At 37.4% G+C, this 203,571-nt stretch overlaps 2 protein-coding genes across 3 annotated transcripts; both read left to right on the plus strand.

Annotated features, from left to right (window-relative positions):
• Positions 1–17,097: 17,097 nt before the first annotated feature.
• ITGA1 (integrin subunit alpha 1) lies at positions 17,098–182,641 on the plus strand. 2 transcript variants are annotated; one of them, XM_060634586.2, is made up of 30 exons: positions 31,009–31,100; positions 34,525–34,657; positions 74,680–74,800; positions 87,844–87,956; positions 90,588–90,676; positions 90,783–90,894; positions 91,514–91,641; positions 107,504–107,652; positions 110,966–111,116; positions 119,548–119,713; positions 124,211–124,284; positions 124,938–125,082; positions 130,183–130,325; positions 133,433–133,576; positions 134,796–135,053; positions 137,679–137,809; positions 142,624–142,790; positions 144,219–144,355; positions 153,301–153,411; positions 155,249–155,458; positions 157,214–157,294; positions 161,655–161,731; positions 164,567–164,656; positions 166,018–166,120; positions 169,518–169,631; positions 171,677–171,781; positions 171,943–172,047; positions 173,221–173,313; positions 176,206–176,322; positions 181,912–182,641. In XM_060634586.2, exons 2-30 carry the CDS (start codon positions 34,564–34,566, stop codon positions 181,954–181,956), a joined length of 3,573 nt encoding a protein of 1,190 aa, XP_060490569.2. In that variant the 5' UTR covers positions 31,009–31,100; positions 34,525–34,563; the 3' UTR covers positions 181,957–182,641. The 2 variants fall into 2 exon arrangements, with proteins under 2 accessions (XP_060490570.2, XP_060490569.2); XM_060634587.2 differs by lacking the exons at positions 31,009–31,100; positions 34,525–34,657 and adding an exon at positions 17,098–17,540.
• PELO (pelota mRNA surveillance and ribosome rescue factor) lies at positions 31,096–32,918 on the plus strand. Its single transcript, XM_060634590.2, has 2 exons — positions 31,096–32,006; positions 32,303–32,918. Exons 1-2 carry the CDS (start codon positions 31,281–31,283, stop codon positions 32,732–32,734), a joined length of 1,158 nt encoding a protein of 385 aa, XP_060490573.1. The 5' UTR covers positions 31,096–31,280; the 3' UTR covers positions 32,735–32,918.
• Positions 182,642–203,571: the final 20,930 nt, after the last annotated feature.

Genomic DNA, 203,571 nt, shown 5'->3' on the forward strand with positions numbered 1-203,571 from the left:
GAAAATTAAATGAATGGATGAATGAATGAATGAATGAATATATGTACAAGCCTTCCTACCTGAGAGCAGCAGTCATTGAATAGAATAGTATTCAATGAATATAGCACATAAAGTTAAATAATCTTCAATCTGTAATCAAACTTGCCCTACAATTGTGGACTCAGTCAAAAAAAAAAAAAAAACAAAAAAACAGGAAGATAGATATGATTAATCACTTTTAGTAACTTATGGTCCAAAAAACAAAACTCCATCATAACATGGACTACAGCAGACATACCCATAAACAGCATATAAAATATTGGTACCAAATATAAAATTCAATAAAATAACAGCAAAATGTGACTTTGGTAAGCTATTAGGTTAAAATGTATTATTGTACTCCCAATAAGTCATCAGCACCCTGAAGAATGTCCACTAATAACTGACAGTTCATTCTAGCGGAACTTGTTAGGAGGCAATGGTTAAACGAAGAAGGATCATGGGTCTGAATTCTGATTCATAGAAGGTAACTAACTATGCACCTATAGACTATGAATACAGAATTTTTTTTAAATAAAATTATCCTTGGCATATATGAAATATTAATCTCCATGCCTGAATAGTTTATAAAAAAAAACCCTTAATTTTATTATTTGACATAAATAAAGTATATCTATTAAAAGCTATTTGATTTCCTGTAAATGTAGCTCTATAGAGTGATATAAATAATAAGCAATGCACTTGGTAACTGCCAGTTTAGTGTGACACTACATTTCAACAAAAGCCATTATATCCTGTGTGACAGGAAAATGGGTGGAGGACCTTGTAAATCAAACTTCCAGAAATCCTTGTTTACAAGGCTGACTTTTTGTGTTAATGTGTGGCTGTCCAAAATTTTTTCAGGAGGTCATAACTTTTTTCTAGAAAAGTTATCTTTATAAAACACATTGATAAGTCTTTCCATTTTTATATAACAAAAAATCTAAAACACATACACACTTAGCACATACACACATAGCATAAAAGACTTATTCAATTAAAGGTTCTATACTAGAGAAAAAAATTGATATTAAGTGACAAATATTTTTATGGTGGCTTATAATGCTTTTCATATAGTACGTGCTTCATAAATATTTATTAAACCACTAAGTCAAGAAATTAAAGCACAAGCTTCCCATATACTCTGCTAAATTCTGAAGACTTCTTGTAAGTTCCTGAATAATAAATATTTTTTAACAGATGTGGCAGATCCCACTGATAGGCAGATTTAAAGGATTTGTTGAGATATATAATCAGTTTAAAATTATAGTTGCAAGCTAAATTTAAACAAAGACACCCTTCTACCACCAGCTTCTCTCTGTCACCAGAAGACTTCTGCCCCGACCCTCTGACTTGCTCTGTGTTCTTCTATTGGTAATGTAGCTTTTTATTAGCCTCATCAAAAGCACAGATCTGTATTCTCCTTGCCTACCCCCAGATTTTGCACAATTGAATCAATAGCCTCAGATAACTATTCTTGCATGTGAACATTTCATAACTCCACTTGTTCAGATGCTTAAAAAACGTACTCATTGTTTTCTCCATTATCTTATGTTATGAGATAGCAGGTTGTGAGGCCGTTAGGTAGCACTGATCTCTCTCACTTCCCTTGATTTGTCTGCTAACCAACCAGATCTCCTGCTAACATGTCCCCACTCTTAGTCTCTATTTCCCCCAATCCTGTCCCTACTCTAGCACTTAAAAGAAGGTGTCACAGTTTGTGTTGATAAATGAACCAATAAAAATCTAAATTTAAAGACAAGAAACTTTCTGCAGAGATTCTGTGATCCTTCCCTGTGTATATCTTCAACAGACAAGATTATTTTTGGTACACTAATCCATCAAGTAGCAAAATCTCAAGGGAGGTTCATTCAATAGCAGAACAATCTAATATCCTTATTTCCTTTATTTCTAAGTTTCAAATTTTCTCTTGAAGCATTCTCTTATTGTATTTTCCTCTCCAACTTTTTCATTATATTTTTGACATAAGGGGAAGACTACAGAAGGACATTTTGTAGTAATAGCAATCATAGCACTGGTCATAATTGTCTTCATATTTTGAAACTATTTAATTCTTCTAGAGTCTCATTAGATTAATGGTGTCATTCAGTAGAATGTATCAGTTAATTCCTTGTGTTGGCCACAATATTCTCCCTGACCTCCTAAAGAAGTGAATTTAAAAAACCTTTAAACATGGGAAAATAAGATTCATTAATAATGTTTAATTGTCTTCATATTATTTCATGTTTACATGATACCAAACAGATGCATTTTAAGGGTGATTCCAGTGCCTTTTGGCAAGAAGTTTTCTTTCCTAAAATGAGAACCAGAGCTGCACAGAAATGTAATACCGGAAAGTTGATTTCAAATATATTTTTTTCACCATATTGAAGAGTGTATATGGTCTGAACTTCAGTGTTAAACAAGACTGAATATTGAATTTGGTTTCAAAACATTTTTATTTTATAGAAATATAATATTTCAGAGTTTTAGACAAGGGCCTTCTGGTCTATACACTTTCATCCAAGTGTAATATGCTTACTGGTGCTTTGAGCACAACCAGAGTCCCTGGGAACCTCTGAGGAACTATCAGTCTCAAGGTATGGCCAATATGATCATCAAAGTCCTGATCTAAATGAAGTTGCCTGAAAGAGCTGTAGCACATCAGAGCAAATCAAACTCTGTATAAGAACCCCCCAGTAACTCTACTTCAGGATCATGGCTCTGACTTTGAATCATCCTCATAAATTAAGTCTGGGACATGGGAAGCCTGAAATTAGGGAGACCTATTAGAAAATTCATCACCCCAAAGCACCACCACCAATAATTTGGAGCCTAGGGCTTGAGAGCAGGGGGAGAGGGAGGCCTTGCTTGCTTTTGTCAGGTGGCCCCATAGATAATGCATTGTCCCAGCCTTTGGGGAAGAAATTCTCACTTAAGTAAGAACACAAAGATGTGAGAGGTCAACTCACCTAGCAAGTTAGGCAGCCAGACTAAGAGAATGACACACTGAAGATGGGGGTTTGGTATTCTACATTTGCTACCCACCCCCATCCATTCTTTGCCCTTTTCCACTTTGCTGTGTGTCCCAGGGGAGACTGACCCCTATGGATGGCACTAACCATGTCCCCTTGTCTTCTGGAGGATTGGCCTCAGGCAGGATGTTGGAGAGAGCAGAAGGGACAAGCTAGATGTTTCCTGGCGCCCTTCCTGGCTCCTTCTCACCCTAGGTTCTATCCACATACCTACTCCACACCACAGGCTGCCTCCTTCTACAAGGACAGCTTTTATTGGACACCCACTCCCTTCCAAGACTTTTGGAAATGCCATCTCCTAGTTATGCCATCTCTTTCCTTTATACCTAGAGGCCTAGGGGTGGGAATAGTTCCTGACCCCACATGCCTTGCTGGTTCCCCTAGCCCTAACTACATGTCTGTAAACAGCCCCTCTAGTGAACTGTGTTCAAACTCCCAGCTGGCTATAGCTTCTGTTATCTGCTGGGTCATGGCTGACAGAGTGGGAGATAAATACACACATATATACAGACAGACAGACATATATTTTTGTATGTGACCAGAGAGGCCTCATTCCTAGTGAGGGACCCTTGATTTCTATAGATATGAACCAGACTGCAGAAACCTTCCCTTAAAGGAGGTAAGAAATGGAATTAAGGGAAAGGAAAGGAGAGAGAGTCAATTTCTTTTTTGCTTTAGTACAATTTTTTTAGTTACTGATATTCGATGTGTATTTAAATAACAAATAGATCCTACTTCAAATAAGGTAAAGTTAGACATGTTTTCTCATCAAAGAAATTTTAATTCTCAAATCACTTATATCTTTAAGGTCTAAACTAAGATTTATTAATTTAGAAAACTGAGACCAAAAGCAAACTAAAATAAATTCTCTTCCAAATCAAAGTTAGTAGCCTGCCCAAAATAGGACTATTTAAAAGCTGTGTACCTATTTAGATTAAAAAAAAAATGCTCTGGTGCGTCAACCACCTGTGTTACCTAAAAGAATAATACCTATTCCACACAGGCATCAACTTGTGACAGCATTATAAAATTAATGAAACAACCTGATCAAGTATTTAGGAAACATTAGCATGTTTAAAAAATCACAGAAATGTTTGTTGAAACTCTTCTTTATCACTATTGCTTTCAAGGTTTATCATTTCAAGGTTTATTTTCTAACTGAATATGTTCCATAGTTTGCTTTATTTTATAAAAAGCTTTTTGAGATAAATAATCAGTTCCCACATTATCAGTAAGGGCCGAAAAACATCATCACTGCTGCTATTGTCATTTCTTGCGGTTTTTAAATGCCACTTTTCATTCCAAAAGCTTATAACATGATGTGCACAATGAACAGGAAACAGATGTGTCCTAGAGATTTATTCAAATATTTTGTGTGTATTTACTGCAAACAGACAAGAATCAAAATACCAGTTTAACATAAAGTAAATTCTCTAAAAAATTCTTTTTAAAATGTTCCCAGATTGTGGATACACAGCTTTATTTTAAAAATAAAAAACAAAACCTCCAGGGTCAGGTTTAAGTTTTGGCAATTCCATTTATTGTATGGCTCTGGATTTCTGAAAACTAAAGTAAATTATAGATGCCTACCCAGCCTTCCTAATGGGGACATTGTGAAAACAAATTACAATAATAAATTGAAAAATTCTCAATAACAATTTAGCTAACATGTAAGATCTTTTCTGTGAATGGTTATGATGGATCCTTAAATTGAGAAAGAGATTAAAGTTTTAAAACCAATGGCGAATGATGATAATATGGCTCAGATGCTTATAAGGCTATAATGTAAAGTCAATAAAGGAAGCAAAAGGATAAAATATTGCAAAGAGCCACATATAACTAAGTAGTTGAGCATTCTTAACCTTAGCTAGTGTTTCTGCATAGACCAGTGTCCTATTGTGAAGGATTTTCTAGAATGTATGTATGTGTGTGTGTGTGTATGTGTGTGTTTATGTGTGTGTGTGTGTATGTGTGTGTTTATGTGTGTGCTTACGTGTACATTCACAGTCGTGCATGTGTTTTAAATGTTGGGCTATAACTAGACTTGCTTCATTTACTGACTTGATTAGTTTTTGACTGAAGAACAGTGAAAACAGTAAAAAAAAAAAAAAAAGGCTTCCTTTTTTTAAAAACCATTGTAAGAAATCCCTTAAAACCCCTGTAGAATAGAGTCAGTTCAAGTTTCTTCTATTTCAAGTCTCTTCTAATTCATTTTGAATTCCATCTTATGTTTTATAAATAAGAGTTGGAATAATTTTTAAAATAAGCAACAGGAGTTCATTAGAGATCACTGGAAGTTGCTTACTTGTTGGGATTTTATTTCCAGTATTTCTTCCTGTTTTCAATTTTAGGACATCTAACTTTATTAGAAGAGTTATGAGCATGGATTCAATGACAGGGCTGAGAGCAAACGGAGAGAGAATCTCTGTAATGCTCATCTTCCCCATGGTCTCATGTTGATATCTAGAGATCTTCCCCACTGAATAAATATACTCTGCACTCTGTTTTCTCTTCTACTTCATGCAAATGCCTTAACACTTTGCAAAAAACAGAGATAATCTTGGTGAATTTTATATTGCTTAACACATTGTTCTCATTAGTAGACATTATTGAATCAGTACTTCAACAAATAGTAAACCAGCTACTAACATTTAAACAGTATTTATTTTGAAGAAGCTGGCAGTTTGTTTTTTCTGTTTGTAACCATTGTCAACATTGTACTTTGTGTTGCTTTCTAGAACTCTGACATGTAACAAGTTGAGAATTGAGAAAGAACATATTATTTTTCATTTGTCCTGCATCTACACGCATTGTCAAAAAATTGCTGCAGAATATTTGAGACTACAATTTACAATCAAGATATTCTACTGTAAAATCTCTATACACTACCCGAAAGCATAACAAGCAATGATTGTGAGTCACTGATTATTCCTTATACTCCAAAGTAGATACATAGACTAATCGATTTTTACCAAAAGTTAAAGATGAAACTACTCTTCATTAATTCTACTTCTGTGCATGTAGACTAGGCTTCTTGATCTCAACTTATCTCCTGTTGTTTATCAGCACGGTATTGTTTTTTAAATAATACCTTTATTACAATAACATAAAATTCACCCTTTTAAAGTATACAATTCTAGTGGCTTCTAATATATTCACAGAGTTGTGCAACCATCAATACTATCTAGTTTTAGAATGTTTCAGCACCCTAAAAAAAATCTCCTTAGGTTAGCAGTCATTTCTGATTCTTCTGTCCCTCCAGGTCCTGGCAACTACTAATCTACTTTCTTTCTTTATGTATTTGTCTATTCCAGACATCTCAATATAAACGGAATCACACACAACATGTGGCCTTTTGTGATTCTCTCAACTGGAGTGTTCTTGAGATTCATTCATGTTGAATCATGTGTTAGTAGTTTATTCCTTTTTATGGCTGAATAATATCCCCATGTATGGATATATCACATTTTATTTATCCATTTATCAATTGGTGGGCATTTGAGTTGTTTCCACTGTTTAATTATTCTGACAGTGCTACTGTGAACATTTATGTACAGGTTTTTGTGTGAATATATGTTTTCCGTTATCTTGGGTACACACACACACACACACACACACACACACACACACACACTGAGGAGTAGCATTGTTGAATCATAAGGGAACTCTGTGTTTAACTTCTTTTTTTTATTAAAATTTTTTTTTACATTTATTTATTTTTGAGAGGCAGAGTGAGACAAAATGAGAGGGGAGGAGATGGCAGAGAGAGAGGAGACACAGGATTGGAAGCAGGCTCTAGGCTCCGAGCTGTCAGCACAGAGCCCCACGCGGGGCTTGAACCCACTGACCGTGAGATCATGACCTGAGCTGAAGTCAGACATTCAACGACTGAGCCACTCAGGCACCCCTCTGTGTTTAACTTCTTTGAGGAAATTCCTATTTTCCAAACTGACTGCACTATTTTACAGGCCATGAGAGTGTTAATTTTTCCATGTCCTTGCTAACACTTGTTACTGTCATAGTCATCTTGGTGGGTGTAAGATAGTATCTTACTTGTGTTTTCCAGTAACTAATGTTTAGCATCGTTTCATGTGCTTATTGATTATGTTAATCTCTTCTTTATATAAATGTGTATTTATAGACTTTGTCTATTTTTTAATTGGGTTATTTCTTGTGGTTTTTTTTTTTTTTTTTATTGTTGAGCTGTAAGAGTTCTTTATATACTCTGGGTACTAGATCTTTATCAGATTTATGATTGATAAATATTTTCTCCTATCTTGTAGGTTGTCTTCTTATATTCTTGATAGTGTCATTTGAAGCACAAAAGTTTTAAAACTTAATAAGATCCAGTTTATCTATTTTTTTTCTTTTATTACTTGTGCTATTGGTGTTATATCTAAGAAACCATCACTTAACTCAAGGTCATAAAGATTTACTGCTATATTTCTACTGTATGTTTTACAGTTTTAGCTTGTACATTTAGGCTTCTGATCTCTTTTAAGTTAATTTCTATATGATGTAAGGAAACTTCCCTCATTATTCCATTACTGCCTTTGTTGTTGTTGTTAAAGATATTTTATACCATACCATGGTAATTCCCTTGTGTTTCCTTTTACTTTTTTTTTTTAATTATTTTCTTCAGTTTCCCTGATGATTACAATTAGCATCTTCACAGGAAGCCTGGGTGGCTCACAGTTCATGGGATCAAGCCCTGAGCCCAGCATTGAGGGCTTTTCCCTGACAGCCAGGAGCATGCTTGGAATTGTCTCTCTCTGCCCCTGCCTTACTGGCTTATGAGCATGCTCTCTCCTCACTCAAAATAAACAAACTTAAAAAATAATAATAAAAATAAATTAGCATCTTAAAACAATCTAGTTGAAATCAATTTCAGTAGTATACAAAACTTTGCTCCAATATATTCCCACTTCCTCCGGTCTTTTGTGCTGCTATTGTTATACAAATTCCATCTTATTAATTACAAACCCATCAGTATAGTTTTATAATTATTGCTCTCACATAATTATCTTTTGAAAATGATAAAAGAAAGGAGGCGCACCTGAGTGCCTAAGTCCCTTGAGCATCCAACTTCGGCTCTTGTCATGATCTCACAGTTCTGGGTTCGAGCCCCACATCAGACTCTGTGCCGGCAGCTCAGAGCCTAGAGTCTGCTTCAGATTCTGTGTCTTCCCCTCTCTCTCTCTTCCCCTCCCCCACTTGTGCTCTGTCTCGTTCTTTCAAAAATAAATAAACATTAAAAAAATTGTAATGTGTTTATATTTTCTTTCGCAGTTACATACGTAATTATCCTTACTGGTGTTCTTTATTTCTTCATGTAAATTTGAGTTCCTGTCTAGTATCTTTTCATTTCAGAATGAAGGACTCCTTTAGTATATCTTGTAGGGTAGCTCTGCTAGCAATGACTTGTCTCAGTATTTCTGTAAGTGAGAATATCTAAATTTCTCTTTCGTTTTTGAATGATAGTCTTTCTGGGTATGGTTAATAGTCTCTTTTCTTTCAGTAATTAGAATATGTCATCCTACTCCATTTTGGTCTTCACCATTTCTGAAGAGAAGTCAGCAGTACATATTATTGAGAATCCTTTGTACATGATGTGTACTTTTCTCTTCCCGCTTTCATTATGCTCTCTTTCTCTTTGGCTTTTGACAGTTTGACTATGATGAGTCAAGGTGTGGCACTCTTTAGATTTGTCTTACTTTGGGTTATTAAGCTTCTTGGATATGAATATTAATAGTTTTCACCAAATTTGGAACAGTTCCAAACATTATTTCCACAAATATGCTTTTTGGGCCCTTTTCTCTCTCTTCTCTAGGGTTTTCATCATGCATATATGTTGGTACACTTGATGGTGTCCCACAGGTCTCTGAACCTCTTATTTATCTTTCTCAAAGAATTTGCTGTTTTTTGAAATTTAGCTATCTTTCTCAACTTAAAAAAAATTCTTGCAACTCTTTGTTTAATTTCAGAATTTTGAAAAAGTTGGTTTTGACCATTTTTGCCAATGTTCTCATGACTTATATGGGGGAGTGGATATTTGGAGGTGCAGTACTTCATAATTCCACAAATGTTTCTTCTATTGACAATGATGTTGTGTTCATAGGTAGTCACATGTGGATTGACTCAGGCCACCCCCAGACGAGCACAATAGCTGGCTATGGTTGGTGGTCCTGGTATGGATGATATATTCTGCTTACTCAACAGCAACTAGGTCCATGGATAATAGAGAGGCACTGAATAGGCTCCTGTGCAGCTGCTAAAGTGCTGCTTTAAATATGGACTGGGCCATGTCTGAATGCTTTCCACCCTTATCTTTTTAGTAGCTCTAAGTCCAGTTTCTCCATCTCAGGATCCACCAGTTTCTCTCCATTCTTATATCCTGTATGACTCTTTTTGCACCCATGGAATTCAACAACTTTCTATAGTTCCTGTGAAAATGAAAACTCATCCTTTTGGTCATATATTCTTCCATTTGTCTTTTCTTCTCAGCAGGAATTAAATTAAATTAAAAAAAATAGTCTCGGGGGATGGGGGTAGAGGAGAGGGAAACACTGAATTATATCTTTATATATTGAGATCTTGAGAGAGAAATGTATTCTCATAAAAATAGTTTTCCTTTTTTATATTTCTTATTTTTGTGACTGAAATTCTTCCCTGCAATATAAATATATAATTGTTTAATTATTATTATCATTTTTATTAACCTTACTGATACACTAATATTCCAATTACTTGTCCCATTACTTTTTTAAGTTTATTTATTTGAGAGAGAGCAGGGGTGGGGCAGAGAAGGAGAGAAAGAGAGAATCCCAAGAGGCTCCATGCTGTCAGTGCAGAGCCTAATGTGGGACTTGATCCCATGAACTGTGAGATGATGACCTGAGCTGAAATCAAGAGTCAGAGCCACTCAGATGCTCCATCCTATTACTTTTTATGGCTCAGATAAATAGGAGGTACTTTAAACTCTTCTCTTGTTTCCCTTATAGCACTTCTGAGCCCACATAAAAGAAAAACTCAAGCAGATCCTGGTATTTATGGTCTTTGTTTTTGAGTTTTCCGAGACTTCTGGTTCAAACCTTGTTTCACAATGCTCCCATCTTCATTGCCTGCTCACACTTAGCTTTTCATTCTTGCTTTACCCTGGCAGCTTTAGTGGGCTTTTGACTACCAGTCTCTGGCTGTATCTTCTTGGCTGCCTACATTTTCCTTTCCTGGAGAGGAATCACCTAATTATGGCTCTCTTTCATGACAAGCCCCAGGATCTCCTTTTTCAATGCAGGGCCTTTAATACTTTTTTTTCTCTAAGTTTTTTTCATCTATTTTAAGAGAGATAGAGACAGTGTGGGGTGGGGGGTGGGGGCAGAGAGAGAAGAAGAGAGAGAGAGAATCCCAAGCAGCCTCCACACTACCAGCACAGGGCCCAGTGCAAAGGCTCAAACCCACAAAGCCTCGAGATCATGACCTAAGCCAAACCAAGAGTTGAACACTTAACCAACTGAGTCATCCAAGTGCCCAGTGCAGGGCCTTTAAAATCAGTCTTCAACCCACAGAACAAAGACTTGGATGATTATGAGTTCATGGTTGCCTTCACCCCAACTTTGGGACCAAAAAGCTTAAAATGTCCAATATTGGCAGTGTATCTTTAATGTTTACATATCTACTATATGGTGTCCATTTGGAGTATCTAAAAGTTCTTCAGGCATCATGATAGTGGTTTCATTTTCATCTTCTTCAAATTTTAGAAGGACCACCAAAGATTATTCTTCTAGACTATTTTTAGTCTTTGGTCAGAGACAAATGTCAAAACTTCCACCTTTGTTTTAGTAGTACATATGATCATATTTATTGATAATAAATAATGATAAATTTCCTTAAATAAGGCACTGCATAAAATTCAGGGAATAGAAATTTCACAGTATGCCTTATGGCTTTGATATATTTCATTTCCTGCACTATAAAAACTAGAGTAAATTATGCCACTTCAGAAAACATATGAGAGGAAAAAGTTAAAACAGAGTAAAAAACATGGTTGAATGTGTCAGTCAGAACTATGAAAATATTCTATGCTTATAAGAAGTCCAAACACCTTGGCATCCTTCTAAGATCCTTTCATATCTGGTCACAACTTCACTTGCCTTTCCTAAATTTTATTCCATTCTACTCATCCATTTCATGCTGCCTCTGCCTAGAACACCCACTATCCTTTTCCTCCACCTGTGAAACCCCCTCCCCATTTCCTGCAAGGCCACATTTCAGGACCACCATCTCTATGAAACCCTGTCTTTTTCTTCCTGTTGACTTTATGCTCTATTCAAGGCCTCAACAGACACAATTAGGAAGATCATTCTATGCATATCTCTGGGTATCTTGTGAATGTTCTTGAGGATTGGACCAAGCATTTCAACATCTCTGAATCCTGAGAGGCCTAGAAGACTTCCTACTGCACAGAAGTCATACCATAATGTTTCAATGTTTGAATAAATGAATTACATGGGGCAGAAGCTTCAGGCAATAAAAATGAGTGATTGACTCTCTTCGTATAGACTATGGTCTAGTAGAGCAGATGAAAAATAGCCACATGATTTAAAAAACAAGCTATTTAAGTGTTATTATTTCAGAGCCAAATAATGGACTCCTTTTCTCTTGATCTATTTATTTTTTACTAGATACAAAAGAGTATTTTCTCATGTGTATATTTAGTGACCCAGTCATATTACAAGAAATATCAATCTACTTGGTTTTGACTACTAACTAATATTCTATTTATTTCAGTTCTGAGATTTTTAGAGCCCACCTACCTGATTTAACTCTTTAGATATTGGTACAGGGAAAGTAATTAAATCAACCAAATAATCCTAGAATTGCCTAATAGCTTAAAAAGTAATTAACTCACATTGCAAATTAAGAAATCCAGCTATGAAGCTAAAATATTACTGTTCATCAGTGATGGTTATTGTGAGTCAGAGTGCCATGAATTAAATATTCTTGCCAGGGCTCCACCCTGACACCCCCTCCCCCAGGGCAGCCATCGTGTGTCACTCACGTTGAAGTCTGCCAATAAGTTTTAGGGAAATTTCCTACAGTGTTAAGAACTGCCCTTCACCAGGATTCTAAAGTCCTTTTTTTTTTTTTCCTAAGTACCAGTTGCCCAAATGTCTTTGGACCAAGTTTCTGGCATAGACTTGTTCAGGAAATAGGGTGGGAGGAACACCTATTTTATATTTTAAGTGAAAAAACATTCACACTAGAACATTATGCAATAACCAAAAAAAAAAAAAAAAAGAAAAAGTTTGGTTGGTGGTGAAGTTTAAGCTCCCCATCATTGTGACTTTGTTTTGGTCACAGAAGAAGCAATCATGGGTTCTCAAGTTGAAGTAACAACAACTAATATGGTAATTTCACTGGACTGTTTAATTTAACAGGCTTAAGATGAAATATGGCAATGTTATAATTGAGACCAAAACTGCTTGTTTTCTGTCCCTAGTTACAAGTGAAAGAAATTAATGGACAGCAGATTTTCAGTAGAAAAACAAGTGTTCTACCGATTTTTGCCTCTGCAGAACGTAGTGCTGGAGTCTAGTACACAACAGGAACTTAAAACTTATCCAACTAAATAAACTAAGCTCCCCATGTGAGTTAGCATCACTGTCTTGGAAAGCAACTCCCTGAATACATACATAGTAAAATTTTTAAAGTCTGAATCTTTATGAAATCTTTGTAAAAACAGAAGCAGCTCTAGACAATACCACCTACCCTTGACACCTCTGAGGTGGAAAGGAGGGAAGAAAGTACAATTTGATGCTACTCTAAAATGTATGTATGTATGTATTTATTTTTAAATGTTTGTTTATTTTTGAGAGGGAGAGAAAGCCTGTGAGCAGGGAAGGGGCAGAGAGAGAGGGGACAGAGGATCTGAAAAGGGCTTTGCACTGACAGCAGAGAGCATGATGCGGGGTTTGAACTCAGGAACTGTGAGATCATGACCTGAGCCACAGTCGGAAGCTTAACCAACTGGGCCACCCAGGTGCCCCGATGCTAAAATGTATTTTAAACCTCATATTTAACTTTTTAAAAATGTAATTTTATATTTTTCTTATAAAAATCTGTTATTTTAACATAAAACAACTTAAAAAGCATTTATGATTGAATAAAAATTGACACTGCTCTTCTATCTGGGTGGGAGTACCTTATTTATCCTGTGGCTTTGAGAACCCATGATCTAACTACCAAAGAACACTGACCTATATCAGAGCAGAACTCTAGACCCTCTCCTATTTCCAACTCCTTAGTGAAATATTCTTTTCTTGTTTTAAAAAATCCCCTTGACACATAGCTAATTTGAAAAGCAAATCCTTGTTAATATCATAATGGGCTTTAATTTCTTAATGTATACCCATTTTATAGGGATATGTTCAAGATAATTCCCTAATACAAAGTAAGTATTTCAGGTAAACATTCCAGAAATAATGATAAGAGTTGATAGAGGTGATTTTGGCCAAACACTAACCTTCCCTTTTGATGCCTAGCAAATGGTATCATTTCCTTAGGGCCCGTCCCACACAGGCCCTGCCCTGTGTTCCCATTGTCTAATTCTAATTCTCCTACAACTGGGAAGAAGAAGAATGATTCATTTCTATTTACTGTAATCCAGGCATTTTTGCTAAATGTTTCATGGGCTCATCTCATATAATCCTCATAACATTCTTCAGAGAAAAGCAGTATTTTATCCCCATTTTATGTTTGAGAAAACTGAGGCTCACAGAAACTACATAACTTTTCCTAGATCACACAGCTACCACATGGTGGTTCTTGGGCATGAATCTAGGGAGTTTAACTCAAGAACCTACTTACTCCAGTAATTATACTTAATATATTAGATTACCTCTAAGGAGAATACTTTTGTATCAAGTATAAGTTTTTCTTTTTGAGATACTAACCAGTAATCCCAATTACTTTGCCTCATTTCATAGACTCTGTGTTCTAAATTCTTAATCAGTTCAGTCTCTAACCTCTCAGGGTATTTCTAATTTTCACCCATATCTCCAAATTGTCACAGGGATCTAATCATATTAGATCTCATTTAAAATAGAAGAGTATATTGTACAAAGTCTAGAGCTTAGCATTTGCTGTCAAGTGACCCCATGTAATGACTAGTTTGTGACCCTAGTTTTTATCTTCTCTAAGCCTCAGTTTACTCAATAACATGTCTTCCTGTCAAGATAAAATTAGTTAAGAAAATAGCTTGCCTGAAATTGATTTGTGTTAAGATTTATTGAAGTTCAGAAAATGAGCACTGAATCTAAATTTAATTCTCCAGCAATAACTACTTTCTCAGTCTCTATATTTGCATTGATGTGAAATGAGGAAGATTAATAAATATTGTCATAAGATTCCTAACACATATGGAAGTAAACTAACCACAGCACTGGTAGTGCTGGTTATCACCATTAATTTGTAAGTCTTAGAGACGATTTTCAAAAATTTAAATTCAAGGGGTGCCTGGGTGGTTCAATCAGTTAAGCATCTGACTCTTAGTTTTGGTTTAGGTCATGATCTCATGGTTTTGTGAGTTCAAACCCGCATGGGGCTATGTGCAGTGAAGAACCTGCTTGGGATTCTCTCTCTCCCTCTCTCTCTGCCCCTCCCCCATTCATGCTGCCTCTGTCTCTCTCAAAAATAAATAAACTTTATAAAAAAATTTTTAATTCAAAGTATTTGTTAACCCCCAAAGAAAGTTAAAGTTCCCAATAATTATAGACTTGATCATACAAGCATGTTTTAACCCTACTTTATTTCAGTAAGATAGAATTTTATAATTTCTCTTTTTATTTCTTTCTAATTCAATAATATTATAATTTTCAGGGTGCCTGGTAGCTCAGTCGGATAGGTGTGTGACTTTGGCTCAGGTCATGATCTCAGAGTTCCTGGGTTCAAGCCCTGCATCTGACTCTGTGCTGACAGCTCAGAGACTGGAGCCTGCTTCAGATTCTGTGTTCCTCTCTCTCTGCCCCTCCCCTACCTGTGCTCTCTCCCTCTCTCTCTCTCTCTCTCTCTTTCAAAAATGAATAAAAAAATCATTTAAAAATAATATTGTAATTTTCTAGAGCTCCAAATGTGTATATGTCTATACACATATATATATGTGTGTATATACATATGTTTACATATATATACACACACATTGTTTATGAAAACAGAACAATTTGAAGAGATATTTTGGGGAAAGTATGTATCATGACTTTTAAATGTCTAAACATTAATCCCTTATCAGTTTTTTATCGGTTAATCAGTTAAGCAGTATTTACTGATTATTGTGCAAATCTTCACGGGCCACACTGAGGCAGAAGACGTAACTAAGACTATAGACAGGGAGATGAAATGTAGAGATTACTTGGCAAGGCTTTCCCAGGAAAAGGAGGCAGGTTGATGATACCAGTTAATGAAGATAGGCTGGAAAGCCCAACTGGGATACGAGAACACTGAATATAGGCAATGGAGCCTCAGTAATGTCTGATGAGTTTGAACTGTGATCCAACATGAGATTTTCTCCAGAGACTTATTTGTGCAATAAATAAATATTTTGAAAATAGGACTAAGAAATGAAAATATGAAAGTTGGAAACAGGGAAAAGCAGTATTTTTAACATATTCAACTAGGTAATCATTTCATATAAATAAATTAGAGAAAAATTCCTTAGCTGATGGGTCACGTTACTGACATTTGATGGCTTTCATCATCTCAGGGCTGACCATCTTTTTGATCTTCATTAAATTTCTTTATTGTCTTTTCCAACTGTTAGTCCCTGTCATCCTGTTCGGTGGCACTCTATGCAATCATCCCTGTGGCTTCTCCCTTCCCTTCTCTCGGGTTACCTATACTGTCACCTGTATTGTGTCCTAGGCAGAGTCCTCCTTTGGGTGGCACTCTAGTCCTGCCTAGCCCTAGTCCTGCTAGAGAGAGATACTCAATTGGTAGCTGCTTTGAATGGAATGGAATGGATTCCAGGCACCAGGTGTAAACACAAATCCACTCATCCACTCCTTCCCTTTCTTTGAAATTCTCAAAACCATTAAGACAGAGCTGCTTTAAAAAAAAAAAAAAAAAAAAAAAAAAAAAAAAAAAAAGCAAGTGAAGCTAACATGTGGATGTGGCTCTTAACAGGGAGGCTGTACAACTCACAGGATGAGCAAGGGAATCATTGCAAATTCTTAAGTGCTTTTTCTGGCTTGGGTCTCCCAGGGTGGGGTAACATTCTCCAGCGTTTTGACCCGTCAAGTTAACTTCCCAATTTTTAGTTCCCTGGAGTAGAGGGAGGGGGAGAGGATGGAGTAACATGAACATGATTTAATGCACTCCTAGTTATAAAAGTCTTCAGCAAGAAGAAATAAAACAGTCCCCAGGTTCTTTATTAGGTTCAGTTCCCGGTGTACAAACATTCTCATTCAACTTAAACAAAATAGCCCACACACATACCGTTTCTGAAGAGACTGTCTTCCTCCCTTCTTTAACCTCCCTCTTCCCTCTTGCATTTCTGTTTCTTTTCTTTTTTCTCCCATTCTTGTTTCCTTCTCCTTTTCTCCAACTTATCAGTCTTCCCAAAGAAAAGTTTATCTGCAACCACCGTTTAACCACGATCAAACGAAGCAAACCCTCCATAAGCGAAAGCAAAACCCTTTCAGTGGGGGCGTGCGGGAGTAGACGCCCCCTCCCCTCCCACATCCACACGCTTAGTGCCAGACCACAGCACGGCGAAGTTCAAGTGTCCGCAGGAAGCGAGGTGGGGAGACCAGACCTGCTCACTCTCTCAGAGACCGTCGAATTCCTTCTGCGCAATCGGGCCCCAGGGAAGCAGCCTCCCCTTAAGGGCCGAGAAGCCCGGGCACGTTGAAAGTACTCTCCCCGAGCAGACCCAGGGGAGAAGTTAGGGGTGTGAAGGCGGGGCCACTGCACTGGCGACTCCCTCCGAAGGTCCAGCCCTCGCCCGCCTTCCTGCCACCGTAGGGAGTTAGCCGGAGAGCGGCATCACCCTCTCAATGAAAGGCAGATATCCCTTTAAGGTTTGCTTTGTAGCTGGTGGACTTTAGCCTAAACACGAACCCGCGAAGCTGGCTTTATTTGTCCATGTCTCGGACAGAGCCTGGGAGACTGCCAGTGGGATTTCAGAAACCCAGCACGCGAAGGGGCGGGCGATGGGGCAGTAAGTCTGGGATATGAGGAGCGTGGAGAGGACTCAGAGGCATTCGTCCAAAACACAGGAAATTCACTCTTCGGCTTCTGCGCGCCGCGACTGGCCGGGGCCGGACGCAGACCTGCGGCGGTAGAGTGGCCCTGAGCGCGCGGCTCCGTTCCCAGCCCCGCCGAGTCCTGCCCGCCGATCCAGCGCGTCCCCGGGCTCTGCGGGCTGTCGGGCCATGGCCCCCCGACGCCAAGCCAGCCCAGGGCTGGCTGTCGCCCGCTGCTGGCTCCTCACCGGTGAGCGACCCTGCTTGTCTCTGGGCATCTGCGCGCGGGGCTCCGGGCTTGTTGTGGTTGTTGGGTAGAGGGAGACGGAGAGCTCTGGCCCCGAGGGGTGGATGGAGCGCTGGTCCAGTTTGGGGCGCTCAGGTAGTCTGGGCAGGTCTGAGTACAGAAAGGAGTTTCTGCGTTTCGTTCTCGTTACTCGTTTTGATGTGTTTCAAAACCTTCCCCCTCGGTGGTAGCAGGGAGACAGCGCTGAAAACTTGACAAGGTAGATGCGACTCTACAGACTTGTTTTGACAGTTTACACTGTATTTTAGGACTTTACTGAATGGCCTTTCCCCTCCTCACCCCGCTCTTCGGGAGGGGAGAAACTAGAGGGCGCCTGATTTATATGCAAAGTTCCTACCCTCAGGTTACACAAGGGTGGGATTTTGCATTTTGTTGCTGTCAAGGATGAGGAGGAACTTTTTGAAATGGAGAAAGGGATAGAGAGCCTTTACTCTGTAACTGTCACAGAGCAGACCATTTTTTAATGCAAAGTATAGTATTGTTACATGTGTATAAAAGGTATTTTTCATGAGGACTTAAAAAAAACACTGGAAATACAAAGTTATATCCAATTCAGAAAAATGTTGAATCATATCATTCCTAAGATTTTCCAAATGATTAACCCACAGTCAGATCTTTTTTACCAGTTACTGACTGAGGGGAGAAGTTGTAGTGGTGAAAACTGGAAGATACATTGTGTGAAAGAAAGTGACCTGATTAATGGTTTGGTTAATGGTTGGGTTTAGCATATCATCAATATTCAATGTTCAGTGTCTTTTTTGCTGGCATGCTTCTGAGTACTAGTTAATTCAGCATTTTGCCATTAAAAACGGGAATTATCTGGCCAGTTTACCCTGATTTGGATGTTCAAGCCTGGTTACCTCTTATGAAGATCTCTGAGAAATGGATTATTAGTAAGCAAAACTTTTTACATAGTGAGGTGGTATTAAGAGAGTTAATTATGAGCTACGGACTTTTCATCCAAACATTTTCTACTACTCAGGAAGTGTCCAGTAATCCAAACAGTAGAGACTTCTGAACAGCTTTACAGCCAGTGAATGGTTTAACTTATCAGCTACTGTCACTGCCCTTTACACTTATTTGACCTATGTGATGTCTCTCCAGCTCAAACTTTTTAGAGGTTGTTTGCCTTTTGTTGTTGTGCCAAATCTGAAGTTGTCTGACTATTCAAGTTGTACCTTTTTCAACTTACCAAAAAGGCAGTCAGTAGTGCAGAAAGGATCAAATGAAGTTTGCATATCCCCCCGCCGCCCCCCCCCCTCAAAAAAAAAAAGAATGAGGGCCCTGGGTGGCTCAGTAGGTTAAGCAGCTGACTCTTGATTTCAACTCAGGTCATGATCCATGATCTCACTGTTTGTGAGTTTCAGCCCTGTTCTCAGCCTCTGCACCTGGAGCCTGCTTGGGATTTTTCTTTCTCCCTCGCTCTCTCTGCCCCTCCCCTGCTCATATCTTCTCTCTCTCTCTCTCTCTCTCTCTCTCTCAAAATAAATAAACTTTAAAATGAAACTTTAAAAAAAATAGAGGTCAAAAAGTTATGATTTCATATACTGAAGATCTTTTAGGTTTAACTGCTTTATTTACCCATGCCTAAAACAGTCACAAGTTGCACGCTGTGGGTTTTCTGCAATTGTTGGTAAGGCATATTAAGGCAGAAAGGGACTTAAAGAAGAATAACATATAGATATTTCTAAAATTTTTTTTAAAGTTTATTTAAAGAGAGAGACAGAGCATGAGCAGGGGAGGGGCAGAGAGAGAGGGAGACACAGAATCCAAAGCAGGCTCTGGGCTCTGAGCTGTCAGCTCAGAGCCCGACGTGAGGCTTGAACTCACAGACCAGAACGCAAGATCATGACCTGAGCCGAAGTCAGACGCTTAACTGACTGAGCCACCCAGGCGCCCCTAGGTATTTCTAAATTATAATACTTAAGTCCTTTTTGTGTATGTGTATATGTGCATGTACCTAAAATTCAATCATATTTAAATTAGAATTTATTGTGTCAGAATCAGTCAGTTCCTCATATGTGCTATAATATGCCCATTTTACAAGGATCTGAAATTTGACTTCTTCCTCTCCTTTGCTGGTCTTCCAGTCAGTCATCATAGGGTCAGCTTTCCTGGAAACTTCTCATCAGTTCGGAGTCCACCCCTAACCTGGGGTCTCATCACTATCCCTACCAGTGCACACTCCTGTGGAGTGCTCTTGCTGCCGATCTGAACCCAACCTCTAATCTATCTTCCTAATAAGTAACTTTCATTATATCTTAGTCTTTAGTAAAACAAACAAACAAAAATACTTTGATGGCTCTTTATTGTCTTCAGATAAAATCCAAAATTCTCAACTGACCATTCAGGGTCTGCTCTAATCCAGCACCCTCTCTCTCCTACTACGCCCGTATTGGTTTCCTGTTTCTGTTGTAACAAATTGCCACAGATTGATTGGCTTAAAATAAGACAAATTTACTATCTTACAGTTCTGTAAGAAGTATCTCTAGGCTAAAATCAAGGTGCAGACAGAGCTACATGTCTTCTGGAGGCTATCAGGGAAAATCCATTTCCTTGCCTTTTCCAGCTTCTAGAGGCCACCTGCATTCCTTAGCTTGTGGGTCCGTCCTACATCTTCAAAGCCAGCAGTATAGCATCTTCAGATTTTTCTCTCTGACTGCTTCATCATCCATTTCTTTCTCTGACTCTGACCCTGTTGAGTCTTTCTTATAAAGATCCTTCTGATTACATTGGACCCACTTACATAATGCAGGATAATCTCCCTGTCTCGAGATCCTTAATTTAATCACACATGGCAAGTCCTTTGTGCCATATAAGGTAACATTCACAGGTTCTAGGGATTAGGACATGACATCTTTGGGAGACCATTATTCTGCCTGCCAAAAGCCCAAAATGTACCCTTCCCATGATAGCCGATCACGTTTCCTTACTTTCTCCGTAATCCTCGCGCTCATTTTGATACTGTGGATATGATCTTGTTTTGTGCATGTGGAAGAGAACTCCACCTTTCCCTCCACCACCCCCTGTTGAACCTGTGCTCAGCTTAGATCTCTGATCTTGAATCGCATGCTGTGAAATAATATGCCAGGTAGGCTACCTAAATGTGGGTTTGGAGGGCCTGGGGTGGCTTAGTGGGTTAAGCTTCCAACGTCAGCCTAAGTCATGATATCAAGGCTCAGGACTCTGTGCTGACAGCTCAGAGCCTGGAGCCTCCTTCTGATTCTGTGTCTCCCTCTGTCTCTGCTCCTTCCCCACTCATGCTCTGTCTCTCAAAAGTAAATAAGCATTAAAAAAATTTATAAATGTAGGCTTATATCACCACAACAAACCACCACCATCCCAATAAACTTCCCGTTGGATTAAGAATTGTCTTGTATTAGCTTTTAACGATATTTTAAAATGATTTGTCAACAGATTATTATTTTATGTATGTCAAAGTCCCAGCAAAAACTAGTGACACATATAAAGGATTTAACTGAAGGAAGTTTAATAAAGGGACTGTTTACAGAGGCATTTAAAGGAACTGACAAAAGATGGTGGAGCACCTAAGGACAAACAATACTGAGAAGAAAGCATCTGAAGTAACAGTGGGAAGAAAAGCCATTACTAATCCTAGCCATGAAAAGGGAGCATTGTCAGGTTGACTGTGAACTCTAGCTATGGGAGAGGGACTGTTGGACAGGAGCTGGGACATAGGAAGAGGAATGCAGCTAGAGCCCAAACTGAAGCCCCACCAGGAGGGAGCAGGGGAAATGAATACCCCTTCTTTTCCTCCCACCCTCTCATTTCTTGCCCAGCCTCTCATTGGCCATATCCAAATGGCAGAATTAAACCTCCAGGGGAAAAAGATCAAGACATACAATAACAGAGAAAAACTGGCACAACTTAATGCTGAAAGGCACATATTTATTGAGAACATATTCTGTGTGAGGCCTTGTGCCAAAAACGTTGCATATATTATTTCATTTTAATCTGAGAAACAGGAAAAAATTCAGAACTATTATCCATATATTGGAGATGAAGAAACCAAAATGCTAAGAGATTAATTTGTGCAAAGTCACACAACTAGTAAACGGCAAAGCCTGTGCTCAGCTTTGATCTCTGATCTCAGATCTCATGCTGTGAGATAATATGCCATACAGGCTATCTAAATGCAACTCCATTTCCCTCTTGCTCAACCCTCTAAATGTTAAATCCAAGTATACCTGTCTAAAAGACTTTCATAAGGACCTAATCAATGATACAAGTCTGTTATTTTCATGACTTTTAGGTATACAGTGAAATTAGATGATGTCTACCCTACATTAATCATAACCCAAATAAGACTACTATCTCTGGATATTAAGAATATATAGAATGATGCCTAATTGAGTTATAGGTCTCTCCACCCTAGAAATATTTTACTTAGCCTAAAAGCAAGGTGTCTTCCTTTGTGACTTTCTTCAGTCAAGATTTCCTATTCAAAATGAAGTCCAGAGGCACCTGAGTGGCTCATTAGAAGTGTCTGACTCTTGAGTTTGGCTAAGGTCATGATCTCGTGGTCAGTCGTAGAATCTAGCTCTGCGTCTAATCCTCTGCTTGGGATTCTCTCCCTCTTTCCCTTCCCACCCCTCCCCTCTCTAAAAAGAAAAATATATATATGTGTGTGTATGAAATCCAGTGAGGTGACGGCTGAACATGGAAATCAGATACTTACATTTTGTTAAGAAACAAAGAAATAACCTCCAGTGGCACACAGTGGACTGACAGGAATTACTGAACATGGGGAAACTCTTTAGTCATTATGATATCAGTAAAGGCAGCAATACATTCATAGGATTTTTGTTCGTTTGTTTGTTTAATACATAGGCACTGAGAGTAGGAGTGAAATATACATATATATTTCACGTTTCACCAGTTTGCCTATTTGTCGTCCCTGCTGTCATGATGCTCTTTTGATGCATAAACTTGGGCACAGCTGATAACTATTGATTTTACTTCCTCAGATGGATGTTCCTCGGCATATGTGCCTCCACCTCGAACCCCAAAAACTTCTCATTAGATTTAGAAGTTGCTAAATTTTCATATTCTCCTTAAAATACTTCATAAAATAGCTCATGTTTAAAACATATTCAGAAAATTAGGGATCAAAGTGCTATTCTTTACCTACACAATCCTTCTGTTGTATGAAACACAAAATAGTGTATTTGAATTCATGTTATAAAATTGAGATGAAAGATATTTGGAATTGTTGCCACAATGCTAAAATCAGAATATACTGCCTATCCAGAGTGCTCTGTGACTGGAGAATTGTATTCACTCTCAAAGCAAGTACAGAAGAGTATCAAGAGATGTAAATGAGCTGAATGTATTCCTGTCAAGATTATTGAGTCTCTTTTAGCTCTTCTGTTGTGCCAACTCCTCTGAAGTCTCCAGGCCTTGCATAAGCAGTTACTCCCACTGCTTGCTAACCTCAAGTCCCCACATGAATGTCATTGCCAAGAAACCCACTGGAGTATATAGGTCGCCCTCTACCAGAAACATGTAAGCCCCTGGTGCTTCTATAACATACCACATGATAGGGTAATTAAATATCTGACTGTCTGTCTTCCCAGCTTGCTATATGCTCTATGAGGGTAGACTCTTCATTATCCTTAGCATCTACAATAATAGGCACTTGAAATTTGTTATTGAATAGACTATAGACAAAGTCATAAAATACTTAAAAGATCAGATTGTCTCTTTTTTTTTTTTATTTTTTTTTTCAATGTTTTTTATTTTATTTTTGGGACAGAGAGAGACAGAGCATGAACGGGGGAGGGGCAGAGAGAGAGGGAGACACAGAATCGGAAACAGGCTCCAGGCTCCGAGCCATCAGCCCAGAGCCTGATGCGGGGCTCGAACTCACGGACCGCGAGATCGTGACCTGGCTGAAGTCGGACGCTTAACCGACTGCGCCACCCAGGCGCCCCTAGATTGTCTCTTTTTGATGCATATGTCCTTACCTGGAATATATATATCTACCCACATTTATATCTAACTGAATAAAAGACACCATCGATTGAATGATGCACCATTATTTTATGCACTACTGAGAAATAAAAGTGCTGCCATTCCAATTATAATCATTAGATTGTTAGATGCCTACTAGTTTCAGAGATGTTGAAAAGTGGGAAAATGTGCATCTGAAAATCACAAAAATAACAAACAGTAAATCTACATGGAAACTTTCTATCACATTTCGTTGTATTTTTAAAAACTGTATCATAAAATTTCAAACATACTCCTGGATACAAATGACACTCCTTCTGGATACAAAGATATGAACATTGTCCCTCTTCTTAGTTCTTTTCTATCTGATGCAAGGGATAATTGCTCCTCTGGCATCAGTCGCCTCACCAGATCCTAAGAACTGAGCTTCCTCTGAATACTCTCCCTCAGGAGAAAGGTGACAATAAAGTAAACATTGATCCAGCTGCATACAATCAATGACTAGTTTTGGCAAACCCTAAATTTTTGTCATATTGGTGATTAGCACTAGGGCTAACACAGATATGGAGGGACTTGATTTTTATCTAATGCCTTCTGTAATTTAAAAGGAAGATTAAAAAGTCAAATAAGTCTTAAAAGGAGATTAAAATACATGCACTGGTTGGTGTTAAGAATTCACTTTATGTGCAAAAACATTAATATTGTTTTATCCAAACAGATCTCTATAAATACAACAAATGAGAAATCTAATTTGAAAAATCATTGTAATTCAAATATTAAAAGGGGTGACAACATATGCTTTTTGCATGAATTATATGGGATCTGCTATAATAAATGCAAATTCTTAAATTTGAATAGGATATCTAACTCACATTAGAACATCAAATGATTAAGATTAATGGGGGGGGGGGCACCCGAATAGCTCAGTCGGTAAGCATCTGACTTCAGCTCAGGTCATGTTCTTACAGTTTGTGAGTTTGAGCCCCACATAGGGCTCTGTGCTGACAGCTCAGAGCCTGGAGCCTGCTTTGGATTCTGTGTCCCTCTCTCTCTGCCCCTCCCCCGCTTGCACTCTCTCTCTCTCTCTCTCTCTCTCTCTCAAAAATGAAATAAACATTTAAAAAAATTTTAAATAAAAAAAAGATTAATGAACCACAAATTTTATTATAAATCCTATACTCCTAATACAAATTACAGTGTACTTTTTTTTTTTAATGTTTATTTATTTTTGAGAGAGAGAGAGAGTCAGCATGAGCAGGGGAGGCGCAGAGAGACAGGGAGACACAGAATCTGAAGCAGGCTCCAGTTTGAACTGTCAGCACAGAGCCCAGCACGGGGTGGGGCTTGAACTCATGAACCGTGAGATCATGACCTGAGCCAAAGTCAGACATTCAACCAACTGAGCCACACAGACACCCCCTACTGTGTACTTTCAAAATCATTTTGTTAGGTATAATTTTAGTTTGCCAAATACTAAAGTTTGAAAACACATGGATACCGACCAGTCTTTAAAATTGTCCATTTTATTGTTATATTTTTCGTAAAATGATCTTGTATAGGTATACGTACAAACAGAAACACACCACTCATGGAGGCTTTTGTTGATAAATTTTTGCTTATCTGGTAGGAGGTTTTATATTATTTTGTGACAAGTGCAAGTAACTGCTTTTATTTATTTATTTTTTTTAACATTTATTTATTTTTGAGACACAGAGAGACAGAGCATGAACAGGGGAGGGTCAGAGAGAGGGAGACACAGAATCTGAAATAGGCTCCAGGCTCTGAGCTGTCAGCACAGAGCCTGACGCAGGGCTCGAACTCACAGCCCTCACGGGCCACGAGATCATGACCTGAGGTGAAGTCGGCCGCTTAACCGACTGAGCCACCCAGGCGCCCCATCAAGTAATTGCTTTTAATCACAGAACTTTAGACAGTAACTGAGCAAAAGTTCCTTCAAAACAAACAGACAAACAAACCAAAAACTTTCCCTTTTCCCCTTTTGCCTGAATTAGCTGAATACTTCTCCCAGTTGTCCCCTTAGCTTTGCTTGTGGAGGTCACATGGGCATCTCTGTACAATCCCAGGTTAGCACATTCTCCTTACGTAAATGATTGCATTTATTATTAGATATTCATAATCAGAGCTCTGGTTACTCTGCAAAGATCATTTTCTAAACATGCATAATAAAACTGTTATTATATATTATTTACATTTTAAGATCTTTTCCTCAGTATGATGTGTTTAAAATAATCATTTTCTTACCGAAGCATGGGTATCTCAAAAATTGAAATAGGTTTTTAGAAACTTACCTTAAGAATAATCTTCTCTTTAAAATTATAGTAACATTATAAAACAGAATGTTTTCATAATTTTAAGACACCAAAGATAGACAAGTTAAAAACTCTGTATTAAAGGAGAACTAACGATCACATATTCTTTCATATAATAACTATGATTATGTAACAGTTGCTGTGCTGAGTTTCAGGAACACAGGGAAATAAAAGGTAGTCTCTGTCCTTAAAGAAGTTCACACTCTGGGGCGCCTGGGTGGCGCAGTCGGTTAAGCGTCCGACTTCAGCCAGGTCACGATCTCGCGGTCTGTGAGTTCGAGCCCCGCGTCAGGCTCTGGGCTGATGGCTCGGAGCCTGGAGCCTGTTTCCGATTCTGTGTCTCCCTCTCTCTCTGCCCCTCCCCTGTTCATGCTCTGTCTCTCTCTGTCCCAAAAATAAATAAAAAACGTTGAAAAAAAAAAAATTAAAAAAAAAAAAATAAAAAAAAAAAAATAAAGAAGTTCACACTCTGAGAAAGGCAATAGACAAGCAAGGAAGCAATGATGGGAAGAGCCTCCATGGTGCTGTAAGCAGAGGAAGGAAAAAAGTTAGTAGGTGTTGCAGGGAAGTTAAGTCTTGGGATGCCTGGTGGCTTAGTCTTGGTTAAGTGTCCAACTTTGGCTCAGGTCATGATCTCATGGCTTGTGAGTGGGAGCCCCTCATTGGGTTTACTGCTGTAAGCTCGAACCAAGAGTGGAGCCTTCTTCAGGTTCTGTGTCTCTCTCTCTCTGCCTTCCCTCGCCACCCCCCCCCCCCACTTCTCTTTCTCTCTCTCTCTTAAAAATAAACATTAAAAAAAAGAAAAAAGTTAAGTCTTGCAAACAAAAAAAAATACAAGAAACAAAAACAATTATACAGCCCCTATACTGTGCTAAGCCCAGGGTATCCAAATAAGAAATCCATCCTCAGGAGCCCATTAGCCCTGCAGCTGTCATACAAACCATTTCTAGCATTCTAACATACTATTATAATGGGAAGAAGGACTGTAATCCAATTACCCAATGAAGTGCATGAACTCATGCAGTAGGACTGACCTAAGGTTTCCCTGCAGAAGGGATACTAGTATAAATAATGGTACCCAACAGATTATTCATCAGTCAGCTTTACTGAACCAGTTATTTTTCCAAGACTGAGTATGATCATGTTAAGGTGAGCCCTTGATCCTTGCTATGTCTGATCCAGATTTCTAGCTTCAGGTCAGGCATTCTTGGAGATTTACCATATATCTCACATGTTTATACAACTCTACAGTTAACAAGTGTCATAATCTCATTAGAATCTTATAAGGGTTATCAAATAAGAGAGGCAGGACCAATAATCTTACTTACAATTTAGACTGAAAAGTTCAGGTTTGTAAGTTAGGGGCCTTATCTAAAGTTGTTATAACCTACTAGAAAGATCATGACTCCTGTCTGCCAACTCTTGGTGTGCAAGGATTAAACTTGGTATCGATCTTTTACCACTACAGTGGGCCTTAGAAAGAATCAAATTCAAAAGGTACTATGCAAAAATGAATATAAATGTGATAGAGTGAGATTATGAGTACTGTTTCAGTTTTTTAAACATTTTTGCAGCATAATCTTTACAATTAAGACAATTTTAATTATTGAATTCAATGCCCTCAATTCTTAAGAAAAAGAAACTTGAGTTTCTAAGACACTAAGGGCTGCCTAAAGTTAAGAGTAAAAACAATTGACAGGGTAAGAATTACAATCCAGGATGTTTGACTTCTAGCCCAGTTCTCTTTCTGAGACACTGGAATTACATCAAAAACAACAAATTGAAAACTTTTTTTTTATTCTAGAGAGACTAATATAAATAGAAAAAATAGATATAAAGTTGCTGATATAAAGGTTTCTATTTTCAAAAAGCCAATAAATATAAAATTAGAATTTAAAGTAACAAAGGTAAATGTTTTTTTCTCATGATTTTGCATATTTTGGTAAAAAAATGAAAATACCATATACTGCTACATATTACTTAACTGCTGTAACTACAACAGCTTTAAAATAAGAGGAATTACTTTTTATATACCATTATTAAGTTAAGTGAACTATCATTAATTACAATATCATGCCTTAAGAACTGTCTGTGATAATGTTCATATAGCTGCCACACTTCACATCTGATCCACTCAGGTTATTATCCATGTATAAGTGCCTACTATGTGCCAGGGACTTTTCAAGGGTCAGTGGAGGAGTAAAAGGATTAATCTACTCAGAGTTCAACAAGAAAGAAAAGATAGGTATTCCAATTACTATATGCATGGTTTCAGGGGCGCCTGGGTGACTCAGTCGGTTGAGCATCTGACTTCAGCTCGGGTCATGATGTCTCGGTTCGAGGGTTCAAGACCCACTTCAGCCTCTGTGCAGACAGCCCAGAGCCTGGAGCCTGCTTTGGATTCTGTGTTTCCCTCTCTACCCCTCCCCCACTTACACTCGGTCTCTCTCTCAAAGATAAATAAACATTTAAAAAATATTAAAAATATTTACATATGCAGGTTTTCAAATGTGAGGTAACATTTAAGCTGGGGCTTAAAAAAGAAGTAGTATTTATGGAGGAAGGACTGAGAAGCAGTGACATTTTAAATAGAGAACATCATGAGTTAAGGGCAGCAAAGTAGACAGTTCCCAGGATGTATGGGGAACAAAAATTACTCCTGTGGTGGAATATAGGGTGCTGGAGGGGGCAAGTGGAAAATAAAGCTTGTAAAGCCAAATCATGGAGGCCCTGAACATCACAGAATTGGATTTTAATTAGTAGGGAATGAGAATTCTAAATAATTCAAAATAAAAATGTAATGATTAATCTGGAAATACTAAGTTACAACACAAAGCCTGAGAGAAAACATCTGATCATTCAAAAGTAAGCTCCAGTTACTAAAAAATAATTCTATTTCAGATCAAATAGTAATTCTATGAAAAATTTTGTAGTATGTTCACTGAAGCAAGTTTATGTTTAAAAAGACACCCCAAAGCAGTTTGCCTCATAATTTAAATAAACTCTTTAAAATAACCACAGAATTAGCAGTCAGTGTGGGTTTCCTACAGTTTTTAAATGTAGAAATATATGCGTATTTTCCTTAAGTAGAACACTGGATTTTTCTCAAGGATTATAATGGTGACCTAGGCTGGGCAGAAGGAAAAGTATGTTGAGCAGAAGAATATAAAGATTTTTTTTTTTTTTTTTTTTTTTTTTTTTTAGTAATAGAAGCAAGGAAGGGACTGATGCCTTTCAAATCCTCTCAGTTGTTTCCTAAGCTGTGGGTCTTTAACTGGTAAAGGTGACAATTAAGGGGAAGTGGCAGTGGATGACAGCACATAACTTATGGTTGCAGAGATTTCAAGCATCCATAATATATATAATCTTGTACCACTGAACAGAGGAGAGGATGGAGAGTTAAGCATGTCTGAATTTAAAAGCTGGTTATGTGATCTTGAATACATTTCTTTATGTCTCTGTAATTCATTTTCTTAATCTACAAAATGAGGATAACAAATATTTATAGATGAAGATTAAAAGAGTATATAGGAAAGTACCTGGTGAATATTCAATAAATGATAGCTCTTCATTAAAAACTTAACATTTATTAAGGTCCTACGGTATGCCTGCCACTGTGATTCTGTGGTTTTTAATCTTTGGCAGACTTTAGAGAGAGGTAAATTGTACTTAGAAAGGTGATCAAGGAGCAACTCAAAGTATTTATCTCTCTCCTAGTTAGGAAATCTCCGTTGGAGAGAGGCAAGCCATCTTTACACTTTAGTGCGATCAGTTCCTTACTCAAAAGTCACTGGGTTTACTTGGAAGTGGAAGAAGGAAGTCTGAGTTAGAAACTGTGAGGGCACTCACTATGACAGGAAGGTGTGAAAGGAGGTAAGAACAGAGAGCAAGAGGAGAGGCCACAAAAACAATGACTCTAATTTGTACTAGAGCTATAGAGGGGAATTTTGTGTCCCCTTAGAATCTCTGAGGAAGATAACTGAGATGTGAAATTCAAGACTTGTGCCAGAGTCAGATTCTTCCCTTTCATCCTGGTCTCACCAGTTCAAGCTTCCCTTTCAGTGCCATACACAAGTTAAGAAAGAGAATGGGAAGATGTATGGTAGGACTCCTCTGCTCTCCACCCCATCTTAACCCTCAAGAAAATTCTGATGGGCCTTTTCTATTTACTGATCTTGTTAAGAAGCAGTCCCCAATTCTCAACACCCCCACACCATAAAAATGCTGTGTGACTTAAGGATTTTCTTTAAAATAAATTCCATAGCCTTTCAGTCGGGTTGGTCCTACTACATCAGATTTTCCCCACTTCCCATATTCTCAGCTTTGGCAGTGATGATCCCGCCCTAAGCTTTTGCGACCCAATCCCTAACCTAAACATTTCACGGGCTATTGAGCTGCAGAAAGCGGAGACTGCCAATTTTGGAATCTGGGATTCCCGGGACATCGGGACAAGCAACTGAGAGGTCCACCCAGGGGTAAATTCCACGGATGGTTTCTTCTCTGTGTGGGGTCAGTGCTTTAACATCTGGGTTAGTCAGATCATGCAGACACGGTAACTAAGCGCAGAAAACAGCTGGGCACGTTGCTCTGAGCCCACACCCACCGTGACCAGTCGTTCTTAGAAACCGCTTCTGGAAATACCAGCTCCAAAAGGCGTGCAGCGCTTGAGTGCGGATAAGGCAGGTGCAAAGCCGAGCACATTTTAGGACTGTGGGGCCAAGTCTGCACTTTTGAGAATTCCTTTTACTTTTAGTTAAGTTTTAACACTGGATTTACCCGGGGAAGAGAAGGTGTTCAGTGGCAGTTGCACGCAGCTGAAAAAAATAATTTGAACTACATATTCCTCAGATTCTGCACAAACAGTTGTGGAAGAGAAAACTTAGGAGGTCCAAGTTCAGCATTAAATGACCTGCCACCAAAGATTCCAACCACGTTCCTCCGTCAGTTTAGTCCTCGGACGTGCTTCACGCTTAGTGCGCCTGCGCCCGCGCGAACTGTGATTTCCCCACCCCCACCCCGCCTCCTCTTTGGGGACGTAAAACGTGCGCCGGGAGGCGGGACGCGGGCTACGCATGCGCGCTCATTGCATCAGCTGCTGGGTCCGTGCTGGCGGCTGGAACCGAGAAGACTGCGTTTGCTGCGGTGTCTCTCGCGCCGGTGTGGTGCCGTGCGCCCGGAAACTAAGAAAAGAAGGGCTAGAGTAAGTGTTCCCCTCGGCCGCTCGAGTCGGTACTATAGTATTTCCTTCCCGTCAGGCCAGTGGCTATAGGGACCAGACCCCGCCCCCTTCCCGGCCTAGACTCCCTTTCCCTCCCTGCCCCTTTCCCACCGGGTACCCCCTCATTTCCTCTTGTTCTGCCTGCGAATCCCCGCCAAAGTCATGAAGCTCGTGAGGAAGGACATTGAGAAAGACAATGCGGGCCAGGTGACCCTGGTCCCCGAAGAACCTGAGGACATGTGGCACACCTACAATCTAGTGCAGGTGGGCGACAGCTTGCGTGCCTCCACCATCCGCAAGGTACAGACTGAGTCCTCCACGGGCAGCGTAGGAAGCAACCGGGTCCGCACTACTCTCACTCTCTGCGTGGAGGCCATCGATTTTGACTCTCAAGCCTGCCAGCTGCGGGTTAAGGGGACCAACATCCAAGAGAATGAGTATGTCAAGATGGGGGCTTACCACACCATCGAGCTGGAGCCCAACCGCCAGTTCACGCTGGCCAAGAAACAGTGGGACAGTGTGGTTCTGGAGCGCATCGAGCAGGCCTGTGACCCAGCCTGGAGCGCAGATGTGGCGGCTGTGGTCATGCAGGAAGGCCTCGCCCATATCTGCTTAGTCACTCCCAGCATGACCCTCACTCGGGCCAAGGTGGAGGTGAACATCCCTAGGAAACGGAAAGGCAACTGTTCCCAGCATGACCGGGCCTTGGAGCGATTCTACGAACAGGTGGTCCAGGGTATCCAGCGCCACATAAACTTTGATGTTGTGAAGTGCATCCTGGTGGCCAGCCCAGGATTCGTCAGGGAGCAGTTCTGCGACTACATGTTTCAACAAGCAGTGAAGACCGACAACAAAGTGCTCCTGGAAAACCGGTCCAAATTCCTTCAGGTAAAACAGTCTTATCCAAGGGTAATTAAGAATGGGCAGAGGGATTTGTATAAACTACTCTTAGGTTTTAGGACTGGGAAAAGTACAAGAGGAGAAAGTGTTTACCGGACTGTGATTGTAAGCAAGCTAATGAAATGAAAAAGAGAACTGTTAAATAGGGTATTTACATAGTAAACTTTGCTTTAAGTTCTCAAACTTAATAAAGTTTTATTAGTGCTTTTGGCTTTAGGTCATTGCAAGCTGATTAATGGGTACTCTAAGATTGTTTTGCCTAACTTTCATAATTGTGATTCCAGGTACATGCCTCCTCTGGACACAAGTACTCCCTGAAAGAGGCCCTTTGTGACCCTTCTGTAGCTAGCCGCCTTTCAGACACTAAAGCCGCTGGGGAAGTAAAGGCTTTGGATGACTTCTATAAAATGTTACAACATGAACCTGACCGAGCTTTTTATGGACTCAAGCAGGTAGAGAAGGCCAATGAGGCTATGGCAATCGACACATTGCTCATCAGTGATGAGCTTTTCAGGCACCAGGATGTAGCCACACGGAGCCGATATGTGAAGCTGGTGGACAGTGTGAAAGAGAATGCGGGCACTGTTAGGATATTCTCTAGTCTTCATGTATCTGGAGAACAGCTCAGTCAGTTGACTGGAGTGGCTGCCATTCTCCGCTTCCCTGTCCCTGAACTCTCTGACCAAGAGGATGATTCCAGTTCTGAGGAAGATTAATGATTGGAACTTCTAACTTAGACAATCTGTGTCTCCATTGTTACATTTCCTTAGCATCCTGGCAGAAAGCTGCAAGGCACTTTGTGATTCTTACAGGAATTTCTCATGTATTTGGTCACACTAGGTATTGTGTGATTGGCAGGACATGTATTCAAACCAAACAATAAATTAAAAGGAAATAATCTCCACGTACTACCATCTTTATTAAATAGGATAATTTATATAGAAACTGTGAGTTATTTGCAGTACTCAAAAAGCATTTTGTGTATTTAATAAGAGTACCTATATATTCTTTGGGATAGATCATAAAATCCCAGATGTTTTTCCCTTGTCCTTTAGGAAAAGCTGTTTGGTATTTCATTATCCTCAGCTACACTGTTTATCTTAATTCTACATAGTGCTCTTGCACTGTTTAATGATCCTTTTTTGCACTTTTCTAAGTTTTAAATTTGCTGTTTTAAGTGATGGCCAAATAATTGTAGACTTTTCTAGAAAACAAATTTAAAATGGTATTTTTCTTAAGAAACTTGTTAAGCTCTTGGTGAATTTTTGTTGTTGTTGTTGTTACAATTAACATTTGCTTTGAAGGACCACGTAGTTATTTTGGGATCATAGCACTTTGACCTGCTAGGGATTTCAAGATAAGCTATTCGAAGTATTTTTATTTTTAAAATGCAATTAAAGTGTGTGATTTACTTGTTATGTGGCTAATTAGTGCCAAAGCTGAAAGTAGTCCCCAGTCTAGACTCCCATTTCTTTGCGCTACCACACTATGTATTTAGTTGGCTTATCATAAATATGCATAGTGCTATCTTATATTTCTATGTGGCATTAGTCTGTGCTTGCACATTCTTATTGGACTTTCCCTAGACCTTAAGTTGGGGTGAGAACACCTGTTCAGAAAGTTTGGTTAAGTCACATCTTTAGTAGTATGTGGTAGCTGACTTGTAGTCCAATACTTTTTACTGTAATGATGGAATTTCTGCAAATACCTGACTTTAAAGTATTATTTTCATTAAGTGTCTTTGATGCGCATTTTTAAGAGTTAGGAAGGGGGCCCTGGAGTGTAATTGCATCCTGACCTTTTACAAACCTCAGCCTTAGCAAAATAAGTAGGAAAGTCACTATAAAGAAAAAATGATAATTCAGTTTGCAACTGATGGGTATCTACTTCAAGTACAGATACCAAGTAAATTGTTGCTTGTCCTTTTTGTCTCTGGGCCTTTCTCCTGGGATAGATCCCAGGTTGGGATTTTTTCATAATTTCTGACTAATGTGAGCTTTTTTTTTTTTTTTATCTGTAATTAGGAATAGACACCTCCATGTACTTTAAAATTACATTGTTACATATCTACCTCCTAATCTAAAAATAATTTGGATTGTGATTATGTCAGTGGATATTTAACTTTAAAATATATGAAAAACATGTTATTAAATCATTTGGTAGTATAGAAATGAAATTGCTAAGACTTTTAATGTCTTATTTAATGTCTGATAATGACTCATATTCTCAGTAAGAATTTAAAGATTTGGGGCATATATTACTCTCATAATCTATGCAGTATTGGTTATTCCTCGGTCTGTTATCTACAATGATAGAAATCAGGAGAAATAAAACCTACCCATAAATCTGACCAATACATTTTAGGTCATAGGTTCTCAAACTAGCTGTTAGCCTGACTTTGAGAGCTTTTGAAACTCAATACCCAGACTGGATCCCAGGCTAAATAACCTTCACCCCTAGAAGTGATGTTTTGTTTTGTTGTGTTTTGTTTTGATTTAATCCCCAGGTGATTCCATTGGGTATCAATGCTGAGAACCATTGATTCATGTCTTGCTATTGGTCTATGGACCACCAGCAGACTGGACCCAGGACCCTGAGAGCTTGTGGGAAACTAGAGTCCAGGACCTACCCTGGACCTTGTGAGTTTCAATCTGTATTTTAACATCTCCAGTTGATTACTGTGTATAATACAATCTGATAAATATAGGCAATAGTTTATTCTCCCTGTGCTAATAAATCTATGGCTGGGGTTGCCAGATACGGAGAAAAAACATTTGAATTTTGTTTTGTTTTGTTTTGTTTTTGTTTTTGTTTTTAAAACATTTGAGTTTCAAGGTCTTTCAAGAGAGTTAATTGGCCAATATTCAGCTTAACTATCAATAAGACTTTTCAAAATAAAAGCATGTATTTTTGTCTGTAAAGTGCTTAAAATATCTTCAAAAATTTCTATTTTTTAAAAGTTACATTTTATACCATTATCAAGAATATAAACATACGTATAGGGTGAACTATCAAAATAGTGATAGTATATGTACTAAGCAGTAAAACTTTTTTGTTTATCTTAATAAAATAAATGGGCTTTGTGGAAGTGAAAAAAGTAGTGATAGCATATAGAATTTAAAAATTAATTATAATTTATTTGTTACTAATCTCTAAAAAGCAAAATGAATGATAAGTCTTGGAAATCATATATAGTAGTTTAATTCTAATTGCTATTCATTAACAGGGAATAACTGGTTACAAATGGAAACATACCTTTCAATGAAATTTTGTACTGTAAATTTCCTTTTACCATCAGGCACTTATAAGCAAAGATTTGCTGTCCCTCCTGGACACAATAAATAAGTTTGCAGAATGTTTCATTTTACTCTAGATATGATATATATATATATATATATATATATATATATATATATCAAGTTTATTCTGCTATTCCTGGTCCCCCATTTATATGTTAAGTATTTTGCTAATTTTATATCTAGATTATTGATTCTGGATTTCATTTTCATTACCCTCTTACATACAAGTTGGATCTTTTCCCTCCCAGATGTCATTAGAGTCGCTTTGTAAAGCTAATTTTCCTTTATCTCTACCTATTTTCTGTTATTAATTTTATTTTCCTTTTTTAATCCCTGTGACCAGTTCTCTTAACCTCTAATTATCTTTAACAAAAGTGACCCATAATTTCTGCAATTCATGTATTTCTGGAACTGAAATATTCTTCATTGCTAAAAATAAAAGTAACACAGATGAATTATATATATGTGAATTCCCCAAAGTAAAGCTGTTAGTTGGGAAAGAAGTATTGTGCTTTTAAATCCGATGGTTTCCCAAGCAGATAAGATGGAATGTTTGTGTTCAGTTCCAGAATATGTTGAATTGCATGTTGAATAGGGGTTTCTGAGGTGATTCTGAGGATTTGAGGAGAAAGAAACCCTTTTGCCTATGGTCAGAGCTTAGAAATGAAGCATCTATATTTATATTACACCAGTCATTGAGGGTGATACATTTAATTTTATCCATTTGTTTTTAGTGCCTACTTTGATCCAAGCACTTAGCTGGGTTTAGGAAAGACAACATGTAAACAAATCACTGTTACAAAGGTAACATAGAAACTGTAAGAGGGCACAGTGTTGGAAGGGGTCACTTTCCCCTTTATAGAACTAGATGAACTTCATAGAACTAGAGCCAGTAACTTTACCTAAAATAGTGAGAAGAAACCTGGAGAGGTTATCAGAAAGAGGAGAACGGTAAGTGTGCTAATCACATTAGACCCTCCATGCCACAATAAAGAGTGGGTTTGACAATAATGAGAAACCACTGAAAAGTTTAGGCAGGAGAATGGCATGGTAAACTTTGCATTTCAGAAATGTAACTGTTCAGCAGTATCAAGGATGAATTGGAAGAGGCAAGAAGACTGGTTAAGAGAATGCATAGTAGAAAAATCCCCAGGGAAAACAATGTTGGTGTGAACAATGACAGTAACAATAATCTGTGAAATAAGGAATGAAAAGAAGTCAGTAGGCAATATGAAGAGTTAGTATCAAAAGGACATGGGCTGCAGTTGTTCAGAGTTGAAGAGTAGACTGTAGGGGTAAGTCAAACTTTTTTTTTTTTAATGTAAGAGCAATAATGGCAAAATTAAAACAAAACAAAAACAGGAAATCTAGGAAGAAAGCCTAGCTTGCACGGAAAAACAGTTCTGTTTTGAATCTAGAAGGTGGCTGCAGGACATCTAAAATGCTCCTGGATGCTCACATCCTCACTCCCTTCAGGTTTTTGCTAAAATGTCATCTCAGTGAGGTCTTCCAAGCTAGTCTTTAAAAAAAAAAAAGATAACTTCTCCAAGATTTTCTTCCAAGCCCTTCTTTATCTTATTCTTTTCTATAATGCTTATTTCACTTAGTTTTCTTATATGTCTATCATGTAAGCTCCATGAGGACAGAGACTATTGTCTGTTAGGTTCATTCTAATGCTAAGAATGCTCTCTAACACACAGCAGAGGCTCAAAAACTTGGGGGGTAAATGAATGACTGAATGAATTCATTCAGTCCCTTAATTAAGAAGGTCCCTTAGTTAATTGTGCTCACAGGTCTAAAGTTCAGGAAAAAGCAGTTGGCTGAGGTTAATGTTACAGGATTTGTCAGCGTATAAGTAAACCTGAAATCAGAGAAAAAAAAAGTGAGCTAACAGAAATTAGTAAAGCTAGGAAAAAAAGGCCAGAGACAAAAGCATAGGCAAATAGATATTTAATCTCTTTAAATAAATGCTCCTTGACTCCATTATCTATTGAAATCATTCAAAGCAGAGGTGTTTCCTGTATTTCAATAATATGGTCAAATAATCCTTTTTTCTCCTATTGCACTCTGTAGTATTCTAGAGATATACACATAGAAGAGCCAAAGTGTTGATTTCATAGAAGTTGAGTTTTAAAAGTTCTTAAGATAAAAATTCTAAATTTGGGGCTAAAGCCAAATTACTTTTGTATATGATTTTTAAGTGGGTCTTAATATACATTCATTTACAGATTTAGTATATGAAATTTCCAGTTAAAGGATGTGTTAGGGGATCAAAGTTGGATTTATTAAGATATTTTTTTTCAAGATTACCATAGCACAGAAATTATTACCAAGTTCTATCTTTCAGGCCAGGTTTGTAGCAGTGTTACTGCTATTGGACCCTTAGCCCTTGGGCTCCTGTCCTAACATGGCATCTTTGATTTCCATCACTACGCTTCCTCTTTTACTCCCTGCAAAAAAGGCCACAAGTGGCAGAACTGTGGCATAAATTTTGCAACATTTTATTTATACTTACGCTTCTTTTAGAAATTGATTTTGACCTGCCCATAATTTTCTTGTAAATATTTTTTAGTAAAATGAGTTTCCAAGTAATGAAGAGCAAAAAGTGAGGATTTGAAGGGCAACTAAAAAATGAATCACAATTTCAGATAAAGTTTTCAGAACCCTAAATAAAAGTTGTCTTCATATTGATGTCAGTATATTTAAGCTTTGTGCAGAGCCTCAGTGTATGGATTCTAAGAGATTTAGTATTTTAGACAAGTGCTTTTCGAGATTTTCTTCATACATTATGTGTACTGCTGATCAACTGGGACTTTAGAAGTTTAGTGCAAAAGTGTTACTGAAAATTCATAATGGTTTCTAAAGGAGTTGAGCTGCAAGTATAATATTTGTGTGTATTAAGGATGCCTTATTTAGAAGAGACTCGAAAGTCAACAGTGCAGTTGGTTAAGATGTTGGGAAATAAGATCTATAGTAATGGTCTTGGAATTTAGCATCTGAGGACTTACTTAACATAGTCTTCAGGTAGCAGGTAAATTTCTCTAAAAATGAAAAATAAATTGGCCGATTTCAGTAAGGAGCTAGTTAGATGAGGAAGAAAAGCATTGACAAAAGATACTTGTTAAGCTGAAGTAGAAATGATAAAATCTCATTTGTCATTTTTCTTTATATACCAAGAATTCTTCCTTTTTAGGAGGTGTTTGATATATAGCATCACCATCTGTATTTTCATCCGTATTTTAGAGTGTGCTTTCTAGATTTCTGAGTATAATAATTTGTAAGATAGTCCATTTATATGGCAGTATTTAATTTCTCTATTTTAAGAAACATGTCAGTATATTCTTTTGTGATAAATAATACTGGGAAGCAAACTGGGATATTGTGAATTTGTTCACTTAAATTGAGGTGAAAATCCTGCATTTACTCGAGGAAAATCTGTTTCTGTGTGCAATACTGTGGTTGCAAATGAATTTGAGGCTATCATTTTTGGTCCTGATAGTGAATATTTCAATTCTGTAATAAGTAGTATCAATATAGGAAAGGTGCCAGTTACTAAAGATTGTGACATTTATGATAAATTGTGGGGACTTGAAGTGCTGTCTTCAGTTCCCTTTCTTCAGCTTTTAACATTGCCCACTTTAAAATCCCATCACTTGGGCATTGAAGAGGGCATCTTTTGGGATGAGCACTGGGTGTTGTATGGAAACCAATTTGACAATAAATTACATATATTAAAAAAAATAAAAATAAAATACCATCACTTAGAACACCAGTGTAACAGAAATGTGCCTGTTTTCTATATAGTAGGAGAGTTAAAGGACTTAAAGCTTATTTCAGTTTAGGGAGCCACATTAGGTTCAGAATACCCAAGCCTGAGAGAGCAATATCTGCCAGGCTGCAAACACAAGAGAAAAATGTCTTTGCAGACACATTGCCTGGCCATGCACAGGGTTGGCTCCACTGTCCCAAATCCAGGAATGGACAACGTATTACATGTTTACTAAGGGCCAGGTTACGGCAAAGTACTTTAGAACGAATTATTTAATTATTTTAAGAGTCCTGTGAGAAAGATTTTTGTCATTATTTTCAGGTAAACTGAAATTAAAAGAGGTTAAATCATTTGCCCCAAATCACATAACTAGTGGGTGTGAAGAGGTGCCTGATCAAGCAATACCCTAAAAAATGCAAGAATGCCAGTTCATTTTCTATTTGGAGTAGGTCAGATGTGCCTAGAAATAGAAAAACTATTTGATAACACTGAATTTTATTGGCCAAAGTTTATGTTTTTTATATACCTACCACAATTATTTTTCATCTCTTCATAAATACCAGGAACTCAATCCTATGGCAATCTATCTAGAATATGAGAATCAGAAAGTGTGTAGAAACTGTTGCAAGTCTATGTATTAAACCAAGCCCCTCAAGCCTTTACTTAGCATCTATTATTATTTCACACCTAGTTTTAGCAAGCTTGTTTTTAAAAACATTTTTAAACCTATGTTAATTCACTCATTCATTTATGCATTTACTAAGCATCTTAAGTAGCAGGAACTATGCTACTCTTGGGTGTGCAAAAATTAATTAGGAATTTTTCCCTGTCTTTAATCAGCAAATTAAATATGAGGGAGAGATGATGACATGTGGCCAAGCTGACAGGGAGGTGACAGCTCAGGTGGCTCCTGAAGCCCCATCAGAAGAAAAAAAGTCTAGGGCTTAGAGTATCTCACTGGGTCCTGAGGACATTACTATGCCATAGCGACTGATGTTCATATGGAGGAAAACACTGAATTACACTCAGTGTATTCTGTTAAAGAAATCAAGGAAATATAGTGTCTTCCGTAAGTATTTTCCTCCAAAATTATTAAAAGACCGTGGTACTTAAAAAAAAAAAAAATCTTTAACTACCTATTAAACCTAGAATGACAGTTCCAGATAACCAGACTTTAAAGATGAATTCTCGTTAAGGGAAAACTAATCCAATAGATCTTAGTTGTAAAATTTATCAGAGATGGGAGGTCCTCGGAGTTCAAGTCCAAGTTCCAGAAGTTTTATGTCTGGAATTTTTCATCAAGTCCTAGTGTAAACATTGACTAGAACTTTTTGTTTGACACTGTTGTAAAAAATTGCTCTGTGAATATAAAACATATTTTAATCTTGTGTTTCACCTCATTGATCCTGTGACCATAATTTGTATTTTTTTTTTCTTTTCCAAATGTACTGTTGGCAGTGGTATGAGTCACTGGGCGGGGGGGGGGGGGGGTGACGTTTGAGGTGGAGGAGAGGAAGATTGAAAATACATTGCAAAAAAGGGTGGGGGAGCCTGGGTGGCTTAGTTGGTGGAACACCCAACTCTTGATTTCAGCTCAGGTCATGATCCCAGGGCCGTGGGGTCAAGTCCCAAGTTGGGCTCTATACTCAGCTATGATTCTCTCTCCCTCTGCCCACCCCCTCTCTCTAAAATTTAAAAAAAAAAAAAAAAAATTGCAGGACATGCCTCTAAATCATTTACAATCATAAAGGTTAATGCTGTGAGGAACCTTATGTATCATCTGACCCACTCACTTCATGATATAGATGTAACTGAGGCCCAGAGAAGGTTGGTAACTTGTTCAAAGTCACATGAACAGGAGTTTTTCATAGGGTCCACATTCCTGTTTGATCCATCCTGTTCCTATTTCTTACCCACTTTTATTGTCACCAATGCTTATTGGAAGGTGGTTGGGGTTGAGAAGGGACAAAGTGGGGTCTTAGAATGCTTTAAACCCTTCTTATTTATCAAATAACTTCATCTGGGGCAAGGCAATTTCTCTCTCAGCAGCATCATTCAGACCCAAATTTAGCTTTGAAGTTCAGTTATTCACTCTTTGGAGGAGAGTCTTCTGCTAGAGAAAGACTCTGCCTCCTGCCTTTCTTCTTCTGAGAAGCATTTCATTCTTCTGACAACCATTTACTAAGTACCTGCCATGTGCCAGACACTCTGCTAGCCCCCAGCAATACGAGGTGGGTAGAGAAGGTCACAGTCCCTGTACAGAAAAGCCAGTCAGTAAACAAGCTATTGTAGCCCGCAGTAGGTGCGGGAATAAATGTGGAGGAATGTAGGTGCACAGAGGGTGCTCTTAACTCAGCCTGGCTTCACTAAGGAGCTGCTATCTGAACTTAAAGTGATCAATTCCAGAAGTCACATTGATCTTCCATTATTCTCTAGAGAGATGAGGCAAAGGAAACTGAGAGCATTTCTCTTTGAAAGCCTCTCAAATTTATTTGGTACCTTTTTCTTCTTCAACGTAGTGGTCCCTGTAATCCCTAAGCCCTCTAGATGTTAAATATTTATAGTGAAGAGTCAACAAACCTAAGAAGAAGAGACATCATGGAGGAAGGAGATTACATCACCTCCTAACCTCAAAACTGAGTGAAAACTGTACAAGTGGTATGAGAAATACGGATTAGGGACTATGATTGAAACAACTTTGAGATTCTGGGACCTTTATATCTTCCACGTTTTTGTTATCTCCTGTTTCTCTGCGACAAGCAACAACAAATCAGTTAATCCGGAAAAGTGAGTTTGTTTTTCTGAGAACAGAAAAGAAAGGGATGGTGAGAGGGGGAGCATGGGACGTTATGTCCTACTCCACAGCCATTCTTGGAAAAGAGGATGTCTAGGAGAGAGAGGGTGACGGCAGCTACCTCAGGGAAAAGAAATCTGACTGCTGGGCCAGCTGTCAAGAAAGAAGTGACAGCTTGCTTGGGCTTGCGGGGAGGGCCCAGAGACCGGACAGTAGAAAGACCCGCTAGAGTCTTTCTTTATTCAGCATTTTATCCTCAGCTAAAAATTCGGGAAACTCCCTTAATAAATGGCAACAACTTCTCTCTTAAGTAGTGCATTTCACTAAATGGCCGACATGGATGGGGTGTGGTGGAAAGAAAGGAAGTTTTCTGCAGATGAGAGAAAAGAACAATATATGAGCAAGAATGACTCTGGGAACAGTTCTCTGACCCTTTGTGTCTCAATGGTATTCTCAGCTGGGTTAAAGGAAATGGAGTAACATGTGGAATGTGGGGAAGTCGGAAGGGCTGAGAGGCAAAATTATCTACCTCATTAAATGTAGTCATATTTTTAAAAATAATTAGTCTGTTATCACTGAGACTTGGATAGTAAATTTCTCATTCTGTGCCTAACTCCTTGCCTAGAACTTAACAGAGCTTAATTAAGTGTTAGAATGTCTCTTGTCTTTCTGGAAATCATTTCACCCACATCCCTAACTCCCATTCTTGCACTAAGTCTCAACAAAATATAGTGGGGAATGGGGTGAGTAGACAGGAAATACAGAGAAAGGCAAGACCTTTTGGTAATGCTTTGTTGTGGGTTTAAAGCTCTTAGATTTACATTTGATGCATGGGTTCACATATATCCTAGGTGAATTAGAAACTTTGTCAGAATCAAGAGTGCAGTACAACCAGATTTTATAGTTGAGACTATGAAAAGGATGTTGCATACTAAAAATTACAATGTAATTTGCATACTATTTGCTATAGTTACCGAAGAGTATATATAAGCATTTGCAAGCACATTGCATTTGTGAATAACCAAAATGAATCACGGCAGAAGAAATCATCTCAGAGGACTCTGTGGCTGTGGGAGGGCAAACATGAGAACTAGCCTGTGAGTCAGGAGATCAGGATGTGCCCAGGCCCTACCATTAGGTTGTGTGACTTGAGGAAATCATTTCATTCTTTTGAGCCTCTGTTTTTTCATCAATAGAATGAGAAAAGACAGGTGGTCCTTGATTTCATAGTCACTCTTGCAGATCTCTGATTCTACTTAGTACAGTAGCAATAAGTGCTTGTTATTTTTAAAAGTTGTATCTTTCCAGCAAAATAAATCTTCAGTGATTCTCAGGTTTAGAAAGAATCTATTTTGCACCATATTCCAAAAGCTGCCAAATTTTGGGTTTGGCTGACTGCTAAAGAGAGCTGCCTCTAGGAGCAAATTCCAGAGCTGAGGGTCATTTATTTGGAATGCTTTGCCAAATAGTCCCATATTTTCAAAGTTGTTGGGGCCTTTAAACTGGAGCATCAGAGGAGAAACAGTTGTTTAAAACATTTTTTTCAATAGGTGCACAAAAATTTTGAAGTTTACAAATATTTTTGAATAGTTTGCGACATACCAATGGCATGCCAGGCTGCATAGTCCTGCCACTTTCCTCCTTGTTATTTTCCTTCCCTATCAACTGCTTGCTGTCCCAGAGAACTGGACAATGAGAAAACACAGGTCTTTGTTTCTTCTGGAATGTTCTTTCTGTTTGGCCAGTGGTTCTCAAACTAGGCTACCCATCAAAATCAATTAGGGAGTTTTAAAATCACACTGATGACTGGGTCCCACCCCAAGACGATTAAGTCAGAATACTTGGGAAAGGACCCCAGGCATGCGTGCGTTGAAAAAGCCCCCCCAGCAGGTGTTTCTTATCTGCAGCCTTGTGAAACCAAGGCATCATTCACCAAGTAAGCCAGTTGTCTTTAATATGTTCTGTGGCCGCAGTACCAGTCAGCTGCCTGGCTAAGAAAAAGACATGGGGCACAGAGAAAACTGTGAAATTGTAGATTAATTATCTCCACTACTGAAAAGGCAACTTCAGAAAGTTGATGAGGGGATTTCTTTGGCTTTAGTGCCTAATTGTGGGATCTATCTATTCCTTTGTGTATTGACTTTCTATAATAAATCCACAATTGGGACTAATGTTGACCATTTTGTGAATATTTATTGATGCCTTTTACATGTGCATATGTTGTTAGGTATAGTGGGAGAAGGTACAAAAAAGTAGAGAACCTGCTTCCTAGTTATTGAAGGAGGGAACTTATAAATCTTGTGATGCAAGAATTCTGTAAGACAGAACCAAGACTGAAAAATCATATATTGTACAGAGAGTAAAAGCTAAAATTTTTGATAACAGGAAGATATCACTGTTGGCTAGACTCACTTGGGAAAACGGTATCTGAGTATGGGCCACCTCCTGAATGTCTTCTTTCACTCGGTTGGCAGGCAGCAGTGGTCAGAACATTGGCCCTGAACTAGAAAATCTTTATCATAGATGAGCTCTGTGACCTTGGGCAAGTTATGTTATCTTTATGATCCTCAAATTTAGATTTATGAGCTTCAACCTGTAAAATGGGAAAAATGATAAAACTTTCCTTATTGAGTTGCAAGGCATAAGCGATATGATTTAATAAAAATACCTGGAAATTATTAAGAGCTGTATTTAACTTAGTTTAATTCCTCCTTCCTACTGCATCTTTTTACCATATGTATTACCTGGGCACCAGATCAGCTGTGGAGGTTTAATGCAAAGGAAATGCCTCATGTCCTTTCCTATAATAAATCCCTACCATCTGTGAAAGATGGTGTTAAAACCAGAAAAAGTGGATTCACTTCCTCCAGAGCTATCCTCAACAAGAGATGGGCTAGCCAGATCATGCCTGGCCTTCATAATATTTTCATTTCTTCCATTTCAGATACATATGCATGTCCCACCTTAGTGCACAATGAAGGTGAAAACCTCACTTTTGTAACTGTTAGAAGCCAATAAAGAAGAGGAACACAGAAAAGCATGTTTCAGTTTTGAAGTTCATGCCAGGAATGGTAACTCCTCAAGGCTACCACTATGCACATAGAGAGAATGCGAACTACCCGGTGAGGCAGTCCTGTCTCTGCAGGAACCATAGCAGCTATACAGTCCTGTGATGCTCGGGCTGGTTCTCTAGCAGCCATGACACATCATTAGTACTTCCAATCAAGTTAAATTAATGCTAATTCTTAGGTTAAACAATGTATTGTGTTTCCTCCATTTAAGCACCTTAATTCCTATGGTACATATTCATTATTTGAATATCATTCTTCAAGTGCTCCGCTTTATCTGGGGATTTCAGCCACGCATAAGTTAAAAACAAACCACAGTTCTCTTACAATTTCTAAGTCAGTTGCACACAACAGAAAGCAGTTCTGATAATGTAAATAATAGTGGAAGATTTTGGAAGATGAGGCAACTCAGGAAGAAAGAGAGGAAGCCACTGTCAAACCCCTGCTACAGAAATTGTCTGTGTAGGACAATGCAGCTGATGAAATTGGCACCCCCCAAACAGCCACCACAAATCCACTGGACTTAAAACTCAACCAGCGCTTCAGAGAATAATCTCTAGTGGACAGGAACAACATATGGGTTGTTCGCGGGTCACATGTCCACAATCTGTGGATCAGAAGGCAGGATAAAGGGCTATTGTACATTTCCATCCCCATCTCCTATGTACCCTGGAACCCTGTCCCTTTCCTCAGCTAGGAAGAGTGTGTTGAGAGCCAAAACAAAAAAACAAAATATCCACTAACCATTGCAGAACAGTGAAAGTAAGAGAACAAACATCTAGTAAATCCCTTACCAAGGCAACTGCTATACTGGTGGTAGGGATACAGTCCCTGCAGCCAGACTGGGATTGTTCAAACCCTAGCCCAGCCACTTACTGGAATAAGCAGCCCCTTTGCTGGTGCTGAGCCTAGAACCTATGTCAGTCTGATTTGGGGCTGAGGCTCCATCACCAGTTCACTCACTCTGGTTAGATAGTTTTTTAATCCTTATGTTCTGCATCAGAACAAAGATGCCAGTTTGATAGGAAAATCTTAGCATCCTTTTCAGGGTTCGTGTCTGCGTAGAAAACAAAATCACCAAATCATATAAGTTAGTTGTATAATTGACACATTTTTCCCCTTTTACATACTTTTTTTTTTTTTTATCCTAAATCTTGACTTCAGTTTTCTCCTGGGCTCCTGATACTGGCATGGATATCTGATTCGTGAGCCTTACTGATACAAACCTTACTGGTAGATTTAAAATGGTGAATCATTTAAATACTCAAAATCAATCTCTCTAAATTTTCAGCCTGGGAAATTCTCAGCAAGATTCAGCATTAGTCCTGAGGCATGATGGAAGTGCAAGAGACTCAGAGAATGCTTGACCTGTATAGTCCCAGGTGTTCTTGAGATCACCTCAGGCCACTTACACCTCTTTGTGCTCCCCTAGCTAATATTTGGTTCTGGACGGAAATGGAATCCAGGAAAGAGAACGGTGATGTTTTACCTCCCTACCTCCAACACACGCTTGCCCTTAGCCTTCACAGTGTTTTACAACCCAGCTGTCAAAATTCAACCATGGAAGAGGAGGAGTTACCAAATACATCCAGATTTCATGTTAGGCACCAAATACTAAGGAGAGTAGGTCACAAAAATTTAAAAGAACAGGTTCTTTACTGTCCTACAGTTAACGCTAAACTCGGAGGTGAGCCAAAATTAAAAATATAAAACACGCATCATCTTCTACCTTTCTAAGATTGCCAGACTTAGGGAGTAGGCAGAACATTGAATGAGACATACTTACTCTAAAATTCACAAATGCAATGTGCTTGCATTGCACGAACTATTCATCGGTTATCTGAAATTCAAATTTAACTGGGTGTCCCAACAACCCTGCACTCTCATGTTCATCCCTTTAGCACCGCTGGCCACGGCTGGCTTGGGTAGAAGAGATCCTTGTTTGGGTGGATGTTGGGAGAAGCACTGGTAAGTATATTCCTGTCCAGGATTGGTCTTAGCTCTAGTTTTCGAGCATTTTTTGGAAGAACGGACAGGGGCTGATCTCTTCTTCTGTGTTTGGGAAATACTGATCTAAAGCTTTCAAAAATAGCTTTGAATGTAAATAAATGTCTGCTTACCAATCATCTTTTCCAACTGAATTTTATATCCTAAAATAACAAGGTCATCACCTTTCTCAATTCAGTCATCTGAGACTGTTACTCCAAGGTGGTCTCTCAATGCAAGGCATCTGTACAGTAGTAGCTATGTTAATGATGCAATCTAGTAATGTGAGGTTCTCCTACAAAATAAAATTACTAATTACAAGTGGGCTTATACTCTTGACAAATTGAGGATTAATTTTAAATTTATCACTAAATAGGGGCGCCTGAGTGTCTCAGTCCATTAAACGTCCAACTTTGGCTCAGGTCATGATCTCACAGTTCATGAGTTCCAGCCCCACCTCCAGCTCTGTGCTGACAGCTCAGAGCCTGGAGCCTCCTTTGGATTAACTGTCTCTGTCTCTGCCCCTCCTCCGCTCACTCCGTCTCTCAAAAATAAACATTGAAAAAAAATTTTTTAATGTACCACTAAATGGAAACTAAGTCGCCACAACTTTGTAAGAGCAGGGATAACATATAATAGGGAGACATATTAAGGAGTGGTTAGGGGTGAAAACTCCAAGGTTTAGTATCTCTAATACTGACTACTTCAGTGACTGACTTCAGTTTCCTCACCTGCAAACTAAGTGCTAACCTAATAGGGTTTTCTGAAAATTAAGTGAGGTTATTGACACTTTTTATAATGCTTGGTCCAGAGTAAATGCTGAAGACAGTTTACCTGTTTTGTGTGGTGTACCTAAAATGTATCTCCTTGGGACTCAATAAATATCCATGGACACTGAGCACATTTTCAGTTCTGAAAGGAAATCAATCTGCCAGCAGAAACAAAAACAGATACCTTGCTTTCACGTAAAGACAATTTCTTTATAGGAAAAATGAAAATCAGTGATGTCTTACAGACAGTTAAACATGTCAGCCACTCATATGTGGGAGCTTAAACCATGAAGTTAGTGTTTATTTCTATTAATCTAAAAGAATTGTACCTGAGCCATGGTATAGACTTTTCATATTGCCTCCCACCCCACATAAACAGACTAGAAACTGTTATTCATAGAGAGAGAATGGCGGGGGTGGGGGGGTGGTCTATTGAATGGACCGTTCCATGAATTAGGTAAGCAGTTAAGAGCTGAAAGAAAAATAAAAAAATAAAAACAAATAAAAAGAAAAAAATATAAAAAGAGGTTAGAGTGGGAGAGAGCCAAAGCACAAGAGACTCTTAAAAACTGAGAACAAACTGAGGGTTGATGGGGGGTGGGACAGAGGGGAGGGTGGGTGATGGGTATTGAAGAGGGCATCTTTTGGGATGAGCACTGGGTGTTGTATGGCAACCAATTTGACAATAAATTTCACATATTAAACAAAAAGAGCTGAAAGAGAGTTAAGTAGGCCTATCATCAGCCATTCTTCTCTTCTTCTCTTAGGGACCAGGGTCCCTGTCATTCTTCTGTCATTCTTTTCTTAGGGACTAGGGTCCTGGTAATGGAGCACCACTTGGCCATGCACAGAATGGAGGAGCAGGTCCTCAGAACCTTGCCTTGCACCTCACCTCCTAGTGTCTTGAAGGCATAACACTCCTAGAGATATAGCAAAGTTCTTTTCTAATACTCCATATTTCTGAACAATGTTTACTCCTTCTCAGGTCTTTTCACTTTTATTCTAAATCACAGGAAAAATAATAATAGTAAATATATGTATTATCACTGGCTACAGCAGATGGGGGTTTTCTTCGAAATAATGTTTTCAAGTAGCGTCACCTAGCAGCTGGGTTCCTCTCTTTGGACAGAACTGGCACCCTAAACTCAAAAAGAGATACAAATACTTGGGGTGGAATCAATTTAGAACAGTTTAAAATCTCTCTCAAACCTAACACATCCTAAAGCTTTAAAATACTACCCCCTAACAAATCATGTCTGTGGAATTTTTTCCATTAAACATTTAGTCTGATTCAAACCTCATAAGATGCTAATCTTTTCAAAACTCGTTTTCCCTTACTTGGCCTTCTTACATTTTGTAAACGTCAATCAGAGTTTAATATGCCAGAATTGCTGAAGGTCGGGGGAGATTAAAATTGCTGTGCACTTGGTTTCAGAAGAACCATGTCTAAACCTGGATTCCAAAACTAAGTGATTTTGTGACCTTGGGCATCACTAAGCTATTGTGAGCCTCATCTGAAAAGTGAGGATAATACCACCCGGAAATCTGGGGATGATTAAATTATGGAAACTATGTAAGCACTCAGTTCACATAGTAGATGTTCAATAAATGTTAAATCTGTGGCTATAGGGGGGTTGAGTCACAAGCTTTGTTAGAGCTGCTTCTTTAGTTAAATACAAAACGAGCCTTAAAGTTTTTATGTCCTGACCAAACAGGGATTATCTTTTTCTCAAAGAAACTAAAATGGTTTGAGAAGGAAGATATCATTTTAGGCTAATAATAGAAATCTGCAGAAATATGCAATTGTGCTTTAATGCACCAAAGATCAAAAGCAATGCAAAGCCAGAATAGCATTTACTTCATCTGACAGAATCTTACCCTACTTCTTTGCCTTTGATTTGTTTAAGCATAGGAGATTAAGCTGTACAAACATGAATATAGAAAATATTTGTAAATATGCAAACTGTACTATTTACATTATAAAATGTTTCAGCTTTATTTATAGCAGACGTCAACAACCTCTTTTTCTGTAAGGGGTCAAGATAGTAAATTTGTTAGTCTTTGCAGGAAACAGTCTCTTTAGTGATTACTTAACTCTGCCATTGTAGCGCAAAAGCAGCCATAGATAATAGTAAACTAAAGGGCATGGCTGTGTTCCAACAAAACTTCATTTACAAAAATCGATGATGTGTGGCATTTGGCTCATAGGACAGTTTGCTGACCTCTGGCCTAGGGCATGATACAGAGTATATTTACTAATTAGGTGTAATTAAGATATCTTATTGATGGGAAAAAGTTATGAATATATATTCATAAGTTATTGATCAACGGTTGCATAAAAATAACCTTAGTATATACACTTATTCCTTTAGCATCATAACTGGCTCAGTTTAAAAAAATAGTGTGGTTTTCTAAGTATATGCAATTGAGATGCTAGTAGGTAAATCACATTGTAATCAGCTATCATTTCACTAGTATTTTTTGAAGTTCTAACATAGAGCCATATGTGTATGCACAGTAGGCTTTATTATTTTTCTGTGGTAGACAAATTTTGAAATTGTACTCAAACCCATTACATGAACATCCAGCACAGGATTTCCTTCTGCCGCACAAGAATATTTTGTGAATTTCCTGGGAAGGGCATTCAAGGGTGGCTTACCTGACAGCATCTGAGCCATTGTGTCCTAAGGAATTTCCTGCAGAGATTAAACTGGTTAGGTTTAGACCTTGGTGTCTTATAACTATTTCCCACATTCACCTTAAACAATGCCTTTTAAGAATGTTTTTTGCATGATTCCCTTCTCCAGGCAGAAAATGAAAGTAATAAAATGCCTAGACCATTAGAGAATTTTAAGAATCAGAGAAGGCCACCGCATTTTTTTTTTTTGCCATAATAATATAAGAAACCAACTCAGTCTTCAGTGTCTTAATAAAGCATTCAGCATTTACATGCACATTAGAAGGGCATCCAATCTCTCTCATCATTTAGAGATTCTAATTCTAATTTTATAAATTCTAATTACATTGTATTTTGAGAGTATCTAGTAATCAGAAGCTCTATGCAAGGGTAACAACAGGGTGAACACAGTTAGCTGTCAGAAGACCCCAAAATATCAGTGGCTTAGCAGTGACTTTATTTCTTCCATATGTCTCAGTCCAGTGTGGGTTGGATGGTCCCACTCAATCTTGTACAATGCTATCGGGAACACATACCTCTAAGATCACAGCAAAAGAGAAGAGAGAGGTGTAGGGAGGAAACAGCACTGCCTTGGTGGGAGGTGACACATTATCACTTCTGCTTAGCATTCATTGACCAGAAATGGCCTGCATGGCTGCCACCTAAGTGCAAGAAAGTCTGGCAAATATGGAGGAGCACATAGACGTTTGATGATAATTGGTGAGCCCTGCCACAGAAAAACATTTAAAGCATTGAATTTTGAGCTGAGTCCAAAAATCAATCAGATAAGAACTAATAAGAAATTTGCAGTATTATCTCAGTTTTCATTCACTTGGTTGTGACAAGAACATATACTGATAGGATATTTGCTACATGCTTCTTGTTTCCCTTGTTTGAGGTAGTTGTGTTTGAAATTCTCTGCCCTTTCTTAATGGACAATGGTCAGGTGAAACTCTTGTCTAACTATGTAATCCTTGACATCTGTATCATGACATATATTCCTTTGTTTTGATAGCCTACTTTGTGTGTGTGTGTGTGTGTGTGTGTGTGTGTGTGTGTCTTCTCCAATTACAGTCATTGCAGGAAAACAATTGCATATCAATGTGTATTCAATAAATAAATGTTGGTTGATAAATAAAGTCTATTTATATACACTGGTGAATTTGAAGACTTCTGTTCAGTGAACTTTGGTAGTATTCAATAGCATGAAAGTTACAAGTGACTGCCTTTATTTTGCATTTTGAAACTGCTTAGGGATTTTAGTTTGGATCAGTGTTCCTCAAAGTATGTCCAACGGACCAAACTGGAAAGTCTGTTGTGAGGTCCAGAAACCTTCATTCAAAAACTTAGGTGTTTAGGCTGATCTTCCTCCCCCTACATTCTGAGTGAAAATGGCCCTATTAAAACTCTTAAAAGAAGAATAAAGTTATTTTGTTCAGGTACATCTTGCTCTAAGCACATTAGCTCATACATCATTGATAAATAAGGCAATGGTGTCACTATAAGACATGTCACTATAATGCAAGTTCCCCAGCACCTTAAATGTGTATGCCACTTAGTACCAGCACCTGAATGCCAAGTAGTCCTAGAGTTGGACAGAGCAAGTTGCCACATCCATTCTCCTTCCATTCTCCCTCTTGGCTTACTTTTGCCATAGGAGTGATTTCTTGGAAGAGCTTATTAATGGTCAGCTCCACACTCAGTTACTCTTTATTTTATAGGAAAATTTCCCCCTTGTCCCCATCAGTCTACAACCTCAACATTTTCTTAGGCCCCTCCATTGAAGCCCTTGTAATTAGCATAACATTTATTTGTTAGGAATGTTTTTAATGTTTATTTATTTATTTTGAGAGAGAGGGAGGGAGGGAGGGGCAGAGAGAGGAGAGAGAGAACCCCAAGGGGCTTTGTGCAGGTCAGCCCAGAGCCTGATGGCGGGGCTCGACTCCACAATCACGAACTGAGATCATTACCTGAGCCAAGATCGAGAAGAGTTGGATGGGAATGCAAGTTGGTGCAGACACTCTGGAAAACAGTATGGAGGTTCCTCAAAAAACTAAAAATAGAACTACCCTATGATCCAGCAATCGCACTACTAGGCATTTATCCACGGGATACAGGTGTGCTGTTTCGAAGGGACACATGCCCCCCCCCCCATGTTTATAGCAGCACTATCAACATAGCCAAAGTATGGAAAGAGCCCAAGAGGCCATCGATGGATGAATGGATAAAGAAGATATGGTATATGTATACAATGGAGTACTACTCGGCAATCAAAAAGAGTGAAATCTTGCCATTTGCAACTACGTGGATGGACTGGAGGGTATTTTGCTAAGTGAAATTAGAGAAAGACAAAAATCCTATGACTTCACTCATATGAGGACTTTAAGAGACAAAACAGATTAACATAAGGGAAGGGAAACAAAAATAACATAAAAACAGGGAGGGGGACAAAACAGAAGAGACTCATAAATTTGGATAACAAACTGAGGATTACTGGAGGGGTTGTGGGAGGGGGAATGGGCTAAATGGGTAAGGGGCATTAAGGAATCAATTCCTGAAATCACTGTTGCACTATATGCTAACTAATTTGGATGTAAATTTTAAAAAATAAAAAATAAAATTAAAAAAATAAAAGAAGAGTTGGATACTTGACTGACTGAGCTACCCAGGAACCCCTATTTGTTAGGTATTTAATTTGCCTTTAGAACCATTCTGGTATTTTTATTTGGGTTGTTATTGGCTAAAAAGTTGTGTAGGTTTTGAGTAGGCTGCTCCAAATCTATTTTTACCACAAGCTCTGTTTTTTGACACGTGACTTTGTAGAAAACATGAGGTTGCTTTCAGGAATGGCTGTATCACATTATAATAGACATGCCTGTATTCGTACAACTCCAACTGCATACATTTTGTGGAATAGTAGAATGTCAATAAATTGGCTCCAGGCCTATTTGAGAAGTTTCCATATGGAAGCAGTTTTCCGGTCATTTATCCTTTGTATTTTAGAGTGCTTTGGAGTTCCCAAATGGCGTTCACATACAGAATCTCATTTCAATCCCAGAACAATAATGCAAGGATCATTATTAGCATTTCTACTTGACAAGAGTTGGAAATTGAGGCTCAGAAGAGAGAAATGTTTTGCCTAAGGTAGACTGGTAACAAAATTCTGGCTCTAATTAGTTATTCTATTCAAATAAAAATATTTTGAGCACCTATTTTATGCAAGACACTGGAGATACAGATAAGTACCCAATCCTCCTCCAGCCAGCTTTCTCCCTTTTTTCTCCAATTGATGTAGGGACTCTTTTCATCTTGGGCTGGGTGGGACCAGGCAACTTACTCCATTCCAGAGAGGCAACAGCCTTGCTAGTTTCCTAGACTAGCTGGCAGCTCAGTACCCTGGCTGCTCTAGACAGGGATGTGGGACATTTGGATGGCTCCTGGCCAACAGGCCTGAGCCTGTTGCCAACTGGAAGTCTGTCACTTGATTCTGCTCCCTTGCCAGTCCCTCCCCTATTCTAGCCTCTAACCATGACATTGTTTTACCCACTGGAAACACAGCTGCAAGTCTGAAGAAGGCCTGTTTTCTCTAATTTTTCTGCTTAGTGGGAGTTGTAAGTACATCCCAGGGGTGCATAGTGAAGATGGCTTATCATTGCGTCATGTGCTCCATAGTGTGAGATACAGAGCTGGGAACTCCATGAAGAGCAAGGAGATTGTCATCTCTGGGTTCCATCATTAAGCTAGCCATGGTGTCTTAGGCAAGTTATTTCAATTGCTTGTGACTCCGTGTTCTCATCCTTTCAGGATGCTGGTTAGGTGATCTAAATAAGGCTTTTTCCAGCTGTGGCCCTCTGAGATTCCTCAAGGGCACACTGGAGTTTATTCAGTGTGTGTTCAAAGGAGGCTCCAAGAAGCCAGGTCCAAAGAACTTTATGGTAGGTGAGGTCTCTCAGTGGTGCTTTCCTGAGATCCTTCTGAGTCTTAGACAAACCTTAGAGCTAGATACAGACTGAATAATCAAAGTGGCATGGAGTATTTCCATGGAGTATTTAAGCATTTTATTATACTATTATTTATTGAGGTATCATTGGCATATAATATTATATTGGTTTCAGGTGTACAGCATAATCATTTCATATTTCTATTTAAGCAATTTAAATTATCATAAAATGTTTAAAAACATTAAAAAATATGGTAGAAAGTACAGAGTTGTATGAAATACAGATATTAATAAAGAGGATAAATATTTTTGAGACCAGTTCAAATTATTTTTGATCAATGAAATATTAGAGAAGACCATCATTATCAGTAATAATGAGAAGCCTATCATAAGACTATCAATTCCATTACTTGAATAAAGATACTTAATCACAAATAAGCATTTAACTGTATGCATTTATAGTTACAGTAACACTGAAGGCTATTTTATTCTCTCTGACAGCCCAGTCTTTTCCTGCTTTAGGAAAACTGAGGTCACCTAACTCCAGAGATCTCTTCTATTGTAGTTTTGATCCCGTGATCCTGCTTAGGCAGAACCCACAACCAGTTAAGTGTTTATTTACTTGGTCAATGTTTAGCTTGTGGTTGGGCATTTGTATCCCAATGGACACTGAGAAAGCAACACAGAGTGGTGAAACAAGGCAAAGGAAGAGAAATCATTGGAGATCAGGAGAAAACATGGGAAAAGGAAGGGGAAAGGCTGAAGAGTGCTTTCACCATTCCTTTTTTCATTTCTCTTGTGTGCTTAGAAAATAGAATATATTTTGTATGCCTGAAGTAGCTTTACAAAGAAATTAAACAGATCATCAGCACTTACCAATTTGTTTCACAAGTATATAAAATATCATTAACATGTTCTACACTTCCCAGATAGATGGTATGTCAGATGTTTGAAGAGTTATAACTTGAAGAAAATGTACCCTGCCTTAAGTGCTGTATTTGTTTTTATATTTTCATACTTAATGGTCTGTGACCTAATTTCTTTCAGCCCTGACCATGCTTTGTTCTATCTGTTAAAAAGAAATTACACACACACACACACACACACACACACACACACACACACACACCTATAAATCACTTGTCAAAATACATTTGAATATGTACACAAATCATCCAAATTTTGATATCTATCCTTATTGGTGTTTCCTTTTGTCTCCCATTAAAGATAAAATAGCTGGGAAAGTTGTTCTCTCCTAATGGGCTGATAAGTAACTAAGTAAAACATACTGTACTTCTACCTACTGTAATGGCAGGAAGCCCAATTTGCAGAATGCTCAATTACACAATGCTGTAGTAGCCACCAAGGAGAAGTATTTGTATTTTATTGTTTTAAATAGGAAAAATAAGGATTGAAGAGTTTTTAAAAAGCACATTGGATAAAAGGTACATGGGAACTCTTAATGTATTTTTACAATGGTATATGAATCTACAAGCATTTCAAAATAAAAAGTTTAATTTAAAAAACCATATGTTGTATGTTTAGGTTGGGTAATTGACATGCTTTGTAGTTTATTTATTGTGGATATATATATATATGTGTGTGTGTGTGTGTGTGTGTGTGTGTGTGTGTGTGTGTGTGTAGGCATTAAGTACATTTACGATGTTGCACAACTGTTACCACAGTCTATCCAGTTCAAGAACTTTCTCACTACCCCAAATAGAAACCTCACATCCATGAAGCAATCACTCCTATTCCTCCCTCCCCTCCCTCCCCTCAGGCCCTAGAAACCACAAATATGTTTTATGTTTCTATGAATATGCCAGTTCTTTATATTTCACATGAATGGAATCATACAATATGGGGCCTTTTTTGACTGGCTTCTTTCACTTAGCATATTGTTTACAAAGTTGATTCATGTTGTAGTTTGTATCGATACTCCATTCCTTTTTATAGCTGAATAATATTCTCTTGTATGGATAATCACATTTTCCTTATCTATTCACTAGCTATAGACACTCGGGTTTCCACTTTTTAGCTGTCGTGAATAGTACTGCTCTGAACAATTGTATGCAAGTTTTTGTGTGAACTGGTACACCATCTTAGGTTTCCATCAGCAATATGTGATGATTCCAATTACTACAAATCTCTGCCAAAACTTATTTTCTGTTTTGTATTTTTTATTATAACCCTTCTACTGAGTGTGAAGTGGTATCCCATTGTGGTTTTGATTTACTTTTCCCTAACAATTAGTGATGTTTAGCATCTTTTTATATGTGTTTATTGGCCACTTGTATTGGTTATTTAGAGAAATATCTATTAAAGCCTTTTTGTCCTTGGGCACCTGGGTGGCTCAGTCAGTTAAGCCTCCAACTTTGGCTCAGGTCATGATCTCATGGTTCATGAGTTTGAGCCCCGTGTTAGGCTCTGTGCTGACAGCTCAGAGCCTGGATCCTGCTTTGGATTCTGTGTTTCCCTCTCTCTGCCCCTCCCTTGCTCATTCTCTCTCTCTCTCTCTCAAAAAGAAACATTAAAGCCTTTTGTCCATTTTTTTAATTGGGTTGTTTGCCTCTTTGTTGTTGAGTTGCTTCTTATTTGTAAAGGAAATGGACCCAAAGGGGCTGCAGATGTGCTGGAAATGTTCCTTTTCTGGATTTGGGTGGCAGTTACACAGATATGCTACTTTGTACCCTATGTATATTTGTGAAAAATGAGGATGTGTGCCCTTTTTTGAATGAATTTGTTTCCCAGGGTTACTGTAACAAGTTACCACAAATATAGTGGCTTAAAAAAAACAGAAATTTTGGCTAGCTTCAAAATGATGAGAGATAATTAATGCTGGTGAGGCTATGGAGAAAAAGGAGCATTTGTGTACTGTTGGTGGATATATAAACTGGTAGAGTCAATATGGAAAACAGTATGGAGGCTACTCAAGAAATTAAAAACTATAGAACTACCATATGATACAGCAATTCTACATCTGGGAGTATATCCGGAGAAAATGAAAACACGATGTCAAAGAGATATCTGCACCTCCATGTCCATAATCTACAATAGCCAAAACATGGAAATAACGTAAGCATCCATATGGAGGAATGGATAAAGATGTGATACACACACACACACACACACACACACACACACACACACACTGAAATATTATAAACCATAAAAGAAGAAAATTCTATTTAAAAAAATATCTTTAATGTTTGTTTATTTTTGAGGGAGGGAGAGAGAGAGAGACAGACAGACAGACCAAGAGACATAGAATCCAAAACAGGCTCCAGACTCTGGGAGATTATGACTTGAGCCGAAGTCAGATGCTTAACCGGCTGAGCCAGCCAGGTGCCCCCAAAATTGTGCCATTTATGACAACATAGATAGATCCGGAGGGCATTATGCTAAGTGAAGTAAGTCAGACAGAGGAAGACAAACACTGTAGGCTCTCACTTGTATGTGGAATATTTAAAAAACAAAACCAAATAAAACCTAACTCAGACAAAAAGAGACCAGAGGTAGGGAGTAGAAGGAGAGAGAATTGGATGAAAATAGTCAAAAGGTACAAAGGTCTAGTTATAAGTTAAATAAGTACTATGGAGGCAATATGCAACGTGATGACTGTAGGTAACATTGCTGTATGGTATAAATGACAGTTGTTAAGAGAGTAAATCAAATCCTGTAAGTTCTCATCACAATGAAAACATCTTTTTCTTTTCTCTCTCTCTCTCTCTCTCTCTGTGTGTGTGTGTGTGTGTGTGTGTGTGTGTGTGTATACATATATATAAAATATGATATATATGATGAATGTTAACTAAACTTGTACTCATTTCATGACATATATAAGTCAAATCATTATGCTATACAGTTTGAACTTATACAGTGTTGTGTGTCAATCATATGTCAGTAAAACTAGAAAGGAAAAAAAGTAGAAACAAAAACAAAAACCCAGAAATTTATTCTCTCACAGTCCAAAATCAAGCTATACTCCCTCTGAAGGCTTTAGGGAAGACTCTTGACTTTTCTAGTTTCTGGTACCTCCTGGATTTTCTTGGTATTTCATGGTTTGTAGACACATTTCTTTAGTCTCTACCTGTCTTCACATGGTTTTCTCCTCTGTGTTTTCAGTTCTCGGTGTCCCAAATCTTCCTCTTCATTCTTTTATGAGGATAACAATCACTGAATTTTAGATCCACTCAAAGTACAAGATGATCTCATCTCAAGATTCTTAACTTCATTACATCTGCAAAGATCCTCCTTCCAAATAAGATCACATTCACAGAAACCAGGGGTTGGGACTTTGGACATATTTTTGAGGGTACACAATTCATGGATGAATTGCGCATGAATATGTGTCATGATTTAATTTTTTTAAGTTTTTAAGAAAAGAAATGGTAAATAATTTTTTTTAATGGGGTAATCTGAGTTTTTGTGACAAAAGCTCTATAGATTAGGGAGAGAAAAAAAATTGTACAAATTTGCCACCCTGTGAGGGAGAAATTCTTGATTAGTCTTGAAAAATGTCTTCACTAATTATGATTCTGAAAAATTTTTTTCAAATAAGGTTTTCAAAGGACATTTGAATGGTTTTGTTTTCTTTTTTTGAGAGGAAGCTAATGAGAACAGTGTCATATTCATGTATAGAGAGAGTACCTTTAAAAAAACTAAAGAGTTTTTTCTTTTGGTATTTCCAAATGCAGGACTCTATTAAAATATCGAAAAACATATTTTTGTGTATTCATTCACACTGTTACACATGGTAATCTCTTGGGGTTTGTTTCGCTTTTGTCAATTATCAATAATTAAATCATTGCTATTATTGAGATTTAGGCCTTGGGACCACTGTGATTCTCAACTTTGTTCTGGTTTGCAATTGGCTGAGCATTCAGGTCATAAAAGGCATATTATACCTAACACTTGGACCTGGCACCTTTGTGTTTTAGTATGACATGTAGCTTATGAGCAACTTTATTGGGGTCTCATTTCATGCATCAGTTAAGTAAACATGTAAATGAAGTAATCCTTTCTTCTTAAGAATGACGCTTGACTCAATATATTAAAAGTTATTTGAGTTCCCAAGTATAAAAAGGCCTGATAAGTTGTAGTAGTTCTGTGAAAAGCTGTTCTGGTAGGAGAACATACAAATTTAAGAATTCAGACAATAGCTTTATTCAGAAGACTAAAAGCTTCTTAGAAGCCTATTTTCTGGACCCTAATGCTATTCTGCAACCTTTCTTTTTTTTCCCTCTCTCTCCTTGGATAATGCTGTCTGTTAAGAAATAGATGGCAAAGCTTTGATTCATCACCTTCTCAAATTGTTTCCACTATGTAAAACATGTCTTTAAAAATAAATTTTGGAAGCTTTTATATGCCCAGTTGTATGAACATTTTGAATAAGTCCTGATTATTCACCAGGGAGTATATCTTAAAAAACAAAAAACAATTTTTTTCTGTGCTTTCTTTGATGGGCATTAAAAAAAGTAATTTAACGGTCATTTTTAAATTGATTGGAGTTCATCCAGAAAATCATTACTTGGAAAAAAGTTAAAAATTAAGTAAATCCAACTTTTGAAATTTTTCACAAAGTTCTTTTTATACTTTTAAAGTAGTAAAAGGCCAAGTATTTTATAAAGTGTCCGCACAAATTCTATTACTGATCTTTCATCATAGTATGGAATAGTAGTTACACTCAAGACATGAAGGAAAAATATGCTTCAGGGTTTGGCTGGGAAATAACTGACATACAACAGAATCACTCACCCTAGTAGTTTTTCACTGTGGGCGCCAGGCAGGGTGTCAGTCTGTAGAGGGGCAAGCTGGTGCCTCATTCAGCTCTGCCCTCCTAATAAGATCAGCCTGACACAAAGCTGCAATTATTCTGTAGTGACATCACTACCACCCTGCCCTTTTGCCTGTATTTAAATGAGTTATTCTTATGTTGTATAATGGGAGATTTCAACTTCAAGTCTGGGCAATGAAAGTCAGTGTGAGTTCTGTGTCATGTTTTCATCTGGCTTTTTTTTTTTTTTAACCTTTTGGTGATGCTTCGAACACAGACCTAGAGTACTGAAAGCATTTTCTAACATGAAGTGTCGAGTCCTCCCAGGGAATTAATCACCCGCCTAATCAACTAAAAAAGTGTCACAATTTTTCATAGTACATAAAGGATTACCTAAATTAAGTCCCAAGATATCTATTCCCTATTCTCTTGGAGATGGCACAGACGTTTTCAATGTTTAAATAGAAAAGAAAAAATAAAACTAGGATTGTTGGAATTTATAAAATTGGAATCCAGATTATAGGACTCACAATTGCAGCAACCACTTTCAGCCCTTGGGAATTTTTTTTTTCTTTTTGAACCTCATAAGATTATTTGATTATGTCTTATGTCTCACAAGTAACTAAAGCTCTTTGAGGGCAAGGCTAATGTTTATTTCATCTTTTAATCTCTCATAGCTCTTCCACACTACCTTGCACTTGATAGGCATTTATTAGTGTGTGCTGAATGCATGTAATACATGCAGAATGTTGTCACATAGAGACATTTATTAACATACTTGTCATCTACATACAGAGCAGGCCCGGTCGCTTTTTCTCTCTTACTCTTTTTAAAGTTTTTAATGGCTTTAAGGGGGAAAAGTAAGAAGGAAACCTTTGAGTCAGGCCATAGTAGCCATCTGCTTTTCTTAGCTACCATGTCTCATTCTTCTTCCCTATTTTTCTCCCAGCCACAGTGGAACAATGAAGCTGAAGGGAAACTAGACAGCCTCTCAGTTTGCTTCTGTATTTTAGAACTCTCTCTTTCCCTCATCTAGATTTCACTCTCTCACACTATAAACTAGCTTCCTGGCAAGAATCCAATCTGTGTCTGTTCCTGGGTGTCCTGTTCCATAGTCTTATCCGCCAGGACAAGAGTCTACAAAAGATGCCAAGCTGATATCAGAGTCGAGTACTCAGATTGGCCCCTATTGAATTAATCAACTGTGGCCAGGAGGCTGGGACATTAGATGGTTAATTTTAAATATTTATTTTTGATAGAGAGACAGAGACAGAGAGACAGAGCAGGAGTGAGGAGGGACAGAGAGAGACACACACATAGAATCGGAAGTAGGCTCCAGGCTCTGAGCTTTCAGCACAGAGCCTGACGGGGGGCTAGAACATGACCTGAGCTGAAGTCAGATGCTCAACTGACTGAGCCACCCAGGTGCTCCTAGATGGTTCATTTTAAATCTGATGTTCATTCTTGGACCAGTCAGCGGTGGTCCCAATGTCAGTGTCACTGAAAAACATGGTAGCACCTTCTGAAATCCTTGGTTGGAGTAAGATAGGTGCCAAAAGAAGGTAGTTGCTTATGGTGAAACGGAAGGGCCAAATTAAATGATAGGTAAGGTGTCTCATACCTACCAACTATATATTTTGATTTATCACTAGAGCAGTCAAATATTAGAAAGTCATAATTAATTCTGTGCAGGTTCCCCTAAACTCAACAGCTTGATCAAGGATCGAACAGATTTTTCTAGCAGGAAATACAATATATAACCACTTACTACATACACTATATCAGAATAGAGAATAAACGCTATCAGTAGAAACCTGGAAGCATGTTTAAATACTGAAAAATATTTTAGGTATTAAGAAGACCCTTTTTATTATAACAGAAATATCTAAATATATATATATTTGTACAAATATATAATTATATTTATATCTAAATATATACATATATTTATATATATAAATATATATAATATATATGTTATATTACATATACTATATATACATATATATTTATATAAATATATAATTGTATTAAATATCTAAATATATATACATATATATTTGTTGTTGTTTTTTCCTGATCCCATTGCTCAAAGAGTCTAGTTTTGTTTGGCTGTTTTTCTTAAACTTTTTTGTTTAGTTTTGGTAAGCCATCAAAAGCTTTAAAATGAGAATGTTACCTTTGTGTTGTATCACTAGATGGAAAAGACCATCTTGGAAAAGACATTAAAATGGACATTCACTAGGATAAACTATATAGAACCCTCAGGATCCTGACTCTTCCCTCATAAAAGGGTGTATCCAGCCTAATGCCACTTAATTATCTTTATATTTTTATAAGATACAAATTTTCATTAACTCTAAGGCCTTAAAAAAAAATCTCCTCATAACATTCTGTAGTATATTATGGGCTCCCTTCTGAGGAAATGTAGTATTGGATTCCATTGATGACAGTGGGTGTGGTCTTTGTTGTTGCTGTTGATTCAGTTGTGCTAATCTCTGTCCCTTTAAAGATCCAAACAATAACTTAAGAATAGAGAGTTTCAAGAAGACATGGAATCATGAGAAATGATGAAGTCAGCAAGCTTCCTAAAGTTGCAGTACTTGAGGAAAGTTGTCAAATATGCATTATCATTCATCTGCCATGGTCCTGCTGTATCCTGTGTAAACTTGCTAAGTGTACAACTCCTTGGCCATTTTTCTTTCCTTCTTTATGTGTTCATATTCTCAGAAGTAATGTCAAAGACACCTCTGGCACGCTGAACAGTTCTAAACTGGATGATGACTTGTTTCTTTTACGTCTTCCCTGAGAGCCTAGTGTTTAAAGAAATAAAAATCGCCAGTGGAAAGTCAGTGTTACCTGACTGACTTCCATACTTCTTAGTTAAACTTCTCCCAAAGTAAGGAATTATGAGTTCCTGGAGCAGCACATGTGTTTCTTTCTTAATATCACTCTCAGTTTCATGATTTGAACTGTCTGCAGTTCTCTGAAGAGGAAGAGACATCCATATAAATAGCACAGTCCTAGAAACTAGACTGTGGACAAGTACTGGAAAGGAAATAGTGAAAATTCTAGCAGTCAGTTCCTTTTCAGGCCAATGTGTTTGTTAAGCAGATTGTGAACTTTGGCTAATTATAGTATTAATCTCATTTCTGTTTTTTTTAAGTTTATTTATTTGAGAGAGAGCTTGAGCTGGAGAGGGGCAGAGAGAGAGAAGTAGAGAAAGAATCCCAGGTGGGCTCCACACCACCAGTGCAGAGCCTGAATGGGGAACTTGATTTCACGAACCAAGAGACTATGACCTGAGCGAAATCAAGAGTTGGACGCTCAACTGACTGAGCCACCCTCATGCCCCTGGTGAGTGGGGGAGGGACAGAGAGAGAGAGAGAGAGAAAGAGAGAGAGAGAGAGAGAGAGAGAGAGAGAATCCCAAGCAGACTCCACAATGACAGCTCGATCTCACTAAACATGAGATTATGACCTGAGCCAAAATCAAGAGTTGGACATTTAACTGGGCCATCCAGATATCCCAGTATTAATCTCATTTCTAAAATCTTTGATTTTCTTTTCTTTTTCTTTTTCTTTTCTTTTTTTTTTTTTTTTTTGCCCTTGAGGTCAACTGTCAGTGTGTCACACCAGAGTGTGAATGTAAGAGGCAACTGCCATAGCAAACCATCCTTAGCCAGATCTCCACCATGCCCTTGTTCAACTTGCCTGCCTCTGAAATTATCATATCTCCCCCTTATCGTAATCATGCCTTCTTATATCTTCTGTTGACCCCCACCCCTTATTCTCATTGTCATTGATAGTGAAGGGATGGTGGAAAATAGGAAATGGTAAAAACTAATTAACAGTATCCATTCAAGTAATTTTATTTTGTGTCTCCTTGCAGTTCCTATAAATGAGAACAGCATTGTGTTTGTTCTAATTCTTTGTTAAAAGATAATGAAATTTTAAAAATCAATAAAATTAAAAAGAATTAGAAAAGTTATATCATGACAACATATCTTCAAATATATAATGATAATTATATAGAAAAAAATATAAATTCTTTTATCATAAAATCCTTTAAAATCCTTTAAAATTAAAGGAATAACAACAAACACAAATGTGCCCAATACCCAGATTTGTAAAATCTAAACATTGTCCCATAATTGTTTATTCTTCATAAGAAATAAAACCCTATTAGGATTTTTTTAGAGCCCCCAAATGAGGAAATCTCTTCCTCACTTGAGGTTAGAACTAACTGGGAAATGACAAAGAATGGGAATGGAGCATAGCTGATGAATGAAATTCCTATTAACCCTTAGACAAAGCTCACTTACCCTCCACCACCAGCTCAGAGCCTGACAAATAGAAGAAAGCATTGTTTAGTTTTTGTTTTCGTTTTTCTGTGGGGAAGGTTCACTTCAAAGAGAAAATGAGTAAGAGAAGACTGGACTACCCATATAGCTTCTTTTTTCAAACTCACCAATTATTCAAGTGTGAAAGGAGGGTGGGATATATAGATACAGACAAGAAGTTTACAGGTCATGGAACTCCCTCCACATAGAAGAAAACATCAGGATTGGGAAGTAAGCATTTTATTCTAAAAATGTATAAAGTTAAAACCACAATTTTATTTCCTTTTGGATCCTATTCTCTTCCTTCTCTTGCCCCCAGCCCAGAGGTAACCTTTACCTGAATTTCAGGATCCTTGTATGTAACAAGTACTTAGTCGCCAGAATTGTGATTCTAAGTACCAACATGCTTCCATTTAAGGAAAATATTGGCTGCCAGTTCTTGGGGATTTTGATTATAACATCTGTATTTATTTCAATTACAAGATATTCTAGACTAATGGAAAGAATGTAAAAGATGCTGCTGCTAGATAGGAATAGAGTTTGGATTCAAGGACGTTACTGCTCAACTAATGTTCTCAGTGCTGAAAGATCATCATGGTTTTAGCAACAACAATTATAACTAAGGAAACAAAATTTAGAGCTATCTCAAAACAGAAAAGAAAGCATCATTAAGTTATCTCTTCCCTCTGAAAAGAAAACATGCATTCTATTGACCCTTGCCTTCTGAAATATTTCAACATTCCAAGGCTACTGAGATTTTTCTTCATCTCTTATAAACAAACCCAGTGTCCTTTAAAATACTTTCTGATTTATTTTCCAATTTTTTTTCAGGCGAGTAACAAATAATATGCATTTGTTTTCCATTATTTTCTCTTGATAAACTGAACAAGTTTTAAATTGAGCGCAGGTACCAAAAGGCTTTTGAATAAAGAGAATGTTTGGTAATGAATGATTAAATGAAAACTAGTTATAATAATTAGCTAGGAATGGAGAGACAAATTGTAAAGAATCACTTTTGTTTAAGTGATAGTGTATTATTAGGGACATCTAGAAAAATGAGCCTACATAGTACGTGAGAATCAATAATGCATCTCTTAGTGCCTACAATTTGAAATTACCAATTAAAACTACTGGGTAACTCTACGATGAGCAATTGTTTTCTTAATAGACTTTGTTTTTGGTCGGGGTATACTGTTAGAGTTTGCATAGTATTTTATTTTGTTACTTAGCTTCATGAAGCCCTTAATTTATTAATAGTAATGATTGACTACTTGTGTGTTAAACCAGAAAGTATTTAGATAACCTTATTCCATCAAAAGAGAATTGTTATAAATCTGTATACTTTGCCTCCTGCTTCTGAGCAATATGGCAAACAAAAAAATGAAAGGGTAAGGCAAGTTAAATCTAATACCCCTTTGTGGTCTACAGCAAAATAAAATATGGGCCGACTTCATTTTATGTGTTGACTGTGTTCTTAAAATCCTTGCATAAAAATCAAGACATTTTTAAAAGGCCAGGCATGCTCCCTCTTTGAAAAAATACTACAGTCGATTCAATACTACAGTCGATTACAGTGCCAGTAATTATTTTCCAATCTAAATAATCACAACTTAATTTAACTGATTTTTTTCACATACTGGAATTTTTCCATTCATTTCTATTTCATTTTTTGTTACACATACAGTGTGTTTTCACTTAAACTATTTTATTTCCAAACTACAAGTTGTGCAATTAAGAGAGAATGGCTTTTGGTTCTTTTTATAGCATGTATACATTAGGTAACTGGATAATCCTTTTTCACGTTTTGAGATGCTGTTGGTTCAATCTCAGAATCACATCTTTCCCAAATACCATATGCATTGTGTCTATCGATGCCTGAGGAGGAAACCTGAATAAAAAGTTGTACTTTTATTTACAGATTTTTTCAATGCATTATATTAACTTACATATAGTTTCTTTCCTGTGATATATATGAGCCAATGCCACATTGCCGGTCCTGAGGTTATTTTTGCTAGTGTGCGCAAGATGTAGTTTCATAGATTGGGAAAGCAAAGAGGTGGTATACACAGTGAAATGAATTATTTTAAACTTCCTAACTGCCATTGGAGTTATTAAACACACAAACAAAGTAGAATTCACTGTCTCAGTGAAGCAATAAAAGTACCTGAGGTAGTAACCACATCTCTCACATTTATACATGTGTAAAGATTTGAGAAGCCAATAGACATGTGTATGGATTTGAGAAGCCAACACCTAAGCCATCCAGAAAAATTGTCCTGTTGAATCTATAGGAGAATCAATAATGGAACCTGATAGTGCCTGGATTTGGAAATTGCCAGTTAAAACTACTAGGTAAATTGAAAACTATTTATTTTACGGTACGTACTACCTCTTTGCTTTCCTGGCCCTCAAAAGTATCTGTTGTACATCCTAACAAAAACAACCTTACTGTCTCACTGAGAAGAAATTATATGTAAGCTAATAAAATCCACTTAAAAGTTTTCATTAACAAAAGTGCAACTTTCATTCATACTTTTATGCATCCAAAGACTTTGTATCTCCCATTTCTGAGTAAATACTTGAATAGTATGCAACCCTGCTCGCTCTGAAGTGTAGTACGTCTTTCCCCATGCAGCGCTGCATGCTGTGTAGCCACAGAAATTCATGAGTTCAGCTCCCAGGATGCCAGGGCAGCTGGAGAAGTGTTCTGTGCTCACGTTGCTTGCACAAACACATGAGCCTTGTTTCCCACAGTGAGGTCCAGGGACCCCTGAGGTCCTGCAGCTTTTTTATCCTGTAAAACACAGAGCCAGAAGATGATGCTGATAGGGTGGAGGCGTTGGGAGACTAAGACTGTTTAAGAATTTCAGGAGAAGGGACAGTCTGAGAGGAGCTGGCAGAGCAGGCAATTATTTGTGGTGGGAGGATATGGGAAAAGAGCAGATGTCTGTAGATACTACAAAGGAAAATAAACACTGTGGAAGAACAAACTTATGTAGAAAAATTTAAAAGGGGGATTTTTAACAAAGGATGTTTGGGAAACACTCCATTGGAGTTTTAATATTCTGGGCAGCACTTACAAAAGGGTATAAGTTCTTACAGCCAGAATGACCTTTATATGAGAAATCTTCATTTCTCTGTTTATTCCATCCTGTTTCATTTAACAAACTTGTATTAAACACCTACTATGTGCCAAGAATTAGCCCTCCTTGTCTCCTTCCCACCAGCCATATACAGATACACATAAACACACACTCACTTTGAAGTTCAAATACCATTTGTATTAACTGGAGGCCCACAGGACGTTAGCACTAAAGTCAAAACAATTCACTCACTACAGCAAGCTGAAGTTAAAAAGCAGCCCCCCAGGATGAAACTTGGAAAATGCTTGAACATCGAGGTGTTTATTTGGATTGGCTTTTCTGGACTTGCTGATACTGGTGGATATCTTTCTGACATGTTGCATCATTTCTGATGAAACAGCTCTGAATGGTGGGACAGATGGAGCCAGACTTTCCTCTTACATAACTGTATAGGGAAGTTTCAATTATTTGGAGGCAGTGAGTTAGATCTGATATTTTTTCCAAAAAATATGGATTCCTGTATTTGAGACCATGATGCCATTTCCAAACACTTGTGTTGATTCTATATCAAGGCTCTAATGTTGTTTGTTTCATTCTATTTTTATTTTCTGTGTCTTCACCATTGGAGTTCTTTGTCTTGTCCTTCTCCATATTGCAGTGCTGTAAAAATAATCATCTCATATTTCAAATCAACTAGAATTATGTTGTACTATAATATTTTTGGACAGATCCAGTTACACTACTAATTAAATTTTATCTTTTAAGGTAACCATGTACACCAAAATTGAGATCCAACTCTCTTAGCCACCAAGAGCATGCACTAATAAAAATTTCAGATTTATAGCACAGATATTATAAAGATGTTTCATTATATATTACAAGTGAGGAAAAGGGCTTTCAACTTTTCCACTAAATTTATCATTAAAGTGTTTTTCCTCCAACCCCCTGAAGTGTCTCAAAGTTGACTATATTTTATTTGAATTTAGGGAGAAAGAAAAGTAAATTTGAAGTGATATGAAATACCTATTGTATCACATCATTAGTTACAGTGAGCATATATAATTTTCGGAGTTTATATCCACTTGAGCTGGGGTGGATAAACTATTTCCACCAAGAGCCTGTGGCACAGCAAAAGATACAAGAAGGACCCAGGACGTACCAACATTGAGGTTTGGGGAGGATGGGGCCTCTGCAGCTCTGCACACACAGGTTGCACTGGCTAGGTATATCATTTGATTCTCAGGTGGCTCGAGGCTGTGACTATTAGTATGGCTTGAGTATACTGAAAGAGTCACTTCAGGCTTATCCTGTCCTTGGAATACACTTGTAATCTTTGAAATAGGTTAGAGGAGAGTAGATTGGCATTGATGTAAGAGAAGTCTTGACTTGCTGTTGGCTCAAAACCTGGGTGGTATCATAAATATTCTTGAGGGTTTGAGATGAGAATCCAAGAGCTCTGACTGGAAGGACAAGAATCATCTGCACTCTTCCTCCTCGGCCAGCTCTTTCACCTGGAAGGCTTGATGCCCTCATCTTAGATTTTATTTGCACATGTCATTGCAGCCAGTTTGGAAACAGGAAATTGTTTTTGGAAATGAGTCAATGAACCCAATGTCCTGCTCCACTGATATAACACATTTGTGTCATTTTTCAAGGTACAAATTGTCATCAGGATTGGGGTGGGGAATCCTCTTCCAAAAGAAAATTCAACTGCCACATGGTAAACTGATTCTTTGGATTCTACTTACAAACACAATTAACTCATTTATGGAGCATTCTCTATTGCTACATACATAAGGTGTATTTCTCACAGCAAGCAATACCTATAAAGCATGTTTAAGCTCATTTTAAATATAAGCTGAGGCTCATAGAAATTAAATCACTTACTGTATTTTGAAAGCAGAAGCACCATCTTTTATGATTCTACCTCTAGGACCTAGCATATATTCAACCTAAAGTAAAATTTTGATGACTATTTGTGGAGTAGTTGAATAAATGTGAATAATTACATACAGAGTATAAACGAAAGGGCTGTGTTTAAGACTAGGTTCATCTATCTCTAAAGATTAGCATCTTTCTATACAATCAAAGAATTGGCTCTAAAAACCATCAACTATAATAACACAATTATTACTATTTCCTATCTTAATATTATGACATTTCCCTCTTTAAAAACAATAAATATAATGCTAATACCATGATTTCTCCTATTTCCAGATTGGATAAATGTATAAGAAGTTGTTGAAAAAAGGCAATAGCATTTTAATATCTATCCCTAGTCATTATTGATTTGATTTTCCCTTCGGCTTAGAATTTTAAATATTCAAAATTCCATTAGCTGTTAAATGCTTCAGTCTGGATATTACTAGATCAGAATTTCTGGACCACCCTGTGAAAGACAGACTTTTTTCATTAAGAAGCAAAAAAATCAAACAGGCTGCAGTGACTTTTCTTGGAACTCAGAGGATGTGTGGAGGAAGAAGGTCTTCTTTGGCCAGAGAGTCAATGCCCTTGGGAGATGCCCAGACTTTGCCCCCTTCATTCAGCTTTTCCTGCCCGTCCTTATCCTCAAATAATCCAAAGCTACAAGATGATTAAGAGCCCTCATGGCCCATTTGAGAGTTCTCTTGACCTCGATTATTATTTTTACTTTTATTAATCTGACCACCTCAATAGCACTGTTGTCATGGAAAGTCTGTGATTTGACCTCAGAAGACAAATGTTGAAGTCCTGTCTCTGCCACTAACACAGCCTAATGTTAGGCCAATCACTTTACCCCTCTAAGCTCCAGTTTCCTAACACACAAGAAAAGAATAGTCACTGCTGTTTTGCCTAACCTTCACAGTTTATTGTCTAGCTCAATACCTTTTTTATATGAAAATGTTTCTAAGTGGCAAAATGTTTATAAGCAGAAAATACCATACGATTGTAGGTTACTTCTCCCTCTCTTCCTCTCTTTTTTCTCTTTCTCTCATTTAGTTGTCTTACAAATCAAATTCCATCCTGGGGCAAAGAAATTGTGCAAAATGATTTTTTTTAACAAGAGGTACCCTTCAAAACTAACAATCTCATCTTCTTCCTCATCTTTCTTCCTTCTCATAGTCCTTAGATATATCAGATATATAACACATACAGCCATATTTGAAAGAGAGCAAGCCTTTCTATTTCTTTTCTACCTAAACAGGAATGTTTTGACTGAAGTCCCTCATGATGCTTTATCTAGAGCTCTATAGCCATGACTTCTCTCCTCATTCCAAGCTTTCTCCTTATCCCCAGTTCCCTAGCTATGACCACTCTAGAAGGGCCTCTTCCCCAATTTTGCCCCTCAGGAGATGTAATTACATGAACTAATAGTAGCCTCTTTTCTAGACCCATCTTTGCATCACCTTCTACTATCCCTTTTCAGTTTTAGAGATAAGATGTAGATATTGAATTCAGGTGAATGTTTGGGAATCCTGGGGAAATGTGGGCAAATTTCTCCGCTATCCTGAGCCTCTGACTCTCCATTTGTACAGTGGTGATAATAACACTATTTCATTGTAGGGCCTGGGACAAATTATATGAGAAGGAGCATGTGAAGAGCAACACATAATAAGTATGCAATGTTGTGCTTATTAAGGGAAAAATCCCCCTTTTGCTGCTGCATGGAAACAGAATTTCATTTTGACATCTATTGTCTGTTTTATTTCCCATCATTTTCATCTTATATGACTGCTTAAGCCACCTCAGTTTTGTTTTGTTTTTGTTTTTGTTTTTTGGCTTTGATGGAGAATAAGTATGATTTTTGCTTTACCTCTGGTACAGAAAGTTCCAAGACAACTTAGTATAACAAAATGAACATCGAACTCAAAGTCACGAGAAGCTTTCACTGTTTATGTGCTCCTTTAAATCAAAAGAACAAGATGTAAACTATTTTTTTTTTTTATGTCATCTCCTGTGCTTCAGGCTCCTTTGTGCCTTAGCAAACTTGAAAGAGACTGATTTACGATCACTTTGGGCAAATTGCCTGTAGAATTCTGAGGACAGGAAATGAAGAAAAAAAAAAAAAAAGTGCAGCACACACCCCCGGACATTCCACACAACATGTGGAATAAACAGGCCTAAAAAGGAAACCAAAAGCTCTTAGTCTTATATTGAGGAGTATCATGAATGACCTTTGGGAGAACATACAGTAAGGATAATAAACTTCTGGAAAAATACTTCAAGAGGGGTGAACTTGACCCTGATTAAAGATAATCTCCCCCACCCCCGCCTTTTGTCTAAAGGATGGTGAATACTTTTAAGTTAGGTAAATTATGTTACCTGTATCAACATTATGAAAGAGGGGTACCATGTTACAGACTTGTTCCTCCCAAACCTTCACAGGAATCGGACTTCCTGGGGATCTTGTGGGGATGGAGACAGTGATTCAGGAAATCTGAGTGGAACCTGAGATTCTGGATCCCTCACAAGCTCTGGGTGATACAACTGCTACTGGTCTGCAGGCCAGTTGTTTCTCCATCATCTTCAACAACATTCTTGGTGGTGGTGTTCTGGTCCTTATCTACGGAAGAGTGAGTTTCACCCAGGACAATTTTGGTCCCAGGGGAATTTGGCAGTGTCTGGAGACACTTTTGATCTTCACAATGCAAGCAGTACTACTGGCATCATGTGGACAAGGACCACACATGCTGCTACAATACACAGGATACACTTTCATAACAAAGAATTTTCTGACTCTAAATGTCAATAACACTAGAGGTGAGAAATCCTGTTGTAGACATACTACTTTGTGTATCTCTCATATCAAAAATAATCTTAGGGCACGTGGGTGGCTCAGTCGACTTAGGTTCAGGTCATGATCTCACAGCTCATGAGTTCAAGCCACACGTCGGGCTCTATACTGACAGATCAGAGCCTTGGAGTCTACTTCAGATTCTCTCTCTCTCTCTCTCTCTCTCTCTGTCTCTGTCTCTGTCTCTGTCTCTCCCCCACTTGGAGTCTGTGTCTCACTCTCTTTCTCAAATATAAATAAATATTTAAAAATTTAAAAAAATGATCTATTATGGGGCGCCTGGGTGGCGCAGTCGGTTAAGCGTCCGACTTCAGCCAGGTCACGATCTCACGGTCCGTGAGTTCGAGCCCCGCGTCGGGCTCTGGGCTGATGGCTCAGAGCCTGGAGCCTGTTTCCGATTCTGTGTCTCCCTCTCTCTCTGTCCCTCCCCCGTTCATGCTCTGTCTCTCTCTGTCCCAAAAATAAAATAAACGTTGAAAAAAAAAAAATGATCTATTAAAAATTTAAAAAATAAATAAACCAGTGAGAGATAGGTAGGAGACTAAATAGTCTGGAGTAGAGTGAACTGTGTTTAAAACTGTCTTCAAATATATGAAAGGCAATTACACAGAAGATGGTAACCAGCTGTTCTTCATCACACTTGAAGTATGAGCAGGAAATGTACATAAATGGACCTGTGCTACCCATCCATTCTTTTTCTGCATTTTCCACGCCAGCCAGGCAAATCTCTCTATGATATTGTAACCATATTTGTCCCATTTTGCTTCTTACTACTTGCAGAGACCCTCCCAAATCCTTGGGACATATTTTCTTCACACTGCCAAGTTGACTTTCTCCCTCCCTTTAAAAATCTAACTGGAAAATTTCCATCTCCATTAAGTCTTTCTGAACTAAAATGAAGCAGTTGCCAGTTCACTTCTAACTTCAACTGGTACACTTTCTCCTTCAATGTGTTCATTCTACAAATATGTTATTGCCCATCTGTGTACAAGGAACTGTGCTAGATTGGGGGAAGGGATAAGAAAGATGAGTAAGAGAGTCTCTGCTTTTAAGAATTTTCCAATCTAGGGGAAGAAAACCACACACAGATAATTACAATGTAAATAAAATAGTATTTAATAATTATTTTCATGAGAGATATTTAAAAGATGAAAGAGAATGGTTTAGTAGTTAAAAGATTATTTCCAGTTGGAAAAATCAAGGACAACTTTATAAATAGGTATACATAAGTATCCTTTTCATAAATAAGTATATATAAATATCTTTTTTTTAAGGACAAAATTTTCTATAAATTAGGTACAACCCTGGGCAAAAAAAGAACTTAATAATGTTAAAATTTGAAGATAATAAATTAGAGTATAGAATGAGTTTGAGTCTGAATTTAGACTATATTTATGGAAGACTTTATAATGAGTAAGGAAAGAGAATTTTTCAGGATATGTGTAGCTATATCATGATTTTAACAAAGGACAGTGAATTTAATCACCTCTGAATGTATCTTATGATGCTTTGTAATTTTATAAGGGAGTGCTCTTTGGAAAGAATCCTTAATTTCATCTAGGAGGGGAATACTTTGTGATTTCACAAGTATACTTTAAAAACTAGTACCAAACATGGAATTTGGCACCATTCAGAACTCTTTTTAGGAGAGAGTCTCACTTGTAAAGTGTTTTCATTACCTGAACTACAAGGAAATGGAAGAGAATTAGCCCTCATTGAATATCTAATATGTGCCAGGCACTGAGTAAACTCTTTAGCTATGTCATATGATTTAGATATATCATCAACAGCAACCTATGTGTTTATCACCACCGACAACACTTTAAGGAGATTCTAGCGTATTGATTGAGAGGGATGCAGAGCAAATCTCAGGCCTGTTTAGGAAGCTATTTCTGGGTGAAGACAATCAGCTTGCTTTTCCTTTGGAAGCAGCAAGGAGAAAGCTTCCTGTCCTGAGGATTTAAATGGTGATACTTGCGTAGTCAAAACAGGAAAATGAAGTTGTTTACATTTCATTAGTGGCCATGATTCCCTGTAGGGCTCATTACTGGAAAGCTATCGGTAACTCCCATTAGGCACAAATAAGCATGACTTTCTGCCAGCTCTCTCACACATCCTGAAATCACAAGCTTTGGGAATGGTATAGCTACTGAATTACTATAGGATTTTGTTCGAATGTCAGTACTTGAATTCTTTAGCCATGATATTGGTTTAAAGTCAGTAATGCAGTTAATATCATAGACCTTTCTTGCAGTTCTCATTTTTTTGAACATCATCGCTCTTTTTAATCAGAGCACAGTTTTTAATCATGTCTTCCATAATTCAAAACATGATGGAATCTTAGTTAACTCTGTGTAACTGGACTTTTTTTTCCCTCTTAAAGTTGTTTTAGGCTTCTGCGTATCATTCAATGTTGATGTGAAAAATTCAATGACCTTCAGTGGCCCAGTGGAAGACATGTTTGGATATACTGTTCAACAATATGAAAATGAAGAAGGAAAATGGTAAGCTGGTTGATTTTGTTGTGTTGTTTTTTAATTTTCTTCTAAGATAATGGAAAATCTTATTTAGCTACAGTCTGTTTTATGAATGAGACTTCAACAGAATGAATTATGTATGGTAGAAAATGCAGTCTTAATCATTCGGTAATGGAAACTGACTCAGTTAAAAAGAAAAAAAAGGAAAATTCCTTGGCAATATTAAAGGAAGTGGTTAGTGATTTCTAAGCCTGTGTTGACCTCAAAGAAGGTCCTTGTCCAAAATAGTCATTGTTCTGTAATTATGTTATTCTGACAAGAGTTCTTTGATTGTTCTCATTTTAGAATAGCTAAAATTCAGCTGCAAGTATTGGGAGCCAGATGAGATCCCAATGAGATTGAAAGGGTTATTATCACAAAATATTATTGGACTAATTTTTTGGTGATTTACTGACCTACTGAGTTTGATTTATGGTTTATAATGAACTTTACTGAATTTCTTTTATACACTTTTAAACCCTTTGATAATAGTTCATTTCACTTTAGGTATGACTTTTAAACCACATTTAACTTGTTGAAAATTACACAAAATTAATATTAAAGCTCTTTTGCTGTATACTTAACGTAATTTTTAGTGTTCCTTTTTTAAATTGGAACTTATAGGAAAAAAAGACCAAGAATTTGTTAAACTTTGCTTCAGTTTAACAACTTAAAGTAAATTAAATTATTCTAGTAACTAAAAGAATAAACAAGAAGGGATTTATATCTCCTAGGAAAACAGTAATCAATCACTCTACTATATTTCACGAATAAAAACATATGGATTTTTGATGTTTCACTTTATCTTTTACAGTTAATTTGATCATAACTTCCCCAAAATGATCAATAGTAAGAACTTGAGTTCTCACATTTTCTATATACAAATATTATATCCTAGGTACAAACTAGAATTTTTGGAAGCATTTCAGTCTCTACTTTCCTTACAAATATCTTAGGTAGAAATCTAATAATAGAGTATGAATTATATGTTCTCTGTCCTTCCACACTGTACTCTCACCACTCCATCCCCACCCCTTCTAAGGTTAAATGGGAAAAGTCATCGCTCTAGACACCAATTTTATTCTGCTGGCATTATGCCTGCAATTCCAGGAGCTCTGCTTCTCAGAGATTAATGTGAGCGGGCGGAGCTTCTCCTTGGACATAAGCTATAACAAACTGAAACTCAGTATGCATTTTTCTTTAAAAAGCTTAACTTTTAAATAAAATATATATGAAAGTTACTTTTCAGTAATTACTATTAGTCACATAAATTTTAAAGAGAAATATAACAGGGGCACCTGGGTGGCTCGGTTAGTTAAATGTCCAACTTCATCTCAGGTCATGATCTCGTGGTTTGTGAGATGGGTTTGTCAAGGTGTGTCAAGGGTTTGTCAAGCCCCGCATCAGGCTCTGTGCTGACAGCTCAGAGCCTGGAGCCTGCTTCAGATTCTGTGTCTCCCTCTCTCTCTGCCCCTCCCCCACTCACACTCTGACTCTCTGTCTCTCTCTCTGTCTCTCTCTCTCTCTCTCTTTCTCTCTCTCTGTCTGAAAAATAAACAAACATTAACAATTGTTTTTAAATAAAGAGAAATATAACAAATAACAAGCCTTAAAGACTTAAACGACTTACTTAAAATGAACTTAAGGAGACTCAAAAATTTTTAACCTAATGAAAGTCTGATTTTCATGTTCTGATGTAAGGAAATCCCTTAAGCTTACTCTATTATCTAGTCCAGGCTCCCTGATTTTAGGGCAATGTGTTATCAGCAGTCCTTAGTTACCTGAATGAATCTTAGTAGAGTAATAAAGGTTCATTATTTCTCCCCAGTAATAAAGAGTTCATCAAATGGTACACCCATTTGATCTCTTTAGTTTCTTTCTGTCCCTTATTATAAGCCCATCCTATTGTGAGTTTTCCGCCTTCTAAATTCTTGAATCTCTTTCAAGATACCTGTAAAATAAAAAAAACAGGAAAATGCGAAATCAGGCTGAATGGAGACCTGATGTCATGAATTTGTCTTTGAAGAAGGTGAATGTGTAGATGAGTAAAGGAAGACAGCCAAACCATCATTTGGAAAGAAACAAGAGTGCACAGAGTAGATAGGAAAATAAGGTTGGGGCGGGGGACTTGGGAGGGAGATGTTGCTAATGGCCTTTCTGAATGAGCCTACACTGAATTGAATTTTAGACAAACCATTCAGAATTTTGTACACACATGTGAGATAATGTTAATAATAATATATTAACTTTTTTTAGGTTAGAGATCGTGCCTTATACATTTTTCTTTCTTCGTGAAATATAGCTTGTCTATGTACAAATGTTTGTTGGTGGGTTATTTAGAGTTTTTCTTTAGCCATAGCATAAACTATGGGCCAATCAAGCAACAAGTATTTATGTAATACATCCCATGTGTCTAGCTTATGCTACATTCTATGGGAGATATAAGACAAATACAAAGTTTATAACCTAATAGAGGGCTCATATTTAATAATTAGAAATAAAGAATAGTGCTAATCAGTATAATAAAGACTGTAAAATCAATGGCAGTTAAAAGAAGGAGGAAGTGATTCTTGACTCTTGAGCTGAGTCTTGAAAGATGATTTAACTTTTAATAAGAGAAGAAGCAATGCCACTCCAATCTGGGAAGCCACATAAGCAGGGACATAGATTTGAGAAGTGAGTGTGTTGGTAAGCAAAAAGGACTGACATTGGGAGAGCAGAGGGGAAAGGGCAATGGCAGACCTTAGAAGCCAGACGAAGAAACTTGGACCTAAGTGCAGGCATTAAGAATCATTTACGATGGGCGTTGAGGAGGACACTTGTTGGGATGAGTGCTGGATGTTGTATATAAGCCAATTTGACAATAAATTATATTTAAAAAGGGCAAAAAAAGAACCATTTATGAAACTTGGTTTAGGAAATCACATAATATTACATTTAAAGAATTGGATTGGAGAAAAAAGTGCCTGAAAGCTGGGGAATCTATAGGCAAGCAAGAATAGCAATCTGGTGCTTAACAGATGAGGTCCCAAGCTAGGTTAGAGAGAACTGGAATGAAAGAAAAGTGTAGGCAAGATAAATTTAGATGAACCATCAAAGCCTGGTGGAAGTTTGGAAGTGTCCAATGAAGGTGTAGGAGGAATCAAACATATTCCAAGATTTCTACACTGGATGGTTGGAAAATGGGTAGTCATTCAGAGACAAATGTACACAAAGGGAAAATAAGTTTTATCAGGAAGTTGGTAAGTATGGTTTCAAATGGTTTGAGTAATGTCCATGTAGTTGGAAACTGAAATGGAATATAGATAAGAGGGAGAAGTTAATATATTGGAGGAAATATTTAGAGAGCAAGGACTGGTTTTGCTTCCCACTTGCAACTCTGTGCATTACCCAGAATCTGGCATAGGGCCTTAAACATCATATACATTCAATGGTTATTTGTTGGCTGAACAACTTAATCTAGTATAACTCCCTGTTATCATTAATGAAAAAACAAACACACACACATGCAAAAATAATGTCAAAAATAGCTCTCTTAAGACTGTTATCAAAAACACAAAAGATAAGTGTTGGCAAGGAAGTGGGGAAAAGGGAATATTTGTGCACTGTTGGTGGGAATGTAAATTGCAGCCACTATGGAAAATAGTATAGAGGTTCCTCAGAAAATTAAAAATAGAACCACGCTATGATCCAGCTGTCTGGGTAAATATACAAAATAAATGGAATCAGGATCTTGAAAAGATATCTGCACACCTATGTTCGTTGCAGCATTATTTGCAATAATTAAGACTTGAAAGCAATCTAAAAGTCCATTGATGGATGAATAGATTTTTGAGATGTGTCATATACATACAATTGAATATTATTCAGGCTTAAAAAAAGAAGGAAATCTTGCCATTTAAGACAACATGGATGAACTTGGAAGACATTTTGCTAAGTGAGATAAACCAGACACGGAAAAATACTACATAATCTCATTTTTATGAGGAATCTAAAATGGTCAGACTCCTAGAAGTCGAGTGTAGAATGGTGGCTACCAGGAGCTTAGAGGAGGGGAAAACAAAGTATTTGTCAAAGGGTACAAAGTTTCAGTTATGCAAGATGAATAAATACTAGAGATTTGCTGTACAACATAGTGCCTGTAGTTAACAATACTGTATTATATACTTAAAAATTGGCTAAGAAGGTAGATCTTAGGTTAAGTGTTCTTATCACAAAATACTAATAATGATAATAACTAAAGAGGGTTGGAGGAAACTTTTGGAGGCTATGGATACGTTTATGCCATAGACTGTGGTGATAGTTTTACAGGTGTATACTTGTCTCCAAACTCATCAAGTTGTATACATTAAGTACGTACAACTTTTAATATGTCAACCATACTTCAATAAAGGATTTGTTTTTGTTTTTTGTAAGTGACTTCCACAGGGAAATGTAACTACTCAGGGCCTGAGCTGAAAATAGAACTCCTGTCTCTCCACTCCTAGGCTGGTGCTTTTTTTTCTTTATTAGAACTATATTAAAAAGTAAGTGCTGATAATAACAATCTTTGCAGTTTTAGACTTTATGTATTAGTATACATGTGAGAGTTTGTGAGCGTTTGAATGTATAATAATATACATTATTATGTAATTAATTTAATTCCACTTTGACATTCCATGCCTACAATGATCTTATATAAAAGGTGTGAAATACCAGAGTAACAAAAGCAGTGTGGCCAACTGAATTTAAAAGTAAGCAAACTACAAAAATCTAAATGTCCAAACCTTGAAGGATGGCATTGTAGTAGCCTATTGTTCTAAAGGGATCCAGGCATTGGTAATGTGAAATAAATTTTAGAAACATCTTTGGATATTCTGTAAACGTTTATAAAATCAGACAGGGTGCATACTTACTTTAAGAAATGGACTATGGAATAAATGTCATATTTGGGAGAATATGAGTTTTGTTATTCAGTTTTTCTCCGGAGGTGGGCACCTTCATAAATCATATTTACTACTCAGGTTTTGGAAGCCCATCAACCTCAGATTTTTAAAAAAATCACCCTGACCCATATGACATCTTGGTTGAAGTATGCCTAAAGAAGGAAGACTTGTTGGTGCATTATAAGTGCAGTCTGTGCATGTGAAAGCCTTACTTTAATCCTTGGAAAGAATTAACAGTTAACAGGAAAGGCAGCCTTATGCCCTCTTTACCTTTCAGAAGTTGACCGTGACATGTAATTTACTTCTTTATCTTTGGCTCAGAAAACCACATGTTTTCTCAGTAGCAGAACACATTATATCTCTGATTAAGATCAGCCGTTGTTCATTATGAGATGAAACATCCAAGTAATTGCAATGTGGTTCAGAAAAATTCACAAAGAACACAATTAGTTTAATAATTTTCTTTGAAGAGAAGAAACTTAAATGTGCTCCGCATTGCACAAGCTTTCCAGATTTAGTGGTAATCACCAGTATGGCAAAGTTTCTGCCAAATGGGAAAATACAAGATGTTGGCTCTCAGGGCTTTCCACTCTGTGGCTCCTTTGCTTCATTCCTTTTAATATGTGCATCAGCCCTTTTAACTGCTGTTCCAGCAACCACTCAGTGGCTTCAGTGGGGGCTTCAGTGACGTCAGTGGGCCTATCTCTCAAAGTAGGCTTTCATGAAGAAGACTCCTTCCTAGCCAATCCTCCATCCAATATATATCAAAATATGTTGGCTTTGTGCCTTTCCCCTATGATGCCAGGTAAGGTTTACTAAGGAACTCGTGTGATTGATGTTGTTTCTGTTGTATGTGTGTTTTAAGTAAAGCCTATTCAGGCTTAGCGTAAAAAGACTTTTCAAAGGTTCTATCACGTTTTCTCTTACAACTTTAATATAATATTTATTTTGCATTGTTTATAATATCTTCTGAAGTTGAATTTTTCTCCTTGCTAAACTTGTCATTTCTTTGGCTCACCCCATTTCCACCCCTCCACCTTTCATGACTGAAAGCACTGCAGATAATGGGTCCACTATATAACTTCATTCTCTAAGATGACCAAACACTCCATTCATTAAAAAAAAAAAAAAGCCTGGTGGGTACTTGGCACTCTGATAGTTGCTTTGGCTTGGACATCAAAAAAGAGTTAGGTGAAAAGAGTGTTCATGAAATAATGTAAATATGAGACAACAATCTCTAGAAAACTATCTTTTACAGAGAAAAAAAATAAATATGGAGCAGAGACGTCACAGACCAGCTACTCTTCAAATAAATAAAATAATGATCATAATGACAAGAATGACTGTATGAATAGCAAACATTTCTCAGGTTACTAAATTTTATTACGATTGGATCTTTTTCATGGAGAACAGAGTATAGAGTGAACTTTTAGAATGAGTGAATGAGAATTAGAATTAGTCATTGTAGAGTGAGTGTAGAGAGAATTATTTCCCACACTTTGATGATCTTCGAGTTGACGAGGTGTTTCTCTAGAGGTCAGTAATGAGATCCAGAACATTCTTTAATTTTAGTCCTCTTACTCTGCACACAGATCATTGCAATGGAAATGCATTTGCCATGAAAAAAGCAAAAATCTAATAGAAATAAAATATCATGAGCTAAAGCAAACTTGCATTAAAATTTAAAATAACAATATCCATAGTTCATGATACAATGTGCTTTGAGTCTTCACATTTGACCCTGTGGGTTTCAGCAGATATCATTGTTACCATCCTCATTTTCTAGACAGGAAACTGGCACTCTGAGAAAGAACTGCCAAAGGTTTTATATAGCAAGTATGTGTCAGGGCCAGGATGTAGAACTACATACAGCCTTCTGACTTTCAGCCATTTCTGTCCTGTAACAACAAGGGTTCTCTGGAACCTTGACCTGTAGAAATGCCCCCTGTCTCGTGCAAAGGCATCTATGGCATTCTGCCTGTGCAAAATATTCAGCCTGTAAAATGGAGAAGACTTCACAGTTAGGACTTCTTGGCCTGTTACATGAGTCATAAATTGCCAGGTCTGCCTTATTCAGATTCTTAGAGCTTTTGATACAGTCTTATTTGTTCACTTCACTTGAGTGCTATTTTGTTTCTGGAACTGTTATAGGCATTAAGGGTATATAAGTGAACAAAATAAGATGACAGTTCCTGCTGTTGTAAAGGTTGTATTCTATTAGGGAAGGAAGGAGCAAAACATAAATCATAAACTTAATAAACAGGTAGGTCAGAATGTGATAAGTATGCAAGAAAAAAAATATAGCAAGATAATGGGAATTGAGAAGGCTGGAGATTCCTGAAATTCCATAAACACTATGCTGATACTTTTCTAGGATCTTGTTATTTTTATACAGCGTGGGAAAAGTGAGACTTAATTTAGGATTAAGTAGTGAATAGAGCTGCAAGCTTGATGTCAGAACAAATAGCTCCTAGGAAAACACACAAACTTGTTTTATATCCTATTCCTGCTAACCCATTCTTCACCCTGCATCCCAGCTTTCACACCCCCTGTCTGAATCCTGGCCTTCTACACAACCACTTTCTGAGCTCTCACTCCTCAGCGCTTGCTTATCCAGAATACACAATAGGACATGTTTCCAGTTGCTATTTCCAGGGATCACCATACTCTAGGAGCTTTCTGTTGCCTCAGACATCAAATATAAACCACAGACCCTTATCTTTAAAGTCTGCTGCTTACACTCTGAGCCTCTCTGCTCCGGTTTATGCAGCAGCTTCACACTGTGTTCCAACCACCTGTGCTTCCTCATAACTTTGGTTTTAAAAGCCGTCATTCTTCTGTCTCCACCTTTTTTTCCTGAGCTATCCATGATCTCTCTCCTGTTTTAAGAGTTCACAGTAACTTTATTATTAACATGCTGTTCAGAACTCACTTTTCACTGGGACACCTGGGAGGCTCAGTCAGTTATGCGTCCCACTCTTGATTTCTGCTCAGGTCATTATCTCACAGTCTGTGGGGTTTAAGCCCCTGTCAGCCTCTGTGCTGACATCCTGACATTCTCTGTCTCCATCTCTCTCTGCTCCTCCCCAGCTTGTTTATGCACGCTCTTTCTCTCTGTCAAAAATGAACTTTAAAAAATAAAAAAAATTAAAAAAGAATTCACTTTTCATCAATTGTCCAAATTTCCCCCACTTAATGGTACATTTTCTAAACTAGTCAGAACTCCTCTACACACTAATAATTTGCTCTATTTGGATGATGGAATCTTAGAATTGGAAGTGTCTTTGGAGGCCTGTCCTACAACTACACTAGAAACAACTTCCAGAACATCCCTGACCTTATCTTGGCCTGAGGGGCTGCATGACTGGCCTACGTAAGCCCTGACAGTTTAAATCTTCATTACTCTTCACAAGCCCACCACCCTACTACCTCTGTCCCTAAATTTCATGTTTCTACTATTTTCCAAAGAAAGAAGGGAGGAAGGAAGGGAAGAGAGGAAGGAAGCAGGGAGGGAGGAAGGAAGGAAGGAAGGAAGGAAGGAAGGAAGGAAGCAGGGAGGGAGGAAGGAAGGAAGGGAGGGACAGGCCCAAGTTTAAAACTTTATCCTCCCTTCCTGTTTCACTTATCTCTTGCTCATAGCAAATCATCTCAAAACTTAATGAGTTAAAACAATAATTTATATTGTTTCTCAAGATTTTGAAGACTGCATAGGTGGGAACTGCATGAGTGCTCATCTGGTACCTCACTTGGGGCTGGAGGGCCCAAGACAATTTAACTCACATGCCTGGCAGCCCGTGCTGTCAGCTGAAACATTGCTTCTCCTCCATGTTGCCTCTCCTCCTCCTCCATTAGGCTAAACTGGGCTTATTCACAGTGTGTGGTCTTAGATTTCCAAAAAGAGTGAAGTGGAATCTGTAATACATTCTTTAAAATTATTGAAGTATGGTTGACATGTAATGTTACATTAGCTTCAGGTGTACAATGTATTGATTTCACAATTCTATACATTACTCATGCCTTTGGAGTCACAGTGTCTCTATTTCGACTGCCTTATATTTATCAACTAAGTCCCAGTTCCAACAAGAGGCAAAACAGATTCTGCATTAATGAAGGGCAGTGAAGGACAATGTCACATTGCAAAAGTGAAAAAAATTCCAAGCAATCTACCACAGTTTCAAACCCCTGGATACTGGGCCACCCAGATCCCTGCCTAGGGAATCCGTGGCCTTTCCTCATTTCTAAGACAAATTTGTCCTTCTGGATCCACACTTTATACCAGCTCAGGGGATCTCTTTTCTCTTCTGTAATATTGGCCTTTCTCTTGTTACTAGCTTTTTCTCAACATCATTTATCCATATCCAGATGCCTTCCATAATAAATTTAAATCCACCTCAAACCCTTAGTGGTTTGCCTGAAAAAAAGAAACCCACACACATTGGCATGACCCATCTCCCTCATTTTTAGCAAAACTCTTGAAATGAAGTCTGCTCTACACTCCCATTCTTTATTTTCTTCCCTCTTTGGCTTTTGTGATACCACTGTTTTCTGATTGTCTCTCTCCTTCTCCGGACACTGCTACTAGTTTTCTTCCTTTGCTCATTAAAATCTTAAGTGCTATTTTTTCTCCTTTAGCTCTCTTACTCTGTACTCTCTTAAGGCAATAGCATTTACTCTTAGCACCTGAACCATGCTCATAGAATGCTCACATATATTCCATGTAGTATCTGAGATGGTCCCCAGCAAGACTGAGCCCAGAAGCCTACAGAAGTAACACATTATCAGTGCACTCTATTGGCCTTTCTTCCTTCCCTCTATCATTTTCCCTATCAACACATTTGTTTGTGCTTTGAATTGACTCCCCTAAATCTACCTGCACCAACGTCCTTGTTGAGGGTCTGCTTTTGGGGGAACTCAAACTAAGACAGCTGATAGTCTAAGTATTTGTAGAATTGGTTCTCCTTTCCTCTGCACTTCCTAAATTCAGATCCTCCTTTCTCGTCTGGGTCGAGAAACCCCTACTTTCACTCTCTGAGTCTAATTTGCCCCTTTCCCAAGAATGTATTCATGACACTGCAAGCAAACAAGCTTCATAAAGCAGTTGATCATATCACATCCCTCTTTAAAGCACTGGTGGTTCCCAACTCTCCCCTTCATATAATAAATCTAAAATTCTTAAACTAGACTATCAGAACATTCCTGATCTAGACTCTATTTAGCTTGACAGTTTTGACTTCTACTCCAGCTACCCTGAGCTATTTGAATTATCAAAGGAGCTGTTTCTCCTTGCTTCTAATACCTTGCTGAAGTTGCACCAAGTTCTGACCTATTGAGTATTATAATAATCCATTTATGGTTTTGCTTCCCCCCTAAGTTTTAAACAATCTAAAAACCATTGTGTTTGATCCATTTCATATCCACAAGGCCTGATGTAAATGCTGGGTGTATAGAATGTTCTTAATAAACATTGATCAATCTATGTAGCCTCAACTTAAATACTTTCCAAATAGTAGGCTCACTACTTTTCTTCAAATTGTTTTAACTCTAAAACTAATTTAATCAATCATGTTATAAAAATCTTTAAAAATTTTGGAGAAAGAACACTAACCATAACGTCCTTAATGTAATTTGGTTTTTGGTGAACTGCTTTTTAACCTATGTGGATTTTTTTTAAGTTTATTTATTTTGAGAGAGAGAGAGAGTGCAAGTGGGGAAGGGGCAGAGAGAGGGAGAGAGAGAATCCCAAGCTGACCCAGCACTGTCAGCGTAGAGCCCAATGTGGGGCTCGATCCCACAAACTGTGAGATCATTACCTGAGGCAAAATCAGGAGTCAGATGCTTAACCGATTGAGCCACCCAGGCACCCCTAATCTATGTTTTACATAGATTGAGTAGTCCTGTCAGCTGAAAAAGACATCATCATCATCATCAACAACAACCAACATTTAAATAGCATATACTATGAGCTAAATTTTATATACATTAACTCATTCAGATTTTGTGATGGTACTGTGAGGTAGGTACTCTTGTTATTTTACAGATGAAGAAACTAAGATAAGTGATTTGTCCTAAATCATACAACTAAGTAAATGACAAAAACATGATTTGAATTTGTGAAGTCTGGCTCCAAAATTCATGCTATATTTAATGGAGAGGATTAAGTTATTTGGTATATGGAAAGCACTTAGAACAATATCTGGCATAAGGTATAAATTTAATAAATGCTAGCTATAATTATCATTGCTATTATGATGAATATATTGAATGTAATTTGGTATCTTTCACTTTGAATTGTCATAGTTTTTCACTAAATTAGGTAGATTTTTACTTTGAATTGGGTCATAAATATTTTTAATACTACCATGCAATCTTATTAGCTGTTGTGTTTTATGACTGAAATATTGTATAGAATGTCTCTGCAATAATTAGTTCTTGCTGTTGACCATATTTCTTTTAATCTTTCATATTATATATAACACTACGAGCATTATTTTTATGCATTAGCCTTTTTTCCCTTAATTTAGGCCATTTTTTAAGGATAGATTTCCAGAAGTAATAATTATGCATTAAAAGGTTTAAACATTTTTATGGTTATTTATGCATATAAAGAATGGCTTTACAAAGGCATTACAATAACTATGTTTTAGGGAGTCTGTTCAATAATTTAGTATTTGCAATTGTTATAAAACACTTCTATTCGTACTAGCTTTACCCAAAGGATTTACACAAAATAAGCCCCATCCCTTTCAATATGACAGAGTTTCAAATATTTATATATTTTAAAAAATATATTCCCTAAGTACCTATGCTTAGTTGACAGAACCTCTCGACTCTCCTTCAGATATTTTTTTTTGTATAGTAAACATCCCCAACTTTCCCTCAAGCAACTCTGGTCTGACAAAATTACCAGGCTCTTAACCATCTGAGTCATAGTCTCCTGAATACATTCCATTGTGCCTATGTCCCTCTTAATTTGGAGATTACAGACATGGTCTGACAGTGCAGAGCACAGAGGGGTGATCACTTTCCTTCACCAGGGCATCTATTTCCAGCAATGCAGCCTAAGGTCACATTAGCATTTTTTGGTACTGAAATACACGGTTGGCTCATGCTTACTTCCTATCAACAAATCCCCCATGTGTTTTTTACATGAATTCCTATTAAATCACATTGCCCACATCCTGTATTGATGTAGTTAAGTGAAGTTATTTACATAGGTTCTTACTAAACTTTAACTAGTTTATTAAGTTTCTTGTTCCAGAATGTTGTGACACTTCTGATTGTCCAAATAGGTATACTGATTTCCTTGACGCATACCTTTATGCTTTATGTATCTTCACAAAAGTCATAAATAAAGATATATGCTAAGACAATCCCAAGTACAGTCTTATGTACATAATTAACGTCCTTTGGTTTGCAGTGATCAGCATCTTTGTATATAGCTTTTCAGCCAGCAGCGAATCAGCAGCTGTGAATCCACCCAAGTGCCTTAACACTCAACTACATTCATTCATCCTATTCCTGAAGATATCATAGGAGACCTTGTTAAATGGCTTCCTAGGACTAAAATAAATCATAATTATATTTTTTCATTAATTATTATTAAATTGATTTTATAATTCTGTCTGAAAAAACAGTAAGTGATTTTAACCTGGGGTCTCATAACTATCCTTATTTTTTAAGTGCTTACAAATTAGTACATACTAATATTAAATCTTATGATAATCAAATATTTAATTTCCCTGTGAAATTCTCAGTTCTTCCTAGGAAAAAGTCACTTATGCTACCATGTGTGTTTTATAAACTAATATAGCAGCAGACTTAACCAACAAGTATTGTTTCAGCCCCCAAATAAAAAATATAATAAAGTGATATATAATACAATAAATAAAATATTCTGAGATCTCTCTTCTATGTATTTTATGATTTTTTAATTCACATCATCTGCAATTTGGGGAAGAAACTCAGCTTATTTTCAATAACATTGCATTACTAACATAGGGTAACTATGTCTATGAGAACTGTCATTGTCTTAGAACTAGTCATGAAATAACTAAAATAAATGTTTCTCTTTGTTCAAAAATGCTAACTGAGTTATTTAACTTCCAGGGTGCTTATTGGCTCTCCTTTAGTTGGTCAACCCAACAACAGAACCGGAGATGTCTATAAGTGTCCAGTTGGGAGAAGCAAACCATTACCTTGCGTAAAGTTGGATCTGCCTGGTATGTAAAGACTTTACATTAAAGTCTGATCCTAAATTATACTCAGTAGTTGCATGAAAAATAATTTTAACTCAATAAAATATGAGAAGAATCTATAAATGTTCTTCAATTCTTATCATTAAAATTCACATAAAATGACATTTTGATTCCGAACTTTAGAAATAAAAGAACTTTCCAAAAACCTGGCCCATTACATTGCTCCCACAAAATTTAATTGTTTGTTTTTTTGTTTGTTTGTTTGTTTGTTTGTTTTTAAAGAAAATAGCAGGGGCATTTGGGTGGCTCAGTTGGTTAAGTGTTCAACTTTGGTTTAGGTCATGATCTCATGGCTCGTGAGTTTGAGCCCCGCATTGGGCTCTGTGGTGACAGCTCAGAGCCTGGAGCCTGCTTCAGATTCTGTGTCTCCCTCTCTCTCTCTTCCTCTCTTTCTCTCTCTCTCTCTCTCTCAAAAATAAATAAACATTAAAAAATTTTTTTAATAAAATAGCAGAGAAGGAATTGTAGTACATGAATTCTTTTAAAGAGAATAGCACAAGGTAAATTTATGTAGAAATGGATATATTTGATAGAAATATCACTATAATTAGAACATAACTAGAAAATTCCTACTAGAATTATCCAAGACTTACAATTCACTGTTCTATACAGTATTAAATGTATTAAAATAACACATACTTTAACAGTTTATTTCAAATATTCTATTTTTCAGTTCTCTTTTTTCAATTTCCTGTTTATTATGAACATTTTTCCTTTACATTTATGAACATAGTTATAATAGCTGCTTTAATATCCTTGCCTGATAATTACAACATGTGGAATATCTCAACATCGCTTTCCATTTATTACCTTTCTCTTGAGATTGAGTCACATTTCCTTTTTTTTCTTATGTTTAGTAATTTTGGATTACGTCCTGGATTATACTTTTGAGCTATAAGTGTAGAGGTTCTAGATCTGTTATTTGCCTTTGAATAGTCTTAACTTTTTGTTTTAGCAGACAGTTTACTTGGCTGAACTCAATTTCTGAACTGCAGTGGGAAGCAGTTAAAATCTCCATTCAGTTCTTCTCATTGTAGCTGAGCTGTTTGAAGTTTACTCTGCATATATATATACACATTTCAAGTGCTTCAGATATTTGGACAGAGCATACGTGTGTATGTTAGAACTCTCTTTTTGTGTCTCTACTTTCCAAGATATACCCCTTCACTTTACAGCTTCTGTCATTACCCTAATCTCTGTCCTCTGTTTATTCAAAACAGTAAGACTTTGACTACTATTTGAGGTTTAGCCATAGCTAGGACCTTCCCTTGGGGGAAAGCAAGCACATAAACAGGAAACTCAGCCAGTGCTAATCTCTTCTTACAAGTATAGACTTCCCTCCAGTTTCTGTCTGCTTTTGGTTGCTTTCTAGTACCTTCAGATGGTTGTTTCTTTTTTCTTTTTTTTCCTTCTCCTAGAGTTATTTGCAAAAGACTTGTTCTAATAGGAGCTACTCCTTCATTACCAAAAACTACAATGGAGTTTTAACATTAGCATGGAGATTTTAGCTACATCGACAACAGTGGAGACATTTCTGCTGTGGTCCCTAACATCCCAATGTCCCAGCTCATCCTGGATCAACTCTAGTATAAAAAACTCTAATCCAGATTATTCAAGACCAGTGTAGATAATGGTCCAGTTCCAGGTGCTTTCAAGGCAAACCAGACTAAACTCTGGGACAAAGACCAATATCCTCACATTAGGAAGACAGTGTGACCATTCAGGAATCTCTGCTTCCATTCCTCACTCTGCATCTATAATGGTCTTAAGGTAGGAAAAACTTTTGGGCATGAAGAGTGAGGTAAATCTTTCTTGAACCTGAGTTTTGCCACTTTGAAATATTTCAGCACTCTGCTAAGCAGGGTTTAGAAAATTTTGATTTTCCTGCCCAGTCTTTTTTTTTTTTTTTTTTTTTTTTGTCTTTTTTCAATATGAATAAGTGGAACTTCCTGCCACTTTTGCCAGGTTGGCCTGCTTCAAGACCCAACATTCCCATCTGGAATGACAAATGGCATCCCTTCATTGTTTCTTTTACCCGAACTTCCTGACCACTACTCCTTCTTGCTCTAGTTTTCTTTGTAAACTTCATGATGTCCCCATGATGGTGAAATCGATGTTCAAAATATATATTGGTGGGTTTTTTTTTCTGCTCTACTACCCATTTTCCCTCTTCTTGTCAGAAGTGATGCTATATCATTGGCCATCTATAACATACAGATATAGCATGCAAGGTAAGTGTTTAAGTTTCCTTTATATATCTACAATATTATGAGGTTAAGTATTCTATTTGTTTTAATTAGCAAAAAATGTGTGAAAGGCTGTCCCACATTTTCTTATTGCCCCACTAGCTCTGCATTCTTTTACAGTTCAGCAGAAGTATTTGAGACAGTTATCCAGACAACATTTCTGGGACATAAGCCAGGTTTTCAGCCTTAGCTTGTTCATTATATTCCTTAATAATACTTTGAAGACTATTTAGTTGAATCAAAAGAAAAATGTGCTATGATATGAACAAAGCAAATAGAATGTCCTAACGAGAAGGCACTTAATTTTACTTTGTTTTCCACCCTCATAAAAGTTTGTTTCTATTTTTAGTTAATACATCAATTCCCAATGTCACGGAAGTAAAGGAGAACATGACGTTTGGATCAACTTTAGTCACCAACCCAAATGGAGGGTTTCTGGTAAGAAAGCAAGGAGTTAGTTAAGGAGCCAAGAATGCCATCATTGTAAGTCTTTATAAAATTTGTTATATAATTTTTAATCTTATGGTTTTAATTTTTTTAAAAGGCATGTGGGCCCTTGTATGCCTATAGATGTGGACATTTACATTACACAACTGGAATCTGTTCTGATGTTAGCTCCACATTTCAAGTCGTGAACTCCATTGCTCCTGTACAAGGTACAGATTTTATGTGATGTTCTTACATGTTTGAAAAGTGTAAGCAGTGAATGAGACATATATATATACACAGGAGCATACCAAAAAGCTTGAAGTATTTTCTCAGCTACCAGCATTACCAATTTAGGTAAATGTTTGCTTTGCCAATATATAACCAAACCCCACTGCTATTTTTGGACTTGATATTAGTGTAAATAACCTTTAACAAAGTCTTGTTTAAACATCATAGCTAAAGCTGTCACATTGTTTTTATTTAAAGAATGAGTCTCTTTGAAGAAAGTAATCTCACTTGAAATACACACAGAATGAGAACAGTTACATAAATTCATACTGAGAAAACTTCCAAAGATAATTCATACAATGTTAATTACAATTCAGTAGAGATGTTTTACTTGATAAGAATCCCAAACCCATTGCTATTGAATGTAATGGTATTTATCAACTTTATTTTTGTAAAACTACTTCTTTCTGATTATAGAAGCAATGTGTCCACCATGTAGACTACCAGCTTATCTTTTTTTAAAATGAGCCTATTTCAGCCATGAAAACACTTCATACACTTTCATACTATCTAAAAAGATAAACTCGAAATTTGCACAGTTGACTCCTTTTATTGCAGAATGCAGCACTCAACTGGACATAGTCATCGTGCTGGATGGCTCCAACAGTATTTATCCCTGGGAGAGTGTTACAGCTTTTTTAAATGACCTTCTTGAGAGAATGGATATTGGTCCTAAACAGACACAGGTATGTGACTACGCATTTTGATTTCTGTTGTTCTAAAGATAAAAATGCATAGATTTTTAATAAAACAAAATATTCTGAACATAAATTAATCAATAAAGCTAATATTCAGGATGAATTTTATATTCCATATCCTTGTTTTTTCCTCCTGATGAAAGGGACATTACTGGAAGACCCTGTTATTTTCTAAACAGAAAATATAATGAAAGCTGCCATTTCTGATGCTCTTGAAAAATATCCCCTATAAATCATAATTGAATTCTTACTTATAAAGTAAGTGTGTAACCAGCTTCGGTAATATCAGAACAGGGTTTCAGAATTTGTGGAAACTAATCTGACATCCCAAAGAACACATCACATTAAATCCCCTCTCTTATATTATACAAGTAAATTAGTAAGTGATCACAGGATATCGCTTAAAGACCATTTTTTTCTCATCTTTAATACTTTCTTAAGCAAAATCCAAGTGCTCGATGCTTTAGCTACATTAAGCTGATTTTTTTTTTTTCTCCCCATGAGTATCTGTTTCTGAACACATTCCCTTTATTGCCATTAAATGAAGTGAAGCTTCTCACATGGTTTAGACACTGAGTTTGGGTTTTAGACACTGAGTTCGGGTTTAATTAATCTAATGCTGATTAAACTTATACAGCCATATGGCTTAAAATACAGAGAAGACAGTGGATAACAGGCAAATTAAATGTCAGAGTGAGGTCAGTGCCTTGAGAACAGGAATTAGCACTGGAGTCAGAGTCAAATGGTTGTTTCGTGGTTTGGGGACTGCAGGAGAGCAAAGAAGATGTTAGATCTGCACCTGCAGACCAGTGTCTTTCCTTTTCTCTCTGAAGCTCTACTTTGGAGAAATTTCTGAGGCACTGAAAAAGTGGTCTGACTGCATTGTTTGCCACACCCACACCTGGTACAGGACATGACTACACACACACACACACATATATGATATGCTTGTATATTTTTCTGTATATATATATATATATATACATGCCTATGTATATATATATATATATATATATATATATATATATATATATATGCCTATAAATGTATGTATAGATAGATACACACACACACACACACACACACACACACACACACATTTACAAAATGAATTTCCCCAAAAGGATGGTAGTTAAAAATTGCAAAGTAGATGCAAACCTCAAAGTGAAATGTCATATGGCTGTGTTCCAAGGCTGAATAGGTGAGAGCTAGGTGAGGAGTAAGGCTTTGTATATCCTTCTGGACAATAAAGAACATCTTGAAATCAGTATAAAATTATTTGAAAAATAGACTTTTATGCATCACAAAAGCTAAATTTTCCTGGATGCAAGTTTCTCATCTGCAATTAGTCTTCCCAAGTGAATTACCAGAAGTTTGGTGTCTCTTCTTGATACAGGGCATAAGGCAGCCTGCATCCTTTTAAAGACCATTCGAGGGGTGCCTGAATGGCTCAGTTGGTTAGGCATCTGACTCTTGATCATGTCATGATCAGAGTCAAGCTCAGGTCATGATCTCATGGCTTTGTGGGTTTAAGCTCCCCATCAGGCTCTATGCGGCCCTGCAGAGCCTGCTTGGGATTCTCTTTATTGTCTCTCTGCCCCTCCCCAACTTGCACTGTCTCTGTCTCTCTCAAAATAAATAAATAAACTTAAAAAAAAAAAAAAAAGACCATTCTAGAATTGTGACTTGCTCTTCCATCTGGTACATGTTTCACGTGGACCCTTTTTTTGCCCCCTGCTGAGGACCTCTCCCTTCCTCTTTTGCCCTCTTCCCCAATCCTTTCTCTCCTTGGTAAATAGAGTTTCATAGGGCTATAAAATTAAAGCTGGATGGAATTGTAGAGGACTTTTAGCCCCAAATCTCAATTTATGGAGGAGATAGGAGAGGCTAAGTAACTTGTTAAATAAAGTAAGTTGCTTGTTGATGACAGATCAGAAACCATAGCTTTCCAGCTGCAGTTCAGCTGTTTGGAGAAGTTTCAGGGCTGGTCCAGTCTGATGTCCCTAAATAGTAGGTCTCTGGTCCTTTTTATCTCATCATGGTTGCCCATAGCTTCCTTGGCCAGACCCCTTGGCACTCTGTCCTCTGCACTGACATACCTGTGACCAGATGGCTGGATCACAGCTCTCCCCTCTTTTACTGCCTTTCCCCATAATGTCCAATCTTCCCTTCCGCCTGTTTTGTCCACCCCATTCTACTTCCTTATCCAAGCCTTTCTTTCCAAAGCTAAGAATAGTCTTGGAATATTTTCTTGTTATTTCTAATATTTTTAGTCATCTGGAAATTTTATTTTACTTTTAAATTAATTTATCTATTTCAATGTAAAAAAAGTTTATTTATTTGTAGCTATCTGTGGACATTAGTGCAGCAGTGACATGTTTGGAGTTACTCTACAACTCTAGGAAGGAAATCTACAAGGCTATCTTACAAAAATAATCACCGCCTCAGTGGGGTTCTGTGCCCATGACTCAGTTTTATAAAGAACTCAGTTTTGTAAACAATCAATTGTTTATATGCTCAACCTGTTCTGCTATAGTTTTGATGTTTCTGTCTACTAGAACTGTAATTAATTTTCTATTTCTGTAGTGAAAGTCCTAATAGAGGAGCTATTCTGCCAGCCACCAGTGCAATTCTAGCCTGCCAGGGTTGTATACCTTTCTTGGCGGCAGGGGGAGAACAATCACTTTATTCAGAGGAATGGGGGCCAGCCCTTAGAGTTCAGATGCTACCAGACTACGGGAGGGAAACGAACATACTCTGAGGCAGAAGAGTCGGGTTACTTGTTTCCAGGACCTGATTCCACAAAGGGCAAGATTTCAAAATGCAACCCTGTGCACTGAGTCATTTGTAGTATCCACTGACTTCACCCAGGGAAACCTGCTTCCTAAAGAGAGAGGAGCTGCTTAAATGGCTGAATTTTTATGTCACATTTTGCTTGTATCATTCATTGTGGAGTTTAGCCATACTCCTTCATTCATTTATTCAAGTATGTTTCCTGAGGGTTTACAATGTACTCGGCTCTGTGCTGGGGCTTGGATAATCCTAGAGACAAGGTAGACACAGCCACTGCCCTCATAGAGCTTCTGTTGTAATGCAGTGTTTCTCCAAAAGAGGCTTATAGAACTTCTCTTCCCAAATCCCTGAGGTGCTTGGGCTGTACCCCAGATTTCAGAATCAGTCTCTCAGAGTGGGGCTATAGAGCCTGCATTTTAAGTAAGCAACCTACATGATTCTTAAACACATTAAAGTTTGAGAAACATAGGACTAATGCATTATTATATATTGTGTGTGTGTGTTTCTGCTGCATCTCTAGATACAGACTTTATATCACCTTTTAATTCTTGTCATTGGCCAGACAGTGCTTTGCTGTGACAGAGTGGGTTCTTAATGAGACCTGTTGAATAAGTGTGTATATCATAATTAATGCTTTTTAAAATTTTTTTCTGATAGGTGAACATTTAATGAGACTTTTTTTTCTATAACTGGCATTTTAATTTTCTATTAAATACTTTTATATTTGGGCTTTAGTGTTTACACTTTAGTATTTTCTAATCTTTTTCTATTTTGACTTAAGTTGTGTTAATGACTAGTTTCATAAGTTATTCTCTAAGTGAAGGGGATTGAAAAGGACATATTTACTACTAAGCCATCACTTTTGCTGAAGTGGTGAAAAGGGTCTTAACACCTTTAAATTCCCTTTAAAGTTTGATCTTCCTTTAGTGGATTCAGAAAAGAAATTTGTTCATATAAATTTTGGAAAAATATTTACTTTTGGAAAAATACTCTTCAAAGAAATGTGTACTGAAAAGCATGGTTATCATTCATGTGGTCTTATAGTAATTCTCTCCAAAAACACAATTTATTTTAACAACCATTTTCCTCCCTGACTGACTATAATATAATTTAAATAGGTTTTGTGTGTGTGTGTGTGTGTGTGTGTGTGTGTGGGTGGGTGGGTTTGTGTGTTGGGGGGGAGTGTATGTCTTTTGTTTTTGTTTGTTTTCAATTACAACACCCAATTCTGCCCTAAGATTGGCAGAATCTGCTTCTGGGTTTTTTTTCTCCCCATAACTTATCCTCCCTACCTCCATTCCTGAAAGGGAAAGATGTAAAAACAAACTGTGAGGGAGAATACCCAGAAGGAGCTGCCAAGATAGAAAGCTAAGAGATGGATGGAGGACTCTTCACCCATATCAAGGGTATAAAGGAATTCAGAATGGAGTTAAGAGGATTTCTGAAGAAGATTTCTCTGCAAGCAGGGCCTAGTGAGAAAGGCTTCAGTGGGTTCACACAATGAGCTTGATGTGTTTTCTAAAGTTGGGACACACAGTTGACTAGTGCTTCACTCCTGCCTGAAATACCTAAAGGGCAAGATAGCAGCTGTCTAGCTGCTGACAGGCAAGTCAGATGAGAGGTAGCTGCAGTCAGATTTCCCTGCAGTCCCAAGGTCTGTCATTACAAAGAATGTGTATATTCATGGATCATCACGGAGTCATGTTAGGTCCTGCCCTCAGACTCTTCTGGAGGTGAGCAGAGACTTCTGCACAAAAAAGCAGAAGATATCCCTGATGAGGGCAGTAGTGACATGTATTCACTCAGACAAGGAAGTAGGTGAAGAGAAATCTGCAGAGAACCCACAAGAAAGTTGTTAGCACCTGGTAGCACCTGATCCATCTCAGGATAGCACCGGTCAAGTAAAAATTCCTATACCCTTTATTTATCTCCGTTACCCCTATCCCCGGAGAGGTCAGAGACTACAGTTAACAATCTAAGGGGAGATGAGTAAAGAAACAAAGAAAGAAACAGCCACCTGTGCCGCTTTCTCAACTACATGCTTCTCATCTCCTGTAAGGCTTAGTGAGGGGAGAAGACGTACTATGAATCAACTTTGATATTTTGTCTCCTAGAGTGTGTTTTAATCTAGGTTGAACCATATGAAATTGTTGCTATTCGATCATTTTTGACCTACAAATACAGCAATTTCATGTGGTATGACCTACATTAAAATACAATTGACTCGGGGTGCCTCGGTGGCTCAGTCGGTTGAGTTTCCAGCTTCGGTTCAGGTCATGATCTCATGGCTCGTGATTTCGAGCCCCATGTTGGGCTCTGTGCTGCCAGCACAGAGCCTGCAGCTTCCTTTGGATTCTGTGTCTCCCTCTCTCTCTGCCTTTCCCCTGCTCACTCTCTCTCTCTAGCTCCCAAAAATAAATAAACATTAAAAATTTAAAAAAAAAATACAGTTGACTCTAGGATAATGTGAAGGTTAGGGGCACTGACTTGCTGTGCAGTCAAAAATCTGCATATAACTTTGACTCCCCCAGAACTTAACTACTAATAGCCTACTGTTGACTGAAAGCCCTGCCAATAACATAGCAGTGGATTAACACATATTGTATGTTTTATGTATTATATGCCATATTCTACAATAAAGTAAGCTAGAGAAAAGAAAATGCTATTATGAAAATCATAAAGAAGGGGCGCCTGGGTGGCTCAGTCAGCTAAGCTTCTGACTGTTGATTTTGGCTCAGGTGATGATCTTACTATTAGGGAGATCTAGCCACATTGGGCTTTGCGCTGACAGCTTAGAGCCTACTTGGGATCCTCTGTATTCCCTCTCTCTCTGCCCCTCCCCCATTCACTGTCTTGCTCTCTCTCTCTTTCTCTCTCTGTCTCAAAAATAAATAAACTTTTAAAAAAGAAAATCATAAAGAGAGAATACATTTACAGTACTACACTGTATTTACCCAAAAAATTCACGTATAAGTGGACCCGCACAGTTCAAACCCGTGTTGTTCAAGGATCAATTATATAGGTCTTTTCTTTTTTAATAGATATTTTAAAACTATTAAGACACTTATCTTTCTATCCAGGGAGAATAGAAGAACTTCACCCTAAATAAATTTTAAAGGGATCACGAGCCAAGAAAAAAATCACGTCATTCTGACTACACCTCATGAATTCTTGTGTACTGTATTGATTATGGCTATACACTTAGTACAACAGGTAAAGATAAAATATGATGGCCTATTGTCTGCATTCATAGATTTGTCATTTAGTAATTGCATGTATTGAAAGATAGTTGCAAAGAAATGAAAGGAATTGTCAACTCCACAAAGGAAAAAAAAAACAAACACAGAGGAAGGGAGAAAGAAGGAAAACTTAAACTTGAGCGTTGAAGTTTCCACATGACAATCAGTGTACATTAGGGGACGCAGCATAAGTGACAAAAACATCAACTCCAAATAGCTACTCAAAGTTTCATACAGGTTTCTGTGTGCTCCCACTAAGACTTTTGCTAACATAGTGAAGGAATTTTTGTCAACCAATTTTTTTACCCAAGACAGAGTAAAGGCTATAAAATTGCCTTTTAAAAAAAAACCACCTATAAAAACAAACCTGAAACACTCTGAGCTTGCCATAAAAGATACGATGGTATAAACATTGTGGAGGTCTTATCGATCCTCAATACCTAAACATAACACTGCTTTTAATAATAAATGAGAATGATATAAATATGCCAAATACGAGTGCATTACCCTAAATAAAACCAGTAAATTGTGAGGCTTGATATAAAAGTGAAATATACTAATGGAACAATGTCTAGATTGTTGCTATCAAAAGCACAGCATAGCATTAAACCAGGCAAAATGAAAGAGAGAGATTAATTAAATTTTAGGAATATTATTTATCTTTCTTTTTACTGCACGTTTTATGGCCATTTCCCCTGAAGCCTTATTCGTTGTTTTGAAGTCTGAATAGAAGCCTGAAGGCACCTTGCAGCTGAATCCTTGTCAATCAGGCTATAGTATCTGACAGCGGTACTGTGAATAAGGTGAATCTTCTCTGTCACTAGCCACCCAATCTCCATTCTCCCCTACTTCCATCCCTGAGCTATCTTTCCAAGGTAAAATTCAGATCATAGCATTTCCCTGGGTAAAAATCTCCTGTCTTTGCCTGCTGAGTAATATCCAAGCTCCCCAGTGGATTGGAAAGCATCTGTCACCTGGCGCCACTCATTCCCACTGCCGCCTGCCTCCCTGGTGCCTTCTTGCCTCTCTTCTGGCTCTGCAGCCACTCCTCCCCTCGCTTTCCCTGAACACATCGCCAGTGTCCACAGGAGCCCCTCCCCAGAGTGCCCTTCTCTACCCCAAGCCCTAGGTGCTAGGTGACTTAGTTCCAGTGTCACTGTCTCTGTCACGTTCCATGATCTTTCCACCCCTCTTCCCACAAACAATTCCCTCCCCTCTGTCCCCATAAGTTCTACTCACCCTTCACTTACAGCTCTCATCACTCAGTAGCACTATCTTTTCCTTCTGTGTCTGTCTCTCCTGGCAGACTGTGAATTCCACTTTGACAGCATTGTGCCTTAATCCTTTTATTTATGGGATACAGTTTAGAGTTTTATGTGTTGCTGAGCATATAGGAGGTAAATCATTTGGGTTGGAAAAATCTCATTGCTGGGACTTTTCATTTCTCCTTGTGTTAAAAATCATTGTTGTAATGACCTCTTTCTCTCAGTCTACTTCATGAAGTCATTGAGCTAGAAGTGATTCTTTGTGGGGGACCTCCCCCAGACACTCTTTACGTTAGGTTCCAGACTTTTCTTTACAGGTGTTCCCGCCCCAGCCCCATTCACCTCTCATCCTGATTGCTCCCACAGTCTTCTCAGAACTTTACTTGTACTCCCTTATCCTTGCATTTTTGAACTTGGATCAATTTCATTACAGCATCATCCAAGAAGGCAGCTTAAGACACCATTTTCCTAGGACCTATATCTATCATCTATCAACTTTATGTTTCTGAGGACTCATTTCATTTCCTTATGATCCAGTCTCACTTATGCCTCCCTTCACAGTGACAAACGGTGAAGCCTGGTTCCAGCTAACATAGCCTCAGAATGGCCCATGCTGACAGTTCACTGGGATTACAGTCTGTATTATTACTGCATTCTTACTCCAACTTAATCACATTAGAAGCATGTGGTAGGGGGCAGGGCTTTGCACCATAGTTTGGTTAAAGGAAATATAAATTGGCCGGACACAAAGCCTGAGCTCTTTTCATGTTCAGCAATGGGGGATCTCCCACAGAACACTTCGTTGTTTTACCCTATCATTATTCCCCTAAAGAAGACACTGGGTTGATAATGTTAATTGTTGAATGGAAAGCCCAGAAACTTAGTTTGTGCTTTAGAAATTAAAATTTAAAGGGGCGCCTGGGTGGCTCAGTTGGTTGAGCATCCGATTTCGGTTTAGGTCATGATCTCACTGTCTGTGAGTTCGAGCCCCGTGTCGGGCTCTGTGCTGACAGCTCAGAGCCTGGAGCCTGCTTCGGATCCTGTGTCTCCCTCTCTCTCTGCCCCTCCCCTGCTCTTGTTCTGTCTCTCTGTCAAAAATAAATAAAACATTAAAAAAATTTTAAAAAAAGAAATTAAAATTTAGCAACTGCTGTTATAACTTTAACTTAACAATACAAGGTATTAGAATATAATTCTAAATGAGGAAATAATTCCACTTCTACATAACTCTTTGACTCAATATACTTAGTAGCTATTTTACATACTTCTCTTTCTTAAACTTCTTTGTCATTCTGTGTTACTTGAATTTCATGAAAAAAAAAATCAGAAGGCCCTCCTTTCAGTGATTTCATTTATATTTCTCACATTCACTTTCTTCCTCTTTCTTCTCTACCCCCTAAAAGAAATGAAAACCATCCACATAATAAATTCATTGTAATTCAGCAGATATATATGAAGTGACTTCTTGATTAAGTATTAAGCTAGGTGTCATGGGCAATTAAAAAAAAAAAAACTGTAACTTTGTTCCTGAGCCCAAAATACTTCCAACTTAGAAATGAGGTAAAATCTTATATTTGGATGAGTACTACAATTATAGTGTATCATGAATATAACAAAGGTGAATGAGGCAGAACAATTATTTGATCTTTACGAGGAGGTAGCTCAATGTTGTAAAGCAATGTTTTCTAAATTATGTTGCTTGAGGTGTTAAATATGTTCTTCCCCCAAAATATTCCCTTAAATAGGAATAAAATATATCAAGTCTTTCAATTCATGATTCACAATGCATATTTTCATATTAAAGACTCAGAGCATTTTCAAAAAAATTTGCTTATGAATCAGAGTAGAGCAACTGGGAACAGAAGAGAAAGCCTTGGCCTTTTGCATTTGAAATTTGTGGCATTTTTTTTTACTTAATATAAATAGCAGAAGGAGAAAGAGAGGCAGACAAAGAGATAAAGGGAGAGACCGAGAGACAGAGAGAGAGAGAGAGAGAGAGAGAGAGAGAGAGGGAGAAGGGACCCCGTGCTGTAAAGATACATGTTAACTTTGTGTTACCCATTGTTTTTCAAGATTACTTGACCATGGAATTCTTTAAAAATCATAGCGAGTAACATACAGAGGGTGCTAGTACTCCCTAGAAAAGGGATCAGGGAATATTAGCTCATGGCTTAGCTGAAGAAGGATGGTAAATCTCATGTTTAAGTGGTTTTGAATAAATGTTACAAACCTCTGGTTCATATAACAGAATCCTCTATCAGTTGTGTGCCTGATTTATGTGATAGCCTGAATCTTAGTTCTCTTTGGTCTTAGATTTAATTACATACCTATATCTTTTGTTCTACTTAATCAGGAAGTTCAAACTGTGTCTCCCTAGGAAGTAAAGGCTTCCTTTCCAGTTGTCTCTGAAAAGTGACTGTTGTACTTGTTCTACTCTCTTTTTTTAAATGTTTATTTTTGAGAGAGAGCGTACGCGCGTGCGCGCGCAAGTGGGGGAGGGGGAGAAAGAGAGAGACACAGAATCTGAAGCAGGCTCCAGGCTCTGAGCTGTCAGCACAGTGCCCGACGCCGGGCTCAGACGTGGGGCTCGAACTCAGGAGCCACAAGATCATGACCTGAGCCCAAGTCAGATGCTTAAATGACTGAGCCACCCAGGCTCTCCTTGTTCTACTCTTTATAAGAATATTTTGTTCCTATCTTCCCATGCTGTTTTACTAATGCCCTAAGCTGCTCTTTTTCCATTTTCTCTTCAAGAAAGCCCACATCTAGCCGGTTGCTTCTTTTAGCTGTCATCCTGCTTATTTATTTCCATTCAGCAAACATGCCTAGAGTCTTTCCATCTCCATTACTCCTCAGCAGTCTCTACTTAACTTCTACGCTCTGGTTTTTGTATCATTCCAACACAACTGGCTGCCTCAAGTCAAATATGATGATTATTGGCCATTTTTCTTTTTCTCAGTTCCTAGAGTGATTTCAGTTCCTTATAATTTTTGACATATTCTCCACTCAAGACTGCTTTGCTTTCTCTATTCTACATTTGTAAACCCACCGTCTGTTCTTTACCTGGGTACCTACTAAGGGGACTGCATCTTCCTCCCTCCATGAGCCCTTTCACTGTGAGACAATAAATGTACTTGTACTTCTGTCCTCCTGCCTCCTCAAAATCTGTATGCCTCACTTGGCTAACTTTTTATCTTGTTATTTCATTATCATCCTTATTTGATTCTGTTGCATATATATGTGTGTGTGTGTGTGTGTGTGTGTGTGTGTGTGTATATATATATATATATATATATATACACACGTATATATATATACGTATATACGTATAAGGCAGGTATAAATCTATTTTACCTGCCTTAACTTATACCCTAAGCTAGGACTAAAACTGGTTTATTAACTGGGTCCCGTTAATACTCAGCAAAGTGTTACACGTGTTTGCTTTGTGATTTGACCATTTTCCTGTGATGAAAATCAATAAATGCCACCCTTTTCTGGAAAAGACACAGCAGGCCTTATTCTGTCTGATTCGTAAGGAAATATGCAGCCCACTATCAGCCAGGGACCTACACTGAGCGTCATTTCCCTGAGATTTGAGATTCCACTGCCCCCAGTCTTCTCATTTCCCACACATCTTTATGTCTCTCTTTTTCTGCTTATCATTATTTCCCTGCTATCTCAGTCTTATGTGAAATGTTACAGTCATCTAGTAAGAATGTATGAGGGTCAATCATAAGCAAAGCAAAACAGCAGCATGGGATAAGAGAGTACCAAAAGCTATGACATAGTCCATGCTCCTTAGCCCTGCTTGCTCCTATATATAATGCAGTTGGGAGATAAAGCATGCATACAAAGAAGTTCAGAAGAATACAGTACTCCCAGGAGCAAAACAGACAAGTTTGCTTCAGGGGTTAGAGAAAGGGAAGATCAGTAAGCTAGACTGGCGACTAGGTGGGAAAAGTTTTGCAGAGAAAGTGACTCTTTGTACCGGATCTTCCAGAATGGATAGAACTTAGCTTTGTTGGAGGGATGAGGAAAGGCACTTGGTAGGGACAGGGTTCATACTGGGGAGTTCTGAAGACGTGGGAGAACTAGAAAGGCTGTTGAGTGACTGCAGGTCAGGGGAAGAAAACTGAAGTTTACCTTACAGGTCTTGTATTTCCAAGGAGCAGCTTCAAGTTTTATCTGTTTTCTATTTTAAGTAGAATAAAAATTCCATTTAGAGTGTATTTTAAAGTCGTTGATGTAGGCAATGGAGAGTTAGTGGAGATTTTTGAATAAGGATGTTATGTAAGCAGAATTTCAAGGCAGTTAGCCTTACATTTATTTATGTAAGAGCTGAGGAGATGGAGCTGAGGAGAATGAAAATAGGAGGAAGACCAACAGCAGAAAGACCAACTATTGCCACGGTCCAGGTTGAGTGAAGTGAGGTCTGGCCTGAGCCAAGGAAGAAATGCAGAAACACAGATAATAGCTGCCTTAAGTCTGGTTTCCCAGAAGCAAACCCTGAGAAAATGAGCCAAGTGACAGTGATTTACTAAGGGAGTGCTTTTAAAAGAAAATAGTAAGAGATTTGGGGGAGCAAAACAGAGTAACAACTGAGAAGAACCAAGGGTGTGATTTCAAGTGAAATCAAGGCCTTCAGCTAATCTGAGTCAAGGGGCTGGTCTTTCACTGTCTGTACTCAGGCATTGCCTGTGGAGCTTGGCAAAAGGCGATAAAAGAAAAAATTTCCAGGCACTCCTCGCTCTTTGAACCTTTGGAACAAAGCAGATCTAGCAATCCAAGGGCAGACGGTCATCTGAAAAGACTCATGTGGAGTGTTAGAAGCAAAGTATAAAGAAAGGGTGAGGCAACTGACAGTTACAAGTTATCTAAAGAATAAACTTATAGAAGTGAGATATATGTTAAGTAGGTAGAGAAAGACAGACAGGGAGAGAGAGAGAGAGAGAGAGAGAGAGAGAGAGAGAGAAGGTATAAAGCACTGATTTCTGACTTACCAAGAGGCTAAAATTTTTCTGCTGTTCCTGGTGTCCAGATAATCCAATAGTCCATAGTAGGTTTTATAAAATATGTAAAGTATTTTGAAATGTCAAATATTATGGCACAAAGCAGCCTTGTTTAATTGGCATAAATTCTTCCTCTTCTCGTGTGAACTCCTCCCCATGTATCAATGTGATACTGTCTTTTTCCTGAAGAGTTAATAGTTTATGACCAGAATTTGATTGCACTCAATAAATGGGAGCAAAATACGCTCATTAGTACAAAGGAGTAGGACTGTCGAGCAGTGTTATGTGCAACCACATTTGAGATTCATGGCCATAACTTTAAAGTGAAACCAGTCTACAATTTGTGTGATTTTTGTGTAGAAACATTTGAAGTCACAGAAGCACAGAAAGTAAAGGAGATATTTGGACTTAACCAGAGTTGGAGGTTAGCCATGTGAGTTAATGGAGGGGAAAAAAGGTTAAAGGAGTTAAAGTTTGCAAGTAAATGATTGTGGTGATGGACCATGGAATCTAAGCTAGGGACAAAAAAAAAAAGTAGGATCTCTGAATTAATTGCAAGTCTTGATATGGTGAAGGAATTGGTGACAGACATAAATGAGCTCAAGTTAATGGTAAAACACTTGAAATTGAGATTGAGGTGCTGCAGTTTTTCCAGTTGACAAGGTCAAGGATAAGACCTTGAGAGTGGATGACATAGGTGATGTAGAGGAAAAGATTACTAAAGATGAGGAAGTCAAAGAAATAAGACTAGATTGTTCGATATTTTATCCAAATGAGAGACTACAGTGTTCAGTAGATTCACTCAAGTAGTAAAATGTCCAAGAATAATGACAGGAATGACAGTTTTCAAAGTTCTTTAGCCTCCTGCCTGATCAAACAAAAACAAAGGGAAATAAAAACAAAGAAACTCTGTAAGATGTCCTGAATAGATGAGCAATTAACTTCCACAGCAGCATTTATTCACCTTGGTACCAAAAAATAAGCATAATGTTTATCTAAGTTGCAAAATCATTTTACTTTTATTTATACTGAACATTTCTATACACAAAGACAATGTTGAACCTTCATGGTTTCCCTTAATAATTATACAGTGTCTCCCTAGATTATTAATTAAAACCTATGAGGGTCATTTGGGAGAATAATTTTAAATCTGTGTTGAGAGTAATGGATAACTATCCGTAACACTTAATTATGATTCAAGGAAATAACCTGAATTGGATTTTGAGTGTATCCTCATCCATTTATTTATTTATTTATTTATTTATTTATTTAGCATAATTAGTTGGTTGTAGCCTGCTTATATTTCCAAAAGGACTTTTGGTCATCTTTATTCCAATTATAAGAGCACACGGTTTTGGGACTGATGGTGACAGATATTCAGTGAAAGATATATTCATAGAAGAGCAGGGCTATCCTGGACATAGATTGAGGGATTGCATGTTCAGTCAGCTTATTATATACCTTATCTTACACTTACATATGCTATCTTTTTCTTATTTATCCTATACCCAACTAAACAACTCTAAGGAATGATTAATGTGTTCTGTTTCTATTTTTAAAATATGATGCTTGTTTGTTTGCTTTACTTGTATTATATTCTCCAGTAGATCTCAATTAGCTAGATAGCTCATTGAATTCATCAAGTAACAATTCATCAATGGCAGCAGCATTTAGCAGAAACTAGTAGGATGAGGTGACACAGAATGCAGGGAGTTCAGGGAGGTGTATTTCTGTAGAGAGGAAGTAGACTGATGGAAAAAGCCCTGGGATAAAAGATTCACATCTTAGACTAGACTCTTCTGCCCTTTCACTGTGAGGAATATTTTAAACTTAAATTTCTCATTTATAAAATGTGATACCAATTAATGTTATTGTAATCTGAATAAATTAGGGGAAAGCTTTTCAAAAGGCATTAAAAATATAGGATACTATTCTCACTTAAGCATAATGGTGTAATTGCTTCAAGACGTCTAGTGTACTCTAGAAGGTGGCTCAAAGATGATAAAGATTATTTTAAATTAGAAGGTAGTCTTGTTGGTTTCTGCAAATGCCAGAGTATGCTTCTGGTTTCAAAGAAGACCCAGCTGTGGAAATGTACCTATGAGTCAGACATGTAATTAAAGATTTCTGACAATTGTAACATCCTCAAGGGAGGCTGGAAGGTAGATGCTGAACCTTCATGCCACTTGGAAGTAAGATCAGAATTGGAAATAGGATGGGTATGAAAAAAGCACTAGAGGCAACTTTACCACTGAGCAAACTAGGCAATTGCCTTAGCAAGAAGGCAGCCTTGTCTCAAATTGCTTCCCCAGGACCCAAGAAATGAAGTGCCCAGAATTTCTACATTAAAAAGACATTCATTTGGGTATAGAATTTCTGAATTTCTCATTTTGGGGTGGGAAATTAAACAAAAAGTTATCTTCACTCACAATTCTTGATGTAGATTGATCTATTGGTTCACATCAATATTTAAAACTAGGTATAGAAAAAGGATAAGAAAAATGGGCATCTGTAAGGGAGAGGGGAGGAATACAGAGCAAGGGAAATCCAATCTGGTGTCACTTTACCCTATGTATCATTTTGCTCCATGATGGCTCTGCAGTTAGCTGCCCACATTATCCTATCTGTGCAAAGGAGGGAACGAAAGGAGGAAGGTAGAAAGAAGGGAAGACTGAACAAGAAAAGGGGTGGTGGGGAGAAGGGCTGGTGTGAGAGAAATGGAAGCTATGCCTGAGCTAGATAAAGCCTGAAGCACATGTGTGCCCTCCCCAGATACATGCCCCACTTACTACTCATCCAGCCTCATCTGGTTTCACTTCCCCTCACAGCCTAGTCCAGGCTTACTGACTTTCTTTCTGTTCTCAGGACATCCCTACTTTTTTCTCATCTCAGCTTCTTCACATACTGATTGCCCTTGTGTGGATCCATCCTCTCGCTCTGTCTCCATCCAGGACAGGTCTCCACCCTCCTTGCACCTTTCAGTATCAATTTGAATATCACTTCGAAGAGGCCTTCCCTAACCCCCCATTTTGAAGTAGGGCCCTAGGTTTACTTGCTAAACAGCTTTTCCATTTCAGCCCTCTCTCCATAGTTTGCAATTGAACATGCATTGGAATGATTGTTGAATCTCCCTCTCTCTCTGATTCTCTCTCTCTCTCTCTCTCTCTCTCTGATTTCCTCTCTCTCTCTCTCTCTCTCTCTCTCTCTCTCTCTCTCTCATTTAGAAGCCCCATGAAGGCAGAGAGCATGTCAGTGCATTGTATCTTCTACCCCTCAAGGCTTGCCAGAGTCATTCAGTAGAAACTATTGCAGAGATAAACCAATTGTTTAAGAAGTTTAACAACAGCACTTTCATTCTTGTTCCTTGGGCTACGAATATCCACAAGTGACAGTGGTTATTTCTGTCGGAAGGATATGTATACTGATGAATTTTTGAACTATCTAAAAGACAAAAATGTATGACATCTGATCTATATGTTTAAACTAAAGAAAATTGAAATGGAATATTGCTAGATGGTTAACTCACAATGGCTTGGTATTTCAGGTTGGAATTGTACAGTATGGAGAAAATGTAACCCATGAGTTCAACCTCAATAAGTACTCATCAACGGAAGAGGTACTTGTTGCAGCAAATAAAATAATCCAGAGAGGTGGCCGCCAGACTATGACAGCCCTTGGGATAGACACAGCCAGGTATGTGGATTAAAAAATAGACCAAGGTAAAAAAAAACTACACATGACCAACGGTTCACAATCAAGCCCTTTCGAGTGTTGATTGAGCACTTACCTTGGCAACATTTAAAGTCATCTTTTTAAAAAACTGGATTCCACCAATTAGCTAATAGTTATAGGATCAAGTTTTTCTACAACATAGTCTCCCTGCCCTTCTTGTCTTTCCTCTTATCCTAAAGGTTTAAGTCATGGAAAATCAGTCATAAAAACTACTGTAGTCTAATGCATCATGTTCTTGGGTGCTAAGACAAAATATTAGTGAATATATTTTCCCTTTGTTCTTTGTTTACAGCTTCTAGGAATCCCATTTTTTTTTAAAAAAGAGGATTAATATTCATCCACTTCTACTCAATATGTATTTATATCCTAGTATGTCCATAATTTTACAGTACCTAATTTAGGGTTATTGAAGCTCTCAAGTAAGAGTTTTTAAGAAGCCAAATTCAATAGCGCTGTCTTTGAAATCATTTTCAGTGCAAAGACTGAAAGAAGTGGAAAGAACTTCATCATTTGTGCACTCTTTCTTTCTTCTGTTCTCCAAATTTCCTCTAATTCACATCTCTTCCTTCCTCCTGCACCTCCACGGAGAGCACATAATCCACTCTGTGGTTGAACTTCATTCTATAAGAAGCTACAGAACTGTCCTTTGATCACAATGTAGAACATTTTATTTCCTATATCGTTCCCAATTGCATGCAACTCCCATCATTTGCTGTTTTATTCATGAGTTGCCTTTAAAGCTAGTAAGGTTCTGATAAAAAACTAAACAATACCAAAATCACAGGAAATTTAATAAGTAATGTGACTAATACTAAGGATCCTTCTGTTACGTGTCTTCAACTTCTGGACCCTCATCTGATTTTAAAGAACTAATTACCCATTCTCTCACTTCACTTGTCTGCTAAGATCAGTATTTTAAGGGGGTTAAAATAGTTAATATGGATATTCTGAAGAACTGAGATTTTATGTGCAGCATTAGGCCCCTAAGTGTTAGAGAAGCATGTGGTTCTAGTTATATGGGGCTCAAGAGAAAATAACCACAAACAGATGGGGTAATTTTACATTTACCTGCCTTTCAGATCACCAATTTGCATGCACAGAGAGTGCACATGTTGAGGTGTGCTGAATGCACCTTCTTAAATAATTGACTAAATGTGACTGCACATTCAAAGTAAATCAAAGTGTTCTTTGAAAGCTCTGAGTCTGTAGGGAGCTGTGTATTTTCTAAAGGCATCCACTTAAGAATGAATATTCATCTTTGAAAACTAACTGAAGAAATATTCTGGCTGCTTTGCTCCTGCGTAAATACCACTCTAAATACCATAACCCTATATGGTTTTTGCCTACATGTTTCACAAAGGGTCTAGCTGTAGGGCACACAGTTTATTGAGTTTTGTATATAAATAAAACTCCATAGCGGTATTACTCAGTATCATTGTACATTCTTTTTTCACATTGAAGCATATTTTTAATTGCTGTTTATTCCTTTCTAGCAGGGCCAATTGCAAACAATATTTTTAATTTTTTAGAATCCTTTACTTCTATTTTCATTGGATGGTAGTATTTGGGGGTCAAGGGCAATTTGCTGAAGATATTTGAAACAGAAAGAGTCTACTCAAGAGTTCTGCCAGTGGCTAGTTTTACATTATATAAAACCAACCCTTGTTTAGATCTAGCAGATTTTCTTTAAGAAATGTCTTTTAATTATCTCCATCAGCTGAGGTTCATTCAGTAATGACCTGTATCTTTGTAAGAAGTAGGAAGTTTTGGTGATCCTCTAAAGAATTAAGACCACAAAAAGGGTTGAATCATATGTGATATCCATGTCTGAACTTCATTTAAAGACTAGTCTTTAACATCTGTTTACACCTTTGTACATATAAAGAAGTTGGACATCTACCTGTTTAGTGTAGAGGGCAGAAATATGCAGTTCCTTAGTGATCAGTTGTTGTTTTTTTAATTGCTTCTCCTTTATTTTGAAATTTTTAAGAAAAATCAAAAATGTAAAAGAAAGCAAACAACAAAATCCTATGTACTCACCAAACAAATCAACAGTTGTTAATATCTTCTCATATTTGCCTTCAGTCTTTCTAAAGAGAAATAATCACAGATAAAAATCCCTTTGCCCACATCACTGGGATTTTCTCTCCTGCTCACAAGATACCTACTATTGTGCATTTACTGTGTACCTAAGGTACAACTAATGTGTATTGTGCAAACCATTTGGAAGGTTGGTTTAAGAGAAATGTTTTTTGGCATATTCCAAACTGCAGGTATTTGTCCTCACGACCAAACTATTTAAAAGGAGCATTCAGTATAATTGCTGCATTTTATACCAAAATCAAAAAAAAATATTATATGAAACCCTTTCATTGTTTCATTCCAAGTAAACTTACTTGACTCAAGAGAGGGAAGTGAGTTGAGTAAAAGAAAATAATACAGGGAAAGTGTGCCTCTGTGTGTGTGTGTGTGTGTGTGTGCACACGCGCCTGTGGAGAAGCACAAAACAAACAAGAATTTAAGTTCCCTTCTCTTTCAGCTCTTTCCATAAATGCTTTTTGAATTAAATAAAAACTCCTTTCTTTGCAGTTAGGGCATAGCATTTCCCTTTCTCTCCGTGCCACCTTCTCCCACCCCATCCCCAGCAGCCTGTGTCCTAAAACCTAGTTCAGACCAAATTTTTCATAGCTACTCCAGCCCCTTTTGTCCTCCATAGCCCTGCTTTATCACTGACTCAGACCACAACTGTCTGCAGTCTTTTATGACCATGTCTGATTTTCCCCCATACTCCTGTTTTCCCCCAGCTCCCCTCCTCAGCTCAGAGGATTTCCATACTGTTCTATAAATGTCAGAGTAGATGTGGCAGAAGTGAGGACAGAGCAAAAGTTTCTGCCAAAAGCAAAAGAAAAGAGGAGTGTTTATAGAGAAAGGAGTGGCTGAGAGAGTATTTGAGATCTGACCTTCTCTAGATCTGATGTGTGCTCCAGTGACACCTTCCCTGACAAGTTTCCAAAGAATGAAATACTGCTGCCCTTTGTATATGGGATATGTGATGATCAGCAAAATGGTGACCTCTCCATCATCTGGAATAAATCTAAAACTATTACAAATAATGATCATCATGCCTCCCAGCTTGAACAATGGGTGTCAGTGTTGATCTTGGAAGGACAGCACTAGTCTAGCTACAGTTGTCACTGTTTTTCTTTTGTTTATCACTTTGCCTAACCTTGGGGTGGTGTTTTATTTGCTTCTCTTTTCTCTTTGATTTCTTCAGGAAGGAGGCTTTCACTGAAGCCCGGGGTGCCCGAAGGGGAGTTAAAAAAGTTATGGTAATTGTGACTGATGGGGAGTCCCATGATAACCATCGACTGAATAAGGTCATCCAAGACTGTGAGGATGAAAACATTCAGCGATTTTCCATAGCTGTAAGTACAGGGCTAGAAATGGCTTTCATATTCTGTTGTGAAGACAAGAGGGGTGTGTGTGTGTGTGTGTGTGTGTGTGTGTGTGTGTGTGTGTATGTATATATACATACATACACACACACACACACACCCATCATGGTTGTGTTATGAAAGTGACACAGACAAGGTTGAGAAAGGAAAAGTTCTCCACTTGAAAGTAAACTCTGTGGAGGCAAGATAGGGTTTTTGCTCCCTTTGTGTCCCCAGGAAGAGAGGGCAAGAGAAAGAAAGACAGAAATAGGAAAGGAAAAAGAAGAGAAGAAAAGGAGAAGAAGGTAGGAAGAGGAACTGTGGGGGGGGGCGGGGCAGGTGAAGAGAGGAATGGAGGAAGGGCAGGAAAGAGGAAGGGAAGGAGGAGATGGGAGGGTGGAAGGAAAAAGGAAGGGAGGTAGGAAAGGAGGGAACTGAAGATGTGCTAGGTAAGAAATACAGTGCCTGCTAATTAATAATTCTTCCCACGATTTGGGAAGGTGGAAAATCAGGACAAAGCTCCTAATAATCTGCTAAAAGTGAACAATGGTATTTTCACACCTACAACTCTATGAGTTACAGGAAAGAAGCAAAAGGTCACCTAATTTTTTGTCTTCTCTGGACAGTCTACACCAGGACTTAGAAGAAGAGACCCTGTGATGGCAAGACTTTCTTTTTTTTTTTCACATTTACTTATTTTTGAGAGACAGAGAGAGACAGAGCATGAGCAGGGGAGGGGCAGAGAAAGTGGGAGACACAGAATCCATAGCAGGCTCCAGGCTCTGAGCTGTCAGCACAGAGCCCAACGCAGGGCTTGAACTCACGGACCATGAGATCATGACCTGAGCCAAAGTCGGCCACTTAACCAACTGAGCCACCCAGGCGTCCCAGCAAGACTTTCTTATGTGGTTTTGTAGTTACAGTTATTCCTCTGCACAAGCCACTTTCTTGGCATTACTGGTGGAATGAGGAGGGATCAGGAGACTGACTTATTACTTATGCACTCTGTGCAGAGCCATTTCATCCCATTTCATAGCCCCTCACTGTGCAGCCAAAGTGAAGCAGCCAGCAGCTATAAAATGTTTTCCTATAATTGCATTTAAGCTGGGCAAGAAGAGAAAAAGGATTACAGAAGAAGAAATTTCCTTTAGTTCCAAGGAAAAGCCTAGCCTGCTCTTGATGATAGAAGATATTACATATAAAGTACTTTAGCTCTTTGTGAGCAAATCTGGATTAATACAACAGCAATCCATTATTAATAACAAGTGTCTTTCAAATATAAAAAACAAAAAGGGGAGAGGGAGGGAGGGAGGGAGGGAGAGAGAGAGAGAGAGAGAGAGAGAGAGAGAGAGAGAGAGAGAGACTGTCAGAGTGCTTTATAGCTCTTATTAGTGATTTTTTTCTAAATCAACTTCTAATAGTTCCATGAACTAAGATAACTCAATTTTCATGGTGCGACCCCATGGAGAGGGACATTCAGAAAAAGAGAAATAAAACTTCTACATTTCAAACATGGAAAATAATTTAAATTGTCACTCATATAGCACTCTATAATCTACAGTGTTTTTTTTCCTGTGTCCTAGATACCTTTCTTTGTCCTTCATGGCACCCCAAAGAGAGGAGGGCAACCTTTATTTTCCCCATTTTATGAATGAGAAAACCAAGGGATAGCAGTCCCCATGACTGTAGGTCACATGGCCAGGTCTCCACATCCCCCTTGACTGACCACATGTACCACACTGCCCTGGGCTGTTCTTCCCCATGCCCCAATCTTTCTTTCTTCTGCCTCGGGTCTCTGGAAGGTGCTACAGGACTATCCTAACCTGTTTTCACTCACTTCCTCTAACTTCCAAAGAGCACCATGGTTCTCTCCACCTCCTGCTTTTTGTACCAGAGCAAAAGGACCCAGCACAGAAATGCTAGGCATGTCCCATAATGTGATAACTTTAAGCAACAAAAGACCCGTGGACATTTTCCAGAAGTAAGTCTAAGAAAGGTGGGGGGGGGGGGGGGGGGAGGGATAGAGGACAGTATATTTTGGAGCCAGAAAGACCTTTGTTCAAATTCTGCCTTTGTGAGAGTGAATAAGTCACTTAATACTCTGAGCTTCAGCTTCTTTATCTGTAAAGTAGGGTAATATTGTTTCTCTCTCTTTCAGATAAAGAACCAGTGAGATAATGACTATGAAACCATCTAGCACAATGGCAGGCTAGGCAACCAATAAATATTATTTTTCTTAAGGATCTTTAACTCAAGCAGTTTACAACCATGAAGTAATAAAATTATAGTTCTTTAGAACTAGAAGGAATTTTATAGATAAACTGTGTTGCCCTCTTGCACAGAAGCCTTCAGTGACTCCCCCATGCACTGTCAACCCTATTCTCAGCTTCTGAACCTTAACTAACGACTGTCCAGCCTTCCTTTCTAATCGTTCACTCTTGATTCAATAGCATGTGCCCTTTAAGGAGTCTTCTTAATATAAATTGTTTTTTTTTTTAATTAAGGCAGGAAACAAACATCTCAGAACTCTAACTGCTTAGCCTAAATTGGTTTTCACAAAATCTCTTTTATTTACAGTAAGTGAGAATAAGATATTACCCATAATTGCATTAATCTTCCAGGAGAATAATAAAATCATGAGTTCCTTTCCTGTTTTAATCAATGAATTATTATCAAATTGCTCTTCAAAATGTTATAAATAATATATGAGAAAATTTCACTTCAAGAATTGTTATTTTCCCAATTCATATTTCTTGTCCCCAGTGAACCTTGTATTTTTTAGTTTGTGCTGAACTAGGAAATAAGACAGTTATTTTACTTCCTCTTCTTGTGCATTCTTGGGCATTTCTACAGCTGCATTCATGCTTCACATGATCAAATATAGTTGAGGGTCTGCCACTGTTATCACCTGGACTGTTTCTCCTAGTCCATTTTTTTTACCCTCCATTTGATCTTGAACACCACAGACATGTTTTATGGGAGACAATGACCCCAAAATAATTGACCATTGAAAATTTAAGCACTCTAGGGGCGACTGGGTGACTCAGTCAGTTAAGCAGCCAACTTCAGCTCAGGTCATGATCTCCCAGTTCATGAGTTCGAGCCCCACATCAGGCTCTGTGCTGACAGCTCAGAGCCTGGACCCTGCTTCAAATTCTGTGTCTCCCTCTCTCTCTGCCCCTCCCCTACATGCACTCTCTCTGTCTCTCTCTCAAAAATAAATAAACATTAAATTTTTTTTTTAAAAAAGAAAATTTAAGCACTCTATGATAAAACAGCAAACATGTCCCATTAAACTCTTAGATTTGGTGAGGGTCCTGAGCTGGTGTGAGTATTCTGTTCCAAGGTTTGTATTCTGTCACTTGTGGATATTAGACACTGCTAGCAGGAACCCGCTTTACATTCATATTCTAATCCTGGATGATAATGGCTGGGATTATAATGGCTGTGAAATGTGTATTATCTACAGCATTCAAATGAAAATCAGAGAAGTTAGAAAGTATCTTAGCATTCCATTCATTTGCACACAAAAGGCACTACAGTACATGTAAATGAATTGTACACTTTACATTTGACACATCTGCCTCAAGGGAGGTTCAATTCTGGATGTCTACTTCAGGTAAATATTAGCAGAATACCAAATGCCTGGGCTTGACATATTTGTATAAAGTGAAACAGAAGTAATTTATAAGTGTTATTTTGTATTTCTTCTCATTCATAGAAAATAATGTTTCTACAAGCTACCAGATCCTTGGGTGAAGGATCAAAACACATTTCTATTTTTATTTTTATTCTGTAATATAAATAGTTCAAACTGGATGCAAGTCACAATAATTCCTGGGAATTTTTTTGTTTTACACTTTCTTCTAAATATATATTCTCATGTTGAATCTGTTTTATTTTTATTCTTTAAGTATGTCAGTTGGGCATTTTCCTCACTGAACTTTATCCAGTTGTCTCTGTCACATAGAGCACTAAATGTCTGACATTTACATTACAACTATGAACCTCGACCATGCAAGGTCAAACTTCAAACCATGCATGGTCCAAACGTCTTTATAATTTTTATATGTATTTTCAACTGTATCACTTTATAAGTGAAATGGAAGTGAACACGTCAATGCAAAAGTGAATCTACAATATGTTCAATAGGAATTAAGGAGGAAAGATGGTGACTTTTCTGCCAAGGATGTCATATGACTTATAGGATAATTTAGGTAAAACATTGGGGACTCAGGGTTCTTCATGTGATGTAGGATTTGTATGAATCTAAAAGAAATACATGTGTAACAAAACTGCTGACAAAGAAGAAACCCAACAGTGTGTCCAGAGAAGAATAGCAGGTGTAGGGGCGCCTGGGTGGCGCAGTCGGTTAAGCGTCCGACTTCAGCCAGGTCACGATCTCGCGGTCCGTGAGTTCGAGCCCCGCGTCGGGCTCTGGGCTGATGGCTCAGAGCCTGGAGCCTGTTTCCGATTCTGTGTCTCCCTCTCTCTGCCCCTCCCCCGTTCATGCTCTGTCTCTCTCTGTCCCAAAAATAAATTAAAAAAAAAAAAAAAAAAAAAGAATAGCAGGTGTAGAGTGAGGTGTTGAGCCAAACTCCAGTGATCCTGAAACTGCCACACGGTTATGATGGACACTCTGGAGGCTGGACACTCTCTGCCTTTGCCATGCTTTCTCTGGGGCATGCCCATCTAGCTGTGGGGAAATACTCAACTTTAAGAAAGGCATCTTAGAATTTCTTCAATGTAATAAGAGCAAGTGGGCCTTGGGTTTTCTCTCCCTCTCTGGACAGTTCTCAACATTCATTTCCACTAATTCTCTTCCCCCATCAAGTAGCTAAAGTGGGGAAAAGCACAGATTTAAACTATTTCTGTTGTTTGCATTTGCTTTTCAGCCAAGTAGACAGGTACTGAATTTTTGTGTTCGGGTACAATTAGTGCCCTTCCTACCGAAATCTTGACAAGTAGTAAAGAGTTAAGTTCAAAAATCAAAAAGCTACCCAACTAGTCTGCTGATTTCCTTAGAGCCAGCTCTAATATTCCTAAATTGCGCACATCTTCAAAGCAGCACAAAGTTCTTCACAGACATGAGGGCTTTATGCCTCACCCACACATTTTACAGATGAACACAGAGCCTAAGGAAGGAACAAGGAAGTGGATGAAGACCTGCATGTACAAATGCGAACTCCTCAGAACCCTTCCCGGGGATGCTGTGGGAAAGGGGAGAGGGTGTGACTCAAGCAGGAGGAAGGGGTCAAGAATGAATCTCCCAGCGCCTCTCACTAGGAGAGAAAACTCTAGAACTGCTGCATGGCCTGTCTGACTAGCTGTCACACAACTGCATTCCTACCATTAACATTTTAATGATTCATTTACTAATCTAAACCCTCATTCGTTTTATGATGCTAATAAACAAGTATGCTGTAGATCATAAATAGCAACACTTAAAACAGTAATTTTAGCTCTTTTCTAACTACAAGTGAAAAGCTATACCCTTCTTAATAAAAATATCAGTTTTTTTTAAAGTTTATTTTTGACGGAGAGAGAGAGAGCGCGCATGAGTGGAGGAGGGGCAGAGAGAAGGAGACACAGAATCAGAAGCAGGCTCCAGGCTCTGAGCTGTCAGCACAGAGCCCCATGCAGGGCTCGAACTCACAGACTGTGAGATCATGACCTGAGCCAAAGTCAAACGCTTAACCCACTGAGCCACCCAAGTGCCCCCAAAATATCAGTTTTTAAATCTACCATTTTGAATCTCACATTAAAAAAAAAAAAAATACACGCAGCTGCCTAGAACAGGCAGCCAAAGGAGAGTTTGGGCAGCCGGGTGTTCAGAGGAGAGGGACAGGGGTCTGTGGCCAGAAGACCCAGTGGAGACTGAGACTGACGTCTCCACCTGTGCCTGCCCACCCACGTGTCTACAATCTGCCCAGTACGCAACACTGAACCGTGCTTGGGGACTATTGCATATCTGTTTTCCAACAGAACTTTGAAGGCACCATAGGCTCAGTTTAATGATACCAGACAAATCTATGTCTATGATTTAAAAATCTAAAGTGAAGTTAGAAAATTCTGGTATCTTCATCGTTACTTCTGGTCCCCAAGGAGCAGGATATTCTAAAAGTCAAGCAATAGTACAGAGCTCAGAGTCTTATCTTCATTTTTTAGATTCCACTAGCATAGAATTGAATTAATCATGATCCTTTGTTCAGGAGACCTCATCATTTGTGGAAGCATGGGCCACTTTATAGGTTTTTGTGTTTATTATTGTACCTGCATACTTATTGTAAGTATGCCCTATAAACATCTATGGGCCTGACCACATTCACCACCTGGGTGCCCTCCACCTGGTAACCATAGGCCCAAATCTATGTTCATCTATTTCTCTCCTTTTCTTATCTTTTGGTATCTATACATATCTAGAAGTGTTCCTTTTTTTAACTCTATAAAAAGGTGTCATGCTGCATAAAGTATTTTGAAACTTTTAAAATTTAATGTTGTTAAGATTCATCCAGATTGAGGTGCCTGAGTGGCTCAGTCGGTTGAGTGTCTGACTCTTGATTTTGGCTCAAATCATGATCCCAGGGCCGTGGGATGGAGTCCTGAGTTGGGGCATGGACCTGCTTGACATTCTCGCTCTCTCACTCTCTTTCTCTCTCTCTTTCTCTCTCTTTATCTCCCTCTGCTCCTCTCCATTCTCTCTTTCTCTCTAAAATAAAAAAGGGGCTTCAGTTAATAATCTGACTTCAGCTCAGATCATGATCTCACGGTTCATGGATTCAGGCCCTACGTTGGGCTCTGGACTGACAGCTCAGAGCTTGAAGCCTGCTTCAGATTCTGTGTCTTCCTCTCTGTCTGACCCTCCCCCGCTTGCACTCTGACTCTCAAAATTAATTAATTAAATTAATTAATTAATCCATATTATTTCATGTCATTATAGTTCATTCGGTTTTTTTTAAAGTAATAATTACATACAGTGAAATACAAGATTTCAATGTGAAAATTATGTACAAAGTGAACAATTTGATGACTTTAGATAGTCACATACACCCATGTAACTGACACCTCAATCAAGATATATAACATTTCCATCACCCTTAGAGAGTTCCCTATACTTCCTATCATGTTTAATACCCACTTCTATAGTAACCATGTTGTGACTTATATCACCATCACTTAAGTTGCCTGTTCTATTTATGTAAATGAAATCATACAGTATGTACTCTTTTGTGTTTAGCTTTTCACTCAACGTAATGATTACCCATGATATTTGTGCATCAGTGGTTCATGTTCTATGATACATTGTTTGAATATACCATGATTTGTTCTATACTTTATTGTTTATGGACATTTGAGTTGTTTCCAGTTTGGGTGCAATTAAAAAAAAACTGAACTTCTGATTCATGGGGCAACATGAATGACTCAAAAGCATTATGCAAAGTGAAAGAAGTCAGACACAAAAGGCTACATGCTATATATATGACTTCTTAAATATGACATTCTGGAAAAAGCAAAGCCTTAAGGACAGAAAATATATCATTGGTTGCAAGGGTCAGGGGGAGGAAGGGATTAACCACAGGGGGCAAGAGGAACACTGATAGAAAAGTTCTAAATTTTGAAGTGGTAGTAACCCAACTGTGTGGACTTGTCAAAACTCAGAATTGTGTATCTAAAAAGGGTGAGTTTTACTGTATATGAATTATATCTCAATAAAACTTACTCTAAAAAATAAAATAGATGTTTGAGAAAACCTGCTAAGACATTTAAATAATTACAGTTAACTATAACAGATAATTCTTGCCTCTCTCTCTTCTGTGTGTGTGTGTGTGTGTGTGTGTGTGTGTGTATATATATATATATATATATATATATATATATACACATATATATATATATAAACAAGATGTCCGTGTCTTGAGAATTTGGTTTTAAACAGAAATTGCCAAGTAAGATTTCTATTTAGTTCAATATCTGTTTTCAAAATATATGTGTGGACTGGCTCTTGGTAAGAGTATCAGGAAGAACTGCCTACTCAAGATCAAGTAACTCACTTGCTAACTGCTTTTACCAGCAAATGGTGGTGGCATAGGCTGGAATAATACCAGAGACATTCAGAAACTATAACATTACTGTTGAACTGTCAGACTTTAAAGATATAGCTGTTCATAAACAGGCACACAGTAATGCAAGAGAAGAAACATACAAGATTGTCCTTTGTAGTTTTCTCTACCAATTACAGTATGTAACAGTTAATTTTAGGAAATCTCACATTTGAAAATTATTCTTCCAAGAATGTGGAAGTACATAAAATTTCATTATATTGAGGTACTATACACTCTCTTGTTTGTTGACAAAACGCTTGAGATCTTTAATTAATATACAGAATTTAAAATATAACCTTCCCATTTTTGTCATGTCTTAGATTCTTGGGAGCTATAACAGAGGAAATTTAAGCACTGAAAAGTTTGTGGAAGAAATAAAATCAATTGCAAGCGAACCCACTGAAAAGCATTTCTTCAATGTCTCTGATGAATTAGCTCTAGTCACTATTGTTGAAGCTCTCGGAGAAAGAATATTCGCCCTGGAAGGTATGACTATTTCTCATACTCCCGCATGTTTTCTCTACAATTCAATTTAATGTAATGGCCTTTTGGTGTTTATTTCTTCTACACGGCTAATGCATTTTTACTGTGTACAATAACCAGCATGGAACAATGCCCTTTTCTGTAAATCTGTCACCAAGATGGCTGTCTCACATAGCCCTGTGTCTGTTGGCATCTCTCTTTGCGAGGACATGGCAGGGCTAATGTGAGGGCTGAAAGAAGGCAATGATCAGTATGGACTCACAAGAACAAAAATGTGCCCACGTGTTTTAGTCCTTTTCTGTGACACGGGTTTAGAAAATGGAGGAGCTAGCTCAAGTTTTCTTTTTTAATTTGTTTTTTTATTTTGGGCTTCTATAGAACTGTCCTTATTTGCAATAATTTCATTGTTCATTTATTTTCTCCCGTTTTGCTTCTTGCCCATTTTAAAGGTCTTTATGGAACTCTGCCTTAACTCCCATGGCAGTAAAACATTGGTTCACTATATTTGTCTAAGTCATATTACTTTTTTGTGGATTTCTTTTTTGGATGTTGCAATGGCGATTGGCTACTGAAGAAAATAAATCATGGCATTCCTTCCCCTGCCTTAGGTGGAAGAGGTCAAGTATCAAATTCTTTTGGAACTGGCCCTTGCCTGACCAAAAAAAAGAAAAAAATGTTTTTGGAATTGTTATGCCAGTCAAACTGAAAAAAGCCTCCTCCTTCATATTCTCTGTTAACTGGAGACTAAGAGAACGTGCATCTTTCCCTCAACCTAGGATGAGAAACCTCCAGAGAGTTCTGTTTTTATGCCCTTATCTGAATCCAATGGACTCTGTCCTTGTGAGGACACACTGAAGAACTATTGTTTTGTATCTTTAACATAGAAATTCATGAGCACTTTCTCAGTCACCCTGATGTGACCTGATAATGAGAAACATGACCTGATACTGGGTAACAGAGAAATAAAATGAGAAAGAGAGATAACTGAAACAAGGTGGACCATTTTGAGCATCAAGTGACCAGGAAAATGCAGAAAAGTGACCAACAGACAGAATATTCAAATGTATAGAAAGGAAAGAAAATGTTTTAGAGTAATGACTTTCAAGCTTTATATGACAGTGACCCATGATAATAAATACACTTTTCCTTGTGACTAGAGGGGAGCAAAATAGGCCATCCCAAAATATGTTGCTTTGGCATGTAGATTATTTTGAGCTGAAGGCAATCAAGTTCCAGCCCATTCAGGAAGAACTTTGACCTCTCCCTTAACAACCTAAAAGAATTCACATAGGTGGCCTGGTCCAGAATAAAAGGTATAACCAGAGAGAACTTTTTAAAGACCCATCTGCATAGCAGGGCAAACTTCTACTTACCAAACATCTGTTCTTCTTATATACTGTGAACTGTGCTCCTCCCTTCGAAGCCCCAGGCCCCTACCCCATTCCGTAGGTCAGGATGGCATCATATAAGTCTCCACCACCCCCACTTGCCCTTCAGTCTCATAGTTTAGTCTTAATTTCCCATATGAAATTAAATTTTCCTCTAAAAATTAAATTGACTAATTTTTTAGCTCAATTTAATTGTTAAACCAGCCACGGAATCTAGAAGAGAAGAAGGGAAAATTTTTCCACTTCTGCATGACCCAGTGCACATACACGTATACATATAAAAATAAAACAACCTTTAACAGAATAACCCTTATTATATGCAAAGCACTCTGATAGGTTCTCGTTTTCATTTTCTCTTCTCTTTTAATTAAGAAAATGCTGGTGGTGACTCACCCAGCCGATTTCATGACTGGATCACGACTAGTAAGTAGGAGATTTGGGTTAGATTTGATAAACAGCTACAGCCCATGCAGACTTCATTTCTCTTTCCTTCTGCCCTGGCTGCTTTTCCCCTGTGCCTTTAGAAACAGAGCTCTTGAATTACTTATCTGTCTGAAGTCACAGCTGCTTCTGAAGAACTTGGCTGTCCTGCATTCTGTGCACAAGTCAGTTTTAAGTGGCTTTGGTCTCACAGCAGCTCCCAGTGGCATTTACTAATAGGCCAGACCATAAGCTTCACTGGCCTTAAGGAAGGAAATATACAAAGTTTTCCAAGTCATTGTGCACTTTTAATTTTTAATAACTGTAATAAGTTTTAAGATGTGATATAAACAATCTGTAAAGACCATTTAAATGAAAAATTACTTAGTTACATTAATAGTGAAGTGCAATACAGTCTCATTTTTAAACTCATCTTAAGTAAGCAAGTAAGTATAACCTGGTAGGACTTCTATAAATGAAGTCTACCTACATCAGCTACTGGGGGAAGAAGGGCCCAATTTACCTTAAATGACATTGTTGTGTTGCTTCTAAACTAACCATACCATGAATTAAAGGTTACATGTTGGAATGCCCAGACACTTTAAGAAGTCTGTATATTTAAAAGCTAAATTATCTGGGGGGCATCTGTGTGGGTCAGTCAGTTAAGCCTCTGACTCTTGATTTCAATTCAGGTCTTGATCTCACATTCATGAGATTGAACCTGCATTGGGTTCTGCACTAGGCATGGAGCCTGCTTAAGATTCTCTCTCCCTCTACCCATCCCCCACTCACATGCACATGCTCGTGCTATCTCTCTTTCTCTCTCAAAATAAATAAATAAATAAATAAATAAATAAATAAATAAAACTAAATACATAAAGTGAATTTTTAAAAAAATGTCCTCAGATTAAAATGTCTACCACATCTTTACTGATACACTTTCAGGGCTAATCAAACACAGTGTTTTGGCTGATTTTCTTCATAACTGGGATCAGAAAGGATTTCATTTCCTTGTTACTTGGGAAGTGTCCATTTCCTATCAACATTTATCTTTAGATGGTAAAGAGCAACAATTATGAAATTCCTCCTTGCCAACGACAGTGCCACCTAGTGAAGAGAACAGGTCACCAACTTGCCCAATGAACTCAGGTTCCATGTCTTCCTTTCCCAGCACGTGGGAGAAATGCTAAAATGCCTAACCTGCACAGTGGGAGAGTGGTTATGTCAGTACTTATGAACAGTTCGGGGAGGAGTTGACAGCAAGAAGTTCAGGGATGCTCAAGGGGCTATTACCATGATGATGATTCAGCAGGCGGATTGTCACAAAACTCCCTTCTCTCTATTCTCAGCTATAAGCCGAACAGCAGCAGGAGAAGGTACTGGAAGCATGCAGGTATTCACTGCTGTGCTCTTGCAGTGGTCTTGCACAGATAAATAAGAAGGCACCATAAAGTACTGTGGACTATTAAAATAAATAAATAAATAAATATTTATTTAAAATAAATAAATCAGATTTAAAATAAAGTTAAAGTGCACCTCTGTCATTTAAATAATAGGGGATAATTCATATGTGAGATTAAAATGATGTATTGGAATTCTTGATTGATATCGCCATTTAACCTAGTCCTATAAAAAAGCAATCACTGATGTATTTGTTAACAAATTTATGCCAGGAAATAACTAGTAAATAAGTTTGATTTCACAAATTTAATTATTCTCATGCCTCAATGAGAAGGCAGACTGACTTTCTTAAAATTATGCACTATTTTTAACTTATTTTCAAAGCCAAATAAATCAGTAACTCCCCACTGAAAGCAAATGAATCAACATTCCCTCGATCCCCTTAGGAGGTTGTGGCTTTGGGTCGGTAAATATTTTGAGAGTAGCATATTTTTCCATGGAATGCTCTGGACTATCTCTGTATTTCAGTAAAGAGCTTAAATACCTAATGCTTGCTCCTGAACCTTTTACACAGCATTAACAAAAAAAGAAAGAAAGAAAGAAAGAAAGAAAGAAAGAAAGAAAGAAAGAAAGAAAGAAAGAAAAAGGGCACAGATTCTTTAAAAAATATGTGATTGAATGGTATGTGGCCAAAAACCCATCAAAAAGTCCCCTTCGAATTTGTGAGTGATACCTACCACCAGAAATTAGAGAAAACACAATCCCAGAATCCCTACAGTCTTTATCACATAATGGAATTCCAAGAGGATCTGTACCTGGAAATGCAAGTGGACCTGGTAGAGTCAAGAGACTTCTTTAAATATGTGAATAAAGATTTTTTTAGCCCTGTAACATATCGGGTAAGTTTAGGCTAATGTCTGAGCAGGATTCCCACAATGTGAGAAGAAGAAGGAGGTTTTCAACTTCAGTACTTTTGAATTTAACCACATGGATCCAAAGTGCCATATCATCCACAAGTATGCTAGAGTATAGGAAGAGAAGCATGAATGGAGATTTCTCAACTTCTCCAGCAAGGGTGGGGAAGCCAATGGTCAAGAATCTAGCCACGGCCCTTCTGCTAACCTTCTCTGTCCTTTACCCAGCCCTACATAGGAATTTGGGGTTGAGAAATGTGTGGCTGAACATACCCAAAAGATGTTGGAAATTCTGGTTGGTAAAGAGCCCAGTCTGTAATTGGTTTCTGTCTTCTCCAAATCAAGTGTGCTAAAAGTCATTTATTTTTCTGTTATAGCTACAGCTGACCAGTCAGCAGCTTCATTTGAAATGGAAATGTCTCAGACTGGCTTCAGTGCTCATTATTCACAGGTATATTGACCACTTGGTAGAAAATGAAATATTTTTTTAAGGTTTTTGCTCCCAAAAACAATGCCCAAGCATCACCATTATAAGTGCAACTAGCAGTTCATGGCTTGCCCAGTTATGTGATGATGTTTCTAATCGAAATAGGAAAATGGCATTTCACAAGCATATTAAGAAAACATGTTATATCCCACAGTTCACTATATCGTACTAATAATTGTGAATCGAACATTTTGAGGTCTGCCTTATGTAATTATACATCTAGCTAAATGGAATACTTAATTTAAAATAGTTGCTAATGATATGAATTGTATCTTTTTCTCAATCTCATTGTATTTAAAGATCTTATTAGAATACCATATTCAAGACCTGGGATTCTTGACACCCAGAATTAAACAGAAAGACAAGATTAGGAAATATATCATTTGTAGCTGATGAAAAAAAAATGCATCAGAGTCCCTGCAAAGGAATATTGACATTTCAGTGGGCAATTGTACTGTATAACCGAGAGCAAGTTACTCTACCAGGTTACCATAGTATTACTGTGAGGATTCTAAGTTAATATATGTAAAGCACTTTGAATAGAATCTATCATATTGTTAATGCTGTGTTCTTGCTACTTTGTTAAATGTCATTTGTTTTCTCTATTTGGATATAAGGACTGGGTCATGCTTGGAGCAGTAGGAGCCTATGATTGGAATGGAACAGTCGTCATGCAGAAGGCTAATCGAATCATAATCCCTCAAAACACAACCTTTAATGTTGAGTCTACCAAAAAGAATGAACCTCTTGCTTCTTATTTAGGTAAAGTTTAGATGTAATTGATAGAAAATTATTGTGGTTTATTTTTGGTTTTGTTTTTATTTTTAGCATTATTTGCTTATATGTACATAGGTTTACTTATAACCATGTGAAGACAGATAACTTCCAAGAGCTAGACATTTTGTAGGAGCCCTGAAAGTTCCCAAGCAGCCTTAATTTCTGAGCAATCTTAGAATAATATAACATGGAGGTCACACTTTCTCAGAAGGGCTCCCTAGTGCAGGAATGATTTAGGCTGATATGTGCACTTTTTGAAGTCTCCCTGTGTCTGGTATTCTCATTAACTTCAAGAAGAGCTTTGCACCTGGTGGACAGGAAATGATGGTAAAAAGAGAAACCTTGACACAGCTAATATCCTGCAGATCAGACTCCCATATTTTTTAAAACATCCTATATCATTTCTTTCTATGAGTCCTAATTTTGGAAAAGAAAATTTTAATTTGTCTTGTCATATAGCTTCTTCTTTAATAGTTCTATTCACAACCAGACAAATATTGAACTTAAGCCCAGTGATGTAATGTCATCTTATTTTTCAAAGACTTTTCTGGAATGAGGAGGTATGTGTCTGTTATCACCTTATTCTCCATCTGTACTGAGCTGCCTAGGGGATACCAGGGAAGTGTTCTATCACTAAATGATCTCAGTAAACAATTAGGTCCTAGGATGAAAAGAACCCTCAGAATATGGTTTCCCAACACTTTACTCACTCAACAAATGTTTGAGGGACACCTGTTTTGCCCCAGGTATTTTCTTGGTGCTGGAGGTGCGGTGGTTAAGGAAACAAATACTTTTCAGTGTTCATATTTTAGTATGTTAGCATTCCTCTCTGGGATCTTTCTGTCCTGGAGGCAAGTCTTTTTCTCTCTATCCAGCTTCTTTCTATTTTATGAGGAAGGGAGGAGGTCTTTACTGGTAGGTCCATACATTTCCTTATTCAAAGACACATCTTAAAACTGTAGAGGCAGGTAGGACTTAAAAATGAGAGGCCTGAGGGATTTAGATAATTAAAACTACAGTGGTAAGCAGTACATACAATGTGAGTGTTAAACCCCTTAACACATGCTGAACTGCATTCATGAAAGTCTAGTTTATTTCTCATAAAATTCCTATTACATTCTGTCCTGGTCAGAGAGCAGCTAGAGCATTCCATTGTTCTAAACATCACACATTACAAAAGAAAATGCTAAACTAGGATGTGCCAATAAAAGATTATCTAAAGGATACTGATCTAGAAAAAATTCCTTTCTTTCCTTCCCCAATGTCTGCAAAATTTGAAGAAATTGATGGTTAGGAAACAAAATATACACTGAATATCTTTTAAATATTTGGAGGATTGTGCTGTAACACAAAGAGGGTGGGCCTAAAATTCATATGCATTAAAAGCAATCTTAGCATATGGTTAATATCCAATTTTCCAAATTAAAATATTAAGGAATTGAAAAATGATGTCACAGCTACCTATGACATACCTGAAACTAGAATCTAGGTATCTTGATTCTTATTCCAGTGTTCATTTCAAAATTAACAACATTTAAAAAACTAAAGATACAGCATGAAGTCCACAAATCTTAAGTTCACACATTTTAATAATACTGTAGTATTTTTTTTATATTCTGACTTCTTGTTATGTGATGAAATTCCTTAAAACCAAGTAGTCTTAGGAAGCCTAAATCCATTATCCCCCAAAAGCTTGGATTCATGGTGCTTAAAGCAGACTTGGAGAATTCAAGACTTAAAGATATCACTGGAGCAAGACAAAATTAAGAGAACCTTCATTCCTGACCACAGTATTTATAACATATGATTCCTTTCTTCCCAAAAAAGGAAATTTGGGGGTATGTTGTCTACAATGTACTAAGATGATGTTTTTATATTTTAGAAATCATTTCATTAGATTAATCACAAGTTAGCACATAAGATATTTTGCCAACATAACATTTAGGATATATAAAATTTATTTTAAAATAGAAAAGCACCCAGAAAGGGGATAGGGGAGAAAAATAGCTTTGTACCCCAAATATTATTCTAAATCTGAAATGAGAATTTCAAAATGTCTGCCTGTGTGGATTACGAATTAGGAAGTGTTTGAAGGTGCCTGGGTGGCTCAGTAACTTAAGAGTCAGACTCTTGATTTCATCTCAGTTCATGATCTCAGGATTTGTGAGATCAAGCCCCAAGTCAGGCTCTTTGCTGACAGCACACCCATAGTCTGCTTGGGATTCTCTCACTTTCTTTCTCTGCCCCTCACCCGCTGACACACTCTCTCTCTCCCTCTCCGAAACTAAATAAATAAACATTTTTTTTAAAGAAAAATAAAAAGAGCTTGAATGTGTTAGTCTGAAATCTATGTGGATTGTAAGTCATTAGGCAATGGAAAATCTTATGGAGAAAACAAAAAAATCTCATACTAATCAATAATGACCAGAAAGAAGTAGGAACAGAAGTTGTCGAACCTCTCAGGATATAGTCACTCATCCAGGAACTGCTTTAGGCCAGTATGCACTTAGCAAGTGTTTTTGATGGTGAGAATACAGTCGAAGTTCCCTGCCTCCTCCACCCACAGTCTTCCCACTTCTAATCATGCCAGACAAATTCAAGAAAAATGTAAAGATGTGGGGCAAACAAACACATGACATCAAAGCAGAGCATACCTGTTTCCCATTACCTCACTAGGTCCTAGCACTTTTCCCAGGAAGTGAATTGTGAAAGCTGACAGGATTTATTCTTTATAAATCCATGCAGCAGGCTATGCCATGAATTTTCCTTTCTCTTCAATTCTTTTTTTCTTTCAGAAAACAACATTAAACTTAGATGTGTATAATTATTTTCCTTTCATGAAAACTAGACTTTATTTACATGGCCTCCTTTTTTTCTCCCTCTTTATTGTCTTTGGATTCCTAGCTTCCACCCAGTAACTACCTGACCAGTAGGTACTGTCTCTGGGAAGATTTCAGCTAATAGTTTTAGTTGTCAAGTTATCAAAACTAACTAAATTATCACACAACTCCAAACCTCAACATAATTTTCAGTTTTTTTAAAGGTTCTTTTATCAGTTTGCATTCATAGCTCTGTAAGGTAAAAAAACAAAAAACAAAAACAAAGTGTACTAACTCTCTTAGGCCAATCCTTGCTTAATATTTCTTAGTAGAATGACATGAAATAAAACAGCCTTTGTTTTGCACATTCTCCTTTTTTATTTTGTTTATATATAAACATGACCTTAAAGTTTTTATTTTTTAAGCAATATTGTGGTTAGTAACAGAAGAAATATGACACATTAATTGTTTGAAAAAGAACAGTCTACAATTTATTATGTATAATTTTTTTAGAAGCTCAAAGAAAGATGAAGAAATGAGAATGGGAGAAAATATGCCTGAAGGAAAATATGCCTGAGGAATTGTGTTCCTTTCGCACTTGTAAGATTAAACATATTTTAGTACAAAAACCTCTGTTCCTCCTCAAAAGTTTTGTAAGAAAGTGAAACTATTGCCTTGCAGTAAAACACTTGGAAAATAAATTATCAACGTAATCTTTTTTCTTAGTAAGAAATGCGGTTCTGTGGCCTTTGGAAAAATAATCTGCCCTCTGATCCACTGATGGACAGATCTGGTTATAAGAACACTTCTTCCTTCTGTAAAGTTGAAATCAGCAAAGGAGAATTGTTATTCACTGATTTAGCACTGTTCCCTACAAACACAAGGAATAAATCTAATTCTTCACTCAAAAATTAACAATAGCCTGCCTTCAAGACACAAAAAAACGTAATGGGCATGAAAACCCAATTAAAAAAGAGGAATGTCGAAGCTCACTTTTTAAATTTAAATTCCAGTTAGCTAACAAACAGCGTAATTTTAGTTTCAGGTGTACAATATAGTGATTCCACACTTCCCTACAGCACCTGGTCCTCATCACCACTGCCCTCCTTAATCCCCATCACTTGTGTAACCCACCCACCCTACACCTCTTTGTAATCAAACAAATACAAATTAAAATCACAGTGAAGTATTATTGTTAGATTATGCTTAATATGTATTAGAACATCCACAAATTTGAATAATAGTAATGATACCCAATGTTTGGGAGAGTTTGATGAAACTAGTCTGTCCTTTGGCTGTGCATGGAATAAATTAGTACAAATGTTCTGGAAACAATTTGCCAAACACTGAAAGAACTGAAAATTTGATCCAGTAATCTATTCCTTGAAATTTATCATCAAAGAAAATCCAAAAGAAGTAAAAATGTTAAGTGTTCAAGGATGTCTTTGCAGTCTTAAGTATAATATCAAAAAATTAAAAACCACCTAAAAATTCTACTACTCTACTGGGGAATGGTCCTGCGGTAGAAACGCAATGCCTTTATGCCTAAACTAGGAGTGATAAACTTCAGTTACTTCACATTACTGCTTAAAAATCTACAGCAATAATGCAGAAAAGGCTTACATTTGCTATGATTCCCCTATATAAAATGTTTAATTTCTGTAGCACAGACATATCTGTCCAGATGAAGCACAATTGATTTATTACAAAGTGGTGAATTGAGTTTATGAAGGTTTTGTTTTTTTTTTTATTTTCTTCTTCTGTCATGATTGTTATATCATTTGTGCCTTTAAACAATGAAAACCTGAGGTGGGGGGTGGACAAAGCAGTTGCTGTAGATAATCAGAGAGCATGCTAAAAGCTTCCACCGAGACAAACTTACCTGCCTTAAAAAAAATAAACATTTTTTAAAGAGAAGTCTAAAAATACACAAGTGATCCTCCCAGCCCTTTATTTTTTTTTTATTTTTATTTTTTTTAACGTTTATTTATTTTTGAGACAGAGAGAGACAGAGCATGAACAGGGGAGGGTCAGAGAGAGGGAGACACAGAATCTGAAACAGGCTCCATGCTCTGAGCTGTCAGCACAGAGCCCCACGCGGGGCTTGAACTCACGGACCGCGAGATCATGACCTGAGCTGAAGTCGGCCGCTTAACCGACTGAGCCACCCAGGCGCCCCCCTCCCAGCCTTTTAAAGTGGATCTTAATTTATTCTGTGTAGACATTAAGGAGTCAGATAGTATATCTGGCATCTCTCTTTTGTTAGGTTACACAGTGAACTCCGCCACGGTTTCGGGAGATGTGCTCTACATTGCCGGACAGCCACGGTACAATCACACGGGCCAGGTTGTCATCTACAGGATGGAAGATGGAGACATCAGGATTCTCCAGACACTCAGTGGAGAGCAGGTAAGCTTGAAAAATTATTGTTTCAATCCATTTACACTCTATGTAAATTTAAATTACCCATCTATTGTCCTAAACTTCAAAAAGTCCTGTCATTATTCAACATCAAACTTAAACAGGGCCCCGTGTTGGGTTCCTTGTAGGAGTGTAAAATATCTGCATATTTGGCTTCCAGAACATTTCAGTTGCACGGAAATGGAGGTAAAACGTAGAGATGATGCTGTAGATACAAATGGATAGATATATACATACAGGAAAAAAAGTTCTAAAACATTAAGAAGCATGAAAATGCCCGTGGCACAGACAGTACATCTTGAAGATGGAAAGATTGTTTTATTCTAGGATTGGTGCCAGAAGTCTTATACCAGGTAACATTTGTGCTTGTCTAGAGGGAAAGGTAGACCGTAGATAGGTAGAAAGAGCAGAAGAGCCAGTTAAAAAGATAATGTGGACCCTGATTGTTGAGGTTCTGAATGGCAAACTAAAGAATTTGGATTTTCTCCTGGAGGTAGTGGAAAGTGATAACATGTAAAATCAAAAACTTCTCGTTAGATGATATTAAATACCAAAAGTAGTTTAAGAAGTTATTCACACAATATGCAAACATAAATATGTGCAAATATTGTTAAACTAAAAGAAACATCTACGCTGTTGGTTATTATTGCACAGCAATCACTTGGGCTTCGCTAAGTATCCCAGCTTACTAGACGCCCCGGCCACCCTCCTGCCATCACCAACCACTCCAAAAGGCAGGGCAGTGTGAGCCTTCCTGTCCTGCAGGCACGCTCATAGCTGCCCAGCCTAGCAGAACCGCTTTGGTGTGAGGAGACAGACATGTCAGGCAGGCGCAGAGCTACCCTCTCTTTATAGGAGCCAATATCTTTTATAACAACACCATAGATACAGCTTCCAGGGCTCCTGCTGAGGGCACGTAGTTGTGATTGTCACTGCATCCTGGGAAGCCCATCAGGTATTTATAGTTCCCCACAGCCTAAATGCGGCATCCCCGATCAGAGATTATTTTCACCACACTCAGGATTGCTTAATAATATAATTGAAATCCTTTCCCCATCAGATGTCTGGGGGAGCAGAGAGTAAACCAAAAGTCAGAATCTCATATCTAGATTCATATATATATATATATATGTCTTGTTAAAGGGTTTTATTAGCACTTTGCCCACATTTGTAATCAGAAAATGCATCAACAATAAAAACAAGGCTATTATTGTCGCTCAAGGATAAGGTGAGGAGAGCCTAAAATGATGTATCACTAATAAAAATGGAAAAGGAAGGACTAGAGTAGACACAAATGAGGAGGAACTGACAGGACTCTAAAATGACGCATCCTGTATGACATCGTACATCTGATATTACTCTATTAATGGTTTACGAGACAGGAAGTGAAGAATTGCTTGTGAAAGTCACAAATGATTTGTATTATGAATGGTTTAAGTTTCAAGCCTGGGAATCTGGGAGAAAGGTGGCACCATGATTAGAATGTCAGCAACTCAAGTGGTTTAGGTATATTTTTAATGGTATCTGGTTTTACATGTTTCCTGTAACAGTGAGCACAAATTCAAATGATTATGGGTGCCAGGAAGGTAAAGTAAATAAATAAAGCTATTGCACAGAGGACAACAGGAAATGGTGGGAACCATGGCCTGGACAGTTCCTGAGCCATCTAAACATTTAGTTCCCACTCAGCTCCAGACGGCTATCACCCTGTGGGAATAAAGGCCCAAGGTTGCCAGACCTTACAGCATTTTATTTACGTTTGTAATTATTCAACTTAAAAAAAAAAAACCTTTTAAGCCCTTCACAACCTATGAGAAAAGGACATTCGAAAGTCAATGTCTAGCAGTTCTCTAAGTGTCTACCAATGTCTGGGAATGTAGCACTGGAGCCTTGAGAAGAAAGATAGAAAGAAATTTGCAATTTTCAGTAATGGAAGTGTTTGGAAGGATTGGCCATCTAGGATAAGAGATGGCAGGGTGAGTGGTGGGGGTGAGGGAGGAATGCAGGTCGTAGCTTTTGGGAAGCCAAAATCTAGGGCATGGGAGGAGGAAAAGGAGCCAGCAAAGATGAAAACAAAGGGTGGCCTATGATACAGTGGCAGAATCAAGAGACCAAAATTAAAATCATAGAAGCCAAGACAGGAAGTTTCAGTAAGAGAATTATCAAGAGCATCAAATATTAAACCCAGGTCAATATTTGGGAAGGTTATTACATTTAGATAATGAAGTGTAAGTCTCCTGCATTTCCCTAAAATACATCCGTATCTTTAAAAGATGGTCCCTCTGCAATCCTTTTATATTTCTCTATCTTCCACAAGTGCTAGGACAAGACTTAGCCATTTTGTCGAATAAACAACCTTCTTTTTTTTTTTTTTTTTTTTTTTAATTTTTTTTTTTTAACATTTATTTATTTCGAGACAGAGAGAGACAGAGCATGAACGGGGGAGGGGCAGAGAGAGAGGGAGACACAGAACCGGAAGCAGGCTCCAGGATCTGAGCCATCAGCCCAGAGCCCGACGCGGGGCTCGAACTCACAGAATGTGAGATTGTGACCTGAGCCAAAGTCGGCCCCTTAACCGACTGAGCCACCCAGGCGCCCCAATAAACAACCTTCTAAATCTACAAGGTGAAATGCTACACCGGTGTTGCAAGACAAATCAGTTCTTCATACTGTATATTATTCACATTTTCGTATTACTGTAAATAAACATATTGAAGCCATCCCAGAATGCCTTTTATTGTTTTTCTCATTTTATTTTCTTTAACAAAATCATGGTGGCATTACTGATCTTTTCTGCTTTTTGGAGAAGAAAGAGTGTTTAGGATGAAATCTAAAGGAAGCCATTTCTCTTTCTCTCAAGCTGCAGAATCTATGACAGCTGCTCATCCTCAGGGATGGGTCTATTTATTAGCCTCCCACAAGAACCAATAAAGAGCTTCCAGGTAGAATCTGTTTCTGTATTTTATTTCTATTTCTATATATATCTGAATTTCAAATACTCTTCTAGATTACTATAAGTAAAAGAAATGCAGCCTTTAGCTCTCTTGAGAATTTCTGATGTTCATCACACTATTTTGTTTTGTTTTGTACCTTAGATTGGTTCCTACTTTGGCAGTGTTTTAACCACACTTGACGTTGATAAAGATTCTAATACTGACATTCTTCTGGTTGGGGCTCCCATGTACATGGGAACAGAGAAAGAGGAACAAGGGAAAGTGTATGTGTATGCCCTGAATCAGGTAATAATCACTCTGCATTTGGTAGAAATTCGTGAATATCTCTTCCTTTTTTTCAATTTCAAATAAATAATGCAGTTCTAATTTTGTACTCACTTTGCAAAAAGGAGCAAAGAATCTTTCAGGGCCCCTTTACCGTCACCAACTCCTCCATTTCTAAATGAATATTTTACAGTTCTAATAAAGTAGTTCAAACCATCGGATGCTTTCTGCTTGGAAATGTGAACTATCCTTTTTTAGCAGAATATATAGAGATAAATATAAATCTCACTAAACTGCTAAATAAACTAACAGGGCAACCATTCAAGGCTCTGGCCTGGAGGTGTTGGGAACATTAGCAGTTAAAACTGCATTAGCTGTCCAAAAAAGCTGGGGAAGCAGAGAGACTGTGGAGTAGTGAATTTTAAGGCAGTGACATCAGACAGTTACAGTAAACTACTTTGGTCTTTGGAATACTTCATTGGGCTGGAGTGAGGTTTTGTTTTCCACTCCTGACTTTCGACATCATTTGTAGATGAAATAATTCTTGATGTCTTTGTTAGAAGGGTTTTTGCTTTTTACAGCAAAGTCAGTACTTATCTCTTTAGCTTTTTAAATTCTTAGAGTCTCTCCATATTAATTATTTTAATTCATAAATTGTATACCTTTCTTCCTATCATTTTGTTTGCTTCCACCCATCAATTTCTTTGGTCCTTGATGTTTTTCTTTGTTTTCCTAGAAAGTGTGTTCCTGTCCATCATTACTAGTACGTTCTGACCTTTACTGAGTTTGGGGGGGTGCGCACGGGGGTTGCCCTAGATAGCTATAGGAAAAGCTTACTTTTTGAATAGAGTAAATTTTCTCTTTACCCTGTGGAGGAGACTGTATAGAGACTTTTTAAAGAAGCAAATATTGGATGAAAAAAGGATAGCAACCTGAACTGAGGGTTTAAAAGTTGTTATTTGGTTTTAAAAGCATGCTGTGAGTTATATAGTCACTTGATTGCATTAAAAACAGAATCCATTAAAATGCTCAATATGTCTTCTTTCCCACACTTCTACAATCTGTTCTTTAAAATCTTTAACTTTGCTCTCAGATAACCACAATTTTTAAGAAATTTTACAAACTTTGCTGTTGATGTACAAATGGTTTTTAATAGCTCTGATTTAGTACGTACTTAAAAATTTCACTGTGCTGTCGTAACGATAGAAATTCATAAGTATCCTGTTTATCTTTCTTCCAGACAAGGTTTGAATATCAAATGAGCCTGGAACCCATTAAGCAGACTTGTTGTTCATCTCTGAAGCACAATTCATGCACAAAAGAAAACAAAAATGAGCCGTGTGGGGCTCGTTTTGGAACAGCTATTGCTGCTGTGAGAGACCTCAATCTTGATGGATTTGATGACATTGTGATAGGAGCTCCCCTGGAAGATGATCATGGGGGAGCCGTGTACATTTATCATGGGAGTGGCAAAACTATAAGGCAAGAGTATGCACAAGTAAGAAGTTCAACCTACTATTCCCACCCTTAAACATTAAGCGGGTTCAATGCTAGGCTTGCTTCTTGTCTTGCTTCATGAGTTATTTATATTTTTTTCTTCTGACTCTATTGGAAAACTAGATTTAATTCCCTTTTAAGTTTTCTTTATAGAAGCATTTTTTTGTATTTTATCCTCTTTTCTATTTTTTTCTGCTTTTTCTTTTGCCATGGCTCCATGATCTGAGCTTTCAAAATGGTAAAAAACAAAAGAACACTTTATGATGACACTATTTAACATTTGCAATGTGCCTGATCCTAAACAGAGGTTACCACTTTCTTTTTATTTATTTTTTAAAAGCTTATTTATTTATTTTGAGAGAGAGAGAGAGAGAGAGAGAGAGCAAGCAGGTGAGGGGCAGAGAGTGAGGGAGAGAGAGGGAATCCCAAGCAGACTCTGTGCTGTCAACATGGTGCCCAACACAAGGCTTAAACCCATGAACCGTGAGATCATGACCCGAGCCAAAATCAAGAGTTGGATGCCCAACCGACTGAGCCACTGAGGCACCCCAGAGGATACCACTTTCTAAATAAAAGAACAATAATGATATAATTTAGCCAATAAAGAAGATGAGATTATTGTATTTATATTCAGTATCCATGCTGTTGTAATGAAATTGCATTACATTTATATTTATGAATTAAATTAGTATATTTTCATCAAATGAATTTGTGTTCCTGAAGGTTTATAATTTCCTCACAAGTAATCCCTCCTGGAAAAAAATCTGAATAACTAAGCTTAACCTACAAGGGATTTTCTGTTGTTCTTGTTTAAATTTATTGTCAGTTAATGATTCTAATCCATAAATGTAATTTTTTCCTACATGAGCAAAATACAAATTTACAAAAGAGTTTAAAGGAATTCTTCTAATGTAATTGTCTGATTTTTAAGTAACCATGGTAGTTAGGCATTGGACTACTTATATAACATGAAAAGAAAATTGGGTCATCAATTATTTCTTTTTATATTTGACTGTTCTCTCCATACTGTAGTCAAGAGAATTCTCAAAATCCATTCATGTATTGTGAAGTTGTACTTAATTTTTCATAAAGCCATAATGACATTAATGAAACAATAAAGTAAAGGGCATGTTTCAGTAACAACACTTCCATCCATTCAGTAAATTATTTGTTTCTTTCAAAGCAAATATTTCATGGTATTACTTAACTGAAAACAGACAATATTAACCACGGGAATGTGACGCAATTAGGAATTGCAGGAAGGAGTTTCTTTCTTGTGTTCTACCATTTTATTCCTTCACTACTAATCCTGAAAATTCAGTGGAATGGCATTTGCAGTAGAAACAAGAGGATATTTAAATCACTAATAATAGGAATAGACCGTCATAAGAAATTTATTTTGTAAAATGGTGGCTAACTCAAGATGCAGCTTTAAATAACCACAAGAAAGAATATTAGAGTTGATTTTGCTTAATTATTGGAAAAATGCTTTCCCAAGTGTAGGTGAGGATGTGCTCACCTGTTTCCATGGTAACCAGAGGTGCTGCTTGTGTGGGGAATAATCCAGAATCAAACTGAATGAACTCCTCCAGAACCAATGAGGCTGATATCTCCTGATTTGTTTGCTGAAAACATAAGGAAATATTTCCCAATGAGCCACAAATATTTAAGCATGAGAAATGTTTCTATTGGTTTGCCTTGTTTGGCTTCTGAATTTATGGTTTTTAAGTGAAAAACAAGAGGATAAGAAGACCCCCAAGTTTAGGGAGGGTCTGTCAGTCCTTTCTTCTTGCTATCAGTTCTATGAAAATATTATCAGTTTAGGGGCCCCTGGATGGTTGAGCGTCCAACTCTCCATTTTAGCTCAGGTCATGATCCCAGGGTTGTGGGATTAAGCCCCGTGTCAGGCTCCTCCCTAAGTGTGTAGCCTGCTCAGGAATCTCCTCTGTCTCTCTCTCTCTCTCACTCTCCCTCTCTCTAAAATTAAAAATATATATGTTATCAGCTTGAGTCAAAGCTAAACCAGGAAGTACAGCTTTTAAACACACTATGTATGGGTGTACACAGTGTGCACAAATCAATGTTCAAGAACTCCATATTCATTTGTGCCTATCGATTTTATAGTGCCCTTGACCTTTAACAAAGAAGATCATATATTGGAAAATGTATCTGATGGAATGTGCTATTTATACCCAGCCCCCCAATTCATTGACCCCTAAACTGACCCCTAGGACAAACTTCTACTCCCCCTCTTGCTTGTATGATGTGTTTTCAAGGTTCCAGTATCTTCAAATAACTCTGTGGTATGGGACTGAGTGGAAACTAGAAAGGAAGAGCCAGTTACTCACTAATGTTTTCCTTGAGCATTAGACAAGATGACGTTATATAATTTTTTTCTCTCTGGTGTCAGTGACCCTGAAATTATTTTGTCTGTACTATAAAAAGAATAACTTTTGGTAACATCTGAGTAATTCATCTTGTCTCCACATGAGGGGCTTCTTGGGCAGTTTTCCAAAAGGTCTTTAAATTTAATATTATGTTAACCAATCCAAGTTCTCAGATTTATTTAAAACTGTTTTTGAATATACTCTTCTGGCATAAAACCTCTCTGTTGGTACTTTCACAGCGTATTGCATCAGGTGGAGATGGCAAGACACTGAAATTTTTTGGCCAGTCTATCCATGGAGAAATGGATCTAAATGGGGACGGTCTGACTGATGTGACTATTGGGGGCCTTGGTGGTGCTGCCCTCTTCTGGTATGTATTTTAATAACATCCTATTAGTCATAACATTTCACAAATAGTTCCAGAGCTCGGTATGACTAGAGCTCATTCATACGAAATATTTTCCTTTATGCTCTGTTATTTAGATAAAAGTTATGTAGTTCAAGAAGCTGGAGAAGTCAATAAATCTTAAAAATAAAGAAACCATATTAAAGAAACAAGTAGAATCAACCCTTAATTTGGGGTATCTATTATGTGCTCAGCACTAAGGTAGGTATTCTGTTTTAGGGAGCAGCATAGGAGAGAAAGAGGGCCTCATAGAGAATTATATAAAAAGAAACCATCCCTAACTTTGAGTTGTTCACAGACTTTTATGGTAATTGATTCTTCATTCTTCATTTACCTAATACATGTAATTAGACAATTGTACTTCATTGTCTGTATATACATTGTTGGTCAAGCATAGAAACATCTTCAGTGATATCTCTACTCAGCCTTTAAAATGTCTGCATCCTCAAATTAATTTCAGTTCATTCTAAAATTCTAGTCAATGGTCAGATATATATATTAATACCATTTTACTTATTAACTTATTTATTAATAAAATAATTTATTGGTAATGTCATTAATAACCCCATTTTAACTAGTTAAAAAACACAGTTTCAAAAAGGGTTCTTTTTGGAGGAAAAGTGACTAAAAAATCAAGGATAATCTTAAGATAAATTTCGTGTGATAATTTTTTTAAATGTTTCAAACTTCACTAAGAAATATAATTAAAAGGGCACCTGGGTGGCTCAACTGGCTAAGCATCTGACTCTTCATCTCAGCTCAGGTCATTATCTCCCAGTTTGTGAGTCTGATCCCCACATCAGGCTCTGCACTGATGGCATGGAGCCTGCTTGGGATTCTGTCTCTCCTCTCTGCCCCTCTCCCCTGCTTGTGGCGCTCTCTCTGTCTCTCTCTCTCTCTCAAAATAAATAAACTTAAAAAAAAAGAAATTAAAAATACATACAATGGAAATATTTAATATAAAAATATATTTATATTTATGCCATGTGCTTTGATGGCAAATCCATATATTGATTCTTCCAAATCAATCATTAGTTTAAAGTAATTTAGATGGGGCGCCTGGGTGGCTCAGTCCGTTAAGCGTCCGACTTCGGCTCAGGTCATGATCTCACGGTCCGTGAGTTCGAGCCCCGCGTCAGGCTCTGTGCTGACAGCTCAGAGCCTGGAGCCTGCTTCAGATTCTGTGTCTCCCTCTCTCTCTGACCCTCCCCCATTCATGCTCTGTCTCTCTCTGTCTCAAAAATAAATAAACATTAAAAAAATTTTTAAAAATAAAATAAAATAATTTAGATGGAAACAAATATCAATGGTCTTTTCCCCAAAAATATTGTCTAGAAAAGTAGTGAAGATAGAGACCTGAAACTAGATGACTTTGTCATAATTTAAGATAACTAATTGCAACTATAATTACAATTTATAACATTGTAATAGCATTGTATGGTGACAGATGGCAATTGTACTTATTGTAGTGAGCGTAAGGTGATGAATATAATTGTTGAATCACTATGTTACACATTTGAAACTAATATAAAATTATATGTCAACTATAGTTCACCTTAAAAAACTCAAGGAAAAGAAACATTTTAAAAAAAGATACTGTTTAAGAACTAATGGCCAAATACAAATTGCATATTAAACTGTACGCAGATAATAACTATTATGTTAAGAAATGTTTTAACTGTACAGTGCGGGGGTGGGGGGTGAGAGGGAGAAAGAAAACTGTAAGGTGATGCCTAGGAAAGGAGAATGCCAGGCAGCAAGTAGCTGTGACTTTGGGGATGACAGACCCAAAACCAGCTGAAATCACCAGTGTCAGCAACAAAGGGTATATTTACTTTTTTGTATGAACTGGTAATCATGAATTAATTTATTATGATAACCTTAACTCAAGCATATTTATTGTATTCACTCTCATATTAAATATATATATCTATTTTTATGTATATGCAATATGAATATATATGCAATATGCACATATATATGTATATATGCTATATATATATATATATATATATATATATATATATATATATACACATACATACAATAAGGGCAATTTTTACTCTCCAGTTTTGTTTCAAAGGCTTCTTACAAAGCTCTGAAGACTTACTTATGACCTCTTTTGCTGCCGGTCAGTGCTTTATCATTAATGGGCCAAAATGACCCATTTTGGACAGAGTTGGGTCCCTGTCACTCCCAGCAGAATGGACCAAACCAGCATACAGGGACACAAAGACCAAGACTTCACAATGCTGAAGGAGGGATTGAGAGTGGATATAGATGGCAGGCAATAAACAGAGGCCCACCAGCAGTCAGGGACGTCCAGGAACAGATATTGAGAGCCCTATCATGTGGAATAGATTGCACCATAACCCCTTTAAAGACCTGGTTGGGGCAGAGAGATGTGCAGTGGGGAGCTTCATTCTTGGAGTATCCAAACTACTATGCAGGAAATTAGACATGCTCATTCATTGCTGGTGAAAGAGTAAACTGTTTAAAACACATTAGAAGGTATTTGTCAATAAGTGTTAAAAAGCCTTAAAATATTTACACTTTTTAACACAGAATTTAGTTCCTAAAATTAAAAAAAAAGAAGTTTTTAGTGTTTATTTAGTTTTGAGAGACAGAGAGAGATAGGGCATGAGTGGCGGAGGGGCAGAGAGAGAGGGAGACAAAGAATCCAAAGCAGGCTCCAGGCTCTGATCTGTCAGCACAGAGCACAATGCAGGGCTTGAACTCAGGAACTGCAAGATCATGACCTGAGCCGAAGTCAGACGCTTAACTGACTGAGCCACCCAGGAGTCCCAATTTCTGAACAATTTTTAAAACTCTAATCTTTATCTAAGATATATAATCTTTAGAGCCATCACAGCACTGTGCTAGCAACTTTGTAAAAAACAAATTAGTACAGGAGTGCCTGGGTGGCTCAGTTTTTTCAGCGTCCAACTTGGGCTCAGGTCACGTTCTCCTGGTTTGTGAGTTTGAGCCCCACGTTGGGCTCTGTGCTGACAGCATGGATCCTGGCTCCTGCTTCAAATTCTGTATCTCCTTCTCTCTCTGCTCCTCCCCTGCTCACTCTCTGTCTCTCTCTCTCTCTTTCAAAAATAAAAATAAACATTAAAAAAGCTTTTTTAATAAAAAACAAATTAACACAAATGTACCATAAGAAAGGATTGAGTAAATAGGTTACAATACATGTGTATGCTGGAATAATTTATTGTCATTAAAAATAATGTTCCCAGAAAAATACAAATATTATAAGGCTGTTCATTATATCATGATAAGTTTTAAAAGTATTTACGGATACATATGTACATGCATGTGTGTGTATGTGTCTTTTTCCCACACACATACGCACACACACATATCCATATCTATAGATAATATATTCTTCTGCAAAGAAAAAAAGCATATCGAATGTTAATGGTGATTATTGCTGAGTAGTAAAATTACAAGTGATTTCTGTTGTCTTTGTTTCCTTTTTTATGCTTCCATGTTTTCTTTGGGTAAAATGTTTTAAAAGAAAAGTAACTATAGTTTTTTTAATGCAAAATCAAATTGGGGACCTATGTATTCACAAGCTACCCAGCTATAGGACCTGTACTTGTCTGTACAAGTATTACAGTGGACAGAAGCTGTCCATGGGCCTTTGGACTCTTTTCAGATTGGAAACAAACTTGAAAATTCCCAAAATATGGTTTTGGTTCTGAAGTTGCACCTGAGCACTTGGTTCCATCTTTTTTCCATCACAAGAAAACAGATTTTTGGCTTATGAACTGTAAGGAGTGAAAAATAATTTTCCTTCAACCTTCTAAGTTCTTGGCTGAGATCCCTGTTATAAAAGATTAACAAGAGAAAAATAAGTAGAGATTTATAAATTTGTATATCTCATGTATACATAGGAGATACCCAGAGAAAAATGAGTAATTCCTTGAGGTGGTTTAGAATTCAGACTTAAATCCCATTTTATTTATTTTTTAAGTTTATTTATTTATTTTGAGAGAGAGAGATTATAGGAGAGGCAGAGAGAGAAGGAGAGAGACAGAATCCCAAGCAGGCTCTGCACTGTAAACATGGAGCCTGATGTGGGGCTGGAACTCATGAACCATGAGATCATGACCTGAGTTGAAATCAAGAGTCAGACGCTTAACCAACTGAGCCACCCAGGAACCCCAGACTTAAATATCATTTTAATAGAGACAAGAGAGAAGATATGTAGGCCTCTACGGGGAGAGTAAATGATTTTTAAGAAAAATGAGTGGGCCTTGGAAAAAATAAATGGGTGATATGATAGTTTGTGACCAAGTTCATCTCAGTGTGGTGTCTCTTATGTTGTGATAAGAGTCAGTCCTCTCTGGTTGATGAACCCGAGTTGAGTTCCTTTTGGAGTATCTGTCTTTAGGTAGAAGGAAATTTCAGAGAAAGCTTCTTCCTGTATTTACAGTTTATCAAGTGCCTACAGCTCAAAATAATCAATATACCAAAGTGATATGTTTTGGGGTGACATGTCCTAAAATCCTGTAATCACATTTTGGGGTGGCATATTCTCCTACCATTTAGCACCAGAAGTTGAAGATGGTTCCAAAACATCCTGGGTGTCCTCGGAACATCATATACCACCTCTTCTGTATCAAAAACTCACCAAAGAAACGGAGTCCTGAGAGGCCAACTATACACAAAGAAGAATCCCCATCAGTGCATTCACACTGCACTGGCATAGTGATGGCATTCATTAAATGTGACAGTATGTGAGCAGTCATCACCGTTTATGTTTGTAGGTCCCGAGATGTGGCTGTAGTTAAAGTGACCATGAATTTTGAACCCAATAAAGTGAATATCCAAAAGAAAAACTGCCATGTGGAAGGAAAGGAAACAGTATGCATAAATGCTACAGTGTGTTTTGATGTGAAATTAAAGTCCAAAGAAGACAGAATTTACACAGCTGGTGAGTATAATATGTATACCAAGTACTTTGGGGCAGGAGGACAATACATTTGCTCCCACATCAGGAAATCCAGTAAGATATTGTATTTCCTCTGTGATAGGGATCTGCATTTCACCCTTGCCCCTGTGAACATGCTGAACCTTGAAAAAAAAAAATCTACTGAAGAAAGAATATGTTATGGAACCCAGTAAGTTCTGTAGCAGACACTGTATGGTTATATGCAATGGCCTCAACAGTCCATGGTTCCCCTCTGGCTCTCCCCTTTACCGCAAACAACCAGGTACTAAAAACAATAATAATAATACAAGTTTGGAGATTAGAGTTTGGAAACTGGGCTCCAGAGGAGCCCAGTTTTCCTTCCTGTGGGTTTTCACAAACCCTCTCTTCCTTCTTCTGCCCCCTCTTTGGTAAGACTGATATTGCAGGGGACCTGAATGCTTTGCCACCCCCACCTGACTGAGGTCTCTTTGCTCTACTCAGAAGGTGACCCTGGCTTTTGAGAATCAGACATGCTCCATGTGTGACTTCTCAGGCACAGCCTGGGTGTCTCCTCCTCCCTACACGCACACTTCCTAAGGTGTTTTTTTAAAGATATTAAAACGTGTTAGAGTCAAAACTGTGGAGGCCATTGGCTGCAAAAGAGTAGTTCACTCTACAAACCAAGGGTAAGTGAAATATGAAAAATCATTAATCCTTAAAGTCTGTTTTTCTTAGTTTGCTCTACATGTGCATAATTATGCTCTGCAATGGTCCTCTGATTAGAAGATAATTAGCTATAGGAGTGTAAAATAATGATTTACATTTTCATGTACAACATTATTTCAGTCTCATTTGATTTCTATACAGTAACTAAGGGTTCAAATGAGTAGGACTGTTGCCTTTTTAGAAAGTGTAAGGTTTAACTTGTTTTTTTATTTTGGTACACCTATTTTCTTAAACTTATTTTATTATGTGCTTTGAACATAATCTAAAATGACCTTTTCACAAAATAGGTAAAAATTCATTAGTGTATTTTTTGTGTGTGTCTTTTGAAATATATTCAATATTCTAAGCAGGACTTCAACATTGCTAAACTAAAAATAATAATAATAATTTAAGTGAAAACCCAGTAAACACATGCATGGTCAGGAAATTAGTTGAGATGTAGGTGTATATGTATGTGTGTGTGCATATGTACATATACATTATAAAATAAGTGTAATTAAACATTAAAAGCATAGTGAACTCCGAAGGTGGTTCTGTAGAGTTCCCAAAGATTATCTTTATGACTATGAGTACCATTGTACTACAGTAATGGGGATAAGCTGAATAATAGAAACTATTTGTTGATTGATTGCTCACAAGGTTTTTCTATAATGCTAATTTAATCAACTGGACCATATGAAAGTTACCCCAAGTAAATGTTTCTTGTCATTTTTTTTTCCCCAGATATACAGTACCGTGTCACACTCGATTCACTAAGACAGATATCACGAAGTTTTTTCTCTGGAACTCAAGAAAGAAAGATTCAAAGAAACATCACAGTTCAAGAATCAGAATGCACTAAGCTTTCCTTCTACATGTTGGCAAGTAAATCATATGTTATGGTTGCTTTATTCCAAATCAAGAATAAAGCACAGATGTCTTATTTCAAGTCACCCATATTACTTTATTTTGGAGTGCACATCACAAAGTAACCTTCATTTTATTTGGTCACTTTTATCAGAAAATCACAGACCTGATCTTCTCATTCCCAAATATATTTCATAAGATTATCTTTCATCTTCCCTGTGGGTATGTTATCAGATACCCATATATTATGGAATAGCAAAAGGCACAGTGCACTGGTTGATAAGAGACCTTCTGCCTTCATTCACTTACTCATTTCTTGTATCCATTCATTTATTCTTTCAACTTGAAACCATCATTTAACTTTTGTGGGCCTCATCTGTCAAATGTAGATAAGTGGCTACATGCCCTGAAAACTTTTGGGCCATATGCTTTCCCGGGTCCCTTCTTATCCACTGAATTATGTATGTTGCTCTTTGACTTTAAATTGAAGAGGAAAAAATCTGTTATTTTTTATTTCATGATAACCTAAGTTTCTTTATGATACCTAAGTTTCTTTCTATTACAGTGATGAGGGAGCCTTAGAAAGCAAATTCTTAATCTCCAGAGATGGCTAGGAAGCCCTTTTGAACCATTTAAAATGCATTTTATTGAGTCATTGTGTAAATGGGGAACATTCCCAATAAGGGCAGGAGTTTCTTAAACATTTTCTTATAATGTACATGGTACTTAAAAAAAGAGAGAGAGACCGAGTGAGAGAAGAATGGATATTATGAGAAGACACTGATTTTAGTGACTGAGACAGACCTGGAGCTTGTACATGATCTTGGAATTTTAAAGGAAACAGGCTAGGTTTCTCCCACCTCCGACTTATTTCTGTATTATTGATGTATTCATATTCTACATGTTTAAGATATTATAGTTGGGGTAGGGAAGTGACAGAAAACATGCCCTGCTGGTGTACTGTATTTCTCCTCAGCGATTTTCAAGTTAATATTCCCCATGACATACATTGAAATTAATTTATCTGTCAACACTAACATCAATCTATAATCAGAAAAAACAATTGGAGTTATCGTCCTATCTACTTCATCAGAACTGAGCGTTTAGGAGTTCGAACTTGTATAAAATCCAAAAGGGCGTGAAACCAGATGTGGCACCGCCTCCAACCTAATAGAAGTAACTGTAGTGTATATTTGTCCAAAATTTAGATTCTAGCTGTGTCTGTGCACTATGTGTGAACCAGTTTCAAAATTTCCAAAATTTTTTTGCATTTAAATGGATACTTTAACATTTGTTCCAGAGTTAGCCAGGATGGAATTTATAGCAAGGCTTCCCCACATTCCAAGTGGTTTTCACCAACTTGTTTAGTCTCTTAGAGGCCCAGTTTTTCAGATGTAAAATAATGACTATAAGAGTCATTCATCTTGGAGGATGTTGAAATACTTCTCAATAATGTCTGTAAAGTTCATAATTCTGGACATGCCATAAATAATGGCCATTGCTGATGATAGTATAAAACAATATTGATTGCATTCATACTACTTACATATCACTTTATATTATGAAATTCTTACAACTCCAGGCATATATTATGCTAATTAAATTCAACTCAATTTAAATAAAGTTTGCGGGGGAGTGCCGGAAGATGGCGGCGTAGGAGGACGCGGGGCTCACAGCGCGTCCTGCCGATCACTTAGATTCCACCTACGCCTGCCTAAAGAACCCAGAAAACCGCCAGAGGATTAGCAGAAGGGAGTCTCCGGAGTCAAGCGCAGACTAGAGGCCCACGGAAGAGGGTAGGAAGGGCGGCGAGGCGGTGCGCGCTCCACGGACTGGCGGGAGGGAGCCGGGGCGGAGGGGCGGCTCGCCGGCCAAGCAGAGCCCCCGAGTCTGGCTGGCAAAAGCGGAGGGGCCGGACGGACTGTGTTCCGACAGCAAGCGCGACTTAGCGTCTGGGAGGTCATAAGTTAACAGCTCTGCTCGGAAAGCGGGAAGGCTGGAGGACAAAGGGAGGGAGAGCTGCCGAGCCCCCGGACGGCAGAGCTCAGCTTGGCGGGGAACAAAGGCGCCAGCGCCATCTCCCCCGCCCATCCCCCAGCCAAAATCCCAAAGGGAACCAGTTCCTGCCAGGGAACTTGCTCGCTCCGCGCAAACACCCAACTCTGTGCTTCTGCGGAGCCAAACCTCCGGCAGCGGATCTGACTCCCTCCCGCTGCCACAGGGCTCCTCCTGAAGTGGATCACCTAAGGAGAAGCGAGCTAAGCCTGCCCCTCCTGCCCCCGTGCACCTTGCCTACCGACCCCAGCTAATACGCCAGATCCCCAGCACCACAAGCCTGGCAGTGTGCAAGTAGCCCAGACGGGACACGCCACCCCACAGTGAATCCCGCCCCTAGGAGAGGGGAAGAGAAGGCACACACCAGTCTGACTGTGGCCCCAGCAGTGGGCTGGGGGCAGACATCGGGTCGGACTGCGGCCCCGCCCACTAACTCCAGTTATACACCACAGCACAGGGGAAGTGCACTGCAGGTCCTCACCACGCCAGGGACTCTCCAAAATGACCAAACGGAAGAATTCCCCTCAGAAGAATCTCCAGGAAATAACAACAGCTAATGAACTGATCAAAAAGGATTTAAATAATATAACAGAAAGTGAATTTAGAATAATAGTCATAAAATTAATCGCTGGGCTTGAAAACAGTATACAGGACAGCAGAGAATCTCTTGCCACAAAGTTCGAGGGACTAAGGAACAGTCACGAGGAGTTGAAAAACGCTTTAAACGAAATGCAAAACAAAATGGAATCCACGATGGCTCGGCTTGAAGAGGCAGAGGAGAGAATAGGTGAACTAGAAGATAAAGTTATGGAGAAAGAGGAAGCTGAAAGAAAGAGAGATAAAAAAATCCAGGAGTATGAGGGGAAAATTAGAGAACTAAGTGATACACTAAAAAAAAATAATATACGCATAATTGGTATCCCAGAGGAGGAAGAGAGAGGGAAGGGTACTGAAGGGGTACTTGAACAAATTATAGCTGAGAACTTCCCTGAACTGGGGAAGGAAAAAGGCATTGGAATCCAAGAGGCACAGAGAACTCCCTTCAGACGTAACTTGAATCGATCTTCTGCACGACATATCATAGTGAAACTGGCAAAATACAAGGATAAAGAGAAAATTCTGAAAGCAGCAAGGGATAAACGTGCCCTCACATATAAAGGGAGACCTATAAGACTCGTGACTGATCTCTCCTTTGAAACTTGGCAGGCCAGAAAGGCTTGGCACGATATCTACAGTGTGCTAAACAGAAAAAATATGCAGCCGAGAATCCTTTATCCAGCAAGTCTGTCATTTAGAATAGAAGGAGAGATAAAGGTCTTCCCAAACAAACAAAAACTGAAGGAATTTGTCACCACGAAACCAGCCCTACAAGAGATCCTAAGGGGGATCCTGTGAGACAAAGTACCAGAGACATCACTACAAGCATAAAACCTACAGACATCACAATGACTCTAAACCCATATCTTTCTATAATAACACTGAATGTAAATGGATTAAATGCGCCAACTAAAAGACATAGGGTATCAGAATGGATAAAAAAACAAGACCCATCTATTTGCTGTCTACAAGAGACTCATTTTAGATCTGAGGACACCTTTAGATTGAGAGTGAGGGGATGGAGAACTATTTATCATGCTCCTGGAAGCCAAAAGAAAGCTGGAGTAGCCACACTTATATCAGACAAACTAGACTTTAAATTAAAGGCTGTAACAAGAGATGAAGAAGGGCATTATATAATAATCACAGGGTCTATCCACCAGGAAGAGCTAACTATTATAAATGTCTATGCGCCAAATACCCGAGCCCCCAGATATATAAAACAATTACTCATAAACATAAGCAACCTCATTGATAAGAATGTGGTCATTGCAGGGGACTTTAACACCCCACTTACAGAAATGGATAGATCATCTAGACACACAGTCAATAAAGAAACAAGGGCCCTGAATGATACATTGGATCAGATGGACTTGACAGATATATTTAGAACTCTGCATCCCAAAGCAACAGAATATACTTTCTTCTCGAGTGCACATGGAACATTCTCCAAGATAGATCATATACTGGGTCACAAAACAGCCCTTCATAAGTTTACAAGAATTGAAATTATACCATGCATACTTTCAGACCACAATGCTATGAAGCTTGAAATCAACCACAGGAAAAAGTCTGGAAAACCTACAAAAGCATGGAGGTTAAAGAACACCCTACTAACGAATGAGTGGGTCAACCAGGCAATTAGAGAAGAAATTAAAACATATATGGAAACAAACGAAAATGAAAATACAACAATCCAAACGCTCTGGGATGCAGCGAAGGCAGTCCTGAGAGGAAAATACATTGCAATCCAGGCCTATCTCAAGAAACAAGAAAAATCCCAAATACAAAATCTAACAGCACACCTAAAGGAAATAGAAGCAGAACAGCAAAGGCAGCCTAAACCCAGCAGAAGAAGAGAAATCATAAAGATCAGAGCAGAAATAAACAATATAGAATCTAAAAAAACTGTAGAGCAGATCAACGAAACCAAGAGTTTGTTTTTTGAAAAAATAAACAAAATTGACAAACCTCTAGCCAGGCTTCTCAAAAAGAAAAGGGAGATGACCCAAATAGATAAAATCATGAATGAAAATGGAATGATTACAACCAATCCCTCAGAGATACAAACAATTATCAGGGAATACTATGAAAAATTATATGCCAGCAAATTGGACAACCTGGAAGAAATGGACAAATTTCTAAACACCCACACTCTTCCAAAACTCAATCAGGAGGAAATAGAAAGCTTGAACAGACCCATAACCAGCGAAGAAATTGAATCGGTTATCAAAAATCTCCCAACAAATAAGAGTCCAGGACCAGATGGCTTCCCAGGGGAGTTCTACCAGACGTTTAAAGCAGAGATAATACCTATCCTTCTCAAGCTATTCCAAGAAATAGAAAGGGAAGGAAAACTTCCAGACTCATTCTATGAAGCCAGTATTACTTTGATTCCTAAACCAGACAGAGACCCAGTAAAAAAAGAGAACTACAGGCCAATATCCCTGATGAATATGGATGCAAAAATTCTCAATAAGATACTAGCAAATCGAATCCAACAGCATATAAAAAGAATTATTCACCATGATCAAGTGGGATTCATTCCTGGGATGCAGGGCTGGTTCAACATTCGCAAATCGATCAACGTGATACATCACATTAACAAAAAAAAAGAGAAGAACCATATGATCCTGTCAATCGATGCAGAAAAGGCCTTTGACAAAATCCAGCACCCTTTCTTAATAAAAACCCTTGAGAAAGTCGGGATAGAAGGAACATACTTAAAGATCATAAAGGCCATTTATGAAAAGCCCACAGCTAACATCATCCTCAACGGGGAAAAACTGAGAGCTTTTTCCCTGAGATCAGGAACACGACAGGGATGCCCACTGTCACCGCTGCTGTTTAATATAGTGCTGGAAGTTCTAGCATCAGCAATCAGACAACAAAAGGAAATCAAAGGCATCAAAATTGGCAAAGATGAAGTCAAGCTTTCGCTTTTTGCAGATGACATGATATTATACATGGAAAATCCGATAGACTCCACCAAAAGTCTGCTAGAACTGATACATGAATTCAGCAAAGTTGCAGGATACAAAATCAACGTGCAGAAATCAGTTGCATTCTTATACACTAACAATGAAGCAACAGAAAGACAAATGAAGAAACTGATCCCATTCACAATTGCACCAAGAAGCATAAAATACCTAGGAATAAATCTAACCAAAGATGTAAAAGATCTGTATGCTGAAAACTATAGAAAGCTTATGCAGGTAATTGAAGAAGATATAAAGAGATGGAAAGACATTCCCTGCTCATGGATTGGAAGAAAAAATATTGTCAAAATGTCAATACTACCCAAAGCTATCTACACATTCAATGCAATCCCAATCAAAATTGCACCAGCATTCTTCTCGAAACTAGAACAAGCAATCCTAAAATTCATATGGAACCACAAAAGGCCCCGAATAGCCAAAGTAATTTTGAAGAAGAAGACCAAAGCAGGAGGCATCACAATCCCAGACTTTAGCCTCTACTACAAAGCTGTCATCATCAAGACAGCATGGTATTGGCATAAAAACAGACACATAGACCAATGGAATAGAATAGAAACCCCAGAACTAGACCCACAAACGTATGGCCAACTCATCTTTGACAAAGCAGGAAAGAACATCCAATGGAAAAAAGACAGTCTATTTAACAAATGGTGCTGGGAGAACTGGACAGCAACATGCAGAAGGTTGAAACTAGACCACTTTCTCACACCATTCACAAAAATAAACTCAAAATGGATAAAGGACCTGAATGTGAGACAGGAAACCATCAAAACCTTAGAGGAGAAAGCAGGAAAAGACCCTCTGACCTCAGCCGTAGCAATCTCTTACTCGGCACATCCCCAAAGGCAAGGGAATTAAAAGCAAAAGTGAATTACTGGGACCTTATGAAGATAAAAAGCTTCTGCACAGCAAAGGAAACAACCAACAAAACTAAAAGGCAACCAACGGAATGGGAAAAGATATTTGCAAATGACACATCGGACAAAGGGCTAGTATCCAAAATCTATAAAGAGCTCATCAAACTCCACACCCGAAAAACAAATAACCCAGTGAAGAAATGGGCAGAAAACATGAATAGACACTTCTCTAAAGAAGACATCCGGATGGCCAACAGGCACATGAAAAGATGTTCAACGTCGCTCCTTATCAGGGAAATACAAATCAAAACCACACTCAGATACCACCTCACGCCAGTCAGAGTGGCCAAAATGAACAAATCAGGAGACTATAGATGCTGGAGAGGATGTGGAGAAACGGGAACCCTCTTGCACTGTTGGTGGGAATGCAAATTGGTGCAGCCGCTCTGGAAAGCAGTGTGGAGGTTCCTCAGAAAATTAAAAATAGACCTACCCTATGACCCAGCAATAGCACTGCTAGGAATTTATCCAAGGGATACAGGAGTACTGATGCATAGGGGCACCTGTACCCCAATGTTTATAGCGGCACTCTCAACAATAGCCAAATTATGGAAAGAGCCTAAATGTCCATCAACTGATGAATGGATAAAGAAATTGTGGTTTATATACACAATGGAATACTACGTGGCAATGAGAAAAAATGAAATATGGTCTTTTGTAGCAACGTGGATGGAACTGGAGAGTGTGATGCTAAGTGAAATAAGCCATACAGAGAAAGACAGATACCATATGGTTTCACTCTTATGTGGATCCTGAGAAACGTAACAGAAACCCATGGGGGAGGTGAAGGAAAAAAAAAAAAAAAAAGAGGTTAGAGTGGGAGAGAGCCAAAGCATAAGAGACTGTTAAAAACTGAGAACAAACTGAGGGTTGATGGGGGGTGGGAGGGAGGGGAGGGTGGGGGATGGGTATTGAGGAGGGCACCTTTTGGGATGAGCACTGGGTGTTGTATGGAAACCAATTTGACAGTAAATTTCATATATTAAAAAATAAAAAAAAATAAATAAATAAATAAATCTTTTCTCCAGAAAAAAAAAAAAAAAAAAGGGAAGTTTTGAGTGTCTACACCCTGTCCCAGCACTGTGTAGGCTCTATGCATGCTTCAATTCACCTAATTTAAATGATAGAGTCCTGGTTGCCTGGTGTGGAAAGGAAGAGAGTTTATATATGTATGTTTAACTTGGAGGCTGCTCTACAAACTCTCCCTAGGGAATTGTTGTTGAACTTTAGAAAACTGTTTTCTGTGTTCATTTACAAAACCCAAGTGCATTTTGAGAGAAAATCAATTTTAAAATGTGTTTTCTTAGTTAAATGAAACTTGAACTCTGTAAACAGTCACCTCCCAGGATGATAAGGTGTTGGGTGAGTTGGCATTTGTCTCTGGGGAAGGCAGTTGGCCTAAGTAATCACCTCCTTCCTATGAGCCTCAGTGACCTATGAGAGAGGCTGGCACACAGATCCACCACACGTGATGTATTAACTGACCAAAGCGAGGCAGCAGCGGGATGTGGGTGCCTGCCTCTCATTCCTTAAAATGTCTGCATGGCTCTACCTGTATATTAATATCTTAGCAGTAAGGTTAGAACCAGGTTTAAAAGTGTGTTACTTCTTATCAATCCATTGGTGACTACTGAGATGTCTGTGTGTTCGGTGGGGGGCACCCACTGCCAAGAGGGGGTTCTGAAAACTTTTCAGGCTTAGCGCAAAAGAGAGTGCTGGTTAATTAGATAAACATAGCTGTGTTTTTCATGGGTATAGAATACAGGGGCTCTGATGTACAAGCATTCATCCTCACCAACACTGCGACAATGGGCGAGGCACTTGATCTTCTCCAGCCCCAATTTCCTCATTTCGTAAAACCCTATCTGACAGAGTTCCTAGATAGAGATAATGCATGTAAAACCATACTGTCTGAGAATAGTTCGTTCAATAAACATACTTTTTTTCTTTAAAAAAAAAAAAAAAAAAAAATAGATAAATAAAGTTTGCTCTTTTGAAGTTGGGAGACTTTCCTAGAAGTATTACATGGCAATTTTTAGCCTAAGGTCTCAAGAGAAAAGATATTGTTATGCAAGCAGCCCAGAGTAATATATCCTGACATGGCAAAGTACGGCACACCCAATCACTCCAGCAGGGCTCCCTAAGAAGCTAGAGGTGAATCAACTGGTCATACTCTGAAGCCTGTGCATTCCAACCATGTCCCTTATCAAGGCAGAAGGCTGCCTCTCTCCAGTGAAGCAAAAGCCTGATGAGATAATATGCCAGATCAGGTGCACAAGAATGTTCCAGTTAAGCCTAACCCACAGGGGCAAGAGGAAGGAAGCCATGACAAGGTCAGAGCATCCAGTAATGTGATACCAATGATAAAGTATTTTATGTTTCAACCTGTAGGACAAGCATGACTTTCGGGACTCTGTGAGGATAACTTTGGATTTTAATCTTACTGATCCAGAAAACGGGCCTGTTCTTGATGATTCCCTACCAAATTCAGTACATGAATATGTAAGTCAGATTTTTTAAAATTCAGAATACGTATATGTAAACATACTTGGGGAGAGAAACCTGTAGCACACATACATACACACACAACCCTAAATCATTTTTTTTTTTACAAAAAGAATGAGACTCTTCTAGACTTTTCTCAACTCTTCTACTTCCTATTGTTGGAGCTCAAGGGAACTTATAAATACCACCTATTTTTTTTTATCTCTCCTGAATTTAAGACCAATAGAAAGAAAGACATGGGTTGACCTACTGGAACTCCCTTTGTTACCAACAAACACTGAGTGGCAGGGCTTGGTTTCAGCATACTGGGTGTCTTCCTACTGAACAAGGCTTAGACCACAGATTACCAAATATATCATCAGCAGTGCTCATCAATCTCAGGCCTTTTTTGTGTGGGCTCACCTCATTAAACTTGCAGAATGGAGATATAGAGCAAGAATGTATGCTTTCCATGGGCACACTGCTGCCCCAAGAGCAGGAGAGATGGGAAGGGACTGAGCTGTGTTCACCATGTTCCTGCTTCCAAATTCACAAAATCTGGTGTCCCACCCCTGAGAAGCAGTGAGTGAGCAAGTAGAAGGATGGGGTAGCACCAATGGAGGAGACATTAAGGATGGGGAATTAGTTTTCCCCATACCCATATCTTTCACTCTCCCTTTCTTCCTTTCAAACATATTTACTGTGTGTCTTACATGTACCAGACTTCAGAGCTTACAGACCAACCCAGGAAACAAGTATTAGGTGCGAAGTAAAGCATGTGCTCTGGAGGAGAACTTCATTGTTCTCTGGGAACTTTTGCCTAGGCAGAGAGCCAGGGGGTGCTCCCCTGAAGTTGTGATATTTAAATTGAGATCTGAAGCATAGGAGGATTTTCCATCCTATTCAGAGGAGTGGAGGGAGCAGTGTTTCATGCACAGGGATATGTGTAAAAGTTCTGAGGCATAAAGGAACTAAACTAAACTCTCTAGTGTGGCTGAAGCTAAAGAGCAAGGGGGGAAGGTGATATGGGATGAGGTGGGAGGCATAGGCAGGAACCAGATCATTCAGGACTTTGTGCTACTGCACAGATATTTTGAAGAGCAATAGAATGCTATGGATGCCTTTAATTGGTTCAGTGATAGCACTGGATTTGTATTTTTTTTAAGGATTACTCCACCTGCAGTGTGGAAAATGATTGAAGGGAAATGATTGGAATTAGAGTGGGTGCAGGAGACCACTTAGGAAGCTGTTGCATTAGTTCAGGGAGGAAATAAGGATGACCAGACTAGAGGTGATGGTAACTAGAGGTGAGAAGATAGTTGGAAGATACTTAGAAGAAAGGCAGAATGGATAGCCCTTAATGAAGGTTTGGATAACGGCGTGTGACTAATGAGAAGAGGAGGAGTCAGGGAAAGCTCCCAGTTATGTGGCTTGACCATTTTCTACCCTCTGACTGAGCTCTGTTACATTCCTAAGTATTTGATTCTTTTCAATAGGAAATCTCATAATCAGAGTTGAGCATTAAAGTATTCTCTCATAGATTTCGATCTTAGAGTACTTGACTTGATTTTCTTGAAACTGTTCTACTCTGGCAGACTAAAGCCAGTGAAAAACATCTGTGAAAACTGCATTATTTAAAGGACTAGAAGAATTTATATCCAGAAGTTTATTATTTTTCCCTATAAATTATAGGAATAAATCTAAAATTCCTTATGATTTCTGCAGTGGAATCTGTCCTCTTTGTGACTTGCTTAACTAAGTTTGGCAATATGTTTTCTCTTCCCAGTAAGTTAATAATTAATCTTCAATCATGCTTAACTAAATTTCAAAAAATACTTTTCTGTGACCATTTCAGATTCCCTTTGCCAAAGATTGTGGAAACAAGGAAAAATGTATCTCGGACCTCGCCCTGCAAGTATCCACCACAGCAAAGGGCCTGCTTATTGTCAGGTCCCACAATGACAAATTCAATGTTAGTCTCACAGTCAAAAACAAAAAGGACAGTGCCTATAACACCAGAACCATAGTGCATTATTCTCCAAACCTAATTTTTTCAGGAATTGAGGTAAACTTCTAGTTTTATGTTTGTCTATTCATATGATCATTATTTATTAAGTCTACTTTTCCTGCTACTGAACTAATTGTTTTAGAAGAACTAATAATTGGGTTTAGAAGAACAGAGAGCATTTTGTAAAAATTAGTACTCACAAATGGTGAAAGTGCCGAACTTTTTTTAAAAAGGTTTTGTTTTGATAGATTTCTGTAGAGATCTGTGACTCTTTTCAGATTCAGTATGAGGTGAGGATCACTGTGATGAAGCAAAATCATATGTTTCATGGAGGCATTATGCAGTGAAATTGAGACTAAGTCAAGGAAAAATATCAAAATAACAATCAAAGTCAAATAGTTTAATAGACGTACAGAGAGAGTAATGCATGCATGGAACAAAAAGAAAACCCATGTTTACATAAAGAAACATCAAGATACCATTTTTCATTTTCTATGTAAAATCCTTACATTGTTAAAAGAGGTGTTAACTTGTAATGTCTCATTGTCATGACAGAATATTTATCTTGGCAATAACATAGCTGCATAAGATGCCATATCAGGAATAATAATGAGCACTTCCAAATTTGAACTTTTCTTTTAATTCTTATCTCTGAATCAATCCCCTTTAAGATTCTTTTTATGTATGAATTAGTAATATATGTGATTCATATTAAAAACCAGTACCCTTATTAATATAATATTAAAACTCCATTGTCTAATTTCTGTAAATTCAGACTTTCACTGATATGTCTCTCCATTTATTAGGATATCATTTAAGGACATGATGACTAACAGAGCTTAAAAATATGTCCTTCATTACTACCACATATTTTAGATTCAGTCAAGAATGTTAATTATAAATCCAAATGTGCAAAGTGATACTGGGAAAATATTACCACTGAATTTTTTTCTGGAAAGGGGACTATATTAAAAATTATTGCCAGTATTCTCTTCAACTGACTTCATGGCCTCGGTAGAGAGGCCTCTACATCTTTTAACAGTAACAACAATAATAATAATAATGACAGTCTTTTCTTGAGTCATATTATATTCCAGACACTGTTCTCAGGATCCCACTTATTCAATTCTCATTAAGCAAATAGGTATTATTGTACTACAGAGATTCTAATAAAATCTCTTTCTGTCATGTTTTAACCTTTCTATAACTGCATTTTACAGTTGATATGTTTATTTAGCTGGCAGCATTATTTTTCCTTCTTATTGGTACACAAAATAATGGTGAGTCTCAGTGGCATTTTCGATTTGATGAAATAGAGTATCACTAGCCTCACCTGACAGAAAATCAGGCTCAGAGAAGTGAGGAGTCTTGGCAAGGAGAAAGCTAACAGTGATGGAGTCAGAATTTAAATTCTGGGGGTCTGACATCAGAGCTCATGGTCTTACCACTTCACTGAACTCTTCTTATGATAGGTATTCACTGTGGGCTTCCATGTGGCCGAGTAATATGTGTGGATTATTTAATCACCTGTGCAGTACATGCTGTTAGTACCTCCATTTTACATTGGAAAGTCTAGACAGGATAAGATGTGATGTGGATTGTCCCTCAGTTTCCCTTAACTTACATGATGTTTTCAGATTTTCCATGGATGGTGAGACAGGTGATCACAGAATAATGTGACTCTCCCAACTAAATTGAGGGACAGATCTTAGCAAGGCAGAATCCAAGGCATACCTGGAAAAATTCTAGAAAACCAAGTTCCAGTATTTCACCTGTGTGTCTGCTCTAATTCTGTTTACTCTTTCTTCCAAGGCTATCCAAAAAGACAGTTGTGAATCCAATCATAATCTCACATGTAAAATTAGATATCCCTTCCTGAGAAGAGAAGAAGAGGTAAGCAGATTATAAAACATACATGTGGCAATTTGATATGAAAAATACCATGTTCAAAGTTAAATATATAAATCCCTCTAATGGTATTTTAGCCTGATATAGATGAGAAGTTTGTGTTCACAATATTGAGATATTGGAATCAAAAGTCAATTATGGCATGAGTCAAACTCAAATATTAAAACCAAATTAAACATTTATACTTAATAATTTATCTGATAGTAGTAGGCTTTTCTGGCCTGTAGAAAAAACGAATCTTTCAAACAGGTTGGTTTAGAACTTTGTATAGAATTTTTTTTTCATTTCTCTCTCTTTTTTAATAATATCCTCACTGAGATATAATTCATGTACCATAAAATTCACTCATTCAAGTGTACAATTCAGTGTTTTTTTATATATTCACCGGATAGTGAATTGTACAGCCATCACCACAATCAATGTTAAAACATTTTCACATCTCCAAAAGAAACTCTGTACACCTTACCAATTACTTGTCTTTTTTCTCCTCCAGTCCTTCCCCCCAACCTCAGGCAACCACTAACCTACTTTCTTTATGGATTTGTCTGTCCTGGACATTTCTTATAAATAGAATCATATATTCTGTGGTCATTTGTGACTGGCTTTTTTCACTTAGCATGATGTTTTCAAGGCTCATCCATGTATCAGTAGTTCCTTTTCATTTCCAAATAATATTCCATTTTGTGGATGTATCCTATTTTATTTAGTCATCTATCAGGTGATGGGCATTTGTTTCTACTTTTTGGCTACTATGAATAATACTATGAATATTTGTGCACAGGTTGTGGTGTGGACATAAGTTTTTCAGTTCTCTTTGGGTGGAATTCCTGGGTTATATGATAATTACATGTAACATTTTGAGAAACTGGAAAACTGTTTTCCAAAGTGACTGCACCATTTTTCATTCCTATCAGCGATGTATGTGTTTCTCAACATTGTTATCGCCTATCTTTTTAACTATAGCCCTCCTAGTGGGTGTGAAGTAGTATCTCATTGTCGTTTTGATCTGCATTTCCTTAATGGCTAATGATGTTGAGCATCTTTTCATGTGCTTACTGACTGTGCATATATCTTCTTTGGACAGATATCTATTCAGATCCTTTACTTATATTTCAATTGGGATGTCTTTTTTTATTACTGAGTTATAAGAGCTCTTCATGTATTCTGCATTCAAGTCACTTATCAGATATATGATTTGTAAATATTTTCTCCCATTCTGTTGTCTTTTCACTTTCTTGATGATGTCTTTTGAAACACAGCAGTTTTTAACCTTGATGAAGTCCAATTAATGTATTTATTCTTTTGTCACTTGTGCTTTGCTAACCCAAGATCAAAAGATTTACTCCTATGTTTCTTTCCAGGAGCTGTATACTTTTAGCTCTTACATTTTGGTCTATGATCCATTTTGATGAAATTCTGTGTATGATGTAAGAAAGAAAGAGTCCAACTTCATTTTTTGTGTGTGTGTATTAAGTTGCCCCACACCATCTGTTGAAAAGGTTATTCATTCCCCCATTGTCTTGGCACTTTTATTGAAAGTCTGTTTATTTTTTGACTCAATTGTATTCATTGATCTATATGTCTATCTTTATGTCAGTACACATGTTTTGTTTTTTATTTATTTATTTATTTATTTATTTATTTATTTATTTTTATTTTGAGAGAAAGAGCCTCAGCAGGGGAGGGGTAGAGAGAGGGAGAGAGAGAATCCCAAGCAGGCTCTGTGCTGTCAGCCTGACGCAGGGCTCAAACTCACGTACCGTGAGATCTCGACCTGAGCCGAAATCAAGAGCTGGACGCTCAACTGACTGAGCCACCCAAGTGCCCCATTTTGTTATGTTTTTGAATGTTTATTTATTTATTTTGAGAGAGAGAAAGAGAGAGAGAGCATGTGCATGTGTGTGTGAGTGGGGGAGGGGCAGAGAGAGAGGGAGACAGAGAATGCCAAGCAGGCTTTAAGCTCAGCACAGAGCCTGATGGGAGGCTGGTTCTCACAACTGACCATGAGATCACCACCTGAGCCAAAATCAAGAGTCAGACGCTTAACTGACTGAGGCACCCCACCTAGGCACCCTTGTTAGTGCACACTGTTTTTATTACTATAACTTCTTGGTAAGTTTTGAAACCTGAAAATGTAAGTCTTTTAGCTATGTTCTCTTTTTCAAAATTGTTTTGCTCTTCCAGTCCCCTGTATTTTCATTTGGAATTGAGGGTCAGCTTGTCATTTTCTACAAAAAAAAAAAAAAAAAAAACCAGCTAGGAGTTTGATAGGAATTACATTGAATCTGTGTATCAATTTGGGAAGTATTGCCATCTTAAAAATACTAAGTCTTTGATCCATTACCATGGGATGTCTTTCTATTTATTTAGATATTTAATTATTTTCAAAAATGCTTTCTATTTTTCAGAATACAACTTTTGCACTTCCTTTGTTAAATATATATTCTAAGCATTTTATTCTTTTTAATGCTGTTTTGGATGAAATTCTTTTCTTAAATTTGTCTTCAGATTATTTATTGCTAATGTATAGAAATATGAATGATTTTTAAATACTAATCTTTTATCCTGAAATCTTGCTGAAATTATTTATTAGTTCTAATAGTTCTTTAGAGGATTCCATAGGATATTCTATATACAAGATCATGTCATCTGCAAATAGAAGCACTCTTTTTTTTCTTACCTAAATGCCCTGGCTAGAACCTACAGTAGTAGTTGAACACAAGTGAGGGGAGTGCTTTCATGTCTTTTTAAAGACCATATTCATTTCCATGAAAAACAGAGAATAATTATTTCATTTAATGATAAACAACATATTTGCATATATTTTCATTGAAAGTTGCTTTTCAGTATGAATATTTCCTCCTCTATTCATATGGAGTTAATGAGGGAAATATTTAGTCAAAGTGATTGAGATAAGAAGATACTTTACTTACATAACTTAGTCTTAAAAAAGGGAGAGAGAAATACTATCCCAAATACTTATTTCAGCTTCTTTACATTATAATATTTTGTAATATAAGACTTCAAAACAGATCTTTGTCATCTTCATCACACATCCTAAGAAGTTGATAAACGGAGTTGGACATCTGGAAATGGCACATATATAACGAAGTCACTTAGCTTTTCTTTTGCAAATGAGAATTATGAAAGGCCTTTTCCCTTGACACATGTGGCATAGCTACTGGTGATTGAAGAAACTACAAATGACTGTAATTATCATTGAATTCAATAAATCAGTTTAGCTATGAAACTAACTAGATGTGCCAGTTTACTTTTGGAATCTATTTCTTCACTATCCCAAATAAAATTTACTGTGAAATTGCATTTCTTCCCTATCAATCCATAAAGCATATATCATATTTGAAAAAGTACACCCATAATTTCCATTTTTACATGGAAATAGTGAATGTCGACTCATGTCTACACTTTCCCCTGACCACTTTAATTAACCATAGAATTATTTCCATTTCTTAAAGAATAATGACATAGAAAGAAAAATGTTACATTTCAGCCATTTAGAGATATTGATTGCAATCTTAATTATTTCTCAAGCATTTTTTTTCTTTCTTTAGAAATTCCTTGCTAAAAGCTCAAATCAAAGTTTCTCATGCCATCAATAGAGAAATGGGAAGATAATTTTCAAGTAATTTTTGCATGAGCTTTGCACTTAGAATATACTTTGATTTCAAAATCTATATTTATAGTTTAAGCATTTCAGTATCAGGTCAAAATGGAATGGGCACCTTCTTTAGCCTTACTTTTCTGCTAGCATCTTTCCTAGTTCTGAAGACTCATCAAAAATTCCAAGACTTATATGTGCACACCAGTCAGGGAGCTAAGGAAAAACAGAACAAAAAGGAGCTCACTGAGAGACTCTGGCAGTTTGACCCTTTGTAAAGTATTGTAGTTCAAGCCCACCCAATAAAGCTTCTATTGGAATTATGATTGCTACTTCAAAGCAAGAAGAAAACAGCAGAGCTGAAGATTCTTTAAAAAAATGTTTTTTAATGTAGCTCAAAATATATGTGAGAGAAGAAAATACAGAAGAAAACTCCACACATATATGGTACAACCATACAAATCTCATGACACCTGAATTCTAGTCATCCCTTCTTTGAATGAGCCTAAATTGATTAAAAGAGCTTTAAAATCAAAGTTTAAAAGTACATGTATATCTTGTTCAATTTTTGAGATGTGATGAGGTTTTATTTTATAAGGTATGATTTTGTAAATAACTTTATAATTTGAGCCTAAGTAATATCATTAATGTAATTAAACATTTTAATCAATGTAAACATTCTACTTCTTTATCTGCTACTAAACTAAAAATATTTTTATTTCATAGGTTACTTTCAAAATATTATTTCAGTTTAACACATCTTATCTCATGGAAAATGTGACCATTCATTTAAGTGCAACAAGGTTGGTTGATATGTATGCATGACTGTATGTGTTATAAGTATATAATTTCTTCCATGTATTTAGAATATTTTACTTTATAGATTCACTGGAACTTACAACTTTTATGAGGATCAGTAAAAGTAGAAGGCAATGAACCCCTTTAGTTAACAAAAACATCCTTATGAATAATTAAAAATAAAGAAATTTTTATTTAATGGAACTAATACACCTAACTAGATTAAGCCATTGGTCTAGGAGCTGTAAAACATATTGTAATCATACATTACTTATATCTGCCAAATTTCATTTAAATTTATTTAGAAGTTTACAGGATTGCTAATTTAATTTTTACTGGCAGCCCATAGAGTCAACTGAATCGTTAGATGTCCTTAAAGGCTCTTTTTTTTTTTAAGTTTATTTTATTTGTTTAGAGAGAGAGCACATGAATGGGGAAGGGGCAGAGGAAGAGGGAGAGAGAGAATCCCAAGCAGGCTCCATGCTGTCAGCTTGGAGCCCGACACAGGGCTTGATCCTACAAACCATCAGATCATGACCTGAACTGAAATCAAGAATCAGACGTTTAACCGACTGAATCACCCAGGCACACCTAGACTTAAAGTTTTATGATACCTTTTTGTAGTTTAATATATTTTATACAAAGAAGTCAGAGCTTCTGAAAGATATCATAGAATACCCAGACTAAAAATGAAAGGCTCATGAGGAAATTGAAATAGTGTCTTAACTTTCTTCTAAGTGTAATCATCCACTGGACCGTAAACTTGAGATAAAGTTCTATCTTTTGTTGCTTTACTCCCCAGTAACTAGCATGATCCCTCATACTGAATTAATATAGAGTGAATGAATAAGTGAGAAAATAATGTGTAAATGAATTCTGTATGCTCAGTTTAACTCAACAAATATTTATTTGACATGTATGGACAAGGTATTAAATTAGTCCACAATAGGGAATATAAAAATTAATATGGGCATGAACCTCCTCATAGGGTGAAAATTATAGCAGGGCACTGAGACTAGTATATAAATTATTATAATATAGGGTAGAACAAGGAAAATTCATTTGAAAAATGTAAACCATGTATCAGAAACTTTAAACAGAGGTTGAAATTATATCTACTGGGCAATGAGACCCCAAGAAAACTTTATCAAGACAATTGTAATTGAGAAAGACCTTAAAGTGTGGGTAGCAATTCACAGAGAGGTTGGTAAATAGAATTAGGTAGAGCATTTTAGACAAAATATAGAGCTTGAGCAAAAACGCAAAGATGAACCACTAGATCTACTGGTGGAATACTAGATAATCCATTGTAGCTCACATATAGAGAATACATAAAGGAGTAACAGAAGATAAACAGAAGGTGTGCATTTTACCATGTTGTGGTAATGTGTGTTGAAATGTATTGAAATGTCAGGATGAGGCATTTTTTCTTAACTGAGCAAGTCCTAAGAAGCCAGAAAAGTTTTTGAGGGGTGAAGTCATATATACAGAGCTGTTTCTTAGGAAGATTAATTTAGCTGCAGCAGGGAACAGGTGGGAGAAGAGGAGACCATCCATAGCAAAAGCCCAGTCACATAAATATTACCCAAAGCAAGGTGCTGCCTTCACTGCCCTTTAGCTCGCACAAAGCCACTTAATACACTTGGGAATAGCAGAGCCATTAAAATGTCCTCGTTGTCCATTCTGTGGGACCAGATGCTAGGTGCTTGGTCACTCGGTGGAGGGGGTATGTGATAAAAATAATGAAATCTAACTCTCATTAGATATTTTTTACATCTAGGCACAATGTTAAGCACTTGGCACTTATTATAATCATTTATTTATTGATAAATCCCTGTTTTATAGATTAAGAAACCTTGGCAAAGAGAGATTAAAGTGTGTTAATGTTCAAGAACAATCCCATGCACTCTGGCCCCAGAGCCAGTGTTGGTAACTGTTACATACCTCACATGTGTTTTTTTTTTTAATACAGGGGAGTATGAGATACGCATATGTATGTATAAACATACATATGTGTTTACATAATACATAATTGAAATGACAACTTAAATCAAGGGAATAAATATATTCTTAACAAATAACATAAGCATCAAGCAATAAGCACAGAAAGACTATTAAAACAAGAAGATCAAAGATTTTATATTGACTCTCCACTATGTGACCCTAGTTGAGTCTTTTGGTGAGGTCCTTGTCTATAAAGAATAAATAAGAATCACTTGTATGATTTGTGTTAAAAACACAAATTCCTAGGCCCCAACTCAGATCTACTAAATCTGTATTTCAAGAAGAGAAACCCAATAATCTGTGTATTTAACAATTGACCCAAGGATATTTATCATAATCCTTCTAAAGAAGTTTGAGAAACCTTGGACTAAATTGGTGTAGTTTTCAACCCAAGCTGCAGCTCAGAATCAGCTTAGGAAATTTAATAATACCCACCCCCCTCCCCACCCTGGTTTAAAAATGACAACAACAACAGAAACAAGAATTCTATCCTTGGGGCACCTGGGTGGCTCAGTCGGTTAAGCGTCCGACTTCGGCTCAGGTCATGATCTCACGGTCCGTGAGTTCAAGCCCCACGTCGGGCTCTGTGCTGACAGATCAGAGCCTGGAGCCTGCTTCAGATTCTGTGTCTCCCTTTCTCCTGACCCTCCCCCACTTGCACTCTGTCTCTTCCTGTCTCTAAAAAATGAATAAACATTAAAAAAAATTTTTTAAGAATTCTACCTGTTTGTCCTTTTATTTAGTTGCCAAAATAAACTTCCCTTTCAAATGCTCAGAAATGTCTCTAAATAGTCAATGGTTTAATGATTTGTCCAAATGTGCTGTGTATTTCCTAGTGACAGTGAAGAGCCTCCTGAAGCCCTTTTTGATAATGAAGTTAATATTTCTATCCCAGTAAAATATGAAGTTGGACTTCAGTTTTACAGGTAGGAGGAAACTGCATTTTTATGTTGATGTCAGTCTACAAACCCAATGGTTCTCAAAGTGTGGTCTCTGGCCAAGGGCAACAGAAGCACCTGGAAACTTGTTAGAAAGGCAGATTCTTAGCCCCACCCCAATCCACTGAATCAGAAACTCTGGGGCCCAGAAATCTGTGTCAAACAAGCCCTCCGGGTAATTCTCCTGCACTTAAAAGTCAGAGGCCAAGCCTACTAAATAATTTTAAATGTGAGGTGCTAATGATCCTGGATTACATTAGTAGTCCAGTCTTCTGTCATAAACGCAAGCTGCAGATCTAGAAGTATGCCACAAATGGCACTGTTCTTAGAGGGCACCAGCATGTTTCTTGACCATCGTTTCTCATTGTGAGGGATCTAGTCAGCCTGCTCATTCTGGACACACAAGATTAAATCATTTCTCATTGACAAGAGCTGTTTATTTCTTGCATTATTCTAAACTGTCCTTTCCCCTAAAAACTTCTGATCTATCCAAACACAAATCGTATTGGCAAAATTTCCCACTATAATTTCTCTTGCTTAAGCAAGACTCCAAGCTCCTGTTAAATAAATATGTGCAATGTATACAGAAAGTGTAAGTATATGATTCTTATACTTTCACAGTTTAGTGTGAAATTCTGATCATTTTATTAATTTATTTTCTATGGCACTTTGCTTTTTCTGATAACAACAAAAATGTGAGGATTATAGGATATACACATAAATTTTGTGTATATTACTTAGCCTCCAAATTCTATTTGCTGTTTTCTATCTTGCTGTTACCGCTTCTCCTGGTACAATGATTTTCCAAGAATTTTTCATTTTATTAAAATAGAATTTTGGCAAATACCTATTTGTTTTATTTTATTATACTAAATTCCACCAAGTTCATCCAAAGAACATGGAGAATTTTATGGAAAAGATTGAATTTTTAAGTTTGGCAGTAATATAGGACCTTAATGTGAAAAGGTTAACAATTTTTTAAATCTATTTAAATTTCAGCACTATGAAAAATACCAACTTTTAGTCTCATTATTCACTAAATGTAAATGATATTAGTGAATTAGTGGAAACTTTATACTTGGTAACAATGAAACTTTCAGTTTAAAAACTGTATATATTTTAGCATTTTAAGACCAAATAAACATTAGTGATTATTGAGTGAAATTATATAGTCTTTCTCATCCTCCTCAAAGATTTAATTTTAGGTTTCAGAGTAGAAGATTTTGCCTCCAATTTGAAATTTCTACAAGTACTTTTTGTGGGATTACCTAGTATAAAGAAAAAGAATGAGGTCAAATAAAAGTTAAGCTTTGTTGTGTTTTGTTTTTCTTCTTTCAATTAATTCTCAGCTCTGCGAGTGAATACCATATTTCAATTGCGGCCAATGAGACAGTCCCTGAAGTTATTAATTCTACTGAGGACATTGGAAATGAAATTAATGTCTTCTACTTGGTAAGAAATTACCTCTAAATTAGTATAGTAAAGGAATAATTTGTAAATTTATAAATTAAAGTATTAATAGACACATAGAAACCTGCTGATTCAACAGTTAATCCCTATATTCCAGAATATCTTTTTGTAATTTCACTATTTTGAAGTAATTTTATTTAAATAATTATTGATAATTATACTTTGAAGCAATTTTAAAAATCTAAATTTCTAATTTCCTCCTAAGACACAGTTAGATGACTTCCTAGAAAAAATAAACTTCTAAAACCAAAGAGATACTACCTATAAACCTGTAGACTTTATTTGCATTGCAAGTGTGAATGAAAAAAACACTTTAAAAAATAATTATGACTATTTCAGAAAATTGATTACTTCAGATGTCTTGGTAATATTTTCCTTTACTCAACAAATAAATATGTATCTCCTTCAGCTCATTGCTACCTTTCATATGTTCCTCGTACCACATCCTTAAGTGATGTGTTCTGTTACATTTATTTTTCTCTTTGAATTCATCATAATGAACTTTCCTAACCACTGTAGCAAACAATTACGGAATTGAGCCAGACTTGCATTTTAGGTAATGCCTACTTACAGACACAGACTCAAGTATGTTATTCAAGTAAAAGAGGGTCCAATTCAAATGATGAATTTAAACATATATTCAGAAGCATGAATAATGCAATGTTATTATAGGTGAAAATGGTCTCAATCTCTTTCCAGTGAGAAAGGAAGTTCTCTTACAAAGTGAAATAATTGTATACTCTCAAGATGCGTTCCATTGTTTTTATCTGTGCTCCTTGCTGAAATTCCTATGACAAGCCATATTCTAGAAATTAGCATGAATGCCAGTCACTTCATTACTGAGATAAATCTTTGAAATTTAGGCTGCCAAGTTCTTCTAACTCCATTTGCTATTCCCAGATTAAAGAATTCAGCAAAACACAAGGAAGGAGAGAAAAAAGAGAGGAATTTTTAATATTATAGATCTTCATATGTTGTTACTTATTAGGGACCAAACTTGAAACATGTACTCTCAAACTATTGTAAATAATGTTGATAGAAATAACATTGTTAAGAATATCCTTGAGCATAATCTTTTGTATGTCTGATTATTTTTTCTGGAATAAAATCTAAAATTGGAGTAATGGAATAAAAAATAATGTGAACATTTTCTTAGGTGAGAGCCAGTGAATTTACTGCTACAAATTTACTATAGGAAATTATTGGTGATAGAAAGATTTATTCTCAGAGATATTCTTTTTTTTTTAGTTTATTTATTTATTTTTAAGTAATGTCTACACCCAACATGGGGCTCAAGCTCACAACCCCAGATCAAGAGTCACATGCTCTTCTGACTGAACCAGCCAAGCACCCCTGGGAGATACTCTTATCAGTGTCATTTATAGTAGTTTAAAAATTGAAACCTGGGCACAATCTAAAAGCTTAACCACATGAAATTGCTTAAATAAATTATCATATAGTTATTCAATGGAGAGACAGCTATTAATAATAGTTCAGAGGGCCAATTTAATTTAATTTTTTTATTTTAGAGAGAGAGAGAGCATATAAGCAGGGGAGAGAGGCAGACAGAGAGAGAGAGAGAGAGAGAGAGAGAGAGAGAAAGAATGTTAAGAAGGCCCCACACCTAACACATGGTGCCATCCCAGGACCCTGGAATCATGACCTGAGTGAAATCAGGAGTTGGATGCTCCATCAACTGAGCCACCCAGATGCCCCACAGAGGGCATACTTTAGGTTAAAGAAATCTTGATTCTGCTATCTATAAGCTCTGTGATCATGGAAGTTCTTTATTCTCATTCTAACCTTGTTTCCTCATAGGTAAAATAGGGGTAATAAGAGAATCTACCTCATAGGGCTGTTAAAGGGTTAAAGACAACAATGCAAGCAGTGCCCGGAATATAAATAAATGTTTAACATAAATAAATATTGATACTGTGATTATTATTAAGCAGCTAATGAAAGTCATATTCTTAAATATTCTTTAAGTTTATAGGAAAATACCATGACAATACATTTTACAAGTGAGATGCCAAATTTTATATTTTATATGATACAAATTTTATAATATATGCATAAATGTAAATGATAGGTAAATTGCACACTAAAATGTCACCAATGTAGTACAACTGTAGGAAACTTCTGTTTATTTTCAATATTTTCCAATATTTCTGTAAAGAACTTTGTTTTTAATCAGAGAAAATGAATGTTAATTTCAAATTACATGATTTTTTTTTTACATTTTGGAAGAAAACAGATGGAATTAGACTGGGAGGCCATGGCAGGGAAGTTCAGGGCATATTACAATAAGAAGGCAAGTGTCAAAGAGCATGGTTAAGAAGCCAGGCACTGCTGGTCAGGAATTTCTAGAATTCCAAGATTAAGGGATGCATTTAGATTTGGCAACCACAAGGAATTCTTTCAGATCTGTGTAGCTCTCAGTCCAGAAGTTTCAGTTAGGTAGATCAGTTGGATTTCCTGGCATCTGTAGATTAAGAAGCTTCCTACTCCCCTAAGGATTTGGCCCTGGAAGCCTGTGAAGAAGGCATAGATCCTGGAAATTATGCTTGAGTGGAAGAAGAGAGGGCTATAGCACCTGGTTGCTCCAATTCGATTGCACCTCTTCTACCTGTGAGGACTTTTGAACAGTAAATTCAGGTTCCTGCTGAACCTCATCCTGCCCAACTTTGAGCATCCCTCTCTATGGGCTACACTCACCTTTGGTGGCATGCTGTGATAGTAAGTTTGAATTTCAGCTTAATGGATAAGAATAGATGGGCATTGAGAGGAGAGGCAATGTGACTCTCATCCAACCAGATTATCGATTGTTATTGACCCAGTAGCCATAGCTGGGGATACAGTTATGCAAGGAAGCAGGTGCATATCTGGTTTGCCTGTGCAGTGGTGACAGATCCCATGTAGCTGGGCTGAGGGACGATTTGTGGTCTTAGGAAATTATGGCAAGCACATTGAAGCAAACAAAATATGCTCTCTTGTTCTGAGTCGATCGAGTAAATAAATGTTCTCCTTCCTTCCCACCTCCAAAAGACTAGTATGTCCAAAAAGATGATAAGCATGGTAAATTGACAAAAAAATTAATTCTGAATTTCCTTAATCCCAGTCCTATTTTGGGAGTGGGAGCGGGAGCATGAAGGAACAATATATATTTGTAGCTGATACATATGGCCACTATTGAACATCCCTATTTTTTGCTTAGTTATTTCAGTTCTCTGTCCAGTGCCATCAACTGTCTGAATTCACTTTCGGGTTCAAAATATTTCACAATTTAATTCATCAATTAAGAACAGGCATTCTGCATAATACAGAAAGGGTGCTATTGGAAGAGGAAGAGAGGATTACCTTTCTATTTTTTTTCCTGTAGATTAGAAAAAGTGGACATTTCCCGATGCCAGAACTTAAGCTGTCAATTTCATTTCCCAACTTGACATCAGACGGTTATCCTGTGCTATACCCAAGTGGATGGTCATCTTCTAATGTAAGTCATGTGTGCCTTGGAATTACATCATTATTGTTATCCTTTTCAGTATGTTTAAAGCCTTTTGTTTTGCATGCCATTTCTGATAAAGAATTTAACAAAGTAACATGGAGAAGCATTTAGAAAATTTTAAATAATAATAATGACTTCCACTGACTACTTAGTAGGTATGCTAGTTTCCTACAACTGCTGTGGTAACAAATTACCCCAATTGGGTGGCTAGAAACAACAGAAATTTATTTTCGCACAGTTCTGGAGGCCAGTGTCTAAAATCAAGGTGTCAACAATGTTCGTTCCCCCTGGAGGCTCAGAGGGAGAATCTGTTCCGTGCCTCTCTCCCAGCTTCTGGTGGCTGCTGTCACCACTGAGCATGCATTAGCTGGTGGTGGCCTAAGTGCAATCCCTGCCTCTGTCCTCACATGCCTGTCTTCCTCGTGTTCCTGTGCTTTCACCTCTTCTGTCTCTCATTACACACTCATCAGTGGACTTAGAGCCCATCCTAAATCCAGAATGACCTCATCTGGAGACCTTTAATTACATCTGCAAGGACCCTGTTTCCAAACAAGGTCACATTCACAGGTTCCAGGTGCTAGGACTTGGGCATATGTTTTTGAAATCATATCCACCAGAGTAGATTTTAGATAACTACTTGTTGACTTGTGCCTTAAAAAGTGTGTTATATTGTTATAGCTTTAATTTGTTTGAGGTGATCAAACAGCTTTGTAAGAAGACTTCTTGATTGCGCCTAAGAACACACACAGCTGCACATATAACAGCACAGTACTATTTACTCACTTATCCCAAACAGTAGCAATATCACACCCACTTTGTACCTATAGCTTTGAATGAGTCAATGCGGTAAATTGTTATGGTTCAGTCTCTAAGACATAGAAAATTGTAATAAATATTCAAGTAATGCATGCATATTTTCAACATTTGACAATCTGTCTTCTTTTCAGAGATTTAAGTTAAATTGTTCTCAGAAATCAAAAAATAGCAATAGTGATAGTTGGATTATAATATTTAAATGCTTTCCTATAAGCAAGGAAAAATTAAACCTCTACCATTTCTCTCTAATCCCAAAAAAGAAGATTTGTGAGCATGTGGAAAAATTAACATTGTACCTTTCCATTTACTTATGAACCTTTATCCTTACTACCTTTTATCAAGGATGTAGAGAGTCTTGATGAGCAAGAGCTTTATTAGAGCAAGTCTAGAAAACCAATCCAAGCACTAGCTGTCTTGTAAACCTGCCATTTTAACCTTTATAGGTTACTTACATCTTCCTCCCACATAGACCAAGTGTCTTGTTCTTGGTGTTTAGAGACTCACAAAATATTATTGGATGGATACATAAATACAGACAAAAGTTCCTCTCTTTTTTGTTTGTTTCACAAACCATCATATGAGCCATCATATTGAATAACAAATGCTAACCCCTTTTTTTTTTCAGTAGAGTTTTTAAGTTCTTTTCTCCCTTTGTATTATGGGAATTTACAAACTAATGTTTGATGAAAACAATAACTTTTTAAAAATTTTTTCTAATGTGTATTTATTTTTGAGACAGAGAGAGAGAGAGAGAGAGAGAGCAGAAAGACAGGGAAACACAGAATCTGAAGCAGGCTCCAGGCTCTGAGCTGTCAGCACGGAGCCCGACACAGGGCTCGAACCCACAGACCACAAGATCATGACCTGAGCTAGGCAAGGAAGTCAGACACCCAACCGACTGAGCCACCCATGAAAAAAATAATTTAATGAGTGTATGAATTATGCAATAGTGCTTTCTACTAACATCCTTCTGTTTCCAAAACAACCTCAGTGATATCTATCAAAATTCAAAAGTAGCATGCTAGCGTAATTATTATCTGGGAGTGGGTGTATATGGCTGCTACAGAATAGCTTCTTCCATATTGCACATTTACGAAGATGCATCTTTCATCTCTGACAATGGCTGTCATTCACAGATTCTTCACATTATTGTACTAAGTCATTTTTCCCTCTGACATCTGGCATTGTCTGATAAAAGAAATACTTTCATTTCTTAGAATGCAAACTGCAGACCCAGTAGCCTTCAGGACCCGCTTGGTATCAACTCTGGGAAGCAAATGATTATATCAAAATCTGAAGATCTCAAACGAGGCACAATTCTGGTAAATTCAGATAACCAAGACAAGTGCTACTTTTATCTCATGCTTTTTAAGTGAATAAATTCAATATCAATCTAAAAATTACTATCTTTTAGAATATTTAATGTGTTATCTTTTTATTAAATGGCAAAGATACTAATATATACCTCTGGACATTTAAACAGGACTGCAGCACATGTAAATTTGCTACAATCACGTGTAATTTGATTCCTTCTGACATGAGCCAAGTGAATGTTTCACTTATCTTATGGAAACCAACTTTTATAAAAGTAAGTGATTGCATTGTTCTCTGCCATTATTGAATTATTTTAACAAATATTTGTTCGTTACTTAGTATGTGCAAAGCAGAGTGCTTCTGTAGAAAGAACTAGAAATATTTTTTAAAATGTGGTCCAAGCTCCAGCTCTATTAAACCAACGATTTGGGTCTCATTTTTCCTTGTCTGTTAGCAACTAAGTTATCTCAAAGGTACCCTTTCAGATATATACTCTTTTATCAATCTCTCTTATTATTTTTTTTTTTGCACATCTAGAAATAAATACCTCTGCAGTATTAAAGTTTGAATTTATCTTCCTACTTTAGAATTCAGTTAAGGGACAAGGAATTATAGAGGGACAATCCTTGACACCATTAACAACAAATAGATCTAACATGTATTATGGATTCATTGTATTAGATCAGACTTTACATATATATATATATATATATATATATATATATATACACACACACACACATGCATACACATTTATATGTACTATGTATATATACATATATACTTACATATATATATTTATTTTTATATTAATTTTATATTTATTGATACATTTATGTAATTTATGTATATATTATATTTATATAATATGACATATAAAAATATAAATATATTTATATTTAGGACATTTTTTAGCTCCTAGTAGTCAAATCTGTCTGGCAACAAACTACTTTAAAACTTAATCCATTGTATTTTGTGTGATTTGTGTCTCTATTACAAGTGGTGAATTATATAAAATTTCCATTTTTAGGTTTGACCATATTAAGTTGCTATTTTGTAAATCACAAACTATTGGGTATTGGCAATTTCATGTTTAATCCTAAAAAGCTTCTGTATAAACTTCGTTACCAGAGCATAGCTGTTTCATACCTAGCTAGCTACATGAAAGTGGGGCGTGGTTTGAGATTTGGTTTCGCTAAGGATAAATCTGAAGAAAATGATTTTGAAAATTTTTCATTCTCTAACAAGGATCTAAGTGACAGTTCAAGTGCAGAGAGGAGGGGAGGGTGATCATTTGAAACCACCATTCCCATCTGGATGTTAACAAAACCAGTGTTTTTAGTCTCTCAGGAAAATCTCAATTTTAAAAATCGCACTAACTCAAGCATGACTAGCTCTCACTGTGATTAGCATAATATATTGAAAATAAATCCTGTTTGCTTTTCAGGCACGTTTTTCCAGCTTAAATCTCACTGTAAGGGCAGACCTTCAGAGTGAAAATACATTACTGATTTTAAGTACTGGCAATCAAAAAAGAGAGGTAAGTACAATTCTAAGTTTTGAAAGCCTTATACATTTCACTCTGGATTTTGTGACACAACGTTTTATAATTGCTTATAGTCCCTAAAACAGTGACTAGCTAGTCACTGAGTAACAGACACTTTTTGCTTCAAATTATACTTAATTAGCTTCAAGTGTGATTTCAGTCTTCTTTGTAAGAAACTGGGAAAAAGCCATGATATTTACAATTAACATGCCACGTTTGACTTTACTGCTTGTAAGTAACTATCACAATAAATTGATGTTTTTACTTTCACCTTGATAACAAATGATGCATTTGTAATTTACCTCCTTAAAAACCAACATTATAAAATGCAATTGACATTTGAAGAGCAAACTTGAAAAATGCTTTACAGAAAGTAATGGTACACTGTACAGAAATAAATGTAAATTTTTAAAGGTTTTCTTCATTTAGTCATTGGGAAATCTGAAGCAAAAATGAGATATTATTCCCTCATACAAATTCACACTTTAGTCATTGGTAAAAATAAAATGGTTTGACTTTTTTCCTACTGTATTATTATAAAATAAGGCCAGAGTACTAATTATAGATGTGGATATATAAGCATGATTTCTCCTCTTCTCATGGGAGAGTTTAAATATCCCATGTGGATAGTGTGAGTCATAACATTTTATTTAAGAGCTACCTAACATTCAGATGTTGCTTAAAAATTTCTTATTTCAGGGGCGCCTGGGTGGCTCAGTCAATTAAGAGTCCAACTCTTGGTTTCAACTCAGGTCATAATCTCATGGTGGATTGTGGGATCGAGCCCCACATCAGGCTCCACACTGAATATGGAACCTGCTTGGGATTCTCTCTCTCCCTCTCTCTCTCTGCTCCTCTTCTGCTCACACTCTCTCTGTCTGTCTGTCTCTCTCTCTCTGTCTCTCAAAAATAAATAAATAAACATTTTTTAAAAATTATTATTTCAAATTAATACGTATTTCAAATAATTCTAATGAACTCTGGTAAGTATTCACCTTTAAAGAATATTTGCATATAATGTATACAATATATACATATAATGTTTACTATGTTATAAAGAGCACTGACAAGGGCATCTGGGTGGCTCTGTTGGTTAAGCATCCCACTTCAGCTCAGGTCATGATGTCGCGGTTCACAAGTTCAAGCCTCGCATCGGGCTCTGCACTGATGGCTCAGAGCCTGGAGCCTACTTAGGACTCTGTGTCTCCCTCTCTCTCTCTGCCCCTCCCCAGCTCGCTCTCTCTCTCTCTCTCTCTCTCTCAAAAAAAACAATGAATAAACATAAAAAGTTGTTTAATAAATAAAATAAAATAAAATAAAATAAAGAGCACTGATAAATACAAAGTTGCTCCACATTCAGAGAAGCCAAAATATCACCAGTCAGCACCAAGCCCCCAAAATCAGTATATATTATATTGGAAAAGAGTACATTTGATTCCTAGATATAGTTTGTTAAAATTTTATAATTAGCTTTATTTCCCCTAAGTGTTAGTTTAAAATTCCCCATGAAGCTTTTTATTCAACAGCTCATCCTAAAGGAAAACTATACCTGCATTGTTAAATTACAAAATGATCATTTTGTAATTGTGTGATCTTAGTCACCGATCCCATCCAGATTTCAGTTTCTGTATTTGTAAGTTGAGGGAATTGTTTTAGATGTTTTTAAAATCTGTCTTAAACTGTCTTACTCTGTACATATGTATACTCTTGCGGGCTCTGTATTCCCAAAGTGTCAGCAGGGACCCACAGGGAGCAATCTGAGGAGTTTACATCAGTCTCTAAAATATGCAAATATCGCCCCTGTTCGTTTCCTCCTTTTACCTCCAGTCTTCCCTCTAGCTTAAGGAATTGAGACATTCCCTGTGACAAGCAAATACAGAAACTTGAGCTATTATTAGTTATTGACACCTACTCTGAATTAGTTTTTTTCTCAGAAGCCTAGGGATGAGACACAGGGCAGACAAGTTTCATAGCGGTTTGACTGACACATTGAGTAGCTGGAACACTAAAAGCTGTTTCTTCAAAGTTTTCTTTCAATTAAGGCCTGATTTATATTGGGACACCTGAGTGGTTCAGTCTGTTAAACTTCCCATTTTGGTTCAGGTCATGATCTCACAGTTTGAGTTCGAGCCCTGCATCGGGCTCTCTGCTGACAGCTCGGAGCCTGGAACCTGCTTCATATTCTGTGCTTTCTTCTTGCTCTACCCCTCCCCCACTCAAGCTCTGTCTTTCTCTCTCTCTTTTTCTCTCTCAATAACAAACATAAAAAAATTAAAAAAGAACTGATTTATAGATATTGACTAAAGATAAGTCAACTGGAAGAGACAGTGTGGTATAATAAAATGTACATGAAGGTGAATATATGTGCAAAAATTAATTTATTTGTACACTTGAGATTTATGCATTTTGCTATATGAAAGTTATATATAAATTTGTATACAAAAAAAATCACATTAGAATTGAAATTAGAAGAAGACCTGCTCAGGATTTTATGTCAACCTGTGGTGACATTTCAGCCTAAATTTTTACGACGTGACCATGCACTAAAGTCGATCAATGAATCAATGAATCAATAATACTTATTGTTCTCACTGAGTTAAATTCACCTCTGCTCCTGAACATTCTGATTCATAGGCAGTTTACTCTGTATATATAAATTTCTAAAGCATAATATTATAAATATTTTTGGTAACAATAAATTTGACATGGTTAGAGGTGTTGAATAGAGGAAGGGCATTTCTAAATGTAAACTCAATGTTTTTTCTGTATGTAGTAATCAGATTGAGTGCATTGTTTGGTATAAAATTATACCCTGTAAGAATTCAATGTACCAGGAGTTATAATAGGTGTTTATCAATGTTAACAGTCTTGTTTAATGATTTTCAGTTTGCTATTCAAATATCCAAAGATGGACTACCAGGCAGGGTGCCATTATGGGTCATCCTGTTGAGTGCCTTTGCTGGATTGTTGCTGTTAATGCTGCTCATATTAGCACTGTGGAAGGTAAGCACCGAAGTTCCTTTGATTTCCTATTTCAACTACCAACAGCAAATTGGTGAAATGAATTATGACTTATCCATGCTGTGCAATACAATATTAGACAGCCATTAAAAATACTGAGGGACATCTGGGTGGCCCAGTCGGCTGAGTGTCCAACTTTTGGTTTCGGCTCAGTTCATAATCCCAGGGTCATGGGATAGAGCCCTGCGTTGGGCTCCATGGAGCCTGTTTAAGATTCTCTCTCTCTTCCTCTGCCTCTCTCCCTCACTAGCGTGCTCTCTCTCTCTCTCTCTCTCTCTCTCTCTCTCTCTAAAATAAAAAGGAAATAAAAATATTGAAATGATGGGACCAAGACAAATTTTTTAAAAATGTATATCTCAAACACTATGCACAACTTAATCTCAGTTTTGTAAAAGAAAAGAAAATCCAAAAATCATGATAGATCTCTCTAGAGGTTGGGCTTATAAGGGACCTTTATATGTCTATAATATTGGGAATTGTAAATGTTTATAAGGAAAGAAGAATGAAACCTCTCTTTTATTTAAAAAAAAGATAAAAGAATGAATTCCTCTATCAGTTTAAGAATATATAAGCAATAGAATAGTTAGGATGAGCATTATCCTAATCACATACCTCTATGCATCTTAAAAACTAAGATTTCTTTAATATATAAAGAAATATACCACATTTTATGCAATAGTTGTGTGCCTGAGTAAGAGATGAGAAATTTATTAATTAGTTGATGGAAAGAGAAAGATTACTGTTTCACTGACTCCTATTTCATATCCTCTTGTGAAACGATTTCTGTTGGATAAATCTGCATATTTACATAGATGTTTGCTTATACTGAGGTGTGTGAGATTTTTCAAACTCTTAGCTGCATCATTTTAAAATTAAGCAGAACTGAGGGGTGCCTGGGTGGCTCAGTTGATTAAGCATCTGACTTCGGCTCAGGTCATGATCTCATGGTTCGTGGGTTCGAGCCCCGCATCAGGCTCTCTGCTGTCAGCACAGAGCCTGCTTTGGATTCTCTGTCTCTGTCTCTGTCTCTGTACCCCTCCCCTGTGTGTGCTCTGTCTCTCTCAAAAGAAATAAATAAAATTTTAAAAAGTTAAATAAATAAAATAAAATAAAATAAAATTAAGCAGAACTGAGATGACAGCATTTGCACCAAATTTAATAGAGAATAAAATCCCGTAGAAAAGTTGAATTTAATGTTCTTCCAATTAAACATCAAATTGGCATTTATTCTAACATAGTATCACCCTATATTTTATCAAATTGTTTTATTAAATAGCTGAACTCTGTTAAAAATGCAGGATATGGCTATATATTCCTTTTTCTAGTACCTGAGCAGTAGAATTCTCTTTTAATCAAACAGTTCAAATAATAAATTTCTGTCCTATCAAATTTCCAGCTGTTCCTATCCTTTCGACTCTCTTAAAATAAATAACTTCCTCTTTTGGGGGGTGGTTTACACTGAGAGGGGATGACAAACAAAACTATGTTAGAGATGTAGGCCAGTAGCATTTCCAGCAAAGTCTCTAAGACAGGATTAATTCCTTGCTTTCTCAAACCTCCAGCTCTTAGGCGTTACCAGTGTTGTGTCTGTAATACCTGGCTTTGCCACACTGTGGTACCCAAGACCTGGCTTAGTGGTGCTGAGGTTGTGCTTGAAACCTAGAATGTGGTTTCTTCATTTACATGCACCTCTGTTACAGAGAGTGTTTTATTGTTGATTTCTTCCAGTGTGATCTATTCTGAGCACTGCACTTGCCCATATAGACTTAGGACCTGGCTGACAAGAGAAAAGGAAAGCCAGAGCTTTGGTATTTGGATAGGTTTTCTCCGGTGGCATGTCTGCTTAAAACAAATAAGTTTTATCCACTTATTTGGTTTTTTGGCCACCAATCTGAAAAAGCATAAAAGTAAAAATAAACACATCCTTCCATACAGTCAGCATTTTTTTGATACATTCTTCTGGCTTCTTAGATCTTTTTAGGCCCAGGAAGGAAGGTAATTTAGCAACCTTTGGACTGCTGTAACCAGTAGGTACATTTAGTTCAACCAGTTCAGTGGGAGATGCCTCAATCAGAACTGTGACTCCACAGAAACAAAGGAATTAGGACTTCCTGAGAGCTTTCTGCGTGCCAGGAACTGTTTTCAGCTTTTCCACTGTAATATTAACATCAACCCTTGAGAAAGACACTACTGTGAACCTCATTTCCTTAATGAGGAAGTTGAGGCATACATATGTTCCCGAGGCCACATGGTTTATCAGGTTCAGAGTAAGGACCTCAACCCAGACCATTTCACTTCATTGCCAACACTATGAACCCCTTGCTCTATGTTCTCTCTGTCTTTTGTTCACTCTGTTGTCCTTACAACCTTTTCAACTGAGTACTTTGACTACATTTTATACTTGATAACATTTAAGCAAAGAGAGTTAAGTAAATCTCCCAAGATTATCAGCTACTAAGGGACTGGATTCAAGCAATGATCTTTCAGCAACACCCATCCTTTTTCCAATACATCCCACTGCTGTAGTCTATGAGGCAGGGCTCTTCATTCTGGAGCTCCAGGAATTGGGTTTTGTTCAAGACGGTCATGAACTCTCTGAAATGTATAAAAATATTTTGTTTTAGAATGAGAGTCTCTAGTTGGATTCAGTCTTTCAGCAGATCCATTATGCTAAAAAGATTAATTGCCCTTCCTCCTGTTTTAAAGCCATTTTGAACATCCCTGAAGCATGTATTTGGTCTATAGTAAACTCAGAAAAGCTACTGTTATTCCCAGGGATCTTTTTATACTAATTATACCTTGAGCAGAAACTCCAGGACTGTCCCTTCTTTCTCCTCCTTCCAAATCTGAGCACTCTAGAAGTTAATGGGAACTTCCTGGCTCCATACAGGAAACAGGCCAAAGATTCTTATGGAGCTGTGAATCTATTTCAAAAGGCACAGTCTTTATATAATTTATCCTTATAGTACACATGGCAGAAATTGAAATTTGACAAAATCTTAGTAAACAGCTTAAGACACTTAATATTGAAGAGAGAAGGCTTTTAGGGGGCACAGATCTAAATAGACTGAGAAACATGTCCTGGAATATAGTACCACATGTTGAGGGGGAAACTCAGGCCAATATAACCAATAGAATGGAATGAGACTCAGCCCACAGAGGAACCCTAAGAAAGAAGAACATCTCTCTCTTAGCTTGATTTCATAGCAATGCCTGAGGTTCCATCACTGATGATTTATTTACAAGTCCTAAAGCTTTGTTCCTCATCCAATATTCCTATCTTTGGTGGATGTGGATAGGGAATAGCACTACAATTTTTTAGTTTTTGGTATATTAGTATCAATTTATCCATTCAACATTTATTGCATATTATAGCCAATAAGCACATACTTTCTACCGGGTACTATTTACTTTGACCTTTTGCCATAGGGTTTTGAACTAGGGAAGCATAAATAAGATCTAGCACTTACTGATAAGTAAATACGAAAAGACAAAGAAGGAAAGTGAAAGTTGTAAGTCTGGGCACTGAAAACAAACTTAACTTGTTTTTAACCTTGGCTAGTATTAGCCTTCACTGGTTTGAAGCTATGTTCTATACTCACCTACTCTCCACTCCTATGACCCAACTTCCACGAAGGACCCAACTTCATAGAATTTGTTGGGTGGAAAAGTTCAGATAACACAATTAAGTTTTAAAACAGCATTTAGTGTGTGAAAGCAAAGGAAAGTTGGAAAGATGCAAAAAGACTTGAGAGGGAAAGGACAGGAGATAAAGAGCAGGGTAGAGCAGGAGAGAGAAAAGTCTTACTATTCACCACCTATTTCTGTGAAAGCCTCATCTGATTAATTTTTGACTTAGGACATGCAGGCACAAGTTAAAGGGCCTGATGGTTTGTGAATCCAGTACTTTTATTGTTGGCTCAAAGAAAAAACCTGAGACGTATAGAACTGCCATTAGAAGAGGGACAGATTCACTGGTTTTTTTTCGTGCTTATTTGTTCTGTTGTCTTTGCCTCATCTACCACTAGATGCCTCAACTAGTGGCATCTAGCATGATGGAAATCCATCTGCATCCATCTGGCATGATGGAAAACATAAAAAAGTTAACTTCTCTCACTTAAAAATGCATACTTTTGACCATTTATGCCTTGTAAGCCCTCAGTTATTTAATAATTATTTTTTAATATATCATTCCCTTGCAAATTTACCATAGCTTCCTGATTAAAATAATATGAGCATATCACACTTTCAAAGAACTAACTTGTCTGCTTGAACTATTATAATCTACTCTGAAATTTACAAAAAAAAAAAAAAATAGAAAGACCCTTAATTTCCTTTTTAAAAAAAAAATGTTTTATTTATTCTTGAGAGAGAGAGAGAGAGAGCATGAGCAGGGGAGAAGCAGAGAGAGAGAGGGACACAGAATCCAAAGCAGGCTTCAGGCTCTGAGCCGTCAGCATAGAGCCCGATTCGGGGCTCAAACCCACAGACCATGAGATCACGACCTGAGCTGAAGTCAGACGCTCAACCGACTGAGCCACCCAGGCACCCCAATTTCCTCTTATTTAAAATGTCCACATGTGGGGTGCCTGGGTGGCTCACTCGGTTAAGCATCCAACTCTATTTCTGTTCAAGTCATGATCTCACAGTTCGTGGGATTGAGCCCTGCATTGGGCTCTGTGCTGACAGTGGAGAGTCTTCTTGGGATTCTCTCTCTCCCTCTCTTTCTCTCTCTGCCCTTCGCCCACTCATGCTCACTAGTGCTCTCTCAAAATAAATAAATAAACTTTAAAAATAAAATACAATACCCACATTTTGGATTAGATTATTACAAAGGTCCCTTCCAGCCCCTATACTTACTTTTATTATAATATACAATAGGAAATATATAAAGCACTTATAATTTTTATAATGTCCCAAATTACAAAGTATAATGAAAAGTTACCCACATTCACCCCTATGTGAAATTTCTTATAGGTTCAGAAATATGTTTCTTATATCCAAATTATCCAGCATGTTTTCAAGAGGTATTTCCTGTCAAGTCTATAAAGGCAGATGTCCTGACACATTTAAAGTTAATCCAGACAATTCATATCTCCCTAACCTCTCAGTCATAATGCATGTACCAGATTCCCCACCAGCTCTAAAGACCTCAATTTATGAGGTTATTTGATGGAATTTCTCTGCCACATCCCTGAAAAAAAGATGACGGCAAAATGCCATTTAGTGCCAGCTGACTGTAGTTTGCATGCTTCCCAAATATTTTCCCAAAACGTTTTTAAGTTAATTCACCACATGTACTAGTTCTTACTGGGAGACATGATATATTTAACCAACAAAAAAAGTTTAAAATGAAATAACAACTTAATAAATGTCATTTCTTGACATTCAATATTACTTAATAGGTCAATGAAAAAAAAAAACCTTTCTCAATTTTATTAATTATTTGTATTATTAATTATTTGCCTGCCCCAAATCACTAGCATAGTATTAAATTTTATCCAAGGGCTTTAGTGTTTATTACTTAAATTCAAATAATTAATTGTATTGTGTTTGATATTTTCTTAACAGATTGGATTCTTCAAAAGACCACTAAAGAAGAAAATGGAAAAATGACATATTTTACAGGAGAAAAATAATAATAATTATTTGATGATCTATCCTCAGGTTTGCCTCAAATATGTGACAAGAAATGTATAGATACAATTAAAGACATAGTCACATAACTTTATGTAATCCATCAGGTATTAATCACTTGGAAAGTGATAAGTCAAAGAAGATCCAAAAACAATACCATAAAAATATATTTTATAAAATGATGAAAAATATTTTAAAATAATTACTTTAAATAATTACTTTAAAATAATTACTTATTTAAGTAAAATTACAAAGTGTTTTGAAGATGAAGATTAACCTGTACAAATATGTTTACATATTAAATCAGCATTCAGAGTATTTAAGGAATGCATTAAAAGATTTTTATGATCATTGATAAGTTAAGCTTTTTTCCATTGATTCCTGATGGATATTCACATTCAGCATGATAGTCAACATTTGTAAATGACAAGAAAAGAGTTAACTGAAAAAGATAACTTCCCCCTATTCAAATGAGAAATTTTTCCTGGGTAGAGTATACATAAAATATGGACTGAAAATATAATTAAATCACAGAGAATACGTTAGCATCTTTGTGTTGGGTTCTGTACTTGGAAAAAAATTTTTTTTCCAAAGTGTTTGGAAACTTTGAGCTGAAGGAAAACCAAGAATGACTTGATTAAAAGCAGTGCACTGAATGGATTAATTTAAGCTTTCACAGAACATGTTTCATTTTGATATTGAGCCCTAAAACTCAAAACTTTATGCTGAAAACAACACTTCACGGCAGTTTTGTGTGGCATACCAGCGATTTGTCATGAAAAGCCATGTTGTGTATGGGATATGCTAAGATGGCTTCTGAACGGAACATGGCAGCTTAGGCAGATGCCACGGAAATGCTGAAGTCATCTTTGCTGGGCAACTTTTGAACGTTAGGGGTTCCAGGATGTACCAAAAGTAGGAGTTTTCTCAGCTCCTTGGTACATGGTTCATTTAAACCCTCAAGCTGTGAGAGTATGTTTATTTTTTCATTTTTTAAAAGGTATTTAACTTTTGAAACACATTTCTTATGTTTATGAAAGGCAGTATTCCATTTCAATATTGCATTTTACCAAGAAGACACTGCTTTATAAGTGTGGCATATCAATATTTAAATAGAACTCCAGAAATGAATTTTAAAGAACTTTAGCTTTGAAACCTCGCACCGACAGAAAGAGATCACACCTCTATATGAGCTTCTTTGCTCCTGAAGTAATTATCATGGTGCCTTGGACTCTACTGTAGCATAAGCTCCTGGGTTGCTCCGTTGCTTAGGAAAATAACAATGAATGAATGTATCGTAGCCGCACGTGTGAACTACTGCTGTAAAATTAGCTGATTCTTCTGCAACAACTCCATCTCTCCACCTGGCTGACCATCACAAGACCAGCATCTGTCCAGAACCTTACCCAGAAAGTTCCGGACTCTACTTTTCTCAAAAAACATCAAATCAAGGGAGAAATTAAATGCCATAGATCTAATTTTTTAACATAATTTCCAAGGAATTATCTGAGAACTCAGCGTCGGCCTACCTCGTGGCGCTCCACATCTACATCCAAGATCCTGACGATCAAACCTTGCACCTGGGGAGTGCCCAGGTCATCAGTACCCTAAGAAAAGCGCAATCTTTCCAGAGGTTTGATAGCCTCCTGCTGGCCTGTCATTGTTGAGAAAAGTCTACTTTGGGAATTTCCTTCATTCCCACTATCTATCTCGGGTTCAGAAATCATGCCAATAAAACTCAGGTCTCTCTTGTTCAGAGTCACCATGCTGCACAACTCCTGTGCATAGCCTGTTCAGCAGCTCTGCTCCAATCTCAACACATTCTCAGAAATAAATCTAGCAGGTAAACTTAAATTCACACGTGGCCTCCATGACTGCTAGGCAAAGCATTCACCAAACCAGGAGTGTGCACATCTTAACTAAATATGGTGTTGACCCAGAGGAAAAAGACGGAAACAATGTCATTTTGAATTTTTTAGAAAAGACAGGGAGAACTGCTGGGCCAGATCAAATAGGTACTTATAATCATGGCACAGTTTTTAACATCAATCATTCCCAGCTTTTAAATAGAATTTAATGGACCAGATATCCATCATCCCTAATACTATAACTTGTTGAGCTTTATGTGTGTGAGCATCTGTGTGTGTAAACACACATGTACACACACCCACATGAATGTGCAAACATAAATCAAATACAAAATATCTCAATAATACCAAATGACAGGGTTTGACAAAAAGGACAAAAAATAAACACAAAAGCTACACCACCAAGGAAAGTTTGATTCATCCACTTTGCATATAGTTTTAATGTTTATTAATATTTAACTTTAATGTACAGTTCTGCAACTATGTAAAAGATGCAAATGTGGAGGGTCTGATTAGAATAAGTCAGCAGTACACATGTTCTAAAACCTAGTCAATGATCAAGAAATATACTAACTTCTACCATTTTATTCTAAAGCACTTAATAAGAAAAGTGAGTGCTTTTTAAAACTATGAGTTTATTCCAGAAACTTTTTTTAACTTTGGTATTTTATAAAATTGACTATTTCTTCCATTGTGAACTTACATATGTATGAAGTCCCTTTCCAGACTAAACTTAGAAAGGTATATTGGTAAATTATTCAATAACTGGCTCTCCAGGAGGAAAACTGATTTGTGTCATTTGCCAATTTCCATGACCTAAATAGTCTTGTCATGGCCATTTTCAAGCTACTGATATAACCCTACCATCTTAACAAAACTCCTGAAAATTAATCTGTCAGGTCCCGTGAACCAGTATGAACTGGCTTCAGCACACCATTGAAATAGATTAGATGACAATAATAGGCAATAGATAGATAACAGATAAATAGATATAGATATACAGAGATATAACATGTTCAATATATATATAGATAGATACACAAATACAATATCATCATATTTCAAATTATCCTTAAAATGCTCATCTCAAGCCCAGCAAACATAATGCTACATGGTTTCCCATTCTTTAACTTCAACTTCTAAAATTATAGCCTTCCTTTAATATTATTAAAATTATATAAACTTTCAGAAGAAGCAAGAATTGAACCCAAGAAAATCTGAAGGGTGACACAGTGAAAATCGGAACTTCAAAACCACTAAGAAGCTGCTTCACCTTCTCTAGGAGTCCATTGCCCTGGAGCAATAGTGTGAAAGTTCATCCTTTGCAAATATTTGTAATTTCTATGATCCAATTTGAAATTCAGTGGTCCAATTTATTCACTTATTTTCTCTGAGCTGTAAAGTCATGGGCAGTTTAATCTGAATATTTCCATGTCATAAATACACTTGAAATGAGTCTTGTGCGGGAGAATATTTTGCAAAATTTGATGCTTACTCAACCATAATAAATGTACCTATATATGCAAATACCTATAAATATATATGTATATATATATACATATATATATACACACACACATATATGTATATATATGTATATATATTCTCTTTTCCTTTTACAAAACCAGTATGTAGACTCAATTGGAAAACAAATCTGCGCCAAAAGCAAAAGGTGGCTGCACAGTGCTGGAGTAGAGCTGGGTTGTAGCGGCTGTGAGAAGCCGTGCACACATCTCTCTAGGCATTCTCTGGAAGGGCCACGGCTTGTACAGTGTGAATGGCTGCCCCGCCATTCCGTACAGTGTGCCTTCGTAGGGGGTAATGTCTTTATCAAACATGTTGTAATCTGTTCTGTGTGAATTAACTATCGTGCTTTGCACAACACTGAGAAAACTAGGGAAGACCCAGGCTCAGGACATGGTTCATGTGCTAGGTGCAATCACGTTATTGTCCAAAGAGAGACTTCTGGAAAGTTATTTTTAAAAAATAATATCCTCTGCATCCTTCATTTATTTTTGGCAGTTCTCAAGTCCTCCTCATTGGTTACCCGCCCCAGCCCCCACCAAGGGAGATTTTCTAGAGGACTATTGGAGAAAAATTTGTTCAAAACATGTGCTCTCTGTTTGCTGTGAATACCAGCTTCAGTGAACTGATCATTTATATAGAATTTCAGTCCTCGGTTCTTCTGTGACACAATCAAGGGATGACATGGTATAGGTATAATGTAATAGGGACAAAATGCCTTGTACTTCAGAGATGGGACATCTTTAACAGATTTACAAACCTTTATGGGACACCATCAGCAACTATGCCAAGGGTTGAAGGAAGGGCTTCTAGGATGTAGCTATCAGCACCCCACAATCCCCATCCTCACCCATGGACATAATAATCCAAAAAATTAAAAAGAAGACTCTAAAATCTTCAGACTCATGCTATTTTTAGCTTAATTTGTTAACAGCAGATTTTTTAATGCAAACACATCTTTAAGGTGAGTCCACTGGGCAACCCCTTTTAATGTTAAACTGCTGTCGCTAAACCTCTCCAATGTAGAACTTCTGAAACCATCCCAAGAAGTTAACTCTGTAGTACATTACAAAAGGCTATATTCTGCTGTCTCCCAAATGGAGGCACTATTGTGCAACATCTTATGTAAAATAAAAATAGAGCTAACAACTGACCTTGTAATGTGGTGAACAAGTCAGTATCTTTGATCCTCATATTAAAATTTAACCTTGAATTTAGAAATTCCAAGTAACAGCCTGTAACCATTAAGCTTGAGGAAATCTAAAGGACCCTATGTTGGCCCTTAAGCCCCAGCCCCCTTGTCCCTGACGACATCTGGCACCAAGAGGTCCATTTCTCAACTGATGGGAATGGATGCTTCTGCCTCTAAAAAAGGCTAAAAGGACTGAGTTTAACCCCTGAATCCACTACACCCCAGGATCAGCCTGGCCCCACCCCATATCAGATATACACAGAAGCACTTCTTGCTGAAAATTTACCATACTGAAAAATACACAAGGGTGAGTTATCACTTCAAATGTACTCTGCTTTGAGGTCAGCTTTTCTTTTCTTTCGTTTGTTTTCTTTCTTTCTTTCTTTCTTTTCTTTTTTTTTTTTTTTTTTTTTTTTTTGCCTTTTTAAATATATCAAAACCTTTCTACCATGACCAATGAATTCAGAACTTGATGTAAGACTTCCTTGCATTTCTCTCCTGCCACAAGCTGGCGAATTTGAATGCCTTGAGGACTGGGCATTGAAATGAGCCGGAGTCCATTTGCAGGATGTCTCTGCCTTCTGCCTTCCAGTTGGTTTCTTCTGCACAGTGGGGATGTTTAGTTTCGATTTGGAACTTCCTTGGCAAGGCCACTGTAAGCCTTGTGCCCCTGGCAGGTCCTTGAGTAGTTGCATGTTCTTTCTGATGAGTTGACACTCAGAAATCCTTTCATTACCTGACACATCATGGAAAGCATGGCAGTAAACTAGGGACTGGTGACACTCCTAACTATGATGATATTTGATTTTACCATATTTCAAGTCACATCTTTATGAAAAAAAAAAAAAGACTAAGCGGAATCTTACAAGCTCTTCTGCAAAATACTGAGACTCAATGCTTGATCTGTGTGTATAGACTGGGGAAAAAAAATTTTAAAGGAATCTTCCAAATAATAACGACTGAAAGCCAGGTATCCTCGTGAACAATTCCCAGTTGACATTACCTGTTCCCACCCCCATTTTTTAAGAGAGAGATTGAATGAGGAAAACTGAGTGACATAATTGTTGCTCCACAGAGTAGCCAAGCAAAAGGGAAGCCCCACACAAAAGCTAATGATGGCTTTCTGGGAGATAGCGGCATGGTAGGTCCAATGCCAGGCGGCCATCTTGCTGTCATGCGCCTCAGGCATCTTGCATCTTGAAAGACAGAAAGAAAAAAATTGGGGGGGAGGGGAGAGGAAATGAAGTTCTTTATCTTTTATATATACATCCTTCCTCCTTAAAATACCACAGGCTCCCTTAGACCACATTGTACCCACACACAATACTAACACATGTACTTTGCACAAGTGAATTGTTGATTAAATAAAAGTATATTCTTGGGGTGCCTGGGTGGCTCAGTCGGTTGAGCCTCCGACTTTGGCTCAGGTCATGATTTCGCGGTTTGTGAGTTCGAGCCTTGCGTCGTGCTCTGTGCTGACAGCTCAGAGCCTAGAGCCTGTTTCAGATTCTGTGTCTCCCTCTCTCTCTGACCCTCCCCCGTTCATGCTCTGTCTCTCTCTCTCTCTCTCTCTCTCTCTCTCTCTCTGTCAAAAGTGAATAAACATTAAAAAAAATTTTTAAGTATATTCTTACTTGTCTTTTAGCTGGGGCGAATTTCCAAGTTTGATACACTGTCTCAAGTAAAAACAATCATTTGAAGCAGCAGCACATCAGATCTTCTTCATACCAGAATCATTTCACACAGGACATCCTGATATTTACCATTTAATTCTGACACCTCCTGGCCTTATTTCAGGATGCAACAGCTGTCTCTCTGTGTTCTTCATTAGGAAACATTGGCCTGTGAAGGGAATGGTGTACTGTATTTTACTACTGTGAGGTTTTAAAATTGTTAACAGACAGTGTGAAGAATCGTAAACATTTGATTAAAAAGAAAAATGCTGTATATAATTACTGCCCTGAAACATGTATCATATCACTCCAATAAAGTTTTTGCATCACCTAACATAACGTATATTGCATTGCTTGTTTTTTTTACTTACCTCAGAATAAACTTATTAAAATGAATAGCTTAAGGGTGTATGCATTTCTGCAAGACTTTTATTGGACAAACTCATTAGAAGAAAATGTTTTAATCACCTTCAAGAACAAAAAAGCACAACCTTTGTTGACACTAATAATTTTGTAGGTGCCTAACTTAAACATGTTTTTTTTTTCAGGTAACAGTCATTAACCTGATATAATTAGAAATAGCTGAGAGAGTAAAAGAGTATTTTGAATATCCAACATATGGTGTATCCTGTACACTGATTTGAGGTCAGAGGTTTGGTATTTTTGGTCTAATTCTTATCTTATCCTGTGCATCAGCTGTGTATCTTACGTCAAGGTAAAGGAGCATCCTGTCTTATCTATTAACTTTTTAAAAAATGACTCAAAGAAGAATGTGATTGTTGTAATTTTAAGTACATTAGTTTTATCCAAGATTAGTATTTTTTCCAGAGCTCCAACTTTTTTTTTTTAGCTCCTTCGCAGTTTTTCACTTTGATGGTCTAAAAAGAAAAAACAAAAACAAATTAAGTGTGTCTGTGGTGTTTCCTGTGCACAGTATAGCAATGTGATTAGTCTTTTGCAAACTTGACACAAAAACCACAGAATCCATATTACGGTATATCTTCTTCTAATGAGATGTTTTAATAATGAATTACCTGTTGTATAACAACATATTGGACCACATAGTGAGAAAAAAATACTAAGAGGTGAAAAAAGTTATTTTATTTAATAAGTAATAAGTAATAAAATTACTTAATATATAAAGGCTAGAAGAAAAATGTAGAAAGGAGTGTTAGTAGCAGTCACACATGTTCATCTTGTTAAAGGGTTCATCCTCAAACCATGCTGCAGGAGGACTGAGGAGGTATTTTTACAGAAGAAACCGACTGAGTTACAAAGAGGCTGTTTACAAGGTCCTGTACTAATTTGTGTCAGCACAGTCTCCAATGCCCTGTCTTTTCTCTCTATTGTGAGATAAGTAGTGTTTCTCCCACTTACCCTTTACCCAGGATGAGAATACACGGTGAAGTTACTAGAAAAAAAAATCTGGATATATTCACTATAAAATAAATGGCATACAATGGAATTTTTTATTTTCAGGTATAGAGCATAGGCACAATTTTCACTTTCCTATCCTTTGTGGTGTCTTTTTTTCCTTTTGTAAAATTCATTTGATCATCCACAAGCAGATGTCACGAAGAGTTCACCAAATAGAAATGATCAAGGAGGACTGGAGGTGACTTCTATTTTATTCTTTGGAATAGTTATACTATTGGAATTGTTTTTAAATACATGAGTATCAATTTTTAAATCAGGAAAAAATTAGAGTAAAAGGTAATATATACACATTGTAGAAAATTTGCAAAACAGAGAAATAATTTAAAAACAATCATAACACTGGCACCAGAAATTACTAACTTCAAATTGTCCTTTTTCTGGGCATACATGCTTATTTTTTTACACATTTCTATTTTGACATACTTCAACTCACAGAGAACCTGGTACCCTGTACCTTCTAAAAATGTGACATTATATTTTTAATTTTTCTTTAGTATTAAAATAGTGATATCTATCAAATTCCTCCCCTTACTCTGGAGCTGACAATAAGAAAAATTATCCCCTCCCACATTCTCTCTAAGTTAATAACCATTATACACACATAAACATGTGAACTAGAATTCTCCATTGTCCAGATGTCAAATACTTACTTTTTTTACCTACTTCTTCAGGCAGGGTTGGGATGGGCCAGACAGCAAGGAGTGGATGAGGAAAGATGGGAAAGATAGCGTCACTAAGAATAAAAGCAAGTGTGGCCCTATTGATTATGCAAAATCAACTGGGTTATTTTATTAACAGTCTTGAAAAAGAAAGAATTTTTGCCAAAAATAAGACTTGTAATCATTACATTATAAGCATTAACAAAATGAATTCAGCAAAGGGAAAACAGAAGAAAAAAGAAAACAGGAGACATATAGAAACACATAGCAATATGACAAAGGTAACTCCAACCGTATCAGTAATTATGTTACAGGTGAATGGTCTAAACTCTCAAATCAAAAAGCAGAGATTTTCAGGCTGATAAATAAGATCCATTTATATGCCCTCTAAAAGAGACAGACTTTAGCTTCAAAGGCACAAATAAGTTGAAAGGAAAATGATGGAAAAAAAGATATACCATGCAGTTACCATAAGAGAGCTGGAGGTAGCTATATTACTATCAAACTGAATGAACTTTAAGATGTGTGTAATACCAGTTATGCTGGAATTGACCCAGTTGGTTAAGAGTCTGACTTCGCCTCAGATCATGATCTTGCAGTTCATGAGTTCAAGCCCAGTGTCGGGCTCTGTGCTGACAGTTCAGAGTTTGGAGCCTGCTTCAGATCCTGTGTCTCCTCTCCTTCTGCCCCTCCCCTGCTCACACTCCATCTGTCTGTCTATCTGTCTGTCTTTCTCTCTCTCTCCCTCCCTCAAAAATAAAAAAAAAACATTAAGAAAAAAGGTGTGTGCAATTCCAGACTTGGGAAGATTCTTATCTTGTAAGAAAGAAGGAGACCCCTGGAATTCTTCTAAGTATACAGAAATCCAAATTTATACTTGAGTTGACTTTGATGCCTTGCAGGTTTTTAAGGACTCACTGGCGGCTGAAATGAAACTTCTGTGTGGATTAGAGCAGAATCATGGAGTCATCCCACTCTGAGAATTGAGTCTTAAATCAGTGTATAGGGTCCCTGACCTGCACAAATTCCAGTTACAATGGCCCAATTGCTCCCTTATGGCAGGAATAATAGGGCAAGCACCATTGTCTGTAGGCACCCAGGCTGCCAGCCACTTCACAGATGAATGCAGTTTGGTCATGTGCCAGTGCTCCATTTAGTAACTTGACTGGCAAGAACTGGCTTGAATTAATAAAAGCATCATTGAAACATCTGCAGGTTTGGTCTTTAACTTCCACTTTGCTCAGCTATTTTTTTGTTTTTGTAGTATCTTTCAACCGAGCATGTGTGGCATGAATTCACTTAGATACCACAATCCCGAATGGCATTCCAAAGGCAAGAGTGGAAATGCCTCAACCTGGTAAATAAAGAATAGTATCCAGAATTGGTCATCAGACTGTAATTAGTGGAGCTGGAAGTTAGCCATGCCAGAGACTCTAACCGTCCTTGATGAAATGCCCAGGGCTCTTTAGTTTCACATGCCTAGTTTCTCATTTTCTATTTTCTTCCTTCCTTTACTTTCAGACTTTTCTATTCTATTAGCACCCAAGTACCATCTGCTATTCCTTTTCATACACTTTTCAAACCTGTCTTTCATTCCTGCCTATTCGGCATACCTCATCATTATAATGTGGGTAATTCTGCAAAGATTCCAATTAGTGTGTTATTTCACATCACAGCAGTTGTTCACCTTCTAGGATGGGCCATATCTTCATAAATGAAGATTGTATGTTTGAATGAAGAGTCATTTGTATTCTACAAGAGCTATAAGAATTGGCACATGTGAAGCAGGTACTTTTGAATGGAACTGATGGGGGTGGGTTAAGTCTCCCAATTTTCTACAAGAGGAAAAAAAAAAAAGGAAGATTTATTGTCTACATTCCACGTGCCAGGCAATTTCCTAACATGTTGTTTAATCTTATTAATAACACTGTGGTGATACTATTATTGTTTTTGTTTTACAGGTGCTATAACTGAGACTCAAAGGAGTTCAGGGGCTACTTCAAGGTTATAAAGCTAGTAAGTGGTAATGCTGACATAGAAACCAAGCTCTATCTGGCTTCAAAGTCATTTCCCCCAACAGCAAAGACTTCAGAGGAGGTCATGGTAAGAGAAATGAAAACACAGAGGTGCAGGAGAGCACACATCTATCTTTGTAGTACCTAACACATAGTAGGTACTTCTTTATTATTGACTGAATGCAAGAATTGATAAACTGAGTAAAGTTTTACTTACACAGCTATTATATCTCTCTGGGAGGAAAACCATGAAGATATAGTATGATCACTAGTAATAATAGACTCATATATTTGGAAAAAATTTAAAAATCATCCAGTACTGGATATTTCTTTACATCCTTGATAGTATGATCCAGCCTATCTCAGACTCTTCCAAGAGTGAGGTTTTCACTATTCCATCTGGAAACCCTGCTCTGGGTTCTGAGAGGCGTTAATTGCTTAAAAGCATGCCCTCATATCTCAAATTCTGATATTAATTCTGTATTAACAACAGCATGGGTGCATTTATCTAAATCTCCTTTAACCTATTAATTATATCTTAGAGTAATGATTCCCATAAACTTACTACTCTTGTGCAGTGCAATACTTAATTTTTCTGTCTCCATATTATTTCAATATCTAAAATTGCCTCTCTAGTTAATGTCTCTCAGTGTATTTTCCTTCTACCAACTGTCAGGACCCTTAGACGACTGTTTTAACTTATCCAAAAATTTAAAAAGTCCAATCTATAAAATTGGATATTATGATATTAAGATCATTACTATATGATAAACTATTTTAAAAATTGGGGCCCCTGGGTGGCTCAGTCGGTTGGGCGTCCGACTTTGGCTCAGGTCATGATCTCGCAGTCTGTGAGTTCCAGCCCGCGTCGGGCTCCGTGCTGAGAGCTCAGAGCTCAGAGCTCGGAGCCTGGAGCCTGCTTCGGATTCTGTGTCTCCCTCCCTCTCTGCCCCTCCCCCGCTTGTGCTCTGTCTCTCTCTCTCTCTCTCTCTCTCTCTCTGTGAAAAATAAAACAAACATTAAAAAAAATTTTTTTTTAAAAATCAAGACAACATATGGCAATGCAAACATAAAATACAACACAGCTACAATGCATTTTGCATCTAACAATCTTTTCTCATATTGACAATACAAGTGGGTTCTTGATAGAATTATGAAAGTTTATAAAATGAAAGAATGAGTTTTACAAAGAACATATTAGCTGATTTATGGCACTGCCATAGGTAAAAAAAAAAAAATTAGTACCACTTATTTTACTTCTTAGATATAATGGTCAGTTCTTGGAAATTCTGATTCTCTTGGCCTTTTTGCTGGCCTTGGTCACAAGCCAGTCTGTTGCCCCCTACAGAATGATATCTGTGTCCTAAGCTGGAAGAAGTTAGGTAGAAGGCCATTCTGTCTTTGTTTAAAAATTTTTTTAAAAAATTAGAATTACAAAAGATTCCCAGCAGACTTCCACTTACACCTTGTCCATCCTAACAGTGTTACATGACTATTCCTAATGGCAAGGGAAATAGAATATTTAACTTCCAGCCTCTATAACAGAAGCAAGAGATGAGTGGGGTGGGATTGGGTATTAAGTAATTAAATTTGTAATGTCCACTCAAATGGTATTTCAAATATAATCAACATGAATACTATCAAGTTTATTCTTATATGAATGGAACCTCAGACCAGGAAAGATCTCTGAGAGCATTTCCAACTCCAAAATTCTATGAAAGTACAAGGGAAAACTTTAAAATATTTTTAAAGATGATTTAACAGATGTTCCTCACAATATGTCATGAATCTGTACATTGTCAGACTTATCTGACATTTAGAATTCTAACACTGTACATTGTTTTAAAATATTTAAAATTTTTTAAATATTTAAAATATTTAATATTTATTCATTTATCAAAATGTTAAATTAACAGACATGTATTAAGTATCTACTGTATGCAAGTAATTTTACACCTGAAAACTGAGAAGCAGTCACCCTTCTCTCAAAGAGATATCAAAAGATACTTTTTAATCTGAGGCTAATTGTTTCCTGACAATTCTTTGGCAAGTGTTTTCAGCAGAGTTGTGAGTTAAATATGTTTATTCTCAAGCTCCAGTCTCTCTTTTCCAAGGAAGTCCTACTGTATGCCACACTATGATTTCTCCTTTCTCTAAATTCCTACAGTAATTTATAGTCTGTCCCAGTTCATATGACACTAAATGACATTTTAATTTTATACATACACATTTACCCATCTATACCTATTCCAGGCCCTTCTGAGGATAAAACTGGGCTCACATTAACAGTTACAAATATCCTTCGATGAACTGAACCCTTTGTTCTTTGACCTGCAGTCTACCTAGTCCAGGCCCTTAAAAATAGTCCCCCTCCAATTCTTTCTGGAATCCCCAAAGGGGCTGTCTCATGCTCATGAGCACAACTTCCTGGTTGTCCAGTGGTGTCTGCCATTTTCTTCCTCTAGTTCTTGATGGTGGCATCTTTTGCTGATGGCATCCTCAATACAAAGGTGCTCCGCTGTCTTCTCTTCTGAAATGGGGATGAGAATACCTTCTCTCAGATACCCTTGTCCTCTCAGTCCTAAAAAAAAAAAACAAAACCCCAAAATAAAAACAAAGCAAAACAAACAAACAAACAAAAACGCGCTTTTTATTTTAACCCACCAACAGGAGCCAGGAGAGACACTTTTCCATAATCAAAGTTGCCCTCCTTTGAGATGGCAGGTCTTGTTTTATCTACCTCCTCCATTAGGGTAACTTCATTTATAAAGCTCCTCAAACCTGAATGCAAAATAACGCCCAGTGAATTCTCCCATCGGTCCTCCAGACCCGCACAAGCAAAGTCGAAGCAGGGGCCCTTTATTGCGTGAGTACCTCTGACCCTGCAAGCAGCCCATCAGCTTCTTGAGGGCAGGATGCATTATACTTCTGTGTTGCTCTGCCTATTTTCTGTGCGCTAGTGAGCCACAACAGGTACCCAGTAAACCTGTGCTGGATTGAATGTGACAGGACCTATTTAGCATGAAGAGAGTAACTTTTCTCACTGCACAGAGTTCAGAAGTTAGCTGAAACAAAAACGAAAATGAATGCAAGATTTTCCCAAAAATGTTGCTTGAATTGCATTTGTCGGCATTATCAGGGAGGCATCCTTGAACTGATAGAAATAATAGAGGAAGAGGGACTGCTCAGACATCCTAGGACTACCTAGCTCTCCAATGAGGCATTTGCATTATGGTTAAGCATTATTTCCACTGACTATAAAAGGAAACATCCATTCTCTTCAATCAATTTTTAGTCAAGGCAGGCAAATGTGCTTACACTGAAAATGCCTTTTAGAGATGTAATTAAATATGAAGGATTAGTCTCTCTTCTTTCCTTTCCTAGACATTGTGGCATAAACATTGGCATTTCGTTTCCTTAATTCACATCCTAAGTTCACTTCCCCCAAGGCTCCTTCCTCAGGTGGCATTTCTGTAGCCCAGACTTCACCCCATCTGTCTCCCTTTCTAAAAACTTATAGTCTCTCTCTAATTTGGATTTTAAAGGTCTTTAGGTCGTGATGATTGAGATATAATTTACATGCAGCAGTTTATCCATTTCAGGTAAATAGTGCTACAGGTTGTGAACAATGAACAAAGTCAGGTAACCACCACCACAATCAAGATATAAAATATTTCTGGGGTGCCTGGGTGGCTCAGTTGGTTAAGTGTCCAACTTCAATTCAGGTCATGATCTCATGGCTCATGAGTTCAAGCCCTGCATCAGGCTCCGTGCTGACAGCTCGGAGCCTGGAGCCTGCTTGGGATGCTGTGTCTCCCTCTCTCTGTATCCCTCGTCAAAAAAAATAAACATTAAAAATTTTTTTAAAAGATAGAAAATATTTCTATCACCCTAAATATTTCCTCATGCCCCTTATAGTCACTTTTCCTCTCCTCATGCCCCTTATAGTCACTTTTCCTCTCCTCATCACCAGCCTCCTCAACGGATCTGATTCCTGTCCCTTTAGTTTTGCTTTTTCCAGAAGGTCGTATCAAAGGAGTCATAAAGTATCTGCTTTTTCTCATTCAGCATGTTTGCCAGTTATATGTTGCTTATATATCAGTGCATTCCTTTTTATTGCTGAAGAGAATTCCATTGTATGGATATATTTTGTGATAATGATATATTTACTAGTTAGTTTTCCTTGTCTTTGAAACTTACATGTGTGGTGGGCAGGAAGGGATTGTGATTATATTATAGTTGGCTGTTTTCATTTTGTATTTCCTATGAGACAATATGGCCTTGAAAGAGAATCATGCCTAGTACTGAATGAACGTACTCAAATTTTATAGACTATATAAACAACCTAATAAACGTATGTGATTCTTTTCCATACAAAAAACAGCTTTGAAGAGTGTGATCTGAAAGTCTGTATCTCAAAGTATAATTTGGCCACATAATGTGGTGGAAAAAAGAATGAACCTTGGAGTCAAGGAGACTTGGGCCCACATGCCCGCTCTGCCATTGCTAGGTGCACTTGCTTGGACAAGTGTCCTGACCTTGGCTTTCTAAAAGTGAGCTTCTTCACGCACCCAGTTGAGAACATAATACCAGCCCATAAATTGTGATGAGAAGTCAAAATAAAACAAGCGCGAAATAATAATACTCATAGCATTCTTGGCACTTGCTAGATAGTAAATTGTTATCTTACTACCTTCTTCTCAGCTCCCTATCCTGAGTAGTCTTTTTGATATATATAGATTTGTAATTTGTCATAATTTAGGGCAACAATTTAGGGCTTTTCCTTTAAGTTCCAGGTAACTTATTTAAACTATCTTAAATGGTTCATTGTAATTCTCACTGTGGTTGGCAATAACAAATATGATTATTTTTTAGTAAAAAATTTGCACATTTTCTTTTTGCCACAGTTTATAGAACATGCATCCTTATTGTAACCATGTAAAATGGCAATAGCTGGGTTTTATTTTGGTTCCAATTAAGTTATATATTAATGTATAGACAAGTGACTCCAGAACTGGTTGACCTAAGCTTTTCTTATCAGCTCTGGTGTTTGTCGCTTATCTTCTTCTTCATCCACCAATGCATCTCTGCAGCCTACAACCCAAAGATGATAAATACAGGAAGTTCTGCTGCTTTGCTACAAATATGGAGAACCAATAAGAGGAAAATATAAGGTAACCTTAATTTCGGAGGTAGGGATGGAACTATACTATCAATAAAAATAAAAGGCAACTTATACACAATAATGTATAACATACCAAGAAGATGTGTGTATATCTTGGATTCTCAGCCTGAAGCATGCAGTAGTTAGCTTATAGTATTACAGTAAGATTTCTCTGACTCAAGTGCTACTTGGAGATGTATAGGAACCCTGGGCCAAATCTTTCTTCCTGATCTTCTGTGGATTACCAGAATGTGTATCTCACAGGTACCAATTAGCAGCAACACTGTCCTCATGTCATTTCTTTGATTGCTCTAACTACCATGGTGGTCCCAACTTTCAACCCAGACTGCATGGCATGGCGCCCCTATCATTGTTGTCTTCTCTTGTTGATCACCTGAACAGGTTTGGTGGTTTGGGGGAGGAAAAAACTTTTTCCCTCTACTCTCCTAGGTGTTATGACTAGGGCCCCATGAGTTAGAGGGGCAAAGAACAGATTACCAAGAAAAACAAGTTTATTAACACGTATATCCATGTACACATGGGAAACTCATTATGGTAACTCAAAGGGCTGCTTAGAATTTGGGGATTAGGTAGCACCTTAACAAAGAACAACAATTTTGTAGACAAATGACAAGATAGAGGAAAAATGGTTTGGGCTTGTAGCAGGGGGCAAATAATGGAAAGGTAAATATATGGAGAAACTCATAAAAGTTAAGGGCTAATGAATAAGGTCGGTTATATAGATTTCTCTGGTGCCCTCTCCAGGCTGATAAGAGTCTAGAGTTGTCTCTGGTGATTAAGAATTGTCCTGCCTTTCCTGGTAGAAAGGAAAAACTAGAGAAACTTTCTTGTGTCTGCTTATTCTCTATGGCCTTTAGCTCAAAATGATCCTTATATCAAAGTAGCGTATTTTGGGGTGGTGTACTTGGAACCCTTTCAGTGACTTGTAGTCAGTCCCTCTTCTGGTTCATGATCCAGTAATGTTTCAATTTAAATGAGAAGAATATTTACACTCCATTTATGTCATAACTTAGCCCAAAATATAGCACTATCTTTTACTCTATCACTGGGATGATAGAACGATGTTTACCATTTTGTTTTATAATCCTTTTACTATCCACACTGCCCTCCATGATTTAGAACTGACACCTTGCTTTACTCAAATTAACCTTGCCCCTTGAAAACCTCTTGTTTCTTGGGTTAATGTTTTACACCTTACTGTCTCCTAGGGGTAATTCCTTCCATGGATGTCTCATAGGTCAAATAGATGTATGGGTCTGCCAGACTAGCCCTCCAGTCTCTGTCTGGGATCTTAAGTTAGCTTGCCTTCTATGAGTGCCTCCTCTGGGCCCTCTAGTTGGAGGACATACAAATATTCATGCATGTGTGAATACACACACACATACCCGTACACAACACATTTTCAAAAATCTTCTAATATTATTTAAAAGTGCATTAAAAATATAAATATGTAATGCTAAGACTTATCAAACTGAACAACTTAAAGATGTACAGTTTACTGTATGTTAGTTATATCTCAGTGTAGCTGCTAAAGAAAACACAATTATAACACCTTCTAAAATCTTATACTTAAAAGTGTGTACGTAGATGTATGGAAGAAGTTTGTGCTAGGGCTGGAGCTGAGATTTAGTCATATATGTCATGTGGAATTAGGTAGCTAGAGAAGGAGAAAGTGGAGAATGGAAAAGAACAGAAGCCAACTTGCAAGGAAATATGGTGGAAAAAATTCTGAGCCAGACTCAAAAACAGAGCCAAAGGTCAAAAGGAAATAGTATTTCTGGATTTAATGTGGTAACTTGTTTTAACATTTTGTGATTAAATTACCCTAGACACAGTTATGCATCCTGTGAGCACTGGGGAGGGAAAAATGGCTGCAGGTGAATCTGACTGGATCTTGTAATGCACTGGGCCATAGGCAAGCCTTCTGGGGATTCCCTGTAAGAGAATATCAGTCTAAGAGGAGGTAGCAGCCTCCTCATTTTAAAGCAGAGTTCCAAGGAAATCTGAAAGCATTAAGTCATCACAAGTTGTTAAAATGGAAAAGGATCTATGCCCATTTAGTGGTGAGGGAGGGCACGGACCTCAAGCAGCAGGGACCAACAGCAATTAACACTGATCTCCCAGTGCACGTGTATATGTCATGACCCATGGACACAAGGAATAGTTCATGGGTTAAGGGCCCTACATATATAAGGGGGAACAGTGAGAGGAAGACATTTAGAGATTTGCATGAATGGGATCTCATCTGCACTCAGAAACTGGCAAGGCTGACGAGTTTCAGTTTATAAATGTGTGAAAGTCACTACCTCTACATACATGTCATGGGCCACAACTCTAACAAGAAAACTAACTACATTATCATACTGTAACATGTGAAAATGTATGGTTTTATAGGCTTTAAAAATGTTAGCCCCCCTCCTCAAATTTAAGTCTTGAGACATCTTCATTTGCCTTTAGATCTAGAGACTTTTGATGGAAGAAGCCACTTTCCATATAACGACTTTTATAAAAGTTCATGTCGAATCTAAAGAAAATGTGCCTAAATATTCTTTCATCCCACTAAATGGCATAAATCACACCAAGTTTCCATATTCTCTGCTCATACACCTCATAGGATTTCATCTATAGCAAGACTCTGGAGATAATATTTGGTAATGAGATTTCAAGCTTATTGAGGACAGCCAGGTAACATTGGTTCCTGTCACAGTGCTTGGACTATTACTTTGCACATGGTAGGTACTAAGTAAATATATGTTAAGTAAATGAATAAATGAAAAAAGTGACATTTTTGCAATATTTTCATCTTAATCCAAGAAAAGGATCATGTTAGAAATTATAAAAATGTAAGAGGGAAAGAGAGGTAAGAATTCCAGAGGAGAATTATGCAGGAAACTTAAAGAAATACTAGAAGACCACAAGCTAGACCAAAGTTTGTGAGCCAAGAATAGAAGTTTTGCTTTCTCATATAGCATAATAGAGAATGTAGAAGCAGAAAAGATTTAACGATTAAGACTGAGTTTCCTGGCAAAACAAGTTCCAAATCTTTGAGGCTCTCCCATCTTCACTGATTTCATTCTTTTGATGTATAAACAAAGCCCAATGGCCTACCAGTCAAATAAATTCTAATGGCAAAATTGGCTCTGTTTAACTTTTTGATATTAAACATTTGAAATGTATTTCCATCTAGAAGCATAGACTCCAATCTAAATGGTACAATCAAGATTACTTCAGGGGCACCTGGGTGGCTCAGTCAGTTAAGTGTCCAACTCTTGGTTTCAGCTCAAATCATTATCTCACAGTCTGTGAGTTCAAGCCCCACATCAGGCTCTGCACTCACAGCATGGAGCCTGCTTGGGACTCTCTCTCTCTCTCTCTCTCTCTCTCTCTCTCTCTGTCTTTGAAATTTCCTCATATCCTTTCAATAATTTACCTTAGGCTAGTTAAAGTAAGATTGATTTTTCCGGCTTGAAAAATAACTGATGTCTAACTGAAACATCCAAGTTTTCCAGAGACAGCAAAGAATAGCCATATAGCTAGTCTAAGCCATCATATGACACATTTTTTAATAAAACAAACAAACAAACAAACAAACCACAAAAAAATCCCTGAAGTACAGGGGAACAATGTTTTCCCTTCACTGGACTTTTCCATGTTCTTAGGGATAAACTTCCTAACTTCTTCTTTTCTCTGGTTCATCTTAATACGTGAGTCAGATGTTAGTTGAACAAATGTGTTTATTCATTAGTGGAAGAAACATTTACTGAGCACCAACTCTGTGTCAGGTCCTGTTTTGGGGACTATGAGTAAGGTTAATGAGACATGGTCACTGTCCTCAAGGATGTCCAATAGGAAAAATAAAGAGAAAATATTAGGAAGATACCAGGGAATTTCACAGAAAGGGCAGCCAGAGCTCCCAAATGACTGGAAACAGAAAATAGAATGAGAAAAAGAACTAAAGTAACTTCCCTCTCTCTTTCTCTCTCTCCCTCTCTGTAATTCATGCATGCCTCAGTGTCTTGGTCTCTCCTTTCTGTTTTCTATGAATACCCGCTAATTGGCTTTTTCTATGCTCATTTAAAAAATGGCTGCCCAAGTGAACATGAATTCCTAGTCCCTATGGTCAGCAAAGACTCTCTAAAATCTCTGTATGCTGAATATCACTGTCTAGCAGAAAATCTAATCAATCCAGTTTGGGTCAGGTGTCTCTCCATATCACTAGGAGGCAAGATGACTTCTAGAGGGAGATCATGGCAAACTCTGAGAACAACCTGTGGGAAGAGCTGGCAGATTAACTTTGCATGTCTGCTACACACATGAAAGTAAATAAGGACAGTCAATTTTAGTAATGCTAGAATAAAAGTATGAATAAAATGCTTAGATGAATTGATGGGTCCAGGGCCTGAGGAACATAGAATTATTTTAGTTTTGTTTATTTGTTTTGTATTTAAGTTAGAAATGCCTCTCTTATTTTGGGACATCATACAACTCAACAAGTGCCTGGAAACATGTAGGTGAGTCAAATTCAATGGATTCTGAAGTTTACTCAGTCTTATCATAGATTTACTGGGTAACATTTGAGGAGTCACTGGTTACCTCATTTCAAATTTTCCAGGAGTTACATAGAATTTCACATTTCCTACCCTTTTCAGGTCTAGGTGGAAGAAGGTGGAACTCTTCAGAAATTCATTTCAATTTAGCAATTATTTTTAGGAACTATCTGTCATGTACAGGACTAGACATGATATAAACATATAAGACTTCAGAGATCTAGGATTTAAGTGAGAAAGTGGAGTATCCACATAACTAAAGTCAAATCATACCAAAATAGATACAAAAGAGTTTTGGTAAGAGAGACAGCAGAGGCAGGTTGAGGTTCAACTCAGAGCTTAAACACTAAGGTGCTTGAACTTCATCCTGTAGACTTCCAAAGATTTTCAACAAATCCTGTGTTTTAGAACGAGAATCATGATAATAGCATAGAGTGGAGTGGAGACAGGAGAAGAGGAAGCATAGAGAGATTGCATAAGAGACTGCCATTGTGGGGAGAGATCAAATGGACTTGAACTAATGAGTGTAGCAATGAAACAGAAAGTAGGGATGGATAGATAACCATGTTAAGTGTAAAGATAAAATTGACATGGTATGGTGGTAGCCCTGAGAATGGAAAGCAGAGGTTTCTGGTTTAGGTGATTGTACATGGGGAATGAAATAAGCAAAGAGCTGGATTTGAAGATAAAAAGAGTTCAGAGAGAACACTGGTGAAAATTCATCTGAGCCTCCTCTCCAAAAACCCCCAGCCAAGGGTTGGAAAGAAAAGAGTGGAGAAGCCTCGCTCCATCCCTTAGCAATTCCCAGAATGTGGCCCCTGGGTGTCTCCAGACTTTTTGAGGTAGTCAGTAGGTCAAAACTATTTTCATACTAATACTGAGACATTATTTGCATTTTTCACTGTGTTCACTTTTGCCTTCAGTGCGAGAACAGTGATCATCAGTAAGAGTAAATATCTCATTTTTCCCCACTGGATACTCACAGAAAAGGAAAGAGAGGGAGGGGGGAGGGGGAGAAGAAAGGAAGAAGAAAGGGTAGGAGAAGAGGACAGAGGAAGGGAGGGGAGGAGGGAAGGTGAGAAGGAAGGAAGAAGGAGGAAGGAAGGAAGGAGGGGAAGAAGGAAGGGAGAGAGGAAGGAGAAAGCTAGTTTCACTTAAGAATGTCTTGGGGCGCCTGGGTGGCGCAGTCGGTTAAGCGTCCGACTTCAGCCAGGTCACGATATCGCGGTCTGTGAGTTCGAGCCCCGCGTCAGGCTCTGGGCTGATGGCTCGGAGCCTGGAGCCTGTTTCTGATTCTGTGTCTCCCTCTCTCTCTGCCCCTCCCCCGTTCATGCTCTGTCTCTCTCTGTCCCAAAAATAAATAAATAAATAAATAAATAAATAAATAAATAAATAAATAAATAAAAAAGAATGTCTTTGACAGGGGATGCCTGGGTGGCTCAGTTGATTAAGCTTCTGACTTCAGCTCAGGTAATGATCTCATGGTTTGGTTTG

The sequence above is a fragment of the Panthera onca genome, chromosome A1 (genome assembly GCF_046562875.1).
Source record: "Panthera onca isolate mPanOnc1 chromosome A1, mPanOnc1 haplotype 2, whole genome shotgun sequence".
Taxonomy (NCBI): Eukaryota; Metazoa; Chordata; class Mammalia; order Carnivora; family Felidae; genus Panthera; species Panthera onca.

Coding starts and splice junctions, on each gene's coding strand:
- PELO (XM_060634590.2), top strand. CDS start 31,281: ATGAAGCTCGTGAGGAAGGACATTGAGAAAGACAATGCGGGCCAGGTG. Junction 32,007..32,302: donor ACCGGTCCAAATTCCTTCAG/GTAAAACAGTCT, acceptor TTGTGATTCCAG/GTACATGCCTCCTCTGGACA.
- ITGA1 (XM_060634586.2), top strand. CDS start 34,564: ATGTCTTGCTATTGGTCTATGGACCACCAGCAGACTGGACCCAGGACC. Junction 87,957..90,587: donor CGTAAAGTTGGATCTGCCTG/GTATGTAAAGAC, acceptor TTCTATTTTTAG/TTAATACATCAATTCCCAAT. Junction 130,326..133,432: donor AGACACTCAGTGGAGAGCAG/GTAAGCTTGAAA, acceptor TTTGTACCTTAG/ATTGGTTCCTACTTTGGCAG.